The sequence below is a fragment of the Microcaecilia unicolor genome, chromosome 6 (assembly GCF_901765095.1).
Source record: "Microcaecilia unicolor chromosome 6, aMicUni1.1, whole genome shotgun sequence".
Taxonomy (NCBI): Eukaryota; Metazoa; Chordata; class Amphibia; order Gymnophiona; family Siphonopidae; genus Microcaecilia; species Microcaecilia unicolor.
This window is the reverse complement of record NC_044036.1, coordinates 345,374,437-345,622,626: the sequence shown is the minus strand read 5'-3', so window position 1 is coordinate 345,622,626 and position 248,190 is coordinate 345,374,437. Positions and strand designations below refer to the sequence as shown.

The 248,190-nt window shown below is 43.3% G+C and overlaps 4 protein-coding genes across 8 annotated transcripts; 2 read left to right on the top strand and 2 right to left on the bottom strand.

Annotated features, from left to right (window-relative positions):
• Positions 1 to 6,562: 6,562 nt before the first annotated feature.
• On the top strand, positions 6,563 to 20,829 carry DCXR (dicarbonyl and L-xylulose reductase). The gene is made up of 8 exons (XM_030205183.1): positions 6,563 to 6,683; positions 6,756 to 6,853; positions 10,282 to 10,436; positions 17,167 to 17,209; positions 17,815 to 17,914; positions 18,241 to 18,305; positions 19,950 to 20,067; positions 20,579 to 20,829. Exons 1-8 carry the CDS (start codon positions 6,632 to 6,634, stop codon positions 20,680 to 20,682), a joined length of 735 nt encoding a protein of 244 aa, XP_030061043.1. The 5' UTR covers positions 6,563 to 6,631; the 3' UTR covers positions 20,683 to 20,829.
• A 16,974-nt stretch (positions 20,830 to 37,803) lies between these two features.
• LRRC45 (leucine rich repeat containing 45) lies at positions 37,804 to 77,660 on the bottom strand. Of its 3 annotated transcripts, XM_030205180.1 has the most exons (17): positions 77,371 to 77,660; positions 70,697 to 70,758; positions 69,894 to 69,964; positions 68,900 to 69,078; positions 61,240 to 61,368; positions 58,723 to 58,835; positions 58,015 to 58,073; positions 57,840 to 57,917; positions 57,257 to 57,380; positions 56,911 to 56,988; positions 56,688 to 56,799; positions 47,022 to 47,092; positions 45,236 to 45,328; positions 41,878 to 41,970; positions 41,394 to 41,567; positions 38,569 to 38,716; positions 37,804 to 38,474 (listed from the first exon to the last, which is right to left on the bottom strand). In XM_030205180.1, the coding sequence occupies exons 1-17, from the start codon at positions 77,600 to 77,602 to the stop codon at positions 38,278 to 38,280; spliced, it is 2,013 nt and encodes a 670-aa protein (XP_030061040.1). In that variant the 5' UTR covers positions 77,603 to 77,660; the 3' UTR covers positions 37,804 to 38,277. The 3 variants fall into 3 exon arrangements, with proteins under 3 accessions (XP_030061040.1, XP_030061041.1, XP_030061042.1); XM_030205181.1 differs by lacking the exon at positions 61,240 to 61,368; XM_030205182.1 differs by lacking the exon at positions 70,697 to 70,758 and having other exon boundaries at positions 77,371 to 77,446.
• A 209-nt stretch (positions 77,661 to 77,869) lies between these two features.
• Positions 77,870 to 148,939, top strand: CENPX (centromere protein X). 2 transcript variants are annotated; one of them, XM_030205178.1, is made up of 5 exons: positions 77,870 to 77,939; positions 82,344 to 82,395; positions 83,179 to 83,232; positions 89,364 to 89,452; positions 148,714 to 148,939. In XM_030205178.1, exons 1-5 carry the CDS (start codon positions 77,907 to 77,909, stop codon positions 148,753 to 148,755), a joined length of 270 nt encoding a protein of 89 aa, XP_030061038.1. In that variant the 5' UTR covers positions 77,870 to 77,906; the 3' UTR covers positions 148,756 to 148,939. The 2 variants fall into 2 exon arrangements, with proteins under 2 accessions (XP_030061038.1, XP_030061039.1); XM_030205179.1 differs by lacking the exon at positions 148,714 to 148,939 and adding an exon at positions 89,548 to 91,268.
• On the bottom strand, positions 95,526 to 237,164 carry ASPSCR1 (ASPSCR1 tether for SLC2A4, UBX domain containing). Of its 2 annotated transcripts, none has more exons than XM_030205175.1 (16): positions 237,071 to 237,164; positions 236,939 to 236,994; positions 224,797 to 224,911; positions 217,326 to 217,426; positions 215,089 to 215,146; positions 206,084 to 206,157; positions 205,313 to 205,820; positions 194,145 to 194,299; positions 161,858 to 161,939; positions 149,231 to 149,297; positions 145,541 to 145,603; positions 136,359 to 136,411; positions 103,620 to 103,671; positions 101,846 to 101,915; positions 100,438 to 100,607; positions 95,526 to 95,675 (listed from the first exon to the last, which is right to left on the bottom strand). In XM_030205175.1, exons 1-16 carry the CDS (start codon positions 237,152 to 237,154, stop codon positions 95,662 to 95,664), a joined length of 1,722 nt encoding a protein of 573 aa, XP_030061035.1. In that variant the 5' UTR covers positions 237,155 to 237,164; the 3' UTR covers positions 95,526 to 95,661. The 2 variants fall into 2 exon arrangements, with proteins under 2 accessions (XP_030061035.1, XP_030061036.1); XM_030205176.1 differs by having other exon boundaries at positions 95,526 to 95,672.
• Between the last annotated feature and the right edge of the window lie 11,026 nt (positions 237,165 to 248,190).

Sequence of the window (248,190 nt, the reverse complement as noted above, 5' to 3'; positions counted from 1 at the left end):
AAAAGTATCTAATTCTGTGCAACTTAATTACCACAGATGTGGCATTGGTATAATAAGAAGGGATTGGCAGAAAAGAATCTGATACTCCTTGAGTGGAGGGAATTTTAATCAAATTATGTTGAAGAATTCTCTGTCTACTAGTGTTTGTAAGTCTAAAACTTCACTTATTTCTATCTGAGATGATTGTAGGGATAAAATTATTCATATGAGTGAAACAAGACATACAATGAGAACTAATAGCCACAATAATTCACCTGACAATCCAATCAATTAAGATAACTCATAGACTATAGCTACCTTAAGCATCCCTCTCCTTCTTTCTATCCTCATCTAACCTCTGCACAATAATAAATGTATATGTCACCTTGCAATAACAATGTTATCAAAACTATGTAAGCTACATTGAGCCTGCAAATAGGTGGATAATGTGGGATACAAATGCAATAAATAAAAATAAATAATCAATCAAATTAGAATAGATAAAATATTGTCTCAATTTGATCACTTAACCTTTGGCTTGAGCATTAGAAGATGTGCTGATGTAGACTGACACCTTTCAGTAGTAGCTCAACGTGAGTTATGTTCAGGTACACTCAGTGGCGTAGGAAGGGCGGGGCGGTGGGGGCGGACCGCCCCGGGTGCACGCTGCTGGAGGGTGTAGAGAGCAGCCGCGCACCTGTGGGCTCCGCTGGTTCCCTGCTCCCTCTGCCCCAGAACAGGTTACTTCCTGAAAGCAGCTAAGCACCTTCCTAGGTTACATCTAAGCATCAGCTCCCTGCAGCAAGAGAACAAAGTTACTTTATGAACTGTGTTGTCTCTGCCACCTCAGTAGTAGAAGCTAGGAGTAAACGAATAAAGCATTACTGAAATACCAGAGAGGAGTGAAGAAGAGAATTTGTATATACTTTGCTGCAGTTATCAATTTGCATTGCTACATAGACTTACAAAGTTACGTGGAGGGGAATTTTTGATACGATGTCTAATTTTGGACATTTCGTGGAAAAGTTCCAAAAATCAGTAGCAAACATGGCTATTTTCAAACCAGAAAAACGTCCAACATTTTGTTTATCAAATGGCCATTTGCTAGATGATTTTGTGCTTGGTGCGTCTATCTTTTTAGACCATTAAAAAATAAAGTCCAAGGGAAAAATGCACAAAAACAAGCCATTGGGATGGATGGGGGGGGAAGCATTCTTGGTAGACTGGCCACACCGTCATCCCAGCAGAGCAGCGGGGCACCCTAGGAGCAGCGACGTACCAAGGGCGGAGCAGTGGGGGCGGTCTGCCCTGGGTGCACGCCGCTGGAGGGGTGCAGAGAGGAGCTTGTGCGCCTGTCGGCTCCGCTGGTTCCTCTGCCCCAGCCCAGGTTACTGCTCCCAGCAGCTAAGAATGCACCTGGGGGGGGGGGGGGTTGATGCACTGGGGGGTGTCCACCCCGGGTGGCAGCCGACCTAGGATCGTCACTGCCTAGGAGACATGACTGTGAACTTGATATAAAAGCTCCCAGATGCACATCTCACCATTTCCCCCTTATATTGTGGGGTGAGCCCCTCAAAACCCCCCAAAAATCTACTGTACATAGTAACATAGTAGATGACGGCAGAAAAAGACCTGCACAGTCCATCCAATCTGCCCAACAAAATAAACTCATATGTGCTACATAAACAGAGTTATACATAGATATAATAGGGCATACAATAGGATTAACCCAAGATTGGATGCTGAGCAAACAGGGAAACAATAGGCAACTGTAAGAAACCTCAGGCTAGGTTCCAAATCACTCTCTCCCTGAACTTTATCATGACATGTCGCGACAACTGACATAAATAAAGAGATGAAAACAGGCGTCACGTGCAGTCCTGGTTATAAGAGCAGCAGGTGAGGCTCGCCAAGCCGCCTCCCTCCGCGCTCTCCCCATCTCCCGGATACATGGCAGAGAAGGTGGGAGAGCGGACCACGAGCCCGGGTAGTGGCTGCCAGGCTCACCTCAAACTGGGTCGTCAGAGCGGAACAACTGTACACCACTACAGTAGCCCTTATGTCTGCAGGTGTCACCTATATGTGGGTACAGTAGGTTTCTGGCTCACACTTTTCACCACAAGTGTAACAGTAGAGTGGGAGATGGGCCTGAGTCACACTGACCACTAGGCTACTCAGGGACCTGTCATAGAGGCTGGTATATACTGTTTCATTCACATCTTTGGGGGTGGGAGGGGGTCATGCCTTGATCCCTCCATTGGTCATTTGGTCATCTAGGGAACCTTTTTGTGACTTGGTTGTGATTGAAACAGGTCTAGGCCAAAACATCTAACTTTTAGCCCTGGATGTTTTAGTTTTGTTCCTTTATGGCAGAAAAACATCCAAGTTTTGGGAGCACCAAGTTCCCGCCTCATCGTCTCCCCTTGCGATTTGGACGCACTGCATACAAACTGCACAGAAAACCATCTTAAAATGGGTTTTGAAAATAGTGATTTGGATGTTTTGGCAAACAAAATGTCCATCTGCTGCTTTGTGCCGCTTTTTAAACATTTTTCTATTTTAAAAATGGGTCCCATCGTAACCACTAACTTTGTAAGTCTGTGCTTTGAAAATGAGCACCACTGTTGAATGTTAAAATTCCTAAGAGACATTAAGTAAAGGTTCTGGATCAGATAAAAGTCAGCTGAATTATTTTGTGGAAACCTTTAGAAAAGTCTGAACTGAAATCTCAGCTTATTTGTAATATGGGACAATTTAATGTTTCTATTACAAAAGCAGACAGATCTGGAACGCCACTACCCATGGCCCTGAAAAAAATGGACAACCTAACCAGCTTTCGCAAATCTTTGAAGACACATCTCTTCAACAAAGCCTACTAAGGACATCCTCAATAACTATTCCCCAAACTACTCAGATACATCTAAAACACCTCTCACAACACCTACCTAGCACCTGCATCTAAATTACCTACCTTAGCTTATTATCGACTGTATCTAAGATCATGTAATGAGTGCATCATAACAACACTCTGTAAGCCACATTGAGCCTACAAAAAGGTGGGATAATGTGGGGTACAAATGCAATAAATAAATAAATAAAGTTTTTTCTTTGTTAATAAAGAAATTGAACTAAAAAAAAAAAAAAAAGTCCAAACTGCTTATTGAGCCTCATATATTTCTCTAGTCCTGGCCTTGGACCCACTAACCAATACATTTAATTGTATACCTGGTTTCCAGTCCATTGGGTAGACATCAGAACTGGGCTAGATGGACCATTGGTCTGACCCAATATGGCTTCTCTTTACTGGGTCAGACTAATGGTCCATTCAGCCCAGTATCCTGTTTTCCAAACAGTGACCAAGCCAGGTCACAAGTACCTGCCGGAAACCCAAATCCATACATACTACAAATCCCAGGAGCAAGGAACCCCCTTGGCATAGACACTGACCCAGAGTTACTTATGAATTGAAGGAAATGCTGCCTCAGGAAACATAAACATTTCATTGAAACATCTATAAAATAATTCAGGGGCGTAATTTGCCCAACAAATAGGGAAAGTCAGCAATCTGAACTGTCTACTGAAATTATCCATAGGTTTTTCATATCCTATAGATACCCTTTTGGCCTGAATAAAGGAAGTCTGTTGTGTCTTGGTTTGAACAGCATCTCCATTAAACCCTCTAATTTACAGGCTTGAGAACCCAATCAAGCTTCCCTCCCTCCCTCCCCCCTACCTGACTTAAAAATAATTCCCTGGTGGCACCTCTCCCTTCCCCGTACCTGACAAAAAAAATGCCGTAGTGGCACCCCTCTCTCCCCCCTCCCTGACTTAAAAATAGCTCTATGCTGATGACTCCCAAATCTACCTTTCTACCCCTGATATCTCACCTTGCATCCAAACCAAAGTTTCAGCGTGCTTGTCTGACATTGCTGTCTGGATGTCTCAACGCCACCTGAAATTAAATATGACCAAAACCGAGCTTCTCATTTTCCCCCCCAAACCCACCTCCCCGCTCCCCCCGTTTTCTATTTCTGTTGATGGCTCTCTCATTCTCTGGAGATGGGAAGGCGGTAGAATGAGAGGACATGAAATGAGATTGAAGGGGGGCAGACTCAGGAAAGATGTCAGGAAGTATTTTTTCACAGAGAGGGTGGTGGATGCTTGGAATGCCCTCCCGCGGGAGGTGGTGGCGATGAAAACGGTAACGGAATTCAAACGTGCGTGGGATGTGCATAAAGGAATCCTGTGCAGAAGGAATGGATCCTCAGAAGCTTAGCTACAATTGGGTGGCAGAGCAGGTGGGGGGAAGAGGGGTTGGTGGTTGCGAGGCGAGGATAGGGGAGGGCAGACTTATACGGTCTGTGCCAGAGCCGGTGATGGAAGGCGGGACAGGTGGTTGAGAGGCAGGAAAAACTGCTGGGCAGACTTATACGGTCTGTGCCCTGAGAAAGACAGGTACAAATCAAGGTAAGGTATACACATGAGTTTATCTTGGGCAGACTGGATGGACCGTGCAGGTCTTTTTCTGCCGTCATCTACTATGTTACTATGTTATTCTCCCTGTCTCCTCAGCTCGAAACCTTGGGGTCATCTTTGACTCTTCTCTCTCCTTCTCTGCTCATATCCAGCAGATTGCCAAGACCTGTTGTTTCTTTCTTTACAACATCCGTAAAATCCGCCCCTTTCTTTCCGAGCACTCTACCAAAACCCTCATCCACACCCTTGTCACCTCTCGTTTAGACTACTGCAATCTGCTTCTTGCTGGCCTCCCACTTAGTCACCTCTCCCCTCTCCAGTCGGTTCAAAACTCTGCTGCCCGTCTCGTCTTCCGCCAGGGTCGCTTTACTCGTACTACCCCTCTCCTCAAGACCCTTCACTGGCTCCCTATCCGTTTTCGCATCCTGTTCAAACTTCTTCTACTAACCTATAAATGTACTCACTCTGCTGCTCCCCAGTATCTCTCCACACTCGTCCTTCCCTACACCCCTTCCTGTGCACTCCACTCCATGGATAAATGCTTCTTATCTGTTCCCTTCTCCACTACTGCCAACTCCAGACTTCGCGCCTTCTGTCTCGCTGCACCCTACGCCTGGAATAAACTTCCTGAGCCCCTACGTCTTGCCCCATCCTTGGCCACCTTTAAATCTAGACTGAAAGCCCACCTCTTTAACATTGCTTTTGACTCGTAACCACTTGTAACCACTCGCCTCCACCTACCCTCCTCTCTTCCTTCCCGTTCACATTAATTGATTTGATTTGCTTACTTTATTTATTTTTTGTCTATTAGATTGTAAGCTCTTTGAGCAGGGACTGTCTTTCTTCTATGTTTGTGCAGCGCTGTGTATGCCTTGTAGCGCTATAGAAATGCTAAATAGTAGTAGTAGTACTGTTGTCAAGTGACAACCCCCCAGACTGTCCCTCACCACAAGGTGTACCTTGCAGTGGCAGGATTCGCTCCTGCCTTTGGTGCTACCATCTTGGAAAATGGCAGCACCTGGAATGCAAACAAGGTCAGTCTGCCAAATAAGGGGATTTTTCCTTAATTTGCTACTCTCTGGACAGCTATTAAGATGCACCAAGCAGGGATCAGGCATTTGCCATTTTCCAATATGGTGGTGCCAGAGGCAGGAGCATTGGGGGGGGGGGGGGGGGCACGAAAGACCAGGGAATTTTGGCCTACCAGGGACTGTTGCACTGATTCAGGAAGTCATTAGGGGGGAGGGACTCTCATCAGTATTCTTCTATGCTGCCATTTCTTGCATTGAGCTCCCTCTAGAAGCCAGTTCACAGTTTGACATTTGCATAATAGTCTCCGTCCTTTCCATACCTTATAATTCCTGCAATTTAACTTGGGCACAGAAGCCTTTTCTGCGTTTTATGGACTAATAAACTCGTAGTCTGCTCTTTTAAGCGTGCACTTAATCTGCCCCTAGGACAGGATCCAGTGAAGTGAGGTAGATGCGGGCAAATGAAAGAGAGTGAAACAGGCTGATCAGTCGGGTTTGCACTTCTGAATTCCTCAGTGTTGTAAAAAAAAATGAAAATTACTATTCCCCCGCTGCATGCGGGGGGGGGGGGGGGGGGACGACGACGACAAAGGATTGAATCGGCTTGTTTAGCCGACCTGGGTGAAATTACACAAACGCACCCCCCCCCCCCCCAAAAAAAAAAAAAATTATTTGGACTGTGACTGAGGAGGTAAATGTTATTTTATATGTATTTTTCAACTAGTTTTGTTGCTTATTTCCCATAATCCAAGTTTCTGCTGTGTGTGAGTCTAGAGACCCTCCCCAGGGTCGGGGCTCCCTCTCCCCCACCCCCTTGAGCTGTGTTTCACGTTGTGACCTGTACGTGTTCAGAGGGGGAGGTGGGTCGGAGGTGGCCGGATTTTGGAAACAGTGGGAAGAAACTTATTCGTCTCTGATTTAAAAAGTGAACATGTGCTTAATTTATCCCAAATCTCTGAGCAGCAGGAGATTGTGAAAGTCCGAGAGAGGAGAGGAGGAAGCCAGAAATTGTGCGCAGCCCCAGTCCCTCTCTCTCTCCCCCCCCCCCCCCCCCCCCCACACTTAGTCCCTCCTTTTCCACCCTTAACCCCGCCTGGGCTCTGCCCTTTCCAGCTACAGCTGAAGTGTCTGGTCTGGCTCAGCTCATGGAGATCAGCTTTACGGGGCTGCGGGCCCTGGTCACCGGGGCAGGGAAAGGTAAGAAGGGGATGTGGGCGAGGGAGACCCTGACCCTTGTCCTTGGTCCTGACCCTGGTCCTTGTGCTCTAGGGATCGGACGGGAGACCGTAAAGGCGCTGCGCAGAGCAGGTGCTCGTGTGGTCGGACTTAGCCGGACAAAGTCTGACCTGGACAGCTTAGCCCGTGAGGTAAGAAGCGACCCCTCCCTCTCCCCTCACACCCCTCTTTCCTTTCCTCTCCCCCTCTCTTTCTCTTCCTTCCCTGTCCCCCCTTTCTTTCCTTTCTGTCTCCCCCTTTCTTTTCCCTTCCTGTTCCCTCCCCCTTTCTTCCCCTCCCTCTTCCCTCCCCACTTTCCTTCCTTCTCACCCCTTTCTTTCCCTTCCCTCCCTTTTCCTTCCCTCTCCCTCTCTCTCCATTATTTTCCTTTCCTCTTTCCTTCCTCCCCTCATCTTTCCCTTTCTCTCCCCTCATCTTTCCCTTTCTCTCCCCTCCCTCTTCCCTCTCCCCTCCTTCTTTCTCTTCCTTCTCCCCCTTTCTTTCCTTTCCCTCCCACTCTCTCTCTCCTACTTTCTTTCCTTTCTTCTTTCCTTCCCCCCTCCTCTTTCCCTTTCTCTCCCCTCTTTCTTTCCTTCCCCCTCTTTCTTTCCTTTCCTCTCCCCCTCTCTTTCTCTTCCTTCTCCCCTTTCTTTCCTTTCCCTCCCACCCTCTCTCCTCCCTTCTTTCCTTTCTTCTTTCCTTCCTCCCCTCCACTTTCTTTCCTTTCCTCTCCCCTCCCTTTCTCTTCCTCTCCTCTCCCCTCCCCTCCATACTCCTAGATCTGTTTTTCTCTCTACCCCATTTCCTTTTTCCCACAAGCTCACTTCTCTCTATCTCTTACTATTAAACACCTTCTACTACTACTTTATTGCTTCTAAAATGCTGCCAGGCCTCCCACAGCTGAACAGACTCTTCTCCCCGCCCCCCCCCCCCCTCCAGTACTTCCATTGCAACATGTTTTCAAACCAAAGCAAAGTCCAGAGGACACTGAGCCAAAAAATGTAACTTTCTTAGTTTGCAATTTCAGCTATCACTGAGGATCTGGAACAACTGGTAGGAGGTGGAGGTGGAGGTGGAGGGCTGATCTGAGCCTCCAAGGATGAAAGCAGAGGCCATTTCATCCCAGTGGCTGCCTCTACCCTGCCCTGGTGATCACTTATGCAACATAAGCCCCACAAAACCAGCTTCATTTCATTACTGATCAGTTTAAACTCCAAAACCCACCTCCCCGCTCCCCCCGTTTTCTATTTCTGTTGATGGCTCTCTCATTCTCCCTGTCTCCTCAGCTCGAAACCTTGGGGTCATCTTTGACTCTTCTCTCTCCTTCTCTGCTCATATCCAGCAGACCGCCAAGACCTGTCGTTTCTTTCTTTACAACATCCGTAAAATCCGCCCCTTTCTTTCCGAGCACTCTACCAAAACCCTCATCCACACCCTTGTCACCTCTCGTTTAGACTACTGCAATCTGCTTCTTGCTGGCCTCCCACTTAGTCACCTCTCCCTTCTCCAGTCGGTTCAAAACTCTGCTGTCCGTCTCGTCTTCCGCCAGGGTCGCTTTACTCATACTACCCCTCTCCTCAAGACCCTTCACTGGCTCCCTATCCGTTTTCGCATCCTGTTCAAACTTCTTCTACTAACCTATAAATGTATTCACTCTGCTGCTCCCCAGTATCTCTCCACACTCGTCCTTCCCTACACCCCTTCCCGTGCACTCCACTCCATGGATAAATCCTTCTTATCTGTTCCCTTCTCCACTACTGCCAACTCCAGACTTCGCGCCTTCTGTCTCGCTGCACCCTACGCCTGGAATAAACTTCCTGAGCCCCTACGTCTTGCCCCATCCTTGGCCACCTTTAAATCTAGACTGAAAGCCCACCTCTTTAACATTGCTTTTGACTCGTAACCACTTGTAACCACTCGCCTCCACCTACCCTCCTCTCTTCCTTCCCGTTCACATTAATTGATTTGATTTGCTTACTTTATTTATTTTTTGTCTATTAGATTGTAAGCTCTTTGAGCAGGAACTGTCTTTCTTCTATGTTTGTGCAGCGCTGCATATGCCTTGTAGCGCTATAGAAATACTAAATAGTAGTAGTAGTAATAGTAGTAGTTCTGGATCAGCCACAGGATTTTGTTTTACAATGTGATATGTTGGGTTTAGACCCAATTATAGCAAAAAGTTACTGTTGGCTTTACTATTGATTATTAGTTGGTGAAATTGGAACGTTCAGGGCCCCTTAGATATTTCAGTAAATCATTCTGTTTTCTTTAGGAGCTCAAGTGATTGCCTTTACTGTGTTGATGTGTCATATCTAACCGACAGGAAGCAGCGTCCTTTTCCCTTTTGATGTCCGGTTTCGCAGGGCTGTTGCTCTGTCAGTGCTCTTCATTATATAATCGTCTCCCTTTCTGTTGTATCCCGGTCATTGGGATTGGAGTTCCAGGTGTATGTGAATGATAATATCTTTGTTTCTGCAGTTGGTAATATTCCTGCTGCTATAAATACAGTTAAATATGCTATTTTGGAAGGCAATCAGTTGGTTGTCATTGCGTTATTTATGTTAGAATATGGTAAAAACAGAATTTCAGTTCCCTTCTCAAGACTCACCTTTTCTCTCTGGCTTCTGAGACTCCCTCCTCTTGGGTCTGTCCTTTGCTTTTTCTCTACTCCCCACCCCTCTACCTCCACCAACATTACTTGTTGTTTTGTAAACCATGTAGTCACCTTTTTGGATCTATTTGTGGTATATCAAGCTCTAGAAAATAAATATATAGGAATTCCCAGCTTATTTGTCCACAACAGGTGAAATTGTTGGGTCACAGGATTGATAATAGCCAGAAAGTTCACTATGGTGCTCTATACGTGTTTTGGACATCTGAAAATCACCATTTACACATCCATATTGCATGGACGTCCAATTATCAATTTTGTAAAGCCAGAGTATGGAGCTGCAAAACTGCTGTATGTCCACGTTTAAGGGGACTGGTCTGGGCATGTTTGGGGGGGGGGGGGACTAGAGAGGCCTCCGTTATATTGCTGAGGCCTACCCACCAAGCAATTGCTTGCTTTGAAGGGTTCTGTTAACTGTACACAGCTGAGGGGGCTGTGGAACTTCTGGGACCATTGACGCTTGAGTTCCCACTGAAGAATTCTCATATGTAACTGCGCCAAAGGTACCACAAACAGTCTATATTGAACAAAACTTAAATATTGTCAGCGTAAACCCTGAACTGTAAATTCATGCAATTAAGCAAGTGACATAGTGGGAGCAAAAAAATATTAAAAAGTACTGGGGATAAGTGAGACCCCACAAGAACTCCAGTTAGATAATCCATTTCACTTGACTAGTCAGATTTCTTTACAATTGAAAATGTCCTACATGACAACAAAAGAACAAAACCATTCCAACACTAGGCTAGTCAGATCAATAGATTGCATGCGACTGGTATTTCAGGTCCTGTACTTTAATTTGCAGAGCTTGGTATATCTGTAGGACCCACAAATACCACACAGTCTCCCCCTAGGGCTCATGATGCTTGTGAGCAGAGGTGTGATGAAATGCTCTGTTCCCTGCTGCAGTGTCCTGGTATTGAGGTGATCTGTGTGGACCTTGCTGATTGGAATGCTACTGAGACCGCCCTGCAAGCTGTGGGAGTCGTGGACCTGCTGGTGAACAACGCTGGTGTCGCAGTCCTGCAGCCATTCTTAGAGATCACAAAGGAGGCCGTGGACACGTGAGCAGATAAACAGCCTGCTGTGGTCATGGGAAAAGAAAGGGGATGTGGGCAGAGAAAGGTGTATGAGCCTAAAGCAGAAATAATCAAGAAAAATGTCAGGAAGTATTTCTTCACGGAGAGAGTGGTGGATGCTTGGAATGCCCTCCCGCGGGAGGTGGTGGAGAGGAAAACGGTAACGGAATTCAAACATGCGTGGGATAAACATAAAGGAATCCTGTTCAAAAGGAAAGGATCCTCAGAAGCTTAACCGGGATTGAATAGCAGAGCCGGTAGTGGGAGGCGAGGCTGGAGGTTGGGAGGCGGGGATAGTGCGGGGCAGACTTATACGGTCTGTGCCAGAGCCGGTGGTTGGGAGGCGGGGCTAGTGCTGGGCAGACTTATACGGTCTGTGCCCTGAAGAGCACAGGTACAAATCAAAGTAAGGTATACACAAAAGTAGCACACATGAGTTGTCTTGTTGGGCAGATTGGATGGACCGTGCAGGTCTTTTTCTGCCGTCATCTACTATGTTACTATGTTACTATGTCCTGCCAGTGCGGGATGGACTCCTTCACGTCACACTCTTTCAACAGCACTTCTTAGCTAAGAGGTGTAGCAAGATAGTGGCAAAGAATATCCCAAACGGAGGTGTTTCTGGCAGCCTGCTCATGTTGTGTACTGTCACGCGTGTCCCCTTGGCAATAGAGGAGGGAAGGAGGGGGGGCAGGGACTGGGAGCTTCCACTCTACTCTTTGCTGTATGAGAAACGTTTTAGCAGCCTGGAGTGCAATAGCTTTTGTAGTGTCAATTTAGGAGCCTCCAAAAGCATCATAGCACAAGGTCTGATACAAGACACTCAGACTTTCAATGTCACCAGCCGGGTTGCTGAGATTCAGCACTTAATGCACGAAGACATAGTCATCGATTGCTACGTAGCCTGGCAAAATTCGAACTTTGTCACTCAGCATGTTTTTATTTTATTTACGTTTGTACCCCGTGCTTTCCCACTCATAGCAGGTTCAATGCGGCTTACTTATTATATACAAGTACTTATTTGTACCTGGGGCAATGGAGGGTTAAGTGACTTGCCCAGAGTCACAAGGAGCTGCAGTGGGAATTGAACCCAGTTCCCCAGGATCAAAGTCCACTGCACTAACCACTAGGCTACTCCTCCACTCATTCCACCAATAAGAGCCAACCTCATCAGTGATGTCACAATGGCTTGATTGCCCGATACTTGGTTCACTTCTGATATTGTGATGTCATAAGGGAAAGGGGGAAAGGGAAATGGGACTTGATATACCGTCTTTCTGAGGTTTTTGCAACTACATTCAAAGCGGTTTACATATATTCAGGTACTTATTTTGTACCAGGGGCAATGGAGGGTTAAGTGACTTGTCCAGAGTCACAAGGAGCTGCAGTGGGAATCAAACTCAGTTCCCCAGGATCAAAGTCCACCACTCTAACCACTAGACCACTTGGTCAACATTTTACAGAAATGTAAACAAAATAGCCGAAACTTACAAAAAGAAAGAAATTTTATTCCTGACTAAACTGCTGTATGATAAGACCCAGAATGGGGGGTTGAATGAAGAAAATTTTACAAACAGAGTCGCAGCTAGGAAGTAACATAGGGGCCTATTTACAGAAGCCCTAATGTGCTGTGGTAATTTCCCCTATTTTTTTAATAAATCTGTTTTTTTGGAAGGGTGTCATGGGCAGGGAATGTGCATGGAAGCATTATTCAGCTAGCATATTCTGATTGGTGAGCGCTAACTGGATTGTGCAGACTAAAACGCAGGAGTCCTTAGAGGAGCAGCTGCAAAAGTCACAAATTTACATCAGGCGTGGCTGCTGTTCAAAAATACCATCCTGGAAGCCCAGGCCAAATATATTCTGTGTATTAATAAAGGAGGAAGGAAGACCAAACGACAGCCACCATGGTTAAAAAGTGAGGTGAAGAAAGCTATTAGAGCTAAAAGAAAATCCTTCAGAAAATGGAAGAAGGATCCGACTGAAAATAGTAAGAAACAGCATAAGGAATGGCAAGTCAAATGAAATGCGAAGAGGGGCTTTGAAAAAAAAATTGCATTGGAGGCAAAATACACACAACTTTAGATATTTTAAAAGCAAGAAGCTGGCAAAAGAATCAGTTGGACTGCTAGATGACCAAGGGGTAAAAGGGGCACTCAAGGAAGACAAGGACGTATTTGCTTTGGTCTTCACCGAGGACGGTTTGGTAGAGATACCGGTGCCAGAAATGGTATTCAAAGCTGATGAGGCAGAGAAACTGAATGAAATCTCTATAAACCTGGAAGATGTAATGGCGCAATTTGACAAATTGAAGAGTAGCAAATTGCCTGGACCGGATGGTAATCATCCCAGAGTACTGATAGGATTGAAAAACAAACTTGCAGAACTACTGTTAGTAATATGTATTTTATCTTTAAAATCAAGCATGGTACCGGAAGATTGGAGGGTGGCTAATGTAACGCCGATCTTTAAAAACAGGTTCCAGAGGTGATCCAGAAAATTATAAACCAGTGAACCTGACGTCGGTGCCAGGCAAAATGATAGAGACTATTATAAAGAACAAAATGACAGAGCATATTCAAAAGCATTGATTAATGAGACAAAGCCAACATCGATTTATTGAAGGGAAATCTTGCCTTACCAATCTGTTACATTTCTTTGAAGGGGTGAACAAACATGTGGATAAAGGTGAGTCGGTTGATATTGTGTATCTGGATTTTCAAAAGGCATTTGACAAAGTACCTCATGAAAAACTCCAGAGGAAATTGGAGAGTCATGGGATAAGAGATCGTGTTCTATTTGGGAAAGAGATCTAGGCTTCATCGTTGATTATACATTGAAACCCTCTGCTCAGTGTGTATCGCTTCATGGTGCAACCGCATCTTGAATATTGTGTTCAATTCTGATCACCGCATCTCAAAAAAGATATAGTAGAATTAGAAAACATTAACACCCCAGGATACACTCTCCCTATTTCAGACAGCCTGAAAATTCTTGGAGTAACAATTGACCGAAACCTCCAACTAGAGTCCCAAGCTAAACTTGCCATTAAAAAAATGTTTCTCTCAATGTGGAAACTAAAACTTGTGAAACCATTCTTCCCGAGGAAAATATTTTGCAACCTTGTACAATCAATGGTACTAAGCCACACAGACTATTGTAACGGAATCTATGCGGGATGCAAAGAACAAATCATAAAGAAAGTTCAAACCGCCCAAAACACAGCAGCACGGCTTATATATGGGAAAACGCATTTTGACAGCGCCAAACCACTCTGAGAAAAACTGCACTGGCTTCCAATTAAGGAAGGTATCGCATTCAAAATCTGCACGACAGTTCACAAAATCATCTACGGCGAGGCACCGAGATACATGACAGACCTCATCGACCTACCACCCAGAAACACCATAAAATCAGCAAGATCATACCTAAACCTCCATTACTCAAGCAGCAAAGGACTCAAATACAAATCCACCTATGCTTCCAGCTTTTCCTACCTGTGGAACGCACTACCAAAAGTAGTAAAAAACACACGACCACATGAATTTCCAGAAAGCACTAAAAACAAAACTGTTCAGAAGGGCATACCCCACCAACCCAACATAAAAAACCTGGACATCTGCAACACAACTTAACCAAAGAACGTAACGGACATATCCTAACTCTTCCTTCCCCTCTCTAAGTTTTCCCCAATTGTCTTTACCATACATGTATCTCACTCTACCATAATATCACCTTCATATTAATCACAACTTGTATTTGTTCATACTGAAATTGGTTAACGCCGATTACGGTACCATGTAAGCCACATTGAGTCTGCAAAAAGGTGGGAAAATGTGGGATACAAATGCAATAAATAAATAAAAGGTACAGAAAAGGGCAACAAAAATGATAAAGGGGATGGGACTACTTCCCTATTAGGAAAGGCTAAAGCGGCAAGAGCTGTTCAGCTTGGAGAAAAGACAGCTGAGGAGAGATATGATAGAGGTCTATAAAATAATGAGTGGAGTGGAATGGGTAAACGTGAATCGTTTGTTTACTCTTTCCAAAAATACTAGGACTAGGGGGCATGCGATGAAGCTACAAAGTAGTAAATTTAAAACGAATCGGGAAAAATATTTCTTCACTCAACATGTAATTAAACTCTGGAATTCATTGCCAGAGAATTTGGTAAAAGCAGTTAGCCTAGTGGGGTTTAGAAAAGGTTTGGATGGCTTCCTAAAAGAAAAGTCCATAAGCCATTATTAAAATGGACTTGGGGAAAATTCACTGCTTTATTTCTAGGATAAGCATCATAAAATGTATTGTACTGTTTTGGGATCTTGCCAAGTACTTGTGACCTGGATTGGCCACTGTTGGAAACAGGATGCTGGGCTTGATGGGCCTTCGGTCTGTCTCAGTATGGTAATACTTATGTACTTATGCCTTCTAAACAGGAGGAGGGAAGTGCTCCCACGTTAACTTGTAGGAGATAGCATGCACTGATGGCAACATTAGCACACAACAGCATCACAAAATATTGTTTAAAAAAGTGGCGTTGAATCTGGGCTTAGCGTGCACATTAAGTCCCGCATTAAGATGTGCTTAACCCTTTCTAAAACAGTGTTCTGGTTAACTGGTGTGTACATGAGTGTAAGGAAGTTGGGGGGGGGGGGAGGATAAGGGGTAGGGAGATTTTCTGTAAAAAAAAAAAAAAAAAATTTAAAAATTTGAAGTAGCATATGCTTCTGTTTTAGCATTGTTAGTTAATTGATGTTTCTTCTGTCAACTACTCACTGGATGATTGTATGGATATGTAGATAACTTTATTGCACCAATCTGAGTAGATGTTGTATTGATTTTGCAATGCTCAATAAAGACGTCTATAAATTAAAAAAAAAAAGATGTGCTTAACCCAGATTCTAACACCCTTTAGTAAAAGGGCTCCTTAGTTTGCATTGAACCAAAAGCCAGGGAGGCCGAGAACCGAGACAACGTACTCCTTACGGGCTTGTTCTTTACAATGAAAACAACATTTAATTGCTCCAAGACAGAAAAAGAAAGTGCTTTTACATGGATATCTCTAAAGAAAACCTACCCATAGTTAGAAACACAGGGCTCCCATTCCTCTCAGTTGTTCATGAGGCGGGAAATACCTGAATAAGTACAGTCTTCACACCTTATCAATATACAGTTGTTTGGGGGGGGGGGGGGGGGTTCTGGTCTATTGTTTTTTTGTTGCTGTTTAAAATTGACTGTCAAATGTACCTGATAGTTGACCCTGGGTTGGTGCAGAAAGGAGGAACTGATAGTATCCTCAGTACTGTGAGGAAGAGGATTGAGGTGAATGAGGTCAGAGATGGTATAGGAAAGGTGGCTCAATATAGCAATGTGGGCTATAGTATTTATCGCAGTTCAGCATTATTTAATATACCGCAAATATATATAAGCAGTTAACAAATCAAACCTAATATAATTCAATTTGACTTGTTAGGATAGAAGCAAAAGGTAAAAGTAAAATGACATGGGGAATTTTAATAAAATCCAAGGGAGGAGTAGAAATTAATTAAAGAAGACACATTAACATGAATGTGAAAGGGAAAAAACTCGCTGCGAGGGATGGCGACCGTGAAGAACTATATTCAGAATGAAAAAGACAAAAATGCTTTGCTAAAGAGATGGGCTTTAAGAATAGCTTTGAATCGTAAAAGAGAGGGTTCAGTTCATAAGTGTAAGGGAAGATCATTCCAGAAAGTGGGTGCAAGAACTGAAAATGAAGCAGTTCCTCAGCAACCCTCCAGACCAGTCAAGACGCTTGGGTTATGCACGCCTACCAGCAGAGGGAGACTGAGAAATATTGACCGGTCTGGTGGGTCTAGAAGAAAGGAAATTAGCAGGTAAGGCCTAATTTCACCTTCTGGCAAGAAGATGTTGAACCTGAAGAAATTATGGTGTAACTATAACAGATGCTTTTGGGAGGAACGTAGAGTGCGGATAGGGGAATAGGGAATAAGGTGTTTGAAAGGAAGAGGAGAAGACCAGAGTGGAGGATTTGGAAAGTGGAAACAGTGATCTTAAAGAGAAAGGGATATTGAATGAGCAACCAATCTCTGCTTGAAGAAGTGGAGAAACCCTATCAAATTTCTTAGCACCGTGTATCAATCTGACTGGTGCATTTTGGACAAGGTGTAATCTGTGGAGCTGATATAAGATATAATTACAGTAATCAAGATGGGAAAGTACTAATGAATGAACCATGAGAAAGACTGAGGATTTGTTAAAGAGAGATCTGGCAAGACGGATTTGTCAAAGAATAAAAAATGATTTCCTGACAATCGATGAGATATGGGATTTAAAGGTAGGATGGCTATCAAGGACTCCTAGGATCTTAATTTCATCATTAAGAGGTATAGGCACTCTGGAAATAAAGGGATTTGAAGAGAGATAAGTAAAGGAAAGAACAAAACTGTGGTTTTAGAAGGATTCAGCTTTAACCAATGTGCAGAGAACCAGTTTGCAATCCTGACTGCTGTAAATAATGTACATTGACATAGTGTAATGCACTAATGCACATGATTTAATTGGGCCGAGGGTGAGAAAGAAATAAGAGTGAGTGAAGGTAAGAGGTGGCGGCTTATGGGCTGGGAGTAAAGCGGCTGGCTCTCTCGTTCGTATAGATATCGGCTCTTTCCTTGTACACATTTCTTCTTGGAACTGAATGTTTTATATTTTCTAGGTCCTTTGATGTGAACGTGAAATCGGTGCTACATGTGTCCCAGGTACAAGAGCTTAGTATTTTCCCACCCTGGTGGGGATGAGGGAATAGTGGGATACAGTTAAGGGCTCCCTTGGGAAGGGGGAGGAAATGCAAGCACTGGTCGCTCTAATTTTGAGTGGCTGCAGTTCCTCTGATGTCTCTTCCTCGTTCGGAGTGCCCATGGGCCAGGACTTGATTGGAGACCCTAGGTATTGTGGGAAACCCCTCTCACGGCCCCCATAATTATCTTCTGCTTGTCCCTGGTTCATGAGCTTTCAAAATATGATCTAAGTATCTGTTATCCATGTCCTTGTCCATAAATTCCCTCCCACTCTTCAAACAGCCAAACCTTAAAATAAAAGTTTTTTTTTTAATGTGGGTGCTCACACCTCTGGGGTCAGCCTTAAATTCAGGAGCTTCACATATACCAGCTGCAAGGTGGGCATGGTGGCACACAGGGTGTAAGGGGGCTGTGGGATACAGGGACTAAGTATTATAGTTGTGAAATACAGATTATTCCAAAGAGAAGACTGGGATACAAAGGCTGTATTATGTTGGCAGTTTCAGCTCACATCTACACTGGGTGCAATTTTCTTTCACTTCTCACTTATGCTATAATGATTTCAGGTTGTCGCTCAGCAGATGATAGCACGCAAAGCTCCTGGGGCCATAGTGAACATCTCAAGCCAAGCTTCGCAGTGTGCTCTGCAGAACCACGCCGTGTACTGTAAGATTGCTACTGCTCTTCTATAATTCATTACAGACATGCAGCCTGCTGGTTTAGTCCAAACACTAGCGATGTCTCATCTGTCAGAGAGTCAGTACTGTTTAATTGCAAGTCTATTGGCTCTGCTTGCACATTACAGTCGGTTCTTGAGGTTGTTTTTCTTTACTGTCTGCCCTCAAGGACACAGGGCAGGAAGGGCTGTGTTTCTTCTGTTCTGCTTCTCAGCCAGAGACGTCCACACTTTGCATAGGGACCTGAACCCCTCAGCAGACAGGCTTCCCGTTAAAGATCCTATTGTAGGTTCTTATCTTTTCATTTTACTGTAGGCGCTACAAAAGGTGCCCTGGACATATTAACTAAAGTGATGGCTTTAGAACTGGGACCCCAGAAGGTAAGTGTGGTCTTATTCTTGGCCAGTTCAACCATAAACATTATAATTTTTCTATCTTTGTAGTCAGCTGTTAACAATGTTACATCTTATGTTCATGTTTTAATGTAGTTGTTTAAGTGCGATAGAAGAATCCAAAACAATCGCCACAGTTGAGCTCAAGCCTTAGAAACCCCGCAAATGGCCCAGTGGTCTTAGTTAATCGTTCAGAGGAATTTTTAATTTCTGTCATATAATTTACCATTTCTTACCATGGGTGCAATTTGCTACAAGTCTTCAATGAGTTCTGGAGGGTTTTAATAGCTTCTGACAGAATAGGTTGAAAAGGGAGGAGGCAGTGAGGAAAAAATGTTAGAATCATGGTCAAGTTTCCTATTAATGTCAGAACTGAAGAAAGCCTGGGTCAAACACAGAGGATCCTTAGCTATGAGGGGGAAAGCCTGACAGAAGCACAGAAGTTCCTTATCATCCAGCTAGACCAGTTCACACCAGTGGGTTGTATCCCCCAACCAGCAGGTAGAGAAAGTACAGACAAGTTCCAGTGATATCACCAGTATAATAATAGGTGCAGCCTGGAGCTAGTCAGTATTTTCTCTACCACTAGCATTTGGTGCAGGTTAGAACATAAAGAGTAGCCATATTGGGTCAGACCAATGGTCCTTCTTGCTTAGTAACCTGTTTTCCAAACAGTGGCCAAGCCAGGTCATAAGTACCTGGCAGAAACCCAAGTAGCAGCAACATTCCATGCTACCAATCCCAGGGCAAGCAGTTGCTTATTACTACCACTATAAATCATTTGTTGCTTCCCATGTCAGTCTCAATGCAACTATGGACTTTTCCTCCAGGAATTTGTCCAAACCTTTTTTAAACCCAGATACGCTAACTGCCTTTACATCCTCCGGCAAAGAGTGCCAGAGCTTAACTATTTGTTGAGTGAAAAAATATTTCCTCCTATTTGTTTTAAAGGTATTTCCATGTAACTTCCTCAAGTGTCCCCCTAGTCTTTGTACTTTTGGAACAAGTAAAAAATCAATTTACTTCTACACGTTCTATACCACTCAGGATTTTGTAGACCTCAATCATATCTCCCCTCATCCGTCTGTTTTCCAAGGTTTGGACAAGTACCTGGAAGAAAAGTCTTTAGTCCGTTATTGAGATGGACATGAGAGAAGCCACTTCTTGCCCTGGCATTGGTAGCATGGAATGTTGGTGTTATTTGAGATTCTATATGGAATCTTGCTACTCTTTAGGGTTCTATATAGAATGTTGCTACTAATTGGGTTTCTGCCAGGTACTTGTGACCTGGATTGGCCACTATGGGAAGCAGGATACTGGGCTAGACGGACCATTTGTCTGCCCCGGTATGGCTATTCTTATGTTCTTATGGGTAAAGGCTGGGATAAGCACAAAGGATCCTCAGCTGTGGGGTGGGGGGAAGGAGGGGTAAATGCTGGGAGAAGCAGAGGATTCTTAACTGTGGGGGAGTGAAGGGAAAAGTAGAGGGCAGATTATGGGTTGTAGTAGAGCAGTGGGCCAAGAGAAGAGGCAGCTTGGTTAAGGTTTTTGGTCTTTGGCATCATAGTCTGTTTTTATTGTGTAGGTTATTACTGTCTTGAATTTGCTAAACATTTAGAGGTATGATTTCAGATTCGTGTGAATGCAGTGAACCCCACTGTTGTAATGACAGATATGGGGCGCGTCGGCTGGAGTGACCCTCAGAAGGCAGGCCCTATGCTGAACCGAATTCCTCTTGGGCGCTTTGCAGGTCAGTGTTGGTCAGGGGCGTAGCCAGACCTCAGCGAGAGGGGGGTCCAGAGCCCAAGGTGGAGGGGGCACATTTTAGCCCTCCCCTGCCACTTTCGACCCCTGCCGCCAGGTACCTTTGCTGGCGGGGGTCCCCAACCCCCCGCCAGCCTTAGTCTTCTTCAGCGTCAGTCTCCAGCGCGTTCTCTGTGCCGAGTCCGAATGTGCCGGAGACCAGCGCTGAAGAAGACTAAGGCTGGCAGGGGTTGTGGACCCCCACCAACAAAGGTACCTGGCGGCAGCAGGAGGGAGGGGTCGAAAGCATATCCTGCTGGCTCCCTGTAATATATTAAGGTTGGAGCTGTGTTCAGAGTAAAAGATAGATCTAAAAGGGCAGTGTTGTATTTCATTAAATGCGTACTGCTAGGAGCAGGATGCCAAGACTCTTGTGCCCCCTTATGCCCCCTTAGGAGGAGGTGCAGCAAATTCACAATTACATCCTACTGTCACATCTGTGTGTGCTTGCCTTGCAGAAGTCGATGACGTGGTGAACGCTGTCCTTTTCCTGTTGAGTGATAGAAGTGCTATGATTACAGGGGTGACTCTACCTGTTGACGGGGGATTTCTTGCCTGCTGATGACTGGTTGCATTTCCTCTTGTGGGCAGAGAATTGGACTGCAAAAGCAATGCCTACTGTCACAGACATTTTTCCCTGAACCTTGACTTTTCCCATGAATGGCTTAGGGAGGGAGGTGGAGAAAAGAGGGTTTTTTTCAGTAAATAATAAATAAAAAAAAAAGGTTTGAGAATGTGGATGGAGGGGTGGTGTCTGTTTCTACGGGTGAAATGGACTTATGATAGCTGGAAGCAAATGCAGCATGAGTGAAGCCTGGAAAGGAATGTGTACTGCTGGTGCTGGGGTTTGGGGGTAGGGGAGAAGCTGGCTGTAGAAATCAAGAAAACCTGGAGAGCACAGAGGAGATTCCAGGTCCCAAAGAATCAGCTGTGACCTATAGCAGTGCCTTACAGAAGGTGTTCTAGCCAGCTGGATTTTCAGGATAACCGCACTGAATCTGGGATATGCTTAAGATAAGTTTGCATATACTGGAGATCCACTGTGTACATATTCAATCCTGGAACCCTGACAAGTTAGATGTGCCCTTTAGGACAAGGCTGAGAAACACAACCTTATGTTATAGGGTTAGTTATTTCGTATCTTTTGAAGAAATTCAATGTGTAGCCAGCATAAGCAATAGAGAAGCACAATGTTCAAATAACAGTACAGTACACTACTTACAATGTTAAAACAACACACATTAAAACATCTTACACCAGGAATGGGTGGACAGAGTAAATGGAACTTCCATATCATCAAGCTGATCAATCCATAGACTGGTGGGTTGTGTCCATCTACCAGCAGGTGGAGATAGAGAGCAAACTTTTGCCTCCCTATATGTGGTCATGTGCTGCCGGAAACTCCTCAGTATGTTCTCTATCTCAGCAGGTGGTGGTCACACACAGCAGCAGCTCTGGCTAGGCCTCCAAGCCTAATCCTTAGGTTTTGTTGAGGCCTGGGGTTGAGGGCTCTTTTGAGCAAGTGCAAACCTGGTGGTGCCAGGTCCCTCCTTTTCTCCCCCCTCCCGCTGGCTCCGTTTAAAAAAAAAAAAAAAAAATATTTTTAAACGTCTTTAAAGGCGTTTAATTCGACGTTTCTTTAAACGTTCATTGCAGCTACTCACTGGGACACCAGTTCGTTACAGCTCGGAGCGGCAAGCAGGTAATTTTACCTTTTTATAGCGGGCAGGGGGTTCCCCGATTCTTCTCCTCGTGGCAATGGCGTCGGAGGGCGAGGGCGCAAAGGGTCGCTCCCCGGATCGCTGGAGCGCTTCTAGAGGGGATGCGGGGGTTTTACAACCTGACTCGCCCTTGATGGGTGATAGTTTAGTGACCGATGAATGTCCCGGTCGTTCCTCCGGCGTGGCGGTTTTTTCCCGCCATAAACGCCCATCCCCCGCTCCTCGCCTCCGCCATCTTGGCCGGCCACGCGGCTCGGACGGCTTCTTCGGGGCTGCCCTTGAGGTTGGAGACATTAATGCCATGAACGCCCTTAATTTGGGCGACGGCACAAAAGCGGCTAAAGTTAAGCGCCGTTCTTCCCGCGCGGCTCCTTCACGGAGTTTCGCGCCGGACGCCATTTTGGATGCGCAGCATGTCTCTCCCCCGCTATTGCGAGCGCCGGTTGAGAGTGCGTCTAGGGCTGTTGCTCAGGCTGCGGAAGTGCACAGTCTGGGGGGTTTCTCCCCCGAGTTTGTTTTGCTGCTGCATCAGGCTTTCCTCATGCAAAACGCTGCCCCTGCTCCCTCTTCTGATAAAGAGGTTGAGGTTCCCAGAGGTAAACGCCCTCGGGTTGATTTCCAGGCCTTGGAGGACTTTTGTCTCCTCCGATGTAGATGAGGGCAGCGTGTCTGAGGTCTCCCAACGATCCTTTGCGGATTCCTTGGAGGAGATAGATCCCCGCTCGGCTGGAGCGGATGACCCCTCTGCAGTGCGGCTTTTTAGCCCAGAGGATTTGCCCAACCTGTTGTTACAGGCCATGGACACTTTGAAGATTTCCTCTCCGGAGGACGTCTCTCCCTCAGCCCCTGTTGGCTCTGCCATTATGCTGGGGACGAAGCGCCCGCCTAGAACCTTCCACGTGCATGATGCCATGCACACCTTAATTGCGGCTCAATGGGATGTCCCGGAAACGAGCCTTAAAGTGGCTAGGGCTATGTCCCGCCTCTATCCTTTGGCTGTGAGTGAACGTGAGGCCTATCTGTGGCCTACCGTGGATTCTTTAATCACTGCGGTGACTAAGAAAACGGCGTTGCCGGTGGAAGGTGGCACGGCCCTAAAGGACGCCCAAGACAGAAGATTGGAGGCGGCCTTAAGGTCGTCCTTTGAGGCAGCTGCTTTAAGTTTGCAGGCCTCAGTTTGCGGCTCCTATGTGGCCAGGGCGTGCCGGACTATGGTGCAGCGGGCTTCCCCCTCGGATCATTCCTTGAGGGCTGATTGGCCGGCCCTGGAATCGGGCTTAGCCTATTTGGCAGACTTGCTGTATGATGTCTGGAGAGCCTCAGCTAAAGGCATGGCTCAGACAGTCTCTGCGCGGCGGTGGCTTTGGCTGAAACATTGGTCTGCTGACCACGCCTCTAAATCCCGCCTGGCTAGATTGCCTTTTAAAGGCAAGCTGCTCTTTGGGGTCGAGCTGGACAAAATCGTGACCAATCTCGGCACGTCTAAGGGCAAGAAATTACCAGAGGTCAGGGCTCGGGTTAGTACTCGTCCCGATACCTCCAGAGGACGGTTGCAGGAAGCCCATCGGTACCGCCCGGGCAAGTCGGGTTCCTCTGCCCCCTCTTCCTTCAAGAGGAATTTCTCCCCCAAGCAGCATTCCTTTCGCAGAGACCACCGTCCCGGAGGTGCTCCCTCCGGTCCTCCCCCAGGGTCTCGTACCCAATGACGGGGCCTTGGTCCACGCCCCAGTGCAGATTGGAGGACGGCTGTCCTCGTTTCTGGGCGAGTGGACCACTATAACTTCAGACGCGTGGGTGCTGGAAGTCATCAGAGACGGCTACAAGCTAGAGTTCTGCCAACCCTTAAGAGACGGGTTTGTACTCTCTCCCTGCAAGTCTCCGGTCAAGCTGTGGTAGTGCAGCAGACCTTGGACAACCTGATCCGCCGGGGTGCGGTCGTTCCGGTGCCAAAAATCAGATTGGCAAGGGACGTTACTCCATTTACTTTGTGGTTCCAAAGAAAGGAGGTTCTGTCCGGCCTATCCTCGACCTCAAAGGGGTCAATCGGGCCTGGAAAGTGAGGCACTTTCGCATGGAGACTCTCCGCTCTGTTATAGCGGCAGTGAAGGCAGGAGAGTTCTTGGCTTCCTTGGACATCAAGGAAGCGTACCTGCATATTCCCATCTGGCCTCCTCTCCAACGCTTTCTGCGTTTTACAGTCCTGAGACGACACTTCCAGTTCAGAGCCCTCCCTTTCGGGTTGGCTACTGCTCCGCGGACCTTTTCCAAAGTAATGGGGGTCATAGCGGCCTTCCTGCTAAAGGAAGGAGTACAAGTCCATCCTTATCTGGACGACTGGTTGATCCGAGCCCCCTCTTATGCAGAGTGCGGCAAAGCTATGGACCGGGTAATTGCTCTTTTGAGCTCCCTGGGATGGATCATCAACTGGAAGAAGAGCCAGCTGCGCCCGACTCAGTCCCTGGTGTATCTGGAAGTTCGATTCGACACCCAAGTGGGCAGAGTGTTCCTGCCAGACAATCGGATTGTCAAGCTTCAGGCTCAGGTGGACTAGTTCCTAGTAGCCTCTCCTATTCGGGCTTGGGACTACGTGCAGCTGTTGGGCTCTATGACGGCCACGATGGAAGTAGTGCCCTGGGCCAGGGCTCATATGAGACCACTACAGCTATCTCTGCTGCTGCGCTGGACTCCGATGTCGGAGGATTATGCTGTGCGCCTTCCCGTGGACCCAGCAGTGCGCAAGGTGCTGAGCTGGTGGACGCAGACAGACAAGTTGTCTGCAGGATTGCCTCTGGTGACCCCGGAGTGGATTGTCGTCATGACAGACGCCTCTTTGATGGGCTGGGGAGCCCACTGCTTGGGAAGGACAGCGCAGGGGCTCTAGTCTCCTGCAGAGGCAAGTGGTCTATCAACCTCCTGGAACTCAGAGCCATTCGGTTGGTGTTATTGGAGTTCATCCCGGTACTGGTGTTGAAGCCTGTACGGGTCCTGTCGGACAATGCCACGGCTGTGGCCTATATCAACCGCCAGGGAGGTACCAAGAGCGCCCCTCTAGCCAAGGAGGCTGTGAGTCTTTGCCAGTGGGCGGAAGCGAACCTGGAGCAGCTTTCAGCGGCCCACATTGCCGGAGTCATGAATGTCAAGGCGGACTTTCTCAGTCGCCATACCTTGGAGCCCGGAGAGTGGCAACTATCTGCTCAGGCGTTCTTGGACATCACGAAGCACTGGGGCCAGCCGAGCCTAGATCTGATGGCGTCATCGGCCAATGGCCAAGTGCCGCGCTTTTTCAGCAGAGGACGGGACCCTCGATCCCTGGGAGTAGATGCTCTTCTCCAACAGTGGCCGACACAAGAGCTCCTCTATGAGTTTCCGCCCTGGCCCATGTTGGGCAGGGTGCTAGACCGGGTGGCAAAGCATCCCGGCAGGGTAATCCTGGTGGGTCCGGATTGGCCCAGACGTCCCTGGTATGCGGACTTGTTCAGGCTCTCAGTCGACGATCCTCTGCGGCTGTCAGTGGAGCAGGGCCTGTTACATCAGGGTCCCGTGGTGATGGAGGATCCCTCTCCCTTTGGTCTTACGGCCTGGCTATTGAGCGGCAGCGTCTGAGGAAGAAGGGCTTCTCAGACAAGGTCATCGCCACTATGCTGAGAGCGAGGAAGCGCTCTACTTCTACTGCTTACGCCAGGGTTTGGCGTATCTTTGCAGCATGGTGTGAAGCAGGCTCACTTTCTCCCTTCACTGCTCCAATTTCTTCAGTGTTGGTGTTCCTGCAAGAAGGTCTGGAGAAAGGCCTGTCGCTCAGTTCCCTTAAAGTCCAGGTAGCGGCTCTGGCTTGCTTCAGGGGCCGCCTGAAGGGTGTTTCCCTGGCTTCGCAGCCAGATGTGGTGCGCTTTCTCAAGGGAGTTAATCACCTGCGCCCTCCTCTGCACTCAGTGGTGCCTGCGTGGAATCTCAACCTGGTGCTAAGAGCATTGCAGAAGCCGCCTTTGGAACCCTTGTCGAGGGCATCTCTGAAAGACCTGACGTTGAAAGCAGTCTTTTTGGTGGCTATCACTTCAGCCAGAAGAGTTTCCGAGCTCCAGGCGCTCTCATGTCGAGAGCCTTTTCTGCAGTTCACTGAGGCAGGAGTGACTATTCGCACAGTGCCTTCCTTCCTGCCCAAGATTGGTTCTCGCTTCCATGTGAATCAGCAGCTCTGTCTCCCTTCCTTTCGTAGGGAGGACTACCCAGAGGAGTACTCTGCTCTTAAATATCTGGATGTGAGACGAGTCATCATCAGATACTTGGAAGTGACCAATGATTTCCGGAAATCGGATCATCTGTTTGTCCTGTTTGCAGGTCCTCGTAAGGGTCTGCAGGCTGCTAAGCCTACAGTGGCAAGATGGGTCAAGGAAGCCATTGCAGCGGCTTATGTGGCCGCGGGGAAGGTGCCGCCTATCCAGCTGAAGGCTCACTCCACGAGAGCTCAGGCGGCCTCAATGGCAGAGGCCGGATCCGTCTCCTTGGAAGAGATATGCAAGGCGGCAACTTGGGCTTCGGCTCATACATTCTCCAAGCATTACCGTTTGACTGTGGCTGCACGGGCGGAGGCCCGGTTTGGAGCTTCAGTGTTGAGGTCAGGGATTTCTATGTCCCGCCCTGGGTGAGTACTGCTTCGGTACATCCCACCAGTCTATGGATTGATCAGCTTGATGATATGGAAGGTAAAATTATGTATAATCATACCTGATAATTTTCTTTCCATTAATCATAGCTGATCAATCCATAGCCCCTCCCAGATATCTGTACTGTTTTTATTCTGGTTGCATTTCAGGTTCAAGTTTAGTCTTCAGTTACTTCAGAAAGACTTCGTGTTCAAGTTTTTTCACTTGGATTCTTCAAGAGTTAAGACGAGTTTGTGTTACAGTGAGCTGCTGCATTCCTCTCCCCTCCGTTATACGGGGCTGGATTGAGACTTAAAATTCTGCCGGCACTCCCTCCCGCTTCGTGCGGCTGTAGGGCAGTTTGTACCCCTCCCGCTTCGGCGGTGTTAGGGTCAGTCAGCTCCTCCCGCGGTTGCGGTTGCAGGATAAGCCAGATCCCCCCGCATCGGCGGGTGTGGTGTCCCTCCCCCGCTCCGCGGGGATGAGCTGGACGGATTTCCCTCCCCCACTTGTGTGGGGATGAGCTGGGTTAATTCCCCTCCCCCGTTTCGGCGGTGGTGAGCTGGGCAGAGTGTCCCTTCGTGGGTGTAATTCTCTAAGTGCTGAGTCCTGCGGATGGAGCTTTGATATCGACATACTGAGGAGTTTCCGGCAGCACATGACCACATATAGGGAGGCAAAAGTTTGTTCTCTATCTCCACCTGCTGGTAGATGGACACAACCCACCAGTCTATGGATTGATCAGCTATGATTAATGGAAAGAAAATTATCAGGTATGATTATACATAATTTTACCTTATCTGGCATCAAACGGTGTAATAGCTCTCTATTCCCTGACATGGAAATTGGTTTGGCTGGTTATAACCGGTGCCTCTTCCTCCCCAGCTTCACAAAACACCAACTTGACCTCTTGTGATAGTGTTGATAGTGTGGAGCTAGAGGGCGCTTGAGAGCAGATGAGAGCTCTGAAAGGCAGTGAATACGGGGTAATTCTGGGAGATGTAGTCTTTGAGTACTTAGCTGGCAGACGTGAGCTCATATTGGAAGCAGATAGTCTGGTAAGATGTCATGAGAAAGTGGCAAAGACTCAGGACATAGGTCTAAAATTGTGGCACAGGACCAGTTGTTGGCTGGAAAAGTTACTGACCAGAGACTCAAGGAATATAAGTTAACAGTAGCGCTGTAAAGATGAAGATGAAGCAAAGGCTGTGGACAGCAGGTGAGAAGTTGGCATGAAACACGAGATGGCACCAGAAAGTCTTTAAAACTATGGAGGGTCAAAATAGTGTGATTAGGGAATTTGCAGTGTTTGTTGAAATTGTGCAAGGGACAAGGGTTCGTTTCAGGGGTTCTCAACCCAGTCCTCAGGACACACCTAGCCAGTCAGGTTTTCAGGATACCCACAATGATTATGCATGAGCAATTTGCATACTCTACCTCCACTCTATGCAGATTTATCTCATGCATATTCATTGTGGTTATCCTGAAAACCTGACTGACTACGTTGAGAAGCCCTGGTCTATATGGTAGTTTGGGAGACATATTTAAAAGCCCATGGTTAAACATCTACCTGGAACTTAAAGCATGTAAACAGTGTCAGTGTCCTACTTCATTTAGGAGAGAGGCTGTTGGCTTCTTTGGTGTTAGGATAACGGTAACCCTGGTTTTTGTACGCTAGGATAACAGTGACCTGGGTTTTTTGGTGCTAGGATAATAGTGAGCTGGATTTTGGCAGTATTTGATATGGCCATTACTTGATTTAGTATACCATAACATTGACATGCTCCATTAGGTGTGTAAACATATAGGAGTATTTTCACATCTATATGTACACATACATCTGTACATGCCAAAATTCTGCCTAGTAACTATTGTGCAAATATCTGCTTTACTTGTAAAGTACTCAGCCTACTGTAAGTTACACTGGTTATTGTTTTAACAGTTGATCTACTGCCCGGCCTCAATGGATCAAGCTTTGCAATAAAAGCATAGTAAATGACCTGCACGGACCATCTAATCTGGCCAACAAGATAAGCTCTTAGTTTATGATGTGATCACACATGCACGGACAGCTCAAGTCTGCCCTGGCTTACTTCTCAACTACTGGAGTTGCTGTCAAAGCCTGTTCCAGCCCAACCCGATCTATCTAGCTATAATCGGGACACTGACCGTAAAAGTCTGCCTGGCCCTAGCCTTACTTCCTGACTACTGGGTTTGCTGCTTAAGCATTGCTAAGTTGTTTTGATGGAGTTGAGTACATTTCTTTATAGAATAGCAGGTGCCCTATTTGCAGGAGAGGTGTTTTAAGCTCAGAATTGGAGAGGGAGCTTTTAGCTGGCTTGTTTCATTTGTGGGAGAGACGGCTTCCTTGGTAAAGATTTGGAATGAGCAGTAGACACATGGTCCTGGCTGGGCCCCCCCAGGGTTTGTTGCATTCTCTATTTGTAGCCTGTCAGGTTTCAGTTAAGCAGATAGTTGATATCACCGTGGACAAATCTAGTCCCACAGAACTTGCATTGCTCAGCAAGAGATTACATCAAATTGTGAACTGGCTCCTGGATTTTGACTTTTTGGATGTGTCTTCTTTGAAAGCTGTAGTTCAGACAATTATCGTGGGTCAACTGGACTATTTTAATAGTTTATTGGTTTACTGGCCCAAAGCACTTATCGCCTGCTGGCTTTCAAAAATCTCTCTAAGGTTCATTTTTGCAGTCCGTAGAAGATACTGCTGAGCCTCTGTTGAAAGACCTTCATGGATTCTGGCCTTAATTTGAAGTCTAATTTTAAACTAGTTCTTCAGATCTTTTTTTGTTGTTGTTTTTTTTTTTTTTTAAGATGAGGGCAAATGGGCACGAGAGCTACATATATTAAAATCATCTCCCTGTGAGTTGCTCACAATATGAAATGATGGCATCTATAAGAAGATTTGCTCAAAACTATTCACAGTGGTGGGTTCTGGTCTCTGGAATTCTTCATTCTTAGATCACACCTGTATTTCCCTGTAGCCCAGTCTCTCACCTAAATGCACAGACTGTCTTTTATGTACAGCAGGAAAAGGGACCCAAACCAAGATCTTATTCAGTATCCCAGAACCACTGTGTCACACCTTTTGGATTTAATTATCTTTTCAAAGCAAGGTACTGTGAGATACAGTGGGTATTTCCCTGCCCCAGAGACTTACAATCTGTCTCTCGCACAGATAATTCCTGGGCTTCCCAGCTCGAGGCGTGCTTGAGTCCCAGGGAAAGTAACTTGCTGGCCATGTTAGTGTCTGAGGTTTATTTTTATGTGGGTGAAACAGAAGCAACCAGAAATATGTGGAATAAAATATTATTTATTATAAAAAGTCAAATATGCAGTAAAATATGCAAACCATTTTGATGATATCACATCATTCTATATCATTTCTAAATCTTCCTCCTGTCTTCTTAAATAGATACAAGGTTTGGAGATCTGTGAGAGGTTTCCTGGAGTGGAAGAGACAAGTTTTAAGTTCTACTTTTACTCCATTTTTCAGTGGCATACACGGGGACATGAAGAAAGGGTGAGAGGCATGGGATCCAGAAGTGGGTGGGGTATGTGCACAGAGAGACATAAGCAAAGAAAGATTATTATTTGTGATATATGCAGCCTGTCTGACTGACAACAGTGGAAGTCTGCTTTGAGTGTATGGATGTCAGACAGGCAGAATGTTCTGTAAGACCTGCAGAAACACAGGCATTTGTGTTTGACAGGATCCACAGAGACCTAGGAGTCTGAATGTTAAGCAATGGCCATGCTAGTACTAACTTCTTTGGTTATTATAGAGCCTTGATAGTAAGCATGGGAATAATGGGATTTGGAGGGGGGGTGGTTGTATGCACCTCTAACCAAGATGGTGATGTCTAGAGGAAAACTACAGATTATCCCGGATAAGAAGAAATTTTGCAGCTGGTCACACTTGGTAGCTGAAAACCAGGTTGTAGCCTTACCAGTGTGGACAGAGTAACTGGGCAAGCTGGTCGTTTTCTAAGTTACTGTAACCACAGCTCTTAAGGCTGGAAGGAATCTGTAACAGGGTTTCGCTATAGACAGCAAGATTAATCAGAGACACAAGTGGGTGACATTATCCAAGTTGAAAAATCATACAAAGTGTTTCTGAGCATGGACAGAAGCTGCTACAAAGCTGGAATTTCACAAGTCTCCTCAGTCTACTGCAGAGCTCAGACATCAACTCTCCAGTGAAATGGGTGGATATGTGTGATCTATTTATCCTACTGTCTGCAGTAAAACTCCATTGCAAATAAAGATCAGGATGAAGCAGCTTCACGAGCAATGCACCTCATGGCCCAGGGTTGTTTTATTCTCAATAGTGTTGTGATAGTTGACTATTAATTAAAAAGATCTTATGGAATTGCTTGGCCGAATGCTCTGTGCCCCTTTCAGACATGCTGATGAGACAGTTATAGACAGATACTGTGCAGTTCTGCGTATTTCTTAAATGGAAACCTCTCTCACCATGCTTTTACCAGTTCACTTAGCTGAACTCTTGCTAAGTTGTGGAAGTCAGCTTTACACTCTGAATTCCAGTTTGCTAAAGTTTTTTCAGCTACTGCTACTCCTATAACTTGTTAGGATCAAAGAATCTGAAGCGTTGAATGCACAACTTTTATAGTCCAGTGTGTGCAGGGCCTATTTGTGTATGAGGCACTGCAAAGAAAGTGGGAGGCATAATTGATTGATGTGGACGTCCGATATCCTGTTTTTCACAGAAGAGGGACATATGGAGAAGAGGATATCAAACAAAAGAGGTGAGTTCTAAGAATGTTACCCGATTATGGTAGATATAGAGAATAAAGACAAATGTTTGCTCTGCTGCCATGAGGAACCTGAATTATAGCTACGTCATGCAAGGTTCCACATTAGGAGTCACGGACCAAGAAAGGGATCTAGGCGTCGTCGTTGATGATACGTTGAAAACACTCTGCTCAACAAAATTAACCTCTACCATTGAAATATATTGTTTGCTGTTCATTATCTTTCCTGTTTGATATATTTTACAGAGAACGGTACATTATACTGTATTTGTTTCTCACTAAGAAAATGATTAAGGCAAATGTGATAACGGTCCTTTGTGCTGAGTGTTATAATTATCACTTAATTGCTCCTTCTTAACTATCACACTCCATCTCAGCTTCTCATTCCCAAGATCCAGCCATTTTCTGTAATTTCAAGTGCTCACAGAAACCAGGATTATGTTTCTGCCAAATTTCAGAAAAATGTACTTTTGATGACTGAACTGTGAATGAGTTCTCTTCTTCCCTAAAAGGGTTGACTTTGCACATTAAGTGAGGAGGTCAAAAAAGGAAAAATTTGCAACTCGTAAATAATTAAAGGCAAGGATGAAACTAGAGATAAGTTAAAAGAAATACCTTGTTTTTGTAAAAGACATGACATAACCATGTTTCTGCAAATTGCATGTGTCAGGGGTGCAATACAAACTTTAAAACTCAATTACTATAGCGTCCATTTCTATGTAATCATTCATACAGACAAAAATGAGCCCCGTATTCTCACAGTAGGAGACTGAGGCTCATTTTCAAGTTCCATAGCTTACTGTAGAACTTTGGGAGTCTAAGTGCTTTGAAAATACACCTCCTCATACAACACCCAATACACGTCTGTATCTTTCTGTCATACTTTCTCGATCGCTGACGTTTTTTGGTATCTGAAGACATAGGAGCCAACTTTTCAAAATTATTGGGGGTGCTAAGCTCCGTGGAAATAACCCTTCCTTGGACATACACAATGAATTTTCTCAATATTGGGGGTGCTCAAGCACCCACAGCACCCACAGAGTCGGCTCCTATGTCTGAAGACACCACAGAATAATCACTTTCTACCAACACTTCTACAGTGATGTGGAAGAATTTTTACCTTCCTCCCGATCTCCCATATGATTCTGTCACATTGGATTGGTTTCTGATCTTTAACCACAAAAGAGAACCTCCTTAAACACAAATGATGTGATAATTTAAAAACTGTGTTAAGGAACAAAGTAACTGCCCCCTAAACTTAACTGGTTGCACCTTCTTTAGCAGCAGTAATTGCAACCAAATGCCTCCTATGACTTGGTATCAGTCATTCGCATTGTTGTTGAGGAATCTTAGCTAACTTGCAGAACTGTTTACTTCAGACACGTTCATAGGTTTTTGTGTATGGACTGCTCTATTGAGTTCAATTCAAGACTTTGACTAGACCAGTCCAAAACTTTAATTTTGTTTCTCCTTAGCCATTCAGATGTAGACTTGCTTTTGTCTTGCTGTATAACTCAAACATACTTCAGCTCCAGCTCACAGACCGATATGACCAGTCATTCTCCTTAAGAATTTTCTGGTACAGTGCAGAATTCATAGTTCCTTCAATAATGGCAAGTTTTCTGGGTTCTGAGGCATCAAAGCATCCCCCCACCATCACACTTCTTTGTTTGATCTTATTGTAGAATGCTGTATTTGATTTACACCAGACGTTAGGGGACCTGTGCTGTCCAAAGAGCTCCACTTTTTTTACTTGTCTGTCCACAAAACATTATCCCAAAAGGCTTGGGGATCATTCAGGTGTGTTTTTGCAAATGTGAGATAAGAGTTGATGTCACTCTTGGGTAGCAGCAGTTTCCATCTTGCTACTATCCCATGAATTCCCATTTTTAACCAGTCTTTTTCTTATTGTGGAGTCATGAACACCGATTTTAGCTTAGGCTGGAGAGGCCTATAATTCTTTGGATGATGATCTGGGAAGTTTTGTGATTTCCTACATAGTAAATGATGGCAGATAAAAGCCTGCATGGTCCAATAATATTATTACACTCTATTTGCTGAGCTCCACTTTACACTGTCTTCCACTTCCCCACTGAGATATACCATGCCTGCACTCATACCATAAGATCTAAATGTGGTATAAAAAAATACACCTACTTGATCCTGATCGGTCCTTGCCATTTTCAGAACTGAGGGCCCGATGTACAAAGCTTACCATGCAGTTAATGTTTGCTTTAGACTGGTTGTAATTCAAGTGAATGGACCCCCCCCTCCCCCTGAATTTTTTGGTATCCCTAGTGGTCCACTGGACTGCCTCCCTGACCCACCCCCCAGCTCCCCCTGTCTCTCCCAACCCTCCCGTACCCCAGCACAAAAAGCCCCTGGTGGTTCAGTGGATCCCAACACCCACCAAAGGCAACAATGGCCTGGTGGTGTAGTGACCCCCTCCCCCGTACCTGGAAAAAAGATGGGGGCAGGAAAACGGGAGTAACACCTCCCACCATCTTGCCTCGGGGCCCACCCTGAACAAAATGGCAGCACCCAGCAATGCAATCTAGGATGTACTGGGCAGGGCTAAGCGCCACATAAGGAAGAAAACTCCTTATATGGTACTTAGCCCCGCATAATGCATCCCAGGAGGGTGGGAGGTGTTGTTCCCGTCCTCCTCCCTCCATATTTTTGCAGGTACAGGGGAGGGGGTCACTAGACCACCCGGGTCATAGTTGCCTTTGAAGGGCTTGGGAAAGGGATGGGGAGACTCATGGTCACTAGACCACCAGGGCCATTCTTGCTTCTGGGTGGGGGGCGGAGATTGAGGTTCACTGGACCACCAGGTATTTGTTCCTTGGGGGTGCAGGGTTGAGTCGGCTCTGCAAACAGCGACCAATGCACAAATGGGGATTTGTGCAGCTCATTTACATGCGACCCCCTTTGTGCATTGGTTGCTGTTTGTGACTTGCTACATTTTACCGAGGAAGCCGTATTTTATGGCTGCCTTTGTGCATCAGGCCCTCAAGACAGTTAAAAAAAAAAAAAAAAAAGGTCTGCTTTGCACTGGCCCTCTTCCCAGCTACTGATCAAAACCCACTCCAGCCCATCCTGATCTATCTTGCCTTATAAGGGACTCAGACCATAGAAGGTCATCTGGCAATACCTTCACTTCCTCACGATTGAAGCTGTCATCTAAGCATCACTCCCACCCATCATGTGAACTTGTAACTGTTGATGTGTTTTGTTTTAATACTATCCTCTTTCTGTTTATGGATCCTTTGTTTATCCCATGCATTTTTGAATTTCGTCACTGTCTTTTACTTCAGAAATATGTATTACTTAGGGAATTAACGAGAAACCTTGTAATTCACAGAGTTTGTTGGTTATCTTTTGTTTCACCCTTGGTGAATTGTTAGCCTCACTGAAGTCCTGAGGCTAGTGTAGGAATATAAGTGTTGTAACCACCCTCTCCATAAAAAAGTATTTCCTAATGTACCACCCTACAACTTCAATTTATGTCCTCTAGTTTTACCACATCTTGGAGTAATTTTGGTAGGCCAGCCTCTCCTGGGAAAATTCCCCACTCCTCCGTGTGATAATTCTCACTGTGGTTTGGTAGAGTCACAGAGCTTTATAAACGGCTTTGTAACCCTCTTATTGATATATTTCAACATTTCTATCAATTGCGACAACTACGCTGCCTCTCCACGCAGCTGCACTTTATGCAGGTCGGCCCTCAAAGATGATCTCAGCGCCTTCCTCAAACCTTCCGGCTCCTCCCAACGTCGTGGAATGCACACTGTCCGCTCCCCAAAGCACTTCAGAAGTGGCTGAACTTTATGCAGAGGAGGGCGGCTCTCAAAGATGACCTCAGAACCATCCTCAGATCTCCCGGGCTCCTCCAACATCGTGGAATGTACACTCTCCACTCCCCTCCTTTACATCTCTTTATTGAAAAACAAGATAAACAAGCTACAAATAGTACATGGCCTCATTCACAACTAATATACAAGCTCCCTCTAGTAAGCCCCCCACTCCTCTGAAACCCCTACCCAATAAAGCCAGTGTTAACAAGCTGTGGAATAGAAGCAAATGGTGCTTACAGGGTCTTGACTGTTAAGATCCCATATCACTTATCTATAGGTACCCATATTCCCATCCCCAAAGATTCCTAGCAAACTTAATTTCCATGAGGTGAACCCTGAAATTCATTTAGCACAAGGCTAAGTGCTTTGGGAGATGTAGATTGAAGATATGCCTCCCAGATTGATAGGGTTTTAGGGTGATACTGTGCCCCATGTGATTCCCACAACATTAACGCATGCACCTTATTCCGTCAATACCAAAAAGAAGGGGGGGGGGGGGGGGTCCTGAACATGCAACTTTCTTTAAATTAGTCCCCTTATCTTCTATCACCTATTACTTTATCTGTCTGTACATTCCACCTTTACTTAAACCTTATGATATTTATTATGTATTTAATACTATTTACTGATATTTTTAATATTTTTACTGCTGTCTGTTGCCCAGGTTCAACTTATTCTCACTATACACCATACCTTGGGTGACTTTTTTCAAAATGGTGGTCTATAAATTTTAATAAATACATTAAACACATTTTTCTCATCTCTTCTGGAATTTCCTTGATTGTGGCATAACTTTCTTGTAGAAACTTTGTGGTGACAACTTCTTGGATTGAAATTCCACATGTAAAGGGGAAAAGGATAGTGATAGGAGTGTACTACCGTCCAACTGGCCAGGATGAACAGACGGATGCAGAAATGTTAAAGGAAATTAGGGACGCAAACAAACTGGGCAACACAATAATAATGGGTGATTTCAATTACCCCAATATTGACTGGGTAAATGTAACATCAGGGCACGCTAGGGAGGTAAAATTCCTTGCTGAAATCGACAGCTTTATGGAGCAGCTGGTACAGGAGCCGACGAGAGAAGGAAACATTCTAAACCTAGTCCTTAGTGGAGCGCATGATCTGGTGCGGGAGGTAATGGTGCTGGGGCTGCTTGATAACAGTGATCATAATATGATCGGATTTGATATTAGCTTTGAAGTAAGTATACATAGGAAATCAAATACGTTAGCATTTAACTTTAAAAAAGGAGACTATGATAAAATGAGAAGAATGGTGAAAAAAAAACTTAGAGGAGCAACTGCAAGGGTCAAAAATTTACATCAGGCATGGATACTGTTCAAAAACACCATCCTGGAAGACCAGGCCAAATATATTCCGCATATTAAAAAAGGAGAACGGACGACCAAACAACAGCCGGCAAGGTGATGCATGTGGGGAAAAAAGAACCCGAATTATAACTACGTCATGCAAGGTTCCACGTTAGGAGTTATGGACCAAGAAAGGGATCTGGGTGTCATCGTCGATAATACACTGAAACCTTCTGCTCAATGTGCTGCTGCGGCTAGGAAAGCGAATAGAATGTTGGGTATTATTAGGAAAGGTATGGAAAACAGGTGTGAGGATGTTATAATGCCGTTATATCGCTTCATGGTGCGACCGCACCTTGAGTATTGTGTTCAATTCTGGTCGCCACATCTCAAGAAAGATATAGTAGAATTGGAAAAGGTGCAGCGAAGGGCGACTAAAATGATAGCGGGGATGGGATGACTTCCCTATGAAGAAAGACTAAGGAGGCTAGGGCTATTCAGCTTGGAGAAGAGACGGCTGAGGGGAGACATGATAGAGGTATATAAAATAATAACAACTTATAGCAGCAGCTTCAGAGAGCATTTTCCATCTCACAGATAGGCTGCAGAGAATACCTTCTCCTGCTTTAGACTTAGTCCCACCCACCCTACCCCTCTACCCACCCACCCCTAGAGTGACATGTCTTATATAACCTCCCTATCAACCCACTCATTACTTTACCTCACCCATTTCTAATCTTCTATCACCTTCTCCCACTACTCCAACCAGAGTTACACCTAATCACACTGACCACCCTTCAACATCTTCAGTCCTTCTGTGACTGTTCTCTTGTGCTTGACTGCTTAAATATTTTAAATTTAAATGCTTTACTTTTTGTCTATTAGATTGTAAGCTCTTTGAGCAGGGACTGTCTTTCTTCTGTGTTTGTACAGCGCTGCGTACACTTTGTAGCGCTCTAGAAATGTTAAATAGTAGTAGTAGTAGTATATAAAATAATGACTGGAGTGGAACAGGTGGATGTGAAGCGTCTGTTCACGCTTTCCAAAAATACTAGGACTAGGGGGCATGCGATGAAACTACAGTGTAGTAAATTTAAAACAAATCAGAGAAACATTTTCTTCACCCAACATGTAATTAAACTCTGGAATTCATTGCCAAAGAATGTGTTAAAGGCGGTTAGCTTAGCGGAGTTAAAAAAGGTTTGGATGGCTTCCTAAAGGAAAAGTCCATAGACCATTATTAAATTGGACTTGGGGAAAATCTACTATTTCTGGGATAAGCAGTATAAAATGTTTTGTACTTTTTTGGGATCTTGTCAGGTATTTGTGACCTGGATTGGCCACTGTTGGAAACAGGATGCTGGGCTTGATGGACCTTTGGTCTTTCCCAGTATGGCAATACTTATTTACTGTCATGGTAAAGTTCAGTATATAATGACGTTTAGATTCAACAGGCTGGCTGTGTTCAACCAGCTATCAATTAAATTTAGTCAATAGGGGACAGTAACTTTTTCAACTTTGTTCCTTAAATGAAACAATAATTTAAAAACCATTATGAGTTTACTCAGGTTCCCTTTGTCTAATATTGCACATTTTGTTTAAAGATCCGAAACCATTCATTCAGTGTGACATATACTTTTTCACATCACTGTATTGGTAACGCTGCTCGTGTTTTTCTCCTTTACTGACACAGTAATGCAGTGATGCCTGCAATGTGCCAGCAGCAATTGGCGCTTTAATCTGCTCTGGCAAGGCACACGTATGTCTGACGTCTCATCCACTCAGGCAACGTCTTACAGACCCAGCTGTCACACCTTGAAATATCCTTCATTTTTTGGGGCTAAGCGCTCCGAGGCTGCAACTTTGCACATAGGACAGAACGGCATTCTGAAGGTAGCTGGCTCTCTGAGCCTCCTCATCCTTCATGCGTGAAATCTCGGCATCCTTGAGACGCAGCTTCTCCAGCAAGGAAGCAATTTCACTCTCTTTATCCAGCACTGCCTCACGGTGGTTGTTTAGCTGCACTGCAGAAAGGAAGGCAGAGCATCAAAAGTCTGGTAAGTTTTCTTTTGAAAATCACAGTGCAGAATACCTTCTTCATAAGAAAAGTTTCTTCACCTTTCTGTTGTCTCTCCAGCGCTGCTATCTTCTCTTTTAACCCCTCCTGTGCAGTCTGCTCAGCCAGCAGGTGCCCAATTTTCTCCTGCAACTCCACCTTTACTTTGCTGACCTCAGCTGCTTTCTCCCGCTCTTTCTCTTCCAGGTCCTAGAAGAAAAAAATGTCATAAAAAGAACCAAATGTGATCCCAAGGTTTGTGTCAGGCTCGCTTTGGATTTCTTGGCATAACAGGAAGATAAGTTATTTACAAGTATCTCTAAGATGGCTGTCAGTAAAAAAGAAACAGGACTCAAGTGATGCACTTCCGATATCAGGCTGTTCGGTGAATTTAGCTGTTATTTCTTTTGAGTACATTGTTTGAACTGGAATGGATACTAGTCAGAAGGTCTGAGAAGAACAATGACGTTCTAGGTACCAGAAGGACAAGTCTGGGTCTTTTACTGGTTTGTTCCCATCACAGGAGTCTCTCAGGAGTAAACAAAATCCTCTTGTAACTTAGTCCCAATACAAACGGAGTGGCTCCTGTCGGGCTACAGTTAAGATTGCAAATTATTACTGTCAACTGCTAAGTTGTAAATAGGAACAACAGACATTGCTTGAAACGTCTGTATTCAAATGCCAGAAGTCTAAGAAATAAGATAGGAAAGTTAGAATATATTGCATTAAATGAAAACTTAGATATAATAGGCATTTCTGAGACCTGGTGGAAGGAGGATAACCAGTGGGACACTGTCATACTGGGGTACAAATTATATTGTAGTGATAGGGTGGATCTAATTGGTGGAGGGGTAGCACTGTACGTTAAGGAGGGCCTTGAATCAAATAGATTAAAAATTACGCAGGAAACAAAAACATATCTTGGAATCCCTATGGATTGAAATTCCATGTGTAAAGGGGAAAAGGATAGTGATAGGAGTGTACTACCGTCCGCCTGGCCAGGATGGACAGATGTAGAAATGTTATCAGAAATTAGGGAGGCTAACAAACTGGGCAACACAATAATAATGGGCGATTTCAATTACCCTGATATTGACTGGGTAAAAGTAACATCACATACTACAGTAGAATACGTTTATCCACTCCTACCCCAGCTAAGATAATGTTCAAGCAACTTTCTTTAAATTAGTCTCCTATTTTCTTACTCCTGTTACTGTGTCTTATCTATCAATGTGTTCCATCTTTGCTGATTCAGGAACCAACAAGAGGGGTAACAATTCTAGACCTTGTCCTTTGCTGAGAACATGACCTGGTGCATAGATTAAGTACACAGAGGAAATCCAATACGTTAGCATTTAACATTCAAAAAGGAGACTATGATAAAATGAGAAGAACAGTAAAAACAAAAACAAACCTTAGAGGAGCAGCTGCAAAAATTTACAACAGGCATGGTTGCTGTTCAAAAATACCACCCTGGAAGCCCGGGTCAGTTATATTCCATGTATTAAAAAAGGAGGAAGGAAGGCCAAGCGACAGACGGCATGGGTAAAAAGTGAGATGAAGGAAGCTATTAGAGCTAAAAGAAAATCCTTCACAAAATGGAAGAAGGATCCAACTGAGAATAATAGGAAACAGCATAAGAAATGGTAAGTCAAATGCAAAGCACTGATAAGGAAGGCAAATGGAGACTTTGAAAAGAAGACTGCATAGGAGGCAAAAACACATAGTAAAAACTTTTTTACGTATATTAGAAGCTGGCAAAAGAATCAGTTGGACCACTAGATGACCGAAGGGTAAAAGGGGCACTCAGGGAATACAAGGCCATAGCAGAGAGATTAAATGAATTCTTTGCTTTGGTCTTCACCGAGGAAGATGCGAGAGAGATACTGGTGCCAGAAATGGTATTCAATGCTGATAAGTCACAGAAACAAATCCTGAAAACCTGGAAGATGTAATAGAGCAATTTGACAAATTGAAGAATAGCAAATCACCTGGACTGGATGGTATACACATCCCAGAGTATTGATAGAACTGAAAAATGAACCTGACAGAACTATTGTTAGTAATATGTAAATGGATTTAATCAAGGTAAATCTTGCCTCACCAATCTACTACATTTCTTTCAAGGGGTGAAAGACATGTGGATAAATGTGAGCCGGTTGATATGTGTATCTAGATTTCAAAAGGCATTTGACAAAGTACCTCAGGAAAAACTCCAGAGGAAATCAGAAAGTCATGGAATAGGAGGTAGTGTCCTATTGTGGATTAAAAACTGTTTAAAAGATAGAAAACAGAGAGTAGGGTTAAATGGTCAGTATACTCAATGGAGAAGGGTAGACAGTGGGATTCCAGAGGTGTCTGTGCTGGGACCGCTGCTTTTTAACATATTTATAAATGATCTAGAGATGGTAATAACTAATGAGGTAATTAAGTTTGCTGATGACACAAAGTTATTCAAAGTTGTTATACCACAAAAGGATTGTGAAAAATTGCAAGACCACTTTTACGAGACCGGGCATCCCAAAGGCAGATGACATTTAATGTGAGAACTGCAAAGTGATGCATGTGGGAAAGAGGAACCCAAACCATAGTTACATGATGCAAGGTTCTCTATCTTCACAGGATCCTCAGTTGTGAAGGAGTGAAGGCAAGCAGCTGAGGTCTATGGTTGGATTGGAGGAGCCTTACTGTTGTTTACTGTCATATCAAGCTTCTACAATTCGATCTTCCTGCCCTGTTAAAATGGAGTCTGCTGGTCATCCTATAGAGGTTTTTTAAGCATCTCTTCTTATGGCCACACAAAAAGGATTATGAGTAAGGATTATGAGTATTTTCTTACTACGTGGTCCACATCTGCCACCACCTACAGCCTTTAGAGAGCAAATACCTGATGAAGGCCTTCTATCCGACGCTTCAGCCTCTCAATCTCTAGATTCAGCTGATGGTTCTTGGTCTGCAGCTCTCCTGCTGCCTGTTTCTGCTGGAGGATGTGGGACTGTACCTCATCACGTGACTGAGTCATCAGACGTAGCTTTTCTTCCAGATGAGAAGAGCGCTGTTGCTACACAAAGCAAAACTGAAGCTGAGGATCACAATCAAGAGCTAGAGCTTCCCACTCCAACAATACAGCACATTAAACCCCCTCCCCGCCACCAAACTCATATATACTCCCACCACCACGACACAAGCTCCGATATCCCCCTCCCCAGACACAAGCTCAGATACCCTACCCCCCCCCCCCAGATACAAGCTGAAATACCTCATCACCACCAACACACACAAGCTTAGCCAGTCCCATTCTCAAGACACAGTCTGCTCTGAACAATCTCAGTATCCTTCCTCCGTTTAAGAGAAATAAGGTGCTGCTGTACCTCTTCTGAGCGGCAAATGTTTCGGATCTTCTGCAGCTCTTCCTCTGTCTGTGCCCGCCCACTAGCTGCAGCTGCCTTCTCTCGGCTCAGCTCCTGTTCACACAAAATGCCACACACATCAGGAGGACATATTCTGCTACAAATATTACAGCATAAAACTCCTACATCCGACCAGCTGCTCTATACACACAGATTTGACGCTTTCAGTTCCGGAGCACAGCCTTCCCTAAGCCATATAGTAGTCCCTGCTGCTCTGAGCAGTTTCTCTTAAACCACCCAATAGCTCTAACTTCCCAAATAACAGTGTACATAGTGCATGAAATGGCACCGTTTTCCTGATCACAGGCTTCCTCTATCAGGTCTCTAATCCACTGATCACTCTCACAACAAACACAAATGTACATATGCAAGCAGATTTGTACCATTAGCACATACACTCTTTAGTGTATTCAGGTAACATCATGCATACAAGCTGACGTACAGAGAGACAACCATAAATGTCCCCAAAGCATGACTATGACTATGGAGTGCATGGTATCTGGGGGTGTCTCCATCGTTAACGTGCCTACAGTGTGGCTTAGTAATCAGGGCCCTTAGTTTGTTCTTGATACTTCCATCTTTGAAATGCAAGAAACTGTGTTCCAGGAACAAACTCCTTATTGTTATGAACTGGTGGAAAGCTAGAAGTACCAGTCCTCCCTCTGGAACACTTTCCATATCTTCAGCGTCAACCCTGGGAAAGAACTGTGTATTGCACTCCTCACCTTAACTCTTCTTAAAACATACCCTCCAAGCCTGCTGTTATCCACACCCTTAGATACTTGATATTATCCTTTGTCCACCTGAATGAGATGGGAAAATTAAATCTTACCTGCTCATGCCACCTGATGACTCTAAGTACCGTGACATCCCCTCCTTGAATTGAGGAGTATCTCCTTTGGAGAACCTACACCCTCAAATGACTCCTTGTCTTCGTTCAGAGTCAAATTTGGCCTCTTGACCCTGGGGTCTCAAACTTCCCTCCTGCCTCACTGCCTTAAACAGAATGACTGATGCTTCAGATGAATAAATTCAGGGGAGAATGGAGAAGCCCCCCTCAGGTCCTACGACTGTCAGAGCACAATTTTTTTTAATTAAATGGGGCCAAGTGAACCTTGAAATCAAGACACACCATTGAACCTTCATAATTCCTCTAGGATGTGGTAATATTTATTTATTTATAGCGTCTATATCCCACATATTCCCACCCGAGGGCAGGCCCAATGTGGCTTACAGGAATTTACAGAAAAGCGTACATCAAGTGTACAACAAACAGTCAATGACATTGTAGTGAAACAGGCTAGTGGGGAAATGTGGAAAGAGAAATGGAATTCAATAGGCAGCGGGGCGGGTCAGAAGCGTAAGCTTTCCAGAATAAGGTCTTAAGGTATTTTTTAAAGGTCGGATATAAACCAATTGCAATCCATGTTTAATACAGTTTTAGATTCTGTGAGTCCCACCTTTATCCCTTTAGCATCTCCTTTCTGTCTAATAGTACCCTTCTCCTCCATCGCTAACTCCAGACTCCGTTCCTTTTATCTGGCTGCACATTATGCCTGGAATAGACTTCCTGAGCCACTACGTCAAGCTCCATCCCTGGCCGCCTTCAAATCCGGGCTAAAGGCCTGTTTGATGCTGCTTTTAACTCCTAACTTGTCACTTGCTCGTAACCTTTATTTATTTATTTATTGCATTTGTATCCCACATTTTCCCACCTATTTGCGGGTTCAGTGTGGCTTACAATACATTGTATTGATGGAAATACAATTTGTTACAACTCGATTATGGGTTACATTGTGAGGAGTTAGGGTAGGACAAAGTCAATGTATCATTAAGGGAATAAACAAGGAAAAGAACGATGGAACAGTGGAAGAACAACGGATCTCTTCAATAGTCCCTTTCCCTATGTGTCCTATCTGTCTGTCTTACCCTTATCCCGTATTTGTCCTGTCTGTCAGTCATGATTTAGATTGTAAGCTCTTCTGAGCAGGGACTGTCTTTTCTTCATGTTAAATTGTGAAGCGCTGCGTACGACTGGTAGCACTATAGAAATGATTTGTAGTAGTAGTAGTAAATAACCTCCACTAACAGCTCCACCATGATAGCAAAGAGTAGGGAAGACATCAGACAGCCCTGCCTGGTTCCTTGACCCAAAGTAAAATCTAGGGAGAGTATCCCATTCACCTGAAATGAGCTTTTGAATCTGTGTACACATGGCTTGCGTTCACAAATAAAGTTTTTTTCCCAGTCCCACGTTCAACAGGAATCTGAGCATAAATTCCCTGTGTATCCAATCAAATGTCTTTTCCACACTGACTATAAGAAATAATGATGGAATTCTTCAACCTCATGCCACTAGGCCAAATTCAACACTCTCTGGATGTTGCACCCCACATATCAATCTGGCATAAAGCTAGCCTGACCCTCATGTATAAACTCGGGCATAAAAGCAGCCAGCTTCATAGTTACAACGTTTACCAGAATCTTAAAAAAAGGAGTTTCTTTAGTTAGATGGTACCCATATGTTGAGTAACTGCTGGCTTATTACCATGTATGGAAGCTGGAAAGATAACAGGTAGATTTATCTTTTTTTTCTCTAAGTAATTGCTGAATTTGACAAGTCTTTAAGAAAACTTTTAAGACAACTTTCCTTGTGATTCCTGAGAAAAAGATCCTCACAAACAGAACCTCGAAATCAAGGATTTCTACTTATCTATGAGTGCACATTCACAGATACAAAAACACTCAACATACATGTGTCAGACAGGGGCGTATCTGGAATCCGGCGGTAGGGGGGGCCAGAGCCAGAGAGGGGGGGCACATTTTTGCCTCCCTCCCCCCCCCCGCCTCTCTCCACCCCCTCCCCGCCGTCAACCCTCCCCCGTTGCTTACTTTTGCTGGCGGGGGGCCCCAACCCCCGCCAGCCGAGGTCCAACCCGCAATCTCCATATTTCGTCTTCCTCCGTGGCCATGTGCTTCAAGGAAGTAACGCTGCAGTGCTGATTGGTTGAATCCAGTTCGGCGTCTGACGTCGCAGCGACGTCAGACGCCGAACTGGATTCAACCAATCAGCACTGCAGCGTTACTGCCTTGAAGCACATGGCCACGGAGGAAGACGAAATATGGAGATTGCGGGTCGGACCTCGCCAGCAAAAGTAAGCAGCGGGGGAGGGTTGACGGCGGGGAGGGGGGCCAGGGCGAAATCTGCGGGGGCCCAGGCCCCTGTGGCCCCACGCAGATACGCCCCTGGTGTCAGAGAGAACCAACTGTACACAAACACACTGATCCAGCTGAGCATGCATCCGCTGCATCCTCTCACCTCCTCCAATCCAATGCGAATGGCCTCCAACCTTTGAACCCTCTCCTGCAGGGATCGCTCACTTTCCTCCATGTGACGAGTCATGTGATCAACCTGCAGAATACAGAACACACAGAGAGGAGATGATAGATGTACACACACAGGGTGAGGCAAAAAAAAAAAAAAGAGTTTTCTCTGCAATCATTTGGAATTTCAACATGAAATTTGACAGTTTTGTTTGCTGTTACCATCTACGTTTATGTGCAGAGTGATATAAGATTATCTTTAAATGTGGGGAAGTTACAGACTTTTTAGCATGACAACTCAGTGATTTTTGCACGTTCAAAACTATCTGCATTGTAAAACTACCATTATTTGAACCCCCCCCCCCCCAGGGTATCAGCTTACTGTTCATGAAATCACAGTGTTGTAGACTTTTGTCTGGGGAGCAATATTGGAGGCCTATTACAAGCTTCACCTAAAGACACAAAGAATCGCCAAATTCAAGGAAGTGCTACAGATGATCTGGGAAAGCCTTTCACAGGGACCAGTGAACAGGGCTGTTAACAACTTCCCAAAGCGACTGAAGGCCTGTGTTAAATCTGGGGGTGGACACTTTGAGCATTCACAGTGACTGCGAAATTCTGACACATTAATTGTATCGATTGAATGACATTATTTTATAGTGTTTTAGCTCAAACCTTTTTGACGCACAAAAATCGCTAGGAAGTAATGCTAAAATATCAGTGACATCAACATAGCTTAAGATAATTAAATGCTGTTTAATGCAAGGCTGATGACGAACTAAGTATGTAAAATTTCACGATGAAATTCAAAGCAGTTGCTGAGAAGACCTTCCCCCCCCCCTGAATTTTTTTTTTTTAATCTATACCTATCTAACTAACATCCTCTCCTCCTCACACACAGCAGAGAGGAAACCATGTGCACCAAAAGGCGGACACTGAACAAGGCTTACAATATCTGGATATTGTCAGTAACACATGATGTGCAGAGAACACACATCTATATTAATAATTCTCACCTCAAACATTCTGAAGCTCACTCTGTGGCAGGGAAACCCTGGAGCCCTGCACTTAGGCTGTCACCACTCACTGTCACTCATGCACCACTCTCACTGATAGACCCACCCACAGCCATGCCCCTTCCGCACATAATTGCCTACCTCAACGTTCTAATGAAGCTGCAACTTCCGGTTTGTGAGGTGCCAGAGATCGGAATTTAGCCCCATTACTATTTGCCCCGCCCTCGCGTCAAACGTGATGACGTTCAGGGTGGAGCTATGACACTTGACCAATCGCATCGCTCCGCCCTCAATGTCATCAAGTTTGACGCGAGGGCGGGGCATACATCGATCTACTACGCGACAACGATTGGAGGGAGTGAGCCAGGCAGGCTGTAGGTCACAGGCAGCGAGGGAGCCAGCCAGCCACTCTCTACATCATGGGCTGGGTCGCCGGCCGGGGCGGGGCGCCCACGACCACCCTGAAGCATGGAGGGTAAGTCTAAGTCCAGCATCAAGGGGAGGTGGATGGGAACGAAAGCGCCTTGCTAGCGCTTGTTTCATTGGCCTCAGAAACGGGCCTTTCTTACTAGTGCATATATATTTATCAAAAGTATCAAAATGTCACTGACAATTTTCACAGCTGTTTCCATGGGTAAACTAATGTTCTACATGCAAAAATGTTTCGTAGAGGGAGGCTCTCCTGGGGATGGGGTTGAAGCTTGATTTAGAAATCTACACCTACTTTTGAAAATTCAATAGCATTTCATATTCCTTAATACTCACCTCTCTGTGCCGCAGCGCCTCAGCATCTTTGAGTGCTTGATGAAATCTCTTCTTCTCACTTTCAAGGCGCTCTGGCAGGTTAAAAGAATGAGAACCTCAATGACAGAGACGGTGAATCTCTAGAGGCAGAGCAAGTGACAGACAGAGCATATGTCAAAGAGCCAAAGAAAGAGACAGCACATCCCAATAAGAGAGAACGAACAGGTAATCCAGCCTCAGACTCAAAGCAGAGCCCATGCAAGACCTAAACTCTGCCAAGTGAGCAACTAACTCAGTCTCAGAGAACAAGGATGGCAAACCAACTCTGCAAGATTAAACTCTACCAAGGGGGAAAGTAACCTAGTCCCAGAGAACAGAGGCAGCCCAAACAAGATCCAGCAAACGGACCTTGTGAGAGACCAGGTAATCCAGCCTCATAGCACAGGGCAGAGCCCCTCATTTCTGAAATCCTTCTAGTTCAGAGGTTTCAGGCCTTAGGATGCTGCCTCCTGGTCACCATCACTTGCTGATGGAAGGAAAAATTATGCTGATAATTTTCTTTCCTTTAGTCCTATCAGACCAGTCCAGAAGTTGTGGGTTATGTCCATCAACCAGCGGATAGAAATAGAGAAACAACACAGTTCTGTGTGATTCTCCCCTTTAGGGCACCGTGCATCCACAGAACGTTCAGTATTTCAAACAACCATGCAACGGTATCCATGTCTCATTTGTGGTCAAAGATCATTTTCATCCATTACTTTTACCAAACAAGACTCCACTCTTCTACATTGCTGACACATAGGACTCCTTTCACACGCTTAATGCTAAGAAGCCCATAGCAATAAAATAGACTTCTTTGCATTTAACGCATGCTGTTAGCACACCTTAATAAAAGGAGCCTGGTTCTCTAACTTGGTCAGGAGCTGCCTCATACCCTAATAAGATACGGTAAAGGTAGAAAAAGTTAGAAACAGTCCAAACTGAAAAATTCAGAAAGAAAAAACAGTTCAGAACTGAAGCATATACATTAAAATTTAACAAGGAAGGGCCGCTGGACTGGTCTGGTAGAACTAAAGGAAAGAAAATTATTAGGTAATTTCTCCTTCCTTAATAAGACTAGTCCAGAAACTGTGGGATGTGGCAAAGCAGTTCCAAAAATGAGTGGGACTGTGTAATTCTTGGCAGTATACTTTCACCTATGATTGTGGCTGTCACTTGTGTCCACCAATTCAAAACCCAAAAGGTCAGAGAATATTAGTAGAAATAGCTATATGGTTCCTCTACTTAAAACTATTAGAGTCTCTGGAACATCACCCACAAAATGTATTATTTTAAAAAATGTATAAACCACACAATCCAGTTCTAGGCAGCTCACAATAAATATACACAGTAAAATAATAAATCTAAAACGACGACAGCAATTAAACTACAGTAAACCTCAATTAGCACATCAAAGAGCATCATCCTCTCTGCAGGGGCACCAAGCGAGATCACTTGAGTAGAGAGCAGAGAGTGAGGTCCGTCAGGTTTTGTCTCTAGAGGATTATGTGTATTTTCTTTCTACCTGGTCCACATCTGCCACCTCCTGCAGAGAGCAAGCAGGGAGGAAAAAAGCAGCTCTAACCTGCTGGAGATGTTACCTTGACCTAATATCTCAGTAGAGAATTGGAATGGCACAATACTGGCATGACCAAGAGTGACCTTGTAGCCTGATGTCTCTTCTGTTTTTAATAACAGAAGGAAGAGGGGGAAAAAAGTCTCGATCTGGTTAAGTGATATATCCATGCCACAAAGCTACCAGAAAGAGGTTGAAGAATCCAGCAACCAACAGTACTGAGCAGGACCATGAATTTATTTGTTACATTTGTATCCCACATTTTCCCACCTATTTGCAGGCTCAATGTGGCTTACATAGTATCGTAAAGGCGTTTGCCAATTCGGTTGATACCAAATACAAGGTTATATTGTGGTCAAATGAGGTAGGTGTGAATCAGGCATCATGAGGGTCAAGGGAATGAAGATTGTAAATTGTCCAGTACGATCATTGGTTATGCTGTATTGCTGGGTGTGGGGGATTTACGTTGGATCGGTGGGATAGGCCTTTTTGAAGAGGTGGGTTTTTAGTGATTTCCTGAAGTTTAGGTGGTCATGGATTGTTTTCACAGCTTTTGGGAGTCCATTCCAAAGTTGTGCGCTTATGTAGGAGAAGTTGGATGCGTAAGTTGTTTTGTATTTAAGTCCTTTGCAATTTGGGTAATGTAGGTTTAGGTATGATCGTGATGATCGGATTCTGTTTCTGGTTGGTAGATCTATGAGGTCTGTCAAGTATCCTGGGACTATGCCATAGATAATTTTGTGGACCAAAGTGCAGATTTTGAAGATGATCCGTTCTTTGATTGGGAGCCAGTGCAGCTTTTCTCGAAGGGGTTTAGCACTTTTGGATCGTGTTTTACCATATATCAGTCTGGCTGCTGTGTTTTGGGCGGGCTACAGTTTTTTGAGTTGTTCTTTACATCCTGCATAGATTCCATTGCAGTAATCTGCATGGCTTAGGACCATTAATTGTATTAGGTTTCAAAAAGTTTCCCTCGGGAAGAATGGTTTTATTCGTTTGAGTTTCCACATTGAATAGAACATTTTCTTAGAGGAAGTGACGTCAGCGAAGCGAATGGCTGCTTAAACGCTGAGCTCCAAGGCACCCGCGGCTAGAAAGCAATCTCCTTCTCCCCCACGGTGGCGAATTGATAGCCAACAGAGTTATCAGAGATACCCAGATAGTGGTAAGGAAAAATTCAGGATGCAGGCGAACGGAGGAGCGGTAAATCTTACGCAATTCGCGTTTGAAGGCAGTGCGACGCAGAAAAAAAAAATGGCGGAACAGCCGGCACTGACCGCGTGCACACAAGACACGGCGCCAGAACTATTCACCTCTCAAGAACAAACAGATAGGTTGGGAGAAATCCTACCCGAGTTACGGGACTGGCTGCAGGAAATAAGATCTGATCTGAAGGTGGTTCGGGAGGAACTCACGAACCTGGGGGCCAGCTTGCGAGGAGAAATCGCGGAGATTGGCCAAAGAGTAGAAGAAGTAGAAACGCGAATGGAAGACCATACGGAGGCTCTGACAGCAGTTGAATTGCAAATCTCTGATATTAGTTTGGGGCAACAACAAATTAATGACAAGCTTGAGGACTTAGAAAACAGGAGCAGGCGCTGCAACCTCCGTTTTCGAGGCCTACCAGAGACTCCTGCCTACCGTGAGGCTGAGAATGTGATACAAAAAGTGGCTAGTGCGCTACTATTGACGGATGGAACCGAGGTGAGCCCAGAGGACATCAAACTGGAAAGGGCACACAGGGCGCTGGGCCCGACAAGACAGAATCTGCCCAAAGATATCATCGTGTGCTTTCGAGAATATGGGATGAAGGAGAAAGTGTTACAAGCAGCTCGCAAAAGCACAGAGTTTAAATGGGACACCCACCGCATAGAGGTATATCAAGATCTGGCAGCGGCGACATTAAAGCGGAGAGCTGAATTGAAACCGGTCACAGCGAAGCTACGAGAGATGGACATACGCTATAAATGGAGACATCCTTTCGCACTGGTGTTTTATAAAGAAGGCAAAATGCAGCAGATTCGAACGAGAGCAGAGGCACAGCAACTGTTCCCAGAGGGGCTGGCCGAGATCCCACCAAGTGCAGGAGGAAAAAGAGGCCACTCGGGAGGGAGGGCCACCCAGCCAAAATGGCAGCGAGCAGGACGCAACAGGCTGCAGAGACAACAATCAGCAAACCGTTTGACTTGAGATTCCCGGGGCTGAAGCAAGCAATCTTAGCGATTGGAGAATACAGCCCCCATGGCGTGCTGAGAGGACTGAAAAGATGATTGAGTGGTATCAAAAAGAGGGGTATATAGAGATGTGGGGGGGGAGGGATTGAGATGCTTAAAGTATTGATTTTACATGTATATAGTTGAAGTTATGTATCAATGCTAGAAAAGAACGACAATAGGGTGTGGAGGAGCCACTTCCTTCACGGGTAGCACCTAGCAACTAGAAGAAGAAGGGTGCTTAAAATGTATGAAGAGGAGGGGGTGGGGGGAGGGGAGGGAAAAGGGGGAGGGGGGAGGGTGGGAGGAGCAGACAGATATGATATAATCAAACGAAGGGAGACCCCGTGGGGAAGGCCAGAGGAAGCCTGGAGGTACGAACAATATAAAAGCAAATGTCATGGCTCTTAACTGTGTAACGTTGAATGTGAGAGGGCTTAACTCCCCGCAGAAACGCAACCAGATGTTTAGAGAAATGCTGCGTTTGAAGGCAGATGTTGTGTTCCTCCAGGAGACGCACTTGAAGCGCGGGCATGAAAAATTGGTCAAACATAAACGATATCCCCTAATATACTATGCATCTAATATTGCAGGAACCAAAAGCAAAGGGGTCCTAATAGCGCTTTCCAGTGCGTGCCCATGGAGTGTGAACGAAGTGATACGGGACCCCGGGGGAAGGTATTTGATTCTGGTGGCCACAATGCTAAATGTGCAGTACACTTTGATGAATGTGTACGCTCCCAATGAAGACCAAGGGGGGTTCATAAAAGAAATAGAGGGAGTAATTAGGAGGAGAGCAAAGGGCCTTCTATTGATTGGAGGCGACTTTAATGTCACCTTAAATCCGAGCGTAGATAACTCAGGGGGGACAGCAGGCTATGCCCAAAGGGATAGAGATGCAATGAATGAATGGATGGCCCGCGAGGGCCTTGTGGATATGTGGAGGGAAATCCATGGGACTGAAAGGGACTATACATATTTCTCCCCTAAGCATAAAACGTACTCACGCATAGATTACTGGTTGGGGGAGGAAACCTTTCGAGGCAAAATTTATAGGACTAAGATTGAGCCTTGCTCCTGGTCAGATCACTGCTCGGTCAGCATAGAGCTAAGCCTTATAAGAGAGAAGAGGGGCCACAGGAATTGGCGTATGAATGAAGCACTTTTGTTAGACCCTCAGCATGCAAGTGCAGTGGAGAAATGTATTGAGGAATACATCCGGTTGAATGACAATGGAGAAGCACGACCGGTGAGTGTATGGGAAGGTATGAAAGCGGTGGTGCGAGGGCATATCATTGCGCTGCAATCTCATGTAGATAAGGAAAGGAAACAGGGAGAGGCCACACTGCGGCAGCAACTAGACAATCTGGTAAAGGCACATAAGGCAGACCCCAGGGATAATGAGCGAGAGAGACAGATACAACAAATACGTAGACAACTAAATGAGACCCAACTAGCGGAAATAGCAGCTCAGTTACAAGCAGCGCAGCAGGAGCACTTTGAGTTCGGGAACAAGGCTAGCAGGTTATTGGCCCGTAAACTGCAAAAACGAGCACAACGTAACTCTATAGCTGCTATAAAGTCGGAGGGTGGAGAGATGTGCACCTCCACAGGGGCTATACAACACGCTTTTTGGGAATACTATGGCCAGCTTTATGAGAGGGAGCAAACTGCAAATAGGGAAGAGCAGGAAGAGTATATAAAGGACCTGGGCTTACAGGGGGTTTCAGAGAAGGACCGGGATGACATTTCAGCGCAAATAACAATAGAAGAAGTGGAAGAGGCGATAACAGGGATGCCTACACATAAGGCTCCAGGCCCAGATGGCTTCCCAATCAGATTCTATAAGATGTTTAAGAAATGGCTTGCCCCCCTGCTACTGCGGGCGATTGGGTCCTTCGACGAGGAACATTCACTGCCATACTCTTGGAGAGTGGCAGAGGTAGTACTGATCTTGAAGCCAGGGAAGGACCCGCAGAAGTGCGCGTCGTACCGACCCATATCCCTGCTAAATAATGACTACAAAATCTTTACTAAAATTTTGGCCAATCGATTGGGAGGGATAATGCCTCGTGTGGTCCATCAGGATCAAGCGGGGTTTATTGAGGGACGTCAAGGCAGTGACAATATAAGAACCCTGATGCATGTGATCCAACAGATTGAGGAGGAGGGGAGCCCAGCCCTGCTGCTGTCGATAGACGCAGAGAAGGCCTTTGACCGGGTGGACTGGGCCTTCCTGCAGTCTTTGATAGGGAGGATGGGCATGGGTGAGAGATTTGACAAGTGGATAAATCTTATATATGATAAACCTCTAGCCCTACTTAAGATCAATGGGGGGTTAACCGAGCCGGTCCAATTGTATAGAGGCACGAGACAGGGGTGTGCTCTGTCTCCCTTGCTGTTTGCATTGTCGATAGAACCACTGGCCAGGAAAATTAGAGAACAGGTTGATATTAGAGGGGTGGTTCGGGGTTCCCGTGAGCAGAAAATAATGCTTTTCGCAGACGATATCTTATTGACAGTTTCGAACCCGGTGCTGTCATTGCAGAAGGTGATGGAGATATTTGAACAATATGGGAGGATGTCAGGATTCAAGATAAATATGACAAAATCTGAGATTCTAAACCTGTCAGTAGACCAGGATGATATGAGAGAGATACAACAGCGTTACCCATTTGTATGGGCACAAAACTCTATTAGATATCTGGGAGTGCAGATAACAGCAAAAATAGATCAGCTATATCAGGCAAACTACCCCCAAAAAAGTAAAGAACTATTTCTGGAACTAGATAGATGGGAAGCCAGGACAGTGTCATGGTCGGGTCGAATTAATGCAATAAAAATGATTATACTACCCAAGTTATTATACATGTTCATGGCCTTACCGGTGCCTATTCCGCGTTCCTTTTTCCAGCAACTGCATAGAAAAGTATTTGCCTACATCTGGAAAAAGAAACCACCAAGAATCCGTAGGAGAGCAATGCACCACCCCCCAGCATTAGGAGGGATGGGTGTCCCTGATTTTTTCCTATACTATCAAGCAGCCCAATTAAAAATTTTGGCTGAATGGCAGCCCAGTAATAACAAGAAATGGCTCCACTGGGAAAGGGCATGGATGGGCACTAAATATTTAGGCAATGTGTTATGGGGACCGAAACAACAGATCCTGACAGCTCTTCGCAAGATGCCGGTAGGACTAGCTCATCTGCTTAACACGTGGCTACAAGTTAGAAATAGAGTGTTCCCAGAGAGGCAATATTTCTTACAAACGGCTATAAGTGATGCCCCGGGTTTTTCTTTGGGGACGGAGGAAAAGACCTATCAAATGTGGGCCCGCAAAGGGCTATATAGGTTGGGTCAGTTATGGGATGAGAATGCGGTAAAAGATTTTGAGATAGTGAAGGAGGAATATGACTTATCCCCCAGGGACCTCGTGTACTACCACTGTGTGAGAGACTATATTCAGAGGAAAGCAAGGGATGAGCTGGAGCTGGCGGAGACGGGCTTAGAGCGGGCGATAAGGGTAGGAGGAGGGAAGGGATGTATAACTAGACTCTATAAGGCTCTTTTGCTCATGGGCTCCCCGATTGACTTTTATACAGACAGATGGGAGAAAACGTTACAAAAGAATTTCCCTACAGGCTGGTGGGCTAATAGCTTCAGGTTCCTGGTGCGCTCATCAATCACTCAGCCGATGATTGAAAGTGGGTACAAGATATTGTTTTGGTGGTACTATACGCCCCTACGCCTCCACAAGATCTATCCAAAGATATCTAAGGACTGCTGGCGCGAATGTGGGGGGCAGGGATCCTTTTTACACATCTGGTGGGAGTGTCCCAAGGTATGTGCCTTTTGGGAACAAATTATAGCTATAGTCAATGAACTGGGCACAGGGGGCTATACACGCCAGATAGAATACTGCCTATTGCATGCCCGCCCACAAAAAACTAGAGTACAAGAACATAAGCTTATTGTTCAGATATTTGCTGCGGCCAAAATGCAGCTGGCAAGGGCTTGGAAGACACGGGAAACTCCACCCTTGCAAAGAGTGGGATATAAAGTAGAATATATATACCAAATGGCAAAACTGACTGCGATGAGGAAGGGTTTGCTAGGGATGTTTCAGAAAACATGGGGCCCATACGAGGAGAAACGTGAGAAAATCTGGCTCCGGGGGGGAGGGGATAGCAATGGGGGCGAGGAGGGGAGGGAGGGAATGATGGAATAATAGTAAAGAAGGAATTATATTGTGTTGATAAAGTTGGTTGTGGGATGTTTTCTAATAGTAAGTTATTCCGTATGTGTCTGTTCGATCAGTGATGTTTCCACATTGATGTAAAATTTCCATAAAATCTTTAATAAAATATGGTTAAAAAAAAAAAAAAAAAAAAAAAAAAAAGAATAGAACATTTTCTTTATTATGGTGTTTTCTTGGCTCTCGAGAGTAAGGTTGTGGTAGATTGTGATGCCAAGTATTTTTAGGCTGTCTGAGGTAGGGAGGGTGTGTCCTGGGGTATTTAGGTTGCAGGTTTGTACTTATGTTGAGATACGAGGATAAGGCAGTGTGTTTTTTCAGTGTTCAGTTTCAACTGGAATGAGTTCACTGATTTCATTGGTGATTTCTGTCAAGGCATGTCTGAAGGGAATGTAGATTGTAACATCATCTGCATAGATGAACGGATTGAGGCCTCGATTGGGTAAGGACTTTGCCATAAGAATGCTGCCACGACTCCAGCTCCATGTGGGAAAATGTCCACGGTCTTGACGCTGACAGAGCTAAAACTGTACTGATCACACTCGCGCCTCCTAGCACTTATCAGGCCAGGGCAACGCTCTAAGAGTTAGCGGCAGCGTGACCTACAAAGACCGTGCAGTTTTTTATTTTGTAGGCTTGGAACATCCTTCCTTCTTAAATGTACTTGAGGACGTAGCGAGTCTAGCCAAGTGGCATGCAGAGGAAACAATTCCTACTCTGCTGAAACGTTGCCTCACCAGATCCCCACCACCTCTTTAGATAAGAGAGGAGGAGGGGGTGACACAGGAGTGTAGGGGAGAGACCTGGCACTACCAGGTTTAATCCCTGGATTCTGTGAAGCGGCCTTCATGAATTTCAGCCCCCTAGACTGATGCTGAGGGAGAAAAACATCCTCAAAGACCACTGAATGCAGAACTGTCCAGATTCAGACCATGCTGCACCAGGAACTGAGTGGCTCAGACATAGCTGCTGTAGCACCAGGCCACATATCCTGAGAATCTGCTGGAGTCACCCGATGGAGTTCAATCACAGAGGCACCGATATATCTCTTAGTAGAGTACTCTATTCCTCCCCCATGCCCTCACCAAAAAAAAAAAACCAACACCTTTTCTTTTTTTTCGTTAAATTGCAACAACCAGTATCCCATACTTGCCAAAGGAAGAAGAAAAGAGGAGAGTAATAAGGAACTGTGGAATGAATAAGGTGAGAACGCCACCAAAGCTGGACAATCGCTCCCATGCAAGCAGCCTATAGGCAAGGCGGCCCTGGAGCCAGGATCACTGAAGGGGGAATAACTGGTTAACTGGTGCCTATGGCTTGCCTCAGAAGGACTTTACCAAACCCATAAAGGAGCAAACTCAACAGGAAAATGCAGATGAATATAGGCACTTGATGCATATGAAAGGTCGTAAGCAGTTTTCTAATACCTTCCATGAAAAGATTTTTGGAGTTGTTGAATTCAAACATTTTTTTGGAACCAAACCTCTACATCAGTGCAAAGTGATTACTGTACTAAAGAATAATAATGCAAGAGAATATTTTATAGCACTCACATCCCCACTAAGATGTTAACCAGTGAACATGGAGTCTAAACCCCTGCTTACCTTCTGCCTGCACGGCCCTCAGCTTTAGCTCAGCAGCTGTGGTGGTTAATTCTTGCCTGGACTCAAACAATTGGTCTTGCTGTGTCCTGCATTTTCTCTCTAGCTCATCCACCTAGCAGAAAAACATCCCCATAAAGCATGGAGCCCCAGCACAGCACAAAAGAGCATATACTCACCATCACAACCTCCACCTCAGCATTATATTAAGAGAAATGCCTCTTACCTTACTTTGATATAAAAGATTTTTCTCCTTTATAACTGTCAAATCATGGAAGATCTTTGCTTCTCGTGCAGCAGATTCCTTTAACCAATAAGGAAAAAAATTTAATTTGAAAAGCTACAGAGCTTTTCTTCACCCATTCACTACCCCCAGCCTGAACCTTCTCTTGGACCTCCTCTCTCCTAACTACAACCTAGTCTGTTCTTCATCCACATCGTTCCCTTCCATCCTTCACATTCCTCCTTCTCCAGCTCAAGCCTCTGTTCCTAAGCCTCCAGTTAAGCTTAACTAGTACACAATGTCCCAAATTTTTAACCACCCTTTCAATGCTGATCTGTTACACACCCACCTCGTACCCCTTTCTCAGCTCCTCCTTCACGGTGGATGTTTCTAGTTTTGCCTGATTCAGCACCTCGCCCAAGTCATGCATCTTCTGTTTAGACAGTGCTAGTTCGGCTTCTGACATCTGCAGTCTGCAAAGTGAAAAAGTTGAAAATCCCTGATGTAAGACTCAGCTGTTACTGGCCATTCAATAGCAGTATATACATAGTGTGAAGGGCCACAAAATGCTCCAATGTTCTTATCAAACCTTCAACTAACAATGTGGTCTCCTCAAAACTAAAGGAAAGTGAGAAAATAAAACCAAATGAAACACCTTCTTTCCTGGTCTTCACAAATAAAAAACTGGAACAAAATTTCCATACAAGAGGGAAACTTGGAATAAACACTAATTCCTTGGTGGACAGAGAGGGAAAGAAACATGACTGAATCCCAACATTCATGGAACACTAAGAGAGAAAGAAGCATTGCATGGGAAGAGCCCGAAAAAAAACTTCTGTTACTGGAAAGAGGCTCATGGGCCTGCAGAATCAATGATTCAGGTTAGGGATATAGACTAGACTCGCTCCAACACTGGGACAGCGTGGCCGTACTTAGCTCTCAAAGAGATCACAACGGACTTTCTTTCATCAAGGACTTCTTGTAACTGTCCAAGTCGCATTGCTGATGTTCTAAATCACAAAAAGATTAATAAAATCAAAACCATACCATAAACATGCATGCAAACTTTTAACACTTAAAAAGTGTTTCTCTATACAAGATACTGACCTGCTATTGTGGTACATTTCATTCCTTTGCTTATCAATATTGCTCATCAAATCCAGGAACTGCAAATAATATAACATTCATGATACCTGAATCTGGGCTTTGAGCATGCTACAAACACCTGAAGCATATTTAGATTCAGATATGGTTTAACGAGTTTCATGACTGAGACAGGACACCATCAGGCTTTTATTTATTCAGGAAGGACAAGGTGGGCAGAAAAACAACATTTAAAGCAGGAAGTACAGAGAAGGGAAGAGGCACTGTGGCTTATCTTAGGAAACGAAAATGGCTCTTCATCACTTCCAGTACAAGCAAAAGAACTTAACAGAGATAAAATGCAAAAGAAGGGGAAGGAGTTACTGACGGGATAGTTTACTCTTCTGGATGCTAACTGAAGCATCCCAATTCTATGTAGCACAAGTGCTTTCACCAGGGGCCAAGTGCTTGTGAAACACAGTAAATGTGCAGCCTAAATCTTCAGCAGTTGTCAGCTCCCCTCACCTCCACATCATTTGACTTGGGAGGTAATTCCTGATCTACCACTAAGTCACCGGGGTTTCTAATGACACTAACACAAACTATCCGGTTTGCCCAGCTATTTATTACTGTTCATGCTTTTTCAGATGCATTGTCATTGCCAGTTACAGAGCATAAACTAACATCTGACCTAATATTCCCTAGAAACAAGAGGAGAAAAGCTAGGTTCACCTGCTTGGTTTTCTCTTCCTTCAGAACGTGGATCTCCTTACTGAGAGTTTGTGTCCTGCTTCGATTCTCCTTCAGGGTATTTTGTCTTTCCTGGTTGTGGTTAATGGCATGATCTGAGGAAAGAGGCAGCTTATTATCTATTTATATTCTGCCTAGACCTAAGTGGTTTACAATTTCTTTACAGGTACTGGCACTGTCCCATTCTATATTGTACCTGGGGCAATGGAGAACTAAGTGACTTGCCCAGGGTCACGTGGAGCTGCAGAGGGAATTGAACCCGGCTCCCCAGGTCCACAGCCCGATGCATTAACCATTAGGCCACTCCTCCACTCTACACAAAGGCTAGATGGCCAGTATTTTCCTACAATGAGAGCTTTTCCATTCAAACTGCTGCTTTACAACCGAGCAAGACAAAGACCATGTATGGACACCACCACAGTGGTCAGTAAAGCTACTCAGCAGTTCTATGCAGACAGGGCCACGGCAGTGCGTAAAGCTACTCAGCAGTTCTATGCAGACAGCGCCACGGCAGTGCGTAAAGCTACTCAGCAGTACTATGCAGAAAGGGCCACGGCAGTGCGTAAAGCTACTCAGCAGTACTATGCAGACAGAGCCACGGCAGTGCGTAAAGCTACTCAGCAGTACTATGCAGACAGCGCCACGGCAGTGCATAAAGCTACTCAGCAGTTCTATGCAGAAAGGGCCACGGCAGTGCGTAAAGCTACTCAGCAGTACTATGCAGACAGCGCCACGGCAGTGCGTAAAGCTACTCAGCAGTACTATGCAGACAGCGCCACGGCAGTGCGTAAAGCTACTCAGCAGTACTATGCAGACAGCGCCACGGCAGTGCGTAAAGCTACTCAGCAGTACTATGCAGACAGAGCCACGGCAGTGCGTAAAGCTACTCAGCAGTTCTATGCAGACAGCGCCACGGCAGTGCGTAAAGCTACTCAGCAGTACTATGCAGACAGCGCCACGGCAGTGCGTAAAGCTACTCAGCAGTACTATGCAGACAGCGCCACGGCAGTGCGTAAAGCTACTCAGCAGTTCTATGCAGACAGGGCCACGGCAGTGCGTAAAGCTACTCAGCAGTACTATGCAGACAGCGCCACGGCAGTGCGTAAAGCTACTCAGCAGTACTATGCAGACAGCGCCACGGCAGTGCGTAAAGCTACTCAGCAGTTCTATGCAGACAGCGCCACGGCAGTGCGTAAAGCTACTCAGCAGTATTATGTGGACAGCACCACGGCGGTCAGTAAAGCTACTCAGAAGTACTACGTGGACAGCACCACGGCGGTCAGTAAAGCTACTCAGAAGTACTACGTGGACAGCACCACAGCAGTGTGTAAAGCTTCTCAGCAGTACTATGTGGACAGTACAGCAGAGCATCTTTCTCGGAGGCAGTTATCTAGGTAGCACAGTTGCTTCTAGGCAGATAAGTACTTTTCAACATTGACCCCAACATTTCCAAAACAATTTTCAGACAGACACTTTGTTATATCAGGTATCTGGCTAAGAGCTAATGAGATACTTCTGTAAAAACTGAGGTCCATAACAGGAAAAATAATGTGGCATCAGAAAATTACAACCCCAGATTTCCTGCAGCAATTGAAGTGTAGATTCTGTAGCAAAAGTTAGAAAATTCCGCAGCACATTTGTGCACACATTAACCCCCTGTTTACCATGCCGCACTAGCAGCTGTCATTGTGCTAATGCTGACAGAACCCATTCACTTTGAATTGCGTGCAGCTTTGTAAACAAAATTCACATCATTCACCCTCCTGTTTATAAAGCTGTCCGCACTAGGGCAGCTTGTAAACAGGGGGGTTAGTATGTATACAAATGTGCTGCAGAATTTATAAAACTTTGTTATAGAATTTTCTAACTCTTGCTACAGAATCTACCCTTCAATTGCTGCAGGAAATCTGGAGCTGTAATTTTTTAATTTATAACAAACTAGTTTCCAAGTTGTGTTGTTGGTCTGGATAATTTTATTCTTTTCTGGGCAGAGTACTGGGTTAGAGAAAAAGAATCTCAGTGAATGGAAGCAGAGGAAGGGAGACTGGAGAGGAGAAAAGGAATGAAACCAGATGGCGGGATCCTTTTTGAACTGACTCTTCTAAAAAGAGTTTTACCCACATTTATTTCAGTGTCTGGAAATTGCCTTCTCTCAATGCGATTTCAAGTTGACTTATTGCAGCTTATCAATGACACTGAGGTGACATTTTGCTTTGCAATTTCTTGCAGATATGATGTACAAGTGATCACTTGTGCCTGCTTTTTTTTTAATCAATTTAAAAATGTCATCTACAGGCATACTCCTCCTCCTCCCTTGACCAAAAGGGAGGCTGTGCAGATAGGTCTAGAACAAGTGCACACAATCTGCAAGCTGAGAAAGACTCCACTGTTCTAGAAACTGTGCAATTTGTCAAAAGCAAAGAAAGCATTCAGAAAGAGTATTCTTGGTAAGACTGATGTGGTAGAAAAACAGATGCAACTGGACATGTACCAACATACCGACTGCCTTCAAAATGTCACTGGGAATATTGTTTCCAGATAGCTCCAACTTCTCCAAAGTCTTATTGTTATGCAAACAGTTCAGTAAGGCCCGTCCTCCTAGAAGCCCAATATTATTCCAACGCAGGTCTGAGTGAGGACACAGAGTATCATTAATAGCAAAATCACCTTTAGAAATTAAATATTTAGTAAAATGGTCTGGTACCAGTTCTAAATTTACAGCTACTAGGTTAGAGCACACTGATGCTATTAAAGTGTGCTACTATTAAATAGGACCTCGCAGTAAAGTAATGTGCATTAACAGTGTTTGCGTGAGGTAGGGTGGTAGCACACATGAGTTACTCTAGGTGTTAGATTGAAAGAATCCCAAAAATTCAACAAACCCAACCTTCTGCCTAACAGCATTCACTGCTTGGTAGTAATGACAAAAATCCCTTCCTCAGCCCAGAAATTTATTTAGATTCTGCTCACACCTTTTTCAGTAATAGATCAGGGTGAGTTACACTGGATATTTCTCTGTCCCAGGAGGGCTCACAATCTAAGTTTGTACCTGAGGCAATGGAGGGTTAAGTGACTTGCCCAAGATCACAAGGCGCAGCAGTGGGATTTGAGCCAACCACCTCTGGATTGCAAGACTGGTGCTCTAACCACTAGGCCACTCCTCCACTAGCAACATTCTGTGTAGAATCTCAAATAGTAGCAACATTCCATATATTTATTTAGTTAGATTTTGCTCACACCTTTTTTCAGTAGTAGCTCAAGGTGAGTTACATTCAGGTACTCTGGATATTTCTCTGTCCCAGGAGGGCTCACAATCTAAGTTTGTACCTGAGGCAATGGAGGGTTAAGTGACTTGCTCAAGATCACAAGGAGCAGCAGTTGGATTTGAACTGGGCACCTCTGGATGTCAAGACCGGTGCTCTAACCACTAGGCCACTCCTCCACTCTGGAAGCAATAGTGGTAGCAATAGACAGGGTCACTGAATTATCCATTTATCCTAATATAGCATTAAACCACCATATCCTGCAATATCTTTCCTCTGAAAGTACATTCTACAATAAAAATATGCTACAATAAAGAACTTTCCCATAATGCATCCAAACTGATGCACAGTACAGTGTACACACATTAAGCCCCATATTCCTGGGACAGATTGTGTTAGATTCTGCAACATTCTGCCACAATTCTGTGACATATAAGACCTGTAACCATATTTGCATATATTTTAACCCTGTGTCTAAATGTTTAATTTTGTTCTTTTGGAAGTGTAATAGGTGAGAACTTGAGATACTGTTGTGAAGGAGAAACAGCAGAGGGAAGAAGGAGAAGGGAGAAGGATCAGAAATGGGGGTGGTAGTTATGGCATCAAATATGGGGAGATATGAAAAAAGGACAGAGCAGTGTCAAGGACTCTGATTCCCACTCCACCCTTTCACTCCTTTCTTATTCCCACCACAGGCCATTTCTGTCTGTAAAACACAAACATAAACCAACCCCTTTCAACATATCCCCCATCTCCCAGTCCCTATTTTACATAACTCCACTCCCGGACCACTCTCTAACCTAATTCTCTCTCCCACGCTAATCCCTCAGCAAGAGAAGATGAACATTGAAGGTCGGGCTGGGTCCTCCCCTGCCCCCAGCACTCCAAATCAGCAATCAGGGCCCGGGTAGCAGAGGAAAATGTTGCAGCCCGACATGCAGATATGCCCTCCCCCCTCTTATCATGTTGCTACTATGTTTGGGAGCAGGGCCCAAGGAAGATGGCGGGGGGGGGGGGGGGGGGAGGCTGGAATGTGCTGCTATGGGACAGTGGCCTTCAAGTCCATAACTTGGTTTGGCCCTTTCCTGTCCACTAGTCACCTGTAGCAATTCCTGATGGACCAGAGACTTTCATAGGAAGGGTCAGAGTTTGAAGCCTTTAGAAGTAAAATACCCTAACCCTAGTATTTTATTAAAAATGGAAGAAGATGGTGATTACAAATCTCCTGCACACTGAAATTTATTTGTTTTCATATAATATAACTTAATCCTTCCTCACATTTGATATTTTTTCTGAAGTTGCTGCTCTTATTAGTATGGAGTGGAGAAGTAGGTTAAAGGTTAGTACATCAGGCTGAGAACCAGGGGAGCCCAGTTCCATTCCCACTGCAGCTCCTTGTGATCTTGGGCAAGTCACTTAACCCTCCATTGCCTCAGGTACAAAATAAGTACCTGTATATAATATGTAAAACTGCTTTGATTGTAACCACAGAAATGCGAGATATCAAATTCCATCCCCTTTTCCTTTCATTATTATTATTCTTCTTAAAAAAAAAAAAAAAAGGTGAACACAAATTTTGCAGCTGCAGAATCACAAGAGACCGGGGGCCCTGCACATAAGTAATAAAAACAAAGAAAAAGGAAAACACCACACACAAATACATAATTTAAATTTAAAATTTAGAGGTCACTATCCAGAAGCACTTACCCAGGTAAGAATGGCTCCCAACTAGATAAATGCCACACGCTGGAGCCAGTCACTAATTTTTAGAAGCAGGAGTGCTGGGACTGGGGGGCATGCGATGAGACTACAGTGTAGTAAATTTAGAACAAATAGGAGAAAATGTTTCTTCACCCAACGCGTGGTTGGACTCTGGAATTCGTTGCCAGAGAACGAGGTGAGGCCGGTTAGCTTGGCAGAGTTTAAAAAGTGGTTAGACTGTTTCCTAAGGGACAGGTCCATGGACCACTACTGAATGGGGAAAAATCCACAATTCCAGGAATAACATGTATAGAATGTTTGTACGCTTGGGAAGCTTGCCAGGTGCCCTTGGCCTGGATTGGCCGCTGTCGTGGACAGGATGCTGGGCTCGATGGACCCTTGGTCTTTTCCCAGTGTGGCATTACTTGGCTCACCGTTATTACATACAATTTAACCTATTGTGATGTCATAGTGGCTCATTCCACCAATAAGAGCCAACCTCATTAGTGATGTCACAATGGCTTGATTGTATAGAATGTTTGTACGTTTGGGAAGCTTGCCAGGTGCCCTTGGCCTGGATTGGCCGCTGTCGTGGACAGGATGCTGGGCTCGATGGACCCTTGGTCTTTTCCCAGTGTGGCATTACTTATGTACTTATGTCCTCTACTTGGCTCACTTTTATTACATAGAGCAGTGATTTAACCTATTGTGATGTCATAGTGGCTCATTCCACCAATAAGAGCCAACCTCATTAGTGATGTCACAATGGCTTGATTGTATAGAATGTTTGTACGTTTGGGAAGCTTGCCAGGTGCCCTTGGCCTGGATTGGCCGCTGTCGTGGACAGGATGCTGGGCTCGATGGACCCTTGGTCTTTTCCCAGTTTGGCATTACTTATGTTTACCTCTTTATAAAGAGACTGTGTGAGATAGTACTGTTTGCGATAGAGATATTGCGATAGAGATATGGATCCTCAGAAGCTTAGCCAAGATTGGGAGGTGGGGCTGGTGTTTGGGAGGCGGGGCTAGTGCTGGGCAAGACTTCTACGGTCTGTGCCCTGAAAATGGCAGATACAAATCAAGGTAAGGTATACTCAAGAAGTAGCACATATGAGTTTATCTTGTTGGGCAGACTGGATGGACCATGCAGGTCTTTTTCTGCCATCATCTACTATGTTATGTTACTATATTATAATAACATGTGTGGAATGTTTGTACGTTTGGGAAGCTTGCCAGGTGCCCTTGGCCTGGATTGGCCGCTGTCGTGGACAGGATGCTGGGCTCGATGGACCCTTGGTCTTTTCCCAGTGTGGCATTACTTATGTACTTATATATTATACAGGTAACGCACTGAAAATTACCATTAACTGCACCAGTGATATCTGGACAGTTCTGACATGGCCCGGAGGTGGAGCTGGGAGTTATCTAGCTAGTCTGGATAGCAAAAAAAGTGTCCCATCTAGTATTCTAGTATTCTGGGTGAATCCAGGCATAAAAACCTGCGATGCCCAATGTCTACAAAATGACAACCACTGCAGGCTGGGGGTGGGGGCAGAATCCTAAATAATCCCTCATTATGCAAGCAATCAATGCATACATGCAAAGTAATGACAACCTCTCTTGATACAACAAATGAGAAATCAGCTGATAAACAATGGATGGAGAAGGGACAAACACAAGTCAAGCTGGTCATATTAAACAGAACAGTAAAGAAGAAACCCAATCAGATCAATTAAAAGAATACCCAAGATTGGGAAATAAAAGCTGTGTGAGAAATAAATCCTAATATGCTATGCTGATGACACCCAGCTGTATCTCTCCACACCAGGCATCACCGCGGAGACCCAGGCAAAGGTATCAGCCTGCTTATCCGACATTGCTGCCTGGATGTCCAACCGCCACCTGAAACTGAACATGTCCAAGACCGAGCTCATCGTCTTTCCACCAAAACCCACTTCTCCTCTTCCTCCACTTTCTATCTCAGTTGATAACACCCTCATCCTCCCCGTCTCATCTGCCCGCAATCTCGGTGTCATCTTTGACTCCTCCCTCTCCTTCTCTGCGCATATCCAGCAGATAGCCAAGACCTGTCGCTTCTTCCTCTTTAACATCAGCAAAATTTGCCCTTTCCTCTCTGAACACACCACCCGAACTCTTGTCCACGCTCTCATTACCTCTCGCCTTGACTACTGCAACCTACTCCTCACCGGCCTCCCACTTAGCCACCTATCCCCCCTTCAATCTGTCCAGAACTCTGCTGCACGTCTTATATTCCGCCAGAACCAATCTACTCATATCACCCCTCTCCTAAGGTCACTTCACTGGCTTCCAATGAGATACCGCATTCAGTTCAAGCTTCTCCTTCTTACCTACAAATGCACTCAGTCTGCTGCCCCTCATTACCTCTCTACCCTCATCTCCCCTTACGTTCCCGCCCGAAACCTCCATTCACAGGACAAATCCTTCCTCTCATTACCCTTCTCCACCACCGCCAACTCCAGGCTCCGCTCATTCTGCCTCGCCTCACCCTATGCTTGAAACAACCTTCCTGAGCCCTTACGCCAAGCCCCCTCCCTGCCCATCTTCAAGTCTTTGCTTAAAGCCCACCTCTTCAATGCTGCGTTCGGCACCTAACTCTTACCCTTCAGGAAATCCTGACTGCCCCTATCAGACTGACTGTTCACGTGTCCTTTAGACTGTAAGCTCTTTGAGCAGGAACTGTCCTTCTATGTTAAATTGTACAGCGCTGCGTAACCCTAGTAGCGCTTTAGAAATGTTAAGTAGTAGTAGTAGTAGTAGTAATATATAAAGGCAGTTCATTATTAGCTAATTGGTTTCCTTTGTAGCTGAGTTCCCAAACAGAAGGTGCTGTGAAAATGAAAGTGAGGGATGGTGCAGCTAGAAGAAAATCTGTGAAGGACTTCTTCATCCTACTCAGGCCCAGATGCACAAGGCCTAACGAGCTAGCAATGTGGTTTTTACAAGGTAGCTTGCCAGGTGCCTTGACCTGGATTGGCCGCTGTCGGGGACAGGATGCTGGGCTCGATGGACCTTAGGTCTTTTCCCAGTATGGCATTACTTATGTACACTGGTTCTAGTCGGTTTAGCTAGCACAGAGTTCAGTGAGACATGCACAAAAGGGTTCTGCGAGCTCTTTTCCTGTCACGGTAGCAGCTAACAAACGTTGTATGCAAAGCTATTATAATGAGCTAATTACTATACAAATGTGCATGCAAAGTGATGCACTGCCGTTTACTGAGCGATGCACACAAGTAGCCCTACCTTTACCATGGAAAATTTAACGGGAGGTCTGGAGCTGTTGGTCCGCACATATAAGTACATAAGTAATGCCACACTGGGAAAAGACCAAGGGTCCATCGAGCCCAGCATCCTGTCCACGACAGCGGCCAATCCAGGTCAAGGGCACCTGGCAAGCTTCCCAAACGTACAAACATTCTACACATGTTATTCCTGAAATTGCGAATTTTTCCCAAGTCCATTTAGTAGTGGTTTATGGACTTGTTCTTTAGGAAATCGTCCGACCCCTTTTTAAACTCTGCTAAGCTAACTGCCTTCACCACGTTCTCCGGCAACGAATTCCAGAGTTTAATTGTGTTGGGTGAAGAAAACTTTTCTCCGATTTGTTTTAAATTTACTACACTGTAGTTTCATCGCATGCCCCCTAGTCCTAGTATTTTTGGAAAGCATGAACAGATGCTTCACATCCACCTGTTCCACTCCACTCATTATTTTATATACCTCTATCATGTCTCCCCTCAGCCGTCTCTTCTCCAAGCTGAAAAGCCCTAGCCTCCTTAGTCTTTCTTCATAGGGAAGTCGTCCCATCCCCGCTATCATTTTAGTCGCCCTTCGCTGCACCTTTTCCAATTCTACTATATCTTTCTTGAGATGTGGCGACCAGAATTGAACACAATACTCAAGGTGCGGTCGCACCATGGAGCGATACAACGGCATTATAACATCCTCACACCTGTTTTCCATACCTTTCCTAATAATACTGACAGTTCTTCATTGTCGCAAGTAGGAGAAAGGGAAAAACAAGACGCACCAGAGCAGCAGTGAAGTGTAGAACATGCTCATAGGTTGCGCGTACAGCTTCTTTGCATGTATGAAAGTCGTATACAAGCACCGCTCTGAGCATGCGCAGAGCAGCCACACTTCACAATTGGCTGTTCTGCACATGCCCAGCTGACTGACTGGCTTCTCCCATATCGAGCTTCTCTCTGCTTTTGCAAGCATCTCATTTTTGAATGCAATTCACTTTGGGAATCGCTCTGTTTTTCCAAATCGGTAATTTTTACCAAGGTGGAAATGCAGAGCAATTCTTTACGGGGACCTTTGTGTATCTGGGTCTCAGTGAATATTTAATCAGGTTCTGCAGCTGCTCCAAGTAACACTGATTTATGGCTTCTAGAAAAAGTTACCTCACTAGGGGATTCTGATGAGACACTTACACAGTAAGTACCAGGGTTTCCTAGTATCAGTTAGCACAGAGCTGTCCGTTTCCTCATCATAGCCAGGAGAGCTGTGGTACACCCACTACTGCTATACTCTTCAAGTTTACTGAAATTTTACTATCCCAACAGGACAACCATCTAGGTAGCATAAAATCTTTAAAAAAAACAAACAAGGAAGGGGTGGGGAGACTAACAAAGACAAACAAATACAAAAGGAATATGGTGGAACTCCAATGTAAAAACAGGAAAGAAGAGTGAAGGAAAAAAATGAAGTGAGAGGGGAATTAGTTTACCAGGTATATGTTGCCTCATCCATAAAAAGCTAGGAATGAGCATCTTGAAAAAGAACAGTTTTTAAGTTCAGTTTTAAAAAGTGGCAAAGAAGTAATCTCTCTGAGATAGGACGGTAGGGAATTCCATAATTTAGGACCTTGAAAGGAGATCATGGTGTGTTGACTATGTTTGTGAACATGTTTCTATGAGTGGGGATGGTATGGAGATTGCGTTGAGCAGATCTAAGAGTTTGCATTTGAGAACAAAAAGTTCTCTCTCACTTTCTTCTTGCAAAACAATATCCTTCTGCAAATATCAAATCCAGTAACCAAATACTCTCACACTATCTAGACAGAATTAAACTTGTTACTTTTTTCTGCTTCTTTTCTCCATCCTTGTCCACAAGAGGCTATCATCTTTCCAGCAGAACTTGAGTGCGCCTTACCCAACTCCCGCAGGCTTGCGTTGTGTTTCAGAGACATTGCTAGCTCTCCTGCCCCTTGGTGATTGATCTGATTATTGCGAAGATCTAGATGTTGTAGAAAGTGATTGGAACCAAGACCATCACAGAAGATGGAAAAACTATCCTCCCACATGCCCAAGTTGTTCCACTCAAGGATCAATCTGAGGGAAAGAGGAAATAACAAAAATGAGAGCAGAATGATATCACGGACCTCCCAGTTCTTCACAAAGCAGGGGAGCCCATTTCATTACCCTGCACTTCTGTATGTTGCAATATATTCCTGTATACTGTCACAAGGAATAAAGCTGATCCAAAAAAGGTTTGGACAAGTTACTGGAGGAAATGTCCATAGTCTGCTATTGAGACATAGGGAAGCAACTGCTTGCCCTGGGACTTGTAGCATGGAATGTTGGGTTTCTGCCACGTATTTGTGAGCTGGCTTGGCCCCTGTTGGAAATTACCAACAACCCTGAAAGCGACTGACAAAATAACAAACTTCCACAAATCTTTGAAGACATTTCTCTTCAACAAAGCCCACAAAGAGAACCGATAGCCTTACAAAATTACCTTACAAAAATACCTCACCAATCCACCCAGTTATTAAAGTCACCTTCTATCCTGCCTAACACATTCCTTCTCTCCTCCCTTACTCAATCTTTGTACATCACCAGTTGTATCTGATATCATGGAATGATTATGTCATAACCAAACTCTGTAAGCCACATTGAGCCTGCAAATAGGTGGGAAAATGTGGGATAAAAATGCAATAAATAAAAAAATAATAATGATATTGGGCTAGATGGACCATTGGTCTGACCCAATATGGCTACTCTTATGTTCAAGCAGGGACTCCTGAATGGAGCAACGGTATCACCATTTCATCTCCCTGTGAACTATTATCCCTCCAAGCAGTGTATGGATGATAATCAACAGACAATGGCAGACCCATAATTGAGAAATCAGACGACTTAGTTACCTTCTGATAGATTTGTTTTGTTGTAGAAGTTTTCCCAAAGCTTCTGCACCCACTGCACGAATATTATTTCCCTGTAAAAATATCACAGTGTCACAATCTTTTCCCCATTTTTCCTCACCAGATCACTTCTCCCACCAAGGAATTTTCCCATAGGCCTCTGCTATATCACACACCCCATCACCTCGAGATCCCCCCTTAGGCCCTCTTCAGAACTCAAGAAGAGGCTCCTCTACATTTCTGCCTCATATCACCATTCTCACCCCATCAAGGGATTCTCCTACAATCCCTCAGAAAAACCCCAATAATTCTCCTTCAAATCTCTCTTATCACCTCCTCACAAGAGAATCCCCCAAGTTTTTTATCTGCATATTTTTTCAGCTGACCAATTATACAGTTAAATTCTAATTGATAAGAACCTAAGGGCCCTCCTTTCTGAGTCTGAAGTCTTTCAAATGGAAAAGTACACATTTATCTATGGTACTGAAATAAATATCCCTGTTCCCTCAGGGGGGTCTTTTACTAAAGCTTAGCTTGAGTTATCTGCAGCAGGGACTATTTTATTCCTATGGGTCCTGCTGCAGATAACTCGAGCTAAGCTTTAATAAAAGACCCCCTCAATGCATTCCGCAAGGACAAGCTCTTATAAAATACTCAACACTATCCAATAATAATAATCTCCTAAAAGCTCCCAGGTCTGCTACACGTAACTCCTCAGTGCCTCTCCTTCCAGGGCCTTTACCCCTTAACCTGTACCATTCTCCACATCACTCAGTCTATGACATGTTTACATTTCCTAAGCTCACCTTCAAATCAAGATGTTTTATCACTGTGTTGGTGCAAAGCCCTTGCAACAACAACTTTACTCCTGGAAAAAGTAACAAGTAAAAACATTCATGTGAATTTAGAAACATTATTATTTTAACAAACCAAGCACTGTAGGCTGAATGGCACTTACCAATTCATTTGCACTTAGAGACTTACAAAGTTCCACAGGTTACTATGCAACTTTGTATGTCTAAGTGCTTTGAAAATACGCCCCACATATCTCCTAACACTTTAATACAGTTTTTTTTTCATTTAAATTTTTAGTCAATACATTCAAAGCCACATCTTAACATACGCCAACAATGAAGAGAGTCACCCAAGGCAAGTACAGTTTAACATAAAACTTACAATTTTGTTAACAGCATAACAATAGTAAAATAACCAAGAATAAACATAAATACAATAAATGAGGTAAACTTCAAAACAGTAAATTGAAACCTACTAATAGAACTATCGTGAAACAGTATAAAACATATACACGTTTGACAGCACTGGAATTCAAATATCAGATATATAATACAATGTTAGCATACTACTAATGATATACCTAATAAACATGCATTAGAATGTTCAACTAACACAGATATGATGCTAAAGACTTTCTACAATACGGCTGAGGGACCAAGAGCAGATATATGATGGGAACAGTCAGTTGGGATAATTTGAACTCAATATGATTCTTGTACTCATGTAGATTCTTTATACTGATAACCCCTCCTATCTTTCCTGTTTAATAACTTCCCACGCGTAGACAAGGATCTTACAAACACTGCATGATGGAAGACTATATATTCCCTCAGTACAAACAGCACAGTTGAGCCCCGATGCTTAAAAGTCCGGCGCTAAAGCCAACAGCGCATACCCCATAGCACATGAACAGCACAGAAACCTAGTTCCCTAATGCTCAAAGGAAATGGCATTCAAATTATATGCACACTATGAAAACAAAAACAAGGGGGAGAAACGTGCCTGGCACACATTCACAAGAGTTTCTCAGTAAGCGCAGTTCATGCAAGGCCAAAAGTGCAAGCAAACACCGACGCCGTTCTTCTGCGCCTTTAAATATAAGAATGCCAAACATTGTTTTCACTTGAATCATATTTACATCTTTCTTTTCTGATATTGGCTTTTCTCTATCTCTCTAAATATCATATTAAAGGCTGTTGTATTTTCCTAGAGCAGACTCTGACCACAGTGTTTCCTCAGACTCTGCTGACTTCCTGTGCCAGCACCATCAACTCTTCAGAGAAAACTTGTTTTCTACTTGTAATTTGTGATATTATATATTGAGTCTATACTCCACATACTGGTGCACCAAGGAACTAACAATGCATTCTTTGACTTTTCTTTCTAATGATCCTGTACTAAGATTTAAATACTAGGCATTACTCGTATGTCATCTCTATTTAATCAGTACTGTAGGTTGACTGAAGACTGCAAATCCAATTCCTGATCTACCGCCTCTATTCCAGTTTAGTACTTCTGCTGCAACTGACCTCTGACAAGAAGAAGGAGCACCAACTTCTCCAATGAGAATTTTCTTTTGTCCAAATGATGTCCTTAATTTAGACCTTCTCGGTTATGCTCTTAAATATTCTGCTATATTAAATATTTTTGCAGGCTCATCTTTTCCAGAACTTACATGGCACTTTACATACGAGCTCTCTATTACAACAGACAGCGATCGTGATTCCAGAAGATACTTCCATCACCTGGACTAGTTATGCATTTTAAATTCCTGCACATTAGACTTCTGCTCTGAATATGACTATTTCCTAAGCTACCCTTCTTTCTGAATCATCTAGCTCGTAAGTCCTGCTGGCCTCCTGCAGCTGAGGGCTCAACCCTTGGTGAATGGTAGTCATCGTAGGTGAAGATTCCATATCTATTGGCGATAAATGGCGACGCATTGCCCTCCATACATCAATAATTGAACATTTACCATCATCTCTAAATTTTAATTGTTTTTCTCTTTTGTTCCATATACTTTACAATTGTTATTTGATCATGTCTTTCTAAAAATTACCAATCTGTCTCGCACATTATGCAAGCCAGAAGTGGGGATATATTATGCAAATCCCAATTCCAATTCCAAATCCCAATTTTTTTTTTATTTAATTTTAAGTTGATGGTAGAATAAAGACATGGAAAGATCCCAATTTGTACACCATAAGTACGTCTTTAAGGTCCAAATGATGTTAGATCCCCCAAGGTTGTGGCAATAATCTTTACACCTTGCAAACTACTGGACCACAAGTTTACTCAGCCGCAGAACCAGATGTTACATCTCAAGACCGGCAACTTCCTTCAGCAAGCCAGCCTGAAAATCCAGCCCTGTTAGATCTTCCAGATCTTCGTCTAGATTCTTCAGCGCTTCCACCGCCTCAACCATGATCGATGAAAGAAACTTTTGAAATGATACTTAATTTGAGAACTACTGTTGCTGTTTATGGACATTATAGATTCATATTATGTTTTATTTTCAGTTTAGCAGCAATCCTGTCTAGATATTGAAAAGGTTTTATTTTTATTTTCCTATTATTTCCTTTAATTGTTCTAATTGTTTTTCCACGAGTTTCCCCGTCATTTCTGTTTATGTAATTTAAATTGAAGTTGATATTGTTCAGATACAAGGGTAACATCAAACCCTAATACTGGCTAAGATATCATAATGTAGATGTAAACTCTGTTAGTATCAACCTGTTATGCAATTGTTTAACTTTGGTGTAGGCTTACTTGAGCTGCATGTCTTTCTGTAGGTCTGACTAAGCTCCAAGAGGGGTAACGGATATATACAATGCTTCCCATACTTCCAGGTCATTATGCATATGTCAAGATCCATGCATGACCTTGGTTAATATAAATTTTCCTAGGATTGACCATTTTTGCTGTATGAGGCAACCTCATACTTGCTATCCACTTATTAGTGCTCATGATTGGATGCCAATGATGAGTACTAGTAAGGTCCAGGAATCCCGACCTGTTTAAGGATTCTGAATACCTACAACCTTAAACAGCCTGCAATCAGAGTACTATTTGTTGAGCCCATAACAATGCTTAATCAAAACCATTATTCCTTCCAAGGACCACTGAGACAGATACATTGGATTATCTCCCCATGCACTATGCTACAGATACATTGCTATTACCCGCATACCTATATTTCATGGGATTTTGTAAATGAGCTCATGGATTAGTCCCATTCATAAAAACATTTCTCGCTACAGGTTTGAGTAAGTCTCAACCGAAAACTAAACAAATTGTACCAGTTGATCTTAAGACTCAGATAATTTGATGGCCTCATAGAATACCTTCTGGAATGGATGGTACCAAGGTACGTTAACCCTGGTGTCACCCTATGGGATAGGGTGAAGAGGGGAATGTTAATATATGGCCTGGCTTTAAGGCTACCACTGGAATAGTGATGGCCATTAGAGACAACTGAAAAAGTACTGACTAGGCCAAACAGCAAGCAAGTGATTTAATATTTGAGAATCTGCAAAAAGCAGGTCTGAACAATGAGTCCTGATACAAACTTGGTACAACTTTTAAATCCAATATAGCACCTGTAATGAAAGATCAGATGAATAAAATGGAGCTTATTAGTTTTGGTATACAATGATACAGAGGTAATACAGAGTTCATGAGATGGTATGAAAAGTATTGCAGCCGGAAGATGTGAAACTGTTATCTCAACGCTTCCCAAAACATGTTGATAATTAGCAGTAGCTGAGAACGGAAGGAGGTGGGCACATCAGACAGCAGACCGCGTGGGAAAGTATGATCTCAGAAAGTGAGAAAGATTAGGAGCAAGGTTTCTCACCATTCACTTCTATGGAGAGGTTTGTGTATAAAAGAGGGGAGATTTTGCCTTAGTTTGGAACTCCTCCCCAACGCTTCTCTCAGACGGCAGGGCGCTGTGCAGATAAACCCAGAATCTGATGTCTGTATTTGTATCAACTTGAAGACTTGTCTTTGGGTAAGAAATAAAATGTAACTATCTATCTAAACCTATCTCTGTCTTTATTTTTATTGATTCTATCTTCTCTTTACCTTACATTTAGCCTACAAGGTAGATCATATACAAGTGACACTCAGTCTTTGCAGAAACTTAGACAGATGTTTAATAAGATTTATGTGGGAACATAAATGGCCCAGAGTATATCTAGATCCAGAAAAAAACAGAAAGCAGTAATTATGGGAATTAGTTTTCAATTACGGCTCCTAATGCCACCCCAGAATAGACCTTGTGATTGGGTGACAATGGAGGTCAGAGAAACTATACAGAATCTGTTATATGAAATAAGTACCTTTAGTCCCCCGTATGACAGAGTCAGAAAGAGGTCTATAAGAAGAGGTAATTAAAAACAACAGGCACCGTCGTGTGCTTGCATTTTAACACATTTGTTTCTTACTGTCAGTGTGGCTACAGGGGCTTCCTTCCGCTTCTAAAAGAAGACAAAACCAGCAGTTAAAGTGAGAAATTCTGAAGAAATCCTCTCTTGAAAACCACTATTTGTTTCTGCGCTGTTCTCTGAGCATTGGGCAGGAATGCCAAATGACTTCATTAACATCCGTTTGAGTACATTTAAATACAGTTTGTGACCATCTTTGGTGTGCATGTTTCCATGTTAGAGCCTTCTGAACATTCTGCGCACATTAACGTGCTAGTCTGGTGCTAATTGCTTCTAACACTGGCATTAGGTGTTGCACATTGACCCCTTGGACTACACGCATCCCAGGTCTTCTTTTCTCTGCTGTGCAACTCTCTTCCCTCAGGATAGATCAAATCACCTTATTTCCTCAAGCCAGACATAGACAGTATGCTGCATATCCTGATAGCAAATGCCATCTACGTGCTGTTGACGTTTGTTGCTTCTCAATTTCAAATATTCTGTTTTAATTTAACAGCCCTGTCATTTTCTTTTTAAACTAGGAAAGGCGATATATTAAATGTAACAAACCATGACCATAAACCACTGATGTTAGGTCCAAAGTAGTGGTTTAAAGAAGTCTTGTAGACAAATAGTGCCCATTAAGAGGATAGTTAGCTTAGATACTTCATATATTCCTATTCCATGTGCTTACATTAATGTGAGATCAGTTGGTAATAAGGCAGAGATTGCAGTGAATTAGAACAGTATGGCTTGAAATTTTAACAAAAGCTTGGTTGTCCTCAATAGGTGATCCAATTCTTAAGGTTCAATGTCCTATAGGATCTAAGATTTTGCATTTGCAAGGATTAAGTAAGTGGGGAGGCAGTATTGATACAAATTTACAAAAGTTGTATAAATGTAAATTTGAATAATTCCTGGTCTAGTCAATAGAAATTATTTCTTGAGGAATAACAGATCGTTCTTTCGTCTTTTTAGAGTTCCACCTGGTAAATGGTCAGAAACCACTGATGTTTTTTATGAATTTATTTCAAAGGCTACTTTGGAGGCTGTGAAGTTGCTGTTGGCTGGGGATATTAATCTTCATCTAGAAGATTAAGCTTTGAGTTTGATTTGAGATTTGTTGGATTTTCTCGATTCAATGGACTTACTTTATCCTGTTTCTGAAATATCACACGGAAAAGGGTCATGGTTTAGATTTAGCAGCTTATTTACCCTCCCTTTTACAAAGCCACGCTAGCGGCCGCCAGTGCAGGTACGGTAATGCCAGGGCGTGGATGGATTGTACTGTTCTGCGGAATACATCTCTTGAGAAGTACTTTTTAATGGTGTGGACCATTTTCTTCATAGTGTTTGAGATTTGTGTGTTGAGGGTCAGGTTGCGGATTTTTAGTTTGTCAGACACCGGGAGGGAGATATTTGGAAAGCTGTGGTGTTACTAGGCATTGTGTTTTGTGCTTGTTTGAACACAGGATTCCATTATGTTTATTATGCCGTCTGTAATCCTGGTTGTGATTTTGTGCAGATTCTTTTTAAAAGGGATGCACGTTGACACACCATCAGTGTATATGAGTGGGTCGAATCCTTGTTTGGCAATAAACTTCCCGAGCCCATACGCCAAGCCCCCTCCCTGCCCATCTTCAAATCCCTGCTCAAAGCCCACCTCTTCAATGTCACCTTCGGCACCTAACCATTATATGTCTCTTCGGGAAATCTAGACAGCCCAATTTGATTGTCTGTACATTTTGTCCTTAGCTTGTAAGCTCTTTTGAGCAGGGACTGTCCTTCTTTATTAAACTGTACAGCGCTGTGTAACCCTAGTAGCGCTAAAGATTTAAAGGTGCCCCATCCTTGGCCACCTTTAAATCTAGACTGAAAGCCCACCTCTTTAACATTGCTTTTGACTCGTAACCACTGGCCTCCACCTACCCTTCTCTCTTCCTTCCCGTTCACATTAATTGATTTGATTTGCTTACTTTATTTATTTTTTGTCTATTAGATTGTAAGCTCTTTGAGCAGGGACTGTCTTTCTTCTATGTTTGTGCAGCGCTGTGTATGCCTTGTAGCGCTATAGAAATGCTAAATAGTAGTAGTAGTAGTAGTAGGGGGGGGGGCTTGTGGGATTCTGCATCCAGTTTTCCATGTATGGGAGAGAGAGATCTTTTTTTTTTTTTTTTGGAATTGTGGTATGTCTGAACTCTTGTCATAATACGTGATGTGCGTGTTGCATGTATGTATTATGTTGAGCATGTATGTACCTTCCTCGTTCAACATGCAGTCGCTCAGGAGCAGGTCTGTGAAGCGCAGGTCCCGCTCCAAAAGCATCGCCAGCACCGCGCAGGAGTCCAGGGACAGGCTCTGGCCGCTCAGGTCCAGCACCGTCCCGCCCGCGCTCTCCCCACACAGGCGGAGCTGCTTCAGCACCGGCTCCTGGGGTTCGCTGGCCTTCTCCTCACACAGCTGCACGTAGCACTTTGCAAAGTCTTCCATGGCACCGGGGGAATGATGAGAGCGAAGAAGCTTTCCTTAGACAGCCCGCACACCTACCTAGCAGGTAACCAGGAAGAAGGAGGGATGCTGGGACTGGTAGTCCTCCGTCCGCCATTGCCATTACACGCAGAGAAATAGAGAACTACCAATCCCAGCAGCCACAGCTCATAGTTCAGCCTGTGCGGCGGCGGCAACAAACGGACTCCGAGCGGGCCCAGCAATACTGCAAGTCCCGGCATCCCCTGTTACGCCGGCGAGAAACGTCACTTCCGGAGCAGCAGCGTCGCCACTGACGACGAGCAAGATGGCGACTGAGGAGGGCGCGCGTTTTAAAAAGGTGAGGAACAGAAAGTCAGTGCACTGGAGCAGAAACGCTCTTTTAATGAGAACTATCCGGGCTAAAGGCCTACTTGTTTGATGCTGCTTTTGACTCCTAACTTGTCACCTGCTCGTAACCTCTTCAATAGTCCTTTTCCCCTATGTGTCCTTCTGTCTGTCCTGAATTAGATTGTAAGCTCTTTTGAGCAGGGACTGTCTTTTCTTCATGTTCAATTGTGAAACGCTGCGTACGACTGGTAGCGCTATAGAAATGATTTATAGTATTAAAAAAACCTTCATTGGACCCTACCTGTCCTTCCAACTATCGCCCCATCTCCCTTTCCTATCCGAGATACTTGAATGTGCTGTTCACCGCCGTTGCCTTGACTTTCTTTCATCTCAAGCTATTCTTGATCCACTTCAATCTGGCTTTCGCCCCCCTTCATTCAACTGAAACAGCGCTTGCTAAAGTCTCCAATGATCTGTTACTGGCCAGATCCAAAGGTCTCTATTCTATCCTCATCCTTCTCGATCTATCTGCTGCTTTTGACACTGTTGATCACAGCCTACTCCTTGATACTCTGTCCTCACTTGGATTTCAGGGCTCTGTTCTTTCCTGGTTTTCTTCTTATCTCTCCCAGCGTACCTTTAGTGGATCCTCTTCTACTTCTATCCCACTGTCAGTTGGTGTACCTCAGGGATCTGTCCTTGGACCTCTTCTCCATCTATACTTCTTCCCTTGGTACTTTGATCTCATCCCATGGTTTTCAGTATCATCTTTACGCTGATGACTCCCAGATCTACCTCTCCACACCAGAAATCTCAGCCGAAACCCAGGCCAAAGTATCAGCCTGCCTGTCTGACATTGCTGCCTGGATGTCTCAGCGCCATCTGAAACTAAACATGACCAAGACTGAGCTTCTTATCTTTCCCCCTAAACCAACCTCTCCTCCTCCCCCATTCTCTATTTCTGTGGATAACACTCTCATCCTTCCTGTCTCATCAGCTCGTAACCTTGGGGTCATCTTCGACTCCTCCCTCTCCTTCTCTGCACATATTCAGCAGACTGCTAAAACCTGTCGTTTCTCTATAATATCAACAAAATTTGCCCTTTCCTTTCTGAGCACGCTACCAGAACCCTCATCCACACTCTTATCACCTCTCGCTTAGACTATTGCAACTTGCTTCTCACAGGTCTCCCACTCTCCCATCTCTCTCTTTTTTAATTTTTTTTTTTGTTACATTTGTACCCCCCCGCACTTTCCCACTCATGGCAGGCTCAATGCGGCTTACCTGGGGCAATGGAGGGTTAAGTGACTTGCCCAGAGTCACAAGGAGCTGCCTGAAGTGGGAATCGAACTCAGTTCCCCAGGACCAAAGTCCACCACCCTAACCACTAGGCCACTCCTCCTATACATCTCTCTCCTCTCCAATCTGTTCAAAATTGTGCTGCACGACTAATATTCCGCTAGTGTCGTTATGCTCATATTAGCCCTCTCCTCAAGTCCCTTCACTGGCTTCCTATCCGTTTCTGCATACAGTTCAAACTCCTCTTATTGACCTATAAGTGCATTCACTCTGCAGCTCCTCAGTACCTCTCCACTCTCATGTCTCTCTACACACCTCCCCAGGAACTCCATTCACTGTGTAAATCTCTCTTATCTGCACCCTTCTCCTCCACCGCTAACTCCAGACTCCGTTCCTTTTATCTTGCTGCACCATATGCCTGGAATAGACTTCCTGAGCTAGTACGTCAAGCTCCATCTCTGGCTGTCTTCAAATCTAAGCTAAATCCCACCTTTTGGATGCTGCTTTTAACTCCTAACCCTTATTCACTTGTTCAGAACCCTTATTTTATCATCCTCACTTTTAATATTCCCTTATCTCTTATTTGTCCTGTTTGTCTGCCCTAATTAGATTGTAAGCTCTGTCGAGCAGGGACTGACTCTTCATGTTCAAGTGTACAGCGCTGCGTACGTCTAGTAGCACTATAGAAGTGATAAGTAGTTCATTAGGTGCCATCTAGTCCTAGTATTTTTGTAAAGAGTAAACAAGCGATTCATGTCTTCCTGTTCCATTCCACTCATTATTTTATACACCTCTCCTCTCAGCCATCTTTTCTCCAAACTGAAGTGCCCCAGCCGCTTTAGCCTTTCCTCATAGGGAAGTTGTCCCATCCCCTTTATCATTTTCGTCGCCCTTCTCTGTACCTTTTCTATAGTAACTACTGCAACTTACTCCTCACCGGCCTCCCACTTAGCCACCTATCCCCTCTTCAATCTGTTCAGAACTCTGCTGCACGTCTTATATTCCGCCAGAACCGATATACTCATATCACCCCTCTCCTCAGGTCACTTCACTGGCATCCAATCAGATACCGCATTCAGTTCAAGCTTCTCCTTCTTACCTACAAATGCACTCAGTCTGCAGCCCCTCACAACCTCTCTACCCTCATCTCCCCTTACGTTCCCGCCTGAAACCTCCGTTCACAGGACAAATCCCTCCTCTCATTACCCTTCTCCACCACCGCCAACTCCAGGCTCCGCTCATTCTAGCTCGCCTCACCCTATGCTTGGAACAACCTTCCCGAGTCCTTACACCAAGCCCCCTCCCTGCCCATCTTCAAGTCTTTGCTTAAAGCCCACCTCTTCAGTGCTGCGTTCGGCACCTAACTCTTACCTTTCAGGAATTCCAGACTGCCCCAATTTGTCTGCCCCTATCGGTCTGACTGTTGATGTGTCCTTTAGATTGTAAGCTCTTTGAGCAGGGATTGTCCTTCTATGTTAAATTGTACAGCGCTGCGTAACCCTAGTAGCGCTTTAGAAATGTTAAGTAGTAAATGACGGCAGATAAAGACCTGTATGGTCCATCCAGTCTGCCCAACAAGATAAACTCATTTTACATGGTATGTGATACTTTATATGTATACCCAAGTTTGATTTGTCCTTCCCTTTCTCAGGGCAAAGACCATAGAAGTCTGCCCAGGACTGTTCTTGTACTGAGTTCTGAAGCTATCGTCGAAGCCCCTTAAAATTTACAGTCCAGCCGATCCATATTTATTCAGTCATGACAAGGGCGTAGACCATAGAAGCTTGCCCAGCACCAGTTTGACTTCCCAATTACCGGTGTCGCCACCTAATCTCTGCTAAGATTCCGTGGATCCATTCCTTCTAAACAAGAAACCTTTGTGTTTATCTCTCGCATGTTTAATTCCATTACCGTTTTCATCTTCACTACCTCCCGCAGGAGGGCATTCCACATATCCACCACCCTCTCTGTGAAAAAATACTTCTAATTCCACTATATCTTTTTTGAGATGTGGTGACCAGAATTGAACACAATATTCGAGGTGTGGTGGCAACATAGAGCGATACAAAGGCATTATAATGTCCTTATTTTTGTTTTCCATTCCTTTCCTAATAATACCTAACATTCTATTTGCTTTCTTAGCCGCCGCCGCCACCGCACACTGAACAGAGGGTTTCAACGTATCAACAACGATGACACCTAGATTCCTTTCTTGGTCAGTGACTCCTAACGTGGAACCTTGCATTACATAACTATAGTTCGGGTTCCTCTTTCCCACATGCATCACTTTGCACTTGCTTATATTAAACGTCATCTGCCATTTCGATGCCCAGTCTCGTAAGGGATGAAAATGGTCTCAGCTTTGGTAGGACTGGATAAGCAAGGCCTGGTACAGTATGTGCAACTAGTGTTAGTCCTTGTGTGTGTGTGACTAGCTAGTTAGGTGCTTCTTTCATTAACTGCTTCAGAGAAGAACCAAGCTTTCACCCGCTTCCTGAAGCAGAGAGTTTTGAATTGAGCAAAGCCTATCCGAGTGTATTTCAGAGTGTGGACACTATTCCAGAGAAGGCTCACTGGCTGGTTGGAGAGGGTGTGGTTAGGGATTCTCCTTGTGAAGATCTTAGTGACCCTGAAGGTGTGTAGAGGGAGAGTTCTTCAAGTTCTCTGGTCCATTTCCTTTAAGGGCCTTGAAGGTCAAATATAGTGTTAAATTTAGCTTTGTGTTGTACTGGTAGCCAGTGAAGGTTTTTTGCAAGAATAATGTGATGTGATCACATCACTTACAGCAGCAGCATTCTGAATTGATTGGAGCTGGTGCAAACCCTTTCTAGTCAGACCAGTGCAGAGAGCATTACAGTAATTCAGTCTTGATGTTTTCATGGTGTGAACTTCTGTCACAAGATTTGTCTTCCGAATATACGAAGAGAGATCATAATTGTTTCAAATGATAGAAGCAGCTCCTGAATGTTACTTGGGTTTGGGAGATTATTGTTTACAACAGCGGACAGGAAGGAACTGGGAAGACATTGGAAGGACTCATTTTCTGGTGATCTTATGTAGACAGAGGGAGCACAGACAGAATGATTCTAACACAATTTCTCATTTTCTTGCACAGGATACAGTAAACAAATTGCTTCATCTCCATTTCAAAGATGAGAGAATTAAAGGTAATTGAAAAAATATGTAGTATGAATATAATTTGTTGACTGCAAAATAGACGCCCTGGAGAACAGATGGAAGGAATGAGGCCAGAATCTGGACCACCATTAAGAATTGATCAGAAACATTCCCTTATCTGACCCCTCTCTTTACTGATGCTAATATTAATACCACACAATTTCCTAACCACATTTCAAAAGGCCTTTCCTGTTTCATAACCATTTCTGCTTCATAGTTCAGTACAGCTCAGATACAAAGCAAGAAGCACAGCTGTGCTATCCTGTTCTTCATAAAAACGTATTAAGATTTGTTAGTTTTGAAACATAATTCTGCTAATGTATTGCAATATACAGGCCTAGGATACAAAATCTAATTACATTAATCCAGAGTGCCATATAACACAGGGCAGACTATCCCTGAGACTGAACTGTTACATGGTAAAGTCCAGTAAAGGGAACACGAGGGCTGAAAGTAGCTCCAACTGTTAATGCCATGGTAAGCAGTGTGTACTACTGTTACTAATCATTTGGATAGGTACAGAAACATGTTCGAGAGAGTCCCTGGTTTGTGAAAATTATAATCTAGCCAGGATACGTAGACAGACAAGGCTAGGTTTAAAAGCACAAGGGTTTGGTGGGATCAGATTGAGAAAAAGTAACCATCTGTTTAAGCAAGTAAATGTACAAAAGGGATTGTTTCCCTCCCTCATAATCCAAATAAGAGAAACAGGAAGTAGGGTGGATGGTAGACTGCCTGAATTTTACTGGGTAAATTCTGCTGTTTCCTTCTAGTCTCTGCAGATGCCTTACAGCTGATGACAGAAATGCTAAAGGTCTTTGTCCAAGGTGAGTTTGAGGCACTGATCTTCCAGGCCATAGATTTATTGCTCATGTTTAAATAAGCAGAGAATGTGATGTACAGTTCTGGAAATTTTGCATGAAGCCATAGTTGGGGCCACAACATCAGCAATTTAGAAGTAAATTTGGCAAGCTTTTAGAGCAAATGATAGAGGGGTACAACAGTCTAGCTACACACTAGGTGAAGGTACAAATGCAGCAGTTTCAACTGACTGCCCTTAAAGGAAAGAACTGGATTTAAGTGTGTATACTTTTATATATTTTTTTTAATTTTCCATGATATGACTTCAGAAGTAATTCTCTTGTACATTTTTTGTGGAAATGGAACCTGTAGGCAAAGCCGTCATATTACTCTGTTCCCCTTTTCCGTTTGTTCGCTTTAAAAAAAACTGCTGGAGTCTCCTTTTTCTTTAACGAAGGCTATTCAGAACACTACTTCTTACCTATTGTTTTGTGAAAATCTGAAGTCTTCTTTATTTTGCTTATTTCCGATCTGAGGAAGAAGGGCAACCTTCGAAAGCTAATCAAGAAATGTATTATGTCCAATAAAAAAGGTATCATCTTATTTTCTTTTCCATGTTTTCTTTTGTTTGATTTCTATTGATATTCTTTATTTCAGAAATTTTATGATACTTGAGACCTTTTCTTGCCTAATGATTTGTTAGACTATTGTAAGTCTGTTTTGTTTTCTTCTAACCATTTCAAGTTCTATTTTATAGGGAAGATGTGGTATACAAGAATGATTATTTATTTATTTATTTATAGCATTTGTACCCCACATTTTCCCACCTTTTTGCAGGCTCAATGTGGCTTACAGAGTTTTGTTATGATGCAGTCATTACATGATCTTAAATACAATCGGTAATAAGCTGAAGGTAGATGAGGATTTAAATGGAAAGGTAATAGGTGAGGTCGTGTGAGAGGTGTTTTTGAAGCACTTGGGTGGTTTAGGAGTGATTAGTTTCATTAGGATTTCTTTTGTAGGCTTTGTTGAAGAGATGTGTCTTCAAAGATTTGCGAAAGCTGGTTAAGTTGTCCATGGTTTTCAGGGCCATGGGTAGTGCATTCCATATCTGTGTGCTTTTGTATGCAAAGGTAGTAGCATATGCCTGTTTGTATTTAATTCCTTTACAGCTGGGGAAGTTCAAATGGAGGAATTTGCGGGCTGATCTTTAGATTAGATCACTAAGCTTGAGGCCCAATGAAAAACAAGCAGCCTGTTCAGGATTCAGATAGCACAACCTGAGCAGCTCCTGTGAGCGCACTGTTCACCCAGACTGCTAAGAGCATTGGCTTCTCTCCCTCTAGTCCAATCAGAGGTTTTTGTGTGTTCCCAGAGCGCTTATGGAGAAATTAGGTCTTGCCTGCTAATTTTCTTTCTGTTAGTCCCACCGGACCAGCCCAGAACCTGTGGGTTGTGCCTGTTAACCAGTGGCTGGACACAGAAACAAAGAAAAGCCCTGTGTGCTTTGCCCAATCAGGGCACCATGCAGCCTTATTTGCTCAGTATTTTGAATGACAAAGCAGTGGACCATCTATTTTCCATTTTACTTGAGTTATTGTACTACTAATATTCATCATAACCTATCACGGGCAAAAACCATTTTTGAAAAGTTAAACTGAGAAAACTGAACGTTAAACCTGAAGAGGTTTTGTAGGGCTGCACTTAACGCTGTGATTAACACATTCATTTATATACTGCATAATCCAAAAGTTCTCAGCGGTTCACAAAATTTGCATATATAAAATCCAAATTACATACATTAAAAATACTCTAAAAACTTAACTTCCATAGCGTCCCACAGATCAATCCAGAGACTTGTGGGTTATGTCCCTCTACCAGCAGGTGGAGATAGAGAGAACTTCAGAGGTTTTCTATATGTGGTCATGTGCAGCCACCTTAACTTCTCTATTCTCTCTATCTAGCAGGTATATGGTCATATATGTGCAGCTCTGGATCGATTGGGTCCTGGCCTGGTCCCCTGAGTATAGTTGAGCTTTTTCCAACAGATATGCATCTAGTCACGAAGAATTTAGAATTAAGCTTAAGCTCCTGGCCCTATGCGGAAGGGACCAAATGTACACATCCCACACAGCAAAAAATAATTTCAAATGTTTGGGAGAGCGTTTAGCAAGCTTTCGTTCCAAGAGCATCAATGCATGCATGCGATTTCTCTAGGCCCAGAAAGAATGGACTTCCTGCCCAACCCTCACACCAAGAATAACTCGCTTACCCATGACCCCTGCTTTATAGAGAAATAATACCAGTGAGCGGTTGGGAATACGAAAGCCTTCATATTTATCTAGTAGCAGCCCTGCTGGCGAGAGTGGCAACTCATGGCCCAGTAACCTTCCAAGATAATTCGAGACAGCTGTCTAGAAAAGTTTTACTTTCAGACAACTCCAAAAAGCATGAAAGAAAGAATTATGACCTTGCTGACACTTTTGGCAGAGTGGGGTCTCCACTGCATTCCCTTTAAACATTTGTTTTTGTGTAAAATATGCCGTGAGTAGTGTACGGAACTGACACTCCCTCGTCTCATCGAGATCTCTGGGATACGCTTAATAAACTTATAAAGGTCTAGGGAAGTAGCCGGTAACCCCAATTCCCAACACCATTTAGAAACCAGGTCCTCCACGTTCCGAACTGTATTTCCAAATAATGCGCAATTTTCTCCTTATAAAAAGGCATTTATTGACAAATGAGTTAACATGTGTTTCCATTGAGGCTGTACTATCAAAATGAACACCCAAAATCCTTATAGCTTTAGAAATGACATAATCACAAGAATTAACAGTGATAATTTCAGGGATATGCTTTGGATTTGTATCAAAGCACAGAGAAGAGGACAGGCACATGAAAACGCATGTTTCTATTAATTTAGCACGGAGGTCAGACTGACTAACTTGTTGTTCCCAACTGCCACCTCCTGCTTTTGTGGAGAGGGACATCCACCCTTCTCCAGTCCTCAGGGATCCCTGCTGACTCAAGAGAAGCATTGTAAAGGTTAACCACCAGAACTTCCCCAAGTCCCTTCAGTGCCCTCTGATGGATGCCATCCGGCCCCATCGCTTTATCCACTTTTGGTTTTGCTAGCCCCTCATGAACACAGTACTCTGAAAATTGTTCAGGGACTACCACACTTCCATTCCATTCCTATTTGTATTTGTCTTCTGCGGTCCTACTCTCAGCCCTTCATTTGTGAACACAGAACAGAAATATTGTTAAGCAATTCTGCCTTATTCATTTTTTTTTCAATTTAATAAGGTCCTTTATTGAAACAAATGCAGCATGAATATTACAATACTAGGAATCGGCAAACAAATAAGCAATCATGAACATCTCCCAAGAAATACAGCGCACTTATAAACGCTAGGATGTACAAACATCTCCCTCCATACCCCAGAATAACAAGATGAGGTAAGAGCATTCTTTTACAAACATAATTGAGCTAGAGAACCTCACAAAATTTTCCCATTTCCACAAATCCTTCAAACGTGTAGCCCTAGGCTTGGCCATAGTACAGATATCTCCGGACTATATGATAAATCTGATCGATCTCCCAGCAAGAAACGTCTGTATCCTCGCAAAAGTACCTCAACCTGCACTACCCCAACTGTAAAGGTCTCAAGTACAAAACTTATTATGGATCCAATTTCTCCTTCCTGGGCAGCCAACTCTGGAACGCTCTCCCTAGACCTATCCGAGCAATCCATGACCACCTACCATTCAGGAAAGCACTAAAAACCCATTTATTCAAGCAAGCCTACCCAAAGGACCCAGATTAATCTCATGAACCCATCTACCTTACATATACCGAAGAGAAAACGACATTGACCCAGACTCTATCACCTATCTCTACCTACCCATCCATCCTATTACTACCCATCATTACTATGTTATACTTAATTTCCTACTTTACATAACAAAATTCTGTGTTACCTATTACTATGTAAGCCACATTGAGCCTGCTTTTAGTGGGAAAGTGCGGGACACAAATGTAATAAATAAATAAATATATTGCAGTTAAACAAAACTATCCTATACCAACAGATATTTTGCAAAGGGTATGTAAAGCCCAATAATTCAAAACTTAAATTCCCAAAGCAACAATAAGCTTAACTAGATGCCTCAGCGGTGTAACTCAATACAGACTTTCAAACAGTGAGATTGACAACACCAACCTCTTCACTAGCGTCACAGAGAAAATTTGCTTTTGCTACTTAAACTTCAACTTAGCTTTAAAGTACCACAAATGTGACCTTTAATAAATATTGGTGTAAAGTACCACCGATCAGAATTTTACAGCAGTGGTGTCCAATTAAGCTTATTGTTGCTTTGGGAATTTAAGTTTTGACCTACAGATATATTGCAAACAGCACCTTCCAAGCCTGAATGGAGGGAGGTTTAGGGTTTTTCCAAGCTTGAGCTAATGTTATACGGGCTGCCATAATATATATATTGTTGGATTTGAAAATTCTTTTGCTATAGTAAGCCCTGAAGCAGATTTATTAAGCAAAATAATTCCAGGGTTCCATTGGATTATATAGCCCAACATAACTTGAACATGGCATTATACTGCCCGCCAATAAGATTGAGCCTTCTAACAATGCCTCCAAATATGACCCATATTGCCCAATTTGCCACATAGCCTCCAACAATAAGGTGAGGAATCTGGGTAACAATGATGCAGGAAACGATACAGCACCTCAACCAAGTTCTCCTGAAAACTCATATCCTTAGTGATAGACTGCAGCCTACATCTTCTCCCAGTCCTCAGCAGCATAGTTGACCTCCCCTCCCCAAGCTCTACCTCCCAGTTGTCAGTGAGCAGCTGGAACTGGCCTCTGCTGACAAATATCTACACAAGGTGGAGACCAGGCCTTTAGTGAATACATAGAGGCATATTTTCAAAGCACTTTGGGAGGCTAAGTTCCATAGGTTTCTATGGAACTTTGGGAGGCTAAGTGCTTTGAAAATGAGCCTCATAGTCTTCATACAAATCCAGCAAAAAAGCTGGGTCCTACAGCAGTGTTAGCTGCAGATAAGCACAGTGATGATGATGAGGCACGGAATGAGCGTGAGACAAAATGTTGAAATTTGTGAAGTCCTCTTCCTCAAAAGTTGCCCCAAATTCTCCCAAACCCAGACTTCCAGATGCAGCAAGGATCTGGGAGTAACCCTAGAGGAAACTGAGGATGAAAAGTGATGGGAGTATGTCTGGAAATGAGGAGCTGTGAACATATAATCCCAAATCTCAAAGTAACCAGAAACGCTGGAGAACACGGATCCTGCAATAGCCTACTACAGGGAGGAAGCCAAATCAGCTGCTGGAGAACTAGCCAGATGTGATTTGGGGGGGGGGGGGGGGGGGGGGGGGGGACTATAATGGGCAGAGTTTGGTAAACATGTGCCCTTTCGGTGGCTCAGACGTGCAGTGTACTGTTATGTACAGGACTTTAGATACAATTTGTGTCAGAACTTTACTCTAGGAATGTTTCAGAAACACGTGAATGAATTTTGGCTATCATTCAAGAGGGAGGCCAAGCAGGCTTAGGATTTACTGTATTTATTTTTGTTACATTTGTACCCCGCGCTTTCCTACTCATGGCAGGCTCAATGCAGCAGGCAATGGAGGGTTAAGTGACTTGCCAAGAGTCACAAGGAGCTGCCTGTGCCAGGAATCGAACTCAGTTCCTCAGTTCCCCAGGACCAAAGTCCACCACCCTAACCACTAGGCCACTCCTCCACTCCACTGTAAGCTCCACAGGGAGTTTATGGGTTGTAGGTGCTGTAACTAATAGAGGTTTAAGCTGAAAGCCAAAAAATATAGTACATAAAAACTTCTGGAGCAGAAAAAAGAAATGCCTCCATGCCCAGTAAGCCAAAAACACTGGTATAGAGGGTAGCAGAGCAATGTAGCCTACAGTTCAGAGAACCTGACAGGAGGAGACACGGCCATTCACTGTACTCAAAGGTCATGCATCTGGGATTTCCAGGGCCATGTTCTACCAAACTCATCATTTGTGAAACTCCTTTAACTATCATGCACAGAATAGCCTGTTCAGTCCTGTGGCAGAAGTTGTAAAATAGCTCTCTCTCTCTCATATATGTACAGAGGCAGTTGCTCGGGCTGCCCGGCAAGCCAAGTCTGAGGATTTGCCCACTGTAGACCTAGAACACCTGGAGAAAGTCTTACCACAACTGGTGAGTGTAAGCCACAGCCAGGATTGAAATTTAGCATAAATGTAGCTCTTAATACAATTGGGACTCTAATTCTGCCTTTTCCTCCCTTGTTACAGTTGCTTGATTTTTAGGTTGTGCGATGGTTCGCAGTATGTAAAGAGAGAACTGTCATCGCTTTTCTGAGTATCTTCATCTGGGGCTGCTAATCCACTCCACGTGCTGCTGCTCTTAGCATACAGCCTAGCTACCAAGCTCTTGCTGGAGCCAGAATCTACATCATTGTAGCTGTAGTTCCTTAGCCTTCCTGTTTGCTAAATGTACTGTGGCAAAATCTTAGTTCATAATACGCAGGATGAGTGTGTTTCTAAAGCTAGGCTCTTTGGCTTGGGCAGGTGTATAGTACCAGATCAGAAACTGACAGTCTCACACTTTTATGCACTGTCCAATAATAAACAGATTTGAAAAGGAACTGGGCTTTTCCATTCCAAAGCACATCATAGCTAATGGTACTTACTTTAGGCCAATTTCCTTATGCAACATGTTTTCTTTCTCTCCCTCCCCCCACCTGAAAAAAAAAAACTAACCATACATCAGAGCTGCTGGTGTGATTAACCTCTGGCTTGCCTCAACAATTCAACAAAACCAAAGCTACTTCTGGCTGCTTCTACGTGAGCTCTGTTCTGACTAGACTCTCCCGAGTCCCATGTGATGACTGAAGTGGGAGAGCCCTCCAAATCCAGTAGCTTACCTGGGGAGCAGCTGGCTCTGGTGCCCAGTGTGCTACAGGCAGTGTAAAATTGGAGTCCTGTTGTTGCGCTGGGAGATATGTAGCAGAGGATTGGGCCCACTGCAGCCAGGAATAGGAGCTCTGGGAGGAAGCTAAGCAGAGGTGTAGTGAGGCCTGGCAGGTTGGTGCCATAGCTGGCACAGTAGGGGCAGAGGGAGTGCCAGTTAGTGACTGGGAAGCCTGCAGTGGAGAGAAAGCACTCTCTGGTTGAGTGTTATCACAGATATCATGCTGAAAATGCTTAAATTGCAGTCAGTGCCATCTATTAAAGACGTGTCACCAGACCAACCAAAATGCTGAAGGGGGGGGGGGGAGGAGGCCAAACTACCAGTGTGGATTCCCCACAGGGCTATTCTTCTGCCAGGCTGCAGCTGAATAAACCCACCCTGGGTGCAGAAGCTATTAAGTACTCCTTCAGCAGTTTCATGCAGCAAAGCTGGAATTAGCAGACTTAGTGATAGCCAGGCAGGAAGAGAAATTTGAATCCTCCACCAGAATGGACATTATGGCGGTACGTCTCACTGAGCAGGAGGAGGCCTGGACAGGTAAAAAGAGTGAGTGTTCCAGACTGCAGTAGAGGCTTGAAGACCTTCAGCATTGTGCAGCAGACCAAGAGACTAGAAGCCACATGTTCAACTTGCAAATCTTGGATACTCCAGAGGGTTCTGAAGGGGGTCCACCCCCTTACCTGTGTGCAGAAATGTTTGAAGACTTGTTTCCCTACAGCAGGACAATCTCCGACTTATGAGACTGAAGGGGTCCACAGTGATCTCTAGCTGAGGCTTGACTCCTCCATATCACCGCAAGCTATGGTGGTTAGGCTCCGTCACTATTTAGGATGCTGAGTTTATGGCAATTGTGATGCAACAAGAGTTGCAAGTATGAAAACAGAGATTTTTGGATTTTTCCTGACTTCAGTCAAGTTACTGCCTAAAATATGGTGACATGCAGGGAGGGAAATGTAATCTCTCCCTTGGGGCTTTGGGTGGTGCTCTACTTTCACAGAAGGATGCTGGGAATGGGGGGGGGGGGGGCTCCTTTTCCTAGGTGGAAGGTCAGGGGAAAGTGGGCTGGGATCCATTCCCCAGATATGCTTATTCACTATATAGTTGCTGTTACCTGACTTGAGTGAAAGGAATCTCCAATTTAGTGGCAAAAATTCTTCAAGCTTTAAATAGGCAGCAAGCTACTATGGCTGTGCTTCAGGAGACATCTCTCCTCAATTAGAAATGGTGGGTGGGAAAAGTGCTGGAAGCCTCCACCACAGGGCACAACGTAGGAGTGGCAGTTCTGATCCAAAAGGGGACAGCCACAGCAATCCAACCGTTATATAGGATGAGTTAGGATACATCTGGCTTTGATCACCATAGAATTACTAGTAGTTGCTCCTGGGGGAATATTTACACATCTAATACATAGGCCAGGACGTTTTACCAGTACCTCATTGGTAAGATACAGGAGAGCAGAGATGGTCCTTTTTTTTTTTTTTTTTTTTTTTTGGGGGGGGGGGGGGGGGTAACTGATGAAATGTTTGATCCCCAGCTGAAAGTCTCACATGTGCCCCACTGAGGGGATTGCTATGGGCAAGGGCCGCCCTGGACTTGGTGGATGGGTGGAGAATACTGCTCCTCCAGCAGAAAGATTATATGATTTCTTTGCAGAGGGAAGGGGGGGGGGGGGGGGGGCAAAGAAGATTTTAGGGCTTTGGGATAGCTGAAGTCAGATGGTTTGCAGAAACAGCACAGGACGACACATGAAGCATCCTTCCACAGATTACTGAAGACCCATCTATTTTGAATCAATTTACGGAAAGTACAAACACAAACAGCATCCACACTCAATGTTCATCAATGCATCATACATCCACCTATGATCTCCCATCCCCCATAATTCCACATTACTCATACATTTACTCACAGAAATATGTACACCATATGCCTTTGTGTCTTAACACTGCCCTTAAGCTTCCCATTGTCTCCTCCCAATGTCTCAATGTGATTTTCCTAATGATAATTCAATTATCTCGCATAACTTGTACAATATAACCCATAACCAAGTTGTAACAAATGTATTTTCATTATTCTTATCTTATTGTAAGCCACACTGAGCCCACAAAGAGAAGGGAAAATGTGGGATACAAATGCAAACAATAAATAAATAAATAAAATGAAGCTGTAAAGCTCAACAGTACGGGGGGGGGGGGAGGGGGGGGGGGGGAGGGGGGAGGGGGGATTCAAAGCACACACCACAGGAATGAAAGCACCAGAACTGGTTCTTTAAGCAGTAGATGTTGTAGATCATGGACCGTTGGGTCAATGATGTACAACAGCAACTGATTAGAGGACACCTTTAGGACTTGAAGGCATTTGATTCTTTCTTTCCTGTGGTGTCTGCCAAGACAGCAGCTATATTTAGTACTTTTAACGGCCAGTTGTACACTAGGGCTGATAGGCCAATCTTGCAAATGTAGTTGTGCCATGTGTAACCCTTGCCCAGCTGAGGCTTTTGAATGCTACTGTTGCACCAAATGAAGTGCACTGGGTAATCCTTCAAGGCCCCAGGACCAGATGGACTCTAGGAGGAATTTTATAAAATCCTACAAGAGTCAATTGTGACCCCTCTGGTGGCTATGATTAATCATACAAACTAACACTGAAACTACAAATTATACAGTAATAAATTTATGTTAATAAATAACAAAAGTGCAAGGAAAATGCGAGTGCTCAATATAAAACTGGCACCCTCATTTGTTTTGGGTAACCAAAAACATCAGCACCCCCAGAAAAAACCTTCCCAAAATAAGTCACTTTAACCATGAAACAAAACAAAAATAAGGTTGTTTTGTAATTTTTATTATTATTGTTACATTTGTATCCCACATTTCCCCTCCTTTTGCAGGCTCAATGTGGCTTACATATAACCGTTAACAGTGTTAGCCGATTATGGTTTGAACAAATACATAGTGTGAATGAATACAAAGTGATATTGTGGAATGAAGTATATGTATGGTAGGAAACAGTTGGGGGGGGGAGGGGGGGGACTTAGAGAGGGAAAGGGGGAAGAAGAGTCAGGTAATGTCTGTTGCAGTCTTTGGTTATGTTGTGTCGCAAGTGACCGGTATTTTTATGTTGGGTCATTGGGGTATGCTCTTCTGAACAGGTCTGTCTTTAGTGCTTTCCAAAAATTTAGGTGGTTGAGCGTAGTTTTTACTGCTTTTGGCAATGCATTCTATAGTTGTGCGCTTAGGTAGGAAACGCTAAATTGGGACTACTGCCAGGCAGTGTGGCTGCCGGTTGTAGTTCCGTCCCAAGCACGCACCCATTTCCAGGTGAAAAAGACAACCCTCAGAAATGGCTTACGGGGCAGGCAATAATTCCTTAAGTACTTACCTTGGAAAGGAAGTCCCTGCAGTATTTCAATAAATGCTCTCAGAGTCCAAAATGAAAACAAATTTTGCTAATGCAGTACCATGTTTCACCCCACAGGAGGCTGCTTCAGGGAATTACATCAATAATCCTCCTGAAGTACAATTAAGGGGTCCTTTTAGCAAGCTACAGTTAAAAGGGTCCTGTGCTAGTGGTTTTTCCCTCACACCAGGGCCATTTTTACCCCAGCAGGTAAAAAGCCCCCAGACAAATATGGCCATGCAGTGGGCAGCCCTTACTGCCACCCAGTGAGGTAGCGATAACAACCTGGTTACTGCAGCATAAGAAATTTCCTAGGGTTTTCTTTTTCCTCCAGAAATTGCATGAGCTTGGGGCAGAACTGCCACCAGCAGCCACACTGGGCCATCGATAGTCCCAATTTAGCAGTCGGTAAGCCCCTGTTGGGCTTCTGACGCTTTGTAAAAGACCCCCTCAGTCTCTTTCAAAAGCATTGGACAAACATCCTATTTTCCATTCAACTTCTTTTCTTGAATGGTCAACTGGATGTGTTTGCAGTCTTACCACCTTTTTCTCGTAATCAAAAGCCCTTACAGTACCTACCCAACTTTTCTCTTTTTGCTTTAACAAGCCTGGGACTGATGTGTAAAGAACACATACTGTCCAGTTAGACTTACACGAAGGTAGCTTTGATCTTAGCAGAAAAGGCTGCTTAACCATAGCTCCCATTAGTGTCCAGCTTGTATAAATCTTTACTGAAGACAAGTACATCAGATCTCTAAGGGAGAGTAGCTGGCATGGATCGGCCATATGGTCTTTATCTGCCTACATGTTTCTCCGTTTCTATTAGGGCTGTACTGAATATTTGTATTCAAAATCAGCCCCCAATCGTGCTCCAAGTACAGTATTCATGTTCAACTGAACAGTCTGGGACTCTACTGTGCTAAATCTTACTAAAATAAACATTTCATGTTGCTTCATTTATTGTTACGTTAAAGCTCAATGCCCATTATTCATATTAAGCCAAATATTGTTCATTATTCCTATTCAGTCAGATATTAAAATATGCTATTTAGTATAGCTCTAGTTTCCATGTACGTTTAGTGCATACAGCCCCATTTTTTTACATCATGGTTTCTCAACCCAGTCTCCAGGGAACCCCAAGCCAATCTGGTTTTCAAGATATCCAAAATGAATATGCATGAGATATTTGCAGAGAATGGTAGGCAGTGCATGAAAATGTTCTCCCATGCATATCCATTGTGGAGATCTTGAAAAGCAGACTGGTTTGGGGTTCCAGGAGCAGATTTGGGTAGCTCATTCTTTACAGCCCTGCTTATGATTTAAAGTGGCTTATAATTAATATTTTATTGTATAGCTGTAGAAATATAAAAAAAATCATCCTTGACCCATGTCCCTTCTTTTCTCCAAGTGCCCTAACCTAGTCAGCCTGTCACTTACTATAGTTCTGCTATATCCTTTTTTATGGAGGGATAGCAAGAATTGTACATGATATTCAAGTTGAAGTTGTGGTATGGATACACACATGTGTTTTCTTCTCCAGGTCTTTCCAAGTAATTTCTACCAATCTATTTGCTTTTTCTGAATCTAAAACACACTGAGCTGAGGATTTCAATTACTTATGCAGAATGACTAGGGCATTTTATTTTGACAGAAGTTACCAACTAAGGGTTGAGCTGACCCCAAAGATCTCACCTTCCCAGAAGACGTAGATTTGTATAGCAAGCAGAGATCTTACATATAGCTTCAAGATGAGGGAAGATGTAAGGTTACAAACAGGGGAGGAACACCAGGATTAATTTATGAACAGGTTGACTATCTTGTAATTAAAGGTAAGCCAAGGTATTTTCTGATTCCAGAAAGGAGGAAATGGTAAATATTTCCATGAAATAAATCAGTCATGTCCAGCAGAGATAAAATTTATTAAACCACAACACAGTACAGGCCGGCTGGAGCTGATATAAGCAAGTAGGAGACAGCTGTAGACAAAGCTATGACATACACCTTTCAGAAGTCCTTCAGGCAGTTGTAAGCAGCATTCACTTCTTTCCTGCTGGAAAAAGCAAAGTGAGGCGTAAGTGTAGTCCTATATCCTCAGCTGCATGAAAGGATCAGCAAGAATTACCAGGTCAGCTACTCAGTCCTGCTCCCAGCATGAATACCCATTAAACACAAATCAAGAGGAGGCAAACAGCTTTGTGCTGTTGTAGCTAACAGACTCCACTGAATTATTCAGATATGCTGGGAAGAGACAGTACACTGCCTATAAAATTAACAGCCAAAGCTGATACAGTTCAACATCCTTTAAGTTACTCACCTGTAGCAAGTGTTCACTGAGGACAGCAGGACATTCTCATATACCCACCCTGTTCCCCTAAGAGTTCAGTTCTATCACCTATATTAGGCTGCCCTGGTCCCATGCAGCAATGGTGGGCAGGAATGGGAGCCAATACGCAGCACACTTCCAAAGGCTTTCTAGAAATTAACCTGGAGGAGTGTCTCCGTGCTGGGCTCCATAGACAGCAGCACCTGTACGTGAGATCATGGCCTGCCTGTCCTCAGAAAAGAAATTTTAGACAAATCAAGTAGAGACTTTGGTTACTATAAAGTAGCAGGGGGTAAAATTGAACTTGGGAAGTTAACAGATAACAGATGCCTTAACTAGCTACATTTTAAACCTCAGTTTATGCAACTTCTGTGGTGGGATAGACAACTCTGGACGTAAGTTGAGCTGACCTGTTTTCTGTTCTGTCAAAGCACATCAAAAGCCAGTGCTTAAGTACTCACAAATGAAAAGATAATAACTACAGCAAGTACACAGACCAGCATGATTTGAACACTATGTGGCAAGAAAAAGCTAAAACTAATGAGCTGACAGATGAAGGAAGTTTTACAGAAATTAGGAAAACTGACAAATTGGGCAACAGTATAAAGTATAATAGGTGATTTCAAGTACCCCAATATTGACTGGATAAATGCTAAATCAGGAAGTGCTAGGAAGGTAAAATTTCTTGCCACAATAAAATCACTGCTTCTTGGAGCAACTGATTCAGGAACTGACAAGAGAAGACATTTTAGATCTAGTCCTTGGTGGAGTGCAGGGCATAGTACAAGATCCCCTGGGAAACATTGATCATAACATGATCAAGTTTGAGCTACTATCTGGAATGAAACCACAAAGGAAAACTACTGTAGCAGCATTTAATTTTCAAAAGGGTGCCTCAATCAGAATCCACAACAAAACCCTGCTTGATCACCTGAACTGTGACCACCAGGTAATTGGAAAGAAGGCCAGTCAAACTTCATGGACTTCATTTCAAACACTTGTATAACCAAATCCAATATACCAGCATTAAGAGACATTAACCTTCACCTAGAAGACCCAAACTCTACCAACGCACGAGAATGCAAGGAATTGCTCCACTTATGGGATCTCAAATGGCCACACATGCACGCAACCCATGTCAAAGGGCACACACTCGACATCATCTCACACAAACTGTCCACAGACCAGAACCTAATAACAGAAATTAAATGGAAAGAAACACCATGGACCGATCACTACAAACTAAACCTATCCCTAAAATGGTGGAAGAAGGGTTCATACCGTATACAACACACAACCTACAGCACAAGAGGCCAAATAGGCTCAAAACCATTCTGGCATCAGATATACAATAATGAATGGACAGCACAAACGGACTCCATATACTACCTCTCAGAATTGGATAAAAGATGCAGAAGCATACTAGACAAAATAGCACCCTTAGGAACACGAGCCTCACGTAGGCATAACTCGATACCATGGTTCAACGACGAACTGAAAAAACTAAAAACACAATCCAGGAAACTCGAATGAGCATGGAAAAAAATAAAAAGATGAACACACACTCAACGCATGGAAACAAATACAAATACGCAATAAGACAGACCAAAAGGTCATACTATAAAACTAAAATAGGGCCAGATTACAAAGAAATGAAGAAACTATACCAACTCGTGAACTACTAGACATCACCTTGGTCACCACAACCAATACAGACATCCCATATGCAGACAAACTTGCTCAATACTTCAATGAAAAAATTGCAAAACTACGCAACCCGCTACCTCAGGACAACACCGATATCGAAAACTTCATCAATGGTTTGGACCCAACCATTGGAGAATACCCAGCGGACCGAACCTGGTCAAACTTCGCTCTCCTCACCGCTGAAACAGTTACCCAGGCGATTAATAGGTTCTCCAACACTCACTGTAAATTGGATACCTGCCCCAGCTACCTAATAAAATCCGCCCCTGACCGCTTCATAGCAGACCTCACATCCCACTTAAACTACATGTTTCAACAAGGTCTCTTCCCTAAGGAAAATGGCAACATCCTACTCACCCCAATACCAAAAGATACCAAGAAAAAAAAAAAACGAAATCACTAACTACCGCCCAATAGCATCTATCCCACTGGTAGTCAAACTGTTGGAAAGTATGGTAACCAAACAACTTACTAATTATATAAACAAATTCTCAATATTACATGAATCACAATCAGGATTTTGCCCCCTCCATAGCACTGAAACAGTACTAATTACTCTCCTAGCCAAATTCAAGCAGGAAATAGCAACAGGTAAAAGCATACTTCTCCGCCAATTCAACATGTCTAGTGCGTTCGACAAGGTAAAGCATAATATACTACTAAGACTCCTAGATTACTTCGGGATTGGTGGAAATATACTTAGTTGGATCAAGGGTTTCCTAACCACTAGAACATATCAAGTGAAATCAAATTCAAACATATCACCGTGTAAAGCAGACTGCGGAGTACCTCAAGGATCACCACTATCACCGATCCTTTTCAACCTAATGAAGACCCCACTAGCCAAGACCTTATCCCTTTCATCCACGCAGACAATGTCACAATATATGTTCCTTACAAACATGATCTGACAGAAATTACCAACGAAATCAAGCTCAGCTTGAACATCATGGACTCATGGGCAAATGCATTTCAACTAAAACTCAATACAAAAAAAGACAAATTGAAAGAGTGCATTTGCCGATGGTAGCCCTAATTCTATTTGGATCAAATGAAACAAAAGGCTTGGTGGACTTTCTATGGGCTTTAGTTTGTTCCAGATGGAAAGCCAAAGCTTCTCTTGCAGTCCCGTGTGTGCACCTTTCACCTTTATGGGAAAGGAATGGATCCTCAGAAGCTTAGCTGAAATTGGGTGGCAGAGCACGTGGGGGAAGAGGGGTTGGGAGGCGAGGATAGTGGAGGGCAGACTTATAAGGTCTGTGCCAGAGCCGGTGATGGGAGGCGGGAAATACTGCTGGGCAGACTTGTACAGTCTGTGCCCTGAAAAAGGCGGGTACAAATCAAGGTAAGGTATACACATATGAGTATATCTTGTTGGGCAGACTGGATGGACCATGCAGGTCTTTTTCTGCCATCATCTACTATGTTACTATGAGGTCTTGGGGGGGAAAATGCTAGTAGAAAAATTGACTAAGATGGAATTCCGACACTACCTTTTGATGGATGTGGAAGACTGCACTTATTGTAAAATTTCATGTAAGGTGGATCAACTACTAGGGCCTGGAGCTCATTTATCCGGCAAGCTAAAGTGACCACCACCACCAAAAATAGGACCTTCCAGGTGAGGTACGTCAGGTGGCAGGTGTCTAGTAGCTCACCTGGGTTAAAATGACAAGGAGGTCCCATGACACTGCAGGAGGCCTCATGGGAGGTTTCAACAGAAGCAAGCTTCACATCAAGTAAACAAAAAGCTTGAGCATAAACAAGTTTACCTTCTACCTAATAACCACCAGTTGCACCAAGGTGAACCCTAATAGACATGGTCTTGAGACTTGACGGACAGATGTAGAAAAATATTCCAGCAGTTTTTGTGTAGGACAGGAATATGCATCTAGGGCCTTGTCCTCATAATAGACAGTAAACCTCTTCCATTAAAAAAAAAATGTGGCCTAGTGGAAGCTCTTCTGGAAGAAGCCAATGGGACTTGAGACACACTGTTAGCCAAGTTCAGCGAGTGGAGAATTAGCTTAATTGTTAACGCAATGGGCGGAGAACCAGGAGAGTGGAGTTCAGGTCCACTGCAGCCAGAAACAGGCCATTGGAGACCTTAACAAGAGCTGTGTCTGTTGAAAGTGGAGGGTGAAAGCCAGATTGCAATGGATCAAGAGCAGCTTGAGATGAAAGTCAGAACAGCAGCAGTGAACAGTGCAGCCACATAGCTTGGATAAGGAAGGGAGGATAGAGGTGGGCTCCAGTGAACTTTTTTTTTAAGGAGTGGTGTAACCACAGCATGTTTGAAGGCATCAGGAACAGTTGCAGTAGAAAGTAAAAGACTGAGGATATGATAGAAGGGATGACAGTAGGAAAGATAGTGCTGAGTAGATGGATGGATATGGGATCAGAGGCACAGGTAGTGAGGTTGAAGAGAAACAGAGGGGACAGACTGTACCAGGTATCCATTACAACCCTAAAGAAACCTGCATGGAGTCACAGGTACAACCCTGGCCACCTTGTTGGGAACACTGGATAGAGAGAAAAGGAGAAGAGGGGAGACGTATATTTGAAAAAAGTATAATATTTATTGTAACAGGTTGACTCTGGATAGGCCATGCCGAGTCTATCTGCCATCATTTACTATGATTATCCCTTGAATGTCTAGACAAGCTCATTCTTTTTCTTACATGCTCCTAGACCTGGTTGTGTCACGCTGGTACAAGTGAAGCATTAGCAGATGATTCTAAGGACCCCAATCTACCAAAGAGATTTACAGTTCAGCATGTACCTGGCAATTTTAGCCATTTAGGCACTTTCCCTGGATCACTTCTGATTGGCTGTGGTACTTCACCAGGTACAGCTGGATCTAGATACTCTGACAGCCTGTCCACAGCAGCCACCTCCTCTAGCTCAGTTTCATTTTCCACAGCAGCTGGAGTCCGTGATCGTGGCATTGACCTAGTAGGACAAATTAAAGTGCTCAACGCCCACCTCTTCAATGTCGCCTTCGGCACCTAACCACCATACCTCTATTCAGGAAATCTAGACTGTCCCCACTTGACATTTCGCCCATTAGACTGTAAGAGCAGGGACTGTCCTTTTTGTTAAACTGTACAGCGCTGCGTAACCCTAGTAGCGCTCTAGAAAAATGTTTAGTAGTAGTTTTATTTTCTTTCTATATTAGATTATAAACTGCTTTGAGCGTACCCTCATTCAGTGCTTTTAAACAAACAATTATTACATTTGTATTCTGCTCATCTTATCCTCACCACAAAGGTAAACTCTTTCCTGCATCCAAACATTTGTTAGCTTATTTCCCCAACTGCTTTCAAGTCTAGCTTTTACCCTTTTATGTCATGACTGATGAGATGAAGCCTGAAGACAGTACAAGCTTTCTAGAAGTAACCCCTTAAATCAACCACTAGGTGGCTCTATTAACCAGCAGGCAGGATTCCTTTAGTCCCAGAATGTGACCCACTGCTTTACAATTCTTGCCACTTTCCACAAGTAGCACTTAAAAGATCTGTATGGCAGCATACACCAAAGTCACTTAGCTAGAGACACACGGCCACAGTTTTCCAGATGCTCCTGCACGCTCTCAACTCACAAACTGAGCAAAGATTGAAAAGGTGGGCTATAACTGCAAAACTAAAACAGCCTTTTGTAGAGCCTCCCTGTGGTCCCACATGAGTGATGACACAGTTGCCCATCTAACATTCCTCTTTGGGACCAGCACTCCAGCCTAATCAGCAATCATACCAGCAGAGCAAAGTGAAAAGTGATGCAAGCTCATAGCCCTGACACCACTGCCACTCCCCACTGGAGAAAGAGCAGCTCTGCTGTCAATATTGCATATCCATGGGGCACGTTTCTAGGTGGAGAAAAGGAACAGCACGGAAGAGATTAGAAAAATACTGGTTTTATTTTTACATTTTTCCTTCCAAGAGGAAGGAGGGGTGTGTAGGTTATGCACCAACAACTTTTTCTGTGCTCCCTGAAATCAACAATCCAAATGTATGTCATTTAAGTCAGAGATACTGAAGAGAAGTCCCCTGACCACCATATTTTATTGAATTTCTTAGCTTTCGGTTCCACTGAATCCACTTGATAAGACACACAATTTAAATAACCTAATCCAAAGATATTAAAATATCACTAATTATATTTCAACCCAGTCCCGATAGGAAAAGACTCACCTGGCTACCAAGATGTCTGCTTGGGTAGGGGAGACTGCCAAATCTTGAAGCTTCTTTCTGAGATAGTTATCTGTATTTGAAAAATTTATAAAAAAAAAAAAATTACACACTGCCTCTCTGAACCTTAAGGTGGTTTTACAAATTAGACATTAAAAACATTCAGAACATAAGAAAAATACAAAAACAAAGAACTATTCCATACTATAAACCAGAAAAGGCCAACACAGCCCAGCATCTCACCACTGTTACACTTTATTTATTAGGATTTATTTACCACCTTTTTGAAGGAATTCACTCAAGGTGGTGGTGTACAGCAAGAATAAATCAAACATAAGCAAAAGACAATACCAGCCCGTTTTAACGGGCTCAACGGCTAGTAAGTAATAGAACATAACAGACAGCGCAGGGTATAAACAAAGATGAACATATAGATAAGAGGAGTTAGCAAATAAAGTTGCACATGAGGTCTGAGAGAGGGTTAACATAGATAGGTAAGAGGAGTTAGAAAATAAGGTGACTAATTTAAAGAAAGGTGCACATTAGGTCAAAAAGATGACTACATATTATCTCAGCTAGGGTAGGGGTGGATAAATATGTCCTGCTGCAGTATATGCAGACCATGTCACTCCTCGTGTGAGACTAACAAGTTAATTATGTCTTCCATTAAAGGCCTGGTTGAAGAGCCAAGCTTTCACCTGCTTCTTGTGTAAAGAAAGTCTTTCAAGGAGTGCATTCCAGTGTGGGGGCTACTCCACAGATGGCTTGCTTTAGGGCAGTGATGGCGAACCTTTCAGAGACCGAGTGCTCAAACAGCAACCCAAAATCTAATTATTTATCGCAAAGTGCCAACAGGGCAATTTAACCTGAACAGAACTTTAAAATCATTTGGCATGCTTTTGAATAATTAACATGATTTTTGCTGTTGCATGCATGCTGATAACTCCCTTCCCCTCCATCCATGTGCATCTCCTTCCTGTCTTCCCTCGCCTCCCCCCCATCCATCCAACAATTGCCCTCCTCTCCATCCATCCATGTCCAGCAACCCTCCTCTCTCCTGCCCTCCCCTCCATCCACCCATGTCCAGCAACTCTCCTCTCTCCTGCCCTCCCCTCCATCCACCCGTGTCCAGCAACTCTCCTCTTCCCTGCCCTCCCATCCATCTATCCATCCCCAGCAATTCTCTTCTCTCCCTTGTCCTGCCCCCCTCCATCCATCCCCAGTGATTCTCTTCTCTCCCCTGCCCTCCCATCCATGCCCTGCATGTAAATTTTTTTATTACCTCCGAAGCAGCCTTTGAAAGACCTGCCCTTCGTGAGTTTGTTCCCTCAGTCAGTCCCACCTTCTGACATCATTTCCATGAGGGCGGGACTGTAAGGGAACGAACTCACGAAGGGAAGGCTAGACACAGGCAGGGCTTTCAAAGACGCGGCCGCTTAGACGGAGGTAATCAGCACCGGCGGGGGAGGACATGTGAGGGGATGTTGGGTGGGTGGGCCTGGATGGAAAGTGGCTGGGGCTGGGTCCGCCCGTGGCTACGCCCCTGGCAACTGCGCGCGTGCCATAGGTTCGCCATCACTGCTTTAGGGTATCACATCGTGTAATGTCTTTTGGAGAGGGTGTGGTAACAACAGCCTCTTGCCCCCCTCAAAAGTCATTTACTGAGAAAACGAATGTCCTGTCCTTTTCCTAAATTATTTATATAAACAGAAGGTATGGAATGTAGATTAAATAAATGACTGAAAAAGAAAAAGGGAAGTTACTGGAAGTCACTCACCTCTCCTGACCTCTGACCCAAAATGGACAACAGCTGCAGGGAAGAGATTAGCCTGGGGCAGAAAGAGAAAGAGGAATGTCACCAAAGCAGAAATGCTCCAGGTCTAAGCAGGGATCTCTGAAAAGGGGAGATTCACAGTGATATAAGCATGCAAGAAAACGTAAAAGTGCAATTCTATTGTAAATCCACTCTACAGGAGGATGAGAATTCATGCAGTGTGGGGCAGGTACAAAAGACTGAATGGGGCAATACCTGCTAATTGTAACCAGGAAAGAAATGGTTAACAACAGACTGGGAATTAGTTCAAACCCCATAAAATTGTGACTGGGCAGCAGTAGCATGTTGGTGAGCTCCTTTAGTTTAGAAATAATGCCAAACCACATTTTGAGTGTGCTGTTCAGTTTTGGGCACTCATTCTGAAAAGTTTACAGAGATAATAAATACTAGAGGTTACGATGATGAAAGCTACACACTGGAACCACGCAACCACATACAGATCAGGCAGCAGCCTCTGGGAACACGTAAATACACAGACCAGGCGACAGCCAGTCTCCAGAAACGTGTAAACATGGATTGGGACCTACCCGCCAAAAGGAAACAGCAGGAAATATTTGTGAGGCTTCTCAGCATTGCACTAGCTTGCATGCCATCTCGGCAGACAACAACCAAGTCATTAAAGGAGCAGACACAGTCCAGAAAGCTCAGTGAAAACAACTCTCCAGCCCTTTGATGTTTCCACTGAATTAATCCCACTGGTTAGGGAGATGGACAGCTGAACAGAGCCCCCCTTCCACATAAACACACACTGCATTTCTTTCATGCCAGTTCCAACTAAGAAAATGAGGTTTTTGTAGCTTTTAGTGCTGGAAGTTTTTTTATTTTTTTAAATAACCTCCTTCTCTTGCTTCCCTCCCACCCAATTATCATGGTGAATAATTAACATGCTGAAGCCCAGCATCTCCAGAGCTCAAAGATCCTTAGTTCAAAGCCCTGCCTCTTCTGTTTATTCCCCTGGTGCCCTGTCAATCAGGCTCTGGGCATTCACTTCAAAGCCCTAAAGGGGAATGGCCCAAGGATCAAAGAAAATTCATGAGGGAGCCTGTGAGGAGCAAAGGAAACCTAGCCTGACACAGGCAGTTTTAGTACTTCTGCTGATGAATATTCAGGAGACACTGAAGGGAAAGATCTCTGTAAAGAAATATCCACCCAGAAACCATGACCAACTTCTCATGCAAACAAATTTACTGCACATTTTTTCCTGGCAGCAGGAAAGGAAAATATGGTAGGATGATGATGAGAGGAAATAAAAGCCTAAAAACATTCAGCAAAATTCAGAGCAGCAGAGAACACTTCTCTTTTGCTTCACACAATGTCATCAACACTGATAAAGGATCTGCTTCTGGTTAAGAAAGTGATTCTTACTGCTGGCATAGGAGTGCACCCAAGGGGCCAGAGGGGAAGATGAAAAAGGAGAGATCACAGCATTCCTGGAACTCACCATCTGCCAGATTTTTTTTCACATATTAAAAAGCAATCTATAAATATTTAGACAATGTCTTCTTAAGGTTGCTTTGAAGATGAGACTTAGAACCATGTCTGTTCCTCTCTTGCTCTCTCCCTTCCCCACCAGACCTCACCCTAAATCTAGTGCAGGCCTCCTGCTAGCAAACGTCTACACGCCACCTCAACAAAGGTATCTGCAACCGGGCAAAGTGATGCCTGCTCAATATGCAAAAAAAAAAAACCTAGCATTAATCAATCAATAGTAGCAAGAGAACCCTTGAAACTTCAGCAACATCATTACAGAACATTCTTATCTCATAGGTCTCCTAAAATTATACGTTTTTCCATGAGAATCTGTCAAGCTTCCGCTGGGAAGGGAACAACAACCCTGCCTATTCCCCATATTAATGGCCAGGTTCAAGCAGACACTTTCTTCCATCAGTGCTTCATAGTCTTCTTGTATTGTTTAGCCTTCTTCACCTTTGGGTTGTACTGCAGAACATTAGGATTTATTTACCACCTTATTGAAGAAACTCACCCAAGGCCGTCTACAGCAATCCAACAGCTGGTAACAGGTGCAAATTCCTCCTATACCTTAGATATATGACCCACTTACTAGCAAAGTCAACATCTGTCTTCAGTGAGCATATTTTAGGCACAAATGGTGTTCCTAGTGGTAAAAGAAGTTTTTCTTGTGGTTGTGCTGACCTTACATGTTACTGCCTAGCTTGAAGTTGCCTTTCCTTTGGGAAACTAATGTCAAGCATTTATAGCCCATTTAATCTCAATGTCGTTCCAATGAAATATCAGTGAAACACCGATGATAAATCAGAATATACATTAGTTTTGAGAAATACAAACCCATTTGAAATTCATTCTATTTTCGAAACATAAGACTGCTGTTTGTAAGAAGGGTAAGCTGTTCCAAATTAGAACAGCTTGGATGGGGAAAAGCATACTCCAAGGAAAGTTTAATATATGGCAGTCCAATATTTGAAAAGATTTTCATGAAGTATCATGTAATTGATATTAACTGGCATTAAACCATGAAGGATCTTGACTGCATGGAAGTCAATGGAGCTCTAACAGCGGGGGAATAACCTTAACATTTTTTATTTAAAAATTAACCAAGCGACTATATTCTGTAGAAGTTGTAGCCTCTTCTGTACCTTAATAGAAACAGAATACACTCCTACAATAATCTGAGATAAAATCAAGCTTTGTACTAGTAAAACCAAAATGATCTTCATGAAAATATGAACTGTCCTAAGTTATTTGAGTTTGAAAAACCCACTTATACAAATAAGCTGAGGCTCCATTGATAAAGCAGAATCTCAGATTACTCCCCGACACATTAGCTGATTGCTCCACTGGTAAAACTTCACCGTGACCCAGTGGAATGGGATCAGGCAGTGTTTCACGAGATCCACCAACCAAATAATTTTGGTTTTATTAGTATTTAGTTTTAAAATATGTGCAAGAGACCAGTTTCTTAGTAATGCAATTATCTATTTTTAAGGTAGGTTTATTTTTGTTTTTAACATGGTTTCTCATCAAAGTAATGCACAGCACAACACAGCTGGTAAAAAATAAACCAAGGTCAATACAAGTAAACACTAACAGTTACATCTTTGGTCACAAAGAACTATGAGAATAGCCCCCTCTGCAATAAAACAAGCACAAATGTGAATGTAAAAAAGAGGTGGGAAATAAATACATTCATCACTTTTTGACAGGTTTTTAAAGAGGAAAATTCTATCCCTCCTCCAAACCAGTCTAAACTCACCCCTCAACAAACCTAGCATGTATAGTTTACCCTCAGGAAAAAGAGGCTCTAAACATCTGTGTAAATCACTAACAAGCAAAATTTTAAAATCAGGAAATAAAATCCATGTTGTACCCTTCTCCACCACCGCCAACTCCAGGCTCCGCCCTTTCTGCCTCACCGCACCCCATGCCTGGAATAATCACCCTGAGCCCATACGCCAGGCCCCCTCCCTGCCCATCTTAAAAGCCTTGCTCAAAACCCACCTCTTCAATGTCGCCTTCGGCACCTAACCACCATACCTCTATTCAGGAAACCTGGACTGCCCCTACTTGACATTTCGCCCTTTAGATTGTAAGCTCCTTGGAGCAGGGACTGTCCTTTATGTCAATTTATGTTAATTCTGTACAGCGCTGCATAACCCTAGTAGCACTCTAGAAATGTTAAGTAGTAGTAGTAGAGATAGACAAGTAGCCCCACAGTTGCTCTGACTTCACCAGAGCCTTAAAACATGTGGATCAAAGTTTACGGACAACAGATATACTGCAGCCTGGATTCCCAAGCCTAAAATGAAGAACGGCTCTGGAGGCTTTCAAAATTGGGCCAAAGCAATCAGGCAACTGTTGAATTCAAAATTGTGCACTATAGACAAGCCAGGGCAGGTTTAAAATAGGTCAATTATAAATTGACGCATGCTAGAATACAAAAATGTCATCTGTATAAGAAGAGACTTTCACCCACTTCTAAGGTGATGGAATCAAGGGAACTCAAAAAGATGTTAAAACAAAATGGACAGGTACAGGAATCCTTGAGAAACTCCACAAGGTAATAGTTGGTCTCCATTTTTTCTAATATTTTCTATCAACCAATACCAGATAGACCTAGATTACCCAATTTAATCAGTGACAACTCTGTGTGTATGATAAACTATCAAACCCTGCCAAAATAGGTTTGTTTTGGGGTTTTTTTTTACCTCCGAGATTAGGGTAGATTCCTAAATCCAAACTGTGAAGAATGTAGACTATATCAAAGCTGTCCAGAAAGCTGGACAATTATAATCCAACAAGAGACTCAACAGTCCACAGCAAAATTTCTTAAATTTATCTGGATTTGGCTCACCCCTTTCAGCTGTAGTTCAAAGGCAAGTTACATTCAGTTTAACATTTTTATCCTGCTTAACCCACCAGGCTCAAGGCAGCCTAAAACAAGAGAACAACAATTAGGACTATTCCATCCAGTACACAATCTGTTCAATAAAATGTTAAAGTATTCATAGAATAACCATGTCCAACTCACACTTTAAATGTATAGTGATCAGACATATTTCTTGATTCCACAGGCAGGATATTGTACATTCCAGGTGCTCTAACTCTTATAGTTTGATTCCTTGTCATTCTACATAAGATTATGATTCTAGATTCTTCCAAAAGCCATATTGGGCAGAACCATAGCACAGAAGTTTAATTAATTTCACCCCTACATAAGATATGGTTGGGTTTTGATACTGGAAATGCCTTTTAGTTACTTGCATTTCCCATGGTATCTTATTCTGCTGCCTGAGATTCCTTGGAGCTAGAACTAAATGTGTTAACTTGTTTAAAGTACTCTCTCTGGTCACTTTCAAAGAAAAGAAGGGGGGGGGGGGGGAAGACAGCTACACTGAAGAGCCTTCCCTTGTAAGAGAAGGCCCTCTGGCCCAAAACCCACCAACAGTAAGCTGAACTGCTCTGGCTCTTTATTGCATCTGCCCTTAAGTTAGCAGAGGTCACAAGACAAAGCATGCTAAATTGTTAGTGCAAGCTAGCTTGGTTTTAAGTGCAAAATGCAAGAAACCTCAGATAAACATTAGCGCACAGAACATTTAAATCCATGGAAATGGAACTATTAGCTATTCTGTGCTAGGGCTGCACTTTTAATTTCAACCTTTTTTTATTGATATATCAAAATAAACCGCCAAGCTCCAGATACATTTTACAGGACCAAATCCTCTGAGTAAGAGCAAAACAGCAAGCATATCACCAACATTTTAACCCTTTTCTTCCCACCCTGCCCATTCCCATAACCCACCCTTCCCTCAGAACTGTAAATGGTTGGGTCTATTTGTTAAAGTAACAGTAACATAGTAGATGACGGCAGAAAAAGACCTGCATGGTCCATCCAGTCTGCCCAAGACAAACTCATATGTGTATACCTTACCTTGAATTTGTACCTGTCTTTTTCAGGGCACAGACCGTATAAGTCTGCCCAGCAGTATTTCCCGCCTCCCAACCACCAGTCCCGCCTCCCATCACCGGCTCTGGTACAGACGGTATAAGTCTGCCCTCCCCTATCCTAGCCTCCCAACCACCAACCCCTCATCCCCCCACCTGCTCCGCCACCCAATTTCAGCTAAGCTTCTGAGGATCCATTCCTTCTGCACAGGATTCCTTTATGCATATCCCACGCATGTTTGAACTCCGTTACCGTTTTCATCTCCACTACCTCCCGCGGGAGGGCACTCCAAGCATCCACCACCCTCTCCGTGAAAAAATACTTCCTGACATCTTTCCTGAGTCTGCCCCCCTTCAATCTCATTTCATGTCCTCTCGTTCTACCGCCTTCCCATCTCCGGAAAAGATTCGTTTGCGGATTAATACCTTTCAAATATTTGAACGTCTGTATCATATCACCCCTCTTCCTCCTTTCCTCCAGGGTATACATGTTCAGGTCAGCAAGTCTCTCTTCATACATCTTGGAACGCAAATCCCATACCATCCTCGTAGCTTTTCTTTGCACCACTTCCATTTTTTTTTAACATCCTTCGCAAGATACGGCCTCCAAAACTGAACACAATACTCCAGGTGGGGCCTCACCAACGTCTTATACAGGGGCATTAAAACTTCCTTTCTTCTGCTGGTCACTCCTCTCTCTATACAGCCTAGCAATCTTCTAGCTACGGCCACCGCCTTGTCGCAAGGTATGCGAACAAAGAAGACATAGTTTAGTATAACCACACATATCCTTCAACTATACAGCTAACAAAAACGGTTTAGATGGAAGGCTATAAGAAACACAGCCTCTTGTCTGGACTGTTAGCGTTTCCAACGCTTTTTATTGAAAGTTCAACAGAATCACACTTTAATCACCGGCACATCAAACACATATTGGTGCCAAACAACAACAGAACCTATTTTCAAATTAAACTATGTTCTCCCTCCCTTTCCTAACCCCCCCCCCTTTACCCCCCTGTGACGAGTCCCTTCTATATCCTGTTAGAAACTAATTATTCTTCCCCCTTCCCCCCCACCAACTCACTGAACGTTCAACCTATTCAAAATCAGGCTCCTGCCTCTTGGTAACAGCGATGCCAGGTATGGGCCCCACAGTTTCAACAAGCCTTTTCTTCGTTTAAAGGAATCTTTTGCTTCTCTTGCTTCCCAAGTCAGCAACTGATGCACCATGTTGCGCCAATGCCAAAACGCCGGTGGGGTATCAGAGGTCCAGGTCTGCAAAATACACTTTCTCGCCAGTAGACAAAATTTACGAATCAACAATCCCTGTGCCATTACGGGCCGCGCAGAGCCCCCGGGCAATCCAACACTAGCTGAAGTGGGGACTCTGACACTTTATGGGCTAAAATTAATGATAAGTAATCTGTAATCTGGCACCAAAAGCGCCTTATCACCACACAACCCCAAAATGCGTGGAAGAAAGTGTTGTCTAATGTTTTACACTTAGAGCATTTTGGGGACGCTATACCACCCGCCCGAAAAAGCTGAACTTATGAGAAATAAGCCCTATAGTACACCCAAAAGGAACACTCCCTATAGATAGCACTGCTAGTGAGGCTCAGGATATTTTTGATAGATGCCCTAATGTCCAACGTATCTAACCGTCTCCCTAAGGGCTGCACTTTTAACATGTCAGTACAATTAATACTTGAAAACTGTAATTGTGTTAAAAATGTGAATGATTAATAGCCTCAACTGAGACCTTCCCCCTCCTTGCCACCCACCCACTTATTAATTGGCTGGTTGGCTTGACTGCCTCCCTAACTCTGCACCATCCCTCTCCTGCTGGCTGCCTCACTCACTCACTGACCAACTCCTCTGCTGGCCTGTTACTTCCCTGGGTCTGCACAGCAATGGTGGCAGCAACAGCCAATAGAAGGCAGGCGTTGGACCACTGCCAAGTTCCGTCAGTCAAGCCCCTTGAAAACAGGAAGTTACATTAGAGGAGGGCATGACCAGAAGAACAGACAGCGGTGTGCACAGGGGAAGGGTCCAGTGTTTGTCTTCCATTTCCTGAGGAAGCAGCAGACCCAGCAAAGGAGTTGGTGAGAAAGTGAGTGAACCAGTAGAGAGATGATGCTGGATGGTGGTGGTGGGGAGGAGGTAGAGAGAGAAAGGTGATGGTGGGAGGAAGACAGATTCGTGATGGTGGGGTGGAGAGTTAACCTCTCATGCTCAGGATTACTATAGCAGTGTACTGAAAAATAAAACCATCTGTTGGCTGATTTATGCGAATAATCGTGCGATTAGAATCTTTAATTGATGTGCAGCCTCATTCAGCACAGATGCAGAGAAGTGCAGATCTGAAGGCTGAGAACAGAGTTCTCTAATGCAAACCCTGAGGAGGAGTCATGGGTTAAATCTGTTCATATGTGGTCAGTGCAAGGAGGATTTTTTTTAGGACCCACAGCCTTTTCTGGCTTCCTTGAGTAGGAGCTAAGGGATGAGGTGTACTGGAACAAAGAAATGATGAACTGTTGACAATATCGTGTATCAGCACTTTGATTTGCATATGCATAGACCTGCATGCATGCTGAAAAGGTGTTCTGCAAATACAGTACCACAAAGCTGAATGCACAGAACAGCAAAGTCCAAAATATACAGACTAGGATCTGCAACAATTTATTAAAATACAATCAATTTAAAAGTTACAAATGACATCAAATGTGTTCAATTAACCAGTATAAACCAATTGGCAGATGTTTTCCACATTATGGCCGTTAGCATTGAAACATGTTGGATTAAGTCTTCATCAGGGGCAAACAAACTCAAAATGGATGACTGGTTACCAATGCACACCTAAAAGAAAGAAAGACGCACACAAGACAAGGAAAACATCATCGTAAAAGGGGGGAAAACACACAAATAGGAAAGGAGAGGAAAATGAATGTTGAAAAATGAACTAAACCAACCTTAAGAAATGTAAACCTTCAACTCCATGAAAATCGTCTTTTAAAAATGTGATCATTTTTCAGATCCCCGCCCCCCCCCCCCCCAAGGTAACCCAGTCATCCATTTTGAGTTTGATGTTTGCCCTTGAAGACTTAGTGTTGAAACATGTTAGACTAACAGCAATGCTATAGAAACCATTTGACAGCTGGATTACATCCTTGGTGCAGTTTGTAGTTTTTAAACTGATGTTGCATTTTCTAGTTCTAGTTAGTCCTCTTTGCTTTGGACTTGCATTTTGTGAAGCATTTTATATTTGACTTCTGTGGTGGATGCACAAAACAGCATTCCAGCTGATGCAACTTTCCTGTGCACCAAACCTGTATGTGCAGGTGTCCAGTGTGCTCTCCTACATGAGCACTGGTTTTTTGTGCACAGTGTATTTGCGTTTGGGGAACATTTTTTTTTCCTTTTATGTATGCTGAGCTTTAGCAAAGAGCCATAACACGCAGCTTTCTGAATCAACCCCTTAGTAGACTGGATGGATAATGGTAGAGTGACCGAATACCTGGACATTAGACAGAGTTGTTGGATACTGATGATAAATGCCAGGTACTATTTCTTATTCTATCAGTTGCTGCTGTGCCCACAGGACTCCCAGCTGTAGATCCAAAGAACAGCTTGATTTTATTACATTGTAAACTGTTTTGACGTAAAGGAGATTTGAGTACAGTAAACAAACTAAGCCAGAGACAGCTTTGCACTCTAAAGACCATCTTGATTTAAAATTGGCCAAAAGCAGGCAGACCAGGAAAGGAAGCCCATACAGTCAGGAGCTTAATGGTAATAAGCCGATTTCAGTGATCACGTCTCTATCAGGCACTAGACTCATGGTTTTGTAATTGGTAGTGTGATGCAAGGTTATTGCCCTGTTTTATTTAGGTGGAAACTGCACAGTGCCATGGGACTAGATGATACTGAGGGAGGCCAGAGAGGTTCTAATGCATCCTCTTAAAGATTTAAGAAACCCTTGGAGACGGGAGAGTTTCCATGAGATTGGAGGAGAGAGGATGTGGTCCCTCTTTCCATAAACAGTGACAGAACAAGTGGAAAATATAGGCTGGTAAGCAGTGGTGTGCTGGTAAATTTTTAACAACAGGCTCTCTCCCCGGTCCACCTCGGGCCCCCCCCCCCCCGGTCCACCACTGCCCCCCCCCCCCCCATCCACCTCTGCGCCCCCCAAAATTGCAGAGCTGGCTACAGCCAGTGGGTGGGGGGGGGGGGGGGGGGGGAATGCATTACTCTCTCCAGGAAAAAAAAAAATGAAATGATCCCAGGTTCCAATCTAATTCATGTTTAATGTGGGATAAAATGCCATAAATAAGTAAATAAATATAAACTTTTAATGTTGAGCACCTGATTCTCAAAGTGAACATATTCCAAACACTATAATGAAAATAAAATGATTTTTTTCTACCTTTGTTGTCTGGTGACTGTTTTTCTGATCATGCTGGCCCAGAATCCAATTCTGCTGCTATCTGTCCTCCTAACTCCGTTTCCAGGGCTTCCTTTCCATTTATTTCTTTTACTTTCCTCCTTTCTTCTTCATTTCTGGTCCTCAGCTTCTGCCTATTTTCTTCATCCATGTGCAGTTTTTCTCCTTTCTTCCTTTTCCCTTATCTTATCTCCTTCCTCACTCTTCCCTCCCCTCCATCTATGTCCAGCATTTATTCTCTCTCCTCTCCTCTCCCCCTGCCCTCCATTCACCCATGGCCAGCGACCCTTCTCTCCCCTGCCCTCCATCCACCCATGGCCAGCAGCTCCCTTCTCTCCCCTGCCCTCCATCCACCCATGGCCAGCAGCTCCCTTCTCTCCCCTGCCCTCCATCCACCCATGGCCAGCGACCCTTCTCTCCCCTGCCCTCCATCCACCATGGCCAGCAGCTCCCTTCTCTCCCCTGTCCGCCATCCACCCATGGCCAGCAGCTCCCTTCTCTCCCCTGCCACCCCCTCCCGACTTGTTCTGCAAATTCTCCTGCTTCCTCCCTCCCTCCCGATCAGGTCCCTCACCGACCCTACCTTGGCCATCAAATTCTTCGGGGCAGGCAGTGTTGCCTGCCCGCTGCCATCGCTGACTTTCCTCCGCCGCCCGATGGCGCTTCAAAATGGTCGCCGAGACTTACAGAAGTCTCGCGAGGCCGCCTCTGGAAGTCTCGGTGGCCATTTTTAAAGCGCAAACAGGCGGCGGAGGAAAGTCAGCGATAGCAGCGGGCAGGCAACACTGCCTGCCCCGAAGAATTCAATAGTCAAGGTAGGATCGGTGAGGGACCGGATCCGGAGGGAGGGAGAGCCGGCTCGCCCTTTCCAACAACCGGCTCGCAAGTCCAGCCAAAATTTAACAACCGGATCTTGCGAGCCGGAGCGAGCCGGCTCCAGCACACCACTGCTGGTAAGCCTCACTTAGTGGCTGGAATAGTAATGGAGGAGGCACTGCTGAACAAAAGGACAGTCAACTTCCTGGAATCCATCAAGTTGCACATGTTTTATTGTGATCCACTTAGCTGTAGGCGGAATAGACATTTTAAAATAAAAATCCAAAGCAACAGTTTTACCAAAGAAAAACTGTGCCAAACAAATCCAATTTCTTTCACTGGGTGACCAGAGAATTGATTGAGGACACACACTTCATAGTCTACTTGGATTTCAACGAGGCCTTTGACATAGTTCCTCAGAGAAGGCTAATTAATAAACTCAGCAGGCTAAAGTTAGGACCCAAAGAGAACAGGTTGACCGACAGATGAGAAAGTGGTAGTAACTGGAATTCACTCAGAAGAAAAGGCGAATAGTGGAATGACTCAAGGATGGAACTGGGGCCAGTTCTATTCTATATGTTTGAGTGCAGCACTGCCAAAAGGTAGCTTTAAAAAAAAAAAAAGTTTGCCTTTTTGCAAAGATTTCAAACAGGGTGAGCACCCCAGGAGTCATCTAGGGGGTATCTTACTAATGATTAGTGCATGTTAAATGCTTGAGATGTCCAGAGGAATATATGGGTGTCTCAAGCATTTAGCACATTCTTATTTTTTAGCACGAGCCAAAAATGCTAGTGCAGTTTAATAAAAAAGACCCCCTTTATGAATTCTTCTAATTGTTATAAATTTTAACTGCCAAACATTAGACCAAAGTAGTACAGAGTGATGCACTTGCAGTAGAAATCCAAAAGAGCTGTAATGTGCTGGGGGGGAGGGGGGGGGGGAATGCTGATACGCACAGATCTGGAGAAAGACCTTGGGGTGACTGTTTCACACCTTGATCTTCAGACACTATGTGACAAGGCAGTGCCAATAACCAGAAGGATGCTAAGGCTGTAAAGATAATGCCCCACTTGGTGAATTGTGTTTCTGTTTGGAAGTTGCATCTCACTAAGCTTATAAAGGACAACATGGTTCAGAGAAGACTAGAAAAATGGTATGGGGGTCTGTGCCGAAAGATGTACAAGAAGAGACTTGATGACCCGAATATATATAGCCAAGAGGAAACGAGGTATGGGGACAAATGATACAAATTTTTAAATAGTTGAAAGGTATTACTGTTAGGGCTGCATATTGACTAAATGTTTAACTGTGGTGTAGCCTACCAGCATCTTCCATCTCTCTCCCTCCCTCCCCTCTGGGTCCAACATCTATCCTTCTCTCTTCCGTCCTTTTGCCCCTGGATCCAGCCTACCAGCATCTTGTTACTGCCTTGTGCCCATCTCTCCCCTCCAACCTCTCTCCCTCTCCTCCCCATTCACCCCCACCCATATCAATGGTGCAACAACATCTCTCCCTGCACTTCCTCACCCACTCCCCTGTACCTTCAAAGTTGTTTAGACAGCAGGGGCAGTACAGTCATGTCTATAAGCCCCTCCCCCAACACAATTTCCTGTATGCTCCGGGGGGGGGGGGGGGGGGGGGTTGGAACATATAGACATAGCTGCACTGCTGCTGCTGTCTAAGCAACTTTGTAGGTGAGGGAGGAAAGTGCAGGGAGATATGCTGATCATGCTGCTGGCAGGGGTAGAGATGATTGTTTTAATTGTGATTAACATGTTAATTACAGCATTAACTGCAATTAACATGCAACCCTAATTAATATACACAATCTTTTCCTGAGAAAGGAAAATGGTAAAACTAGAGGACAAACTGAGTTTGCAGGGTGGTAGACTTAGGAGTACCTCCAGGAATCACTACCAGACTTCATGAAGAGGATTGGATCATGCCTAGAAAACCCTCCCACTAGAAACAAAAACAGTGAGAAACACAGAGGATTCCTAAATAGAAAGAAGCTGGAATCAAAACAAATGAACTGGTTGTTGTTGATGTGCTATGATGGGGGAGGAGTAATGTTTAGACAGCAACTCCGGTAACTAGAAACTAAGGCCAGTGCTCAGCAGACTTCTATGGTTTAAAAATGGCCCTTTTATACAAACCCTTCCACTAACCGTGCATAGACTGGTGGTGAACAGATTGGGTAGATCTTCCATGAGTGGAGTTGGTAGACATGAATCGCTTGTTTATACTCTTTCCAAGGGCACACAATGAAGTTACAAAGTAGTAAATTTAAAACAAATCTGAGAAAATATTTCTTCACTCAAAATGTGATTAAAACTCTGGAATTCATGGCCAAGGAATGCATCCACTGCTTATTTCCAAGATAAGTAGCATAAAATGTATTGCACTGTTTAGGGATCTTGCCAGCTACTTGTAACCTGGATTGGCCACTGTTGAAAAAAACAGGACGCTGGGCTTGGACCTTTGGTCTGTCCCAATATGACAACGCTTATTTTCTTAATCCTCATAGCAGTTACTGCTCACAGGTGAAGCAGGGGTGGTGTCTATATTCTGCCTCGCCTCACCCTATGCTTGGAACAACCTTCCCGAGCCCTTACGCCAAGCCCCCTCCCTGCCCGTCTTCAAGTCTTTGCTTAAAGCCCACCTCTTCAATGCTGCGTTCGGCACCTAACCCTTACCGTTCAGTGAATCCAGACTGCCCCAATTTGACTGCCCCTATCGGACCGACCGTTCACTTGTCTTTTAGATTGTAAGCTCTTTGAGCAGGGACTGTCTCTCTTTGTTAAATTGTACAGCGCTGCGTAACCCTAGTAGCGCTCTAGAAATGTTAAGTAGTAGTAGTCGTCTATATTAGGGATATGGCCTAGGGAAGAGAGGGTTATAAGTAACAAGACCATCTATGGGAAGCAGCATGCATCTCTGTTTATGGGAACAGGGTGGGTAAGAGGGTAGGGGAGTTGTGGGATTTTTTGTTGTACTGTATGTGCTTGATGAGGAACATGTGTTATAAAAGGCTAATTGTATCAACAATTTCAACTCTGTATATTTGTTGAAAGTTTCATAAGAAGATGGACTGCTTGGGGAATGCTGAAGCTGCTTTAGAAATAGCAGTTCTAGATGCTTCTGCTCTCAGAGCTTTGTGACCGAGATCGCAGAGTTACTACTGGTGATTTTAGCATTCACTTTGGCTAGAGACCAGTTTTTCAAAGATATCACTGTCTAAACATTTTCAGTCTAGGTATTACTAGAAAGACTGTTTTTGCTCCTGTGGCCTGGTGTTACTGTTGGCGAAATTGTTTGTCCTCAGGTTCCTCTATAAATGTGGTTTGTGAAATCATACATCATGTATTTCCTCTAAAAGCTCTCAGCTGGGATTTCACCACTCAGATCTCCTATAAAAGACAACTAAAGATCTCCAAGTTCAGCTGAGCCATGAATATATTCCCTGCCTTCTATTTCCTTCAAAGGAATTCTACACAGTTCCTGAATTTTGTAAGGCCTTCGACTTTAACAAGGTTGACCTTAGCTGAGACAGCAATAGGCCCATTATGTGCTTAGGGCTGATTTTTTGTTGTTGTTGGTTTATCTTGTCTCATTTCTGTACAAGTGCTTTCCTTGGTTGTAAACTAAATAGTTAGTTATACATCTCATTTCAGACATCTCATGCCACTACCAACAGATTCTGTGTTATCAGTTTCGTCAGTTTGAGTCACCAAATCTTCAGACATGAACAGATGGAAACATGCCATCTTTCCCTCAAAGGATGATCAATAACATGATTGGCAGCCCTAAGCATCTGCATCTCAACACAATGATCAGGGACGTAAAATATGCTAACACAAAATCCCAAATTTTGCAACTGCAGAGGCGACCAATAACACAGCTACTCCATCCAGCAGCTGTAACTGGCAGAAAAATGTGTTAATCTCTTTTTTAGCTAAACACAAAAAGCTGTTGACTAGACTGAGGCTCATACCCTCTCTTTTCTAGTGGGGCAGGACTTTCAAACCCCAGCTGCTCAGCTTTAAGTGCACTCTTTCCACAAACACACCTCCCACCTTCATCTTATACCCCCTTCCTTCCAATTAAAAAAAGTAACTCACCTTTTGTGCATTTATGCCATTGAGGTATTTAAATGTCTCTATCATAATTTCTCCTCTCCTGCCTTTCTTCCAAAGTATATCTGCAGCACGTATGATCTGTAGGGCCCGGAGGGATGACAGAGTAACACCTTTACTACATCAACTGCATTGGCTTTCGGTTGAAGCAAGAGTTAAGTTTAAAGCCTTAGTTTTGACCCATAAGGCTTTTTATACACTAAACCCTGACTATCTGTCAAATCTAACTATTCCTTACACTGCCACACGAACCCTTAGATCCCTGACAGACAACAGGTTAGTGATTCCTCCTCTCGCTAGGGCTAGATGGGAATCTACACGGAATTTGGCTTTTTTCTATTTGTCCCCCTCTCTTTGGAATGGCCTTCCAAAAGAGATCAGACTTGAGAAATCTTACTTTCATTTTCGGAAACTTTTGAAAACCTTCTATTTTATCAATTATGTAGAACAGAATTTAGAATAATGGAAGAAAGGTATAAATGGGCATCTGTAATATATATTAAATCAAAACTGTATTGTTTGTCTGTGTAGATTATATTATGTACTTAAGATGAAAAACAGTATAACTCATGATTTAGTATACAGGAGAGCACCGCAAATACAAGATTATGTAGCTAGTTTGTGGTTTGCTGTGCTTTCCTGTAACGATTGGAGTTCTAATGTTTGTCCAACCTGTACATATTGTATTGTTTCTTTTATTTTATAAATTGTAAACCGTTCTGTCTTGCAGTAGCAATAAGATACGGTATATAAACTGACGTAAATAAATAAATGAATAGATCTGCCTGTCTCCATACGCTTAATGACGAAGACCACTAACCATTTTAGTAGCTGCCCTTTGGACAGATTCCATCCTGTTTATATCTTTTTGAAGGTGTGATCTCCAGAACTGTATACAGTACTCTAAATGGGGCCTCACCAGAGAGGTACAGAAGGCACCATCAGCTCCTTTTTCCTGCTGGCCATTCCTCTCCCTAAGCACCCATTGTCTTTTCTACCAGTTCAACCACTTTAAGATCTGATACGATCACTCCCACTTCAGCACAGAAGTGCTTCATCTCTTATACTGTACCATTCCCTTGGGATTTTGCAGCCCAAACGTATAACCCTGGATTCTTTAGCATTAAAATCTTAGCTGCCAAATTCTAGACCACTCTTCATGCTAGCTACAGCACCAAGGGTGTCTACCCTATTGCAGATTTTGGTATCATCTACATAGAGGTAAACCTTACCAGACAGCTCTTCAGCAATATTACTCACAAAATATGTTAGAGACCAAGACCTGATCTCAACCCTCAGGTACATCACTGGTAAAATTCCTTTCCTCTGAATGAACTGCATTTACCTATACAATTTGTCGCTTTCCACTAAACTAGTTGACAACCCAGTTACTTAAGAGTCCACACTGAGGGCACTCAGTTTACTTTCAAGTCACGTATTCGGAACATGTCAGAGGCTTTGCTAAAATCTAAGTACACCACATCCAATGATATTCCTCAATCCAACTGTCTGGTCACCCAGTCAAAGAAATCAGATTCATCTGACAAGATCTACTTTTAGTAAAACCATGCTGCCTCAGGTCCTGCAAGCCATTGGATTCCAGAAACCTCACTATCCTCTGCTTTAGAAGGGTTTCCATTAATTTTCTCATTACACATGTCTAATACTAATACAGTGACAGTTTGCTCTCTACCACAGTAGTCCAAGGATTATGAAAAATTACAAAAAAGGACCTTACGAGACTGGGCACCCAAATGGCATATGACTTTTAATGTGAGGCAAGTGCAAAGTGATGCATATGAGTAAAGAGAACCTGAATTATAGTTACATAATGCAAGGTTCCACATTAGGAGTCAAACCAGGAAAGGGATCTAGGTGTCACCACTGATGATACATTGAAATCCTCTGCTCAGGGTGCGGCGGCGGCAGCTATGAACGCAAATAGATTGTTAGGTATTATTAGGAAAGGAAAAAAAGATGAGGATTTTATGCCTTTGTATCAATCCATGGTGCGACCGCACCTCAAATACTGTGTGCAATTCTGGTCACCGCATCTCAAAAAAGACAGTGGAATTAAAAAAGGTATAGAGAAGGGCAACAAAAATGATAAAGGGGATAGGCCAACTTCCCTATCAGGAAAGGCTAAAGCGGCTAGGGCTCTTCAGCTTGGAGAAAAGACAGCTAAGGGGAGGTACGATAAAGGTCTATAAAACGAGTGGCGTGAAACGGGTAGACATGGATTGCTTGTTAACCCTTTCCAAAAATACTAGGACTAGGTGGCACGCAATGAAGCTACAAAGTAAATTTAAAACAAAATTGGAGAAAATATTTCTTCACTCAAAATGTGATTAAACTAATTCTTTGCCAGAGAATGTAGTAAAAGCAGTTAGCTTAGCGGTGTTTAAAAAGGTTCGGATAGCTTCCTAAAAGAAAAGTCCATAAGCCATTATTAAGATGGACTTGGGGAAAATCCACTGCTTATTTGTAGGATAAGCAGAATAAAATATATTGTACTATTTTGGGATCTTACCAAGTACTTGTAACCTAGATTGGCCACTATTGGAAACAGGATGCTGGGCTTGATGGACCTTCGGTCTATCCCAGTATGGCAACACTTTCTGTTCTTTTAAGGCAGATAAGAGACTTAAATAACCATTTGCTATGGTAATACAGAGAAGAAAATCCAGTGTCAATCACTTTAAAAAAGAAAAAAGTTTTCCTGTAAAGAAGTGTCTTCAGATTATGACAAAATGATAGGTAAGGAGTTAAATTCCTCAAAGAAACAGGAAGAGCGTTCTAAACAGATGCTGCCTGGTAGCCAAATATAGAAGTCAATTTTTTCTTTTTTTAGATTTAATATCTCTAATTTCAGGTAAATATAAAGTTAAGCAATGATTGAATATAAGACCTTATTCCTATCAGGCAAAGTAATGAGGTTATACATGATGGTACTAGACCATTTAAGATTTTAAAAGCAAAATCAATGTTTATATTTCTGATTTTAAACAATAGTATACATTGAAAAAACAAACTCATCACCCCAAACATACCCTCCTCCAACCTTATTGAGAGGATGCGTTGTATGCTGACAGCCAGTGTCCCCATAACTCAGGTTATCCGCCCAGTTGTAGCTTGTAAATGCTGCAAAGTAGAAGTATCTGAACGCCCAAGTATCATAGCTCATACCTGACAGAAGTCAACCAACTGTCCATTACAGATTGCCGCTAGTTTAGTCATCTGGCATATATAGTTCATTGTTCTTAACATTAGACTCAATGAGGGCATGCCGATTTCCTTCCAAGCTCCATCCAAAGCTAACTTGATGGCTTGGGTAGTTAACTTGTATTATGTGTTGGACAGTCCACCAGATATTGCAGAAATTCCCTTGGGTACCACAATCCCACCAGCTAGTTTTATACATTTTTAGTAGTCTCAGCAGTTATACCATCTGTATAATTTGAAAGCTTCTCTCCCATGCCCCTGGTTCACGAGCGGTATCCATATCAATATCTCATTTGATATTCATCCTCTGCCACTTCCCCCTCTCAGGGTCTGCTCTGTGCCACTTCCCCTCCCCCCCCCCCCCACCACGCCCCTTCTAACCCTTTATAAAATCCCAGTACATTGCATAGTGCCATTTGTAGGAAAAAATGCCTATCAAAAGATTTTGTCCTGTACCATTTTCCAGGAAAGCAGAATAGCTCATTCCCCTTGGCAATCTTTTAGTTACGAACAGCAGCTTTCGTCTTGAAAGCCAAGGAATTGCCCATATTAGAGCGTATCCGAGCTGTCTCGGTTCCATTTGCACCCATTTATTCAATTCAAAGTTCTCGGATGGGCAGCTTTAAAATTGGGAACCCCCATGCCTTTCGGGAGCCTCACCTGACATCACCAATCTTCTGACCCTCCATATGAAGGAAAATATTTTTTGATCAAGTCTGGCAAAGAAAAGTTTTGGTGGGGGGCAAAAGCAAGGCTATGAATAGAGCTATAGCAGCCTGGTAAAGGCATCATTTTTACTGCCTGAAATCGTCCAAAACAAGCCTATGTCAGGTCCTTAATGCATTGGATTTGTTGACTAGATAAAGGTCCTATATTGACTTTTTGGAATCTTCGTTCCTTATTTTGCCTCATTCTTCTTCTGTTGCTGTTACTAGTAATGTTAAATTATTTGCATAAGTACATAATTGGACATTCAAACTGGAAAGTTGGGAACCAAAAGACACAAGAATGTTGAAAAGAACAAGCAACAGGAAGCAGCCCTGTGATAATCCACAGATCACATTCCAAGAATTAGATATGGTGCTCCTAAATTTAACACCAAGTTCTATATGATAAAAAGCTTGTAAACCAAGCCAGAATTTTACTGGAAATGCCCAGTTCACTATTTCAACAACAGTAAATTTTGGACAACTAAATGAAAAGCAGATGAGAAATCAAACTATGTTTTGCCTGAAATCCTTTGTTAAACATTATCTGAATCTCAGTAATCAGTCAACAGTGTTTCTGTACTGTGCATCCTGATCTTTTTGGATATTGTGGGATATAGATGAAGTGAACAGAAACTTTGGTTGAAGGGTTAAATGAAATAACTATTGTTCTAAGACAGTATTTCCCAAAACTTGTCCTGGAGGCACCCCAGCCAGTCAGGTTTTCAGGATATCCACAATAAATATTCATGAGTGAGATCTGCATACCAAGGAGCCAATGAATGCAAATCTCTCACAAATATTCATGGTGGATATCCTGAAAACCTGACTGGATGGGGTGCCTCCAGGAGCAGGGTTGGGAACTAATGTTCTAAAAAAAATGAATAATCACAAAGAAGTAACCCCTCCAATTTTATTTTATTTTTTCTTTATAAAACTTGGTAAACTGGCTACTAGGGGGCATGCGATGAAGCTACAATGTAGTAAATTTAAAACGAATCTGAGAAAATATTTCTTCATATAAGTACATAAGTAATGCCACACTGGGAAAAGACCAAGGGTCCATCGAGCCCAGCATCCTGTCCACGACAGCAGCCAATCCAGGCCAAGGGCACCTGGCAAGCTTCCCAAATGTACAAACATTCTATACATGTTATTCCTGGAATTGTGGATTTTTCCCAAGTCCATTTAGTAGTGGTTTATGGACTTGTCCTTTAGGAAACAGTCTAACCCTTTTTTAAACTCTGTCAAGCTAACCACCTTCACCACGTTCTCCGGCAACAAATTCCAGAGTAATTACACGTTGGGTGTATTATCGACAACACCCAGATCCCTTTCTTGGTCCGTAACTCCTAACGTGGAACCTTGCATGACATAGCTATAATTCGGGTTCTTTTTTCCCCACATGCATCACCTTGCACTTGCTCACATTAAACGTCATCTGCCATTTAGCCGCCCAGTCTCCCAGTCTCATAAGGTCCTTCTGTAATTTTCCACAATCCTGTCATGAGTTAACAACTTTCAATAACTTTGTGTAACCAGCAAATTTAATTACCTCTCTAGTTACTCCCATCTCTAAATCATTTATAAATATATTAAAAAGCTGCGGTCCTAGCACAGACCCCTGAGGAACCCCACTAACTACCCTTCTCCATTGTGAATACTGCCCATTTAACCCCACTCTCTGTTTCCTATCCTTCAACCAGTTTTTAATCTGCAATAGGACTTTTCCTCCTATCCCATGAACCTCCAATTTCCTCTGTAGCCTTTCATGCGGTACCTTGTCAAACGCCTTTTGAAAATCCAAATACACAATATCAACCGGCTCCCCTTTGTCCACATGTTTGTTTACTCCTTCAAAGAATTGAAGTAAATTGGTCAGGCAAGATTTCCCCACACAAAAGCCGTGCTGGCTTACTCTCAGTAATCCATGTCCTCGGATGTGCTCTGTAATTTTGTTTTTAATAATAGCCTCACTCAACGTGTAATTAAACTCTGGAATTTGTTGCCAGAGAATGTGGTAAAGGTGGTTAGCTTAGCGGAGTTTAAAAAAGGTTTGGACGGCTTCCTAAAGGAAAAGTCCATAGACCATTATTAAATGGACTTGGGGAAAATCCACTATTTCTGGGTAAGCAGTATAAAATGTTTTGTACTTTTCCTGAAAATCGAGGTATTGCAGGGAGAGTCCAAACAAACCGAAGAATTTAAAATGGCTGTGATAAAGGATAATATGGATATAGAAAGGAGGATAGAGCAAGTGGAGAACTATAATAGGAGATTAAATCTCTGTATATTGAATTTCCCTAGATTAGTGGGAGTTTCCCTGAATAACATGTTTTGCAGGTATTTAAAAGAAAATTTGAAGTTTCCCCAAGAAGAGTTTCCACCATTGAATAAAATTTACTATATATCATCTACAATGAAAAAAATAGACTCAGAGAAGTCAATAGATCTACAAAATGTCACAGCCATTTTGGAACAATCAATTGAAGAAGTAACTGAAAGAGGGACGTTGATTGTCTCATTTGTATTTCAGCAGGACTAAAATGCAATAATGCGTCTTTACTTTAAATCAACTGATCGTTTGTTTGCTGGTCAGAAAATTTGGCTTTACCCGGATGTGACTAAGTCCACCCAAGAAAGACGAAAAAAATTTCTAAGACCAAAAGTTTTGGAATTGGGGGCTTCGTTCCTCCTGGCTTACCCTTGCAAATGTATTATTAGACTAAATCAGATAAAATATGTGTATTTGCCCAATCAGCTTCAGACCTTCCTAGACAGTAAACAATCTGTACAGTAGAATAAAGTAGTAAGGAATGACGGAACCATAATTAAGGCTGTAATGATTTATGTATATTGTGTTAACTTCACTAGATTCCTACCCCCCCCCCCCCCCCCCCCGCCTTATTGAGGTCTAAGGAAGCCATGTTATGTTAAAAGAAGAAAATTTTCTTTTGATTTCCTGATCTGTAAATCTTATTACTTAATGGCTGTATTACACTTTGCAGTATTATAATATCTGTATAAGTATGAAAACCTAAAAAATTATAAATCATAAAAAAATGTTTTGTACTTTTTTGGGATCTTGCCAGGTATTTGTGACCTGGATTGGCCACTGTTGGCAACAGGATGCTGGGCTTGATGGACCTTTGGTCTGTCCCAGTATGGCAATACTTATGTAATTACAAACTACACTCATAAGTACATAAGTATTGCCAAACTGGGACACACCGAAGGTCCACCAAGACCAGCATCCTGTTTCCAACAGTGGCCAATCCAGGTTACAAGTATCTGGCAAGATGTCAAAACAATACATTTTATGCTGCTTATCCTAGAAATTAGCAGTGGATTCTCCACAAGTCCATTTAAAAAATGGCTTATAGACTTTTCTTTTAGGAAGCTATCAACCTATTTTAAACCCCGCTAAACTAACTGCTTTCACAACATCCTCTGGCAAAGAATTCCGAGTTTAAATTACACACCGAGTGAAAAAAATATTTTCTCAGATTCATTTTAAATTTACTACTTTGTAGCTTCATTGCGTAACACCTAGTCCTAGTATTTTTGGAAAGAACAAACAAGTGATCCACATCTACCCGTTCCACTCAATTTATAGACCTCTATCATATCTTCCCTCAGCTGTCTCAGCCCTAGCTGCTTAGGGATGTCGTCCCATCCCATTTATCATTTTTGTCGCCCTTCTCTGTACCTTTTCTAATTCCACTATATCTTTGAGATGCAGTGACCAGAATTGCACATAATATTCGAGGTGCGGTTACACCATGGAGCAATAAAAAAAGCATTATAATGTCCTCATTTTTGTTTTCCATTCCTTTCCTAATAGCTAACATTCTATTTGCTTTCTTAGACGCCGCCACATAATAAGCAGGGGATTTCAACGTATCAACGATAATGACTAGATCCACAATGGAACACTACCGCCTATTCCATGACTCTCCAATTTACTCTGGAGTCTTTCATGACGTACTTTGTCAAATGCCTTTTGAAAATCTAGATACACTATTTTTTTTTTTGTTACATTTGTACCCCGCACTTTCCCACTCATGGCAGGCTCAATGCGGCTTACATGGGGCAATGGAGGGTTAAGTGACTTGCCCAGAGTCACAAGGAGCTGCCTGTGCCTGAGGTGGGAATTAAACTCAGTTCCTCAGTTCCCCAGGACCAAAGTCCACCACCCTAACCACTAGGCCACTCCTCCACACAATAATCAACTGGCTCACCTTTATCCACGTTTTTCACTCCTTCAAAGAAATGTAGTAGATTGGTGAGGCAAGATTTCCCTTCACTAAATCCACGTTGGCTTTGTCTCATTAATCCATGCTTTTCAATATGCTCTGTAACTTTGTTCTTTATAATACTCTCTACCATTTTGTCCGGCACCGACGTCAGGCTCACCGGTCTATAATTTCCCGTATCTCCTCTGGAACCTTTTTTTTTTTTTTTCAATCAGCGTTACATTGGCCACCATCCAATCTTCCAGCACCAAGCTCAATTTTAAAGATAAATTACATATTACTAACAATAGTTCCGCAAGTTCATTTTTCAGTTCTATCAGTACTCTGGGATGGATACCATCCGGTCCACGAGATTTGCTACTCTTCAATTTGTCAAACTGCCCCGTTACATCCTCCAGGTTTATAGAGATTTCATTCAGTTTCTCTGACTTGTCATCTTTGAATACCATATTTGGTACTGGTCTCTCCCAAATCCTCCTCGGTGTAGAATGAAGCAAATAATTCATTTAATCTCTCTACTATAGCATTGTCTTCTCCGAGTGCCCCTTTTACCCCTCAGGCATCTAGTGTGGTCCAACTGTTTCTTTTGCTGGCTTCTTGCTTTCAATATACCTAAAAACAAAATGTGTCTTTGCCTCCAACACAATCTTTTTTCAAAGTCCCTCTTTCTTCCTTATCAGCGCTTTGCATTTGACTTGCCATTCCTTATGCTGTTTTACTATTTTCAGTTGGATTCTTCTATTTTCTGAAGGATTTTCTTTTAGCTCTAATAACTTCCTTCACCTCATTTTTAACTATGCTGGTTGTTTGGTCTTCCTTCTTCCTTTTTTAATACACGGAATATATTTGACCTGGGCTTCTACGATGGTATTTTTGAACAGCATCCATGCCTGATGTAAATTTTTGACTGACGCAGCCGCTCCTCTTTTTTTTTTTTCACCGTTCTTCTCATTTTATCATAGTCTCCTTTTTGAAAGTTAAATGCTAACGTATTGGATTGCCTGTGTGTACTTACTCCAAAGCTAATATCAAAACCAATCACATTATGATCACTGTTAGCAAGCGGCCTCAGCAACATTACCTCCCGCTCCACTAAGGACTAGGTTTAGAATTTTTCCTTCTCTTGTCAGCTCCTGTATCAGCTGCTCCATAAAGCAGTCCTTGATTTTGTCAAGGAATTTTACCTCCCTAGCATGCCCTGATGTTACATTTACCCAGTCAATATCAGGGTAATGAAAATCACCCATTGTTATTGTGTTGCCCAATTAACATCACTAATTTCCTTTAAACATTCCTACATCAGTCTGTTCATCCTGGCCAGGCGGACGGTAGTACACTCCTATCACTATCCTTTTCCATAGGGATTCCAAGATTTGTTTTGTTTCCTGCAGAATCTTCAATCTAATTCAAGGCCCTCCTTAACATACAATGCTACCCCTCCACCAATTCGATCCACCCTATCACTACGATATAATTTGTATCCCGGTATGACAGTGTCCCACTGGTTATCCTCCTTCCACCAGGTCTCAGAGATGCCTATTATATCTAATTTTTCATTTAGTGCAATATATTCTAACTCTCCCATCTTATTTCTTAGGCTTCTGGCATTCGCATATAGACATTTCAAACTATGCTTGTTGTTCCTATTTACATCATGCTTAGTACTTAACAGTATTAATTTGCAATCTTTTGTCTAAATTTTATTTAAGGACATCTGATCTACTACAGTGTTTTGCAACCTCACTATCAGGATACCCTATCTTCCCTGTTTTGGTGATATCTTTGAAAGATACCTTATTTCGAATCATGTGCTTTTGAGCGACTGTCAGCCTTTCCCCAGTTTCTAGTTTAAAAGTTCTCTATCTACTTTTTAAATACTGATGCCAACAGTCTGGTCCCACCCTGGTTAAGGTGGAGCCCATCATTTTGGAATAGGCTCCCCCTTCCCCAGAATGTTGCCCATTTCCTAACAAATCTGAAACCCTCCTCCCTGCACTGTCTCATCCACGCATTGAGACTCCAGAGCTCTGCCTGTCTCTTGGACAGTACGCGTGGAATGGGTAACACTTCAGAAAATGTACCCTAGAGGATCTGGATTTGAGCTTTCTACCCAAGAGCCGAAATTTGGCTTCTAGAACCTCTCTCCCACATTTTCCTATGTCATACATGTACCAAGACAACCGGTTCCTCCCCAGCACTATCTAAAATCCTATCTAGGTGACGCATGAGGTCCGCCACCTTCGCACCAGGCAGGTAAGTCCCCAGGCGATCCTCATGTCCACCAGCCACCCAGCTATCTATATGCCTAATGATCAAATCACCAACTATAACAGCTGTCCTAACCCTTCCCTCCTGGGCAGAACTTGGAGACATATCCCTCAGTGTGAGAGGATAGTACATCCCCTGGTGGGCAGGTCCTGGCAAAAGGAGTGCTTCTAGGAGACCTCCCTCCTCCAAGGTAGCACAGATCAAGTGACAAACTATTGCAAACAGAAAATAATTAAAATCAGACTGAAACTACTACTACTACTACTATTTAACATTTCTAAAGTGCTACCAGGGTTGCGCAGCGCTGTACAATTAACAAAGAAGGACAGTCCCTGCTCAAAGGAGCTTACAATCTAAAGGACAAAAAGTGCAGTCAATCAAGATTGAGGCAGTCTAGATTTCCTGGATAGAGGTACAATGGTTAGGTGCCGAAAGCGACTATATAGCTCCCCCTCGATTCAGCATTTCCTGAATCAACATAATCAGTCATCTTCTTGCTTGCAAGCTGACAGAATTTGGTCTGCGTTTCATTCTTTTTCAGTGGATCAAGTCAGACAGTTATTATGCAAATATGCCAAATCGCAATGTGTTTGACATTTGTCCCATCTGCTTAGGTCAGCCCCCACTCTGTTTTTTTGATTATCTACACTCCTATCTTTAATATTATCACTGGGTCTATTTCCTTTAAGAAGTGAAAATATTATTCTGACTCCTATCCCTAAAAATTCCCAAACAAGCCAAAGCACTGTTTCCAATTACAGACCTGTAGCCTTAATCCCATTATTTGTCAAGGTCATGTAAGGACTGGTCTCACAACAACTAATGGAATATGTCCCACTCCAATCCATTGTGCACAAATTGCAATCTGGATTTAGGCCTTCCTACAGCACCAAAACTGTTATCACTCTTAGCCAGCTTTAGACAGGAGCTCAGTATTGGTAATAAAATTATAGTACTCCAATTCAATATGTCTAGCACATTAGATACTGTCAACCACAATATTCTCTTAGATACTCTTGACCATTATGGTATTTGTGGTGCTGCTCATGATTTGGTTCTCAGGATTTTTAAATCTAGATCATACCAAGTTAAACAATTATGCACTCTTCTCTTCATCCTGGCTTTCTAGTTGTGGAGTACCGCAGGATTCTCCCTCATATCCCATCTTATTTAACATATGATGATTCCTCTTGGTATCTACTTGAGAGCAATGGTCTTTGTACTTTTATTTATGCTGATGACAGACATCACTATTTACATCCCATTTTCCAAAACTCTTTATGATATCATTAACATCACATTAACTGAATCTTGGGCTTCTAATTTTAAACTGAAACTTAATACTGAGAAGACAATTTTTATTAATAACAAATCCTTATCATCCAAGTATTCTCAAAGATTTTACAACTGATAATATAACCTATCCTCTTGTATCCTCAATGAAAATCTTAGGGGTTACAATTGATCAGTTTTTATCCATAGAGAGACTTGAAAATTGTCTCTAGTTTCTTCCATATACTTTGGAAAACTAAAGAGATTGCGATCATTTTTTACAAGAACAGTCCATCCGTACCTTAACCCAATCTCTTGTTCTAACAAAAATAGACTATTGTAATTCCATCTATGAGTGAACTAAATGTGGCCTTCTTAAAAAACTACAAACTGTACAAAACATGACTGCCCATATAATTTGTAAATCACCGCACTTTGCTACAGCTAACCCACTCCTTTATAATCTACACTGGTTACCTATAAAGGGCAGAATTTTGTTCAAGCTATGTGCATTGGTCCATCAAATTTTATTTGGTATGTCACCGTCCTATATGAATGAACTCATCGATTCACCTCCACGCAATGCTTCCTTGTCATCCACAGAATATCTCATTTTACATTTCCCCAGTTGCAGAAATATAAAACAATCCACAAAGCTAACTTTTCTTATCAATGCACCAAAATCTGGAATTCTCTTCCTAAATAAGATATACTACTGATTATGGATTATAATTTATTGAAAACTTACTTTTTTAGCTCAATCTTCAACAATGTTAGAACTCAGTGCTGAATATTTAGATCCTTATATTTCACTTCTTCCTGATGCCCCACTGAATTTGCCCCTATCACTTCCTATATTTTTATGATATATTCTTCAAATGTAATTTATTTTCTTTTATGTTTATATTGTAAGCCACATTGAACCCGAGTTTCACTTGGGCTAATGTGGAATAGAAATGCTATAATAAAATAAAGTAAGCCTGGTAGAAAAAAGGGGCTGGAGGGTGGAGTTCACATTCAAATGCTAAAAAAAAGATTTTGCAGGACTGCTTGTCTAAAACAGCAATCCCACCTGAAATGCTACTAGCGCTACAGAAATTATTAGTAGTAGAAGACGCTAGAGGGGGCTGGAAAGTAGCACCGGCTCGACCAGCACTGGCTCCAATGACTGAAGGGTAGAATAAAGTCAATCAATGGCCAAATTTGTAAGGCACAAGCCTCCAGGATTGGCTGGGGCAGTACCAATGCAGAGTCAAGATGCACTGCAGTTCATCTTATAGCACGGTCTGGAACTGCTCCTAAAGGGCTAGCAAAGGAAAAGGCTTGACTGGTGTGGTGACAGCTTAAAAGTTGAAGGGGCAGAATCAGTCATCTGGTCCTAGCTTCGAGGAGACTGTTGCATTGGCACCAACTCCACAAAGGGGGAGCAGTCCTCTTGGAACCAACGCTTCTTGGGTATCGCTGGATGCCAGAGACCTGGATCTCTTGGCACCATGCTTTCAGGAGATCTAATGTTGATGCTTCTTCACCGCCACTCAATGCCCAACATCGGGATCCTTTGGTGCTAAGGATATTGTTGAATCCTTCCATGCCTCAGTGTCAGATTCAAGGATGTTCGGCACAGACAGGTACTATCAATGCCCAATGGTAAATGCAGGTGGAGACCTCCTCAATGCTAGCTCATACCCAGTGTCCGAAGCAACTTCAGGAGCTATCAATTCCTTCAATGTTGATGGTAATGGACCGGACTTAGAAGCACTAAAATGTTTCTTTGTGCTGCACCTCTCGACTTGTAAGGGTCTTTTTCTGCACAAGGACAGAGTTTACAATTAGAGGCATTATAGTTGGGGCCAAGGCATATCAAGCACCAGTTGTAAGGGCTAGGTCACAGACATGACCTTGCCACATTGCAAACAGTTCTTAAACTCACTGGGAGTTTTTTTTTTTTGTGACATCAGTGGAAAAATAGCCAAAGCAAAATCAAATGGCTCAATCTTTTTTTTTTTTTTTTTTTTTTTTGTTAAAAAAGAAATAAGGCCAAACCGTGAAATTAAGGAAACTTAGGCCAAAAAAACAAAGTATTAAAAGGGACAAAAACCAAGGAAAGGGGAAATGGTCCCATGCTACTCACACCAAGAAGAGCACTGAAAAAAGTCTGTACTCAACTCCGTGGAAAGACAACTGCTGCAGGCAGGAAAGCAAAGCATACACGGCCGGGGCTGCCAAAGGCTTCTGGAAGTTTAGAATGCTGGCCAGTGTCTGACCAGGGCTCCATTAGTGATGTAACCCAAATGTGATAACTGTAGTCCTGCTTGTCCTTAGAGAACCACTAGCCCCTTCCAACCCACGCACACACGTTACCATGGCTGTTTCAATTGAATGCCCCAGACAGAGACATTCCTGAGTTTATAAATGAAGAAAAGGGAAAAGCGCCATTGTCACACTATGCGTACACTGTTCAACTTGTTTTGTATAGTAACATAGTAAATGAAACATAGAAACATGACGGCAGATAAAAGCCATATCATCCAGTCTGCCCATCCTCTGTAACTCCTAATTCTTCCTGTTCGTAAGCGATCCCACATGCTTATCCCATGCCTTTTTAAATTCTGGAACAGTCCTAGACTCCACCACCTCCACCGGGAGGCCATTCCACGCCTCCACCACCCTTTCTGTGAAATAGTACTGCCTTAGGTTACTTCTAAGCCTATTCCCTCTTAACTTTGTCTTATGCCCCCTCATTCTAGAGCTCTCCTTCATTTGAAAAAGGCTCTCTTCCTGTACATAAATGCCCTTGAGATATTTAAATGTTTCTATCATGTCTCCTCTCTCCCAGCGTATACATGTTGAAGTTCATAAGCCTGTCCCTATAATTTTTGCATTCAAGACTGCTTACTAATGTCGTAGCCGCCCTCTGGACCGACTCCATCCTGTTTATATCTTTCCATTGGTGCGGTCTCCAGAACTGCACACAGTACTCCAAATGGGACCTCACTAGAGACTTATACAATGGCACTATCACATTCTTTTTCCTACTTGTCATGCCTCTCTTTATGCACTCAAGCAACCTTCTGGCTTTGACCATCGCTTTTTCTACCTGCTTGGAAGCTTTAAGGTCATCAGACACAATCAACCCCAAGTCCCGCTCTTCCTTCGTACACTGAAGCACTTCACCCCCTATACTGTACTGTTCCCTCGGATTTTTGCGACCAAGTGCATGACTCTGGAGTTTTTGAGATTAAACCTTAGTTGCCAAATATCGGTCCAGCTTCGCTAGGTCCTTCCTCATGTCATTCACACCCTCCAAGGTGTCCATCCTGTTGCAGAGTTTAGTATCATCCGCAAAGAGACAAACCTTACCAAACAGCCCTTCTGCAATATCGCTCACAAAGACGTTAAAAAGAGCCGGCCCTAGGACTGATCCCTGCGGTACTCCACTGACGACATCCTTTTCTTCAGAGCAAGCTCCATTTACCACTACCCTCTGTCCCTACCATTCAACCAATTTTAACCCAATCAGTTACTCTAGGTCCCATACCAAGGGCACTCAATTTATCAGTCGCCTGTGCAGAACCGTGTCAAAGGCTTTGCTGAAATCCAAGTATACCACATCAATCGCCTCTCCCACATCCAACTGTTTGGTCACCCAGTCAAGACGACAGATTCGTCTGACAACCTGCCACTAGTGAAGCCATGCTGCCTCGGGTCCCGCATTCCATGTAGTTCAAGAAACCTCACAATCCTCCTCTTTAGAAGTGTTTCCATTAGCTTACCACCGAGGTCAGACTGACAGGTCTGTAATTCACAACCTCCTCCTTACTTCCACACTTGTGCAAAGGAACCACATCCGCCCTTCTCCAGTCCACTGGGACCACTGCAGTTTCTAAGGAAGCAATGAAGAGGTCCGTCAGCGGAGCAGACAGAACTTCTCAGAGTTCCTTAAGCACCCTTGGGTGTATCCCATCAGGCCCCATCACTGTCTACTTTTAGTTTGGCAAGCTCCTCACGAACACAGTCCTCCGTAAACGGGTCTGGGTCTACCATACATCCATCCCCTTTAGCCTTTGTTTTCTGCAGCCCTAACCCCGGTCTTTCATTCGTGAACACAGAGCTAAAATAATTGTTAAGCAGTTCAGCTTTATCCTCATCTTCCACATATTTCTCTCCCTCAGCTTTGAGCCTCACAATGCTATTATGGCACTTCCTCTTGTCACTTACATATCTGAAAAAGGTCTTATCCCCCAATTTTACCGTATCTTTTCCTCCATTTACCGCTTCACTTTCCTGATAGCTTTTCCAGCTTCTCTTCGCTTATTTAGGTATTCTCTCCTGTCTTCAACTTTGAGTCGTCTTATAACATGCAAAGGCTAGCCTTCTTTTCAGCTACTACATTCGAGTACCAGAGAGGCCTTTTCCTCTTACTTTTATGTAATTTTCTAACATAAAGGTTAATTGCCTTTAATATAGCTCCTTTCTGTCTTATTCATTGCTGTTCTACATCTTTCAGCTGTTCCCATCCCGCTAACTGTTCATTGAGAAATTCCCCCATATCGGCAAAGTTAGTTCCTTTGAAATCCAGGACCTTCAATCTCGAATGAGCCCTCTCTTCTGTTTTAATGTTGAACCATACCATACGATGATCACTAGATGCCAAATGGTCTGCCACCTTGACGTCAGAAACGTACTCCATTTGTAAGCACCAGGTCCAGAACAGCTCCATCCCACGTCGGTTCCATTACCCACTGCTGGAACAATTCTTCCTGTCAGGAACCTAAGGTCACTTTGCTTCTAGATGACCCCGCAGCCGGGACACACCCCAATCAACATCCAGCATATTGAAGTCACATATCAGTAGTACTTCCCCTTTCCTAGCTATCTTGTGGATGTCTTCAAGTCCCTGTCCATTTCCTCCGACTGTGAGGGTGGTCTGTATATCACCCCAATATAGATAAATTTTCCTTTCCCTCTTTCCAGTTTAACCTACAGCGCTTCTTCCATACCCCACATGTCCTGCAGTTCTGTCACTTGGATATCATTGTCAGCATATGTCACACTTGCACCCTTTTTTCCTACTCTGTCCTTCCTGAATAGATTATAGCCAGGTATAGCAATATCCCAGTCATGGTTCTCCGTGAACCACGTCTCCGTGACCGCCACTAAATCCAAGTCCACTTTCATCATTGTAGCCTCAAGATCTAGAAGTTTGTTTCCCATAATATGGATATTGTATACAAGGCTCTCCAGATTTTACTCTTTTTATTCTCTTCTATAGAGGCATTAGATGTCCTACCTTCCTTGGGGTTACTTATGGCTTTGTGGCCTTTTATACCCATCCCCATTGATTTTAGTTTAAAGCCCCCTTTAGATGAAAGATAAAGACCCACATGGTCCATCCAGTTTGCCCAAGACAGGCAGAGCTGTATTTCTTTTCTGTTCTTAATTATATTACATATTGTAAGCAGGTATGTCAAATTTCAAATAAACTGTACTGGAGTTGCCGCTGAAGCCCCACTATTAATTCTATCCTCTTTCCATATAGGGATCCTGTGTGTTTATCCCGTATATTTTTGAATTCTGTCACTGTTTCTGCCTCCATCACCTTCCCCAGGAAAGTATTGCAGGCACTCACCACTCTCTCCATGAAAAAGTACTTCCTTATGTCACTTCTAAGTCTACAGTTCGGCAACCTCAGTTCATGTCCCCTAGTTCAACCACTTCTCCATCTCTCGGACTTTATGGGGACATGTCCTAGTCCTGCTCACCATCCGTTGCAGGGGAAAATTTTTCTGAACTCAATTTTATTGCAAATTTTTTGAAAAGAAATTTAGAATAGTTTTTGGTTTAAATATTGTTCCTTATGGTGTATGTAAAATGGTTTGATTTATAATTCCTAGAAAATTATTAGATGTATTTAGTTGTAATCCACAGTGAACTCTATGGTATCTAGCAGAATAGTGGTGCATTGCAGTGTATCCTCAACGTGTGTCCTGATGGGAAAAAAAGATTGGATATGAAATTTAGCTCATCACTTCTCCAGTACTTTATCCTGTAAGCTACTGGTTCTTAAACTGTCTCAGGAAAATTTCCAAAGATATGCAAATATGAGCATGGAACATGGGAGAAAGTACTGTGGACCTTACCTGGAAAAGGGTTTCACTCTCATTCTGTAGGATACTCCTGGGTGGAGTGATGACTGCAAGCAAAAAAAAAAAAAAAACAAGAGTAATTCATGAAAGCTACTCTGCACAGGGCTTTTCCCACTGGAATAGAGTGCTAGTACTCAAATGCATGGCGACATAGGGTTCCCTTGAGCCCCACCCCCACAGGAGCCCTTTCCCTGCAATTAGCCACAGAGTGTAATAACAAAGGCAACACTGCAAACACTGAACTGCCCTCTAGATCAACAAAAAAAAAAAAAAAGCAAGACTGCTATAGACCTCTCAGAAAAAACACAGTAATGCCCTGGGGGAAGGCAGTCATTCAAAAGTGCATGGTTCGGAACAAGGTATCTGCCAAAGATATCACTAAAACAGGAAAGACAGGGTATCCCAATAGTGAGGTTGCAATAGAGACCATAGACCACCAGGTGTCTTTAAATAAAAAGTAGACAAAAGATTGCAAATTAACATTGTCAACTGCTGAGCAAGATGTAAATAGGAAGGAACAGTTTGAAATGCTTATATGTGAATGCCAGAAGCCTAAGAAATAAGATAGGAGAGTTAGAATATCTTGCACTAAATGAATAGGCATCTCTGAGACCTGGTGAAAGATGTAAATAGGAAGGAACAGTTTGAAATGCTTATATGTGAGGCGTATGTGTTAGGCGGGGAGAGTCTGCTAGGTACGGACGGGGAGAAGGATCTTGGGGTGATAGTATCTGAGGATCTGAAGGCGACAAAACAGTGTGACAAGGCGGTGGCTGTAGCTAGAAGGTTGCTAGGCTGTATAGGGAGAGGCGTGACCAGCAGAAGAAAAGAGGTGTTGATGCCCCTGTACAAGTCGTTGGTGAGGCCCCACCTGGAGTATTGTGTTCAGTTTTGGAGGCCGTATCTTGCTAAGGATGTAAAAAGAATTGAAGCGGTGCAAAGAAAAGCTATGAGGATGGTATGGGATTTACGTTACAAGACGTATGAGGAGAGACTTGCTGACCTGGACATGTATACCCTGGAGGAAAGGAGAAACAGGGGTGATATGATACAGACGTTCAAATATTTGAAAGGTATTAATCCGCAAACGAACCTTTTCCGGAGATGGGAAGGCGGTAGAACGAGAGGGCATGAAATGAGATTGAAGGGGGGCAGACTTAAGAAAAATGTCAGGAAGTATTTTTTCATGGAGAGGATGGTGGATGCTTGAAATGCCCTCCCGCGGGAGGTGGTGCAGATCAAAACAGTAACGGGATTCAAACATGCGTGGGATAAACAAAGGAATCCCGTTCAGAAGGAAGGGATCCTCAGGAGCTTAGCCTTGAATGGGTGGCAGAGACGGTTGGGAGGCGGGGCTAGTGCTGGGCAGACTTATACGGTCTTTGCCAGGGCTGGTGGTTGGGAGGCGGGGATAGTGCTGGATAGACTTATACGGTCTGTGCCACAGCTGGTGGTTGGGAGGCGGGGATAGTGCTGGATAGACTTATACGGTCTGTGCCAGAGCTGGTGGTGGGAGGCGGGGCTGGTGGTTGGGAGGCGGGGATAGTGCTGGGCGGACATACGGTCTGTGCCCTGAAAAAGGCAGATACAAATCAAGGTAAGGTATATATAAAAAAACTAGCACATATGACTTTATCTTGTTGGGCAGACTGGATGGACCGTGCAGGTCTTTTTCTGCCATCATCTACTATGTTACTATGAAAGGAGGATACCCAGTGGAACGTTGTCACACCAGGGTACAAATTATGTTCTATAGGGTGGATCGAATTGGTGGAGGAGTAGCTTTATATGTTAAGGAGGGCCTTGAATCAAATAGATTGAAAATTCTGCAGGAAACAAAACATCTTGGAATTCCTACAGATTGAAATTCCATGTTTAAAGGGGAAAAGGATAGTGATAGGTATGTACTACCATCCACCAGGACATGATGGACAGATGTAGAAGAGTTAAAAGAAATTAAGGAGGCTAACAAACTGGGCAACAAAATAATAAGGGGATATTTCAACGATTTTGATATTGACTGGGTAAATGTAACATCAGGGTATGCTAGGGAGGTAAAATTCCTTGACAAAATCAAGGACTGCTTTATGAAGGAGCTGGAACAGGAGCCAACAAAGGGAGGAAAAATTTTAGACCTAGTCCTTAGTGGAGCACATGATCTGGTGCAGGAGGTAATGGTGCTGGGGATGCTTGATACAGTGATGATATGATCAGATTTGATATCAGCTCCAGAGTAAGTACACACAGGATATCAAATACGTTAGCATTTAACTTTCAAAAAGGAGACTATGATAAAATGAGAACGATGGAAAAAAATAAAACTTAAGAGGAGCAGCTACAAAGGTCAAAAATTTACATCAGGTGTGAATGCTGTTCAAATATACCATCCTGGAAGCCCAGGGCAGTTATATTCCATGTATTAAAAAAGGAGGAAGGAAGACCAAACAGCAGCCAGCATGGTTAAAACGTGAGGTGAAGGAAGCTATTAGAGCTAAAAGAAAATTCTTCAGAATATGGAAGGAGGATATGACTGAAAATAATAAAAAAACATAAGAAATGCCCAAGTCAAATGCAAAGCACTGATAAGGCAAAGAGGGACTTCGGAAAAAAAAAAAAAAAAAAAAGATTGCGTTGGAGGCAAAAAATTAGTAAACATTTATTAGGTATATTAAAAGCAAGAAGCCGGCAAAAGAATCAGTTGGACCACTAAATGACCGAGGTGTAAAAGGGGCACTCTGGAAGACAAAGCCATAGTGAAGAGATTAAATGAATTCTTTGCTTTGGTCTTCACCGATGAAGATTTGGGAGAGATACTGGTGCCAGAAATAGTATTCAAAGCTGACGAGTCAGAGAAATTGAATGCAATCTCTATAATAGTACAATTTGACAAATTGAAGAGTAGCAAATCGCCCGGACTGGATGGTATTCATCCCAGAATACTGACAGAACTGAAAAATGAATTTGTAGAACTATTGTTAATAAAATGTACTTTATCTTTAAAAATCAAGTATGGTACCAGAAAATTGGAGGGTGGCCGATGTAAAGCCAATTGTTAAAAAAAGGTTGAGGTGATCAAGGAAATTATAGACTGGTGAGCCTGACATTGGTGCCGGGCAAATGGTAGAGACTATTATAAAGAACAAAGTTACAGAGCATATTCAAAAGCATGGGTTAATGAGACAAAGCCAACAAGGATTTAGTGATGGGAAATCTTGCTCACCAACCCATTACATTTCTTTCAAGGGGTGAACAAACATGGATAAAGGTGAAAAGTCAATATTGTGTATCTGGATTTTCAAAAAAGGCATTTGAAAAAATTACCTCATGAAAGACACCACAGGAATTTGGAGAGTCAAGGGATAGGAGGTTGTTTACTATTGTGGATTAAAAACTGGTTAAAAGATAGAAAACAGAGAGTAGGCTTAAATGGTCAGAATTCTCAATGGAGAAGGGTAGATAATGAAGTTCCACAAGGGTCTGTGCTGGGACTGCTGCTTTTAAACATGTTTATAAAAGTGATCTAGAGATGGGAGTAACTAGTGAGCTAACTAAATTTGCTGATAACACAAAAAGTTATTCAAAGTTGTTAAATCGCAAGAGGAATGTGAAAAATTACAAGAGGACCTTACGAGACTGGGCATCCAAAAGCAGATGACATTTAATGTGAGCAAGTGCAAAGTGATGAATGTGGAAAAGAGGATCCCAAACTATAGTTACATAATGCAAGGTTCCACACTAGGAGTCACCGACCAAGAAAGGAATCTAGGTGTCATTGATGATACATTGAAACCCTCTGCTCAGTGTGTGGTGACAGCTAAGAAAGCAGGTGGTGGGGATGAAAACGGTAACAGACTTCAAACATGCGTGGGATAAACATAAAGGAATCCTGTTCGGCAGGAAGGGATCCTCAGAAGCTTAGCCGAGATTGGGTGGCGGAGGCGGGGCTAGTGCTGGGCAGACTTCTACGGTCTGTGCCCTGAAAATGACAGATACAAATCAAGGTAAGGTATACATAAAAAGTAGCACATATGAGTTTATCTTGTTGGGCAGACTGGATGGACCGTGCAGGTCTTTTTCTGCCGTCAAAGGAATGGAAAATGAAAATGAGGATGTTATAATGCCTTTGTATCGCTCCATGATGCGGCCACCTCAAATATTGTGTACAATTATGGTCACTGCATCTCAAAAAAGATATACTGGAATTAGAAAAGGTACAGAGAAGGGTGCGAAAACGATAAAGGGGATGGGATGAATTCTGTACAAGGGAAGGCTATAAGCGGCTAGGGCTCTTCCATTTGGAGAAAAGATGGCTGAGGGGAGATATGATAGAGGTCTATAAAACGAGCGGAGTGGAAAGGGTAGACGTGGATCGCTTGTTTACTCTTTCCAAAAATATTAGGACTAGGGGGCACGCAATGAAGTTACAAAGTAGTAAATTTAAAACTAATCGGAGAAAATACTTCACTCAATGTGTAATTAACCTCGAATTTGTTGCCAGAGAATGTAGTAAAAGCAGTTAGCTTAGCGGGGATTTAAAAAAAAAAAAAAAAAAAAAAGGTTTGGATAGCTTCCTAAAAGAAATGCCCATAAGCCATTATTAAAATGGACTTGGGGGGAAAATCTACTAATTTCTAGGATAAGCAGCATAAAATGTATTGCACTGTGTTGGGATCTTGCAAGGTATTTGTAACCTGGATTGGCCACTGTTGGAAACAGGATGCTGGGCTTGATGGACCTTTGGTCTATCTCAATATGTCAATATTTATGTTCTACTTCAATCACAGAAACTGTCCAATGAAAAAAAAAAATTAGAGAAGAAATCTTTAGCTACACCTTCTCAACACTTAACAGCTGTCGGCTAGACAGAGCAAACAGGTCCCTGAAGAAGGTTTCAAAACAAGGACTCATCTGACCCGATTCATAAACCTTAAGGAAGCTGTATTGGACTCAGCTGATAGCTAAGTGCGAAATTTACTACTTTGAACATCAATTGATTTTCACAATTGGGATCCATAAGGACATTCTGACCGACACCATAGTCAGTTTTTCAGCAATGGAGCACATATAACGGCCTGAAAAGCAGCCCTTATACAGCTCTTTTGTTTTGGTTTTGGAGTTTGTTTGTTTTTTTGATTACGGACTGTCTCAAAAAATTACCACCAACAGCACTATGAGGCAGATGCACTAAAGCTAAATGAGCCTTTAATGACCCTCCAACGAGGAAAATTTGATCCGTTGCATGCATCAAAGGGCTTTTACCGAGGAAGCCAGCAGCTAACGAAAACGGAATGGAGATGAGCAATTAGTGTGAAAACCCCATTGAAACGACATGCACTAACCTTTTCCGATTGCCTTTACGCAGGAAAAAGGCAGGAAATCTAACGAGAGGTCTGGACCTCTCGTTAGGACAGCTCTGTGCCAGGAAAAATCATTAAGTGAAAAAATAAACAAACTTTGAGCCAATCCCAGCGCATTAGCAGAGCTAAAAGAGCTGTGATTGGTCCAAAGACGTCAGAAAACACATCAAATAAAAAAAATAAAAAAAGGATCGGGAGGGGGCAAGGGCGCTCATCAGGAGCGTCCTGTATGGACGGCCTTGCCCCCCCCCCCCCGCTGCTCCCCACTTAACGCCGCTCCCCCCCCCCCCCCCCCGAAAAAGCAAAATGCTAGCTGCCCCGGTCCCCCTCCCTTCCTGTTCCTGTGTTCTGCAGAGCTAACTCCGCCTCCCGTCATTCTTTCGCCCCGTGCCCCGCCCCCGCTGCCCCCCCTGAGGTCGACTACGCCGCTCCCCCCCTCCACCGAGACCCCCCCTCCCTATTAACGACCCGAGCAGCGCCTCTCACCTCTTTCAGAAGCGCTGCACGGGCAGGAAGATCTATTGTGTTGGTTGTAGAGTCTCCATGACGTCTCTTCTTCCCTGGCCTAGGCCCCGCCTCCTTCTGACGTAAGTAACCTACGTCAGAAGGAGGCGGGGCCTGGGCCAGGGAAGAAGAGACGTCATGGAGACTCTACAACCAACACAATAGATCTTCCTGCCCGTGCAGCGCTTCTGAAAGAGGTGAGAGGCGCTGCTCGGGTCGTTAATAGGGAGGGGGGTCTCGATGGAGGGGGGGAGTGGCGTAGTCGACCTCAGGGGGGGGCAGCGGGGGCGGGGCACGGTGCGAAAGAATGACGGGAGGCGGAGTTAGCTCTGCAGAACACAGGAAGGGAGGGGGACCGGGGCAGCCAGCTAGCATTTTGCTTTTTCGGGGGGGGGGGGGGGAGCGGCAAGGCCGTCCATACAGGACGCTCCTGATGAGCGCCCTTGCCCCCTCCCGATCCTTTGTTTTTGGATTTTGCTGACCGGGTAGCCACGTGTATGTGTTGTGGCTTTTTTTTTTTGTTTTTACGTTTGCAGCATGCGCAGAGCAGCCAGCAAAACGCTTGGCTGCTCTGCGCATGATTTAGGGGCCAATTACCGATGTGTATTGTGATTCTTTGATACATTGTACGTTTGAATACCGATCTGAGCATGTGTGACTTTTTTTTTTGGTGCATTCTTCGTTTTTTAAAAATCGTTAGGGACTTTAACGATTTTGATTTTTTTACGTTTGGTTGCTGCATCTGCCTCTATGTCCAGTGTGTTGTGCAATTAAGTTTTAGAGTTTTGTTACAAGCAAAATATGAACAAACCTTAACTAAATAAGGGAAATAGAAATATGCAGGTGAGACTGAACTACATGTCTGCTTGCAATGTAATACCACAAGACGAGACAACTACGTTTCCTCTTGAACTTTACAAAATACAAAAAAAAAAAAAAAAGAGGAGACGCTGCACATTTATTTTCCCAAAGCTGTTTTAAGTGAATCAGCTCCTCATTTTGAGTCATAACACACACCACCTACCTCTACAGACTCTCTCATGTAGACACAGAAAAGAATGATGGGATTTGGCAACCTCAACAAAATATCTCCTCTAGTGCTTACTAAGCCCAGTGGAGCCTTTCTGTAGTGACAAAGCAGGTGACCAGAATGACCCACTAAGCAAGCCATGTACTCACAAGAAACACGGCACAGCGAGTCGGCTAATAATTCCTGTTTGCTTTTTTGGCCACCACCACACACTGGACAACAGATTTCAGTGTATTGTCTATGACGACACCTAGATCTTTTTTTTGGGTGCTGAACCCCAAGGTGGAACCTAGCATCAGGTAACTATGATTCAGATTATTCTTCCCAATGTGCATCACTTTGCATTTGTCTATATTAAATTTAATCTGCCCTTTGGATGCCCAGTCTTCCAATTTCATAAGGTCTTTCTGCAATTTTTCACAGTCCACGTGTATTTTAACAACCTTGAATAGTTTTGTGTCATCTGCAAATTTAATCACCTCACTCAGCGTTCTGATTTCCATATCATTTATAAATATGTTAAACAGCACTGGTTGCAGTACTGATCCCTGCAGCACTCCACTATTCACCCTCCTCCATTGAGAAAAATGACCATTTAATCCTACCCTCTGTTTTCTGTCCAATAACCAATTCCTAATCCACACCAGAACCTTGCGTCCTATCCCATGACTCTAATTTACTCAGGAGTCTTTCATGAGGAACTTTATCAAAAGCTTTCTGAATTTCTAGACACACTACATCAACCGGCTCACCTTTAGCCACATGTTTATTCGTAATGTCAAAGAAAAGAAGCAAACTGGTGAGGCAAGACTTCCCTTTGAATCTATGCTGACTGTGTCCCATTAAACCATGTTTATCTATGTGTTCTGTAATTTTAGTCTTAGAATGTCTTCTGAAAGCAAGTTGAAGACAGAGTGAGACTGGAAGCAACGTGATTGGAAAAAAATAAAATGCCCAGACAACTAAAGTATTGAACTAATTAGACTATGTTAGCTTTCACATATATGCATCTGTAGTGTCTTTGTATTTTGTTCAGTATATAAAGAAAAGCATTTCTCTATTTTTCCAGGATTGCAGTGGTTCCCAGTTCAATTTTTGTATTATTTCCATTTCCTATTTAAGGTTTCTTGTTTTATTTTGAACGCGTGACCAAAGTGTCACTTGTTCTGCTCCTCCAGTAATAGGTGTACTGGTGTTCCAGGGCACAGAGTTAGTTATATTTGCAGTGCTATGTTTTCATAGGAAAGGTTAGTGTTGTGAATTTTGGCACTGCTGTTATAGTATGGCAGATTTACTATAGGCTATGTGAGATCTTTTGCCAGATTTTGTAGTATTTCCTAATCAGGACCGCACCAAGCTAGAGTTATGCACACACCAGTCTTACGTAAAAAATAATTTAAAAAATCTGCATAGCATCTCTCATTAAAAGGAATGTGAAACATCACAAGCTCAAAATCTACTCACTCCAATTCTGCCATATACCTTTCATGTTTGCCACTGTGAAATTAAATTTATCTCCTGCACATCTGGTTTTAGGGATCTCATCCCAGTTATTCAATATAAAGCAGCAAATGCATATCCTTACATATCGCAGAACAATGTCCAACCATTTCAATCCCTAACAATGGCCAGTATAATTCCTCACTGCAGCCTCATGACCACTGCTATTTATACCACTTCCCACTCATTCCCATCTAACTCCAACATTTTTTTTTAGATGTGACCAGAGAGAGTATTTCATGCCAGTTTGAGATTTAACTGCCAATTTTGTCCTCTTTTGCAACCAGAAGGCAGTGCCTGCCAGTTTCAAAGGCAGATGGAAAGGTAACCATCATATGCACAGATCAGAGAAAAAAAAACAAACCAAAAGTAAAAGCACATATTGGTGCCTGTTCTTCTGTGCCTAGATATGAGAAGTTTTTGCAAGGCTCACTTACGTGCAAAAGAACAGGCACTAACATGCACTACCACTTCCATTTTTCTTTAGACATGGGCACAATGAAGCTGAGCTTACCATGAAAACTTTGTGCAAAAGTGTCCAGCACACACTCCCCCCACCCCCAAGTTTTACACACACAAAATTTGAATATATTTAACCTTCTGCATGCTGCGGTATTATGCTCATGTTAGAAGTCGCACAGACATCTGCATGCAGCACTACGCCAAGATTTTCTGCATTGGCCCCATTTTACTTACAGCAAGCGTGCGGGCTCAGAATCGCAGTAAAATTGCAAGAAGAAGAGTGGCAGGAAGACAACTGTCAGAGCAGGTTTTGTTCTACTTACACAGATAAAATGGTAGATCTGCATCAGCCAGATGACTTCTTACAAATTCTTTCAGCATGTGAACTGTGAATAAATCAGGCAATAAGAACATCTGAAGGATACAGAGACCACAGAGGCTGGCCACCAATAGTTTACCATTTATACACAGACAGGTTATCATTCAAGTTGGGCCATATGCACAGACCCTGCAACCCCTCATTCCAACAAACGTGTCATTTTCCCCAAATACGACTCCATGCACAGTCACACTCTTGAAAATATTGTGTATATCAGTAAAAAAAACACTCCTACTTTAACTCATTTTAAACTGTTTAACACAGCAGAATAGGGAACATGCACAAGGATGTGAAGACGTTTACAAAGAACTGTAGAACACCCTAAGCAGGCTGTACAGCAAGCCTGATATGACAAGTAGACAACCAGAAGACTCAGGAGCCTCTCCAGCATATTACAAATGCTGAGACAAGCATTAGCAGCAATGTAAGAGATCAGGATCACACCCCGCATATCCCAGTCTTATAGCAATGCTTGCTTACTCTACCACGTTTGGAAACTTCCCCAGCTTAACCATTAGGCAAACTAGAGTTTTGTCCCCATTATGTTTTAAACGTCTGAAGAGAGGAGAACACCGTTTTGTTCTTTTTGGGTTTATCAGCAGAACAGGCAATTTTGGCATTTGACCTCTCAATGTACGTCCTCTATCCTTCAATACATGACAATTGGCTCTCTGGAACAACTTTTATTGGATGAGACAGGCACATGCAGAGAGAATAATAAGAGGAAGAACTCAATGCCCAAGATGTGGTACAAAAATGCATTTTGTAATCATGGGTTGATGATGTTCCTCCTACATTCTGGAAATGGAGGAATTGAACACAACTCCATGTCTGGGAGGTGCAGGAGGTACAAAGATTGTCTAAACGTAAGAAGCACTTTTTGCAGGTTTGGGATGGCTATATTCAGCAAATGTCTTCTATGGGGAGGAGTCATTTTGAATTCCTTATAACCAACCAGGTGGAGGAAGCCTCTTAATATCACAGCTGCCCAGTAGCAGGATCAGTTCAGGGCACTTTAAAGAGAAGGGGGTAGGGTTAGCTTTCCACTCTCCTCATTTGTTGAATTTATTTTCATTTTGCCGCCATGGGCCATACGAAACCAGGCTACCAGTGGTTTACCTTTTGTTTTGTTTTTTTCTGGAAGAGGTGGGTATATTTTGGGTACAGAGGGAGAGGGTAAGGAGGGGGTTCTTTGTTTTCTTCTTAAATGTTTTTTGTGTTGGAAATCTTGTTATATCTGATGAAAAATTAAATTGTTTCAGAGTAGCTATTAGGCAAACTCGACAGCTTGACATTAAAAAGCAGCTGCAATGAAAGCAGAATCAATCCTCAATGCAAACATTCCCCACAGGGGTGACGGGTCATTTCCAAATAATAGGAAAAAATAAAAGTGTCACTCACTCATCAACAAGTTTTTTTAAAAACCCTGATATTTATAGCCTTGATTTATGCATTTATCTTCCCTCTCATTTATTAGTGATCGATGAATCATTCTGAATACATTTTCAATATTTTTGAGATAGAAGACTGGGCTCATTGAAAATCTTATATGTTGAAGCAGTCACTGCTTCATCTGATGGTAAAATAGGGTGGCTTTCATCCCTGCTCCACTGTATATATTTTGCACACACAAACTCCTGTCCAAAAAAAAAATTATCAAAAAATATCTATTTTGCATAACAAAAGTGCACTTAACTACTCAATGGACAGTTCTTCTCACATAGTTCAATCCAGTCTGCATAATTCTCTGATCACATATTGGTTTTACTGTCAAAATTCTGAAAACTAAGATATTAAGCATTCAATGTATACAGACTTCGCACAGCTATAACTTCTCAAACATTATGTTAGATATTACATGCAAGATTTCAACTGCTCTTTTGAAACTCATATCCGATTTACCTTCAGAAACTAGAACTTGCAGAAACCAATCCACATAGATAAAAGTTCCAATAACAAGCCTATCACTATGGAAGAGATGGGCCTGTCTAAGTAGATCATTTTCTACGACTCCTAATTTCCGAAGGTAGATCTTATAAACATGATGTAACTGCTTTTAAAAAACTCTTCATCCCAGAAAGCAATTCACACAGACAAAGGTTCCAACAATGAGATTGAGATAGAACCAACATTACTTCAAGGATAGATATTCACTAAGGAAAATGATTATTTATATTGCAAATTCCCTGCAATTCCTTGCTTTTATGTGGTCCCTAAAATCCACCCAGCAAGTCCACTGTAGCAGGGATAGGCTTTCTCTATGTGGATTGTTTTCTGTGTCCACTAATTTCTGAAGGTAAATCTTATTTATATACAGCTGAATGTCCATGGAAAAAAGTTGAAGATCACTGGATTATGGTCACTATGGAATTTACAGGACTACATTCCTCAGAAGGAAGCTTTTCTCTTTTGCAAGGTAAGTACATTTTGACATTTTTGAACATGAGTTTTTGTATATAATATATATTGGGCAATGATGAAAGGCACCCCATTTTACCATCAGATGAAGCAGCAACTGCTTCAACATACAAGACTACTTTGAATGAGCCTGTATTTAAGATGTATTCAGAATGATTCATCTATCTCTATATAATAATTGGTCAATCTGCCTCCCTGGATGGATGGCTGGGTTTGTAACCATATGCTAACGAGCTTATGTCAGCTCGCCTCCAGCATTCTTCTGTGTCCTGCCCTCGCGGAAAGACGAAATGAGGTCAGAGGAGGGCAGGACACAGAGAGAAGGCAAGGGAAGAAAGGAGGTGATGCGAGCCTGCCACCGACACAAGCTGAGGTATGGAGGGAAGGGGAGGGGAGAGGAGAATCGCTGGACATAGATGAGATGGGATGGGAGGGCAGAGAGAAGAGAAAACGCTTAGACGACAGCCTTCCTAGGGCCAGTTTCATTTGTTCCGAAACGGGCGTTTTTGCTTGTTACCAAGAAATAAGAGGGAAGAAAGAAGGGTATATGCTTGGGAATGAATTAATAGTTAAATCAAGGCTATAAATTATATATTTTTTACACCTTTTAAAAATAGGTTTTTCCACATTTTCTTTAATATTGTTGTGAGTTACTATTGATGATGTACATTTCTTTTTCTTTTTTTAATTCTCAAACAGCCCATTTACCCAGGAAGGAGCTTTGGGACACTGACCTCGTGATGAACATATATGCCTGCTTAAGGAGAATAGTGAATAAACTTTCATTTCATTTAAATCTCATCAATGTTTAGAAAAATGATGTCCAATTGTGAATTTTGGAACAGAAGAAAAGAGCAGACCTCGTCTCCTGTTCCAGGGTGGTGGATCTTGTAGACCTGTTGCCTTCTTGTTTTCTTACCCCCAATTATACATTTTTACAGGATTTTTCTGGGAGGGGGTGCTGTTGGGATGATCAGGATCCTTTAGTTTAATTAACAATGTTAGGGAAGAGGTAAACAGCTGCAATGGGGGTGGGGGTGGGGACAGCAAGAATAGAAGGTTTGCCTATAGCACCTAAATATCTTTGCATCAGCTTACAACAAATATCCACAAACGAATACATCCAGGCACACTGCAGTCTTGTATCTCTGTTCATGAGGCTATCTCACTGTGCAAAACAGGTTGCAATATATATTATCACCTCATAATATCTTACCAGTTTCATTTGGACGGAAGAATCCCTGGAGGACGTAGCGATCAGGAAATTGCACTCTCAGTACCACCTGCTCACACACAAATGAGATGCAACTCAGCCAAGGCCTACTACAGTACTACAGTCAACCTATGGAAAGCAGTGTTATTGCAAGAATTCAGTAGAGCAAGAAGGACTTTGCCAATAGCAGTGAACTCAAAGGAGAGGGGTAGGCTTGTCAACTACAAGGACTAGATCCATTCTTTATTGTTCATACCCTGACAAGCATTGGCCTTCCCAAGCCTACATGGCTAATAAGGGAAACCTTGGTTTAGTAAGCCTATCAATGCACTAAATGGCAACAGTAAATTGTGTTAGTAAACCAGGCTGTCAAATATACATTGGACTGCCAGTAAGGAGAAATTAGGTCTTACCTGTTAATTCTTTCCTTTAGTCCTTCCCACTATTCCAGAACCTGTGGGATAGCTGTGTCCATCAACCAGCAGGTGGAGAACTGAAAACTGAGCTGAGACATCTCTCTCCTGGCATCTAGTTCAGCTCCTCAGTATTTAGACAGACAAGCAGTAAGGATAAACTCAGAACACACACAACCACCTTATAACGTAACACTAACCAGATGAGCAAACGTGTAGACCTCTCACCTAAAGACAAGAGATATACAGGAAGTACCATTCAAGGTGACAGTCGTTTGGCCCATTACTTTGCAGCAACTAAACATCTCAGAAATCTTGGTCGGGACTCCGGAATAGTGGGAGAGACAAATTTTTCCTCAATATAGCACTGGTTACTCCCAATTCGCTAAGTCTATACAATAATTTTAGAGACGATCAATAGCATCAAACACTGCTATCAAAGTTAGTAACAGTGTCTCAGTACTATGTTGCGATCTAAAACTGTGCTGAGTAAAATGCAAACTGCCAACTGAAAACAGAAAATTTGCAATTTTTATTCCCACTTTTACAAGCCTGACATCATGCCTACGGATTTGGACTTGACACCTTTACCTTATCTCTCGCCTGCTGAGATGGTGGCTTTGTCAAGTCCAATTACTCTGGAGGAGATTGGGACAGATATCAAAGATCTTCCATTGGGAAAAGTCCCAGGTTCCAATGGGTTCCCCAATCAATTTTATAAATGCTTTGGCAAGATTTTAGCACCTGTGTTGCTTCGTATTTTTAATAGGTTGATGGAGCTCCAGGAGCTACCGTATTCCTGGAAGTTAGCTTTAATCTCAGTTCTCCCAAAGCCTGGCAAGGATCCTCTGTTCTGTGAGTCTTATAGACCAATCTCATTATTAAATACAGGTAAGTTGTTTACAAAAATTATGGTCACTTATTTGTAGGGGATTCTGCCTAAAATTATTCATGAAGATCAGGCAGGATTTGTTCAGGGGAGACAGACGTTCGATAATATCCAAAAACACCTTACACATCATTTATCAGGCTAAGGTGAACAATGAAACTTGCATGCCTATTTTGGGGTTTCATAGAGGCACACTGCAGGGATGGTCACCACTGCTTTTTTCTATTGTGGTAAGAGCCTTTGGTGCGGTCCAAATAGGCACATGCTGGACTGCGTGTGTGTGCGTGGGGGGGTGCATTCAGGGTTCTGAACAGCAGAAGAAATTATTCGCGGACAATATTTTGCTTACCCTGACTGGACCTCGTGCGTCTTGGCTCTGTTCCACTCCTATGCCTAGGTCTCAGGCTTTAAAGTCAATATGCAGAAATTGGAAATACTCAATATTTCAGTTTCTCAGTCTGGCATTGCCCCTTTGCCGCAACAATTTCCCTTTCATTGGCCTGTTCATCATATTCAGTATTTGAGGATTATTTATGACATTTATATCCTACAATATTCCAGCCCATGGGCAGGCTCAATGTGTACAGTAGTTAATAAGCAAACAATATCAATAGTACAAAGTATGGTAGACAAGGTCACAGGTGGGAGAGAGAAAGAACTGATGAGGAAAAGGAAGGGAGGGTAGGTGATAAGTCAGCACAGAGTGAGCTGCGGGCTAAAAGGGTGTGGCTCCTGTAGGGCTCATGGCATATGCTCTGCCAAAAAGGAAGGTCTTGAGGCGCTTATTACACATACCCTAGGTGGTCTCTATGATGCCAATTTCCCTTCTAAAATGAAGGAACGTTTTTCAGAACTTGACCACTGGGAGGGTCTTAATCTCTCTTGGATTGGATGGGTCCATGCTATTAAAAATAATGCTTTTGCCCAAGCTATTGTACCTGTTTATAGCGCTTCCATACTTGAAATATCTTTTTATAAAACTGCAAAGGAAAACATTTGCTTATATCTGGAAAAAGCATTTTTCGAAGGTCCACAGATCAGTTTTGTATCAAGCTTAAAAAAAAAAAAAAAAAAAGAGAGGGGGTATGGGAGTTCAAAATTTTAAACTATTTTTGAGCTACTAAATTACGTATTTTCACTGAATGGCTCTCGCTCAACTAAAGCTTGGGTCTGTCTGGAACGAGCATGGCTAAGCCATAAGCCACTTAGTAATGGTTTGGCTCCCTAAGAGGGATCTTCTGAAATTGCTTACAGCAGTTCCATCTAGCATTGCTTCCCCTCTTTGTCCGTGGTATACATTGATAGAGACATTTTTCCCAAATGGGCATTACTATTTGCAAATGGCCATTCGTCATGCTCTGTGGTTTCTACCGATTATAAATTATAAAGAGGCTTTGCACTTTGGGTCAGATATGGGAGGAGGATGAAATGCTGCCCTTTTCTGATTTACAAGAAGAATATGGGCTCTCTGATACTATGAAGTTTCACTATTGGCAGCTGCAAGATTTTTATTCTCCTTAGGGCTAAAGGAGAACTTGAGTTGGTAGAAACACTTCTTCAGAAGGCCATGAGAGGAAGTATAACTCATCTTTATAAGGCGTTATTGCTCTGCGATATCTCCATTGTGTATTAAACTAATAAATGGGAACAGATCTCGATATTTCTTTAGAATTTAAGCAGTGGAAAATTGTTTAAGCATTTGAGTTTGCCTGCTGGTGAGGTAGCACTGCTACTGACCTGAATTAGGTGTTAAGGTGTGAGTAATATTTGCAAAAGTTTCTAAGGGCAATCTGATTACTGGGTTAGCTTCAAAAGGTTTGTTTGAAGCAGCCTCCTTAGAATCCAAACTATACAGAAAGGAAATGTCCCACTCAACTTCCTTTCTGAGAAGTTCTTAGAGAAGAGGACATTTCTCGTAACATTATTTTGCTCTGTGCTTGGTAACTTAAAGATTGGGTTTAAAAGAGGAAACTGTAGGTTGTCGATAAACACAGAATTAAAAAATAAAGTAGTAAATTGTATTAACTAGTCTCCATAGCATTTTCCCCATAGTTTTAAAAGTTGAATTTTCTGCCACAGCATTAACAGATAGACCTCAGAAGCACAGCAGGGTCTAGCTCAGTCCTCATTCCCACCCCCACCCTCCCCAGCTCCCACCCATCCCTAACAACTTTTCATTTATAGTCAACTAGTAAAAAAGCCCCGTTTCTGATGCAAATGAAACGGGGGGGGGCTAGCAATGTTTTCTTGTGTGCATGTGGGAGTGTGTGTGTCCCTGCCCTCTGGCCTCTCTCCCCTCCCCCCTCTGAGTCCTTCACTGTTACAGAGCCAGGGATTTGATTTCGTGCTCTGCTGTTTTCCTTCACTGACTGTGTTACAGAGAGGGCGGGGCAGACACTCATAGGGAAACCGGATATCTCGCCCCCTTCACACTTCCGGCTGGAGGCTTCATAGAACGTTGGGTTGCCTTTTATATAGAGAGATTATTCTAATTAGGACAAGGAGAGTTTTTATTACAATTGGTTTCTGAGAAAGAAACATGAAATAGATTACATATTATACCATATAATCTTAAGGCTCTTTATATTCATCTGATATCCCTAGTTCCTCAAGAAATTTTAAACAATTCTATAACACTAACATGCAGACAGCAGTCCAGCAGCAAGAAGGGTGCTATCCAGTCTTTTGCATTGAGTATCACATGAATGATTATCTCTCAGTTGGTGAGAGGCTATATGTGTGTGCTCGATGCAAAGAGCTCCTAGCTCTCAGAGAATGAGTCCGTTCTCTTGAGGCTAGAGTACCAGACTTGGAAGAGCTGAGGGAGACAGAGAGGCACATAGGAGGAGGCTTACGGAAACGTTCTAGAAGTCCCACCTCCAATCTGGCAGCCCTTGCGCTGCCTTGGAAAAGGGAGGTCTTCTAAAAGGACAGCATAACCCTGGTGAAGCTGGAAGTAATCATGTAGCTAGGACCAGCACACCAGGCAATGCAATATCATCTCACACCGAGGATGTGTCTCCAGGAGCTTCTGCCCAGGAGGGAAGGATTAGGATGGCTGTTGTAGTTGGTGATTCAATTATTAGGCATGTAGATAGCTGGGTGGCAGGTGGACATGAGGATCGCCTGGTCACTTTTCTGCCTGGTGTGAAGGTAATGGACCTCATGCATCACCTAGATAGGATTTTAGATAGTGCCGAGCAGGAGGATACCAATGACAGGAAAATGTGGGATGGAGGTTCTGGAAGTCAAATTTAAGCTCTAAGGTAGAAAGCTCAAATCCAGAACCTCTAGGGTAGCATTTTCAGTAGTGTTCCCTGCTCCAGGCCCAAGAGACAGGCAGAGCTCTGCACTCTAAATTCGTGGATGAGACAGAGATGGCAGCTTAAAGGTGGAGCTCCATCGGGGCATGGTTTAGTGTGAGCTAATTCCATAGAATTGAGCGGTATCCTGAAGTGTGAATCGAAGTGGACAGGTCCCTGAGGAATGCCACCAAAGAAGGGACTGGTGAGATTCCATTTTTCGGCAGAGCAAGGCAAGAAAACGCCGACGGCGGCCGCGGGGCCAGAAAGGAGTGGAACAAAGATGGCAGTGAGTCCGGAGGTGGTCGGGGAGCAGCACACTGAGGAGGGCCCCGAGAATGGCAAAACCGCAAAAAATGGATATAGTGGCTTGGTTTCAAGACCTGAAGGCCTAACTGGCAGGGGTCTGAAAGGATATACAAACTGCCCTGCAAGAAATTAGGATGAAAATGATAAAGGGGATGGGATGACTTCCCTATGAGGAAAGGCTCAAGCGGCTAGGGCTCTTCAGCTTGGAGAAAGGTGGCTGAGGGGAGATATGATAGAGGTCTATAAAATGATGAGTGGAGTTGAACGGGTAGATGTGAAGCGTCTGTTCACGCTTTCCAAAAATACTAGGACTAGGGGGCATGCGATGAAGCTACAATGTAGTAAATTTAAAACGAATCTGAGAAAATTTTTCACTACTCAATGTGTAATTAAACTCTGTAATTTGTTGCCAGAGAATGTGGTAAAGGTGGTTAGCTTAGCGGAATTTAAAAAAAGGTTTGGACGGCTTCCTAAAGGAAAAGTCCATAGACCGTTATTAAATGGACTTGGGGGAAAATCCACTATTTCTGGGATAAGCAGTATAAAATGTTTTGTACATTTTTGGGATCTTGCCGGGTATTTGTGACCTGGATTGGCCACTGTTGGAAACAGGATGCTGGGCTCGATGGACCTTTGGTCTTTCCCAGTATGGCTTTCCCAGTATGGCAATACTTATGTGCTTATGAAATTCGTGATTTGGGAACGTGTGTTGGGGAGATGGAGGAGGGAATGGAAACTGTTAAGCAGGACATGGGGAAGTTGCGTAAAGAGGTGAATGAGGATACGCGGGAACTACAACTCAGGGAGCAGGTGGAGGACCTGGAGAACAGGTCGTGCCGCAATAATCTGCGATTTAATGGAATCCCTGACATATTTAGTAATTGCGAAGCAGTGATTCGAGAACTTTGTGGGTTGGTTTTGAATGCTGAGGAGACAATGCTGGAGACAAAAACACATAATAAAAATGTTTTTTAGGTATATTAAAAGCAAGAAGCCTGCAAGAGAATCAGTTGGACCACTAGATGACCGAGGGGTAAAAGGAGCACTGAGAGAAGACAAAGTCATAGTGGAGAGATTAAATGAATTCTTTGCTTCTGTCTTCACTGAGGAAGATATGCCAGTGCCAGAAATAGTATTCAAAGCTGTTGAGTCAGAGAAACTGAATGAAATCTCTATAAACCTGGAAGATGTAATGGCGCAATTGAAGAGTAGCAATTCGCCTGGACCAGATGGTATTTATCCCGTAGTACAGATAGAGTTGAAAAATAAACTTGCAGAACTACTGTTAGTAATAGGTCTGGGAAACTATAGACCTGTGAGCCCGATTATCAGTGCTGGGCAAAAGGGTAGAGACTATTATAAAGAACAAAATTACAGAGTATATTCAAAAGGATTAATGAGACAAAGCCAACATGGATTTAGTGAAGGGAAATCTTGTTTCACCAATCTACTACATTTCTTTGAAGTGGTGAACAAACATGTAGATAAAGGTCAGCTGGTTGATATTGTGTATCTGGATTTTCAAAAGGCAAAGTACTTCATGAAAGACTCCAGAGGAAATTGGAGAGTCATGGGATAGGAGGTAGTATCCTACGAACTGGTTAAAAGATAGAAAACAGAGAGTAGGGTTAAATGGCCAGTATTCTCAATGGAGAAAGGTAGATAGTGGGGTCCCCCAGGGGTGTGTGCTGGGACCGCTGCTTTTTTTTCCTCTTGCAATTTAACAACTTTAAATAACTTTGTGGTGTTGACTAATGTGATCAAGTGCAAAATGATGCATGTGGGAAAGAGGAACCCAAACTATAGTTACGTCATGCAAGGTTCCACATTAGAAGTCGCTGACCAGGAAGATACGTTGAAACCTTCAGTGTGCGGTGGCAGCTAAAAAAGCAAATAGACTTAAGTATTATTAGGAAAAGAATGGAAAACAAAAATGAGGATGTTATAATGCCTTTGTATTGTTCCGTGGTGCGACCGCACCTCAAATACTGTGTGCAATTCTGGTCACTGCTTCTCAAAAATGATATAGTGGAAAGGGAAAGGGAAATGGGACTTGATATACCACCTTTGAGGGTTTTGCAACTACATTCAAAGCGGTTTACATATATTCAGGTACTTATTTTTGTACCAGGGGCAATGGAGGGTTAAGTGACTTGCCCAGAGTCACAAGGACCTGCAGTGGGAATTGAACTCAGTTCCCAAGGATCAAAGTCCATTGCACTAGCTACTAGGTTAGAATTAGAAACGGTACAGAGAAGGGCGACTAAAACGATAAAGGGGATGAGACGACTTTCCTATGAGGAAAGGCTAAAGCGGCTAGGGCTGTTCCGCTTGGAGAAAAGATGGCTAAAGGGGAGATATGACAGAAGTCTATAAAATAATGAGTGGAATGGGTAGATGTGAATTGCTAGTTTACTCTTTCCAAAAATATTAGGACTAGGGGGCACACAATGAAGCTACAAAGTAGCAAATTTAAAAGAAATTGAAGAAAGTACTTTTCACTCAACGTGTAATTATGTTCTGGAATTCTTTACCAGAGAATGTGGTAAAGCAGCTAGCTTAGCAGGGTTTAAAAAAGGTTTGGATAGCTTCCTAAAAGTCCATAAGCCATTAAGATGGACTTGGAGAAAATCCACTGCTTTATTCGATTTCAGCTGATAATACTTGATTTATGCCCTTGACAAAGCCAGAGACCGCGAAACAGGGTCCTGTCGGGCGCACTACGGTATCGGAGTTGCCAGTTAAACTTTACCAAGCTATGATGGAATTCGGGAAACTCCAGCTTCAGAAAACAATAAGATAGAACCTGGAGCCCGCAAGCTAAGTACCTTTAGTGCATTACTTGCGTTTTTTGCAATAATGTTGAATTTTTGAAATATTCGTTTGACCAGTAGTACATATTTTGATTTAAGTTTGTATATGTACATGAGTACTTTTTGTACTACTGGTTGGCTGGAGGCTATCAATGATTAGAAACATACATAGTCCCTAGAACCAGACCAACAAATGGTATATATGGACGTTGAGAAACTATGAGATAATCTCTGCAGCCTACTAGTTTTCTACTGCAATAGATCTTAATCTGACCTATATTGTGTAGTTATACAAAGTCTTTTTGAGATTAAGTGTAGCCATTTTTTTGTATTTTTTTATTCTACGATAAGCAGCATAAAATCTATTGTACTGTTTAGGGATCTTGCCAGGAACTTATGAATTAACTTGTGGAGGTAGAAGAATATTTCTAAATTAATACAACCTTCTGCATATAGGCTTGCAAATTATTTTCAGAATAAAGGTTAATAACATTCAGAAGACATTTTTTATCAAACAGTACTGACACTGATCCAATACTGACTGATACATTGATTTGACAATTGGTATATCAGAAGATAAGATCTTGGAACAATTTTACTCCTGTTTCCTGTACTGTAATTGAAAACATTTTAAGAAGGGTAGCAAAAAAAAGACACCCTTTAGATATGTCTTTCCTTTTTTTTTTTTTAAACTCTTATCCCTATTCAGATCTTAGGTTGGCTTACTGTATTTATAAATGTGTTGCTAGAGGGTATTTATCCAAATGAAACTGCTTCTATTGTTCTTGCCCCCATTCCCAAAAATACGGAAGGAGATCTCACTCAAGCAGGATAGCGAAAGTCTTAGAATCTGTGGTTAATCACCAATTTTCATTACATCTGGAAGAATCCATACATTTGCTTTCTTCTCAGCATGGATTTCATTCACAGCATAGTACAGAGCCAACGCTTACAACTGAGATAAAATGACATTTAGCTACAGGCAGGCAAAAAAAAGGTTTGAAGTTTTGGTGGCTTTTGATGCCTTTGATCATTAGGCTGAGTGGAATGGGAATTGGGGGGGGGGGGTAGCTATGAAATGGTTCGGTATCAGCAGGATGGAGGCCAAAGTATGAAGTTCCCCGGAAATCTCCGCTGTCACCTCGACTTTTAATGTTTATATAAATCACCTTGGGGGATATCTTCAGTATCTAAATACATTCTCATTATATCCTGATATTTTTGTCTTATGTCCTGTACAAAATTCTTTGGAAGGTACTTTTTTTTACTATTAAAATATTTTATAAGAATAGTGGAGGATTTGGTTTCAGCTAATTTTCTTAAACGTAACATGCAAAAAACAATGTCAGTCTGGTTTGGAGACCAACAAAACGTCTCTTCAAAACCAATAGTTCTTTCATCAGATACTTCTCTAAAATTTAAGACATCAAGTTAAGAGTACTAGGTTTAATTCTGGACATTTTTTTCACTTACGGAAATTGAGAGCAATGAGAGCTCAAGTCCTGGTGGATTTTGAACTATAGCTCAGGCGATTCTTACGCCATTGTTGGATTATTGCAATTCCTTATATTGCAGCAAAGTAAACAACAACTGAGGAGGCTTCAGTTATTGCAGAACACATCAGCCAGATTACTTTTTAAACTGGGTGAGCTCAGTCTTCTTTTAAATTTACACTGGTTAAGAATTCTGTATTCAATTTAAAGTGGCCATACAGAGTATATATGGCACAAATTCAGAAATGGTAGGGGATTTACTTTTGCTTCCAAACACTTACTTCATAATTCCATCTGTAAAGCATACGTGGCTGAAGACTGTAAGGGAGCACTGATTTACATTTCAGGGAGCTAGAAGGTTATCAATAGAAATCAAACAAAATAAAACAAGGAAAAGAAAATAAGATACCTTTTTTTATTGGACATAACTTAATACATTTCTTGATTAGCTTTCGAAGGTTGTCCTTCTTCCTCAGATCGGAAATAAGCAAAATGTGGTAGCAGATAGTATATATATATATATATAAGAGAAACATCAAAGCATTACTTTGACAGTCTGACAGAGTGGGGGTATGCATGGGGACATCAAAGCATTTCATTGATATTCTAACAGGATGGAGGGTAATAAACAGAGAAATACAGCTTTATGGTTTATAATGGGTTAGAAAACCCAGATCCTTATTAAGTCCTGTTTGTTGGGTGTCAAAATGTGGGCCAACACTTTACAAGACCAGAACACTGCACCAGTGATTTCACAGTAAGAATACTGAAAGGTAATTTTAAAACAATACAGGGAACTAGAATAAATTTACCTGTAAACATTCGCTTGATTACACCTTACAGATCCTTTTGAAAGGCTTTAGAAATGCCATCTATTTTCCCTACAGCATTCTGTTTTATAGTAACTATTTTGAATGGTATATGTTGAAGATTTTAAGAATGAATGAATTTATTGATTTGTGTATTTGATCCAGATGGGATTTTTGTCTAATAATGTAATCCACTTTGCGCCGTCAAGTTAAAAGTGGTATTATACTCCACAATTTATTTATTTATGGGTTACTTATATCCCACATTTTCCCACTCATGCAGGCGCAATGTGGCTTACAGAGAATTAAATAAGAGTACAAAGTTAAAAGCTTAGGCAAGCATAAAAGAAGCAAATAGGGGGTGGGGGGGGAGAAACTAACAGCGTGAACTAGGCAGGGTAAGGGACAAGGGATGCATCAATCAACATGGTAAGTTGGGGGGTAAGTCTTAGCAAAGAGCAATGCCTGTTTATCATGTTTAATTATTGTACCGATCAATGTTGGCGAAAACTGTGGGACACTTGGTGAATTAGAAGGTATACCAGGATGGACTCTGGTCTTCCTTTTCACACAGTCTCCTGGTATACAGTCTAATGTGCTGATCTCAGGTTGACGTAGCAAACAGAAAACTTGTTACAAAAGGTTATGATGTGTTAACAGTGATAACTGAAACGACCGCCTAATTTTACAACTTTGAACTGAAAAGAGGTTTGTACCCATTTTAATAATGTGGGGATTTTCAAAAATAAATTCATAAGAAAATTATTGGACCAAGCAACTGGAGCTCACTCAAGATCAACTAAGGTTCCCTATATGTGTTACTGGAATAAGCCACTAGATCTAAAGTATGACCAAACTAACAGGACCTAAACTAAGATCAACAAAGTTTTTTTTTTTAATTAATTAAAAAACTCACCATCTGATCAGCCAGATCTTCTAAATGGAGATTCAAAACAATTTTTGCTCAAGTGCCTATACTCTGAATTCTGCATGTTTGAACTATCAGGTTCAATCAGTTTTTTTGTGTATATTGAGGTGCATGGAAGAGGAATTTGTTGCCCTTTAAGAGGTATGACTTCACTTCTTCAGTTCCGTAAACATTTGAAGGCTTTCCTTTTTGCCCAAGCTTTTACAGTGGTTTAAAGCTGGGACTTTACGTTCTTTATTGTTTTAGTGACAGATTTGTTTTAGTCAAGAATCTTTTACTGCACGTGTGTGTATGTCTTTTTAAATTTATATTATGTATGTTATGCTGTGATCCGCCGAGAGCTGTACAATCACATGGAATAGAAATTTTTTTTTATCAGTATCACCCTTAAAAAATCCCTATAAATTACATAAGTACATAAGTATTGCCATACTGGGAAAGACCAAAGGTCCATCAAGCCCAGCATCCTGTTCCCAACAGTGGCCAATCCAGGTCACAAATACCTGGCAAGATCCCAAATTAAAGCCAGTCCACCTCCCTTCCTATCTGGTCTAGGACAATAACCTTTATAACCTTGTGAACAACTATTTAAAATAAGTGGGGAGTTCAAATCAGGAACCCAGGTCTAAAGTTATAAATACCAACTTTGCTTGTGAATCGCCTATCAAATCACTAAGAATTAAAGATTTGTTACATATGGCATTTATATAAAAACAAAATCTAATCTGCTTGACATCTACCTCTGTTAGAATACAATTTAGCAGGTTGGAACTTTCTATTACTAACTTTAACCTCTGGAATTTGGAGCGATAGGTCTAAATAGATGAAATTACAAACCTGCCGAGAATACAACGACTGTTGTTTCTGACACCTGGAAGAGGTTTGAGGTGCAAAAATCGCTAAAGGCTCAGGATCGACAAAACCCATCGTCCCCCCATCCCTTATCAATCCTCGACCCATACAGGATAACAAAAGTAAAACTAACCAGAACATCCTAAAACTTAAATGCTTTCCACAAAAATTAATACTAAAAGCAAATTGCTCCCCAACTCTCTTCTGAAGTTGCTTTTCAAAGGAGACTCCACCTGCTGGTTGATGGAAACAACTATCCCACAGATTCTGGAATACTGGGAAGCTACGTAATAGAAAAAAACGTTTGTGTGTTTGTAAATCCTGGAGGTTGAGCAAAGATGGCATCTATAGACATCTTCATTGAGTTCCAACAAACCAAAATCACATACAACAGGTACTGTCATATTTCAGGAAGCTGGACTTTATGTAACAATTACTTAATCCAATCCCCAAAGACTCACACCATAGGCACAAACAGATGTAATACAGTTACCAAAGGCCCACAAAACTGCTAAATATTCAATATACGACTATGAGCTGTAGATGGCAATGTCAACCAAAAGTTCTCCCGAGCAATGGGATCTGAAAACCTATGCACTAGCCATCGCTCAAGGCGCATTTTAAGAGCAGTTCTGTATATCTAGTGTGCAAAGGGCCAGATGTAGCAATCTCAAGTGTCCTGCAGGGGAGGAAGAAAATTAGGCAGCCACTTGTACACTAAGGGTAGGGAAGAACAGGTAGCGAATGGTGTGTTGGAGGGTTCAGCACTTATACAAGTATGTACACAGCTGGTGATATGTGGAGTGTGAAGATAAATGTTACCTTAGGATACTGTTCCAGCTTCTCCTTCATCCGAGATTCTCTCAAAGATCTGGTCATAAACGGGGATTCTTCCAGTCGCTTCCTTAAGTGTGAAGGCAAGGGCAGAAATCAGATTTCAGCCATCTTATTCTCTTTAAAAGTGGAATGTATCACAGCATTAATAACAAAATGCCAGAAACCAAGAATCTTTACTTTCAAGAGTCAGATTGATGTTCGATTGTGTAAAAAAGGGAACGCATTGTGTTAAAGATCAGCACAGCAGTGACTGGTTTACACATCAGACCCTAAAAAATATTCAAGAACAAAGGGGTCCTTTTACTAAGCTGCTAAGTGCTAGTGTGTGAATAAGTACCTGAATACATGTAAACCGCTTTGAATGTAGTTACAAAAACCTCAGAAAGGCGGTATATGAAGTCCAATTTCCCTTTCCCTTATTGCAGTTTACAAGGGCTTATGTGGGATGTGATCAAGCATCCTGTGGTAAGTCCCTGATCTGCGCACACAATCCACATGCTAAAAAAAAATTTAACACCACAAAGGGGGTGTGTCTATGGGGCAGAGAGTGACCGTGTCTGCGTTAATCATTTAGCATAGCTACATTAGCACAAATCCTTACACCTCCACAATAGGTGTCATAAGTGCTCATGCACTCAATTTTTTTTTTTAATGGCCGCCTGCTAATGTCAACATACAGATATTAATATTAATAGGGAAAACAGAAAACTCAGGCCACAGTACAAATGGCCTTTAGCATGAAGAACCCACGGAAATGCACACCAAATTCAGTTTCTACCACAGTAAAAGGACCCCAAAGTATCTAAAAACACCACCAAAAACAAAGCAAAACATTAAATTTTATAAGTACTAAGTATTGCCATACTGGGAAAGACCAAAGGTCCATGAAGCCCAGCATCCTGTTTCCAACAGTGGCCAGTCCAGGTTACAAATACCTGGCAAGATCCCAAAGAAGTACAAAACATTTATACTGCTTATCCCAGAAATAGTGGATTTTCCCTAAGTCCATTTAATAATGGTCTATGGACTTTTCCTTTAGGAAGCCGTTCAAACCTTTTTTAAACTCCGCTAAGCTAACCGCTTTTACCACATTTTCTGGCAACAAACTCCAGAGTTTAATTACACGTTGAGTGAAGAAACATTTTCTCTGATTCGTTTTAAATTTACTATATTGTAGCTTCATCGCATGCCCCCTAGTCCTAGTATTTTTGGAAAGCGTGAACAGACGCTTCACATCTACCCGTTCAACTCCACTCATTTTTATAGACATATCTCCCCTCAGCCACCTTTTCTCCAAGCTGAAGAGCCCTAGCCGCTTTAGCCTTTCCTCATAGGAAAGTCATCCCATCCCCTTCTTGAAGAAATAGTAGCATGGTTACAGATCAAGGGATGTTTTTCAAGGTGAAGGCTGACCAAACTAACAGACATGACTGTAGCTAGAACGGTATGTGAACAGGAAACAGAACATGAGAATAGAAATGTAGCAGGGAGTTTTGGGCTGTACAACATAAGAGAAAGATGAGTGAAAGAACGAAGCAAAGTCTTTTATGAAAAGGCTTTGTGTAGAAACAGTATATAAGTAGCAGCATGATTACTAAATGTTTGAGACCGTCTCAGCCAATGCTTTTGTATAAGCAGAACTGTACTCCTATGAGAAAATTTATTCTGTATGCTCTATTGGTAAGTTAATAAGTTGCTTTTCTCATACGTTACGTGGCCTGGTCTTTTATCATTCCAATCTTTTATTGGGATATGCATGATTATTGGGATGGTGGTAAGAAGACCTAAATCTTATTTGCATTCTCTGCACCTTTACTAATTCCACTATATCTTTTTTGAGATGCGGCGACCAGAATTGAACACAATATTCGAAATGCAGTCGCACCATGGAGTGATACAAAGGCATTATAACGTTCTCATTTTTGTTTTTCATTCCTTTGCTAATACCTAACATTCTACTACTACTTAACATTTATAAAGTGCTACCAGGGTTACGCAGCGCTGTACAATTTAACACAGAGGACAGTCCCTGCTCGAAGGAGCTGACAATCTAAAGGACAAAAAAGTGCAGTCATTCAAATTGGGGCAGTCTAGATTTCCTGAATAGATGAATAATGGTTAGGTGCCGAAAGAGACATTGAAGAGGTGGGCTTTGAGCAAGGATTTGAAGATGGGCAGAGAAGGGGCTTGGCATATGGGCTCAGGGAGTTTATTCCAAGCATAGGGTGAGGCGAGGCAGAAAGGGCAGAGCCTGGAGTTGGCGGTGGTGGAGAAGGGTACTGAGAGGAGAGATTTGTCCTGTGAGCGGAGGTTACGGGTAGGAGCGTAAGGGGAGATGAGGGTAGAGAGGTAATGAGGGGCTGCAGATTGAGTGCATTTGTAGGTTAATAAGAGAAGCTTGAATTGAATGCGGTACCTGATCGCAAGCCAGTGAAGTGACTTGAGGAGAGGGGTGATATGAGCATATCGGTCTAGGCGGAAGATAAGACGCGCAGCAGAGTTCTGAACGGTTTGAAGGGAGGATAGATGGTTAAGTGGGAGGCCAGTGAGGAGTAGGTTGCAGTAGTCAAGGCGAGAGGTAATGAGAGAGTGGATGAGAGTACGGGTGGTGTGCTCAGAGAGGAAAGGGCGAATTTTGCTGATGTTATAGAGAAAGAAGCGACAGGTCTTGGCTGTCTGCTGGATATGCGCAGAGAAGGAGAGGGAGGAGTCGAAGATGACTGAGGTTGCGGGCAGATGAGACAGGGAGGATGAGGGTGTTATCGACTGAAATTGAGAGTGGAGGGAGAGGAGAAGTGGGTTTGGGTGGAAAGACAATAAGCTCGTCTTGGCCATGTTCAGTTTCAGGTGGCGGTTGGACATCCAGGCAGCAATGTTGGATAAGCAGGCTGATACTTTGGCCTGGGTTTCTGCAGTGATGTCAGGTGTGGAGAGATAAAGCTGGGTGTCGTCAGCATAAAGATGATATTGGAAACCATGAGATGAGATCAGCGAGCCCAAGGAAGAGGTGTAGATTGAGAAAAGAAGGGGTCCAAGGACAGATCCCTCAGTGATTCTATTTGCTTTCGTAGCCGCAGCAGCACACTGAGCAGAAGGTTTCAACTACCATCAACGATGACACCTAGATCCCTTTCTTTGTCTGACTCCTAGCGGGGAACCGTGCATGACTTAGCTATAATTCGGGTTCCTCTTTCCCACATGCATCACTTTGCACTTGCTCACATTAAACGTCATCTGCCATTTAGACGCCCAGTCTCCCAGTCTTGTAGGGTCCTCTTGTAATTTTTCACAATCCTCCCGCGATTTAACGACTTTGAATAACTTTGTGTCATCAGCAAATTTAAATTACCTCACTAGTTACTCCCATCTCTAGGTCATTTATAAATATGTTAAAAAGCAGCGGTCCCATCACAGACCCCTGAGGAACCCCACTAACTACCCTTCTCCATTGACAATACTGACCACTTAACCCTACTCTGTTTTCTTTTAACCAGTTTTTAATCCACAATAGAACACTACCCTCCTATCCCATGACTCTCCAATTTCCTATGGAGTCTTTCATGAGGTACTTTGTCAAACACCTTCTGAAAATCCAGATACACAATATCGACTGGCTCACCTTTATCCACGTTTGTTCACCCCTTCAAAGAAATGTAGTAGATTGGTAAGGCAAGATTTCCTTTCACTAAATCCATGTTGACTGAGGGGGATAATCGAACAGGGGCGCCCATCTCTAAGGATGGCCCCGTAAAGGGGCGGGGTAAGCTGTATTATCGAAACAAGATGGACATCCATCTTTCGTTTCAATAATACGTTCGAGGACGCCCAAATGAAATTTAGGTCGACCTTAGAGATGGTCGTCCCCGGTTTACGGCGATAATGGAAAGCGAAGATGCCCATCTTAGAAACGACCAAATCCAAGATTTGGTAATGGGGGGGGGGAGCCAGCATTCGTAGTGCACTGGTCCCACTAACTGAATGGAAAAAGCCCTTCCCTTACCGATCCAGAAACGAACGGGCATGCATGAAGGAAATTGCATGCAAATGAGCTGTTCACTGTTAGCTCATTTGCACACGATTTCCTTCCTAAGGAGGGGAAGCGACGGCAGTTGAGGACATCCTTCCCTGCGACAGCAGTTGAGAATGCCCAAAATGTAGATGTTTCTGTGAGAAGGACGTCCATGCCTTTGCTATGCCTCTTTATTTGGATCACAAGTAGCAGCAGTGGGATTTGAACCGGCCACCTCTAGATTGCAAGATGATCAGGTTTGATATAAGCTCTGGAGTACATACAGGAAATCCAATATGTTAGCATTTAACTTAAAAAAATAAAAATAAAAAAAGAGACCATGATAAAATGAGAAGAATGGTGAAAAAAAAAAATTGAGGAGCAGCTGCAAAGGTCAAAAATATACATTAGATGTGGATGCTGTTCAAAAATACCATCCTGGAAGCCCAGGCCAAATATATTCCATGTATTAAAAAAGGAGGAAGAAACATTTGGAAACTTTCTTGGATTCTAAGAAAGTAATCACTCCATCTCTATGCCCAGAAACGGTTATAACAACTACACCTCAATTGTAATATAATCCTGTAAACCTCCCTTCTAAGTCTCTGATTGAGAATTTAGAACATGTATTTTTGCTTTGTATTGTGCCTTGTTTTTCTCCCAATTCAGTGGACTAACATAAGATGATTATAACCTGTTTTCATTAGAAGATATTTATTTTTATATTATAAGATTGTGAATATAGTCTTCCTATTTCTGTACAAGATGTGTTCTTGGAATTGTTAATAAGAAATATAAAGAATTTAAAAAAAAAAAAAAAAAAAAGGAGGAAGAAAGATCAAACGACAGCCGTCATGGTTAAAAAAAGTGAAGTGAAGGAAGCCATTACAGCTAAAAAGAAAAAAATCCTTCAGAATATGCAAGAAGGATTCAACTGAAAATAATAGGATCAGAATAAGGAATGGAAAGTCAAATGCAAAGAGCTGATAAGGATGGCAAAGAAAGACTTCGAAAAGAAGATTGCGTTGGAGACAAAAACATATAGTAAAAACTTTAAGATATATTAAAAGCAAGATTCCATCAAAGGAATCAGTTGAACTGTTGGCTGTCCGATAGGTAAAAGGTGCTCTAAGGGAAGACAAGGCCATAACAGATATTAAATGAATTCTTTGCTTCAGTCTTCATTGAGGAAGATATGGGAGAGATACAAGTGCCAGAAATGGTATTCAATGCTAACAAGTCAGAGAAAACTGAATCAAATCTCTGTAAACTTGGAAGATGTAATGGGAAAATCTGAAAAACTAAACAGTAGCAAATCGCCTGGACCAGATAGTATACATCCCAAAGTATGTACAGAATTCAAAAATGAACTTGATGAACTTTTATTAGTAATATGTAATTTATCTTTAAAATCAAGCATAGTACCAGAAGATTGGAGGGTGGACCATGTAAAGCCAATTTTTAAAAAGGATTCCAGAAGTGATCTGGGAAGTTATAGACTGGTGAGCCAGACGTCAGTGCCGGACAAAATGGTAGAGACTATGTAAAGAATGAAATTACAGAGCACATACATAAGCATGGATTTAGTCAAGGGAACTCTTACCTCAACGATATTGCCTCATTAAAGGGATGAACAAAGATGTGGATTAAGGTGAGCCAATTGATACTGTGTATCTAGATTTTCAAAAGGCATTTTGAAAAAGTACCACTTGAGGGGAGGAAGTGACGTCACCGTCGGGGATGGAAGCCTGAATCCAGAGCTCCGTCGGGGCAGCGAAGAAACTTGCGCTATTTCCTGGTTCCCTAACCCCCGAGATCGGCGGTTTTGAGGCGAAAGATACAGAGAAGTAATGGCGACACGAAAACGGCTGGAAAAATTCAAGTTCGCCGCGACACAGAACAACGAGGCGGCGAACACGAGCCGCTCCCAGCAGAAAGTTAAAAACAAAATGGCCGCCGCGGATTCTGGCTCCGAAACGGAGGACCCAGCGGATCATCTGGAAAGTGATACCGAGCTGACTAAACAGGAGGTAGCGAGGTGGTTTAAAGCCTTAAAGGCTGAAATGTCGGCGGTCCGGAAAACTATCCGGGAGGCGGTCACAGACATCCAAAAAGAGGTGAGAGAGATTGGAGGAAGGGTGGAGCAGGTGGAAGAAGGGCTGGAGCACGTGGAGGGAGAAATGGAGGACCTGCGCACTGCTCTCACGATCGTGCAAGCTGAAAAAGCAAAATTGCAATTAGAGGTGGAGGATCTGGAAAATCGCTCCAGAAGGAATAATTTGAGATTTAAAGGGGTCCCAGAAACAGACCAGAACAAAGACTGTGCACAGGTGATTCGTGAAATTTGTGCCAGAATATTGGACATAAATAATGAGGGGCTGACCAATATGGAGGAATCTGAAATAAGATTTGATCGGGTACATCGAAGTCTGGGGCCCAGGAGAGACCAGCAACCTAGGGACATTGTTGTATGCTTCAAAGACTATACTATCAAAGACAAGATATGGAAGAAAGCCAGATCCCAGGGTGAGTTACTCTGGGATAATAACAAAATTTTGGTGTTTCAAGACTTAGCGCTGGGAACTCTTCAGAGGCGTAGAGAATTTAAAGACTTGACTACATATCTCCAGCAGTCTAATTTCAGATATAGATGGATCTTCCCATTTGGCCTCCAGTTTACAGCGGAAGGTATCACCAGACGAGTGGTTACGCTGGGAGAGGCTTGGAAGGTTCTCACAGAGCTGGGATATACAAACCTGCCTCCGGCAGCTTCGGAGGGGAGATCAAGTATGTCAGCAAAGATAAAAAAAGAGTCATCTTGGCACAGAGTGCGCCCACGAAGAGAGGATACTTCACAGCTATCAACAGAGATTAAAGTACCCTGAATGGACGCAAGAGATATACAGGATTTCAGCTACCTCATGGGTTTCATGGGGTATTGTTAAAGAAAATAGGGTCTGCAGTTGTGGGGATTGTACTGGAGTTGTTATAGGATGTCTATTTATTGTTTGAAAAGGTTCTGGGAGTTAAACAAACAATTTGTGAAATATGGGGGGAGGGGTCTGGGAAATGTTGTTGTGGGGAAGAGGGTGATGAGCTCCGGCGGGGAGTGATTTCCTCATTACTATTGGCTGGCGGCTACTGGCTCAGCCCAGCAGGGGGGGAGAGGGGGGGGAGGGAAGGGGATCAAGGGTCTACACATTGGGTCATGGAATGTTAATGGTATGAACTCTCCACAGAAGAGAAATTTGATACATAGGGAATTGCAGAAACTTAAATGGGATATTATATTATTGCAGGAAACACACATTCAAAAGAGGGATGTACACCTACTTAAACATAGGGGGTATAGTGACTGTATCTCACACTGTGATGCTAGAGGGGGCAAGGTGGGAGGATTAGTGATTTACATCCGTAGACACATCCCACTAGTTATAGAAGAAGTATATAGGGATACTTTGGGAAGGTGCCTGGCGATTAGGGGTCAGCTGTATGGTAAGGAGGTGACCATAGTAAATATATATGCCCCCAACTCGGGACAAGGAGAATTTTTTACTCGGATAGGTAAGGAGCTCTTCCAGTTCCAGAAAGGGGGGATGATCCTGGGTGGGGACTTTAATACCAGCATGACATCAATGGATCATTCAAAGGGGCTGATTGATAAGTCCTCAGCACACTGTACACAGTTAAAATCACTTGTCTCTGATTTAGATTTAGTGGATGTATGGAGGCTGAGACACCCAAGCCAGCGGTCCTATACCTTCTTTTCTCATTCTCAGAATACTTACACAAGAATTGATATGGTATGGTGTAGCCGCCAGTTGTGGGATCAGGTGGTTGATTCACATATAGGGTCCATCTCTACTTCTGACCATGCCCCCGTAGAGCTTGAGCTCAAGGGTTTGACAGAGGAAAGGCGCCAACTCTTTTGGAGATTAAATGAATCGATTCTTGGGGATAGTAGGGTGCGGGATGACATTCGCCAGGTCATTCAGAATTATATGTTGGTGAATGACACTGGCGAGGTTTTGGATGGCACATTGTGGGATGCCCTAAAGGCTGGGGTGAGGGGTCACTTCATTAAATGGGGAGCACGGAAAAAGAGGCAACGGGAAAAGAGGGAGTTGGACCTACGGGCACGATTAGCGAAACTAGAATGTTGTCACCAGGAGGGACGTTCTGGGATAGTCCTGAAAGAATTAAGACAGTGTAGAGCAGGACTAGAGAAATTGCAGGTAGAACACGTGGAGTTTTTACATACGAAACTCCAACAGAAGTTTTATGAATTCGGAAATAAATCTGGACGGATGTTGGCTCATCTTTTGAGGCATAGACAAAGGAGCCACACAATAACAAAAATAAAAGGGGCGGGCGATAAGATGTACTATAGAGATGGAGAAATAAGGGATCAGTTTGAAAAATTCTATCAGAAGTTATACAGCAGTGAGAGGGGGGTAGGGGGGGAAGAAATCAGGAGGGGTTTAGGAAAGCTGCATCTCCCAAGGTTATCAAGTTTGGAACGTAAACATTTAGAGGCCCCATTTCGTCTTGAAGAGATCCAAAGGGTGATTAAGGGTCTCCAAGGAGGAAAGGCGCCCGGCCTGGATGGGTATTCTGCTAGGTTTTATAAGACATTTGTGGGGGAGGTGGGGCCCCTGTTGCTGAGGGTTGGGAATGCATGCTTGGCTGGCCAATCATTGCCGGGGAGTATGCATGAAGCGGGGATCTCCTTGCTTTTGAAACCAGGAAAAGATCCGGCGGTGTGTGCCTCCTATCGCCCCATCTCATTAATAAATCTAGATGTTAAGATCTTATCTAAAGTAGTAGCTGATAGGTTAGGAAAGGTCCTGCCTTCTCTGATTCATACTGATCAATCTGGGTTTGTCATGGGGCGGCAGGTGGCGGATAATATTAGACGCACCTTACATGTTATGTGGGCAGCCCAACAGAGGGGGATTCCAGTGGCCCTTTTGAGTACGGACGCCGATAAAGCGTTTGACAGGGTGGACTGGCCTTATTTATGGGAAGTTCTGGAACATCTGGGGTTTGGCCAGGGGTTGATAGGATGGATAAAACGATTATACGAGAAACCTGTGGCAAGAATTAAAGTAAATGGGGGATATACATCTGTTTTCCAGATTGAACGGGGTACCAGACAGGGGTGTCCGCTGTCACCGTTGCTGTTCGCACTCTCGATTGAGCCCTTAGCTCAGAGGGTGCGTGAATCGGTTGACATTCCAGGAATAATGATAGGTGGCTTTGAACATAAATTGGCATTATTTGCTGATGATGTATTATTTTTTGTAAACAACCCGGGACTGCATCTTCCCATATTGATGGCAGAGCTGGAGGAGTTTGGTAGGCTTTCGGGCTTTAAGATAAACCATGATAAGTCTGAAATGATTGGGGTGTCTATAGCACAACCTAGGATGGAGGAGATTTCTCGAAACTTTCCTTTTAAATTAAGGAGGGATAATATTAAATATTTAGGAGTCCAAATACCTGCTCAGATTTCTCAGTTATATCAGCTAAATTATATACCGTTATTCCGGCAAATACGTAAAGACATGGAGGGCTGGACGGGAAAGTGGCTGTCATGGTGGGGAAGGATAGCATCGGTTAGGATGAATGTATTGCCCAGACTTTTGTTTTTGTTTCAAACATTACCGGTAGCAATCCCTGGAAAGGAGCTGAGATCCCTACAGCAAGCTATAGTGAAGTTTGTTTGGGGGGGCAAGGCTCCCAGGCTTAGTAGGAAGCTGCTCTGGCGAGCGACAGAGTTAGGTGGGAGAGGGGTTCCAAACCTTGAATGGTATTACTGGGCGGCACAATTGAAACTTCTATCCATGTGGGGTCAGGAGAAATGGTCAGTGGTGGCACACATGGACCAGGAGATGGTGCAGCAACATAATCTGCAGTCAGTAATATGGGCATCTTCAGCCTACCCTACTATTGGCAGGCTTACTACCAATCCGTTTGTTGGGCACTTGTTGACACTATGGGGTTCCCTTAGGACACGCTTCTGGAAAACTAGGAAAACATCTACATACGCTTATATTCGGGGGGAACCCACTTTTAGAGTGGGGTTGGGAAATCCGGTAGCAAAGAGGTGGGCTGAGAGGGGCATATTGAGGTTTCGAGATGTATTGGAGGATGGGAAAATGAGATTGTTCACAGAACTCAAGGAAGACTATGGGGTTTTGGATAGGGACAGATTCTTCTACTTACAGGTCCAACATTACATCTACACACAAGGATGGTTAAGAAATGATCCGGAGGACTATGAAGTACTAGAAAATATGTGGGGCTCACTGGGAACAATGAAGGGAGTCATATCCCGGTTGTATAAATTTATAAGGGGAGGGAGTTTTGAAAAATGTTTGTATATGACTAGATGGGAAAGAGATTTGGAAAAGGAATTGACAGTTCATGAATGGAAGGCCATTATCCTGGAGGTCAACAAGGCATCAACATGCGTGTTATTGAAAGAAAATGCCTTCAAGGTACTCTCGAGATGGTATTTTACCCCATATAGACTACATATGATGTTTCCAGGGGCTTCCCAGTATTGTTGGAGATGTTTAACGGATGTGGGAACTTTTTTGCATATCTGGTGGTCCTGCGGGAAATTACAAATGTATTGGCAATCTATAACTGCAAAGATAACTGCCCATACAGGCAAGAACTTTTTGTGTGAGCCTCAATGGTGCCTGCTGGGCCTGGGGAACAGACGAGGAGTCAAATGGCAAAGACGTCTGAAGAGGATGAGCTTGACAGCTGCAAAGAGTGTTATTGCTCGGCTGTGGAAACAGCAAGTGGCACCAACAGAGCAGGACTGGATTCTAAAACTTTCCCTAATTGAGGAGATGGAGAAATTAACTGATAAACGTTTGGGAATTTATAACAGGCAAGATGAACTTTGGACACATATCAGAGCAATGACCCAAGTGAGTTAGTAATAGGCGCTTGATGGGAGGGTGGGGGGGGGGGTGGGGGTGGGGGGGGGGGGAGAAATGGAAAATTAAAATTAAAATTAAAGTTTGTCAATGTTTATTTACAGATTTATAGATGATGGACAAAAGAGAATGTTTAAAGTGAGAGAAATATAAGAATTGTATATCAAAAAGGAAATATTCAAATGTCCACTTTGAATTAAGGAAGTAATGTTTATTCTGTTGTTTATCAATAAAAATTATTGAAAAAAAAAAAAAGTACCACTTGAAAAACTCCAGAAGAAATAGAAAGGTCATCGGATAGGAGGTAGTATTCTACTGTGGATTAAAAATTAGAAGTTACCAGAATATTATTCACACTGTTGAACTGCCTAAAAGAGGCATCACTGTTTCCTCAAATTCTAAATACTGTGGCTGTAGTCCAAAAGCTCCAGACAGATGACACCCACCACTCCCTTGGGCCACTGCCAGATAGTCAAGAGCCATGGCTGCTTGTTCTGCAAATTGCATTTTATGTCCACAGCCACAAACATGAGAGACACATACTATCAGAAACTCACGTAAAACACTTCTCCAATTCTGATGTTAGTAAACTTGTTTCATCAGTATTCTTCCACACTAGAGTCAGTGATTTTTAAATGAGTCCTATATAGGGCAGCCATCTTCTGCATACACCAGAGTCCAGCTATGAACAACCCCCCGCCCCCCCCTAAATTCCAGAACTGGATGGTTGACAGGGGTGTATAAACATACTAGATCCCAGAAAAGTCCACAGGGTTCTGATCACTTCTAGGTTGGAGCTTAAAAACAAGAGGTGCAATTAGGTATGGAACTCTATATTTACTTGGGGAGGTTAGTTGATCACTCTGCACCACAGTAGAATACTGGTTGTTTTACAATTGTACACCTAACAGTTATGAATGTTCTTTTGTACTGTTACGCTTTAATTTTAACAATCGCTGAAATATAAAAAGTTGTAAGGAGGGGAGGGGGCAGGGGAGGAGAAAATGGAAAAAGTGATTGACGATGTTGAATATGTTGTTGGAATGTCGATTTGTATACTGCTCCATGCTATATAAATACTCCAAGTTGAATTGTATTATGCATATCGTCAATAAAAAAGTTTAAACATAAAAACAAGAGGTGCTTTGATTGTCCAGAGGTTCTACATAGGTGGTGACAGGACAATATTAGAAAAAATGATACAGAAGAGAAAGAGCATTACCAAAAACATTACAGAAGAGTACAAATTTTATGAAAAAGTTAGAGCGCCTAAAGTGGGGGTTTCTCAAGCCAGCCCTTGGGACACAGGTTTCAGAATATACATGAGATAAATTTGTATGTACCACCTCCATTGTATGCAAATTTATATATCATATATAGTCATTGTAGGTATCCAACAAACCTGCCTAGCTAGGTGTGGCCCTACAGGAAAGGTCTTCAAGGAAAAATTCTTCTTGGAGAAAGTTCAGTTGCTAATGCTGAAGAGGAAGAGAGGGCTGGGTTAGAATCTCCAATCAGCTGGGTAAGGTTCATGGTGCCATAAAGAGCCTGCCCACAAGGAAAAGCAAAGTTACTAACCTGTAGCTGATGTTCTGAGGACAGCAAGCATATATTCTCACATGTGGGTGATGTCATCCATGAAGCCCGGTGCGGACACTGCCATAGTGCACCATCACTTTAAAAATCTTTAAGGCAGTGCCCCCACTACGCGCAAGTACCTTCCCGCCCGACACTCGAGCTAAGACAACTCCAAGGGGAGGTGGGAGGGATGCAAGAATATATGCCTGCTGTCCTTGGAGAACACCTGCTACAGGTAAGTAACTTTGCTTTCTCTGGGCAAAAGAGAGGCGTTGATATTCAAGTAGCAAAAAGATTTTGCAGGACTGCTTGTCCAAGACAGCTCTCCCGACTGGAATGCTGCTCCAGACAGTAGTCAGCAATGAAGGTGTGGACAGAAGATCATGTTGCCACCTTGCAAATTTCTTCAATGGAGGCAGAGCGGAACTGGGCTACTGAAGCCATCTATGGAACTTTGGAAGGCTAAGTGCTTTGAAAATATGCCTCAGTCAGCCAGCCAAATCAAGATATTTTGGGAGTTCCCATCAATAAATGTACTGTTAGGGTCAAAAGATACAAAGAGCTGGGAGGATTTTCTACAAGGTTTACCACACTCCAGATGATATGTTATACTGGTGTTTCCCAAGTCCGGTCCTGGAGTACCCTTTACAAGTCAGGTTTTCAGGATATCCTGAACATGCATAAAAGACTTGCATATAATGGGAGGAAGTGTATGCAAATCAGGTTCATGCATATTCATCATGGATGTCCTGAAAACCAGACTAGCTAGGGGTACGCCAGGACTGGACTTGGGAAACACTGTGCTAGAGAACGCTTGCAGTCTGCAATGCTGCTTCTCCAGGATCAGAGGGTGTGGCTTAGGGAAGATGACAGAAGTACAGTGGATTGATTGATATGGAACTCAGATACCACTCTAGGGAGAAATTTGGGGTGAGTTCGGAGAACAACTCTGTTGTGGTAGAATCTGGTGTAAGGTGGGTCTGCCACAAGAGCTTGAAGTTTGCTTACTCGTCTGGCAAAGTTAAGTGCTATTAAGAATTGTACCTTCCAAGTAAAGAATTTCAAAGAACAGGAAAGCAGTGTTTCAAATGGTGGTTTCCGGTGAGCTGTGATGATGACATTAAGATCTCACGCTACTGGAGGTGATATAAACCTTTCAAGAATCTAAATATCCAGGGATGAAAAGAAACTGCTCATAATTCCAGGAGATTGATATGATGCCATTTGTCCCGCAAGGACCAAGAATCCTGTGTATGAAGGCCATTGAGATGAGCATCCTAACCTACCATGGAGGCATCCATGATGAGAACTTTGTGATGTGGAGGGGGCTGAAATGGAAGTCCCTGGGTGAGAGTCTGTGGAACCATCCACCACTGTAGAGAGTGATGCAGTTGTAGAGTAATCTGAATACAGGCTGAGAGTGGCCCGGTGGCTTGAGACTACTGTGAGGAGAGAGTCCACAGAGATATTCGGAAGTGCAGTCCAGTCAATGGTATTACATGGACTGCTGGAAGCCACGTGGCCAAGTAGACGGAGCATCTGACGAGCAGAAATTTAGTTGGAACTGGAAATCTGAGTGGAGAGATGCGATATATTGTCTACCCTCAACTGTAGGAGAATGTGTGTCTAGGTGTCTACCTCCACACCAGTTTTCCAGTCAGTACAGTTTGTGTTATAGCCTATCTAGGCGTGGGAAACCTCGAGAACCTTGAAGGCTCTTGCTGAGAAGTAATAAGTTGAAAAGGAGAGTGGTCGCTGCGGCATGGACATTTCCTGTACATCAAAGATATTGATGCAGGGGAGGTCTCGGCACTGTGGTGATGCTTAGGTTTTTTTTGGGGGGTTTTTTTATGCTACAGGTCCTTCGATGCATGCAACGAAGAGGATTTAGAGTACTTACGCAGTCGCAGTACCGAGTCTGACGCCAGGCATTCCCAATGTAGCATCAGTGCACCCGATGCCAACGTTGATGCAGGTTCTACATCCAGTGGCGAAACCCTTGCCATGTTGAACATCACTGTAGAACCAAAAGGTTTTTCACACTGGACTCTGTGAGCTTTAAGTGTCCTCGCTTAAACGTGCAGACAGGAGGTTGCACTGTATGTCCTGGTGCTACGGACTAAAGCACTGAATACACCGGTTATGGGAGTGTGCCTAAAATAGTCCTACTGCAGAAAGTAAACTTTTTAAAGCCACTCGGCACCCTCTTTGACATGGAGGGAAAAATGGCCAACACAATGTCAAAAAAGCTCAATATTTCAGGGAGCTTGAGTAAATTTCTAACTGAAAATGGCTGGATGCTCCTTGGCCAAGAAAAGGCCTCAGAGAGAGCCTAAGGCCGAAAAATGGAAGAAAAAAAATGGCTGGATGCTGAAAAAAAGGCCTCAGAGGGCCTAAGGCTGAAAAATGGAAGAAAAAAAAATGTAAAACAAAAAAGTGTTTGGGTTAAACATAACAATCAGAAAAAATATATGGTAGCGCCTGCAATAGGCTTTGTGGATGGCGTCACCCACATGTGAGAATATTATTCCCGCTTGTCCTCAGTGAAAGCATAGGTTCAATAGCTTCCAAACCAAATAGTACAAGTAGTAAACTGAAATTCTGCTCCCAGTGCCAACAGCACTATGTAATGAACTGAGAATTCACAACATATCCACATATCATAGCCTTGCATTAAAAAAAAAAAAAAAAAGAAAAAGAAAAAGGAGAGAAGAGCTATACCAGTGGTTCCCAAACCTGATCCTGGATGCACCCTAGTCAGTCAAGTTTTCAAGGTATCCACAATGAATATGGTGGAGGCTATTATTAAGAATAAAATTGCAGAGCATATACAAAAACATGGACTGATGAGACAAAGTCAGCACGGATTTAGTGAAGGGAAGTCTTGCCTCACCAATCTAATGCATTTTTTTGAGGGGGTAAGCAAACATGTGGACAATGGGGAGCCGGTTGATATTGTATATCTGGATTTTCAGAAGGCGTTTGACAAAGTGCCGCACGAAAGACTCCTGAAGAAATTGCAGAGTCATGGAATCGGAGGTAGGGTATTATTATGGATTAAGGTAAAATTATGTATAATCATACCTGATAATTTTCTTTCCATTAATCATAGCTGATCAATCCATAGACTGGTGGGTTGTGTCCATCTACCAGCAGGTGGAGATAGAGAGCAAACTTTTGCCTCCCTATATGTGGTCATGTGCTGCCGGAAACTCCTCAGTATGTCGATATCAAAGCTCCATCCGCAGGACTCAGCACTTAGAGAATTACACCCACGAAGGGACACTCTGCCCAGCTCACCACCGCCGAAACGGGGGAGGGGAATTAACCCAGCTCATCCCCACACAAGTGGGGGAGGGGAATCCGTCCAGCTCATCCCCGCGGAGCGGGGGAGGGACACCACACCCGCCGATGCGGGGGGATCTGGCTTATCCTGCAACCGCAACCGCGGGAGGAGCTGACTGACCCTAACACCGCCGAAGCGGGAGGGGTACAAAGCTGCCCTACAGCCGCACGAAGCGGGAGGGAGTGCCGGCAGAATTTATGTCTCAATCCAGCCCCGTAAAACGGAGGGGAGAGGAATGCAGCAGCTCACTGTAACACAAACTCGTCTCAACTCTTGAAGAATCCAAGTGAAAGAAAAACTTGAACACGAAGTCCTCCTGAAGTAACTGAAGGCTAAACTTGAACCTAAAATTCAACCAGAATATAAACAGTACAGATATCTGGGAGGGGCTATGGATTGATCAGCTATGATTAATGGAAAGAAAATTATCAGGTATGATTATACATAATTTTACCTTCCATATCATCAAGCTGATCAATCCATAGACTGGTGGGATGTACCGAAGCAGTACTCACCCAGGGCGGGACATAGAAATCCCTGACCTCAACACTGAAGCTCCAAACCGGGCCTCCGCCCGTGCAGCCACAGTCAAACGGTAATGCTTGGAGAATGTATGAGCCGAAGCCCCCGTTGCCGCCTTGCATATCTCTTCCAAGGAGACGGATCCGGCCTCTGCCAACGAGGCTGCCTGAGCTCTCGTGGAGTGAGCCTTCAGCTGGATAGGCGGCACCTTCCCCGCGGCCACATAAGCCGCTGCAATGGCTTCCTTGACCCATCTTGCCACTGTAGGCTTAGCAGCCTGCAGACCCTTACGAGGACCTGCAAACAGGACAAACAGATGATCCGATTTCCGGAAATCATTGGTCACTTCCAAGTATCTGATGATGACTCGTCTCACATCCAGATATTTAAGAGCAGAGTACTCCTCTGGGTAGTCCTCCCTACGAAAGGAAGGGAGACAGAGCTGCTGATTCACATGGAAGCGAGAAACAATCTTGGGCAGGAAGGAAGGCACTGTGCGAATAGTCACTCCTGCCTCAGTGAACTGCAGAAAAGGCTCTCGACATGAGAGCGCCTGGAGCTCGGAAACTCTTCTGGCTGAAGTGATAGCCACCAAAAAGACTGCTTTCAACGTCAGGTCTTTCAGAGATGCCCTCGACAAGGGTTCAAAAGGCGGCTTCTGCAATGCTCTTAGCACCAGGTTGAGATTCCACGCAGGCACCACTGAGTGCAGAGGAGGGCGCAGGTGATTAACTCCCTTGAGAAAGCGCACCACATCTGGCTGCGAAGCCAGGGAAGCACCCTTCAGGCGGTCCCTGAAGCAAGCCAGAGCCGCTACCTGGACTTTAGGGGAACTGAGCGACAGGCCTTTCTCCAGACCTTCTTGCAGGAACGCCAACACTGAAGAAATTGGAGCAGTGAAGGGAGAAAGTGAGCCTGCTTCACACCATGCTGCAAAGATACGCCAAACCCTGGCGTAAGCAGTAGAAGTAGAGCGCTTCCTCGCTCTCAGCATAGTGGCGATGACCTTGTCTGAGAAGCCCTTCTTCCTCAGACGCTGCCGCTCAATAGCCAGGCCGTAAGACCAAAGGGAGAGGGATCCTCCATCACCATGGGACCCTGATGTAACAGGCCCTGCTCCACTGACAGCCGCAGAGGATCGTCGACTGAGAGCCTGATCAAGTCCGCATACCAGGGACGTCTGGGCCAATCCGGACCCACCAGGATTACCCTGCCGGGATGCTTTGCCACCCGGTCTAGCACCCTGCCCAACATGGGCCAGGGCGGGAACACATAGAGGAGCTCTTGTGTCGGCCACTGTTGGAGAAGAGCATCTACTCCCAGGGATCGAGGGTCCCGTCCTCTGTTGAAAAAGCGCGGCACTTGGCAATTGGCCGATGACGCCATCAGATCTAGGCTCGGCTGGCCCCAGCGCTTCGTGATGTCCAAGAACGCCTGAGCAGATCGTTGCCACTCTCCGGGCTCCAAGGTATGGCGACTGAGAAAGTCCGCCTTGACATTCATGACTCCGGCAATGTGGGCCGCTGAAAGCTGCTCCAGGTTCGCTTCCGCCCACTGGCAAAGACTCATAGCCTCCTTGGCTAGAGGGGCGCTCTTGGTACCTCCCTGGCGGTTGATATAGGCCACAGCCGTGGCATTGTCCGACAGGACCCGTACAGGCTACAACACCAGTACCGGGATGAACTCCAATAACACCAACCGAATGGCTCTGAGTTCCAGGAGGTTGATAGACCACTTGCCTCTGCAGGAGACTAGAGCCCCTGCGCTGTCCTTCCCAAGCAGTGGGCTCCCCAGCCCATCAAAGAGGCGTCTGTCGTGACGACAATCCACTCCGGGGTCACCAGAGGCAATCCTGCAGACAACTTGTCTGTCTGCGTCCACCAGCTCAGCGCCTTGCGCACTGCTGGGTCCACGGGAAGGCGCACAGCATAATCCTCCGACATCGGAGTCCAGCGCAGCAGCAGAGATAGCTGTAGTGGTCTCATATGAGCCCTGGCCCAGGGCACTACTTCCATCGTGGCCGTCATAGAGCCCAACAGCTGCACGTAGTCCCAAGCCCGAATAGGAGAGGCTACTAGGAACTAGTCCACCTGAGCCTGAAGCTTGACAATCCGAATGTCTGGCAGGAACACTCTGCCCACTTGGGTGTCGAATCGAACTCCCAGATACTCCAGGGACTGAGTCGGGCGCAGCTGGCTCTTCTTCCAGTTGATGATCCATCCCAGGGAGCTCACAAGAGCAACTACCCGGTCCATAGCTTTGCCGCACTCTGCATAAGAGGGGGCTCGGATCAACCAGTCGTCCAGATAAGGATGGACTTGTACTCCTTCCTTTAGCAGGAAGGCCACTATGACCCCCATTACTTTGGAAAAGGTCCGCGGAGCAGTAGCCAACCCGAAAGGGAGGGCTCTGAACTGGAAGTGTCGTCTCAGGACTGTAAAACGCAGAAAGCGTTGGAGAGGAGGCCAGATGGGAATATGCAGGTACGCTTCCTTGATGTCCAAGGAAGCCAAGAACTCTCCTGCCTTCACTGCCGCTATAACAGAGCGGAGAGTCTCCATGCGAAAGTGCCTCACTTTCCAGGCCCGATTGACCCCTTTGAGGTCGAGGATAGGCCGGACAGAACCTCCTTTCTTTGGAACCACAAAGAAAATGGAGTAACGTCCCTTGCCAATCTGATTTTTTGGCACCGGAACGACCGCACCCAGGCGGATCAGGTTGTCCAAGGTCTGCTGCACTGCCACAGCTTGACCGGAGACTTGCAGGGAGAGAGTACAAACCCGTCTCTTAAGGGTTGGCAGAACTCTAGCTTGTAGCCGTCTCTGATGACTTCCAGCACCCACGCGTCTGAAGTTATAGTGGTCCACTCGCCCAGAAACGAGGACAGCCGTCCTCCAATCTGCACTGGGGCGTGGACCAAGGCCCCGTCATTGGGTACGAGACCCTGGGGGAGGACCGGAGGGAGCACCTCCGGGACGGCGGTCTCTGCGAAAGGAATGCTGCTTGGGAGAGAATTCCTCTTGAAGGAAGAGGGGGCAGAGGAACCCGACTTGCCCGGGCGGTACCGACGGGCTTCCAGCAACCGTCCTCTGGAGGTACCGGGACGAGTACTAGCCCGAGCCCTGACCTCTGGTAATTTCTTGCCCTTAGACGTGCCGTTTTTTGATCGGTCACGATTTTGTCCAGCTCGACCCCAAAGAGCAGCTTGCCTTTAAAAGGCAATCTAGCCAGGCGGGATTTAGAGGCGTGGTCAGCAGACCAATGTTTCAGCCAAAGCCACCGCCGCGCAGAGACTGTCTGAGCCATGCCTTTAGCTGAGGCTCTCAAGACATCATACAGCAAGGCTGCCAAATAGGCTAAGCCCGATTCCAGGGCCGGCCAATCAGCCCTCAAGGAAAGATCCGAGGGGGAAGCCCGCTGCACCATAGTCAGGCACGCCCTGGCCACATAGGAGCCGCAAACTGAGGCCTGCAAACTTAAAGCAGCTGCCTCAAAGGACGACCTTAAGGCTGCCTCCAATCTTCTGTCTTGGGCGTCCTTTAGGGCCGTGCCACCTTCCACCGGCAACGCCGTTTTCTTAGTCACCGCAGTGATTAAAGAATCCACGGTAGGCCACAGATAGGCCTCACGTTCACTCACAGCCAAAGGATAGAGGCGGGACATAGCCCTAGCCACTTTAAGGCTCGTTTCCGGGATATCCCATTGAGCCGCAATTAAGGTGTGCATGGCATCATGCACGTGGAAGGATCTAGGCGGGCGCTTCGTCCCCAGCATAATGGCAGAGCCAACAGGGGCTGAGGGAGAGACGTCCTCCGGAGAGGAAATCTTCAAAGTGTCCATGGCCTGTAACAACAGGTTGGGCAAATCCTCTGGGCTAAAAAGCCGCGCTGCAGAGGGGTCATCCGCTCCATCCGAGCGGGGATCTATCTCCTCCAAGGAATCCGCAAAGGACCGTTGGGAGACCTCAGACACGCTGCCCTCATCTACATCGGAGCAGACAAAGTCCTCCAAGGCCTGAAAATCAACCCGAGGGCGTTTACCTCTGGGAACCTCAACCTCTTTATCAGAAGAGGGAGCAGGGGCAGCGTTTTGCATGAGGAAAGCCTGATGCAGCAGCAAAACAAACTCGGGGGAGAAACCCCCCAGATTGTGCACTTCCGCAGCCTGGGCAACAGCCCTAGACGAACTCTCAACCGGCGCTCGCAATAGCGGGGGAGAGACAAGCTGCGCATCCAAAATGGCGTCCGGCGCGAAACTCCGCAAAGGAGCCGCGCGGGAAGAACGGCGCTTAACTTTAGCCGCTTTGTGCCGTCGCCCAAATTAAGGGCGTTCATGGCATTAATGTCTCCAACCTCAAGGGCGGCCCACGAAGAAGCCGTCCGAGCCGCGTGGCCGGCCAAGATGGCGGAGGCGAGGAGCGGGGGATGGGCGTTTATGGCGGGAAAAAACCGCCACGCCGGAGGAACGACCGGGACATTCATCGGTCACTAAACTGTCACCCATCAAGGGCGAATCAGGTTGTAAAACCCCCGCATCCCCTCTAGAAGCGCTCCAACGATCCGGGGAGCGACCCTTTGCGCCCTCGCCCTCCGACGCCATATGCCACGAGGAGAAGAATCGGGGAACCCCCTGCCCGCTATAAAAAGGTAAAATTACCTGCTTGCCGCTCCGAGCTGTAACGAACTGGTGTCCCAGTGAGTAGCTGCAATGAACGTTTAAAGAAACGTCAAATTAAACGCCTTTAAAGACGTTTAAAATTTTTTTTTTTTTTTTTTTTTTTTTTTTTTTAAACGGAGCCAGCGGGAGGGGGGAGAAAAGGAGGGACCTGGCACCACCAGGTTTGCACTTGCTCAAAAGAGCCCTCAACCCCAGGCCTCAACAAAACCTAAGGATTAGGCTTGGAGGCCTAGCCAGAGCTGCTGCTGTGTGTGACCACCACCTGCTGAGATAGAGAACATACAGAGGAGTTTCCGGCAGCACATGACCACATATAGGGAGGCAAAAGTTTGCTCTCTATCTCCACCTGCTGGTAGATGGACACAACCCACCAGTCTATGGATTGATCAGCTTGATGATATGGAAGAACTGGTTGAAAGATAGGAAGCAGAGAGTAGGATTGCGTGGCCAGTATTCTCAGTGGAGGAGGGTAGTTAGTGGGGTCCCGCAGGGGTCTGTGCTGGGTCCGTTGCTTTTTAATGTATTTATAAATGACCTAGAGATGGGAATAACTAGTGAGGTAATTAAATTCGCCGATGACACAAAATTATTCAGGGTCGTCAAGTCGCAGGAGGAATGTGAACGATTACAGGAGGACCTTGCGAGACTGGGAGAATGGGCGTGCAAGTGGCAGATGAAGTTCAATGTTGACAAGTGCAAAGTGATGCATGTGGGTAAGAGGAACCCGAATTATAGCTACGTCTTGCAAGGTTCCACGTTAGGAGTTACGGATCAAGAAAGGGATCTGGGTGTCGTCGTCGATGATACGCTGAAACCTTCTGCTCAGTGTGCTGCTGCGGCTAGGAAAGCGAATAGAATGTTGGGTGTTATTAGGAAGGGTATGGAGTCCAGGTGTGCGGATGTTATAATGCCGTTGTATCGCTCCATGGTGCGACCGCACCTGGAGTATTGTGTTCAGTACTGGTCTCCGTATCTCAAAAAAGATATAGTAGAATTGGAAAAGGTACAGCGAAGGGCGACGAAAATGATAGTCGGGATGGGACGACTTTCCTATGAAGAGAGGCTGAGAAGGCTAGGGCTTTTCAGCTTGGAGAAGAGACGGCTGAGGGGAGATATGATAGAAGTGTATAAAATAATGAGTGGAATGGATCGGGTGGATGTGAAGCGACTGTTCACGCTATCCAAAAATACTAGGACTAGAGGGCATGAGTTGAAGCTACAGTGTGGTAAATTTAAAACTAATCGGAGAAAATTTTTCGTCACCCAACGTGTAATTAGACTCTGGAATTCGTTGCCGGAGAACGTGGTACGGGCGGTTAGCTTGACGGAGTTTAAAAAGGGGTTAGATAGATTCCTAAAGGACAAGTCCATAGACCGCTATTAAATGGACTTGGAAAAATTCCGCATTTTTAGGTATAACTTGTCTGGAATGTTTTTACGTTTGGGGAGCGTGCCAGGTGCCCTTGACCTGGATTGGCCACTGTCGGTGACAGGATGCTGGGCTAGATGGACCTTTGGTCTTTCCCAGTATGGCACTACTTATGTACTTATGTAATATTCTTTAGAGAGATTTGCATGCAGTGGAGGCCGTGCATGCAATCTCTCTCATGAATGTTTATTGTGGATATACACAGCAGGGGCGTAGCTATGTGGGGCCATGGGGGCATGGGCCCCAAACCCCGCCAGCCAAAGAGTCTTCTTCAGCGCCGGTCAACTCCGGCACCTTTGTTGTGTGATCATCTGTTTGATGCCTTACGTCCTGCACCTTGCATGTCGCCCTGTGCAGGACGTAAGGCGTCAGAAACAGATGATCACACAACGAAGACTCTTCAGCTGCCAGGGATTGGGGACCCCCGCCAGCAAACAAGGTACCTGATACGGTGGCGGCAGCTAACAATGCCCCCTCCCCCCCCCCCCCCCACTGCCGAGGTCTAGCTACGCCCCTGAACAGGACCAGGTTTGGGAACCACCGAGCTAAACAAAGCTAGTTCAAGCACATGCCCCTCAATTCTGCCTGGAAAGAGAATTATATCTACAGTATACTGTTTTTGGTAGATCAGGTCGAGTTTATTAAAAAAAAGTCAGTCAGTCTTCAGCTAATTAGCTTTTTCTGTAACATCCTTACATGGGTAATCTCACTATATGCGGAGGTGCCTTTTGATTTAGTGCAGCAGGCAATATCAGTTTACAGATGGGTTTATCTAAATTCCAGTTCCACAGCCAGTGTGGTTATAAATGGATACAATTCCCGGCATTTTCCATCTTGAGCAATAGGACACAAAGTTGCCCCATGCTGTTTGACTTGGTCATTGAGCCCTTAGTGCAAATGTTCAGAGGCTCTAAAAGGGATATTTACTAAAAACTGTGTTAAGACATTACTGATCAATTAAGCATGGCTTTGATGCAGGAAAAAAAAATAACCAGGCATAATTGGGATAAAAATGTCACATGCAAATAAACTAGTTATATAAAAGGGTTATAATGACCTGAGTTAACCCTTTTATAGTGCACTATACTCAGAAAATCAAGTTAAGTACCTATAGCAGAGGTTCTGGACTGCAGGATACAAATCCTCACAGTATGGGGACACTGACAAAGTCAATGTGGGAAAACGTCTCCAGATTGATGTGTACTAAACGTTTTGAGTTGCTACATCACATAAATGCTGCTTCCCATCTTCTCAGCTATAGAGTAGAATACAACTCCTCGGGGAAACTCAGACCTGATATATTCCAAGTATTAAAGGAGGAAGCAAGGCCAAACGACAGGTGAAGGAAGCTATTAGAGCTAAAAGAAAATCCTTCAGAAAACAAAAGAAGGATCCAACTGAAAATAATATCAAACAGCACAAGGGATGGCAAGTCAAATGCAAAGAGCTTAAAAGGATGGCAAAGAGACTTTTGTGTTTGAGGCAAACACACATACTAAAAATTTTTTTTTAGGTATATTAAAAGCAAGAAGCTGGCAAAAAAAAAAAAAATCGGTTGGATCACTAGATGACTGAGGGGTAAAAAGGGGCACTCGGGGAAGACAAAGCCATAGCGGAGAAGTTAAATGAATGCTTTCCTTCAGGCTTCACTGAGAAATATTTGGAGAGATACTGGTGCCAGAAATGGTTTTCAAAGCTGACGGTCAGAGAAACTGAATGAAATTTCTATAAACCTTGTAATTGTGCAATTTGACAAACTGAAGAGGAGCAGATCTCCTGGACCGGATGGTATTCATCCCAGAGTACTGATAGAATTGAAAACTGAACTTGTGTTAGTAATATGTAATTTATTTTTAATAATCAAGCATGGTACCAGAAGATTGGAGGGTGGCCAATGTAACGCCGATCTTTAAAAACAGGTTCCAGAGGTGATCCAGGAAATTGTAAACCAGTGAGCCTGACGTCGGTGCCAGGCAAAATGGTACAGACTATTATAAAGAACAAAATTACAGAGCATATTCAAAAGCATAGATTAATGAGACAAAGCCAATCTGGATTTAGTGAAGGGAAATTTTGCCTTACCAATCTGTTACATTTCTTTCAAGGGGTGAACAAACATGTGGATACTACTACTACTATTTAACATTTCTAAAGTGCTACCAGGGTTGCGCAGCGCTGTACAATTAACAAAGAAGGACAGTCCCTGCTCAAAGGAGCTTACAACCTAAAGGACAAAAAGTGCAGTCAATCAAGATTGAGGCAGTCTAGATTTCCTGGATAGACGTACAATGGTTAGGTGCCGAAAGCAACATTGAAGAGGTGGGCTTTGAGAAAGGATTTGAAGATGGGTAGGGAGGGGGCTTGGCGTATGGGCTCAGGGAGTTTATTCCAAGCATAGGGTGAGGCAAGGCAAAAAGGGCAGAGTTACTAAAGGATAAAGGTGAGCCAGTCGATACTGTGTATCTGGATTTTCAAAAAGTGTTTGACAAAGTACATAAGTATTGCCATACTGCTATTGCTCATGTTTGATCTATTCTTACTGTACACCAGCTTGAGTGAATTTCCTTCAAAAAGGTGGTAAATAAATCCTAATAAATAAATACTGGGAAAGACCAAAGGTCCATCAAGCCCAGCATCCTGTTTTCAACAGTGGCCAATCCAGGTCACAAATACCTGGCAAGATCCCAAAAAAGTACTAAACATTTTATACTGCTTAGCCCAGAAATAGTGGATTTTCTCCATGTCCATTTAATAATGGTCTATGGACTTTTCCTTTAGGAAGCCGTCCAAACCTTTTTAAAACTCCGCTAAGCTAACCGCCTTTACCACATTCTCTGGCAACAAATTCCAGAGTTTAATTACACGAGTGAAGAAAAATATTTTCTCAGATTAGTTTTAAATTTATTACATTGTAGCTTCATCGCATGCCCCCTAGTCCTAGTATTTTTGGAAAGCATAAACAGATGCTTCACATCTACCCGTTCAACTCCACTCATTATTTTATAGACCTCTATCATATCTCCCCTCAGCCACCTTTTCTCCAAACTGAAGAGCCCTACCCGCTTTAGCCTTTCCTCATAGGGAAGTCGTCCCATCCCCTTCTTGAAGAAATGGTAGCACGGTTACAGAGGAAAGACTAAAGCAGCTAGGGCTCTTCAGCTTGGAGAAAGACCTCTTTGGGGAGATACGACAGAGGTCTATAAAATAATGAGTGGAGTAGATAAGTACATAAATACATAAGTAATGCCACACTGGGAAAAGACCAAGGGTCCATCGAGCCCAGCATCCTGTCCACGACAGCGGCCAATCCAAGCCGAGGGCACCTGGCAAGCTTCCCAAACGTACAAACAGAACAGGTAGACGTGAATCGCTTGTTTACTCTTTCCAAAAACACTAGGCCTAGGGGGCACACAATGAAGCTATAAAGTAGTAAATTTAAAAATAAGAGAAAATTTTTCCTCACTCAGCATGTAATTACTGGAATTCGTTACCAGAGAGAGAATGTAGTAAAAGCAGTTAGCTTAGCAGGGTTTAAAAAAAGGTTTGGATTACTTCCTAAAGGAAAATTCCATAGACCATTATTAAAAATGGACTTGAGGAAAATCCACTACTTATTTCTAAGATAAGCAGCATAAAATGTATTGTACTTTTTTGGGAGAGGTGGCAGTGTTGGGTCCCCTGGAAAACAACAATCATAACATGATCAAGTTTGAGCTACTATCTGGGATGAACCTGCAAAGGAAATCTACTGTATCAGCATTTAATTTTCAAAAGGGCAACTAGAATAAAATGAGGGAAATGGTTAAAAAGAAAACTAAAAGGATTGGCTGCAAAGGCTAGGACATTATTCAAAAATACCATCTTGGAAGCCCAGTCCAGATGCATTCCACATATTTGCAAAGGTGGAAAGAAGAGAAAACGTCAGCCAGCATGGTTAAAAGTTGAAGTAAAAGAGGCCATTACAGCCAAAAGATTGCCGTTCAATGAATGGAAAAAGGACCCAAATGAAGAAAAGAAGAAGCAACATAAGCACTGGCAAGTCAGATGCAAAGCAATAATAAAGGCTAAAAGAGAATATGAAGAGAAACCTCACAACAACTTTTTCAGGTACATAAAAAACAAAGCCTGTGGGATCCTTAGAAAGAGCAAAAGGGGTGCTCAGGGAGGATGAGAAGAGATACTGAATGAATTCTTTGCTTCCGTCTTTACGGAAGATGTAAGAGATCTGCCTGTACCAGAAATAATATTCAATGGTGATGATGTGGAGGAACTGAAAAGTCTCGGTGAACCTGAAAGATATACAGAGTCAAAATGACAAATTAAAAAGAGTAGTAAATCACATGAACAGGATGGCATACATCCAAGGGTGCTCAAAGAACTTGAACTGAAACATGAAATTACTGACCTGCTGTTAGTAATATGTAACCTGTCAGTAAAATCGTCCATAGTACCTGAAGACTGGAGGGTGGTCAATGCGACACCCATATTTTAAAAGGGTTCTAGGGGTGCTGGGAAATTATAGACCGGTAAGCCTGATGTCGGTGCCAGGCAAAATAGTGGAAACTATTATAAAGAATAAAATTACAGAACATATAGACAAACGTGTTTAATGGGACAGAGTCAGCATGGGTTCAACCGAGGGAAGTCTTGCCTCACAAATTTAATTTCTTTGAAGGCGTGAATAAACGTGGATAAAAGGTGAGCCAGTTAATGTAGTGTATTTAGATTTGCAGAAAGCTTTTGATAAAGTTCCTCATGAGAGACTCCTGAGAAAATCTGAGTCATGGGATAGGAGGCAAGGATCTGGTGTGGATTAGAAATTGGTTATTGCACAGAAAACAGAGGGTTGGGTTAAATGGTCATTTCTCTCAATGGAGAAGGGTGAACAGAGGAGTGCTGCAGGGATCTGTACTGGGACTGGTGCTATTCAACATTTATAAATGATATGGAAATCAGAACGACAGTCGCTCAAAAGAGCATGGTTCGGGATAAGGTATCTTTCAAAGATATCACCATAACAGGGAAGATAGAGTATCCTGATAGTGAGGTTGCAAAAGAGATTGTAGTAGATCGGGTATCTTTAAATAACAATAAAAATCAGACAAAAGATTGCCAATTAATACTGTCAAGTACTAAGCATGATGTACTTAGGAACAACAAACATAGTTTGAAATGTCTATATGCGAATGCCAGGAGCCTAAGAAATAAGATGGGGGAGTTGGAATATATTGCACTAAATGAAAAATTAGATATAATAGGCATCTCTGAGACCTGGTGGAAGGAGGATAACCAGTGGGACACTGTCATACCGGGGTACAAATTATATCGTAGTGATAGGGTGAAACGGATTGGTGGAGGGGTAGCATTGTATATTAACGAGAGCCTTGAATCAAATAGATTGAAAATTCTGCAGGAAACAAAACACTCCTTGGAATCACTGTGGATTGAAATTCCATGTGCAAAGGGGAAAAGGATAGTGATAGGAGTGTACTACCGTCCGCCTGGCCAGGACGAACAGACGGATGCGGAAATGTTAAAGGAAATCAGGGACGCAAACAAACTGGGCAACACAATAATAATGGGGGATTTCAATTACCCGCATATAGACTGGGTTAATGTAACATCTGTACACGCAAAACAAAGGACATAGCATTTCTTGATGAAATCAAGGACAGCTTCATGGAACAGCTAGTTCAGGAGCCGACAAGAGAAGGAAAAATACTAGACTTAGTCCTTAGTGGTGCTCATGATCTAGTGCAGGGGGTAACGATACGAGGGCCGCTTGATAACAGTGATCATAATATGATCGGTTTTGATATTGGCATTGAAGGAAGTGAAACTAGGAAATCAAGTACGCTAGCGTTTAACTATAGAAAAGGTGATTACGACAAAATGAGAAAAATGGTGAAAAAAAGACTGAAAGGAGCAGCTCGCAGAGTAAAAAACTTGCATCAGGCGTGGATGCTGTTTAAAAACACCATCCTGGAGGTTCAGGACAAATATATTCCACGTATTAGAAAAAAGGGAAAAAAGACTAAACGTCAGCCGGCGTGGCTAAACAGTAAGATAAAGGAAATCATTAGAGCCAAAAAACAATCCTTCAGAAAGTGGAGAAGAGAACCAACTGAAAGTAACAGGATAGATCATAAGGAATGCCAAGCCAAATGCAAAGCGGAGATAAGGAGGGCAAAAAAGGACTTTGAGAAGAAATTAGCGTTGGAAGCAAAAATATAGTAAAAAAATTTTTAGATACATTAAAAGCAGGAAACCGGCCAAAGAGTCGGTTGGGCCGCTGGACGAAAATGGTGTTAAAGGGGCGATCAAGGAGGACAAAGCCGTAGCGGAGAAATTAAATGAATTCTTTGCTTCGGTCTTCACCGAGGAGGATTTGGGGGGACACCGGTGCCGGAAAGAATATTTGAAGCGGGGGAGTCGGAGAAACTAAACAAATTCTCTGTAACCTTGGAGGATGTAATGGGTCAGTTCAGCAAGCTGAAGAGTAGTAAATCACCGGGACCTGATGGTATTCATCCCAGAGTATTAATAGAACTAAAAAATGAACTTGCGGAGCTACTGTTAGAAATATGCAATCTGTCCCTAAAATCGAGTGTAGTACCTGAAGACTGGAGGGTAGCCAATGTTACTCCGATTTTTAAGAAGGGTTCCAGAGGAGATCCGGGAAATTATAGACCGGTGAGTCTGACGTCGGTGCCGGGCAAGATGGTGGAGGCTATTATTAAGAATAAAATTGCAGAGCATATACAAAAACATGGACTGATGAGACAAAGTCAGCACGGATTTAGTGAAGGGAAGTCTTGCCTCACCAATCTAATGCATTTTTTTGAGGGGGTAAGCAAACATGTGGACAATGGGGAGCCGGTTGATATTGTATATCTGGATTTTCAGAAGGCGTTTGACAAAGTGCCGCACGAAAGACTCCTGAAGAAATTGCAGAGTCATGGAATCGGAGGTAGGGTATTATTATGGATTAAGAACTGGTTGAAAGATAGGAAGCAGAGAGTAGGATTGCGTGGCCAGTATTCTCAGTGGAGGAGGGTAGTTAGTGGGGTCCCGCAGGGGTCTGTGCTGGGTCCGTTGCTTTTTAATGTATTTATAAATGACCTAGAGATGGGAATAACTAGTGAGGTAATTAAATTCGCCGATGACACAAAATTATTCAGGGTCGTCAAGTCGCAGGAGGAATGTGAACGATTACAGGAGGACCTTGCGAGACTGGGAGAATGGGCGTGCAAGTGGCAGATGAAGTTCAATGTTGACAAGTGCAAAGTGATGCATGTGGGTAAGAGGAACCCGAATTATAGCTACGTCTTGCAAGGTTCCGCGTTAGGAGTTACGGATCAAGAAAGGGATCTGGGTGTCGTCGTCGATGATACGCTGAAACCTTCTGCTCAGTGTGCTGCTGCGGCTAGGAAAGCGAATAGAATGTTGGGTGTTATTAGGAAGGGTATGGAGTCCAGGTGTGCGGATGTTATAATGCCGTTGTATCGCTCCATGGTGCGACCGCACCTGGAGTATTGTGTTCAGTACTGGTCTCCGTATCTCAAAAAAGATATAGTAGAATTGGAAAAGGTACAGCGAAGGGCGACGAAAATGATAGTGGGGATGGGACGACTTTCCTATGAAGAGAGGCTGAGAAGGCTAGGGCTTTTCAGCTTGGAGAAGAGACGGCTGAGGGGAGATATGATAGAAGTGTATAAAATAATGAGTGGAATGGATCGGGTGGATGTGAAGCGACTGTTCACGCTATCCAAAAATACTAGGACTAGAGGGCATGAGTTGAAGCTACAGTGTGGTAAATTTAAAACGAATCGGAGAAAATGTTTCTTCACCCAACGTGTAATTAGACTCTGGAATTCGTTGCCGGAGAACGTGGTACGGGCGGTTAGCTTGACGGAGTTTAAAAAGGGGTTAGATAGATTCCTAAAGGACAAGTCCATAGACCGCTATTAAATGGAAAAATTCCGCATTTTTAGGTATAACTTGTCTGGAATGTTTTTACGTTTGGGGAGCGTGCCAGGTGCCCTTGACCTGGATTGGCCACTGTCGGTGACAGGATGCTGGGCTAGATGGACCTTTGGTCTTTCCCAGTATGGCACTACTTATGTACTTATGTACTATACTTATGTAAGGTGATCAAATTTGCAGATACAAAACTATTCAAGGTTGTTAAAACACAAGAAGGCTGAAATACTGCAGGAAGACTTTAGGAAATTAGAAGAGTGGGCATCCAAATGGCAGATTAAATTTAATGTGGATAAATGCAAGGTGATGCACATTGGAAAGAACAATCCAAATCATAACAGGATGCTAGGAATTATTAGAAAAGGTATGGTGAATAAGACCGAAAATACTATAATGCCTTTGTACCTCTCCATGGTACATCTGCACCTTGACTATTGCATTCAGTTCTGGTCGCCGTATCTCCAAAAAAAAAAAAAAAAAAAAGATATAGCAGAATTAGAAAAGGTTCAAAGAAGAGCGCCCAAAATGATAAAGGGGCTAGAACACCTCTCGTATGCAGAAAAGCTAAAGAGGTTAGGGCTTTTCAGCCTGTAAAAGAGACGGATGAGGAGAGATATGATTGAGGTCTACAAAATCCTGAGTGATGTAGATGTAGAATGAGTAGAAGAAAATCGATTTTTTACTTGTTCCAAAAGTACAAAGACTAGGGGACACTCGAGGAAGTTACATGGAAAATAAATAGAACAAAATATTTTTTCACTCAACGAATAGTTAAGATCTGGAACTCATTGCCCTGGGATTTGTAGTATGGAATGTTGCCACAATTTGAATTTCTGCCAGGTACTTATGACCTGGCTTGGCCACTGCTTGGAAAACAGGATACTGGGCTAGATAGACCACTGGTCTGACTCAGTATGGCTACTCTTATGTTCTTATGTTGGGATCTTGCCAGGTACTTGTGACTTGGCCACTGTTGAAAACAGGATGCTGGGCTTGATGGACATTTGGTCTGTCCCAGTATGGCAATACTTATATAATAATGCTGGGCTTGTTGGCATGGAACATAGTGCAGACAGCCTGGCATTTACCGATACAGGATACCCCAATAATATTTTCATGGAAGAATCAGAGTCCAGTGCTCACGAGATGCTAGATATAAATCACAGAAAGAGCAGGAAACCTGAGGTTACAGATCAATGCAAAGAAAAGGAAATTCATGACAGACATTGGGTCTGCTTGTCTGTGGTGAGCCAATAAATCAGGTGAAGGAATTTGATGCAGAGATCACTGATCCTAGATATTTTAAAGCTGCTGCAACTGCTAATATAGTTGCCAGAAATGGTAGTGCCCATGCAGCCTGCACTAGTCTAAAATGGTGCCTTTGGGGGGAAAATATAAATATATATATATACACACACACACACGCAAGCTCTTCTCTGCACTAATCTCAACTACATCTTGAAGTTCTTCATAACAATAAGTTTGCCTTCCTCTTTATAGTGTTCTAGCAGCACTTCTGGAAAAAGCAATACATTGAAGTATCTACCCAAGACCTTTCCCCAGATCACTCCAACTCGCATCTGGAAAATCTGCATCTATAAGAAATATTTAGATGGACACATATGACTATAGCTGAACATGCACAAATGCATGAGCAAATAGAATTAGCAAAGATAGTACAGGAAGGTGGCTACAGGGTAAGCTGCACAAAAAGGCAGGTTTCAATGTGAAAAGCAAAATTCAGAAAGGGGATTAATGAAGGCAAAATTCACCTTTCACTCTTCAACTGTGCAAAACGTTTTCTCACATCATCCACTGTGACCTCAAAGAATTCATCAGGTAGGTCTTCTGGCCAGTGTCCTAATAGTTCTTTATGACAAGGCTCCTCTAAGTCCAGGTGGCACACCACTGGCTCTCGCTCAGTCAACTATTCAGAAAAACAAGCAGTACAATGAATACAATGAAGGGAGCAGTCAATCACGTTTCCTTCAAAATTTTCTGCATTTAATTCACACTATTAAGCAGGGAAGAAAAAAATATCTTAGTTCATCTTCAGGGCTTGGACATCTGTCATCAGGCCTAGGCAAAAGAGCTACAAATTAAAGCACTGTAAAAAGTCACTGCTGGGACGAGTCCCATATCAAGTGTATGGCGGAAGGAGAAGAGTAAGGAAAGGAGCACAGTAAAAACAAATGGCAAATACAGAAAAAAAAAAGGGAGGAGAAGAAAATTTGTTTGTCGCAATTATAACCCTAGGCCCTGAAAGGAAATGGCCCCGAGTATCTGAAGAATAGGATGATCCTCCACACACTGTCAAGGACACTAAGGTCCTCCCAAGGACTTTCACTAACTACACCCTCTCCAAAAGACATTACACAATGCAATACCCACAAGCGAGCCTTCTCTGGAGTAGCCCCCACACTCTGGAATGCATTGCCTGAAAGGCTCCGCTTAGCGCAAGACAACCTCTACTTCAGGAAGCAGGTGAAAGCTTGGCTCTTCAACCAAGCCTTTAATGGAAGAAGTAACTTGTTAGTCTCACTCACACACACACGATTGACTCGGGCTGCACATACTGCAGCGGGACATGTTTATCCACTCTTACCCTAGCTGAGATAATATTTAACCATCTCTCTGACCTCACGTGCAACTTTCTTCATATAAATCCCCTTACTTTCTAATTCTTCCTACTTTCTTACTCATCTGTGTGTTACAACTTTGCCTTACCCTTCACTACCAATTATAATGTTCTAGTACATATTGTGTTGTCATTGCAAGTAGTATACCATGCCACACTTTGTATTATTGTTCGAATATTTTTACTGCTAATTGCCTCCTGCTCATGTTTGATCTATTCTTACTGTACACCGCCTTGAGTGAATTCCTTCAAAAAGGCGGTAAATCCTAATAAATAGTACTAATTTCTATAGCATTACTGTGTATACCGTACTATACACAAACGCATACAAGACCATCCCACTTCAGAGCTTACAATCTATTCAAGACAAACGGGACAAATAAGGGAGATTCAATTATGGGAATGATTAAAAATATGAGTACTGTACAGATGAATAAGAGGTTAAGAATTAAAAGCAGCCTCAAAAAATGGACTTTTAGCCTGGATTTAAATAGGTGCAGAGACCAAGCATATTGTACCAAGTAGAAGTTAATTCCAGGCATACAGCACAACAAAATGGAAGGAAGGGAGTAGAGTTGGAGAAGGGTAACGCCAACGTTTAAAAAGGATTCCCCAGATGACCTGGGAAATTATAGGCTAGTGAGTTTGAAGTCAATGCCAGGCAAAATGGTGAAAACTATTAAAGAACAATTTCTGAATAATACACATAGGCATGGATTATTGGGACAAAACCATGATAGATTCAGTCAAAGGAAATCTGCTGCTTTTCTTTGAAGGGGTGAAGAAACATGCGGATAAGGGTGTGCCAGTAGATTTTCAGAAGACTAAAGTACCTCATGAACGACTCCTGAGGAAATTAAAAAAGTCATAGTATAGGAGGTAGTGTCCTATTGTGGGTTAAATAAAGGTTAAGAGATAAGAATAGGGTTAAAAGGTCAGTTATATATACATACATACACACAGTTGCTCGCTCCTCTCTTCTCACCCTGTACGACACCGAGATAGAGTTCAAAGCATTGGGAGGCAAAGAAAACTTATCTTCACCAACTGTCCCCTCCCTCCCATAGGAGTATCTGCTTTTTGTTGATAATAATGCCCAAATTGAAGGTACAGGAAAAATTGCAGTTTGGACGTATTCCGTCCCTTTTTCAGCTCTTCATAAATAGGGAAATTCCTATTGCCTAGCTCCTCACAGGTGCTCATATAGATACCCCTCCCAAACTGTTCCATATTCCTCCTATTTCCGCAGCCCCCCCCCCCCCCCACCCCCAGGAGAAACACTGGGTTATTGCGAATAGGATGAAATGCCCAGTTACCACCTATTCCCCCCCTCTTATCATGGAATCTAAACATAGATAAGGCCACTCCCATTTCTTCCCAATGAAGCAAGGCTTGGTCGAATTGGCAAGTTGCTCTAATGGTGAATATCGCAATCTCCCTATGTGAAGTTCATGGATCCAACGCATAAGCATGGCGACATTATAGAGACGTAAATCTGGTAACACTATCCCTCCACATTACCTACTCTAGGTCAGCTTCCAGAAGCTGATCCTGGATCTTACCTTTCCAAATGAAAGATCCAACTGTCATGCAATGTCTGCAAACCCAGATCGGTAACATTTGCAGAGGGTATAAAATCTTGGGAAGTAACACTATTTTCACCAAAGCTACCCTTCCAAATAGGGAGGGGGAGTAATCCGTTCCACCACAAACAAATTTTTTTTTTTTTTAACCAGTTCGTCGGTGAAGCCGCATTGTTAAATCACTGCCCAATCCAAACTGAGAAACACCCCAGATAGGTAGTTTAGCTCCCAATTTGAAATGGTCAGAGAATGACGTGGTTTTGTTACGGGCATGGCTTCTGATTTACCAAAGCTGATATAGAAGCCTGAGAAAGCCAAAATGGTTAATCAGTTAGAACGTAATAGCATACTGTGTCAGACCAATGGTCTATCTAGCCCAGTATCCCATTTCCAACATCAGCCAAGCCAGGTCACAATACATTTCAGTCTGGTAGCGCTATTATACAAATAATAATAATAATAAGTAGCAACACTCCATGATATTAATCACAGGGCAAGCAGTAGCTTCTCAATGTCAGTCTTTTTTTCATGTTTATTTTTCTTTAATTGGAAAACAACAATAGCAACAGAGACACAGGTTATCATATATATATAAAAAAGAAAAACAGCCATAAATCAACCTTGTAACAGATAGGGTCTCAATACAAGCACAATTCTTCAGCATCCTTCCCTAATATATCCCAAACCTCTTCCCCCCCCTTATTATTGAATGATCAAGGGTCCAGATTTGAAGTCCACCGAACATATGGGTCCCAAGTTTTATGATATCTTGATAGATGTCCTGTACGAATAGTTGTCAATTTAGACATCAGATGAATATAATCCAACTTATGTAAAACCACTCGAAGACCAGGGAGGCAGGGGCTCCTCCATGCTGCCGCCAGAACTAACTTGCTGGCTACGAACACTTGTGAGGAGGCAAAGTGATGAATAGGCTTCGTCACCCCTCCAGGTTTAAAGTGAAGAAAATAGTCCATTTCAGTTCATAATTAACTTTCGTTACATTGAAAACAAGCTTCAAAACCCTGGTCCAGAATGTCTGGGCATGAGGGCAGGACTATCATATATGGAACATGTCTCAATGTCAGTCTTAATAGCAAACTATGGACTTTTCCTCCAGGAAATCGTCCAAACCTTTAAGCCAAGATACTAACTGCTGATACTACATCCTCCGAAAAAGAGTTCCAGAGCTTAACTATTCATTGTGTGAAAAAATATTTCCTCCTATTTTGAAAGTATTGCCATGTAACTTCACTGAGTGTCCCCTAGTCTCCGTACTTTTTGAAAGAGTAAAAGATTCACTTCTTGTTCTACATCACTCAGGATTTTGTAGACCTCAATCATATTTCCCCTGATCCGTCTCTTTTCCAAGCTCAAGAGCCCTAACCTCTTTAGCCTTTCCTCATATGAGATGTGGTTCCACCCTTTTATAATTTGATCACTCTTTGAACCTTTTCTAATTCCGCTATATTAGCATTTACCGCCTTTTTGAAGGAAATTCACTCAAGGCGGTGTACAGTAAGAATAGATCAAGCATGAGCAATAGGCAGTAAAAATAGTCAAATACAAAGTATGACATAGTATACTACTTATAATGTTCTATTACATATTGTGTTCACATTTTAATTGAACATATAGCTAAGAGAGAAAGAACAGGTTACTAAAGAAAGTTGCACACGAGGTCAGAGAGATTGTTATATCTTTGAGATACAGCAACCAAAACTGAATGCAATACTCAAGGTGAGGTATTATAGTATTTTTGGTCTCATTTACCATCCCCTTCCTAATAATTCCTAGCATCCTGTTTGTTTTAATGGCCGCTGCTACACGCTGGGCAAAAGATTTCAGAATAATATCTACACCACCACCTAAGTCTTTCTTGGGTGCTGACTCCCAAGGTGGACCCTAGCATCAGGTAACTATGATTTGGATTATTCTTTCAAATGTGCATCATTTTGCATTTGTCTACATTAAATTTCATCTGCCATTTGGATGTCCAGTCTTCCTGCAATTTTTCACAGTCCAAAAGCGATAACAACCTTGAATAGAGTTGTGTGTCATCTGAAAATTTAATCACCTCACCTGTCATTCCGATTTCCAGATCATTTATAAATATGTTGAATAGCATCGGTCCCACTACAGAAGATTTCTGTGTCACTCCACTATTCATCCTCTTCTGTTGTGAGGAATGACAACATGTACAGGGCTTTGTTCAGGAAGTAACAAGCTCCCCCCTGCTGAAACTCCCTACACATAAACTGCTAAGGCAGGGTAGATATGGTTGAGTTTTATTAAAAACTCCAGCCGCCATGCCATCCGAGCCTGGTGCTTTGGCCAGTTTAAGTTTGCCAATGGCTTTCTGGATTTCCTTAAATGCAGTAGGAGCATTCAACATTTGGAGATGGTCAAATTATCCCACTTCACAGTATCATAGGGGCCTTTCTGTATAACTCCTGATAGAACATGGACAAATTGTGCCATAATTTCAAATTCCTTGGTATAGCTTCCTTGCCCATCTCCCTTAATGCAGGTGACCATAGATAGCTTCCCGGCAGGGAGTACCAAGCTGGCCAGCAATCTACCAGCCTTGCTCCAACAACAATGGAATTTATACTTATAAACATTAATACGAGATAATGCTTGTTGTGTTAAAATGGCATCTTTTTCCTTATTTCTAGAAATTTCTCCCTACAATGTGGGTCCAAGGCAGAGATGTGGAATCACCTATAGATATGCCTAGTAAGGTCCACCAGCTCGGTCTCTTGCTTCCTACACTTGAGAACTGCATAAGTAACAATCTTTCCTCTCAGAAATGATTTGGCTGCTTCCCAGTAAATAGTGTCCGATACTTCTCCACTGGTGTTATGTAGTATGTACTCCAGCCAGAAATCTAGATATGATTTAAGGTAAAGGTTTCATCTAAGCATAGTGTTGGATTCAGTTTCCACATGTGGTCCTGTTCATTCTGCCATCTCATGCACATGGTCACCATCAAATGGTCAGCGAACCCCACATCGAGAATGTCAGTGTGTATGATACGATCAACAGACCACTCAGGTGCTAATATACAGTGGGGGAAATAAGTATTTGATCCCTTGCTGATTTTGTAAGTTTGCCCACTGACAAAGACATGAGCAGCCCATAATTGAAGGGTAGGTTATTGGTAACAGTGAGAGATAGCACATCACAAATTAAATCCGGAAAATCACATTGTGGAAAGTATATGAATTTATTTGCATTCTGCAGAGGGAAATAAGTATTTGATCCCCCACCAACCAGTAAGAGATCTGGCCCCTACAGACCAGGTAGATGCTCCAAATCAACTCGTTACCTGCATGACAGACAGCTGTCGGCAATGGTCACCTGTATGAAAGACACCTGTCCACAGACTCAGTGAATCAGTCAGACTCTAACCTCTACAAAATGGCCAAGAGCAAGGAGCTGTCTAAGGATGTCAGGGACAAGATCATACACCTGCACAAGGCTGGAATGGGCTACAAAACCATCAGTAAGACGCTGGGCGAGAAGGAGACAACTGTTGGTGCCATAGTAAGAAAATGGAAGAAGTACAAAATGACTGTCAATCGACAAAGATCTGGGGCTCCACGCAAAATCTCACCTCGTGGGGTATCCTTGATCATGAGGAAGGTTAGAAATCAGCCTACAACTACAAGGGGGGAACTTGTCAATGATCTCAAGGCAGCTGGGACCACTGTCACCACGAAAACCATTGGTAACACATTACGACATAACGGATTGCAATCCTGCAGTGCCCGCAAGGTCCCCCTGCTCCGGAAGGCACATGTGACGGCCCGTCTGAAGTTTGCCAGTGAACACCTGGATGATGCCGAGAGTGATTGGGAGAAGGTGCTGTGGTCAGATGAGACAAAAATTGAGCTCTTTGGCATGAACTCAACTCGCCGTGTTTGGAGGAAGAGAAATGCTGCCTATGACCCAAAGAACACCGTCCCCACTGTCAAGCATGGAGGTGGAAATGTTATGTTTTGGGGGTGTTTCTCTGCTAAGGGCACAGGACTACTTCACCGCATCAATGGGAGAATGGATGGGGCCATGTACCGTACAATTCTGAGTGACAACCTCCTTCCCTCCGCCAGGGCCTTAAAAATGGGTCGTGGCTGGGTCTTCCAGCACGACAATGACCCAAAACATACAGCCAAGGCAACAAAGGAGTGGCTCAGGAAGAAGCACATTAGGGTCATGGAGTGGCCTAGCCAGTCACCAGACCTTAATCCCATTGAAAACTTATGGAGGGAGCTGAAGCTGCGAGTTGCCAAGCGACAGCCCAGAACTCTTAATGATTTAGAGATGATCTGCAAAGAGGAGTGGACCAAAATTCCTCCTGACATGTGTGCAAACCTCATCATCAACTACAGAAGACGTCTGACCGCTGTGCTTGCCAACAAGGGTTTTGCCACCAAGTATTAGGTCTTGTTTGCCAGAGGGATTAAATACTTATTTCCCTCTGCAGAATGCAAATAAATTCATATACTTTCCACAATGTGATGTTCCGGATTTAATTTGTGATGTGCTATCTCTCACTGTTACCAATAACCTACCCTTCAATTATGGGCTGCTCATGTCTTTGTCAGTGGGCAAACTTACAAAATCAGCAAGGGATCAAATACTTATTTCCCCCACTGTATATAGTCAATATGAGAAAAAAAAAAAACATTGTGGACTTGGAGCGGAAAGTGAAATCGGCCTCCCCATGGTGACATCTGCCAGACATCCATAATGTTTAGTTCTTGCATTATGAAGTTCACTTATTATCCTTCCTAGTTATTCTAGGGTGTTTGCAATCAAGTTCAGGGGAGCTGGTGATATTAAAATCTCCTGCCATTAGCAGCATGTATTTTGGAAGGGTGGTTAGCTTCATTATGAGCTCTGAAATAAACTGATGTGAATAAATATCTGGGGTGTAAATACTGCATGAAGATCATATCGGACTTGAGAGTCGAATTACTTTGTGCGTGTCGAAAGCTACCCCTAAATGGGCCAACGTGGCCACTTCTGTCTGTTTAGAGTTACAGGAAGAATTAGCTACTTCCCTCACCCAATCCCTTTGCAGTTTCCTATGTTCTTCCGTGCTCATATGGGTCTCTTGTAAGAAAGCAACGTCCACTTTCCCTTTTTTAAGGAAACTCAATCCCATCAACATGACCTTCATTCAATGCAATACATGTTGTGCTTTAATCCTAAAGCAAACCATCTGTAACCTTACAGCTTGTCCCATCTGTCTCCAAATATCAGTTACAAAAGAAGAGATCAACAACCTCAAGGAGGAATTGGCTATAATTAAGGAAGCATCCAGGATTACCCAATTCTCAGCCAATTTACCATCAGCACCGTAACAGAATAAAGCAACAAAGGAACAGAGGGGTCACAGTAGGCTCAAGTAGATTACAACCTGTGACACTAGAGAATGAGTGGGGGCAAAGTTTGTCCTCATCTCATCCCCGTGAACTCTGTCCCTGTCCACAGAAGCCTCAAAACAGTTGATTTTATATTTAAATATTACTGTATTAAAAAGGAATATATTCTGAAAGTTCATTTATAAACAAAAATAGCAGATACATTCCACCCCATCTTCCCTCCCTCCCTCCCCCCCTTTCACAAACATTCCCTCCCCTATACTCCTTCCCTGCTCCACTTACAAAAGGTGCCAGAAAGGGCCCAACTGAGCGGTTATATCCCCTCCAAGCACAGCCACAGCAAACAAAAATGACCTTAAAAAGGTGGAGGATAAAGGATTTTTTTTTTTAACATTTATATCCCACATAATCCCAAGCAAACTCTGGTTCAATGTGCCTTGCATTTGAAAATAGAGAGACAGAATAATGGAATTTAATTATATCATGGGAGCAAGTAGATTGTTACATGTTTTAGACATAATCCAAGTTGAGATTAGCAACAGCATACCAAACTGGGTATTTAGAAGTCTCTTCTTTAAGGATGCTGCATCATATGTTCAGAAATCATAACCAAATGGACTATACCATATCTGTGGTATTGAGTGTTGAGTGGTTGTTCCCTTTAATACCACAGACATGGTATAGTCCATTAAAAAAAAAAAAAAACCACAAACAAAAACATGTGTTATAAGGTATTAACAATCAAACTATGACTTTTTGGGTGCAGAGACTGAAGATAGGAATCACTTCAGTTTCTTGGGGAGTTCTTTAGCATCTCTGGCCTCCCAGGTCACTAACAGACGTAGTTGGTTTCTCCAGTGCCAAAACTTTGGAGGTACCCAATATTACAATACACATTTACGTGCTACTAAGCTCAGCTTGCAAATAAGCACACTTTTGCCCTTAGACACACCACCAAAAGCACAGGGAAACTAGTCAAAAGCTCCCCCCTTTGTACCCTTAAGGGCACAAAGTGTGGGGGGGGGGGAGCTTTTCGATTGTTTCCTTGTTTTGAGTTCGAAGGGTCATAAGACCCGAGGCCTTTTGAGCAGTCTAGGATTGAGTGGGGTAAGGGGAAAGGGAGGGATGGAATGTTTCAGGACAGGAAGTTTACTTTTTTTTGTATAAGGAAAAAATACAGATATGCTGTTAAGTGTTTCCTTGATTTTCTCAGTAAAATTGTTTAAACATGAAAAACAAATGGAAGGAATTGTTTCACTCACAGAATAGTCAAACTCTGGAACTCGTTGCCAGAGGATGTAGTAACAGTGGTTAGTGTATCTGGGTTTAAACAGAGGTTTGGACAAGTTCCTATAGGAAAAGTCCAGAGTGTTATTGCACAGAGATCAGTAGCACAGAACGTTGCTACTAACTGGGTTTCTGTCAGGTACTTGTGACCTGGATTGACCAATGCAGGAAGCAGGATACTGGGCTAGATGGACCATTGGTCTGACTCAGTATGGCTATTCTTATCAAAAAAATTAACAATTCTGCATAGAACTAGCTATAATAAGAAAAACTTAGAAAATAAGCTCTACTCAGAGCTTATTTTCTAAATTTCTTATTCTTATCTTATGTCATTTTGGACCCAGTTGGTTGGTAAATTTAACAGAGGGATTTTAAATATACTGCCAACCACAAGTTTTTGTGGAGAAGAGGGGCTATATGACGTGATCAAAAGAAGACAAGAAAGATAGCACATGGGCTGCAGTGTAAGAAGGGGGAGTGAGTCGCTACAAGGAGACAATTGTTCCCCGTCCTCTGGTATCCCCCCCTTCTTCCCCTCTGTGTTTCACAATGCTCCCAACTCTGATCACCCTCTCTACCCAAGATCCATTTTCCCTGTATATACCCTCCTCCATTCTCAGCACCAAATCACTAAGGGATCCTTTTACTAAGCGGCGGTAAGACCACCCACCACATGCTTACTATGCGCCAACGTGGAGCTACCTTTGGCCCAAAGCAGACACTAGTGGTAGTTCCCCTCCCCCAGCGCACTGCCTTTCCAGTGCTAGCGAAAATAAAAAAAAAATATTTCCACAGGGGGTTACCATGGCCATGTCTTTTTTCAGACCTTTTACCTGCTGCAGTACATAAGTAATGACATACTGGGAAAAGACCAAAGGTCCATTGAGCCCTGCATCCTGTCCCCGACAGCAGCCAATCCAGTAAAAAGGGCCTCAGCGCACGTCCCCGCCGCTAGTGCAGGACCGTTTTTAACCACAGCTTAGTAAAAGGGCCGCTAGGATTCTACACCCTCCCCACTAAAAAAAATATCCAAAACAACCCTAATTGGGCACCCAAAAAATGTCAGAAAAAATTGAAATATAAGTAAACAATTTTACATTTATGAAACTGCTGTATAATGCAGAACAGGAACTGAGCTTAGTATGACAGAAAAACAAAGATAGTCACAATGTTATTTTCAGTTCTGTAATTGGACAAACGTAAAAACATTGTGAAGCTCAAAGGAACTTGTATACAACAAATGCACCCTGATCAGTCCCAGTACCTTCTTCGTACCCTCTGCTGTATTTGAGATTGTGTTGTGTATTTGTGCTGGATTGTCTGTTTAAATTATGTATCTTCTGTAGTCCGCCTTGTGTAAAGGTAGAAGTAAAACTAAACCACATCTGTTAAAGCAGCAAATACAGATCTCCAAATGGACCCCACAAACTTACCAGGAAAGAGAGTTTTAAGAATGAAACTGAACACACGAGCCGAGTTATTTCTGATAAGCTATAAACAATTCAATATCCATAAATTAATTAAAAGTAACGCAATGGAAACAGCTCCATGGTGGCACACAAGAGAAAAAGCCTTGTGTCTCGAGTTCACCCTCCAGTAGCGTAACATAGAGTAGTATTTTCAGAGATACTGTGAGCTAGCAGCACACTCTCTAGGCAAAATATGACTTACACATCTCATCGCCTTCCCCACAGTTCAACACTGCACCCTTCAACCACAGAGCAAGACCAACATCCCCAGTACCCAAAAATGCACCTCTCTCCCGACAGGAGTAGTTTGGGACAGTGCCCCCCCCCCCCCCCCCCCCCCTCCATACATTATAGGCTCCATTTTCCACTGCCAATGGCTTTACCTTTGCCCCTCAAAACAAAAAAAACAGGCAAATTACAACTATGCCCCTCCCCAAACAGAAAATGAACCATCTCCTCCCCAATCACTAGCCTTCCCTCAGGAATAATCACACTCTTCTTCCCCTCCCTCTCTCCCCCCCCCCAACCCCCCAACCAGATGCCAGAACACTTTTCTGTTCCTATTCTCACCTGCAGTCCATCCTGCTCTTCCAGGCTGCCTTTTGTCTTTTTTGGCTTCGAAGGACCACCAGGGCTAGAAACAGAGGTTGGAAGGTTCACTGAAGGTGGCACATCACACTCAGTATTCACAGAGGCACCACCAAGGCGCTGCCCAACCCCAAAGAAAGGGACAAAAGATGATTTAGAACTTGCCGCTTCTGCAGCCTCCTGGGGTGGCAGTTGGCCAACTTCACTCGCCAACTCTCTTGCCTCTTCTTTGAATGAAAGAGCAAGTGAATCATCATCATCATCACGTCTACAGATCTGTCCAGACTTCAAAGGGATGTGTTGTGTCTGGGGCATTAAGGTTCTTCCATCATCCGCATGAGAGCAACACAGCAATTTGGCATCCTGCTCCCCAGCTGTTTCTGAGAATTCTCCAGGACCTGGGCTGGATTCCCTAACTATCCCAAAGGGCTCTTCAGAAACATGTGCCATGACCTTTGGTTCATTTGGATTGGCAGTCTTCATTACAAACCTAGAAGCCAGACAAAAAGATTTTAAAAATTCAAGGGGAAAAATTCTGAAACTAGAAGTAGCTTAACAATTACTTCACTAAGCCAAGGAGCACAGAACCCAAACTGATTTAACTGAAATACATTTTGAGACATTAACTTAAAGGAAAGCATGATTTCTAAGTAATTGGAGGAACTAGAGTGCTTGCCTTCAAAAAATGTACAGAACTGCAAAAAGGGTAATTTAAAAGACACTGCTACATGACTTCACATGCTGTCTCCTGACCTGAGAACTGCATTTCCTCCAGTCAGTCCCAAGGATTTCAGGGTTGCCTTCCGCAGTTCAGCTTCCCCCTTGACCTACAAAAAGAACAGGTAGAAGTAGAACATACTAGAGCCCCTGGATTCAACCAATTCAACTCTTTTTAAAAAGTGACAACTCTGCCTGCTCCCCACTGAATCGCACACCATCCTGAACAGTAGGAAAAGTCTAGTACCCCATCAAGGGCCCAATTCCACACAAACAACGGTAGAACTATAGTTCCATTTGTTCTTAGGTTCGAGGAAGGAGGGCCCTACACTCACAAACTGCATGCATTTCTTATAAGGGACTTCCTACTTTGCCCCTGCTCCCTCCACACCTAAGTGCCCCATTCCAAATCACTGAATAACTTGGAAATAGAAAAAAAAAAAAAAAAAGTTCTCTCTTCCCTACCAAGGCCAATCATCACAGGCTAGTGTAACTGGCTATAGCCAGAATTAGAGGATAGAAGCATCCACTGAAGCCTTATCACGCTGATAAATGCAGAGATTGAGGGCACTGCAAAAACATCAGCTGACCACACAAAGCAGATTTCACACTGACAAAATGTTTTCCAATAAAATACTACACTGAAGTTGAAGAAAGCGCAGCTGAAACAATCAGCATTTATGAAGGATGGACAATGGAGCACAGAATAAAAACTATCTCTGGACATGTCAACCAGAGCATACAATTCTAAGAACAAATCATTTTTTTGCAGAGATAAAGATCAGTCTGCAGTCCGTAGCAGAATTATGAAATTGGATAAGCTGTTAGAACCAGCCGTACCAGCTCAATTTATTCATTAGTAGGTTCTATCTTGAAAAACGTTATGGGAGAGAAGATGGAAGAGTTCTGAGAGATTCCTGGTCTGAACGCATAAGAGGAAAGCAGGGTACCACTGCCATGTGGGAGAAGAAGAGAATTTAAAAGATCACCGTTTCCATACTGACTGGACCAAACAACAATCCACTTATATGGGTAAACTATAAACATCAGAATGTGATGTTTATACAGGGCTAACCTGACAGCCATGTGATTGCACATATGAGGAGAATGAGAAACAGCCTCTGCCCCTAACAGGAATCTCACTGGAATAGCAATTTATCACTTACATTTACTTACGTCTGAGGTTACAATCAGATCTTTTAGCAGGAACTTTGCATAAAGTATGAGTAACTAGAACTGCTGACCACTGTAAACAGTGTGAGAAAGGATCTTAGATAGTGCTGGGGAGGAGCCGGTCATCTTGGTACATGTGGAAGGGAGGTTCCGGGAGCCAAATGGACAAATTAGACCTTACCTGCTAACTTGCTTTCCTTTAGTCCCTCCGGACCGGCCCAGAATGTTGACTGATGAGTTGTGCACGCCTTCCAGCAGGTGGAGATTGAGAAAAAAAAAAAAAAAAAACTAAACTCTAGAGAGCCAATAAGAGCCCTTGGCAACAAGAGGAAGATCCAGTAACAAAGTACCAAAGCAGAAGGAAGTAAAACAATAAGTAAATGGTCTGTGCATACGAAAGCCTGAGCAACCACTGGCACATTGTCAACGCAAGGTGTGTGCCACCAACAATAATGTGACCAATGACATGCCCCTGCATATCATGCACAAAAGGTTACATACTGAACCATAGAATTTGTGCTCTTTTTTCTTTAAACAATGAAACCAGAAACCAGCAACACAGCTCCCATGAAAACAATATCACTTAACTCTTGAAGACACAGAATACCTAAAGGGAGGGATCTGGGCCGGTCCGGAGGGACTAAAGGAAAGCAAATTAGCAGGTAAGGTCTAATTTCTCCTTCCTTAGCGTCCCTCCGGACCGGCCCAGAATGTGACTGATGGGAAGTAACAAAGCAGTAAGATTATGGGAGGGACCCTAAGCCCCGCTGTCAAAATGTATGCCCCGAAAACAACTTGCTGATGACTCAGGAGGTCCAATCGATATTGCTTAGAAAAGGAATGCAAAGACCACCAAGTCGCTGCCATAAAAAATGTCCTCCAGAGGCACCAGACAACGCTCTGCCCAAGAAGTAGCCCGACCTCTGGTAGAGTGAACCTTAACTCCTTCCGGAACAGCTTTCCCAGAAAGGGTAAGCTGATGCAATAATTTCCTTAAGCCAACGAGACATAGTGGGCTTAGAAGCCATAAGCCCTTTGCGTGAACCTCCGATGAGAACAAACAAACGATTGGACAGAAATCTCCTCCGCAGACTTGACATAATGCTTCAGAATTCTTTTGACATCCAAACACTTCAAGAAACGCTGCTCCTCAAACCCGGAGAAAGAACCTGTAACAGGCAACACTACCAGTTGAGATTAATGAAAACGAGTCAATACCTTGGGCAGAAAAGAAGTAACTGGTCTTAAAACCACTCGATTCAAGCTGAATTCCAAAAATGGAGACCTACACGAAAGAGCCTGCAACTCCAAAACTCTCCTAGCTGAGGCAATAGCCACTAAAAACAATGCCTTCAGGGTTAAGTCCTTCAAAGTACAAGAAGATAAAGGCTCAAAGAGAGGCTTGGTAAGAACCAAGAGTACCAAATTAAGATCCCAGCAGGGAAAAGAACAGCGAGACGGAGGATGCAGGAGGTTAATCTCTTTAAAAAACAGAACACATCCAGGTGGCTAGCCAGCGATCTTCCTTGAACATGACCTTGAAAGCACGACAGAGCTGCAATCTGCACTTTAAGAGAAGCCAAAACAAGGCCTTTGTCAAAACCATGCTGCAGAAAACCCAAAATGTGCAAGACGGACGTGCGAAAGGGAGCTATCCTGAGCTCCTCACACCATGCCTCAAAAATCCTCCAGGTCCGAACATAACTCAAAGAGGTAGAACACCGACAAGAGCGAAGCATAGTAGCAATTACCAACCAGAAACACAAACAGGTCAGCACACACATTCCTAAATCTCCACTACCCAAGCTGCAAAGGACTAAAATATAAAACATATGAATCCAGCTTCTCCTATATAAGCACACAAATATGGAATGCAGTACCAAACATCACGAAAACAATGCATTACCTAACAATCTTTCGGAAATCATTAAAGACCAATCTGTTCAAGAAGGCTTACCACAACGATCCAACCTAAACAACCAAACCCTACAACACAACGAAACTTGTACCAGAACAGGACACTCAATTCTTCCTCCTCAACTACCTACGACACTATGTTACTCATGAACTTTAACGCAATTACCACTCTGTATTTCTGATACCGGAATTGGCATTCGCCATCACGGTACTATGTAAGCCACATTGAGCCTGCAAATAGGTGGGAAAATGTGGGATACAAATGCAACAAATAAATCAAATAAAAAAATAAGGTTCATTGTGTAACATACACTATGGAATCGTAGAGAGGAAGAGTTATTTTATTACGAGCTTTGGTTTCGTTGTGTTGCAGGGTTCAGGCATCTAAGTTGGGTTGGTAGGGTATGCCTTTTTGAACAGGCTAGTTAATGATTTCCAGAATTTTAGGTGGTCATACATTGTTTTCACAGCTTTTGGTAATGCATTCCATAGTTGTGTGCTTATGTAGGAAAAGCTATATGCACAAGTTGATTTGTATTTGAGTCCTTTGCAGCATGGGTAGTGGAAATTTAGGTATGTTCATGTTGATCTTATTGTGTTTCCGGCTGGTAGGTCTATGAGGTCTGTCATGTGTCCAACGGCTTCGCCGTAGATTTTATGAACCAGGGTGCAGATTTTGAAAGCAATACGTTCTTTGATTGGGAGCCAGTGCAGTTTTTCCTCGGAGGGGTTTGGTGTTTTGAAATTACATTTTTCCAAATATGAGCCTGGCTGCTGTGTTTTGAGCGGTTTGAAGTCTCTATGATTTGTTCTTTGCATCCCGCATAAATTCCATTGCAGTAGTCTACATGGCTTAGTACCATTGATTGTATCAGGCTGCGAAATGTTTCCCTGGAAGAATGGTTTCATGCATTTGAGTTTCCACATTGAATGGAATGTTTTCTTTGTTGTAGATTTCACTTGGTTCGCTAGTGAGAGATTACGGTCGATTGTAACGCCGAGAATTTTCATGCTGTCTGAGATGGGAAGGGTGTAACCTGGGGTGTTTGTGTTTGTGTGTTTGTTCGTATTGGTTTGGGATGAGATGAGACAGTGTGTTTTATCTATGTTGAGCTTTAGTTGGAATGCATTTGCCCATGAGTCCATGATGTTCAAGCCGAGCTTGATTTCGTTGGTGATTTCTGCCAGATCATGTTTTTAAGGAATGTATATTGTGACATCGTCTGCATTGATGTAAGGGTTAAGGCCATGGTTGGCTAAGGACTTGGCTAGTGGGGTCATCATTAGGTTGAAAAGGATCGGTGATAGTGGTGATCCTTGATGTACTCCCCAGTCTGTTTCCACGGTGATATATGTTTGAGCTTGATTTCACTTGATATGTTCTAGTGGTTAGGAAACCCTTGATCCAATTTAGTATATTTCTGCCAATCCCGAAGTAATCTAGGAGTCTTAGTAGTATTTTTACCATGTCGAATGCACTAGATATGTCGAATTGGAGAAGTATGCTTTTGCCTGTTGCTATTTCCTGCTTGAATTTGGCTAGGAGAGTAATTAGTACTGTTTATAGAGATTTCACTCAGTTTCTCCGACTCATCAGCTTTGAATACCATTTCTGGCACCGGTAGCGCTCCCAAATCTTCCTCAGTGAAGACCGAAGCGAAGAATTTAATCTCTCCGCTGTGACTGTCTTCCTCGATTGCCCCTTTTACCCCTCTGTCATCTAGCGGTCCAACTGATTCTTTTGCTGGCTTCTTGCTTTTAATATACCTAAAAATAAAAATAGTGTGATTTTGCCTCCAATGCAATCTTTTTTTCAAAGTCCCTCTTTGCCTTCCTTATCAGTACTTTGAATTTGACTTGCCATTCCTTATTTTCAGTTGGATCCTTCTTCCATTTCCTGAAGGATTCTCTTTTAGTTCTAATAGCTTCCTTTACCTCACTTTTTAACCATGCTGGCTGTCGTCTGGTCTTCCTTCCTCCTTTTTTAATACATGGAATATATTTGGCCTGGGCTTCCGGATGGTATTTTTGAACAGCATCCACACCTGATGTAAATTTTTGACCTTCGCAGCTGCTCTTCTAAGTTTTCTTTTTTTTTTTTTCACCGTTCTCCTCATTTTATGTTTGTGCAGCACTGCGTATGCCTTGTAGCGCTATAGAAATGCTAAATAGTAGTAGTAGTAATTTTATCATAGTCTATTTTTTGAAAGTTAAATACTAACATATTGGATTTCCTGTGTGTTACTACTACTAAACACTTCTAAAGCACTACTAGGGTTACAGAGCGCTGTACAGTTTAACAAAGAAGGACAGTCCCTGCTCAAAGGAGCTTACAATCTAATGGAAAAAAAATGTGCGGTCAATCAAATTGGGGCAGTCTAAATTTCTTGAATAGAGGTAAAATGGTTAGGTGCCGAAGGCGACATTGAAGCAGATATCAGATCTGATCATATTATGGTCACCGTTGTCAAGCGGCCCTAACACCATAACATCCTGCACCTTCTCGATGCCGATGCACTCCTAGTGGATGTTGAAGTCTTGGCAGCCATTAAGGTCAATGCACTGGTCTTCGAAGAGCCAAAAAGTCTCTCCCGTCGCACCTGCCACGCCCTCTGTCTTCAGCTGCATTTTCAAACAGAGAGAACAAGAGAGTTAGGCTCATGGTTAGGCCCAAGATTGCAGGTCTGTCATGGAAGTCACCCGATTACATTGGGAGCAACTTTTGAATCCTCTGGGGGTCTTCTGGGACATCGAGAAAAGAATTGTGTCCAAATGAAGCTCCTCAGCTGTGAGCAGTAAAAAGGAGCAACATTCAAATTGAGGTTGATGCTCTGGTTTAAATGACCTAGCAACTTACAAAATGAAAGGAAGTCTTAAGTGCCAAAATAAAACCCTATGAAAATTAAATGGAAAAACTAAAATAAGGAAAAAAATGGAAAATATGGGGGGGGGGGGGGGGGGGGGGGGAGAGGAGAAAAATACCTGCATGTGAAGGCACTGCGAATGAGAGAGAAAATATGCACCGAGAGAACACGATGATGTGTCCTCCCTGCTCTGTGGAAATCTTTTTTTTTTTTTAAACCATGTTATTTTCATGTATACACTCGACAGTAAGGAAAACAGTTCTAATACAGCAAAATTACTAACCAATAACTGCCATAACAGGTTCCTTCCAGTCAACCCCATCATGCTTATTTCATCCCCCCTCCCCCTCCCTTCCCCTTTCAGTATCTTATCAAATCTACCTTTCGCAACACTGCTGCTCTGTGGAAATCTAAGACTGAAGAACCTACACTCATGCATCGGGCAAGAAGGCACCAGCACATGCTAGAAAGTTCTGTTAATATCACTAGTTAGTGTCTGCACTGGGCTCTGTCAGATGTCTCAGCTGTGAGAATATAATGGAGATCGAGGTCTACAAAATCCTGAGTGTTGTAGAATGGGTAAGAGTGAATTGATTTCTCACGCTTTCAAGAAGTACAAAGACCAGGGGACACTCAATGAAATTATATGGAAATACTAAAATAGGAAGACATTTTTTCACTCAAAAACTAGTCAAGCTCTTGAACTGATTGCCAGAGGATGTGGTAACCGTGGTCAGTGTATCTGGGCTTGAAAAAGGTTTGGATAGGTTCATAGTCAGTTATTGAGAGGGACATGGGGAATGTTGCTACAAATTGGGTTTGTCAGCTGTATGTATATATGATCTGGATTGGCCACTGCTGGAAGCAGTATACTGGACTTGGGGAAAATCCACTATTTCTGGGATAAGCAGTATTGAATGTTTTGTACTTTTTTGGGATCTTGCCAGGTATTTGTGACCTGGATTGGCCACTGTAGGAAACAGGATGCTGGGCTTGATGGACCTTTGGTCTTTCCCAGTATGGCAATACTTATGTACTTATGACTAGATGGACCTCCGTCTGACCCAGTATGGCTATTCTTATGTACTTATGCTTGTCCTCAGAAAAATAAAGATGGGTAGTCTGGAGCTGTAGGGAGCCCAGAGGTTCCAAGTTCAAGGTCAATTATAACAAATATTGATGAATTTTACAAGATAATAGTTTTTAATTAGGGGGATAAGGTGGACAAGTAGACAAGGTGCATTAGGGAGACATATGAAGGCAAAATTATATCAGTTATCGAGATAAGGGTAGGGGGGCAAGGAACAAACAAAATGATAAAGATCAGGTAAAGATACATCAAATCAAGTAAAATAAAAGTTGCACCCCTGAAGGCTGCAACAAGTTGGCTGCCCAGGGGTGATGACAGACGACTGCACTGATGAGCTCGGCACTCTACCAGGTCCAGTCCATGAACCGGAAACCTGGGAGCAAGGCCACAAAAACAGCCAAATCGCTATTTTCAAAACCTATTACATATTTTTCTGTGCTGTTAGTTTGCAGTGCGTCCAAGTCTCAGGGGGGCATATTAAGGATGGGATTTGGGTGTTCCTAACACGGATATTTTTCAGCCATAATGGAATAAAACCAAACCGTCCAAGACTAAAGCTAAGACGTTTTGAGCTAGACCTGTTTTTAGAATAAGGCACAAAAAGTGTCCTAATTGAATCCAAATGACCACTGGAGGGAATTACTATTTAACATTTTCTAGAGCGCTACAAAGTGTACGCAGCGCTGTACAAACACAGAAGAAAGACAGTCCCTGCTCAAAGAGCTTACAATCTAATAGACAAAAAGTAAAGCATTTAAATTTAAAATATTTAAGCAGTCAAGCACAAGAGAACAGTCACAGAAGGACAGAAGATGTTGAAGGGTGGTCAGTGTGATTAGGTGTAACTCTGGTTGGAGTAGTGGGAGAAGGTGATAGAAGAATAGAAATGGGTGAGGTAAAGTAATGAGTGGGTTGATAGGGTTGAATTAGGGATGACCTCCCCTTACTCACCCAGTAGTCACTTGACCCCCTCAAACTCCCCACAAATGTGATTAAAAACATTACTTGCCAGTCCATTAGAGAAGTAAGCAGGTCCCTGGAGTATAGTCTAGTAGTGGGTGCAGTGCATTATGGAAAATGGACTAAGGTCCATACCCCCCCCCCCCCCCTCCTACCTGTTACACCTGTGATGGAAACTGTGAGCCCTCCAAAACTCACCAGAAACCCATTGTGCCCACAAATAAGTGCCCTCTTCACCCATAAGGGTTACTGTAGTGTTGTACAATTAGGTGTAGTGGGTTTTGGGTTTTATGTAAAACGTCCAAGTCGGACTTACGACATCATATCGAAATTCTCCTCTATACAAGAGCTCAAGGAGCTGAAGAATGTACGTACAACGTTTATTCATTATCTTGGATCTGGTGGTACTTGTGCGACTTTTTGGCATTTGGTTTTATCTTTCACATTATGACAATTACCAGTGCTAGAGTGATTTCATTTACTCTACTTCTAATTTATATTTGATACAAGAACTAAATGCCCATCTGTCTCAGCATCCTGTTCCCAAAACCTGAAGGTACATCTATAGTAAAACATGGACATTTCCCTATTTCACAGATGACGGAAATACTGAATACAGCTCACTGCTCTCAGTTCAAAGATTATAAATCAGAACACAAGAGTCAAGATTTATGAAAAGGCAACAGCTGTTGTAATTCTTGTGACATTAAGAAGAGCTTCGTTCAGAGCTGGTTCCTCCTTTCTAATTGCAGATGGAACAGAGCTACGTCCACAAAATGTGGGTTGTGCTCTATAGAGCCTGGGGACTATTAACCTTTCCTTTTCACATACAGTTTATGCTTCACCCGTGTTGCTTGGCTTTAAGACAATCGCTGGATTTTGTCAAGCACTATACACAGACATGAGCATGTGAGATTTACCTTCAAGGCTCACGTACGAGTCAAGTCAACTAAGCCTCCGTCTACTAGCCCACTTGCCACTTGACTCCATGCCCATGTACTATCAACCCCCCCCACACACACAGAGGCTCCCCTTACCTCATCTCTCATGTACAAACAGCTTGGAGTTGATTCACATGATTGATTCACAGTCATTCTGCAAAATACAAATATAGCTGAGGTAACATGACCTAGGGAATCTGATAACAGAGAACTCTCACCTCTTTCAGCCTTCCAGTTTCAGACGGAAGAAGCCATTCTACACCCCCCCCCCCCCCCCACACACACACACACACACACACGAGACACCAATTAATGGGGCACAGAGGTACCCCAAGCCCTAGAATGTGTTAGTGATGCAGCTCATCCTCTAACAAGAATACAAGTATGGTTATGTTTGCTTAAAATTCTAAACTGCTTAGCTTTAAACAGGTCTACATTTTTTTTTTTTGGGAGACGGGGATAGTGCTGGGCAGACTTATACGGTCTGTGCCCTGAAAAGGACAGGTACAAATCAAGGTAAGGTATACACAAAAAGTAGCACATATGAGTTTATCTTGTTGGGCAGACTGGATGGACCGTGCAGGTCTTTTCTGCCGTCATCTACTATGTTACTATGTATATACATAAATTCAGGAATATGGAAAAACAATTCATTATGAATAAAACATTACAAAAAGGAAAAAAAAAACCAATTTTTAAGACCACAATATGGTTATCCAAGATCTAAGCAAATATTTATGAAATATCAAAGTAAACAAAAGTAGAAGGCAACTTCTATGAATACAGCCGATACATAGCATAATATTCAGGGTTTAACTCACTATTTCCTTACTAGAGACAAACTCAAAGTTTCTCAGGCTCAAAGAAAATATAATTTTGAGAGTTAAAGGCAACTACACATCGACAGGGATACTTAAAGTTCCACCGATATTTAACAGTCTGGATTTAAGCTGCAGAAAAGCTTTCCTCCTTTTTTTGAGTATCCCTGGATAAGTCCAGGAAAATTACGGGTCTACATTTTTTAAAAATAAAGTCTGTCACACATCTGCAATGCATGGAAGCTGACATATGCAGCAATTATACATCAGCAAAGAAGAATAAAGTTGTAATCAACTGAAAATGAAAATGTAGTTAGTTTATTAGTACTTGCTAAATTGTCTTAACTGACTGTGCAGAGTATAGTCTACATTAAAATAACCGAGTCTGGTGTACACACAAGGAAAGGAACTCGTGTTAATAAATCAGTTTGTTCACAAAGGGGATGGCCATGTCCCAGAGGTAAAGTCCCTAAACATACAGATCTGTAAAACAATGCAACACCATCTCAGCACAAGGTGAAGTTCCTCTGTACCGAAAGCTGGGCATTCAGAGGGGGAGTTATCAAAGTGGGTTACTCTTCAAACAGCTTATTATTTTAGCAAAGGCTCCCATTTTATGCATAAGTATTGCCACACTGGGACAGACCAAAAGTCCATCAAGCCCAGTGTCCCGTCCAGGTCACAAATACCTGGCAAGACCCCAAAAGTTCAATACATTTTATGCTGCTTATCCCAGAAATAAGCAGTGGATTTTCCCCATTGAGAGCCTGTGCTAAATAGCACAACTTAGTGTAAAATCAACTGTCCTAACTGTAGCTCAGGTTCATAACTCCTCCCTTACAGAGTTTCACACCCTTGTTTTAAATTGTAACCTTTCCTCTCCCCATTACTTATTTATAGCATTTATACCCCGCTCTTTCCTGCTCGATAGCAGGTTCAGTGCAGCTTACAATCATGCATATTTTCAAAGCACTTAGCCTTCTAAAGTTCCATTGAAACCTATGGAACTTTGGAAGGCTAAGTGCTTTGAAAATATGCCTCAATCAATGTATGGTTACAAAGTATCTCACAGATAATACAATGTATGGGTACAAAGTGTCATAGAGATAACACAATGTGTGGTTACAAAGTATCACAGGGATGACAAAGTATCTCAGAGATACTTATCCTTATGTATCCTGTACCTTATTGGTTTTGTACATTTTTCTTTTCCCCCTTATAAAACTTTTAAGCCTATGAACCACTTATTCCTTTTGAGAATCTGTGATATATCAAACTGAATCTTGAAGGATCTTCCAACTCTCTTTAGCACTAAAGTAAGTTTGACAGTCTACAGGTACTAATCTTTAACGGACTTCAAAAAGAAACTGACTGATTAGATATCAGCTATACCACAGTGGAGGCACATAAGTTATGCAAGGTGGAACTGCAACTAATTCAGAACACCAAGATCCATGGATTGCATAAGGCCTAAATCTCCTCAGAAGAAATGGTTCTGATTTAGAGTCAGATTACCTGGTCTGTGGAAAATGACAGAGAAGTTCCCAGAGTGTCTGCTCACAATGAAAGTCATCTTGTAATCGTGACCCATCTTCCAACAGAAATGCAATAGCCACCTATAAAAGCAGATCGAAACCATCACAACCATGAGGATCCACTAGCTGGAAGTCCTACCGTTATCTCAGGAAAAGAAACACAAAACATGCATTCAACTTTAAGATTCATACATTGCAGCATCAGAAACAAAAGTACTTCCCCCCCCCCCCCCCCCCCCCCCCCCACACACACACACACTACACAAATCTATTATTAGGTTTAGTGGGGGAAAAAACTGGAGGAAAGAAGCAAAAGGAAAATGGAATTATATTTCTAGATGCAAAAATATGGAAAATGCAAAATGTGCAGGAGAAGTTCCTTCCCTCAGGAACCACACAACATTAAAACCCATTCATCACTGCGAGAGGCTGCAGGCATCTCCTTACCAATCCATTTAAATCAATCCCAGGATTGAGGTCTGGTTTCTGGAGATTTCACCTTTTTGGCAGTAGCAAGACGCTAACAAAAAGGAGGAGATAGTTCTCCAGACTCTCTCACAGCTGCTTCAGTATAAGCCTATTTGGTAAATGTAACACTATTAAAAAAAAAATGGGGGAGGGAACCAAATGCCACTGGGTTCCAATAGCCAGATACACCACCATAGTTCCAAGACCCAGAGATATGACCCCCCACTGACCAGCCTAATCATGCTCCCTGCTTCCCTGGGCTATACGAGTCAGTCAGTGTGAAAGTCATATCCTTGACATCCAAGAGCCAGCCAGTCAAAACTGTGTAGTTTGGAAGGTAACATAACTCTTACATTTGTAAACAAGCGTGTGCCAAACTGCCGAAAAGCCAAAAAAAGTCATCAGTTCCAGGTTAAGCATCCCTTGAATCTCATCACCAGCATTTTGAAAAGGCACTTGCATGTTCATCTTGGGGTGGCCAGATAACCCATGGAAAAAAAAAAAAAAAAGGAAGCAGAAGCATTTCAGGGAAAGCAGCGGAAGAATTTTCAGCCTCACAGGAGCCAGGGAGCAGCCGAAGCATCCCTGAAGGCCTTGAAGGTAAGGAGAACATGTAAAAAAAAAAAAGGGGGGGGGGGGGGAAGGAGAAAAGGACTGCACAAAGGTGAAGTAAGCGAGGGGTATGGACTCCAACCAGCCCCAAACCCCAGCAAGCATATTTTGTCCCTGGCAATAAATTTTAGAAAACTCTATTAAGCCTCCACTATCCAGTTGAGAATATATATTCATATATGATATTCTATTAAAAGGAGGAAAAAAGACTCAATGTGCATAGGTGTTATAATACTTATCAGCACTCGAGCAATCCCGTTGACCAGTTCCTCAGTCTTAAGGGGATTTAATATTTATCATTGGCAAAAAACCTCCTTAGTAGGCATGCAGTACCAAGCAAGTTTGTAGGGAGTCTTTTATCTCTCTTCTTCGATCAGGCCTCTTCAAAAATCACGTACTGCATACACCTAAGATATATTGATCAAGCAAAGTAAACTTAACTTGTGTTTTATCAACTGAACCAGTTCTCTATGTTAGAGTAGCTTTCGTAGATCTGTTCCCTGTTAGGACCCTGAAGCAGCTATACTGTGTTAAACAGCACAGCGAAACGCTGGCCATCGTTGGTCAAGGGAGATCTGGATGTGGGAATCGTGGATTTCAGTTGATAAAGCAACACAAGCTAAGTTTACTTTGCTTGATCAATATATGTTATTAGGTGTATGCAGTATGTGATTTTTGAAGAGGGCTGATCGAAAAAGAGATAAAAGACGCCCTACAAAAACTTGCTTGGTACTGCATGCCTATTAAGGAGGTTTTTTGCCAATGATAAATATTAAATCCCCTTAAGACCGAGGAACTGGTCGACGGGATTGCTTGAGTGCCAATAGGGATTATAACACACCTATGCACTTTGAGGATTTTTTCCTCCTTTAATAGAATATGATCATATCTGAATATATATTTCTTCTCAACCGGATAGTGGAGGCTTAATTTACCTATTTGCTGCACTTGTATCCCACATTTTTCCACCTATTTGCAGGCTCAATGTGGCTTACAAAATGTTACGACATACACATTATAGAATAAGATACAGAGTATAATATTGATTTAGTTACTCCCACTACTTTGTGTATAATACATTTTAGAACCCATGTTTCTCCTCCTGCTGTTCTTGACAAAGAGGATCCATCCCAGCAACTATAGCTGCTTTATGGTGTTCCATCTTAGCAAAATCCTCTGCTCAGACACCAAATTCTTTTTAAAAAGCCTTACATTTCTTTTGAACTAGGATATATCTACGCACATGACTTCCATGAACATACTACGTAATTTGGTAGGTTTTACAGCCACTACAATATTAATGTTTGTCTCAAAAGAATGTAAACGTTTTTGAAAATAAGTTGACAAATGTTTCTACATACTAGGTTGTGCGTGATGAGCTAATTAACTACAGCATTGAATTTAAAAAATGGCCATGCTAGATGTGCTTTTAAGTATATCTTTTTAGAATGTTTTTATATTTAAAATTTCAAAACTACTTTAAAAATATTGCTCATTTTGAACTACAGAGGCATTTTACCAGTATCAATCTTCGAGCACTGTGGTGGACTTGACCTTTTTTTTTTTTTCTTCCTTTCCCCCTATTAAAAAAAGGGCCTTTCTTCCTTAGGACCTTGTGATGTTTTACAGAGAAGTTTAGTTGCATCTGTTAAATTTCTTTTCCCAAAACTCTACTAGACAAGTGCAAAAAGTGTGGGTTTATGCCACTTTGCCAGCAGATGGAATCAGAGGACCACAATTTGTTTTTCTTTTGCAGGTCAATTTGTTTTAGGGTTTGTTTTTGTTTCTTTTTTTAAGGGGGGGGGGGGAGGGTTATTGGAAATCTGCTATATACCACGTCATTTACGCAGACAAAAGTCAAAAGCAGTAAACAATTCACAACAAAATACAAAATTAAAGAGGTAGGACAGGAACTCCATTATACTACAGAATAGAATCATATCGTAACATTCATACCACGTATAAGGTAGCAAAGAAATTAAAACAGGTTAAACACGATATTAGCTTTTTATTTAAATTCCAAAGCAAAAGAAGTTCATAGCCTTGTATCAATTTGCATTATATTATATGCTATATTGGCAATTTAATAAAGATATTTCAAATTCGTTCCAAAAAACAGAGTATCACAATTTTTGTGACATTTATATTAAAGGAGTGCTGCAGCCAAGGCAATGGAACGGCTTTAAGCTTTGGGAAAACTTCGAAATGAATAAAACAACATAACACTCCCCCACCTCTAAGAAACAGGGGAGCCAAATAAAGAGAATCAGAGGAAACAAGATCAGCACAACCTCCGACATTCCAAGAGGGTTCTGGAGTAGTCTAACAGGACTCAAGGAAAGAAAATTTAAAGGCAAGACTAGACTTCTCCTTCCTTATCCTGCTACACACACACAAGCTGCACAAGAAGAGAAGTTTCACCCATCCCCAATGGAATTTGAAATATTTATAGCCCGCCTATTAAATGAGCACTCTGCTCCATGGATAAATCCTTATCTGTTCCCTTCTCCACTACTGCCAACTCCAGACTTTGCGCCTTCTGTCTCGCTGCACCCTACGCCTGGAATAAACTTCCTGAGCCCCTACGTCTTGCCCCATCCTTGGCCATCTTTAAATCTAGACTGAAAGCCCACCTCTTTAACATTGCTTTTGACTTGTAACCACTCACCTCCACCTACCCTCCTCTCCTCCTTCCTGTACACATTAATTGATGTGATTACTTTATTTTTGTCTATTAGATTGTAAGCTCTTTGAGCAGGGACTGTCTTTCTTCTATGTTTGTGCAGCGCTGCGTACGCCTTGTAGCGCTATAGAAATGCTAAATAGTAGTAGTAGAAAAAACCCCAAACAATAATCCAGTAAAAACATATACAAACAGAACAATAATCAAATAACTATCATCAAAACACAGGAACATGAAATTAAAAACACTAAATATGCCTGTGCAAACAATGCAAACATGTCAAATCTTTGCAGCACATATATTCTAACCCATACCCACCCGTTAAGTTCCATTCCATCCCCACAGGATTTGATTATTCACTTGCTCACATTTCCTCCCAACCCCAGCTGCCTCCTGTGGTTTTTTGGATAGTATTCACTATTCAACCAATGAGTGTTCCATTTGACAAAGGGGACCCAAGTAGATACACCAGTTGAATTATAACTATTTAAGGAACAAATTTCTCCAACACCCACATGAAAAATCAACTGCCCTCTAAGTTACCCAAATTTAAAATTGATAAGATTGAGCTGACTGAAACAGCCAGGTTTGCAGGGCTGGCTGAAATCAAGCCTGGCTGTTTCAGTCAGCTGAATCTATCAATTTAAATTTTACATATACCTATATCTAACTTTACGCTGAGAAGTAGCCACCCACAACGTTTTTACAAAAATGTTATGCCAACATCAAAAGAAATGCCAGAAGAGATGACAAAAGTTGAACTATCATTCTGGAAAGGGTTACAAAACTATTTGAAGAGGTCTGGGATTCCACTGAACCACAATGAGTCATTATCTCCAAATCAGAGAAGACTGGAACAGTGGTACAGCGACAACTCATCCAAGAAGTCATATCATCCCAGAAGAACATCCTTAGAATCGCAGCCTCTCTAGTCAGCGAAGATCAATGTTCATGGCTACAATAAGAAAGACTGAGCAAAAATGGGATTCATGGGAGAGTAGTAAGGTAGAAATCACAGTTATCTAAGAATGCCATCAATGCTCATCTCAAATTTGCAACAGACATACATCTGGAGGATGCCCAAGCCTTTTGGGGTAAGTCTATGGACAGATGAGTCAAAAGCAGAACTCTTGGAGAACACAGGTCCTGTTACGTCTGGCATAAAGCAAACACAGCATTCCACAGAAAGATCATAATAGCAAACACGGTGGTGGTGGTAGTGTGATGGTGTGGGGATGCTTTGATGCCTCAAGACCTGTAAAACTTGCCATTACTAAAGGAACTATTAATTCTGCACTGTACCAGAAAATTCTTAAACAGAATGACTGACTGGTCATCCATACGTGAGCTAAAGCCAAAGAGTAATGGTTTTGCAGCAAGACAATGATCCAAGATGCAAAAGCAATGTCTAAATGGCCAAGGAGAAACAAAATTAACGATCAGGATCGTTGCAGTCAAAGTCCTGACTTAAATACAATAGAGATGCTGTGGCAGGATCTGAAAAACGAGCAGTTCATGCATGAAAACCTACAAATGTGTGAATTAAAGCAGTTATGTAAAGAAGTGTGGGCTAAGATTCCTCAACAGAAATGTGAAAAACCAGTATCAAATTACAGGAAGCGTTTAGTTGACATTATTGCTGCTAAAGGGGATACAACCAGTTAAGATCAGGGGGCAGTTACTTTTTCATATATGTGATATAGGGACTGGATAACTTTTGTACCTTAAATAAATGAAGTAATTTAAAAACTGTTACACATTTATTCAGGTTCTCTCCATCTGATATTACATTTGGTTTAAAGACCAGAAACCATTCTGTGTGACATAGCAGCACAGTGATGTGAAAAAGCTTTATATCGCCTCTCTCATCCATTTAGACAGGGGAAATACAGAAGAATCCTCTCCTTTACGTATGAGGAGAGACTTGCTGAACTAAACATGTATACTCTGGAGGAAAGGAGAAACAGGGGTGATATGATACAGACGTTCAAATATTTGAAAGGTATTAATCCGCAAACGAACCTTTTCCGGAGATGGGAAGGTGGTAGAACGAGAGGACATGAAATGAGATTGAAGGGGGGCAGACTCAAGAAAAATGTCAGGAAGTATTTTTTCACGGAGAGAGTAGTGGATGCTTGGAATGCCCTCCCGCGGGAGGTGGTGGAAATGAAAACGGTAACTGAATTCAAACATGCGTGGGATAAGCATAAAGGAATCCTGTGCTGAAGGAATGGATCCTCAGGAGCTTAGTCAAGATCGGGAGGCGGGACAGACTTATACGGTCTGTGCCAGAGCCGGTGGTGGGAAGCGGGACTGGTGGTTGGGAGGCGGGGATAGTGCTGGACAGACTTGTACGGTCTGTGCCAGAGCCAGGGTTGGGAGGCAGGGCTGGGGAGGTGAGGATAGTGCTGGGCAGACTTACACGGTCTGTGCCAGAGCCGGTGGTTGGGAGGTGGGGCAGACTTATACGGTCTGTGCCCTGAAAAGGACAGGTACAAATCAAAGTAGGGTATACACAAAAAGCAGCAAATATGAGTTATCTTGTTGGGCAGACTGGATGGACCGTGCAGGTCTTTTTCTGCCGTCATCTACTATGTTACTATGTTTTTTTTTTTAAAGGGCTTTGGGACTTCCTAAATCTACAGATCACCCCTAAATTTGTGAAGGTATGTGCCAAGCTGTGGAACTGCAATAAGTCTTCAATCTCAGCATTTTGTCTACAGCAAAAACCATGTTCATTTCTTGCCTTTTTGATCTTCTATAACTAATTTCTACAGCACTGCAGACAAACACACGTCTGTTTTAATCATTCCAACAATAAGTAATTCCCTACTTATTTGACCCGTTTGTCTTAGACTAAGCTCTGTCAAGCAGGGGACGTCTCATTCGTGTTTCATATCCTGTGCTGCGTACGCCTAGTAGTGCTACAGAAATAAGTCACAGTAGACCCAATATAGTGTTAATCTAGTAGCTGGCCTTCAGTGGCATTCCTGCAGATGAAAGAGTGCTACACAGTGAACTCTCCCGAGACAGAAGCTAACTCCAGTCACATGACGGATAAAACTGTCATCTGCAGTGTGCACGTACCTGTCCCCATGCTCCCCCCTCCCCATTGCTCCTGCAGTACATTCTTACCTTTTAAATATTAACAAATTATTGATCATTTGATTTACTGTTACTTCATTTCCATTCCTATCCACACAGTTTTCATTTGCTGGGGGGGGGGGGGGGGGGGGGAGAGAAAAGAGAACACCTCACATTTCACTGGCACCTCTATAATCCTTATAACGAAGGAGCAGATACACACAAAACATTTATCAAAATTAGTAACCTTCAATCTCTAAAATTATGGACCCCATTCCCCCACCCATCATGAATCGAGGAAAGGAGAGGCTAAATGTGCAACCACCCAGAGGGCACCACCATACCATATGGAGACACCCGTACCCCTACGGTGACTGAAAAAGCTGTAAGGAACACTCTTGCATGAGCACATCAACTAAGAGTTCCCCACTGACCGCATTATTTGACAGGGTCTCTTCCTGCACTTGGCCCTCCCTCCAACTATCCATACCACTGGTTAGTTTTCCCAACAGAAGCAGAAAATTTTCCTTTACTCAGATCTCCACAATACTTGAAGCTCTTAATCCAACAAAGGTAATGGGGGGGGGGGGGGGGGGTGACATACCGAGCCTTCTGTCCCACCTCGCCAGCAGGGGGCAGCTATCATCTCCAGCTTGGCATTGTTTGGCAGATTGGCAAACCTCCACTGCACAGACAGATCCAACACCGTCCTTTGAAACCTATATAAAAAAAAAAAACACAAGCAAATGAAGACAGAAGCAGGAACTATGGGGAAAAAAAAAAAACACAATATTGAAACCTCAAAAGGGTAACAGGAGAGAATTACAGCAGCTTTTACAAACCACATCCTGGGCTTCAATCCTAGTAGAAATTAAACACTGGGACACGGTGCAACCTCATGGCTTGAACAGGGAGGTTGAGAGGCTGTGAGATTGCAAAGGGGGTTTGGGTCTAGGTATTGCAATACGTTGAGCAGCTACTTTAAGCAGGCATTTAGGGTTGATTGGAGGCGGGAGGGCCAGCTTTGTGGTTGTGTGGGAGTCTAGATTTTGACCAATAAGGAATGTGGGATGGGATTCTGACGTGGGCAGTGATGTCACATGCTCCGCGCTGTTGGAGGGAGGAGCATTGGTGTGGATCTGCCCGGGATTTGTGTCTGAAACTGAATTCTATACTTTGTTTAGTAAGTATGGTAGAATTTTGTGTGGTTATGTAGGAGCTCAGGGTTAAAGTGTATGTTCCTGCTTGTGTGAGAGGTATGTTGGTAATTTTTATGTTTGTTTCTAGATTCCCTTTCTGAAGATGCAACACGAAACTCGGCCAGAGTCAAAGGGGACTATGTTTTGAAGCTGTGAGAATTGTCCGGGATGAATGGATAGTATGCCGAGTTTGAACATGAGCACAAGTTATCCTCAAGGGAAGTAAACCTCATATGTATTTTCTGAATTATTTCAAAAAATACTGTTATTAGAATGGCACATATCCTTGCAATATATCCAGTGGCCTAGTGGTTAGGGTGGTGGACTTTGGTCCTGGGGAACTGAGGAACTGAGTTCAATTCCCGGCACAGGCAGCTCCTTGTGACTTTGGGCAAGTCACTTAACCCTCCGTTGCCTGCCGCATTGAGCCTGCCATGAGTGGGAAAGCGCGGGGTACAAATGTAACAAAAAAAATAAAAAAATTAAAAAAAAAACTCATGGGCAAATGCATTCCAACTAAAACTCAATACAGAAAAACACAGTCTCATCATCTCATCCCAAAACAATACATACAAACCCACAAATATTAACACCCCAGGATACACCCTCCCTATCTCAGACAGCCTGAAAATTCTCGAAGTAACAATCTGCCGTTACCTCTCACTAGAGACCCAAGCGAATTCCATCATAAAGAAAATGTTTTCCTCTATGTGGAAACTCAAAACGCGTGAAACCAATCTTCCTGAGGGAAATATTCCGTAACCCGATACAGTCAATGGGTACTAAGCCACGCAGACTACTGTAATGGAATCTATGCGGGATGCAAGGATCAAATCATAAAGAAACATCAGACCGCCCAAAATACAGCAGCCAGGCTTATATTTGGAAAAAACGCGTTTTGACAGCGCCAAGCCACTTCGAAAAAAACTGCATTGACTACCAAAGAACATATCACTTTCAAAATTATTATTAGCATTTGTATAGTGCTACCAGACGCACGCAGCGCTGAACACCTGATACAAAGAGATAGTCCCTGCTCAAAAGAGCTTACAATCTAAATAATACAGACAAACAAGACAGTTACGGGTGAGGGAAATACTGGGTGAGAAGGAAGGCAGGGACAAGGGGAGGGCAACTGAGTAGTGGCTAGGAGCTAAAAGCAGCAGTGAAAAGGTGGGGTTTTAGCATAGATTTAAAAACGGGTAGAGATGGAGCTAGACATATAAGCTCAAAATCTGCACGACTGTTCATAAATTTATTTACAGCGAGGCACCAGGATACATGACAGACCTCATCGACCTGCCAACCAGAAACACCACAAAATCTGCACGATTATACCTAAACCTCCACTACCCAAGCAGCAAAGGACTCAAATACAAATCCACCTATGCAACTAGCTTTTCCTACTTAAGTGCACAACAATGGAATGCATTACCAAAAGCAGTAAAAACCACGTTCGACTATCTAAATTTCCAGAAAGCACTAAAGACAGACCTGTTCAGAAAAGCATACCCCACCCACCCAACATAAAAATACCTAGATACCTGCGACACAATTTAACCAAAGACCTGACTCTTCCTCTCCCTCTCTAAGCTCCTCCCATTTGTACCTACCATACATGTACCTCATTCTACCACAATATCATCTTGTATTGTTCATACCTTGTATTTGTTTCAGACCGGAATCGGCTAACGCCATTAACGGTATTATGTAAGCTACATAGAGCCTGCAAAAAGGTGGGAAAATGTGGGATACAAATTTAACAAATAAATAAATAAAACTATGTCAAAACATTTCACAAGACCCCACGGTCATTCACAAAGGAAAAACATTCAACATAAAAGGAATCCTTCACATGCTCATCTTCCAATGTATTATATGTCATCCAGTGTAAAAAATGTGACGAAGGGTGCTATATTGGAGAAACAAGACATTTAATTTACATAGACATCATATGAAAAATGCCGATGTCAACCAGGATGATACCTCTGTGGGACAGCACTTTACAAAGCCAGAACACTGTACCAATGATTTTATGGTGAGAATACCGAAAGGAAACTTTAAAACAATACAGGAATGCAAGACCTTTGAAGTCAAAATGATTAAATATTTGGACACCCAACAGACAGGGCTTAAAGATCTGGGTTTCCTAGCCCATTATAAACCATGAAACTTTACTGCTTTGTCACCCTCTGATCGCCATGCATATCTCCCTGTCCCTCATCTTCTCAGCCCTCTCTGTTTCTCACCTAGCCCACCCCTCCCTCATCCTTTCAGACTGTCACTGAAATACTTTGATGTTTCACTTATAATTGCTGTTACTTATCAAAATGTGCTTACTTCTGATCTGACGAATGGGGGCTACCTTCGAAAGCTAATCAAAAAATGTATTAAGTTAGCCCAATAAAAAAGGTATCATTTTCTTTTCTATGTTTTATTTTATTCTATTTCTATGGACTGCAAAAAAAAATGAGGCACAGTACAGTTTGGGGGTGAAGAACGTTTGTGCACAAAAGAGGAACAGCACTTGGATGTGATCATTATGTGATAGAAAATGCTACGGTGAAAGCTAGAAGGATGCTTGGGTGCATAGGGAGAGGAATGGCCCAATAGGAAAAAGGAGGTGATGATGCCCTTGTATAAAACTCTCGCAAGACCTCATTTAGAACATTCTATACAATTCTGGAGACCGCACCTTCAAAAAGATACAAGCAGGATGCAGTCAGTCCAGAGGGCAGCTACTAAAGTGGTGAGTGGTCTTAGTCAAAGTGTTTGGGGACAGACAAAAATCTCAATATGTATACTTTTGAAGGCAGGAGAGGGACGATGATATAGAGACATTTAAATACCTACGTGGCATAAATGCACAGGAGGTGAGTCTTTTTAAATTGAAAGGAAACTTTGGAACCACCACCGCCAACTCCAGGCTCCGCCCTTTCTGCCTCGCCTCACCCCATGCTTGGAATAAACTCCCTGAGCCCATACGCCAGGCCCCCTCCCTGCCCATCTTCAAAGCCTTGCTCAAAGCCCACCTCTTCAATGTTGCCTTCGGCACCTAACCACTACACCTCTATTCAGGAAATCTTGACTGCCCCAACTTGACCTTTCGTCCTTTAGATTGTAAGCTCCTTCGAGCAGGGACTGTCCTTCTTTGTTAAACTGTGTAGCGCTCTAGAAATGTTAAGTAGTAGTAGTAGTAGTAACAAAGGGGCATAGGATGAAGCTGAAAGGGGATAGACTCAGAAGTAACCCTAGGAAATACTTCTTTACGGAAAGGGTGGTGAATTACGGAAGTGATGTCCTAAGCCCTCTTGAATTTAGATACTGTTTTCAAATACATAGGATCTCTAGGGGAGGAATAGGGAGACTAGATGGCGTGAATGGGCTGGATAACAAATAAAGCTACCCCTCCACCAATTCGATCCACCCTATCATTGTGATATCATTTGTATGACAGTGTCCCCTTGGTTATCTTCCCTCAACCTGGTCTCAGATATGCCTATTATATCCATATTTTCACTTCGTGCAATATATTCTAACTTTTCCACCTTATTTCTTTGGTTTCTGGCATCTGAATACAGACATTTCAAACAATGTTTGTTGTTTCTATTTACAACTTGCTCAGCGGTAGACAGTGATAATCTGCAATCTTAAAAATCGGCCTGCTCCTTATTTATATCAATCATTTTTATTGAAAGAAAATAAGTGGAATTCAAGATCCTGGGAAACAAGCTGAAATACAGAAAAATAACCCCAAACCACACACTACCCCCTTTCAACCCCCCTCACTAATTCCCCAAACCCCACTAGAAGAGAACTCCAACCAATAACTTCCCTAAGTGCAAAGGCATAAAGTATAAAGCACTACATGCATCAACCTTCTCCTACAAGAGCACGCAACTCGAACGCACTGCCACGCGGCCTGAGAACGGTCTATGAGTTGACAGACTTCCGCAAACGATTGAAGACCTCTCTTTGACAAAACATACCGCAAGGATCAAAACATATAAATCCCATATACACCATAACAACGCCTCAAGATATTACCCCATGTACTCCACTTCCCCGTACTCTCTCCCATTCAACAATCTACCCACAGATAAAAAATGTCTACCCCATCGCTCACTTGCTATTATTCGATCAGCGTAGTAATTCCCCAACGTCATATCCTTTCATTTCTACGCCCCAAAGGTGATTGATCTGACTCTGTCTTCCTTAACTATTCACAATGTAACCCATAATCGTAATGTAACAAACTGTACTTCCATCATTTACAATGTATTGTAAGCCACACTGAGCCCACAAATAGGTGGGAAAATGTGGGATACAAAAGCAATTAAATAAATAAGAAACCAGAGCCACACTGTGACTCTGCAATGTTGCAGAGCCAACTAACCTCCCCCCCCCCCCCCCCCCCCCCCCCCAAACATCAGCAAATAAAAGGGCAAAATGAGTCCACTCCTCCTTGTCTGGGTCATAAGGACCATGACTTCTGTCAGTGAGGATCTGCCTGCTTGGCACCTGGTCTACAATGGTCTCTATTGCAACCTCGCTTTCAGGATAGAAACATGTTGGCAGATAAAGGCCAAATGGCCCATCATCTGTAACTCCTAACTCTTCCTTTTCCTAATCGATCCCACGTGTTTAATCCATGCCTTTTTTTAAATTCTGACACCGTCCTTGACTCCACAACCTCCACTGGGAGGCCATTCCACGCTTCCACCATCCTTTCTGCGAAATACTTTTAGATTACTCCTAAGCCTATTCCCTCAACTTCATCATATGCCCCCTCATTCAAGAGTTTTCCCTTCAGTTGAAAAAGGCTCACTTCCTGCACATTAATGCCCTTGAGACATTTAAACAATATTTAAATATTTGAAATTAATAAATATATTTAAACACAAAAAATATCATAAACACCATATTTGAAAAAGAAAAAGTACATTCCTCAGAAATTACTAATGAAGAAATTTAAACATAATATTAATTGAGTTAGTACTTCCAGTCCACAAATGGGATCCAAGATTAACAATTAAGGAGAATTAACAAGAATTTTTACAAGAAATTATAAATCGGTTTTCTATGGTTCTCATATACATTCAAAGCTTTACCGTTGAGAACTTCTGGCTACTATAAATTCGGAAAGCTGCAAGGAATAAAAAAAAAACATTTAGCTGACTGATAATTTACAATACACTTGCAAGGATATCGTAGGTGAAAAGTGGCTCCCATACGGAGAACCTCCGATTTTAACAAGAGAAATTGTCTGCGTCTTTTTTGGGTATCTTTAGACACATCCGGGAATATTCGTACTTTGAAACCCAGGAAGTCATTGTCTCTGCTTCTGAAAAATTTTTTCATTATTAAAGCTTTATCCAAAGATAGAGCTAAAGTAACTAACAGGGTTGAAGCAGTTACTAGGTCCTCTGTTGGGGTTTCTAACAGTGCAGAGACATCATGAAGTTGCTCAGGTTGTTGTAAAGAGGTATCCACCATTTTAGTCGGTAAGTAGTAAGATTGTACAATAGGAGGTAAAGTATTATCTGAGAGTCCTAATATTTCTTTTAAATATCTATTTAGCATTTCTCTTGGAGTAGTTGTTATAGTTCTCGGAAATTTTTAAAATCTTAAGTTGTTAGATTTCTGAGCATTCTCCAAGTTTTCAATCTTTCTTCTCATATTTGTTACATCTTTAATAGTGAGTATTTGCAAGTCTTGAGCTTTCTGGAGTTTCTCAGATAAAGATTTAGTCTTAGAAATCACGTCCTTCCTTTCTGACTCTGCAGCCACAACAGCGTCTTCTAATTCTTTAACCCGAGTTTCAATTTGCTGTATTTGTGGGCAGAAGACTTTCCCCAAATTTGCAATTAAAGCCCAAAGGCTTTCTAAGGTAATGTCAGCAGGTTTCTCTTCAAGAAAATTCAAAGTACCTTGAACTCGTGTATCGTTGGATTGAGTTCCTTCTGCTCCCGAGTTCACAGTTGCCTTTGTTCCTCCCACAAAGCTGAGATGAAGACTCCTGGGCGGGCAAAGGGGAAATCCCACCTTGTATTCTTCCACTCTCCAGAGTCGAAGTTCCAGCTCCCGTCGATTCCCTCGTAGCACTTTCCAGAAGCTGCGGGGAAGACGCCATCAATGGAGGGGGAACGCTCAGGGGCTGCGGGGGCGGAGTTCGCCGGTCGGGGCTGAGTGTCACGTCTAGCAGGGGCAGCGTCCCGGGCTCTCCAGCTGCCCCGGGCGCCGCCAATCCGCCGCCCACCAACCCTTCAGGAACCTGGAGTCCCCGTAAAAAGGTATCAATAGGGCCACTTATCGTTGAGGTACGCCGGTCCGGGGGAGCTATGGCCGCCGCTTTCCCTCGACGCTTCGGCATTGCAGAATTGAAACAGAGCGAGGAATCTCACAACCGATTCAGTCGGCCATCTTGGATCCCTCTTGGGTTCAGCAGGTGCTGCATATCGATATTTAAATATTTAACACACTTAAAGGATGCCTTACCTTCCCTGTTTTGGTCATATCTTTTAAAAAGATACCTTGTTCCAAACTATGCACTTTTGAGTGACTGTTGGCCTTCCCCCAGTTTCTAGTTAAAAAGCCCACCTCTAACACTGCTTTTTACTCCTAACCACTACTCACTTGCCCTGTACCCCTTTTAGCCCCTCTAATTCCCTTACCTCTTAGTTGTTCTGTCTGTCCTACTTAGATTGTGAGCTCTTTGAGCAGGGACTGTCTTTTTACGTATGATGTACAGCGCTGCATATGCCTTGTAGTGCTATAGAAATGATAAGTAGTCGTAAAAAGCTGCACCATCTTCTTTTTAAACATTGATGCCAGCAGCCTGGTTAAGGTGGAGCCCATCTTTCCAGAATAGGCTCCCCTTTGCCCAGAACACTGTCCAGTTCCTAACAAACCTAAAGAAAAAAAAAACTCTCCTCCCACCATCGCCTCATCCATGCATTGAGATTCCGGAGCTCTGCCTGTCTCTTGGATCCTGCGCATGAAATGGGCAGCAATTTGAAAAATGGTACCCTGGAAGCTCTGGATTTGAGCTTTCTAAGAGCCTAAACTTGACTTCCAGAAGCTCCCTCTCACATTTTCCTATGTCATTGGCACCCACATGTACCAAGTCAGCCAGCTCCTCCCCAGCACTGTCTAAAATATTATCTAGATACCATCCTCAGTGAGAGGATAATGCATCCTCTGGAGGGCAGGTCCTGGCTACAGGATCACTTCCTGCCTCTCCACAGTGATGCTCTCCTTTCAGGGGACCATTCTACTCCATGGCAGCACAAAGATTGCCAGACTGGAGCTTCCTTCCTCTTTACATCATGAGTTTTCTTCAATCCTGATTGATATGGTGCTTATATAAGCTTTACTCCCTTTAGCCAAAGGCCATTACAATTAAACAAAAAAAAAAACAGCCTGTACAAATAAGAGAAGTCTTTCATCAAGTGCCCTGTAAATACGCCGGAAACAAGAAAGAGTGAGGAAGAGTTCAGAAAACCATATGCAAAACATGCTTTTGTATAAGAAAGCCTCTCACCAGCAATTGAACCAAAGAAATTCAAACAATACTTATCCCTGGACTCTACAGACTGGATAAGAAGGAAAACCAAACAGAAAATAGACCTCCAACATCATCTCTTTCTTGCAATGGACACCAAAGTAAAAAAACTATTGAGAGCTAGGTTTAAGAAGATATGAAGAGTCAGAAGTCTAAAGGATGGAGGAGAGAGGCTCTAGCCCTGTGCACATAATGTGCTTCTCCCACAAATGAGAAGAATCACAAGCAGAGGAATGGGAAGCACCACAGTGACCATGACCACCCCATTATTCTGCCCAACACCATATGAACAACCAAGGAACCGGGAGGAGAGGGAGTGGAGGAAGAGAGAGGCCTGTCTAGCCATTACAACCAAAGATGCTCAACTGGTACAAAATAAGTACTTAAATTTGAATATAGTTGCAAAAAGAAAAACTCAGAAAGGCAGTATATCAAGTCCCATTTCCCCTTTCCCTATGCCTGAAGGGACCAAGACAGACATGTGGGATCCCATAGGTAGGAAAGGAAGAGTAAGTGGTTACTGAGGATGGGCAGACTAGATGGGCCTTTTGGCCTTCATCTGCAGCCATGTTTTTAAGACAGAAAGAAACCCAGAAAACAAGCAGAAAGAGGAGGAGGCAAATTACCTAAACTGCTGCAGTTGCAGTGAGGGAGGTGATGGAGAAACTCCTGCAATGCACCAAGCTCAAGATTATGCCCACAACAGCAAGTTAATCAGACATTACAAGTGTATCTGGTAGCAGGTCTAACAGGGCACCCCTCACCACGACTCTCAACCCCGTCCCACCCCCCCCCACCCCGACCTCTCCACTCGTCTCCCCTCACTTAGTTCCCACCCACCCCACCACCATGGCTCTCCACCCCATCTCACCCAAAACCCCCCATACCTCCTACTCTCTCCTCCCCCCACCCCCACCTCATCATATCTCCTGACAACTTCCCCCCTCCATTCCCTACCCTTTACCCCTACACTCTCACCTCGTCTCCCCACTTAGTTCCCAACCCACCATGACTCTCAACCTCATCTCACCCAAGACTCCCCATACCTCCTACTCTCTCCTCCCCCCCCCCACTTCCCCAGTTCTCATCCCTCCCACCACTTCCCACCCCATCATATCTCCTGACAACTCCCCCCTCCCCTCCATTCCCTACACCCCTAAGTTCTCATCTCGTCTCCCCACATAGTTCCCACCCACCCACCATGACTCTCCACCCCATGTCACCCAAACCCCCCCCCCCCAATACCTCCTACTCTCTCCTCCCCCCACCTCATCATATGTCTCCTGACAACTTCCCCCCTCCATTCCCTACCCTTTACCCCTACACTCTCACCTCGTCTCCCCACTTAGTTCCCAACCCACCATGACTCTCAACCTCATCTCACCCAAGACTCCCCATACCTCCTACTCTCTCCTCCCCCCACTCCCCTTCCCCAGTTCTCATCCCTCCCACCACTTCACATCTCCTGACAACTCCCCCCTCCCCTCCCCTCCATTCCCTTTACCCCTAAGCACTCATCTCCCCACATAGTTCCCACCCACCATGACTCTCCACCACGTCACCTAAAACCCCCCATACCTCCTACACTCTCCTCCCCCCACCTCATCATATGTCTCCTGACAGCTCCCCTCCCCTAAGCTCTCACCTTGTCTCCCCAAATAGTTCCCACCCACCATGACTCTCCACCCCATGTCACCCAACCCCCCCCATACCTCCTACTCTCTCCTCCCCCCCACCTCATCATATGTCTCCTGACAACTCCCCTCCCCTTTACCCCTAAGCTCTCACCTTGTCTCCCCACATAGTTCCCACCCACCCACCCACCATGACTCTCCACCCCATGTCACCCAACCCCCCCCCATACCTCCTACTCTCTCCTCCCCCCACCTCATATGTCTCCTGACAACTCCCCTCCCCTTGTCTCCCCACATAGTTCCCACCCACCCACCATGACTCTCCACCCCATGTCACCCAACCCCCCCCATACCTCCTACTCTCTCCTCCCCCCACCTCATATGTCTCCTGACAACTCCCCTCCCCTTTACCCCTAAGCTCTCACCTTGTCTCCCCACATAGTTCCCACCCACCCACCATGACTCTCCACCCCATGTCACCCAACCCCCCCCCCATACCTCCTACTCTCTCCTCCCCCACCTCATCATATGTCTCCTGACAACTCCCCTCCCCTTTACCCCTAAGCTCTCACCTTGTCTCCCCACATAGTTCCCACCCACCCACCATGACTCTCCACCCCATGTCACCCAACCCCCCCATACCTCCAACTCTCTCCTCCCCCCACCTCATATGTCTCCTGACAACTCCCCTCCCCTTTACCCCTAAGCTCTCACCTTGTCTCCCCACATAGTTCCCACCCACCCACCATGACTCTCCACCCCATGTCACCCAACCCCCCCCATACCTCCTACTCTCTCCTCCCCCCACCTCATCATATGTCTCCTGACAACTCCCCTCCCCTTTACCCCTAAGCTCTCACCTTGTCTCCCCACATAGTTCCCACCCACCCACCCACCATGACTCTCCACCCCATGTCACCCAACCCCCCCCATACCTCCTACTCTCTCCTCCCCCCCACCTCATATGTCTCCTGACAACTCCCCTCCCCTTGTCTCCCCACATAGTTCCCACCCACCCACCATGACTCTCCACCCCATGTCACCCAACCCCCCCCATACCTCCTACTCTCTCCTCCCCCCACCTCATATGTCTCCTGACAACTCCCCTCCCCTTTACCCCTAAGCTCTCACCTTGTCTCCCCACATAGTTCCCACCCACCCACCATGACTCTCCACCCCATGTCACCCAACCCCCCCCATACCTCCTACTCTCTCCTCCCCCACCTCATCATATGTCTCCTGACAACTCCCCTCCCCTTTACCCCTAAGCTCTCACCTTGTCTCCCCACATAGTTCCCACCCACCCACCATGACTCTCCACCCCATGTCACCCAACCCCCCCCATACCTCCTACTCTCTCCTCCCCCCACCTCATCATATGTCTCCTGACAACTCCCCTCCCCTTGTCTCCCCACATAGTTCCCACCCACCCACCATGACTCTCCACCCCATGTCACCCAACCCCCCCCATACCTCCTACTCTCTCCTCCCCCCACCTCATATGTCTCCTGACAACTCCCCTCCCCTTGTCTCCCCACATAGTTCCCACCCACCCACCATGACTCTCCACCCCATGTCACCCAACCCCCCCCATACCTCCTACTCTCTCCTCCCCCACCTCATATGTCTCCTGACAACTCCCCTCCCCTTTACCCCTAAGCTCTCACCTTGTCTCCCCACATAGTTCCCACCCACCCACCATGACTCTCCACCCCATGTCACCCAACCCCCCCCATACCTCCTACTCTCTCCTCCCCCACCTCATCATATGTCTCCTGACAACTCCCCTCCCCTTTACCCCTAAGCTCTCACCTTGTCTCCCCACATAGTTCCCACCCACCCACCATGACTCTCCACCCCATGTCACCCAACCCCCCCCATACCTCCTACTCTCTCCTCCCCCCACCTCATCATATGTCTCCTGACAACTCCCCTCCCCTTGTCTCCCCACATAGTTCCCACCCACCCACCATGACTCTCCACCCCATGTCACCCAACCCCCCCCATACCTCCTACTCTCTCCTCCCCCCACCTCATATGTCTCCTGACAACTCCCCTCCCCTTGTCTCCCCACATAGTTCCCACCCACCCACCATGACTCTCCACCCCATGTCACCCAACCCCCCCATACCTCCTACTCTCTCCTCCCCCCACCTCATATGTCTCCTGACAACTCCCCTCCCCTTTACCCCTAAGCTCTCACCTTGTCTCCCCACATAGTTCCCACCCACCCACCATGACTCTCCACCCCATGTCACCCAACCCCCCCCCATACCTCCTACTCTCTCCTCCCCCACCTCATCATATGTCTCCTGACAACTCCCCTCCCCTCTACCCCTAAGCTCTCACCTGAGACCAAAGTCCTGGCAGCGCAGTTCCTGTCTCCGACACACGTCCTCCAGCACCTACGGAAACAGAGACCAAGAGTGAGCCCAAAGCCCCACCCGGCCCGACCACAACCACCTCCCCGGCCTCAACTACCTGTAGCAGGGGGGTCCGTGGAGACACCTTCACCGTCTGCCGCCGCCCGTTAGGAGCCAACACTGTTACCACAGCGGCCGCCATTACACTGACGTCAACGTCTCAACCAACTTTATTGCGCTACGTCGACGAACAGGACGGCGGCGGCATGACGTCATCCGTTGAAGCCACTTAGGGTGGTCTCTGTTTCCCCTTCTTCACGCAGCCGTCCTCCTTCTGCGTCCACTCAAAACAAAGCAAACAACCCTTTGAGCTGCTGCATCCACCTTGTGGCATTTTTATTTCATCTCACTTATGCTTTCAAACATGTCAGTTTGTGCAGCTTACGGACGTACACAGAGGAAGTATAATAACAGAATAACTTTTCATTTGTTATACAATGTAATAAGGTGTCATTTGGAGGGGCTGGTTATAAGGGCACCCTAGCACCTGCTATGTTCGTGTAGAGATTTTTTCTTTCTCCTGGTAAAGGACCACTAAAACAGACATGTTATGAGAATCAGATGCTCAACATTTTAGTTTCTATTTATTATGACATTTATATCCTACATTAAGCATGAATTAGGTTAAAACCTGGTGCATTTCAAATCTTTTTTTTCCCCGTGCCTAGAACAAAAGAGAAAGATGGTTGCTCCTTTTGTTTTGCGGAATGCAGTGTTATATTATAAAATGCACTTAATATTGTTCATTACTAAAAGAGAGATATTCAATAATGAAGGCAGAGCTATCTTCATGCTGAAGTCCAGAGTCAGTGTAAATGTGCCAACATTTTCCAGTTCTGTGATATATATTTATTCCTCCTTCAAGTCAGTTTTCAACAGCATTTTCTCAGTTATTACCCAAATGTGAACACAATTATAATGTATAATGTTAATAAATTTTAGATCTTACTGAATTCTATTATTCTCTCACTGTACTTCCAGTTTTGGCACAGTATAAGTCATCACGACAAAATATACTTTAAGAAATTAACTGCATTAGGGGCTTATAGGCCATTTAGTTATGTTTAAACAAATGAGAGATCTGCATGAAAGAACATATTTATTTTTATTATTTTGACTTATGAAAACCACTTGCCCCCTGAAGCATGCTCAAAACAGAATAATCCATTTGTACAAAAGAGATGAGGTAAACATGTGATTCCATGTGCCACAATGAGAGTGTAATTTTACTTCCAATCTTTATAACACCAGGCTTCCCAAGGCAGATTACAACAATTAAGATGAACTGATCAGAAAACAGGAAATCCACCCTGAAATTTGGCCATGTATTTCTGTATTCTACTGTACAGTAAAAGATTATTAGAAATTAGGGACTGCCCATATGTGTGGTCCATCTGTAAAAAGTCAAAAACTGTTCCAGTTGGATAGGCAGTGCCTTAAAAGGTGGAGGACAAAATATTTTTTTTAGTTATTTGACAGCTTTTTAATTTATTTGAAAGCATCCCATATGTAGATATATCATTAAATCAAAACTGAATATCACTAAACAACTTCAACAATTATTGTAGCTGTTTTAGTGATATTCAGTTCGATTTCATTATATTTATATCTACATATAGGTCCGGCCCAGTGGTGGACGGAGGGGGGCATCAGTAACGACGACGATGACCTGGGGGGGGCGGCGGAGGCAGGACCCCGGGGCGGCCTTGCCCCAGACCCGGCCCAGTTTCTCGGAGGCCCTGGCAAAGGGTGAATATCTCTGCCCTGAGACCCTGTTCCAAACTTCTGAGCAGTTAATTTCCTGAAACTCCCCAGGTGCTACCCATGTAGTAACAACTGTTTAGACAGTTTAATGTTGATCCTCATTTCAGTTACCTGTTATTGCTTGCTGATTTTCACCTTTTTCCTCAGGTCACTGCTCGACTTTTTTATGACAATAAAGTTTGTTTATTGGCACTGTTTGTTCTGGATTGACTAAGAATCCTTGTGTTTGTGTGTTGGGTCTGTAGGTGTTTTTGAGGAACTGTGGGTCTCCTGAAAGTCTGATCCTAGTAACCTAGAAATCACCGGGGAATAACTTGCATGCAATTTTTAGCATGTTTTATATAATTTGGGGGAAAATGCAGTAAATATAATGTCATGACTTTAAACTGAATTAATCTATCTTAAAAATGTTGGTATTGAACCTTTGATTTGCAGTGTAAATTTCACTGCAATTCACCTTTAGATGCTTGAAATATATATATACGATTATTCCAGGTCAAGATAACATATTGTTTTATACTTGATTGATTCTATTCCAGATATACTGATATACTCCTAGACCTGATTACTCAAGTGACCTTGAATTACCCTAGACTGGTGATCATGGGAGATTTCAGTCTACACATCAAAATCCCAGATACCACCACAGCTGCCTTTCTGGACAGGATGACAGCACTAGGATTTACACAGGTGATCAATTCTCCAACTCACTGAAAAGGGTCACATCCTAGACATGGTATTCTGCAAAAAGGGTGGATATCCCAGAATTCTGGGACAACAGTATTGAAATAACACCCCTATCATGGTCAGACCATTTTCTAATTAAATTCAGCCTAAGTGACCACCTGAAACAAATGACACCTCCCAGAGTTTGGAAGGAGATCAGAGACAAAAAAAAGCTGAACATTGAGAATTTTCTAGAGGCCTTGGATTGTTCACATACGGATTAAAACACAACTACAGTGTCAGAACAGGTTGACATTTGGAATACACACTTAGCCAAGACCTTAGAGAGAACGGCACCACTAAAAACGGTCTTATGTCCCACTCGCAAACACTGACCTTGGTTTTCTCCAGAAATTCGAATCCTTAAACGTGAAGGACAGAAACTGGAAAGGAGATGATGTAAATCTCGCCTGGATGAAGACAGGCTAAACTGTAGGAAGCACTTGACAAAGTACCACCAAGCCTTAACAGCAACAAACAAACAAACAGTATTTCTCTCAATGCATTGCACAGGCTGCCATTTCAACCAAGCAGTTGTTCAGTATAGTAAACAGCCTACTGCAACCCCCACAACAGAACCAGCCTGCCCAGTCTAAACTTAATCGCAATGATTTTGCTGCATACTTTGACAACAAAATTAAAAGTGTCCGCCAGGATTTACAGGCAATCCCACCCAGTCCCCAACCAGTTAACCAGGAGTGCACAAACTCCTGACAGGGACAGATGAGACACTTTTAACACAATGACAGAGGAGAGCCTTGACAAAATACTAAGAGACCTTCGATCAACTACCTGCTCCCTCAACCCCTGCCCATCAAAGATAGTGCAGCAGGCAAGTATGGGCCTCATAGAAGATGCCACAAAAATTGTGAACACCTCTTTTTCTAATGGGCAACTACCAACAGCATTAAAAAGGGCAGTGGTTCACCCTTTGCTAAAGAAAAACAACCTTGACCAGGACAAACTTGAAAGTTACCAGCCAGTATCCAACATCCCATTTCTAGGGAAACTCATAGAACAAACAGTCTGTGTTCACCTTAATGATTGGCTGGGAGAGAGAAACTGGCTAGATCCATGTCAATCTAGATTCAGACCTGGTTATGGAACAGAAATGGTCCTCGTATCCCTACTAGATGATCTTCATAGAAACCGAGATAGGGGATTCGCTCGATGTTAGTACTGCTAGATTTCTCAGCAGCTTTTGACAGTGTGGATCATGATATTATGCTAGCACAACTGGCAGAAACAGGTATCAGTGGAACAGTACTTGCCTGGTTCAGATCCTATCTATCAGACAGGCAACAATCCATAATGTTCGGCTGCAACTCATCGCCGCCATGGGCACTGACCTGCGGGGTAACACAAAGATTGATACTGTCACCTATTCTGTTCAATATCTACCTTAGGCCATCAGCTGAACTGATTCGGTCAATGGACACTCAGTTCTACATCTATGCGGATGATGTGCAGTTACTCATACCCACTGAAGCTGACTTATCTACAGCCTTGAATAAACTGATTACTTGTCTAACATCAATTCAAGAATAGGCTAAACCAGTGGCGTAGGCAAGGGTGGGCTGGGGTGGACCCAGGCCCACCCACTTTAGGTTCAGGCCCACCAAGTAACAGCACACCTATAATGTGGCTGGCAGGGACCCCAAGCCCCTCCAGCCAAAAACTCCCAACATCTTTTTGCTGCTGGTGAAAATCTGTTATTTAAAAGGTATACGGGGGAGAGGGGATGTTTGAAAGACCATATGGCATGCAGGTGAGAGAAGGAGAAACCAAATCACTTGTAGGACAAGGCGGAGTGCTGCCCACCCACCTTGGGTCCAGGCCCACCCAAACTTGGGTGTCTGGCTACGCCCCTGGGCTAAACACAACAAACTTTGCCTGAACCCAAGTAAAACCGAGTTTCTTTGGGCCCCTAACACAAGTGAATACATAACTGACATCAAAATCCCTTTTGGGAAGTATGAACTCTCCCTCAAATCACAAGTCAGGAACCTTGGAATACAGTTAGATTGAATACTTACTCTGATTCCCCAAATCCAAGCAACCTAAAAGAGCTGCTTCTACTATTTGCGACAGCTACACTGCCTCGCTTCTTACTTTGAGAAGGTAAATCTTATCCCAGTTGTGCATGCCATGATAACATCAAGACTGGATTATTGTGATGCACTCTGCAACAGTGGAGTGGAGGAGTGGCCTAATGGTTAGAGCACCAGTCTTGCAATGCAGAGGTGGCCAGTTCAAATCCCACTGCTGCTCCTTGTGATCTTGTGCAAGTCACTTAACCCTCCATTGCTTCACGTACAAACTTAGATTGTGAGTCCTCCTGGGACAGAAAAATATCCAGTGTACCTGAATGTAACTCACCTTGAGCTACTACTGAAAAAGGTGTGAACAAAATCTACATAAATAAATAATGTAATAAAAAAATTGTCTAACTACAAAGGGCCTACAACAGCTCCAATTGATTCAGGATGCTGCAGCAAGACTAATAGAAGGTTGCAAGCAACCTGACCACATCACACCATTTTTGCAAAACCTTCACTGGATACCAGTACAATACAGGTCTAAATTTAAAACTCTGATCTTCAAGGTCCTTAAAGGAAATGGCCCTGAGTACCTGAAGAATAGGATGATCCTCTACACACTTCCAAGGACACTACAGTCCTCTCAAAGACTATCACTAACCACACCCTCTCCAACAACCATTACACAATGTGATACCTTCAAGCAGCCTTCTCCAGAGTAACCCCCACACTCTGGAATGCACTCCCTGAAAGGCTCCACTTAACACAAGACTATCTGTTCTTCAGGAAGCAGGTGAAAGCTTGGCTGTTCAACAGGCCTTTAATGGAAGAAGTAACTAACTTGTTAGTCTCACTCACATACACAAGGAATGGCAAGGCCCGCATATACTGCAGCAGGACATATTTATCCACTCCTACCCTAACTGAAATAATATTTAACCATCTCTCTGACCTCATGTGCAACTTTCTTTAAATGATCTACAATATGGCAATAATAGTCTCAACTCTAGTATTGACATTATAGATATCTATATACCAGAGTCCAAATCCATTTTATATTTCAAACTCAACATTAGATAATAAACAAACCTCAGTAGTGCCACTCAAAGCTGAAAGGTAAAGTTTGCTACAGCTTCAAGAATCATGCACTCCATTCATCATTGGTCTCTTTATATTTTTATACAAGGGCTTCTTCTAATGCTGTTTTTAGTACTATTTTCGTATAAACTTTAAATGTTTGAAAATGTAAACTTAGCTTTGTCAAATTTGTTGTCTCAGGGGCAGACAGTCCAACATGGCAGATGTTTCACTAATGCTGTTTCAAGGACCAACCCCCATTTAAGTTTGACTCCTCTGCTTGCCCACGACCGACCGGCAATGTCAAAAGAACAGCTGATTCCCAGATGTGGACTGTGCGGAATTCCCGAATGTAGATTGAAAAGCTGCAGTTCTGAGGCTTTAACAGTGTCTTGTTGAACCATTTATTGAATAGAAGTTTGTCAAATGCCCATTTCAGACCCCTGACGCAGGTGTAGTTGCCGAAACACGGCCTGAGTCGGGTCTTGTTTTAAAGAATTGCTGTCCCAGTTCTGGGGGTCATTGGTGCTTTTTTTGTGCTCGTGTTTAGCAGAACATTTCCTTTTTGACTAAAAAAGTGTCAACAGAAGGTAGATAGATACCTGTAATAGGTTGGACAGATAACCAGGGGTCTGCTGGTAAACTTTTAGCAACAGGCTCTTTCTCCAGACGGACGTAGCCAGCTCTGCAGTTGGAAGGGCCAGGGGTGGCCGGGGGAGCAACACTTGCCTCTCTCTCCTCCCTCTCTTTGTGCGGGTACACTAGGCATACCTTTGTTGGCGGCCAATAAATAGACTGCCACCATTCCCAACGTCTTGCTCTGAGCAGCATGCTGAAACTTCTCACACATGCTGGAGAAGTCCCAGCCTGATGCTCAAAGCTGGAAACAAGAAGCGGGGAGCAGCAGCAGTCTATTTACTTGGCTGGCAGGGCTCAGCATCCCCACCAGCAAAGTAAAAGAGAATTCAGCAGGGGGCCCAAGCCCACATTTTGGGAGCCAGTTGTTAAAGTAGCCATGGAGGGCCCTACTTTAACAACTGGCTCCCAAAATTCTTAAAAACTTAACAACAGGCTCTTGCGAGCCTGTGAGACCCTGCTCCAGCACACCACTGCAGATAACGTGCATATTATCTTGTCAGTCAGACACCACGGACCCTGAGGCAGAATTCGAAATTTGGGCCGAAGTCGGGCTGTGGAGGGTGTCTAAGTGACTGCAAAGCTAAAAGATAAGTGCATTTTAAACCGTTTAGTAAAATTTACACAGTTATCATCCATTCAAGAGTATCAGAGCAGAATAGCCATACTTTTGTAAGAAAAGATGGAGGTTTTTGCCTGTGATGATTTAAGGGACCTGCCTTATGTTGGTTCTATCAACGACGGAGTGTTCCCTTAACATTTGAGTTTTTTCCTCCACTTTAAAATTACTTAAATACATCAGAATTACATGGGGATATAATTTATTGCTATATGAACCTATGTAAAAAGGGTCATGGCCATGGGTGTGGAACAGGCAGGTCGTATTTCAAAAACACTATATGCACTATTATAGAATATACCTGATCTGCACTGAACTTAGGCGCAGGTACTTAGGCCTGGTTTTAGGGGGCTTAAATGGATGTGCCTACATTTTAGGCGCAAGAATGGCATTTGAGCAATATTCTCTCAACTATACCTAGCTTTAGGCATACTTTATAGAATCACGCTAACTGTGTGGTTTTATAGCGCTGATTTTGAGGCGCCATATATAGAAATTTCAGTTCCATAATAACCTATGTAACTTTGTAAGTCTATGGGCTTTAAAAATGAGGCTCCCTTTTATCCATGTTTATTCAGTATTTCAAAAAAATGTAGCAAATTGGTGAGATTTGAATGATAGGTTACAGATTTCCAATAGTTGACCTGCAATTTCATTTTTGAGCTGCTCTTTAACTTCTTGATTTAGCTTATTACATCTTCCAGGTTCACTGAGATTTCTTTCAGTTCTTCCATTTCATCACCCTTAAATCAGTGGCGTAGCCACAGGTGGGCTTGGGTGGGCCGGGGCCCATCCACTTAGGGCTCAGGCCCACCCAACAGCAGCACATATTTAGTGCTAGCTAGTGGGGACCCCAAGCCTCGCCAGCTAAAGACCTCCCCCTGATGGTGCTAAAAACACTGTTTTCCACTTCAGCAGTCTAAGCTTCCTAAGCTGCTGATACTGGCCTCATCGGGGGGGGGGGGGGGGGGGGAGAACACTTGGTGCCCACCCACTTCTTGACTAGGCCCACCCAAAATCTGCTGTCTGGCTACTCCCCTGCCTTAAATACTATTTCTAGCACATCATCCTCATTAAAGACTGAAGCAAAGAATTAATTGAATCTCTGCACTATGGCCTTTTCCTCCTTGACCACCCCTTTTCTTCCTTCAGGATCTAATCGTCCTACTGACTTCCTTACAGTTTTTTTTTTTTTTTTTGCTTCTAATGTACCTGAAAAAGTTTTTGCTATGAGCTTTTGCTTCTTTTCAAATTTTCTTTTAGCCGTCTTTATCAACACTTTGCATCTCACTTTCCAGAGCTTATGCTATTTTCTTCAATCAGATCCTTTTAACATTTTTTTTTAAGATGTTCTTTTAGCTCTAATAGCCTCCTTCACCTCACCTTTTAACCACGCTGGCTGTCATTTGGCTTTCTTTCCACAGTGCGATGGGAAATTAATTTCTGTTTCTGCAGTTTTGGCTTCTTGAAGTTTCCAGTTCAGGTTTTATCTGTGTTCCCTTATTCTGCGTTTGATGAGGGTTTGTCTGTGTTTAGCACTTGGGACTGAGGTGAAATACTCTGTTAGTATGTAATTGCTATGCAAGGATCCTTAGCAGGGTCAGCCCTACCAGTGAATGACTGTGCGTTTTACACATGGCCCCCATTTTCTGCCCCTGTGGGTTTTTGTGAATGAGACCCCAGCCTAACCCACAAGGGATCTTTGAACTCACTCAATCTGTATCCTAGACGCCTCCCATACCTAGTGGTAGAATCCACATCTTCCTCCACTGCTTGCCTCTGTTCTCCCCACCCTCTTTCATAGCTCTTCCCTTCCAAACAACCCAAGGAAGTTTTGTATGACTGAATGTTTTAAGTAAAAGGAGGACTAAATCAATGTACTAATAGGCTGTAATAGGACTTCTGCTACTGGGCTGTAGCCATTTGGATTTAAATATTATTCACCTTTTCAAGGCTGAGCTCAAGGGAATTTGCAAGTTTGGGTACAGAGGGCTCCCAGTAAATTTATATCTGAGGCAATGGAGGGTGAAAAGGACTTTCTGAAAGTCACAAGGAGCGGGATTTGAATCCTGGCTTCCCTCTGCTTTAACCACTAGGTTCCTGCAAATCCTTTCAGAAGAGGTGAACAAGGACAGTGTTTCAGTACTGGATTTTTCAGGATTGGCACAATGTGAAGGATCCATCATCTGCGTGCAGTGGGTCTCAGTGTGTGTCAGATTTCTCATATGTATATATATATATTGTGACAATCGTGAAAACCCAGCTACCTATGAACTGGGGGAAGGGTAACCTGGGGAGAAATGTTAGTAATGAAAGTCCCAGGAGAGGAGCAGGAAAAGTACGGTTACTGCTGTTTATAATTTCTATCATTTATCTTGTTGGGCAGACTGGATGGACCGAACAGGTCTTTATCTGCCGTCATTTACTATGTTACTATCCAGATCCACAACGAGGCAACTCCTGACCTCTACAGCTTACAGTCCATACCATACAAACAGGGCAAATAAGACAATCTGGGAGGTCCATTTTATATGAGATATTATTTGGGCATGAACAGGAGAATAAAGGGTTAAGATGTAAAAGCAGCCTCAAAAAGGTGGACACTTAGGCTGGATTTGACTAAAAACACCCCAAAATGGCAATAATCCAAGTTCTTCAGATTCTGGTAGTGTCAACTGCATATATAAAAAGAATTTGCTGTATCAACCCACTCTAAATTATTTTAATCAAAATTTAATTCTATAATAGGAAAAAGGACCTCAGATGAAGCTACATGATATGATTGCCCCAACTGCTGTGTGGCTTGTTTTTATATCATGAGCAACATTCAACCATTGGTCCAAAAAACCTATTTAATCATCTTTTATTCTTCTTAACAACATTTTTTTTTTTTTTTTGCTTTTTCTTTATATGAATATTTTGTTTTCAAATGCTTTCATTTTACATATTGTCACATTAGTTGCCACTTATCTTGGAGAAGGTCCTTTTCCTTTCAGAGTGCAACTTTAATGCGTTCCTTTACGCAAAGTTGTTTTCTTAAACATAAAGGACCTTCTCCAAGATAAGTGGCATCGTAGGGCTTAGGTTGCAATTAAGGGGCAACTAATGTGAAATGAAAGCATTTGAAAAAAGAAAAAAAACTTGTAATATAAAGAAGAATGAAGAAAAAGCAAAAAAAAACAAATATTTTTTATTACATTTGTACCCTGCACTTTCCCACTCATGGCAGGCTCAATGCAGCAGGCAATGGAGGGTTAAGTGACTTGCCCAGAGTCACAAGGAGCTGCCTGTGCCGGGAATCAAACTCAGTTCCGCAGGACCAAAGTCCAGCACCCTAACCACTAGGCCATATATGTTGTTGGAGGTCCTTTTTCCTAGTAAAGAATTCAATTTTGATGAAAAGTATTTAGAGTGGGTTGATACAGCAAGTTCTTTTATATATGCAGTTGGATTTGAATAAAGGCCAGAGAAGTAACATGATATAAGACTCAGGAGTTTATTCAGGCATACAAGGCAGCAAGGTAGACCTGGGGGTTAGTAGCAAGGAAAACATCTAGTTTTTGGATTCTGCCAGGTAGGTGTGACCTGGACCAGCCACTTTGGAATGACCCAATAGAGCAATTCTTATGTTCTTAAGGTGGAAAGAATGGAATCTGGAGTTGGCAGTGGAGGAAAAGGGCACAAGGAAGAGTGATTTACCTTCCCAGGAGATAGGAGAGGGGAGGTAGTGAGGAGCTGCAGAAAGAATGCATTTGTAGGTGAGTAACTGTATGCAGAAAGAGTGACTTTTATAATGACGCCAGTGAAAATATGTGTCATGCAGCAGGACTTTGAAGAGTGTAAAATATGAACATAGTGGGAACTTCTTTTTCTTATTATGCTCCTCAATTTTGGCTTTTGCTTCCTATGACTCTTCCAAATTCATCTGGTTATTTTAAATTTCCTAAAAATCTTGACTTATTTAAGAGTTTTTTTTTGTCTTAAGCTTGTATTTTCATTTATGTATTTAGATTTTGCTCACACCTTTTTCAGTGGTAGCTCAAGGTGAGTTACATTCAGGTACTCTGGATATTTCTCTGTCCCAGGAGGGCTCCCAATCTAAGTTTGTACCTAAGGCAATGGGGGGGTTAAGTGACTCACTCAAGATCACAAGGAGCAGCAGTGGGATTTGAACCAGCCACCTCTAGACTGCAAGACTGGTGCTCTAGCTGCTAAGCCACTCCTCTGGATTCCAGCCCCCCTAGCACCCCCACATCCCCCCAAAAAAGCCCTGGTGGCCCAGTGGGCCGCAAACAAAGCCCACCCAACCATTTGTTT

Coding starts and splice junctions, on each gene's coding strand:
- LRRC45 (XM_030205180.1), bottom strand. CDS start 77,602: ATGGAAGACTTTGCAAAGTGCTACGTGCAGCTGTGTGAGGAGAAGGCC. Junction 69,965..70,696: donor TAAAACATCTTGATTTGAAG/GTGAGCTTAGGA, acceptor ATATTTTTACAG/GGAAATAATATTCGTGCAGT. Junction 41,568..41,877: donor ACATTTGCCGCTCAGAAGAG/GTACAGCAGCAC, acceptor TGCTTTGTGTAG/CAACAGCGCTCTTCTCATCT.
- DCXR (XM_030205183.1), top strand. CDS start 6,632: ATGGAGATCAGCTTTACGGGGCTGCGGGCCCTGGTCACCGGGGCAGGG. Junction 17,915..18,240: donor GCAGAACCACGCCGTGTACT/GTAAGATTGCTA, acceptor ATTTTACTGTAG/GCGCTACAAAAGGTGCCCTG. Junction 20,068..20,578: donor TCCTCTTGGGCGCTTTGCAG/GTCAGTGTTGGT, acceptor CTTGCCTTGCAG/AAGTCGATGACGTGGTGAAC.
- ASPSCR1 (XM_030205175.1), bottom strand. CDS start 237,154: ATGGCGGCCGCTGTGGTAACAGTGTTGGCTCCTAACGGGCGGCGGCAG. Junction 224,912..236,938: donor TGCCAGGACTTTGGTCTCAG/GTGAGAGCTTAG, acceptor TTTTTTATATAG/GTTTCAAAGGACGGTGTTGG. Junction 205,821..206,083: donor GGAGGAAATGCAGTTCTCAG/GTCAGGAGACAG, acceptor TCTGGCTTCTAG/GTTTGTAATGAAGACTGCCA.
- CENPX (XM_030205178.1), top strand. CDS start 77,907: ATGGCGACTGAGGAGGGCGCGCGTTTTAAAAAG. Junction 82,396..83,178: donor CAAAGATGAGAGAATTAAAG/GTAATTGAAAAA, acceptor GTTTCCTTCTAG/TCTCTGCAGATGCCTTACAG. Junction 89,453..148,713: donor AGAAAGTCTTACCACAACTG/GTGAGTGTAAGC, acceptor ATTCTCAAACAG/CCCATTTACCCAGGAAGGAG.